Consider the following 288,358-nt stretch of genomic DNA (forward strand, 5'->3'; position numbering starts at 1 on the left):
GTTTGTGGTTCTGTTAAAAACATCAGGACTGACTGACAACATGAATTCAGGACCATCTTTTTCTTCCATCTACAAAATTAGGCTCAATGTGGACTCCTGTATCCCAAAGTCCCTTATCTGAAGCTCTGCAACTCAGTTGGAACTCGAAGTTGCTATGTGTTATAGTGACCTTTATCGCTCAGAACCTTCTGGAAAGAATGGGCTGTTCCATTCTTGATGAAAAAATTCAAGTGCAAAGTTTCTCACAGTCTGATTTTAGAGAACAAGATTTTGCAGCACTGTGTGGTTGATGAATTAATTATTGTTGTAACAATGATTAAGAGACATATATAAGCTCTTGGTGTCATAACAAGAGCACAATAAATGGCAGCTGCTCTTACTAGTGATATTGTAAGCATGCATCTTATTTTATCTGGGTTTCCTGTAAAACTATCTCTTCCCTTCTGCTTCATGGTTTGTGGCTAGTTAAGGAGTGGGGCAGTTTTTGGTTTCAATCTTGGCCCACATTGGATTGGTCACTAAGTAGCATCACAGAAGATACTATTCTGGGACTCCAAGCAAATGTCTCTTTTTTATCAGTGATCATTGCCTAAGAAAGTTTATTTATTTTAATTTTTTTTTTTTTTTTGATACCAGGGATTGAACATATCGGTGCTCAACCACAGAGCTCTTTTTTGAGAAAGGATCTCACTAAGTTGCTGAGGCTGACTTTGAACTTGCGATCCTCCTGTCTTGGCCTCCCAAACTGCTGGGATTACAGGCATGATTTACCTTCCTTATTTAAGAATAGTTTTCTTACTCTTCCACTTCCGGACTTTGTTTTGTTTTCCATATTCAAGCTGCTTGAAGCATCAATAAAGAAGGGAACCTTGTTTTATCAGGAGCCAAACATTCATTTCAAACCCACTGTACTGGATTGGGGCCTTTTATCCAAGTGCCTATTTTGCTTAAGCCTGCCGCAGACAGATACACACCCCGATGCCAAAGGACTGCCCAGGTTCTGTTGGATGTTTTGTTTCTGCCTGTGCAGTGCCCACACCTGTATCATCCACATTCACCCTCTTTCACACCTGAGGAAACAAAGGGGTTATCAGTGTCCTCCTCTAATCTGTCTAGAGAAGACAGGTTCTTTGTTAGACAGGTTCTGCCAGCTCAGGGACCTTCCTTCCCTGACTTTATGACCCAGTTGCTCTTCATGCTTTCAAATGCAATGATACTGGAACTGATAAGATAAACATTTAGTGTGAATGCTTAAGTTGCTTTCATTTTTTCACATGCACCTCACTAGGAAAAAAAAAAAAAAAGAAAAGCAGATAAACAAGAAAAAATTTTTAAAAATTACCATAAGCCCACCCCACTAACATCACTGTTAATGTTTTGGCATCTTTCCAGGTTGTCTTCCTATGCTAATATTCTATCAAAATGAAAATTAGGATCACCCAGCTGGCAGTATTGTACAATCTTTTCACTTACAAAGAATATCCCAAATATGTTTTCCAGCATGACTTATTAAGTGGGCATATTGCATTTATGAATCCAATTTTCAGCATTACTGAAATTCTGGTGGTTTTTTTGTCAGTGATATTTCAACACCAGAAACGAGTGGGCGAATGGTGGGTGGCAGAATGTTTTGAAGAAGGTGACAGCTATGTACCTCCAACTACCACTGAGCTACCTCCCCAGCCCAAGACAAGCTCTTTTTTGAGCCACCATAATCACACATTTCAATTAGCTAGTGGGGAGAATTTTGAATGTTCCTAACACAAAGAAGTGATAAACCTTTGAGCTGATGGATATGCCAATTATCTTGACACGCCATAATGCATTGTATACATGCATTAAAATGTCACACCATTGTCCATAAATATGGACAATTATTATCTGCCAATTAAATCTTTAAAAATTATCGTATTCTTCTTCTCTCTCCCTCTCCCTCTCCTTCTCTTACTCCTCCTCCTCCTCCTCCTTCTTCTTTTCTCTCTCTCTCTCTCTCTCTCTCTTTCTCTCTTTCTCTCTCTCATGCCGAAGATTGAACCCAGGGCCTCTGAGCCACATCCACTGCTCCTTGATTTTATTTATTTATTTATTTTTAATGGTGCATTACACTTATACATAATATTGGGATTCATTCTGCCATGTGCATGTGCATAATTTGATCAATCTTATTTTTCAATACCATCTCTTTCCCTCTCCTTCATTTTCAAACAAAATAACATAAGACACCAGAACAAGTCACAGATACGAGGTGCACAGCAGAATTTCACTGGACACATTTCTCTTGTGTGTTTAACCTGCTGTTCTAATGTCTAAAGCTGCATTTTACCAAGATTGGAATTATGATACATTAACCACAGATACTTTATAAAAAGTCCTTTTTTTTCATAAAACAGGAAGATCTTTTTTTTGTCACTAAATATAACTTCCCCGTTTTAAAAAAGTTATATAAAACTGATAGAATAGTGGTGATGGGCAGCACAGCAATAGTTACTGAAGGTTAATTAAAGTATTCTCTAATTTATTTATACCTCTGAAATTTCCTATCATAATTTTTAAAATAGGATATTTAAAGATATCATCTTTACTGTTCTGAGAGCATACCACAAGGTCACAGAGATTAGAGTTAAATTGCCAGCAGTGATGGTACACACCTGTAATCCCATCCACTGGGGAGGCTGAGAAAGGATTACAGTTTGAGGCCAGCCTCAGCAATTTAGCAAGGCCCTAAGCATCATAACAAGAACCTGTCTAAATTAAAAAATAAAAAGGGCTGGGGATGTGGCTCTGTGTTTAAGCACCCATGGGTTCAATCCCAGTACTAAATAAATAAATAAATAAAATAAGAGTCAATGGAGGCAGTTGCCACCCTGGGGTGGACCAATCCCTGAGGTTTGCACAAGCAGCTTGCACAAATGACCTCAAGACCATTGACTAGACCCACTGAGTTCAGCAGATCATTTGGTCCACAGTTTTCTACACCAATGGGTAGGTCCCAACCCATTGGTGGTCCTTGAGATCAGTTTAGTGGGTCTTGCCTTTATTTTTAATAAAATAGAAGAGAGGAGAGAGGAGAAGTGGAGTGGGAGGGGAAGGGAGGGGAGGCTCAGCCCACTTGGCTATCCTCAGGCTCTTGGCTGCCCAGACTTGTCTGCCCAGAAGGGAGAGGTTCACCTGATCTGTCACTTCCCTCAAGCCTCACCAGTTCCCGGCATATGGGACTCTGAACTCCAAGCTGAATGGAGAAGGGGTTCTCCTTTCATCTCCAGCCCCAGGTGTAACCTGAGATAACTGGTTACCTTGGCTGTGACATCTGGGGGAGGGCCACAGAGAGAAGCCAGGAGGCACCTCCTCCACCACCCACCCCCACCCCAGCACCAACAAAGCCACTCTTGTCCCCCAGAATCCCACATGTGGCCTCAACCCTGCAGTGCTGTTCAGAGAAAAGTCTCTGGTTCACATTTCCAAAAGGGGAGACAAGCTCCTTGATCGTCTCTGGCTTTCTTCATGTAATGTAAGGCATCCACGTTTGAATGAAGGCCAAGGGATCATTCCAATGAATGAATGCAAATCATCTAGCTTAGCCTGCAACGGGGATTCCTGGTTGACAGAGGAAAAGGTCAGGCTGCCCAGCACAGCTGACCACCCGCCAGAGCAGGTGGGTTTTTAACACCATCCTCTACACAACAAAAAATTACCTGCGATAATCATTATGGAAATGAAACAAATAATAAAAATGGTCAGAAAAGAAACATCATGAACTTTTTCTTGCATTGAAATTTGTATCTATAACATAAGCAAAATATTACATTACTGAAAGACATGATGGGTTAAATACTTTTGGGGGGATTGAACTTGGGGATGCTTAACCACACACACAAGTGCACGCACACATACACACACACACACACACAAAAAAAAAAACCCCTCTTTTGTTGTGTGTTTTATTTAGAGACAGGGTCTCATTGACTTGCTTAGGATGTTGCTAAGTTGCTGAGGCTGGCTTTGGACTTCCTCCTGCCTCAGCCTCCCAAGCCCCTGAAATTCCAAATGTGTGCCACTGCACTAGGCTGGGTTAAATACTTTAAATTTCTTCAAAATTTTATAGAAGGGAAGGTATAGACAAAAAAACATTTCCCCCCAAAAAAATACCACCAGGGTCAGGGTGTGATGAGCACACGGAGCAACGGAATTAAAGTGACCCATGTTCTGTGACTTCACCTTTCCCATCCCTGGGCCCTTGTAGCAGATTTGGAAACTCCTTTTAAACATGAATGAATCATTCCAACCCCTATGAACTTGCTCTCGATTTCACCCACATGCAGCTGAGTGTATCTGGGTGTGGTGGGTGGTTAACTTCCTTATCATGAACCACAGCTGTTCACATGTAAGTAATAAAAACAGGTGGATTTAAAACTTACCTGTATTTTATTAAAACTTCACAAGAAACTGCAGCAACGGTTTAGAACTTAGACCACAGAGCTCTTTCAGAGAGGCATACTTGACCAGTCTGAATTGCCAGCACGTCTTAAGGTTATATGGCAGGGTTGAGTCACTATTGTTGAATTCCCTACACACAGTGCACTGTCTTATCACCTGTGGAGACCCCCAAGTCACACTGGGTCCTGTTGGGATCAGCAAGGTTTGGGAGCTCCAAGACTGGTAGCTGCTTTGGCTTCAGCAGCCCTGCCTAGGGCTCTGCCCTGACCAGTCCACCTGCGGTCAGTACCTCCTGCCCAGAACACTGCTGTGGTCCATTTCACCTGGGACCTCACATCCTGTGCTCTGCCAGCCACCTCTCCAGCTTCCTCTTCCATTCCCCACTGCTTTTTCTTCTTACTGTACACTCTGCGGTGGAGAAGCCTGGCCCAGCTCACCACCAGCATGGCCACCTTCCCCCCCTCCCTTCCTGCTCTCTGTTTCTTCCCCTTTCTGCTCAGCTCCATGAGGAATTTTCAAACCACTCTCAGATTCTTTCTTCCTTACATTTGTTTACGAAACCAGAATCATGAATCCTAGTCCACAGGGTTGTTGAGAGGTTTAAAAGGACTACCATGTGTCTGGCACACACTGGGTGCTCAACAAGTAGTTGGTTACCACCCGGAATTGAGTTCTTACTGAATACCAAGCACCTCTCAGCCCTTGATATTCCCCTGCCTACCTTCCTTGAGCCCCCTAATCCCAAGGGTAGATTGGGGTCATTTGGGATGCATGCTTGTCCCAATTTGGAGGGCTTTCTAGGCAACTACGGGGGTAGAGGGGCAGAGAAAGGTTGCCAGGGTAACTTTGGCAGGTGGCCATGGCTCCTTCCCCGGTGGACAGTTGAATCAGCACCAGCATAGAAGAGGAGACCAACAATCAAACAGACAGATCCAAGGCCAATTCTATCATCTAATGGTCAAGGACATCCGTAAATGTTTTTGAACCAATTGCTGATTTTGAGCCAATGCATACTGATTTATTGAGCATCTATCATGTACAAGTCAGATATTTCTGATATTTCCCTACATACATTCTGTCACCTCTTCTCTCATCTATCCGGTGCCCACAGAGCATGATGGGCAGATCCAGACTTTAATGGGTACACTGTGTCTCACACCTGTGCACAGAAAAGGACTCAGGGACCACCTCTGACCTGCAGGGAGGTAAAGATGCCTTTAAAGACCCAGCACATGGCTCAACAGAAGTTGTAGGTCCAAATCTCCTGGAGAATTCCATGCCCTCATCCAACTTGGCTTCTTTCTTTTTTTCTTTTTTCCTTCTTTCTTTCTTTCTTTTTTTTTTTAATTAGTTGTACTTGGACACAATACCCTTATTTTACTTATTTTTATGTGGTGCTGAGGATCAAACCCAGTGCCTCACACATGCTAGGCAAGTGCTCTACCACTAAGCCACAACCCCAGCCCCACCCTTATCCAAATTCTAGCCTTGAACATTTTCAAATACACTGAAGAATCGAAAGAATAGTACAATGAAAACATCTGTGTTCCCTCCACTAACAATTAGTAAAACTTTTTACATTCACTTTATTCAGTGTGTGCTCACGTGTGTGTGTGTGAGAGAGAGAGATACATTCACTTTATTCAGTGTGTGTGCGTGTATGTGTGTGTGTGTGTGTGTGTGTGAGAGAGAGAGAGAGAGAGAGAGAGAGAGAGAGAGAGAGAGAGAGAGTATTTGGCTAAACAATTTAAAAGAAAGATGTATAGTCACACTTAACCCCTAACATTTAGGCCTATATTTCCCAAATATGAAGACAGTCTCCTACATAACTACAGCACGATTACCACATGTAAGAACATCAACAACTATTCCTTAATATCACCTCAGACAGTACTCATATTAAAATTTTCCCAATTGTTGTTAAATTCCCCTGATTGTCCACAAAATGTCTTCTACAAATGTCCCCCTCCCTCACCAGGAACCAATCACGTTTCACACATTACATTTGTTTATGTCTCTGTAAGCTGCTTTCTTCCCTTGAGAAGGAGATCTAAGGGCTTCCAGTCCCCCTCCCCTACACACCTCAAAGTGCCTTCTGTATTTGTTTTGACTGTTGTATATTTCTAAATACTAAACATATTGATATATAAATGAATGCCAAAATCCTTTTCCAAAAGCAAATAAAAAGAGTCTGGGAGTATTCTAAGATTCTATACTATCTCTCCAGGAGTTCTGGTAGTTAAACTAAGTTCTAGTATTAGCCAATAGTGACCCTGGCAAGTCCTTGGTGATGACACTCAGCTAAATACTGGACAGGTGGAGAGACAGAAATAAAGCATTTGCTGTTTCACCACTCGGGATTATCTTTGCAATAGAAGGCAAACCAAAGGATTTGCCCAGATTCACATTCTGTTATGAAATTCTGGTTCTAGTACACAGATTTTTTGGACATGGGCCCCTCATCTTCATCTGTCATTGAATCCCCCACTCCACCCCGTTTTCTTCTCTCTGTGACCCAGAGGTGTGTTTACCACTGAGCTACATCCCCAACTGTAAATTACCAATGCTGACTATGAAATGGCAACCCTCTTGCTTCAGCCTTCCTAGTAGTATCTGGGATCACAGGCCATGTACCCTGTGCCCAACCCTATTGTGTGTGTGTGTGTGTGTGTGTGTGTTTTGTGTGTGTGTGTGTGTGTACGTGTGTTACTGGGATTGAACCCAGGAGTGCTTTACCAACAAGCCTTCCTTTTTATTTTTCATTTTGAAGCAAAATCTCCCTAAGTTGCTGAGGCTGGCTTCAAACTTGAAATCTACCTACTTGCCATCGTCCTACCTCAGCCTCCTGAGTCGCTGGGATTACAGGTCTGAGCCACCACCAGCCGTTCTGGCTATTTCTTAATGGGAATCTTTTCTTGCCCAGGTAGGGTGGGCTGCACTCCAGCTAGTGGGCTCAGTGCGCCACCTGGTGGAATATTAGTGTTATATTCGGTCCTATCTCCTCCATGGGAGGTGGCTGGCATCTGGGGTCCTGAGGTCACAGGTGTAAGAAAGCTCTTCAAAGTTTCTCTTACTTGCTCTTTTACACACACACACACACACACACACACACACACACACACAGAGGATTGAACCCAGGGCCTTGCACACGCTGGGAAAGTGCTCTATCACTGAGCCATATTCTCATCCCTTTTTACTTTATACTTTATTTTGAGGCAGGATCTTGCTAAGTTATCAAGGCTGGCCTCGAACTTGTAATCCTCCTGCCTTAGACTCCCAAGTAGCTGTGATCACAAGCATGAGCTATCACTTCCAGCTCCTCAAATGTTCTGAAACAATTGCTATCCTTCATTGCCAGATCCATTTTCCACATCCAACTACTCCTTTATGAACCTGTACCTATTTCTAAGCTTCTCCAATATTTTTACTCTAATTTGAAAGGGGGCCATGTGCCTGAGCAACACACCACCCAAAGGAAACCAATAAAAATAAAAATGCACCTTTCACAGAGTAAGCTTCCTAGCATGTGATTAGGGCAGGAGAATATCTTGATATAGGGCAGGAAACAACTGATCAAATTTTCAGGGGAAATAGATAAGTCAACAATTGTGCTGAGAAATATAACCACACTCCTCTACTGTCAAGCAGAGACATTAACAGATAAGCTCTATATCCTACAAATCATTTCTGAGAACTAAAAAGAGAAAGCAACCTGTTTTATTTTAGAAAGTTAGTATTACTCTGATAGTGCATGAGGACAAGAAAAGAAAATTATAGTTCATTTTTGCTTATGAACATGAATGCATAAGTAAAATACAGCTGTGTATTTTAGAACATGCATACATGAGTTGTCTTATAGTCAAGCAGGTTTCAGCAAGAATCTAAGAGATGGTTTAATAGCAATAAACTCTATCAATATGCAAAATAACTGATTAAAGAAAAACATGTCATTTTAATTTTATTTATTTATTTTTTGGTACTAGGGATTGAACCTGGGGCATTTTGCAACTGAGCTACATCCCCAGCCCTTTCTATTTTTTGAGACTGGATCTCACTAAGTTGCTTTGGGCCTTGTTAAATTGCTGAGGCTGGCCACAAACTTGTGATCCTTCTGTCTCAGCCTCCTAAGCTGCTGGGATTACAGGTTATGTGCCACCATGCCCAGATAACATGTTGTCTTAATAGATATAGAAAATTCATTGATAAAATTTAAAGCTGATCATAATTCATTACAATTACCAAACTATGTATTAAAATAAACCTTTTTCACTATGTTGATGACCATGGCCAAAGACAGGAGAGCATGGATACAGGCACACAGATGGGGTTCCTAGGTACTTGTTGCTGGGGAGATTGCACACCTCAGTAAGAGGACGCTACAATAGACTGGTCTTAGAAGTAGGACTGGTGTTATGTGTCTGGGGTTCTTATATGGTCTTATCCTGGACTAGTGGTATCAGCAAGTGGGAATAGTTCTATGAGTGGATGCTTTAATGATTGTTTGTCTTTCTACACTATCCAACATTTCTCATAAGTTTATAGGTTTGCTGAGCTGTTCTGCCAGTTTTGACAGAGCCTGGATGGGTCCCCACCGCCTCCCAGCATCTTCAGGCAGCTGGGGCTGGGACCTGGCTCATCTGAATTGGATTTTGCTGAGCAATTGGGCTCGCTTTATTTATTTATTTATAGTGTTGAGGATTGAACCCAGTGCCTCACATGTGCTAGGCAAGTGCCCTGCCACTGAGCTACAGCCCTAGTCCTGGGCTCTACCAAGCACACTAATTTGGTGCACTCATGACCCTGGCAGGGGTTATTGTTTCCTGGTTCATTTTATTGATTTATTTATTTTTAGGTACTGGGTATTTAACTCAGGAGTGCTTAACCACTGAGCCATATCCATAGCCCTTTTTATTTATTTTTTTTAAATTTTGATACGGGGTCTTGCTAAGTTGCTTAAGGCCTCACTAAGTTGTCTAGGCTGGCTTGGAACTTGAGATCCTCCTGCCTCAGCCTCCTGAGTCACTGCGATTGCAAAGTGTGTGCCACCATGCCCAGCTTCCTAGTTTATTTTAAAGGATATTATGGGGGCTGGGGATATGACTCAGTGGTAGAGTGTTTGCCTGGTATGCTTGAGGCCCTGAGTTCAATCTCCAGTACCACACACACACACACACACACACACACACACACACCCCAAAACAAAGGATATTATAAAGGATATAGATGAAGCAATGCATGGGGCAAGACATTTGGGAAGGAGTGCAGAGCTTCCATGCTCTCTCTGGGTGTGCCACTCTCTAGGAATCTCTATGTGTTTAGACATATGAAAGCTCTGGGTATCTAAATAATTTTTACCTAGGAGGTGGGGCCCTGTTCCATAGATCTCAGCCTGTTGCATCATCTCCACCCCTGGTAATTAAGATACTTAGAGCATGCATCAAAACCTCTAGACCCACATGACATCTTAAGCCATGAAAAGGGTCCTGAAGTTCCTCCACCACAGTGCCGTAGGCTCCAGATGCACACTATTTGGTCCTCACTCTTCTTTTCAACCCTACTTTACCTAACTCCCTCGTGTTACCCAACATCACGGACCCTCTCACATTCCTAGGCCTCTGCCGGCACTGTTATCCCTTCCAGGGTCCTCTCCCCCTTGTCCATTCTTTCTGCCTGGAAAATCTCCATTGATTCAAGACCCAGCTCAAATCCCACTTGCTCTGGAAAGCTCTTACCAACTGTTCTGCATGCCTTGCCCTGTGTCATCTTCTCCTCATTCCTGTGGACCTCATTCTTCTCTCCTGCTCTTCCTCCATTCTTTCTTCTTGGGTCAGTGATATTATGAGAGTCTCTGGGGGCCCTTCCAGGCTCTGAAGAGCCAAGAGTAGAAGAGGAAGCCACAGATCAGTGATGATGCTATTGAAGAACCACCTATGTGTACAGAGCAGACCCAGGTGCCCCACCCCCAGCCCAGCCTGGCACTTTGCAGATGCTTAGGGAACATCTGTTGAAACAACTGAATCTGGTGGGTTGAACTGTGTCCCACCAAACACACATTCGAGTACTACCTCATCCCCAGCACCTGTGAAGCTGGCCTTTCTGGAAATAGGGTCTTTGCAGATGTAAACAAGTTGAGAGGAGGTCAGGCTGGATTGGGTGGCTCTAATCAAGTGACCGATGCCCTTAGAGGAAGAAGAAAATTGGGGCTAAGAGACACAGGGAAGAAGTCCATGTGAAGATAAGAGATCTGAGTGGCACAGCTACAAGCCAACCAACTGCAAGGATGGCCAGCAGCGACCTGAAGCTAGGAAGAGGCAAGGAAAAGTTCTCCCTGGAGGCTTCAGAAGCAGCATGGTGCTACGGACATCTTATTTTGGACTTTTTGCTGCCAGAACTGAGAGACAGCAGGTTTCTGTTGCGTTAGACCACTTAGTGGTAATTTGTTACAGAAGTCCTAGAAAACCAATAGAGCCTAAATAGGAGTCTATTTCTCCTAGATCCCTAGATCACATCCCACCACCTGCAAGCCCCAGCTACCCAAAACTCTGAGGCTGGGTCTCAACTTCCCTCCTGCTATCTGATATCCCACCAGACCTAAACCTCCTCTCTGACCAGCAGGGAGCCACCCCCTCTACCGACACTAGATGGCGCCAGAGGGCTGAGCCATGATGGGGCAGCCGGATCCCAATCCAAGTTGAAGATCAGACACCCGACTTCTTTGTCCAGCCAGAGGGAGGAAACCGGGTCCTCGCCGCTCCCCGACCCGGATCCGCCTTTGTAGCCTTAGCTTTTGAGCTGCTGTTCAGGGCGTTTTCCTTTAGGCCCTCTGTTGCAGGACCCTGCTCGCTGCCCAGGCTGCGGAGAAGGAGCAGGCATGGCCGGAAGGCGCTGAGCTCCCAAACCTATGGAGGCTAAAAAGTTTGCCTCGAGGCTTTGGGCTGATTCCAGGCTGGGCTTCCTAGATGGAGGACCATTGCCTCGCAGGAAATGGCAGTGGGGAGGGACAGGGGGAGCATCTACTCCTTTTCCTGTCCTTGGTATTTACCACTCCCAACTTGACAGGTCCCTTTGGATGTGTCATGGTCATCTCCAACTGCTCATGTCCAGGTCTGAACTCTCAATTCCTCCCCTCATCCGTTTCCCCCATCTCCATGTCAGAGAATCCACCCCAGAGCCAGCGAGTTTTTGCATTGAACCCAGGATTCTTTACCACTAAACCACATCCCCAGCCCTTTTTATTTTTTATTTTGAGACAGGATTTCACCAAATTGCTGAGACTGACCTGGAACTTGCAGTCCTTCTGCCTCAATTGCTGGGATTACAGGCACGCGCCATCATGGGGGCTGCAAGTCATTTTTGATATTTTATTTTCTTTCTTTCCCCTACATCCAAGTTCTGGAACCCTACCTCAAAAAATGTCTGGGCTTAGTCCACTTCTGCCCATCTCCCTGCCATCCTTGGGTACAGGCCATTGCCATTGTCACCAGGACAAACCCCTTAGTGCCTCTTCCAAGTGTGGTCTGCAGACTTATGGCACTGGCAGCACCCGGGAGCTTGTTAGAAATGCTGTCTCCACCCCACCCCAGACCTACCAGGTTAGGACCTGCATATTAGGAAATTCCCTGAGTAATTTGTGTGACATGAGTGTCCTCAGGGCGTGGTAACTAAAATTCTCTGCACTTACTCTTGCCTTCCTCCATCCAGGGTCAACATAGTAAAAAGAACCTTTGGAAGACTCGGATGATCTCCCTCCCCTGCAGAGAGTCTTCCATGGCTCCCCATGGCTCTTGGGCGATATCCCACTAGATATTGCCCCACTTAGGGGATATCTCACCAACAGTCTATGGTGCCTCCTACCTCTCCAGCACCAGCTCACTCCACTCTTCTCCTATTGGCTACAAGCCCTTCCTATTTCGGGTGTCTGAGGTCTGTTTCTATATTTGGAACCCTCTCTGCCTAGTTAATACCGATGCATATTTTCCCCCTTTAGGTCATCCAACCAATTCTTTTTTTTTTTTCTTTTTCTTTAGACATGATATAGAATGTATTTTAGCAAATCATCCATACATAGAGTATAACTTATCCTATTTAGGATCCCACTCTTGTAGTTGTACACCATACATGATGCAGAGTTAGTTAATCTGGTCTTATATTCAAATACAAGGCTAGGAAAGTTATGTCCTTTTTTGGGGGGGGGGTGTAGGGGGTACTGGGGATTGTCCTATGCATTTTTAAAAATATTTATTTTTAATTGTAGTTGGACACAACCTTTATTTCACTTATTTATTTATTTTTTTATTTCACTTATTTATTTTTATGTGGTGCTGAGGATCAAATCCAGGGTCTTGCATGTGTGAGGCAAGTGTTCTACCACTGAGCCACAACCCCAGCCCTGTCCTATACATTTTTAAATCCCAACCATCACATCACAAGGACGTTCATCCTGATTGGGCTGACCAGCCCAGTTTCCTTCTGGGGTCCCCCTGCCTGGCAGAGTAAGGCACATAATATAGGTACTTGATACTCATTTGCTAATCACAATTTGATAATTACCAGGTGTCAGAGCAGAACTGTGAGGGCCTAAGCACATGTGTTGTGACTCTTGCCATCTCAGAAATGTAAATACCTCCTAGACCTGGGTCAGACCTGGCAGAGACCTTGTGGGGTGGGATGCTGTGCCTTTAAGATCTGGCTGTGGGGAGAAATGGAGGTAGAAGGGTTTTATGTCTCTGGTTCTACCTTTACAGCTGGGCTGTTCCCTGGTCCTTCAAGTATCCTACATCCTCCTGTGTAAGGTCCACCACTTCTTTTTGTGGGGAGGGCAGGGTAGTGCTACGGGGGATTGAACCCAGGATTCTTTACTACTAAGCTACATCACCAGCCCTTTTTATTTTTATTATTATTTTTTTATTTTGAGACAGGATCTCACTAAATTGCTGAGGCTGGCCTGGAATTTGGTGATCCTCCTGCCTCAGCCTCCCCAGATGCTGGGATTGTGTGCCTGGGCTGTTTATTGATCTTAAAGCACGTGCCTCCAGGGAGCTGTGTCTCCTCCCAGAAGACAGATGACTATCTTGTCACAAGACATCAAATACATTTTCAAAATTCTTTGAGACTGTTTCTTCTGTTTCTAGATAGCCTGTGTTTATAAAACAAATAAAAGCATGCCCAGCAACACGTTCCTTTTCAGTTCCTTTTGTGTAAAAAATGAGAGCATTCTACACACCCTGCTTGGCACCTGATTTTTTTCATACAACAATGTATTTGGCAGATTGGTCCCGAGCTATTTCATTATTTTTTCCCCTGTGTATCCATTTTATGTTTGGATGTATTATATGTATTTTACAAGCCCGTGATGATGATGATTTTGGTTATTTTCAAAGTTTTGCTTCATTAAATAATTGCAGTGAATAATTTATAACATATGAGCAAAGATATCTGTAGGAAAAAGTCTTGCAGGTAGAATGCTAGGATTTGATTATATGTCCCTACAGAATTCTTATGTTGGAATGTAAATCCCAAGGTAATGGTCTTAGAAGGGGGGACCTTTGAGAGGTGATTAGGTCATTAATCCCTCATAAGGGTGATTAGTGCCTTTATAAAAGGTCCCCAGGGAACAAGTTAGGTCCTGTTAGCCCTTGCATCTCTTCTGTCATGTGAGGACACAGTGTTTAACTCTGTTGCAACTTCTACTACATGAGGATGCCACAAGGGAGCAAAGACTAGGACCTCACCAGATACTACTGTGTCAGGGCCTTGATCTTGGATTTCTCAGCTTCCAGACGATAAGAAGTAAATTTCTGTTGTTTATAAATTACTCAGTCTAGCCAGTTGTAGTGGCGCATGCCTGTAATCCCAGCAGTTCAGCAGGCGGAGGCAGGAGGATCTCAAGCTCAAAGCCAGCCTCAGCAACTTAGGGAGCCCCTAAGCGACTTAGTAAGACCCTGTCTCAAAATAAAAAAATAAAAATGGCTGGGGATGTGGCTCAGTGATTAAGTGTCCCTGGGTTCAATCTCCGATACCAAGAGAGAAAAAAACAAAATTACCCAGTCTGAGAGATTGTGTTATAGCATCAGGAAAAAACTAAGAATTTTCAGGTCAAGCGTAAGTCATTATATTTTTTTAATCAAAGTAACTAATTTTATTTAGAAACAATCACAAACTTGCAGGAAGCTTCCTGAACCATTTGAGTGTGTTACCTAATCCCCTCCAAATACTTTCATCTGTGTTTCTGACAAACAAGGACATTATCCTACATCACCACAAAATAGCCTATCAAATCAAAAAGTTAACAGTGATGATTACTACCATCTAATCCTCACAACCAGTTCAAGTTTTGGCCCAATAAGCTCCACCTTTTCTGGCAAAGGATCCAATTCAGAATCATGGTTTCATTTCTCTTTAATTCCTGTCTCTTTAATCTCTTTCCATCTAGAGCAGTTCCTCAGTCTTCCCTTGGTTTTCATGACCTTGACATTTAAAAGATCATCTACTTTGGATTTCTCTATTTTTTCCCCCAAGATTAAATTTAGGAAGAGCATGAAAGAGACACTGGGTTCTCTTAGTGTATCCTATCAAGTGGTAGATGATTTTGATATTTCTTCTTGATTAAAGTGATATCTGCTGGGCTTTTCCAATGTGACGTTTATTAATATGGACGCACGGTCTCCTTTTTTATTCAACAGATTTTACCACTGTTATCATTATTTCGATGATCAACTCCTCTCTTATTTGGCCAGGAGAAGCACCTTGGAGCTGGATTCCTTTGGTACATGTGCTTCATTCTTGAGGCACTTTCTTGCTTCTGATACAAGACCTTCAGGGCTCATAGGGTTTCTGTTTCAGCTCTGGAATTAACCACTTCTCCAAGGTGCTCTGGTTTCTTTCAGTGGAAAATAGTCTTTAACCGCGATGATGTGAATGTTCAGTATACTCACTGCTCTGGCGGGGCATCGCTCCCACCTACACGAAGAGCTGCTAAGGGCATCTGTGTGTGCATGTGCGTGTGTGGGTACACGCCTGCCCACATTACTTCTGTAGCTATTCTATGTCACTTTATGTAATTGAAAACTATCAGTCCATGCCCATACCTCCAACCCCAACCTGGCATCGCAGGGTTCATTATGTTTAGTTTGGATGAGTTTGCCTTGGAGATCTTTCTCCCTTTCTGAATTTGTAACTCTGCCTCTGTCCCCTCATAATGTCTTTAAGAATGAATTGTTCATGAAGAGAAGAAAAGAGCATGACAAGCTACATTGTAATTTGGAGTGAGATTGCCAAATTGCTCTCCACAGAGAATGTTCCAATTTAAACTTCTGCTAGATAATTTTTTCTTTTCTTTTTATTTGATACCAGGGGATTGAACCCAGGGTGCTTAACTCCTGAGCCACTGTTTATATTTTATATTTTATTTAGAGATAGGGACTAGCCAAGTTGCTCAGGGCCTCCCTAAGTTGCTGAGGCTGGATTTGAACTCCTGCTCCTACTGCTTCAACCTCTGGAGCCGCTGAGATTATAGGCATGCACCACCACGCCTAGCCTATTAGTCTCCAAAAGCTTTGAGGACCAATATTGAGTCTTATTGATCACTGTATCCTGAGAACCTAGTATGAGGCTTTGTGTAATGTCAGGTAAATAAATAGTTTGTTGAATGACTCAACAAATGGATGAATGAACAATGAAGCCCAAGTGGGGAATGGCTATCCTACAGAGAGGCTATAGTACCCCAAGTGGTACAAAATCTTTACAGCTCAGCTGCTCAAAAGCTTCAAGAGACAATCCCCTGAAACCAGGCAGCCCCAGGCCAGGTGTGTTTGTGTTAAGCCAAAGACTTTCCTTCATGCACCCTATCTTTTCAGATGTTCAGCCCTAGCCAGTAGCCAGCAGACTTTATCTGCAAACAGGCAGACTTTGCTAGAGCCCGTGCTATTGCTTCTCCAGGTCAACTCCTCCATGGGGCTGTCCACCTTGTCAAACCTTCTGTTAGACCGGCCAAGCTGAGATCCAGACTCATCTGCCACCGCAGGCTTAGAAAGTCAAAGCTGCCCCAACAGGTTGCTCAGGAGGTCTATGTTGTGAAATTTTCTAGGGACACTGGGGTTTCAGGAAATCTGAAATGTCAGGCAGCTGTTCAAGTCTGCAGTGTGTGATGGGATACTCCCTTGTGCCATTATTGTTCCTATGTCACCGGGCAACTTTAGAGGAGGGACCCAGGCCCAGCTCAGGAATGTGTCATGTCTTGCCCCAGGTCCCCAGTCAGGTGAAATTTCCTGTTTGGCAGAGAAAAGCCGAGCAAGTACCCCCAGTTCTAGATCTTGAGGTGAGGTGGGAATACCTGGGAAAACAGATCATCCTCCAGAACAACCCCCACCTTTCGCAGTGAGGCCCTGAGAGCAGATAGGAACTGCCCGTATTTTATGGCTCCCCTGACCTTTCCAGGGCCTCAGAATCCATCTGGCTGCTGAGGCAGAGCTGAGCATTCAGACTGAGATGTTGTACATGAGTTGATTTCCTGGATTTAGGAATCTCTGAGAGGAATTCTTGGACAAGATAATAGGTGGGACAGGGTCAGGTGCTGGAAGATACTTCTAGGGAGCAAGGCTGGCCACAGAAGAGGTGAATTGGTGAGCAATGTGGGTCAAGAGATCAGGGTGGCACACCTGGATTGAAATCCCAGCTCAGTTGATTTTCCACCACATTTCTGGTCTTGAGCCGTTCCTGAACCTGAGTTTTACTTTCTTTACTTGTAAATTAAGGGAAATGGTGGTGGGGGTTTTAACTGGGGATCTTTACCACTGAGCTACATCTCCTCTCTCCTTCTTATTTTTTGAGACAGGGTCTCACTGAGTTGCCCAGGCTAACCTGGGACTCTAATCTTCCTGTGTCACTGAGGTTAAAGGCATGCGCAAGCTGATGTCTGTCTTGCAAGAGTGGCTGAGTTGATTGGCCAAAATCATATCTTTGAGGTACCATACCCAGTCCTGAGACCCTCACAGGTGCTCGGCAAACATCAGGAAAGGGCAGAGAAAGGGAGGTTGTGTGACAGATGCTCTAGGCTGGCTGACACCCCATGCCACTCTTCCCCAGACCATATCTCTATTGAGGTTCAACTGCATTGGCCCCAGTCATCTCTCTTCCTGAAGACAGAGCCTGAGACCCTCTCCATGAAGACTGGGCTTCTTGGCCACATGGGTGGGGTTGAGGGCAGGTTTCTTTCCCTAATTCTGGGTCATTGCTGGGAAGGTAGACCAGCCAGCTCCAGTGTGGGGCCCCCCTGGCACTGCCTCTGGCCAGCAGGAACAGAAAAATCCTCCACTTCCAACAACACAGGGGATAGAGGCTGCTTGTCACCCAGTGTCGTGTCATCGCGCCCCCCCCCCCCTTTTCCCTAATCCAGGCTGCAGATGAGCCTTAGCCTAAGGTCCAGAGATCTGGCCTTGAGGAGAAGAGTCAGAAATTAAAATGAAAGTCGCGTCACAGATCTTAGAGGCTGGAATGCATTCACCCCCTAGGTGGGGACCCTTCCTTCTTGCCTCCTGCTCTGGGTTCCTGTCTGAAGAAACCTGGAAGGGAGAGAAGAGCTCCCTAGGCCAGAGACAGTTTGATTTTCTGCCAAGAGGGCCTTTTGGCACTTGGCCTGAGGAGGTTCATCCTCTGGTGTCCTCCAGCCACTCTGGCATGGTGTCCCCTGGAGCAATGAGCAGTGGCTTCTCAGGTTGCAGCGGGAAGTTGGGTTAGAGATGACCATGGAGTTGCACTCAAAAGCCAAACAGAAGAGTAGCCTTGCTGAAGGTGGTGGGACACATACTGGATTGGGACACGTACTGGACCTGGACAGGGAGCCTAGAATTTCAGCCCAGCTCTGCTGCCGACAGGCAGCGTGGCCTGGGACAGCATGTAGCCATCCACATCAGTATTGAGTGTTTGTAAAACTGGACGTTTTACCAATGACCACTGGGGGCTTGTGATTTCTTTTCTTTCCTGCTTCGAACACTGAAGTGAGACTCATGGAAAGTTTCAGAAGAAGAAAGAGCAATCATTTGAGCCGTTTCAGTACCTCCAGCCTCAGTTGGGTGTTGTGGCTTCAGCCAGTCAGGTGTTCTTGGTTGTTAGACTGTGAGACAGTCATGTTGGCCCCAATTCCCATGGTTTCAGAGCTGTGTGACCTCATGATACAAAGTTTCACTTTAGGATTTCGAGCCTGGTTTCTTCCCTTACAAAGTTAGGGTTAGACAAGGGATGGGGATGTGGATGTGGTAGAGCACCATCTGCTTGGCATGTGCAAGGCTCCGGGTTTGATCCCCAGCACCGTAACAAAAACAAGGTTAGGATTAATTATCCTGCAGCCCAAGAGCCTAGAAGTGTGCCTGGTGCATAGAAATGCTCAGTACAAGCTATGCTGCCAGTTGCCCTTTGGCTTCCCAGATGCATCCCTACCATCCCCCTGAGTTCCTGCGCTCCTCGGCTCCCTTCCCACTGATGGGCCTGTGGTGCCTACCACTGCCGTGGCTTCTCCCAGGCAAGCATAATGCTTCCCTTGACTCAGCCCTGTCTTCTCCCCGAAATCTGTAGGGTTTTTGGAAGCCATTACCACGGTTTATTTCCTCTTTCTTGCTCCAAGATATTTGCCCTTTCCAGAAATGTCATCCAAAGTGCCATGTTTGTGAGCCCAGATCAGATGCCCTCCTGATGGCATGGAAGCTTTTATGGCTTCTGCCCAGATTTTATCTCCCTGTTGTCATCCCCTTCCATCCCAAGCACCCCCACACTACTCACACACTTAAGCTTTGGTGCCTATGTCTCCTCATTGTGTAAATCCAAACCCATCTTGGCTAATTTTCCCAAGAAAAGTTCTCAAGACAGTAACAGATGCTGTCTGGACACCCCAGTCAAAGATGTGCTTGCCCTTAATCAAGCAGGAATAGAACCCCATTGGGAAAACTTGGTTAGTAATAATTCCATCTTAAGTCCTGATTTCTCTTGGCAGCTTGCAGGGTTTTTTTTTTTTTGTTGTTGTTGTTGTTTTTTTAGTTGTTGATGGACCCTTATTTTAGTTATCTTTATATGGTGCTGAGGATTGAACCCAGGGTCCCACACCTGCTAGGCTCCACCACTGAGCTACAACCCTTGCAGGTTTTTTTTTTTTTAATTTTTATTTTTAAACATACAAAGGTACTTAGAATTGAGAGCGGAAATCATTGTGAATCATTGTTTTGACTTTTTGTCATCTCAAATTTGGACTTTTTTTTTTTTTTTTTTTTACAATTTCCAAGATGCCTTTATTGCAAAGATTGAGCAAACATACTTTAAATACTCAGTTTCAGGAATAACAAAAAAAGGAGTGAGTTAAAACAATACCATTCTCTTTAAACTGTTATTTTTAAAATCTCAATTCCAGTATTTCAATGTTGGTGAGCTTGTAGGAAAAGAAACACTCTGACAATGAGAATATAATTCGGAGTAACTGTTAGGGTGGGCAGTTTGTGATATATTAAAGGTCATTAAAATGTATATCTCTGGATCCAGTAGTTTCATTTTCAGGACTGTATCCTAAGGAAAAAATAATTTTTGACAACTTTAAAATCCCAATTACAAATATACATAGTCACTAAAATAATACTGATGGTTGTTTTATGAATACAATAGATTGTAAAGTTTTTTAAAAATCCATAGAAATATTACCGAAGAGTTTTGTTGTTGGTGGTGGTATTGGGGATTGAACCCAGGGGCATTCTATCGTTGAGCCACATCCCCGGCTCTTTTTGTTTTGAGACAGGGTCTCACTAAGTTGCTGAGGCTGGTCTGGAACTTATGATCTTCCTGCCTTGGTCTCCTGAGTCACTGGGATTACAGGTGTGCACCACCTTACCCAGCTAAAGTGATCTTTCACAAGAGGCAAATATATAATACATTACTAGTACCATAGTGGTACTATGAGTGGTTTTAATATTTTTCCTAGATTATCTGAAATGAATATGTGTTACTTTTGTGTATTTATTTTTCGGTTGTCTAAGACCTATGAGACTGTGCTTTTGTTGTGTGGGGTCTCCACTTTTTCAGGTTCTGCAATAGGGCAGGAGATTCCTCTTTTCTCCACCCAAGCTCTTCACACCTGAGTCAACCACTTCAGACAGCCCTTTGCCACCCCTGATCTGCAGGTTTTATTACTTTTGCCCCGCTTTATCTGTCATCAAGAAAAAAGGCCAAGGTCCGTGATTGACTGACCCTGTGTTGACAATCTCTCTTCCCCAGGCTCTCTGTTCCTTTCTGTATGGGGCCAGCATTCCTTATCTGAAGGGACACCTGTCTGTACTTGTTTCCAGGGACAGAGGAGACACATCCATCATGAAGCGTTTTTCCCTTTTAAATTTTTTTCTTGTGGAGGAAGTTTTCTTATCATTTTATACATGTCTTAAAGCCTCCTCCCCAACACCACCATTTTTTAAGAGTTAATTTTCTTGGTGAAAAGTGTGCCATTCCCTGTCCTGAAATTAGCTTTTCCTCTCCCGGAAGCTCACTGGTTGGAGACACTCTGAAAGGCAGAAGGGAGGTGGTAACACCCAGGAGGCCCTTGAGAGAGGCAGGCAGTGCCTGATGAGGGAGGAATGGTAGCCTGGCAGACCTACCTGGGGTTTTCAAGGCTGCAGCTTGAAAAAGCCATTTTGCCTCTCCATTCCTGAGTTTCAGTATATTTGACAAGGGGATACAGGCAATAAAGGCACCTGCCTCTGCAGTCACTGTGTGGCCGTCATGAGCTTACACACACAAAGTGCACAGAGGCTTGCCTGGTAGACAGGAAGTTCTTAAGAAGTATCAGCTATTGTCACCATTATTTTTATTTTTTTATTTTTTGAAAGCAGGAATTGAACCTAGGGGTGCTTAATCAATGAGCTGCATCCCCAGTCCTTTTTTATATTTTATTTAGAGACAGGCTCTCACTAAGTTCCTGAGGCTGGCTTTGAACTTGTGAAGCTCCTGCCTCAGCCTTCAGAGTTGCTGGGATTACAGGTGTGCACCACTGTACCCAGCCAATTGCCATTAATTAAAAAAAATCTGTTTACTTTTTAAGTTTTTTAAAAAAATATTTATTTTTTAGGTGTAGATGGACACAACACAATGCCTTTTTTAATATGGTGCTGAGGATCGAACCCGGGTCCTGCTGGTGCTAGGCAAGCGCTCTACCGCTGAGCCACAATCCCAGCCCCTCTGCCAACAATTTTTTTAAAAATTGTAGATAGACACAATATCTATATTTATTTATTTTTATGTGGTACTGAGGATCAAACCCAGGGCCTTACATGTGCTAGGCAAACGTTCTACCACTGAGCCCCAGCCCCAGCCCCAACACCAACACCATTAGTTTTAAGTTGATGAAGTGCTTAGTGAACAGCAGACCTCTCCTCTCCACTCTCCTCTCAACCACCAGCAGTATTGTTGTGCAGAGTCTAGATGCTGTTTTTCTTTTCTTCCACATCCAGTTTGGTCAACAAATTTGTTGATTCTAGGGGCTGGGGTTGTGGCTCAGTGGTAGAGCGCTCGCCTAGCACATGCAAGGCCCTGAGTTCAATCCTCAGCACCCACATAAAAATAAACAAAATAAAGGTATGAAAAATTGTTGATTCTATCTTTCTTCTTAATAAATATCTCTTTTGACTACCAACTTTTCTCCACGCTTATTCCCCCCAAATCCGTTCTTCACCACCAGAGGAGAGCACTTCCCTCTGGTGAAAAGTGTGCCATTTCCCTGTGCTGAAATTAGTTTTTCATCTCCCTGAAGCTCACTGGTTGGAAGAGACTCTGAAAGGCAAGGCTCCCCAAACTGCAGATCTTGCTAAGCTACTTTGTCACTGAAAACTGCTAAGATGCTGCCTCCTATTGCTCTTAGTGCAAACTCCCTCCCTGCCCAGTTGGTAAGGGTCCTCATCCTAGTCCCTGCCTCCCTCCTCAGCTTGTGTTTGTGTGTGTGTGTGTGTGTGTGTGTGTGTGTGTGAGAGAGAGAGAGAGAGAGAGAGAGAGAGAGAGAGAGAGAGAGAGAGAGAGAGAGAGAATGTGTGTGTACATGTGTAGGCATGGGGGAAGGTACCAGGGATTGAACCCAGGGACACTCCCATTGACCTTCATCCCCAGCCCTTTTTAATTTTTTAAAATTTTGAACCAGGTTCTCACTAAGTTCCCTAGACCGGCAGCAAACTTGTGATCCTCCTGACTCAGCATATTGAGTTGCTGAGATCACAGATATTCACTACTGTGCTCAGTTCCCACAGCCCTTTCTGAGCCACTGTCTCCCCAGCCCTGCAGTGCAGCTACACAGGGATCCTTCTGGTTCCTTGAACAGAATTTGCTGTCTACTCCATTTGCACCTGTGCACAAGTAGTGTCCTGCTGTTTAACCTCACTTACTGGCCCTTTGCATGTCAGCCTAAATGCCATCCCACCCAGAGGAGTTCTCTGGCTGCCCATCACGCCCTGTGCATTCCTGATCACATCACTCACCGTGCTTCTGTGGCAGTCTGCCCTCCCAGCACATCTGGCAGTCCACATAGGCCCAAAACATAATGTCTAGTGTTCTGCTGAATTCCAGCATGAACACAGAAGTTGGCATCCTGAGAGCGCTTGAACAAGGAATGAGGCCATGACGCTGGTGGTGCTGTACACCACTTCCCCATTGCATCCGTCTTGCCAGGTACCCTGCCCCAGAGTCAGTGCTTCAGCCCTTTGTGAGCTCTTACTTATATCTGTTCTTTTCACTCTAGGGTTTCTGCAAAAATCCTCTGGAAGGATCACATCTCCCACAACTGCCTCCATAAGGATTTTTTATTATTATTTAGAAATGCAGTTATATACATAGAACAATTAAAATTAAATTAAACTTTGTACAAATATTAAAATACTATCTTCACACCCACTGCAATGTACAGGATATCAAAAAAATATATATATAAAATAAAATAAAGCAAACCCAAACTGATTGAGTGACATCCTGCACAGAGTCGATTATGCATGTGTTGTTTTAAACCATTACAAGAGTACCATTCTGCAAAGGATCCCAGAGTGGCGCAACAATCTTAAGAAGCCAGGGCAGGTGTGGGCACTGCCATACAACCCACAACCATCTCGCCTCCCTGCTTGGCAATCCAAGTGCTTTGCCCTGCAGCCCCTCTGGCTAACTCTGCTGCTTGGCAGAGGGCTCAACACTGGGGTTTTTGTTCAAAATTCTACTAGGGTTCCAAATGGAAGTTAAAGAGTCACTCTCCAGCAAAGCTGGGCCTGCCACCTTTCCCTCTAGCAAACCAGCTACCATACCACTCAGTCCAAACATCTGTTGAGAAAAACATTCTGCAAGCCCTGCAGGAGGCCTAGCAGGCCCCACAGGCTCACAAGAAGGTCTTAGCCTTGCTGTCCTTGGCATGTGAACCTGGAATTCAGCTGTGAAGCCTATATGTCACTTCCCTTCCAGCCCCTGTTTGCTCTTTGATAAGGGGAGAGAAAAAAAAAATCTAGAAATGTTTGCAGCATACTCCATTCTCTATGAAAGGATATTCCCCAGAAATGGAAGCAACATTGTTATGTAGGAAGCAAGTGGTTTGAGCACTCGGTGGGCATTGGGAGGAAAAGGGCAAGTGCCATCTATCCCCATGCCACCATTCATGAAGCAGGAATCATATACCTTTGTCTTTCTTGCCATCTGGTTTCTCCACAGAACTTTAAAGCTGGGGCTGGGAGGACGAGGGCAAGTTGAATGGGGAAGACAATCTTAGTTTAAGTTCTGTTTGCAAACGGAGTGCTTGTAGATTATACATTGAAATGCGTTATAAAACCAAACTCACAGAGTGGCCAGGACTCGGCCCACTTCACAGTTCACATCCAGTGAAACAGGAACACAGCACACGAAATACAGAAATGGCAAAAGACAGAGCCTACCTGCTAAACTAAGGCATGGAAGGGACGGAAATTTTAAATGATTTTCATCATGTTCTGGCTCTTGAAAGTTGCTAAAATGTGACTGCAAGTCACCAGGATATAAAACCTGCACTGAGTCAGCTCAAGTGTGCAAACAAAACAAAACAAAAATAAGTCCTTTGGTGCTGACCATTTCTCCTGCACAAGTCTGCAGGACTCCTCTAGAGATGAGCTTGGGAAAGCAGGGCTGTGGCTGTTTCTTTCTTCCCATCTGCTCCAGGCTCTCAGCAGCCTCTTTCCTAACAGCCTGCCACGTGACACTGGCCCTGTTTCTAGCCAGGCCCCACCTCAAGGCAGCTGTGGAGTCCCCAATCCCCTTAACAAGGGACAAAGCCCAGAAGCCCCAGGAACAGTAGCACATGGCTGATGGTTAAGATTTGCTTTGGGGGAAAGAGAAATAACTGTAGGAAGAAACTGATCCAGACATCAGCAGCAAGATAGGCTGAGCTGCAATGCCTGCACAAGCCCAGGAGCATCAGGAGAGAGCCTCCTCTGACCTGAGGAGGGGGTGGGCCCACTTGTTCAGGCATCTTACTTTCCTACCAGGCAGACAAGCCTGGGCTTGTGATCCCCAGAGCGGTGTCAAAGCATGGCGAGAGGGAAGGCGGCATTAGGAGAAGGAAGGCTGTTCATTTTACTAAGGGCCACACCAGTCACCTAGGTGGCTGAATAAACCCCAAACAAAAAGTGCAATCTCTCAAGGGGCAAAAACCCAGAGTAACCAGATAGAAAAGGGTAGAATCTTCTATTTAAAAAATATTCTAGAATGGAATCCAGGTTTTGGAAGAGTGGAAAATAAAAGCTAAAGGCTCCACAGTGAGACTTCAGCCCCCTCCTACTCACTTCCCCCTGCTCTGTCCTGGAAGAAGACAAGGACGGCACTGTGGACGCAAGGGAGCCGGGGTCTGTAATGCAGCTGAGGGCCTCAGGACCCCTGGGAAAGGGGGGCATCCCAGCAACTCCTGGGAGGTGTGTCTCATCTCCCTCAGGCTTCAGCCTTCTAGTTCTAGCACCTTCTCCACCTCATTCCCAGCTGACCACACTTGCCTGGACTCTAGGCAGCAGCTGGTGCTCCTGGGTAGGGGACATGTGGGAGTGGTCAGCAGGCACTGCCCTAACCCTGAGAGGAAGGAAGACGAGGGGTGGCAGGAGGCCGGGAGTAACCACGACCAGGGAGTAAAGTGCGTTGTGAAAATGGAGGCAGAGGGGTGGTGGGCTGAGAGGCAGCTGTGCCTCTGTTCAAGGACACCCACACCTGGAGCTAACCCTATTAAGTCAGGTATTGAAAATGCACTGAACCTTTTAATATTTTCACTACCCCGGAGGTCAGGGGAGGAGCAGAGGTACAGCACAGGGTCAGCTTGAAAGTTTCCCAGCCCCAGTGCTTCAGAGGAAAAAAAAAAAAAAAAAAGCAAAAGCAAACATTCCTTAATGCCACATCTATCTTCTGAAGATGGTAGCAACCAGTTGGCGCTCATCCGCCCAGCCTTGTTAGCATTCAATATGGGGGGAAGGGGGACCCTGGAAGCAGTGGCTGGAACACCCCCACCCCCACCACCCCATTTTCAAGGGTCTACACCCAGGCTTCAATCTAAAGGGGCCTTGGGAGCCAAGCAACTGGGCACTTGCTGGCCTACCTTAGCCAGTTAGGCCAGGGGTGCCTCGAACCATTTCTCAGCCCTTCCCTAGGATATAGAGAAGACAAGGTGTGGCTTGTCAGACAGGATTTGTGTAGGGGTGCAGGGAAGGGCAGAAGTAGGAAAAGCAGTGGTGCAGCAGGAACAGGCCACTTCCTGGGCACAGTTACTAAGGCACGTGATCGTGGTGAGGAGGATCCTCAGGATTGGGCTGGAGCTGCCTGCAGCCACCGGGGACTTGGTCTGTGCCTCTTGGCCTCCCCCCCATCACCACAAACTCATAAAGGGGCAACTTGCCCACACTGTCAGTGACCAGATGAGCATTTGATGGCATCTCAGCAACTCTCCTGCCCTAGACATGATGTGCCTCAGGCCCCTGTGGGCATCCAGGAAGCCAGAGCTGCCTGAGATAAAGCCCAGGAGGCAGCATTCAACTTCCCCTTTTCCAGGGAGGCAGAAAAGCGGTGGCCCAAGCAGTTGATCTGGAAGCAGGAAGTGAGAACTTGCATATTAGGAAGAAGATCATTATCAGTTACCTTCCTTCTCTCCCTCAAGATCTTCTGGATGTTTCTGGAAACTCTCAACTTGACAGAGTGATGAGGCTGCACCTGAGCTGGACAACTGGGTGCTGGGACAGATTTGGCATAATTTTCCAAATCCTCCATTTTCAGTCAAGGAAATGTGCCACCAGTGTCAGTTCAAGGCAAGCCCAGGGACCCACACTCCTGCCTTGAGAGCTCACTCTTGGATCTGCTCCTGCAAGGGGCACCAATGCCAGCCCCAGGCCCAGGCCCTGTGTGCAAGGGCAGCAGCCATTAAGGCCTGTAGACAGCAACATGCCTGCATGACAGGAAATTGAAGGGGTGAGGGAAGGCACAAGTAAACACGGTGGCACTCAGGCCCACAAGGACTGTGGGGGCTGCCACCAGAGAGCTGGCTGGAAGGGACCCAAAAGCTTAGGAAAAGGGAGAGTTCGATCCAGCACATTCAAATATGTCCCCGACAGATGGGAAGGCTGAGCTGGGCAAAAAGCCAGCTCCTCCAGCTGTCCAGGCAGATGGCGAGAATCTTCCTTGAGTTTCCAGCGAGGTGGCCTGCAGGCCTTCAGAGACACACAGATACACAGGTGGCAGCTCAGGTGTCCAGGTGGGGTGGCTGGAGAGTACAGGGTGCTCAGACCCAGTGGGAGAGGGAAGAAGGGCAGAGAGGACCCTTGCAGAAAAGGAGAAAGGCTGCTGGCAGCCCTCATGCTTCTTTTAACAGTGGGATATCTGCAGGAAGACAAGGAGGGGAATGACAGTGATTATCCAAGGGGGTTTCTCCACAGCACTCGTGACCCCATCTCCATGCTCCCATATAGCCCCTGGTTTAAAGACATGTCCTACTCAGACACTTCAAGGTAGTCAAAAATCCCCGGCCTCTTTTATAAGCCTTTCTGGCTCATCCCTCCTATTGCCTAATAAACTGAACATTCAGCCTGGTATTCAAATCCCTTCTGGGCCCAACAATTTGAACCTACTCTCTGCCTTTGCTCTGCTGCTCTAGTCATTTCCATTTCTCTCCTAAATCCCCCCTCCACAAAGTTCTGCTTAATTCTCATCTCTTCCTAAAGCCACCTGCCAGCTGTGTGACCTTGGACAGTCACCCCTCTCTGGGTTTTGGTTTTCTCATATTATCAGTGGGAGGCAGTGTCAGGCCAGTACCTGAGGCTCCGGACATCCTCTGACACCATCAGTCCTAGACAGCTCAGGCCTGGCCTAGCCTGCCACAAATTCACTAACCTTCCATGTTGTGTTTACTGATCCCCTCATTTCGATGAGAACCCTAAAATTCCTAGTTCCGTTATTTTCCTAGTACAGGTCCCCACCATATTTTCCAACTGACTAACACTCCATTAACAGAGTGTGTTTTGTATTTCTTTGTGTTGCTTCAGAAATCTCATCCAGTACCAAGAGTAAGATGGGCTCTCAAAAATGCTTCTTCAATACTAAACAAAGAAAGGCTGCAAGGAAGGGCAGAGAGCAGGGCACCTCTTTGGCTCCTTAGAGAGAGTAAGGGATGCAATTTGCTCTTAGACACATCCCCTAAGACATGTGGTTGACTGTCCAGGGAGTCAATGTCCCCCTATCCAAACCTGGGTCAACTATTTGAAGTCCCTTGACCTCTCTCTAGCCAACCAAGAAAAAAGAGCGCAAACTATAGATAGTTGGGAAATTGCAAACATGATATCAAAAACTTTTAACTTTTAGACACTCTCTACCCAGGATACCGAGGAGGTATGAAGTTTCCTCTCAGGCTCTCTGAGGAAGGCTTTATGAGTACAGAGGGTATTGCCATTGAAAGGGAAACTTCTAGGCTTAGTCTGCATCCTGAACTATATTGGATTTCCCTCACAGTTATTTTATAAAGTGAAAGGCTCAAGCCCAAGGTTAAACTCTCTAGACTCCAGCAAATGCAGAAATGTAAAGAGGCAGTAGTTTCACTTCCTGGATGGTTTGCTACAAAGGAGCTAGAGTTACCCGGGAGGCCGCTTGGCATAGTAGTGTTAGAAACACAAGTTCTGGAGCCAGAGCCATCTGGTTTCAAATCCCAACTGTCATTTACCAATGGGCAAGTGACTTACCCTCCTTGTGCCTATTTACCCATCTGTAAACTTGGGATAATAATAAATATTTACTTCTCAGAATCACTGTAGGTTTAACTGAGATAGAACAAGGAAACTAAGGAGCACAGAACCAGGCATACTTTTTTTTTTTTTTTTGGTGGGATTCTTTTGTTTTGTCTTTTCTTTTGCAAGCACTTTGCTGCTAAGCTACATCCCAGCCCAAATATTCAGAATTAAGCTACTGTCTGCACTGGCCAAGTCTCCCTGTCATCCTGACCTCTTGGGCCCTAGGTATTTTCTTTCCTTGCTGAAAATACACCAATGATTAGAGGCCTACAGTCCTTCCTCACTCCTAGCAAGGACTCTAAATAGCTAATAGTTCCCATTTAGCATACACTACCTACCATCTGTGTACTCCTCTGATGTGAGGGATAAAAGGCTTTGTATGTCACTATTCTCGGAATCTGCCGCTTCTTTGTGTGCCAGTCGACTGCTCCCTGAGCCTGCTGCCCAAGAAGAGGTGGTTGCCTGATGCACCATCACAGTCTCTGAGCCCCGGGAGCCCCAGGCTTCACATAGTCCAGACTGGCCTGGGGTCTCATCCTCTCCACCTGCAGAGGAGCAGGCCCCTTGGCCCAGTGGCTGTGGATCCCTCGGCACATTCCTCCCACTAGGCCCAGACCCTTCTGACAGCACAATTTGCACTCGGGGGTCAGCGGGTGGCATGCAATGACCGGAACTGCCGTACACAGCTTCCTCATATGAAGGTAGTGCGACCTGGACTCCATCTACCATAATGGAGACCTGGTCCCCAGATACTCCCTGGTCACGCCTGGATTGAAGGAGAAAAAGAAAGAGAGAGAGAGAGAGAGAGAGAGAGAGAGAGAGAGAATCAGAACAAACACCCAGATAAGTAAATAAATACCACAATACCAACAAAACCCTCAAATTTTGAGCATTTACTATGTACCAGACATAGCATTAGATGCTTTAGACATTTAGCAGGAGTGAGGTGAGGCTCAGTGATAGAGCAGTTGCCTAGCATGTGTGAGACCCTAGGCCCATCTCCACTACTGCCAAAAAAAAAAAAAAAAGAACACTGAAAAAAAATCCACTTTACCACACTGGATCCTCACTTAAGCTCTCAGGTAGTGGTCCACCAAATATGCGGAAGAAGGCTGGGGATGTGGCTTAGTCATAAGCACTTATTCAGTGCGCACAGAGTGCTGAGTTCAACCCCCAGTACTGGGGGAAGGTGGGGTGGCAAGATGAGGCTCAGAAGTTAAGTATCTTGCCCAACAGTCAGAGAGACCTGAGACTTGAATCTAGTTTCACCCACTTTCAGAGATTGTGTTCTTAACCTGTGGGTACACAGGCACCCAGACTTCTGTGCAAAAGCCAAGAGCCTAGAGACCTAGGAATAGAGCCAGCATAGCTAGGGTAAGAAAATAACAGAGTGATGGTGGCACATGTTGTAAAATACTAAAAAACCATTTCCTTGTATACTTTAAAAAGGTATGTTGTATGGGATATAAATTACATCTTCATAAAGCTGTTAGAAAGAGGAATGGGAAGGGGGGAAGGATGGGGTTGGGGGAGAAAGGAGGAGAAAAAGGAAGAGAAGCACTATAGTCTTGAAATGAAAAACCAGCCTGGAAATCAGAAGAACAATCTTCTGACTCAATCACTCCCCACTCCTATTCTTTTTTTTTTTTTTAACTTTACAAACTTCACAAAACTTACCAGCTTGCTCCAAAAAATGCACATCCCTCCCTTGGTGGGAAGAGAGCTCTGCCATACTCTAGACAAGTCATGCCTGCCCCAGCTGCTCCTGTTCTTCACCACCACAATAACCACTATCCTGACTTGCTTGGAAATCATTCCTTTGCTTTCTATTTTAATAGTTTTATTTGTCTAAATATGAACCTTCTATTATGAATCTTTCAGCACTAGTTATGCACATTTTTTGCTCTTATATGAACGGGATTCAGGGTGAATTTATGTGCTAGGTATGTCTCTGATTTCTTTAACTCAATTTATTCAGACACTTTTGTCATACACATACACATACGTTGTTTTGGAACCATCTGAAAGTAAGGCACATTATGTAGCATGTACCTCCTCAGCACCATTTCTCCTATGCAATTGCTGCAACAGCATATGCCAGAAATTTAACATCACTGTAACACTGTAATAAAGATTCCCCAGACTAGCCAAAAATACATCCATTTTAGCTGCAGTCCCTTTTGTTTTCGTTCAGGACCCAATTAAGGATCATGCACTCCATTTAGCAGCCCTGTTCCTTTCATCTCCATTAATTTAGAATAGTCTATTATAGTTTTTCTTTTATGGAATTGATATCTTTTGAAGAATACAGGCCAGCTGTCTTATGGGATGTCCCATAATCTGGATGTGTCTAACCATTTCTTCAAGATTGGATTCAGGCCAGTTTTTGCCAAGTTTTGCCACACAGGTGAGGCTGTCTCCTCAGCTCATCACACTACAATCTGCTGATTGACAAAACTAGTGTTGCTTCACTGTTGTTAGTAGCTCTCAAGTTTCTTACGTGAAATTGCAGATAAAATCCATGCTAATTCAAATGATGCACACCCTTAGGATTGAGAGAAGTGGCATCCTTAACATTACTCAGAGGTTTTGGAAGGAAGAGAAACTTTGATGGCAAGGCGGCATAGAAAGCAGCGTGCATACTAGTGTGTACTTGTCATTTGCTATTCTAAATAAATTTTTGTGGTTTAAAAAGAAATACGTATACAGTAAAAAGTTTAAATGGGGTCCATAATGAAAATCAAATCTCCTTTCTACTCAGGTCAGGAAAAAAAAATGGGTGGTTATTTTAATAAGCTTAGTAGTTAAATATAGAGAAAAGAAAATTCCTTAACCTAAATGAAATGCATGCTAGATCAGTGTGATTTCAAGTGGAAATAGCTGATTCATTTAAGAAAAAGTTCCCTTAAAATCCCCTATTCTATCTGGGTGTGGTGGCACATGCCTGTAATCCAGCAGCTTGGGAGGCTGAGAAAGGAGGATCATGAGTTCAAAGCCAGCCTCAGCAAATCGAGGTGCTAAACAACTCAGTGAGACCCTGTCTCTAAATAAAATACAAAATAGGACTGGGGATGTGGCTCAGTGGTTGAGTGCCCCTGAGTTCAATCCCCAGAACAAAAAACAAACAAACAAAAAAAACAACTTTAAAAAATAACTGCTACTCCTCCCTCCAAAGCAAAATAAAAAGAAGAAAGAAAAATCACACGCAGGACACAGAAACTAAACTTAACCAGATTGTTATTTGCAAGTTCCAAACCTAGAATATTTTATAGACTGTGGTTTAGCTTGGCTCTTCTTGTCAGTGAATATGACAGTGACTGATGCAGTACTGAATGAACATAAAAGATGTATTCAAGAGGCAGTGAGGCACCTACAGGGGGTGACAGCAACCTGGAGAGCTGCGATAGCCCATGGGGGAAAGTCTGCCATCAGGGATACATACATACATCAGGGCCCCACCACTGGCTGCCCCCAACCCCAACCACCTCCCCCATTCAGTCTGGCACGGATTATAGATAACGTACTATACTAGAAAAATGAAAATGATGGAGGCAGACAAGAAACATACTTGCTTGGTCTCTTATATAGTGCAATGCAGTGGTTCTCAAACCACAATAAAACTACTGAGAAGCTTTCTGTACATCAGGGTCCCATGCTAAACCAAATAAATCAGAATGTTTAGCAAGAGAGGTTTAGATACACCCAGGAGTAAAAGCCAAGAGTACAGAAAGAAGTAGCTGGCAAACATGGGTGTGCATCACTATCATCTGGAGGGCTTGGAAACCCCATCCCTGGGCCTTAGCGCCAGAGTGTCTCATTCAGTCAGTCTGGAGTGGGGCCTGGAAATATGCATTCCTAACAACCCTGTGATGATACTTCTGGAACCACACTCTGAGAGCTACTGAGGACAGGGAAACAACATGGCTTTGGAGCAGAACAGATTTAGGACCAACCTCAGCTTTGCTCTCATCTAAAGATATGACCTTGAACGAACGACTCAAATCTCTCTGAGCCTCAGTTTCTTCCCTCAATTGCAATGTTTCTAGAGGATTGAGATAATATATGCAAAGCATCAAGCACAATGCCAGGCAAACCGGGGCCTCCCCATCCATTTTCCTAGGACACACAGACCTGGTAAACCACAGCCTCCCAAGGCCAGTTAAGGCTAGCACCCATAGTGATGCTTGCTACCTGCCCCAAAGCAGCACCAGAGGTGCTGGGCTCACCTGCTGTGATGGAAAGACTTCAGCTTTGGCTGCAGCAGCACAAACAGCACCACGAGGAGGAGAATGAGCGCCACGGAGCTGGCAGTGGAAGCCACTATAGACAGTGTGGGAACCCCAAGTGATGTGTGGGTTTCTTTGTCTATGAAAACAAGCCATTGTCAGAATCATTTTGTAGCCAGACACATAAAACATAAGCCTCAAAGCTGATACAGTCAAATGTCACCTGCAGAAAGCCATACAGAGTCATCCAGTGGCTGCACCTTTTCAAAAGGACAATGTGGATGGCCTATGTATGTATGGTGCTCCTGGAAAGGAAACACTTCCTTCTGTTTCCTGAATAATAAATTTCCCTCACTTCCAGCCTTTTCAATACATCTGATGCTAAGTTCACTTAACCCTGGAGATCTTACTTTTATAAACCACTCTGATCTTGCCTTCAGTAGTAGGATGATGAACACCAACCATTAAAATGGGCATATTATTCCAACTTATTGAGTCACCCATGGTCCCCTCCATGGCAGGGTAATTTAGAAGAACTGTGCTGCAACAAAAGCCTCTACCATGAGGTCCCACAGCTCTGGCTCTAAATATCAGGCTGGTGCCCTCTCTTCTCTGGGTTGTCATGGACCCCATGTGTTCTGGTCTAGAAGCCCGTGTATAAAACACAAAGATGGCCATATGACACACACTTCTCTTCAGGTGGCTGAATTTTCCTGTCATGCAAGAGAGAAGGAGGCAGGAGAAGAGACGGGGCATCCATCTAGCTGGACTATAGCTCCATAACAAAACAGTTCATTTCCATTCAAGGAAAAACGAAAGCCACTGGAGAAGGTGTTAGCGTTGCCCTCACTGTGCTAGCAGAACATGGTCAAAGGTCACCAGCACTTGGCTAGGCAAACAAGAGATCCTAAAAATCAAAGGAGCTTTACATAGCAGGGTAGATGCCTTGGTAAAGATAGGGAGCCCACTGGTGACTCAGTGGAATCTAATGGGACATGCACCAGCAACCTCAATGTTTTCCACAAAGACATGAAATCCCAAAGGAAGGGAAGCTGCAGGGCATCAAGCAGAGCTGTGCTGCAGCACAGCCAAAGGCTCTCTGAAGGCAGAAGGTGCCACTTCCCAGGAGCTGAAAGAAAACAGAGGCCCAGAATACCCCCTTCTCCTCTGCAGACTGACCCTCGTTGAGGTGGCAGCTAATCTCCATGGCCGGCTTCCACTCGCCATTCTTACACGTCAGGTATTTGTAATCACCCTTCAACATGTAGCCTTCTGCACAGAGGTACTCGATGACACTGCCTGCTGTCAAGGGGTCTCTGCAGGGCCGGGGGTGGCATATGTAGCCACCATTCTCTGGCTCCGGGGGCAGGGGACACACTGCAAAGACAGAGAGAGCAGTGAAGCTTTCAGTGGGTGTCTCCACTTGATGACACAGCTCTGAGGGCCTCAACAGGAACCCTGGAATTTAGGTCGCCACCGACAGGGAAGTCTGTCTGTTTGCAACATTTCCCTCTTCCTCCCCACTGTCTTCAGGGAACTGTATCCATAACTCCACAGGAGATACTGCTTTTTTTTTTTTTGATTAGGTATTGAACCCAGATGGTGCTTTACCACTGAGTTACATCCCCAGTCCTCGTAATTCTTTATTTTTTTTAATCATATTTTTTTTTATAAAGAGAGAGGAGAGAGAGAGAGAGAGAGAGAGAGAGAGAGAGAGAGAGAGAGAGAGAGAGAGAGAGAGAATTTTTTTTAATATTTATTTTTTTTAGTTATTGGCGGACGTAACATCTTTGTATATGGTGCTGAGGATCGAACCTGGGCCGCACGCATGCCAGGTGAGCGTGCCACCGCTTGAGCCACATCCTCAGCCCTGTAATTCTTTATTTTGAGACAAGGTCTCAGAAAGTTTCTGTGGCTGACTTCAAACTTACCAGCCTCTTTGGTGGCTGGGATTACAGGTCTGAACCACCTTGTCTGGCTCCAATCCTTTTTATTTTTTGTCTCACTATATTGCCCAGGCTAGTCTCAAAACTGAGGCCCTCCTGCCTCATTTTCCCAAGATGCTGGGATTACAGGCATGTGCCACCACTATCAGTTTGAAACATGGTTCTGACTCAGAGTGAGAGGAGATTCAATACTGTTAGCCCACGGGGGCAACATTAGCCTTGTTTCTGACATCAATGTCAGAAAGAACTTGGAGGAATAAGAAGAATGCTCTGGCTTCTGAGGGAATTTCTAATGAATTTCTTGGGAGGCTTCCCAAACCCTGTGCATCTTCCATGCTCTGGTAGCGCTTGTCTCTATCCCACAGTTATGTCCCATATTTTTCTGTCCACACAACAATCTAGTTTTAAGAGCACCTTCACCTCCTGTCTTATTTGTTCAGCCTCACAACTATAGTAGATATTATTTCTCTGCTTTGAAGATAAGAACAATAAGACCCACAAAAATGAAGTGACTTTTAGCCAAACTCAAGGCAGGGTGAAGGCAGACTTGGGAGCAGAGTCAGGTCCTCTGATTCTGAACCTGAGTTCTTTCCACCAGCAGATCCTACTCTTGACCCAGGAGCAGAGTAGCTTGTAAGGGGTGAATGTGTCAAGGTCACCTCCCTTTCATCCCTTCAAACTTGTCAGTTAAGAAGATGGCAAGTGGAGCCTACCTGTGGTGGTACTCTGGCCTAGATAAGCTGTAGAAATAACTTAAGAGGACCTAGAAGGTCTGAGTAGCCTGCAGGGAGAAGAGGGTGACCTCTCATTCTCCTGAGGACAGACTGCAAAACTGAAGCTCCACACAGTACATTGGACGCTAGGGCCAACAAAATGAGAGGGGCCCAATGAGGACAGTAAGAGATCAATGTTTGGAAGGGTGGGCTGTGGGAAGGCAGGATGGCCAGGCACCCATGAACTTCAATTTTCCAAATATCTTAAAATGCAAGATTGACTGAGCTTCTTCCAAAGGAAATTCAATTTTACTGACCATAACCCACCCCAATCCTGACTATTATAGACATCTATCTGTATGAGAACTGGAATGGTCATTCTCTTTTTTTTACTTCCTCTAACAGGCCCAGAGTGGCTGGGAGTCACATGGCAGTGTCTGACTATCCAAGATAAGGTGCAGGCTTGCTCCCATCCCCAAACTCCTTATAGCCTCTCCCAGCACCACCTTTCTCTAGTCCAGAATGTTATTAGCAGGCTGACTGTCAAATGGGTTGGAGGTAGATTCCAGGTACAAAGAGGTGACAGTTTTCTGCTTCAAGCTACAAATCATTGGTCTGTATTGCTTTTGTTTTTTGGTACTAAGGATTGAACCCAAGGGCGCTTAAACACATCCCCAGCCCTTTTTTATATTTTATTTACAGACAGGGTCTCCCTGGCTTTGAACCTGCAATCTTCCTGCCTCAGCCTCCCAAGCCACTGGACAGGTGTGTGCCACTGCAACTGGCTAAAGCTACATATAATTAAGATGAGGAGCAAAGGCCATTTTCTCTTTTCTTTCATTTACTCATTTTTGGTAGTGCAGGGGAATTGAACGCAGGACCTTGTACATGTTAGGCATACATTCTACTACTAAGTTGTCCACCCAGACCTACTATTTTCAAAAAGCTGTTAACAAACAGAGCTAGCACAGATGCCAAAGGATCCAGAAGTCTGGCAGTTTCTCTGAAATTAAGAGATGAGCCCAAATAAGCTACTCAGCTCCCTTAAAAAACACACCTCTGATCTCCCCATGGTACACCTGGCCCAAAGTCCTGACAGGACAGCCAAGTTGTTCAGAGAGCTAGTAGTCATGAACTGCTTTACGCCTTCACTTTCCCTCTTTTGTTCGGGGCATCAAGGCTGTCACAGACCTCCCAGACTTACTCCCTGGCTCTCCTCAGATTGTGTCTAATTAGCTCATTTCCTGAGAGCAGCAAAGACTCAAAGACAGGGCCAGTATGCTGGGAAAGCAGTTCTCACCGGGAAGGGCTGCAGATTCTAGGGCCGCTTCTGCTCTACTATGTGTTTCTGCCTATAAAACCCACAGAATCTTGAGTAGGACCCTGGAGGTCATCTAGCACTCATTTTAATAAGTGAAAAAAAGTGAGGTCTACAATGAAGCAACTTGCAATTCAATTTAGTTTTAATTCAGCTAATATTTATTGATCATTGTATAGGGATCAGTATGCTGTAGTTCTGAATAAGGATAAAAAGCACTTCTGGCACTAGTAGCCAAATAGGGATATAACAGATATGCACACACATACATTTAAAAAATCATTTTCTTCACGGTTTCTGGGTTTCTCTTTGGTTTAGCGACACTTTCCCTACTCAGAGGATATAAAATATACCCTCCAATGTTTTCTCGTAATGTTTTATAGAGATTGAGTTTTTGTTATTTAAATAATACTTTTACCAAAAACAATTCCTGGGGAAAAACCATACACATATGTTAATATATACTATATTAATATAAAATATTTAATATATCTAAATATATATTTATATATTTCATGGGAAGTATGTATAATATATATGTGTGTGTGTATATACATACATAGTATAAAATTCAAAAGAAAGGCTATATAGCCAAAAGCAAGCCCCTAGTCTGTGCCCTAGCTGTTCAGCTCTTCTCCCTAAAAGTCATCACACCGACTTTACTGCATCTTTCCAAAGATATTCTGCATACAGATTTATTCTGACATAAGTCAAAGAATGTGATTCATGTGCCAGAGAGGAAAAGCTGAGAGCAGGAGAGATTGCATCCCATGTGGGGAAACTCACAGTGGCTCTGGGAGGAAGTGGCACCTCAGACAGGCTTTCATTTCATCATGAAGAGAGGTGGCAGTTTGAAGTGGGAAAATGCGCGTTAAACCCTACATGAGGTGGACCAGAGGCAGCAGAGTCTCCTTACAGTATAGCAACCTTATATACTAAATAAATTCAGTACGCAAACTCTTTTATGTTTATCCATGAAGGTCACACAAAGAAAATATGCATGTCAGGGCCAGTGTCATAAGATGTTTGCTATCCCAGGTTCAAGGAAGAAGAAAAAAATTAGAAGGGTCAGAAATAAACAAGGACAAGGGCATTTTAAGACACCACAAGCACACATGGCTCTTTTGCCCAAAGAGCAGAGCGGGAGAGTCTAGCTGGAGTGGACCCCTTCAGTGATACCTGGAATTAACAGGAAAGGGAACATCAAGGAAGAGCAAAACCCACACAGCAAATAAATCAGTGGCTTCAAGAAGCCACCACTATCCTGGGTCGGAGGCTAACAATCTGTATACTGGGTTCTCTCTGATGCTTGAGTCCACAGAAGGAATTCAAGTTCCTTGACCCCAATAGGACAATAAACTCATCTGATATGGCAATGCCCATAGTTTTTAAAAGAGAGGGAGAAAGCCAGGTATTAGAGAAAAGAAAAGGGAAAAGAAAAACAACAACAAAAACTTCTCCTCCTAGCTTCCTCTTTGCATTTCATTGTTCCCACAGGCACTTGGGCCCCCTGGGTGCACAGGGAGAGGGGAGACAATCCCTCAGGGTGCCTGGCGCACCACAGACATTCAGGGTGAGTCCATCCAGTCAACTGTGAAGATGCAGATGGGAGAGAAGCAAGATAACCTGGCCAGACTTCCACCTTAGAATCACCTCAGCCTAACACCCTTCTCACAGGCCTCATCTGCCCTTCTGTGTTGTGCTTTTGTTGTTTCAGGGCCCCAGTCTTCCAGGAGGAAGAGGCAAAACAAAACAAACTTTTATAACATTCCATAACAAGCACAGTAAAACAAGCTCCAGGAAAGGCCCTGGGGTCAAAGTGTTAAGTTTAACAAAGGAACAAATACTCCGGGTCCCTTCAAAACAAGGTGTGGGGAAGTATGCACTCCCAGAGCCTCTGAAAAATCTGACGTCTAGTGCACTTTCAGAAGACTCAACAAAAGAGGTTTCTGGCTACTAGACATCATCAAGAAAATACTAGAGTCCTAAACAGGAACTGAGGACTTCAGAAAATGTGTTGGGTTAAGTGTTCACTCACAGGTCTGAGATGCTTAGTTTTAGACAAAAGCATGGGTGTATTAGCATTTAGGACACAGGGGAGCACAGAGAAATAGGTGTTTAATGAAGACACTGAAAGAAAGGAGGGCCAAAGAAAAGCTTTCCTAAGAATTCATGGGAGGAGTTCCTTTAAACCCTAACTCCCCAAACTGCAGATTTGTTAATGTCCCTGCTGGGTTTTAAATCCAGCAAACCAGAAAGAGTGGGTCTTGGGCTGGGGCTCAGGGGTAGGGCGCCCGCCGTGCACGTGAGGCCCTGGGTTCAATCCTCAGCACCATATAAAAATAAAGATATTGTGTCCATCTACAACTAAAAAAAAAAGAAAGAAAAGAAAAGAAAGATGGGTCTTCTCCACCCAAACCCTAGGAAGGCTGTACAGGTTAAGTGTGGCAGAACCACATACCCACCAAGATCTAAAGAGGACACACACACACACACACACACACACACCCACACACACTACTGCCAACTCTAAGGTAAATCAATGATTTGACATAAGTGCTTGAGTGTGAGCTTTTCTATTAGCCCAGGGTGTCCTTCCGGGCAGACAATCTTACTATCTGGCAACTGGGAGGGATGACAGCCCAGGGTAAAGAAGACAGACAGACAGGGGCTGGGGATGTGGCTCAAGCGGTAGCGCGCTCGCCTGGCATGCATCTGGCCCAGTTCGATCCTCAGCACCACATACAGACAAAGGTTCGATCCTCAGCACCACATACAGACAAAGATGTTGCGTCCGCCAATAACTAAAAGATAAATATTTAAAATATTTAAATATTTAAAAAAAAAAAAAAAAGAAGACAGACAGGAGCCCAAATTAAGGTGGGTGGGGGAGAAAGGAATGGAGGGAAATCACATCCTACCTAGCACAGCATAGTCCATAGAAATATAACGTGGGTCACAGAGGTTGTTTTAAATTTCCCAGTAGGCATATTAAAAAGGTGAAAGGAAATAAGTAAAATCTATTTTAATAATATATTCTCTTTAAACTAATATAGGGTCATGTTCTGATAAACCCATTGTAAATTGAAAACATCACTCAAAAAAATAAAAAAATAGAACTACCATATGTTCCAGCAATCCCCCAACTATGTCCAAATGAAATTAAACCAGTATGTTGAGGAGACATTTCCACTCCCATGTTTGCTATAGCACTATTTGCAACTGCCAAGAAAAGGAAATAACCCAAGAGTCTATCAGCTAATCAATGAATAAAAAAAATGTGGAACATATATACAACCATAAAAATGATGAAATCCTGTTGTTATCGCTGTTGGCCGGTGACGAGTCCTTGCTTCCCCAATGTTGAAGAATAACACCAAAGAAGCACGCCGAGGCAAGGTCAGAGTAGAAATTTGAAGTTTATTAAAGGACAGCAGAAAAGACTTCTCCCAGAGGAAGAAGGGGACCCAAGAGGTGGAATCGTGGAAGTGCGGTTGTCTCCCCTTTTTATAGTTTTGGTGATGGAATGTAGGTTGGAAGGCCTGAGGGGTGGGACACAGGTGGGCCAAACAAGTAATCTGGGCAGGAAGGACTTCATTATCACTTCTTGGGATGGGCTATCTCCAAATCTGTTGGGGGCTGTTTCCAGGGTTCCATTAACATTTCTTTGGGGTGGACTTTGGCTTAGGGCCTTTCCGGGACTTCATTAACATTCCATGAGTTGTCCCAGAATCATTATCAGCATGGCCTCCATTTTAGATTTCACTGGATATGATACTAGACCCGATTTACTTAACTACACTGACTACCTAATTTTAAATCTGGCTTCACTGTCATTTGGAACAACATGGATGGAACTGGAAGCATTATATTAAATGAAATAAGCCAGGCACAGAAAGAAAAATACCATATGAGTTCACTCATATGTGCAATCTTGAAGAGCTGATCTCATAGAAATTGAAAGCAGGGCAGAACAGTGGCTACCAGGGGCTGGTAAGAGAGGGGGAAAAAAGAGGAAAGGCTGGTTATAGCTAATCCTTCGCAAGCTATCCTTTCATAAAATTACTTGCCCTTCGCCCTCTGCTGTTATTTTAGAGAAGCTTCACTTAAGTGATTAAGATGTTAACTGCTAAATAACCTTTCTTGAGATTTCTATAAAATAGAACATCTGGTGACCTTCATATTACATCAGAATAGTATGTAAGTCCCTCCTTACTCTTTAGTTCTATACATCAGCTAACATAGAGAATGCAAATTGCTGTGAAGTTTACCTTGCAGAAAAGTAACCTTTCCCTAAGGAACTACAGGGACTAGACTAGGCTCAGGAGGTCAAGATCCACTGCAATGTTCACAACAGAGAAAGTGGTAGGGAGATATATGCCTGCCCAGTATGCAGCGTTCATGCTCAGCGGCACCTGAACCTCCTCTTTTCCTCTCTATAATACCCTTTTCATATACCTGAGGTCCCCAAGGTTTTGTTTTTTGCCTGGGGTCTGGGATAAAGGGAGGTGATCGCTTCTCCCCATCTTCTAGGGTGCTAGTCTTTAAATAAACCTGATTTTTCTTCCCACCAACTCTTGTCTGAGTATTAGATTTCCAAAGGTGAGCCAGACCAGGGTCCAGTAATAAATGAGTACTAACTTACAGTCAGATAGTATAAATAAGTTCTGATGTTCTTTCCTTTAAAGGGGTATTTAGGTCCTGGTGCATGCTTGCGTGCGCTTGTGTGCGCTCTCTTTCTGTCTCTCTCTCTCTCTCTTTCCATTCCAACCACCATAAGGTAAACAGCTATGCTCACCACATGCCATGAAGTTCTTGCAAAGGCCCAAAGCAATAGGGCCAAGTGACCATGGACTGAGTGAGACCTCTAAAATCATGGGTCAGAGTAAATCTTCTCCTTTTAAGTTGAATTTCTCAGGTATTTTGTCACAGTGACAGAAAGTTGCCTAATACAGGGCTAGTAATAAGGCCAGTGTAGTGGTCAGCAGAGTTTTAATGAAGGAGTTCCTGGTTGAACTCAGCAAATGGGTCTGGGGATCTGAAAACAGCAGAAAGAATCTAGAACTACACTATGAGGCATAAAATGTGCAGTTAAAAAGCAGTTGTGGAACTATAATGCATCCATAAAAAAGGGGAAGTGGGGGAAGGCAGATATGGAAAGACGACAGTATCTGGCGCTGAGGGCCCCAAGCTTAGGGTTGTTTAGAAAAGCCCTATTTATGTGTTTGCTCTCAGATCCTTTCTTGGTATATTAAGCTCCAATTTCTGTTTCACTCTCAATGGGTTATTAGGAGCAGAGAGCCAGAGAAAAGGCAAGGAGATTACAGAGAACAAAGGCACTCAAATGTGCAATTTATGAGACAAGGAAAATGGTGGTTACTGTAAACAGAATGTACCATCCAGGCCAAGCACTCTTTTCCCTGCATGAAGCAGGCACTTCAGCCTCTCCATTCTACAGCTGAGGACAAGGAGGCTTGGCTGAGTTGAAATGAACATGTAAAAGGTAGTGGTGGATGCAGCAGCCACAATGGCTCTGAGACTGCAATCTTGGCCATGAAGTTAGGCTGGTCCTGCTGAGGAGGGCAGGACACCAGGAAAACCTCCTGGGGTTCTCTGGCTCTCCCTCCACCCCTGCCCCCATGCACTCAGCCTGTGATTTAGCAACAGTTAGCTACTTTGCAAGTGAGCTGAAAGTTACACTTCACTGTGAGCTGCCCTGTTCAAATGGGAGGTGATTCTGCTCCTCCAAGTGGGGTGGGAGTGGGGTGGCATCTCCCAGGCAAGTCAGAATTAGAACATTAAGACAAATACAAAGGGAGAGAAAGAGTGACCATCTGATTTAGTCAAAAGGTTTCTTCTGAGGCCTCCTTTAGAAAGGTCAGTAGTCTCTCCTTATTGACCTGACATGTGCAGCTCCTTAAAGCTTTATAAAAGCCCTGTAAGAAACCTGCTCTTACATTGTTATAAAGATGAGCAAATGAAGTGAGAGAGGTTAAGATACTTGCTCATGGTTACCCAACAAATAAGTGGCACAGAAAGGATTTGAACCTAAGAAGGCTGGCTTCCCACTCCATGGCACTGGGCACATCAGAGGGTCTTGGAATCTGGCTTTTCCTCAAACATCCAAAACCTGCCAAGGGAAGCTTAGCATGGAGATTTCAGGGACAAGGATAATCTGGGTAATGGCTATGGTCACTTGTCTCCTTGGGCTTCAGTCTCAATATATGAAGTCAATGAACCAGACCACATCTGAGGTCTCTTCTGACGTTTGCATTTCCGTCTGAAGTTGTCTGGGTGGCTGGCCTCACCATCTCTCTGAGGCTTATCTGTAAATGCATTGTAGTCATGTGGTTTCAAACTGAGCACAGGGCATGAGGGGCCAGAGACACCTCTCTTCATGCAGAAGTTCTGTCACTGGGGCAGATTCTTGCCAAAGGCTTGCAGTGGGAGCAGGAAAGCAGGCAGGAGTCCAGTTACTTAAAGTCAGGGCTGCTTCTGTCCACAGCTTTCCCAGCCTTCTGCCTTCCTACAGTCCAACAGTTCAAAGTCTAAAACAGGCTGCAGTGAAAAGGAAGTGAGATGACTTCTCATGCCATTTGCAACCTACCCCTTGTATGAGACAAACCTTCATAGCAGTCAGACAGGAAGCTCATTGTCCAGCCAGGATCCCATTTTTCAGAACTTCTCACACACCCCAGGGCAGAGGCAGGAAGTAGGGAAGCATAGCCTATGTATCTCAAAACTTTCTGGGTGTCAATGTTTATAGTAGCACAATTCACAATAGTCAAACTGTGGAACCAACCTAGATGCCCTTCAATAGGTGAATGGATAAAGAAACTGTGATATATATACATAATGGAATATTGCTCAGCAATAAGAGAATAAAATTATAGCATTTGCAGGTAAATGGATGAAGTTAGAAAATATCATACTAAGCGAAGTTAGCCAATCCCCCAAAACCAAAGGCCAAATGTTTTCTCTGATAAGTGGATGCTAATCCATAATGGGGGGACATGGGATGAGTGGAGGAACTTTGGATTGGGCAAGAGGTGGGAGGGGAGGAGAGGGGGCATGGGGATAAGAAAGATGGTGGAATGAGACAGACTTCATTACCCTAGTGCACGAATGGTGTGACCTTACTTTGTGTACAACAAGAGAAGTGAAAAATTGTGCTCCACTAGTGTACAATGAATTGAAGAGTATTCTACTGCCATGTATAACTGATTAGAATGAATGAATAAATAAATAAACAAACAAACTCTAGGAGTATGAAATAAGGCATTACATTAAGACTTTAGAATGTGGGCATTTTCTTATATATTAAAGTAATATATACTGCATTTGAATTCTTTCCCTCTGCTGCTATTAAGCATGCAGGCAGAAAGGATAGTGGGGAACACAGCAAAGAGCACCCACACTATAAATGCCATCTAATAGAAAGCCTTTATGCATCTCTGCATCATTATTTGCCACAAATGCCTAATTTTTCCTAAATGATCTAAATACAGGAAGGTAAGGCATTTAACATCTGGCCACTATGAAATTTGTCGGTTGCCACATGAATTAGATACCACAAACACTACATGTTTGATAGGTTCATTTTTTTCTATATTTGGGAGGCAGCATTCAAGGATGCTCAAGACCTTGGACCCTGGATTCATTTTCTCATCCTTTGAATCTCAGATGCACTCTTTTCTGGCTGTGTAAGTCTAAGGCAATTTAGTGGCTTTATGCCTCAGTTTCTTCATTCACAAAATGGAATTAAAAATCATTGAACTTTGGCAAATAAAATGAGATAATATATGCAAAACAATTAAAGCAGTACCTAGCATATAGTTAGGATTATATTCGTGACTGCAGTTAATATCTTTTCATTGTCTGTTTCAGAAAAAAATGTCATTTTACCAATTTGAAATTAAAAAAAACTACAAAAAATTAAAAATCAGTGGCAGAAATTTAATAAAATAAACAAAAAATGCTGTGTGTGGGGGGACTTTCTGGGTGTGGCATTGGTGCTGGGGTGGAGAACACAGGGAGAAACCGCCAAGGCTTAGGCTATCTAAGTACTTAGCCCTATATCTCCTCTCAGTCCCCACTGTCATTTTCCTAAGAGAGGCCCAACCTAGACCCTGCTCTAAGACATCAGCAACTGACAGGAAGGTCTGGCCCAAAGCCCAACCATCTTATTTTAGGAGTGGGTTCCCTACTCCCTCTACCTCATGGAGGAGGAACCATTTTCTTTATTGCCCCTAACATGGAAACTCTTGTCACCTGGAGAGAGCCACAAAAATCTTTGGTCATTCAGAGAAAAGTGTTTTTCCTCTTGACTCCAATGTTCCAAGTAGTAGATGCTTAATAGGCCACCTGCTCCAGGTTACCTCCCAGAGGCATTGCCAGAGAGGATTAATGAACAGCACAGGGTAGAGCCTTCCAGCATGGCCCAAGTATTGGGGTGCCAGGCTGTGTGCTGCTCTCATGGTTATCCACTGTGCAGTCTCAGGAGGTCTTCTATTCCTCAGTTTCCTCATTTGTATGTAAAACGAGGACACAAAAGGTATCTACCTTGTGAGGTTGCTATGCAAATTAACCATAATTGTACAGGTCAAGTACCTAGAAATGGTCTGTCACACAGTAAGTGTTCAATAAACAGTAGCTTCATTATTCTTCCTCTGTGAAACCCATAACATTTTCATTCCTCTCTATAAACTACCACCATATTAATGTCTCTGCAATTTCTCACGGGTTGCCCTTCTGCCATCTTCCCACTCCCCTACCACCCACCTACCAACCCATCCAAGCTGTATTAGGGGGGCATGACCTTGTTCTGCTCATTTTTGTATCTCCAGTGCTTGGTACAGAATGTGGAAGGTAGTAGATGCTTAATAGAAAAGTGCTGTGACTTGCAAAAATTTGCCTACTTGAAAATTCTGTCTTGTTTTTAACTACAACAGGACACAATAGTTTCTGATTTGAGATGAGTCAATAACAGCCCGTAGCAAAGAGAATCCCTCTCCAGGGTTTTTATCTTGTTTTCTCTAAATTGGTATTTAACCATGAAATTATTCTTCCTGTAGTCAGATGCACAGATGCAAGTCTGCAATTTCAGTCACTTGGGAGGCCGAGGCAGGAGGATCCTAAGGTTGAGACTAGCTTCAGCAACTTAGTGAAATCCTGTCTCAAAATGAAAAATAAAAAGGGTTGGGAATGTAGCTCCGTGGTAAAATGCCCCTGGGTTCAATCCAAGAAAGAAAGAATGAAAGCAAGAAGAAAGCAAGCAGGGAGGGAAGAGGGGAGGGGAAGAAAATACAGTCCCTAACAGGACTGGGTCAGACAGATGAATCTTGGTTGGCCCCAGGAGCCAGCTCTTCAGCCTATCAACCATCCTGTCTTCTCTGAGCCTTACTCTTCAACAGCAATACCCAGATCCATGGGTACTGCTCTCTAGCATGGAGTTAGAAATTAAAAATAATAAAACTACATCATTGTATCATGCCTAGCATGTACAGGTACTGATGAGTTTTTTTGAGAGAGAGAGGAGAGAGAGAGAGAGAGAGAGAAGAGAAGAGAAGAGAAGAGAAGAGAAGGGAAGAGAAGAGAAGAGAAGAGAGGAGAGAGAATTTTTTTAATATTTATTTTTCACTTTTTGGTGGACACAACATCTTTATTTTATGTGGTGCTGAGGATTGAACCCAGCGCCCCGCGCATGCCAGGTGAGCGCGTTACCGCTTGAGCCACATCCCCAGCCCGGTACTGATGAGTTTTTACATTTATTTTCACATAGCAGACTATACTCTTGTCTCTTATTTTTGGAATGGTGTAGGGAAAAGCTTTTGGCAAAACAAAGGAAAAGGACTGTTTCAGAAATAACTGGGTATTTGGAAAGGAAGTAGGCAGAATGCAGAGCAAGATGAGCACTTAGGAAGATCTTTATTTTCTCTCCCCTTACTCAAGCTCATCAGTAAGCAGCCTCTTCCCGTTTCCCTTCTTGGACATACAGTCCAGGCTGCTCTTGGCTGACAAATGGCCTCCATATGGCATGTCACCCTTTCACCTCTCCTTGTTTTTGCAGCTCAGGGACCCCAGGGGAACAGGCTGCCAGCTGTGACTGATTCCCCACTCCCCTTCCACTATCATGATTGGCTAAAAGAAGAGGCAGGCAGGAAGATGCCCTCCTTTATCCTGCTGCTCCAGGTCCAGGCCTGGGACACTCAGTGTTAAAGTCCCAGTATTGTGACCTAAAAAACAGAGTCTACAGCTGTCCCCTACCTCTACCCACCAGGAAGATGGGGTGACCACAGAACTAGGGAGCTAGGCTATTCCATGTGTGTTAACAAATATTATATGCTTCTCTTAAGGGTATAAGAAGGGTGAGGAGAAGGCAGAGGAAGTTCATTTTTTTCTCATCAGAAATGGCTACCTGGTTTCCTCTCCTTCACCCTATCATTTATACCAAGTGCTCGGCTGTGTGCTCGTTCCTTCTGAATGCCCCACCTGAAGGAAGACCCCCAGTCATCTGTTTAGGCACCCACCAACCTCAGAGGGTAACTACAAACTGATGACAATTAACTGAAGGTTTAAAGTTTAAACGAGGATTAGGTTTCTAGGTACAAAGGTCAAAGTTGTGGTTTAATTTCCAATTCTACTATCTAATAGTAATTCTTCATGCCAAGCATACACAGCAGGTCTTTAAGAAGGGAACCTTTAAATTTTCAAATGGGTGGAAGTGAGGAAGAGAATTAATATTTATCATCAGGTACTATACTGACACCTCAAAATCATCACTCATGTTCAGTTCTCCCACACTACAAAGAAAGTGGTATAAGACTCAATTTGTTCAGATGAAAAAACTAAACTAAGGTTCTGAAAACTTTAGTGATGGTCTAACGTTTCATGGCTACTGAGTAACAGAGTCTGGATTTGAATTTGGGCTTACCTTTCTCCCTGCCACAGGGGAGCTCCTTGATTAAAGAAGCTACTAGGGCATTTATCCCAAGACCTGTAAATTACGTGGCAGGGTACACTGACAAAAGCTCCCCCTGTCTGGAGAAGAATATGGACTAAGGAGTTTACCTGTGCACACATGCCTTGGTTCATGTCTAAGTGAACTACATTTTCCCAGAGAAGTGGAGGGAAAAGGCCCATTTCTTTTACTAATCTCTGCTCACTATAAAAAAAAAAAAAAATGGAGATATTTAAAGATCACAGATATCAAGGATACAATTAGAAGACGTGGAATAATTTTCAGCTGAGAACATAATTTTTCTAAGATAAATATGTGAAAAGAACATAAATATGTTCTACTAGGTGACAATACAGAACTGGGATGTGACCTAGAATCAGAGGGTCAGCCATCCAGCCAGACACAGGATCACTGAAACCTCTCTGCCAAAGACCCAAATAAACAGCCCATGCCAGGTATCATCAGTGAGCCAGGCACTGTTTGCTTCACTCAGGTGCTCAAGAGGCCACTGCTACTCAGAGAGACCTGGATAGCTGCAAAGAACGAAACATTAGCTAGTTATGGCTGGATCACAGATCTGCTGGGGCAGTGACCTAAACCCTGCGAAACACCATGTTTTTGAAAAGCACTCACCAGTAGTTGAGGCATAGAGGTCCAACTGGTCTTTTTTGAAGAAAGAGATGAGACTGGGTTTAGGGCAGAGCATGCAATGAGCTTTGTACATTCTATGGGGTGTATGTTGGGCCTGGCCGTACCATAAGACAGAGACAATGACTAAAAGGGATAATAAAAGGTTGTGGGTACTTTGGTGGTTTGGAGATGGTGGTTGAAGCTGCCAGGGCTACAGACCTTGTCTTTTTCACTGGGATTACAAGGTGTGCGCCACTACACCTGGCACTGTTTAATTTCTTGTCCTCCAAAAACTGGATATAACTTTTACCCAGAAGACAGTAAAGCAAATTATACAGAGTCTATCCTTGTGGTGACTTCAGTCACTCTGAGGGTACAGTTAAGGAGCCCCAACCAAGTTACAATGATCTAACTACATAATTACATAACATCTGCTCTGTTAATCTTCTAGATTTCATGTAAGGAGTACATTTATTCATCAATTCTTTTGACAAGATTTTACTAAATACCAAAGCACTGTGGCAGACAATAGAAGGAGGCAGGTGGAATGATGAAAAACGTCCCTGCTTCTATTCTCTAAGAGCCTCCTGTCTAGTAAGTGACCATAACAGGAATCAATATGGGCCACTAGAGTTCTTGAAGAAAGATTAATATAATGGGGAAGAGATCAGAGAAGAGGGAAGATACGGTATCAGAACTCCAACTTAGGGGAAGTAGGACTATAACCATAGGATGAAGGAGTACGGGAAGAACCAACTAGCAAGAGATAAAGGCAAAAAAAAAAAAAAAAAAGCAGAGAAGCAAGAAGAGATGGTTTGTGGTGGGTTTCCAGGGTTAGCAGGAAATAGACGGCGATTTAGAAAATCAAGCTGGTGCCAAGAAAGGCCCTGGGCACAAGGCTAAAGAATGTGAAATCTTGGGTTTCTTCTCCATGTGTTGGGACTTTTAAAAAAAAAATCTTTATTTTACTTATGTGGTGCTGAGGATTGAACACAGGGCCTTGCATGCGCTCTACCACTGAGCCACAATCCCAGCCCCAATGTGTTGGGATTTTTAAGGACCTTTCTGGTCCTAAAATCCAAAGCCATGTTATTCACAATAAAATGAAATTCTGCTCTATAGCACTAATTTACTGAAGAATCCAGCCATAGAAGTCTGCCTGCCTACCTTGGAAACTAGTATTTTTCAATGGAGCCAGATGTGTTGGTGGGGTAGAGTGGGGAAAGGGAAACAAGGAAATCAAGTGAGTCTTCAGTACTGATTCATCTTGCTTCTCACGTTCTACTAGGTGAGTGAAGAAGAAGAAAACAGGAGGAGCTGGTGCAAAGTAAAGGAACACAAAGAGGTTTTGTGATCTTTTCGTTCCCAGGATTCTCTCACATGGCAGCAGATGGTCTATCCCTGGAGAACTGGATCCCAGAAACCAGCTGCTCCAAGGTCCTGGTTCTAACAGCTGGGGTCACAGGTCCTCTATGCACAAGCTGAATGCCAGAAATCAATGGGTTGCATTGTGCCTGCATGCAGAGCTCACATCCAGGCTCATGCTCTATGCCTGCCTGAAACAGAGAACTGGGAAAAATAATACCATACACTTTGAAAGACTACATTTGCAAATTAGTGGAAAGAGTATTATAAAATCCAATCGTTTATAAATTACCTTGACTTTGCTAAGAAAGTACTGAGATGCTAATTATTCTGGGAGATAAAGGAGACGCCCATTAGGAGGAGAACTGGAGACAAGAAGGGCAGGACATAATCAGAGAGAAAGTCACTAACTACCTCTGCAATGCACAGAGGAGTCTGGCTCCAACCAAAAAGCAGGCTAAATGTTTCATGTATTAGAAGAGGGATAAGAATCCATAAAATGACGTGTATGTACACAGAGGAGTATAACTGTATGATTACATAATTAGGCACATTAAAGTATTTATACTGCTGAGACTAAAAGCCCCTACTCAAAGGCATTCCACCAAAGTTGAAAGGGGAAAAAGAAAATAGAAAATAAAGCATCTAATTGCAATCTTCCACAAAGCCAGACATTCCCAGCTGGTGCCACAGCTGAATTCTCTTAATTAACATGTTGTAACAGCAATATGAAAGATTCTGTATGCGTATCAACTCCATGCAGTGGCCAGCCAGGCATGGAAGAGGCCTGCTATAATTACAGATTTTTTTCTTTTCTATTATAACGGTACAGCGGTGTGGGATGTCAGTTTTTCCTAAAATCTGTGTTGTTTAAAGCACATACATAATAATTCTGTGCCCAAAAGTAAGGGACTAAGACTAGAGAATATGAAAAAGTTCATAGTCTTAACAGCTGGTTTACTTTTTGGTGGTGATTTTCTTTTAACTCCCCAAACTTGAGGCTTTACCAGTTAGAGAAGGCTAGCGATGTTTGAGCAGGCCGGCTTTTTATTTCGGGGGTTGGGTATTAGGAATTGAACCCAGGAGCACTTTAACATTGAGCTAGATTGACAGTCCTTTTTATTTTTTATTTTGAGACAGGGTCTCAATTAAGCTACAGAGCTGGCCCTGAACCTCTGATCTTCTTGCCTCAGCCTGGGATTATAGGCATGTGCCCATCTCAGGCCAGCCTTTTAAATAAAGTTCATCTCACAGCTTAAAACCACTTATACATATAAAGGTATCTAGGTGGAATAAAGATAACAGAAGCAATGGAGGGGGACATCAATACATGGAGATCCTAGGTCAACATGTAATGTATTCCAGAGAACAGACTCAGAGTTATGGAATAGCCTTTTGAATTTATAAAGAGGGCTTATTTTTACACACCTTTTAGCCACAACAGAGCATGTTCCAGGAAGACTCTTCACTACTCTGAAAAGATCCCTCAAACAGTAGATTTACACACTATACGAAGCTTGTATACTAAGAAAAAAAACCCAAAACACAAAATGTCTAAAATATCCTGCCCCCCCCCCTCGGTGTGTGTGTGTGTGTGTGTGTGTGTGTTTACTGGGGACTGAAACCAGGGGTATTTTACCACTTAGCCACACCTCCATCCCTTTAAAAATTTTATTTTGAAACAGGGTCTTGCTAAATTGCTGAGGCTGGCCTTGAACTTGTGACCTTCCTACTTCGGCCTCCTAAGTCACTGAGATTATAGGTGTGCGCCACTAGGCCCAGCTTACATCCTGTCACTTAAAACACTGTAATCTAAGCATGTCTGACATTTTTCTTTTTTTAAATATTTATTTTTTAGTTGTAGTTGGACACAATATTCTTTCTTTATTTATCTATCTATCTATTTATTTATTTATTTTTATGTGGTGCTGAGGATCGAACCCAGGGCCTCACCCGTGCTAGGTGGGCGCTCTATGGCTGAGCCACAACCCCAGTCCCTGTCTGACATTTTTCTTTCATTGTGTTTTTCTTCTTCATAGCTGAGTAGGGCTAGTAGCCTGGTCAATGAGTATCCTATACACATCCCCATGCTCGACAAATTCCAAAATCTCTCAATTATGTCATCTTTAGAAGACCTACCCTTCTTATAACTACTATCAGAAATTTCATTTTTCTGTTTCAACTCAGTCTTTCAAAATAAAGGTCCCATGATTCAAGTCCCTGATGTGACACAAATGGAGCAGATAGCATTGCTCAGAGTGTACCACTGGCTGGCTGGCAGCCACACCTCACAACCACTTAAGAGTTTTTTTCCTCAGCTGCCACACAAAAGTCCTAATTCGTTATACAAAGTTGACTGGGTGTCAATTTACAATGCAACACAGTACAGGTTGTTCCTAAGACAAATGTTTAGAAGTAGACTGTTCCATGTTGCCTTAGAACTGCCTCAAGGTTACTAAATTTAGGGTCCTTGGCCCCTCACTTCCCTATACCCAAAGGCCCAGAATCATTTTGGTGACCCTACAGGAAATATATTCTTACAGAGGCACATATGCAAATGAGGAACATGTCCAAGATAAATTATCTGTGGCACTCATACACACACCCATGTTTCACAGAAGCCAGGCCTGTATCCAAAGCCCAGAAGTTTTCAGCACTGCACTGAGAGAAGTCAAGCTAGTTGGCACCTGCATGAGCCTCTTACTCAGGGTGACAGTTCATCCCTATTTCCTTAACCCCTATACCCTGTTGATGGAAATGATCTATCAAACCTGCAATCAGGGCCCTAAAAACTCTTTGCAGATGCCTCCAGCCAGATCATGCAGTGGAATAACATCAGTAGCAGAATAGTTCCTTCCCAACCAGAATCAACTTGGCCTATAGTAAACAGAATCAAGGTGCCTCCCATACTATTCTAGGGCCAATCCATTTGTACTTGCAGTCAATCTCCTGCAAAGCCAAAGGAAGCCATCCACCAAAGGCACGGATGCTACAGAGCAATGGATTCTGAACTCTGGACCAGAGGCTTTCTCCCTCAACACTTCCCAAGAATCTTCAATCTTCCTGGCTCAGAAAGAGAAAACTAAAAAGTTCCACTGGGAATTCTGCACAATGCAGACAAAGCCACTAAAAGTCAAGCATGTTTTAGGGGGACACCCTGTTACTAGGTGGTAACAAATACCTTGGAATGGTCTACCAGCAATCTAAACAGCAACTTTTAAGACAAGGGGAAGAAAGCCCTGGTCTTCATTAAAGTCAGTAATAAGGTGAATGTTAACACTATTCCTTAGCACCTATCTCTTCTACCATGAGAGCCCCAAACTCCTTAGCAAAGAATATAACAGCTAGCAGCAGAGCCCTGGCCTGTTCTGCACGCCAGCCTGGCAACAAGCAGGGCTGATCCCCAAAGAAGAACCACTCACTTCCCAGGGCTACAGGCCACGCATGGGTCTGTGCCAGGCACCTGGGGTGGGTCTGTTCGGAGTGGCAGCCCTGCCCAGGCACAAGAGCCAGAACTGAAATTGTAATTCACTTTCTGTGGGCAGTGCCTTCGGCTGGCATCATTTACTTTCACCACTTCTATGGGAATTAATAGATCTTGGGATAAGAATAATATGTTTATACTTATTTGTTTCCACTGATAAACTCTCTCAATAAAAATTTATTTTCCCAATATCCATTTTTTACCAAGAGCAACTGTGAGATACTCTGTTAAAGGAGGATATTTTTGACTGATTCTCTTTTATTTTACTCACAATGCAAAATTACCCAAATTTCTTATTTAAAATTTCAAGGAGGTACATGGCACAAGGGGAAAGTAATGCCCCTGAACACTGGCAAGGGTTTGAGGAAACAGCATTCTTACTGCTCACTAGATTGGAGGTGACTGATATCACTAGCACGTACATAGGCAGCAATCCCTGGCAAATCTCATTCTACAATGACATAATTACGCTGGACCCCACTGGACACTTCCACTTGGAACCAGACCCGTCACAGCTTTTGTGAGGGTGATGCCCAACAGTTTATCCTACTCAGCCAGCACAACCTCTGGCCTCAGAGGAAGCTAGGTCCCTGTCAGAGAAGTTGACACAGCCACTGTGAGACCATGCTCACCCAAAACAAAAGACAAAAGCAGCAGCCTTCCACAAGGCCACACCTTTCCAGTGCCTAACTATGCCTTCCTTCCAAGTTATGGACAGAGCTGGGGCTCCCTCCTGCTGCCCACCCGGAGGCATATTCCAATTTACCTTCCTAGTCTCAACTTCCCTGAGAATACATCTTCCTCAAGATGCTTTCTTTTCAGAATCTCGTAAAGGCTGTCAGTTTCCTTACTGATCTCAGTGTTTCTGCTGGATATGTCTCTCTGCACTTTGGCTTTTTCCATTTCTTCAACATCCAGTTCCACAAAGCTACCACCACTGGCCTTGGCTCAGTCTTCCAGCTCTTTTCAGCTCTTCTTTTCTTCCTCTCCCTCAATATCCTCCCCTTTTACTTCCACCAAGTCAAATACAACCCAAATACAAGGATGGACACAGTGCCCTCTTTGATAGGAATTTTCTTTCTCGCAGAACTAAAGCAACCTAGTGCAACACTACGCTCACTGTTTCTAAATGTGAGTGAGTCTTACCTCTCCAGAGTGCCACCACAAATTCCTCAAAAAGGCAGAGCACCCACTTTCACCATTCTCGGCACATTTAAGATGCTGGACAAATACCTGATGCAGACTGTATCCAAACGGGCTAAATTTTTCATAACATGGAACATCCAAATGCTTAAAAAGACCTTAGCTCTTGTTTCTCAGGAGTCCTTTCTCCCTGCTCTCCACTCATGATCCAGTTCTGGCAAACTCTGAGACTTCTGCCTACAGAGCCCACATTCCAGCTTGCATCAAAGCACTGAACAAAGGATTTCACAACATCCCACCCCTGCTGCAGGCTCTAGATCTCTTGAAGGACACCCTGTTTAAACAAGAGGTACAGTATATTTTTGGGAAATGATGAAGCAATTTCCCATAAGAGGAAAGAAAAAAATCCCCCAAGTACAAAAAAGTTTTCTTGGAAAACAAACAGAACAGCTTCCCTGCCAGGGTACAGAGAAAGGAATTCCTATGCAGGCCCTTCATCCCTGGCAAAGATTGTTGTGTAGGAACAGGAGAGATGAGGCTGCGGAGGAATGGAGGCGGCTCCATAGGACAGATGTGGAACTCTAGATGCCAGAGTTCCAGCTCCAACAAATGCTGCATTTGATACTGTCCAAGGTGCCCCCGGGAGTTGAGCTCCCTACTTCATTTTTCATGACAGATGTGATCTAAAAAGTTGGGTGCAAATGCAATCATATTTTAGATACACCAGAGCACTTGCTATTTAAAAACAACTGCATAGAGCTGGGGATGCAGCTCAGTGGTAGATTGCTTACTTAGCATGCATGAGGCCCCAGACTCAACCCCTAGCACCACAAAATAAGTAAGTTGATAAATAAATAAATACAATTGTAGTGACTCCATTGGAAAATGGTAAAATCCTTTTGTAATAACCACTCTCATTAAAAAGGGGGGGAGGGGTAATTATATTTCATATATTGGGTTTGATTATAAGGTTTGTTTTCTCACATATATCTTCCCTGCATGCCCTCCCCGCAGGCAAGATACACTGAGGCAGTTTATTAGGATGTTTACATCCACAAAAAAGAAATTCCCCTTTTCTTACAACTACTAAAAGAAATAGGTTGCAAAATGACAGGGGTCAATCCTTTAAATAGAATTTATGGGGAAATAACTTGTACGAGAAGGAGTGGAAATGTACCAGCTTTCTGAGTTTCAGAATAGGAAACAAATGCTAACTAGGGCAGAAGGAGAAAATTCATATCATTCCACTCAAAATGCAAGGCATATCTATTCCTCATATTTCACTTTTAAAACCACTACTAACTGAATATTATAGCAATACTGGCAGTACTCTTCAAGCAGAAAGCAAGAAAAACACCACCCATAAAGGAGATTTTTTTCTCAGGTCCATGTCCACAGAAAGATCTATGTTTCAATAACAGTCAACACAGAATTTAACCCAGCAACACAACATTCATGAAGATTCAGACCACACTTCTTAGGCATATACCCTTCTCCATCAAGACTGTTTGAGCGGACTAAAAGGTGGAGCGCAACAGATCAAATCCTTGCCTTTCCCTGATCACAGTGACATTGAGTGGTAACTTTCCCCTCCTTTCATTGTCTTATTTTCCCCACCTATATTATGGTTACCATTCTTAAGAACTAACAAAAGATGCTCAAAAAAGCTAATTCTTTCTTTGATACGAAGGTTACAGTCTTCCACAAACTCCCCTGAAGGGCCCTCCCCTTCTCTAGCCCACCTTCTTACTGAAGCCACTTAGCCTGTGACCACTCAAACAGGAGCCTTCTTTATCCATTTTCATGTGAATTTCTGCTATAAAGCTCTTTCAAAAAATTTAAGTTAACTGGCCTAATCTGCATGCCTAACAGATTTCCAGGGCTTATAGAGTTCTGCTTTTCTAAGCTGCTAAAGTGGAGACATGAGGCGGGGTGTGGTGACAGGAGAAAAACGAGCACCTTCTAGAGTTCTTTCCCCGAGCAGGATCTTTCTACGGGCAACATTGAAGTCTATGCAACTCATCCACCACTTTTTAAATATGCCAGATGCCTTTTTATTATTTTTCTAAATGAGCAATAAGTGAATTGGTGGTGGGGAAGGGAAAAGACTAGGTGTTTTCCTCAGTCTGTTCAGTGCATTCTCTCCCCACAGGCAAGATGTGCTGGGAGACAATTTATTACCATGTGTATATCAGCTCCTTGACCACTAAAAAAGAAATCCCCTTCTCTTTTAGCCACTAAAGAATTGGGCTGCACATGACAGGGGCCAGTCCTTTAAATAGAATTTATGGGGAAGGAACTTGCGGGAATGGGTAGAGATATGTCAGCTTTCTTCCTCTAACAAAGCTACAAGTGAAACAAAGACAGAAATTAACTCTAAGGCTTCATTTTAATTGGAAAGGCTGAGTCAGTGAAGAGACTAAGGGAATTGTCCTTTCAGAATTCATACTTGTTGAGTTCAGTGGGATCTGAGGGACAAAAAGGAGCTCCCCAGCAGACAACTGAGGAGCAACAATGGAGTTGAAGGGAACAGCATGAGCAAAGCACAGGGGGCACATACCATGGTAGAGGAAGGGAACAATAAGTGCCTGGGTAGAAAATTGAAAGTACGGCTAAGATCATGTTCTACACAGTACAGACCTTACCACAAGTCTCACAGTAAGAACTGAGTATGTTTTCTTTTGTTTGTATCATGACAAGTCTGAGATGTTGAATTGTTCTGGCAGCACCACAGAAGGCAGTTTTGTGGAGAGGGATGGAGAAGATATTGGAGACAGGAAAACCAATGAGAGATGACGAGCTCTTGCATATCAGCAATGTTATTTTTCTTTGGAGGGGGCCATCAATTTATATCTTTGACTGCAATTAACAGTTGATGTCTGCCTGCCCACCCACACACTTGAGCACAGACACCACCAAGAGTAAGAGTACTAATGCCTCTACAGTAACTAGGGTGTGAAGTGGCAACTGGGGTCCTTGGAGAAGGGATTTGATTAAGCAATCCCTGTCGATGGTAGGTTCTAGACCTCTGGACAGCAAGTTGCAAGATCAGTGAACCCAAGGACCAAATTGTGGGTGTACAACATTGATGAGGCAGTAGGTTGTAAGTTCAAAGCCAGCCTCAGCAACTTAGTAAGACCCTGTCTCAAAATAAAAAAATAAAAAAAGGTCTGGGATGTGGTGGTTAAGTGCCCCTGGGTTTAATCCCTGGTACCAAAAAAAAAAAAAGTAGAAGAAGAAGAAGAAAGAAAAGATAAAAACCAGTCTTTATGAATTTGGGATTGAAATGTTTTAAGGGAGACAAAAAAAATATTAATAAAATTAACAATGCAAAACAGCAGTGGTGAAAAACACTTTGTTCTCAGGATTTCTTTTTTTTTAACCTTTACTTATTTTTATGTGGTACTGAGGATTGAATCCAGTGCCTCACACATGTGAGGCGGTAGACACTGAACTACAGCTCCAGCCTTTCAGGGTTCTTTAAACTATTAAAAATTATAAATTCGCAGCACTATGAAAAAATATTTATGTGTATCTTTTTTATAGATGCCAACTGGGCACAGTGACACACCCTAGTAATCCCAATACTCAGAATGCTCAGACAGGAAGATTGCAAGTTCGAGGCCAGTCTGAGCAATTTAGCAAGACTCTGTTGCAACATAAAAAGTGAAAAAGGCTGGGGATGTACCTCAGTGGTAAAGCACCCCTGGATTAAATCCCCAGTACCAAGAAGAAAAAGAAGAAGAAAAATATCCCAGTTGTGGTAGAATGTGCTATAGTCCCAGCTACTTGGGAGATTGAGGCAGGAGAAATGCTTGAGCCAGGACCTCGAAGTCAGCCTATACAATTCAGAGAGACTGTCTCTTTAAATTCATTAACATTAGAGAGATCATGACATCATACAGCCTCTGTAAATTAAACAAAACAAATCATAAAAGAAAAAGTGAAAAAATGGGCAAACAGCATCTTAATGTCAATAAGAAAATTGTTTGAACCCTGTTAATGCCTTGAAAGGATCTTAGGGACCACTGAGAACCACTGTCATGAAAAAAGTTAGTCTACAAATTGGGAAGAGATAACCAATGAAATACAAAATTAAAGTTCCATGGAGATTTCATTTCCTGTCCATCAGACAGGCAAAAATCAATATCTAATAATAGCAGCTGCCAACAAAAAGCATGTGGAGAAATAAGAATTTCTTAAAAAATCAGTCGTAGTGTAAGTTGGTACAACTACTTTGGGGAGCTATTTGGAATAAATGCAAAAAAGTTGAAATTGTGCATTTCCAACAACCCAGCAACTCTGTTGCTAAGGATATATGCCACAGGAGTTCTGTACACATGATTATGACACATATATGGCTGTTCTTTGCAGCATTTCTGGTAACGGTGAAAAACTGGAGTCACCTATATAGCCACCAATGAGAATGATTATATCATAATATATAATTGTAAGTTATAATTTATAACTAGGAACTATAATTAAATATATGTGTGTGTGTGTGTGTGTGTGTGTGTGTGTGCACGCACATACGTTTTTTGGGTTTTTTTGAGGTACCAGGGATTGAACTCAGGAGTGCTTAGACATTGAGCCACATCCCAGCCCTTTCTTATATTTAATTTTGAGACAGGTCTCGCTAATGTTGCTCAGGAAAGTTACTGAGGCTGGCTTTGAACTTGCAATCCTCCTGCCTCAGCCTCCCATGCTACTAGGATTACAGGTATATGCCACCGCACTTAGCTTAAATATAGTTTCAATATTATAATTATATAATAAATAATCAATGGAATGCTGCACTCTTTGTTAAATAAACATTTAACATGGCCAAATCTCAAAAACAATGTTGAGTGAAAAGTATCTATGGAAGGTCATTACATTTTAAAACATGTATATTTTAAGTATGCAAAAATATAGAAACATAATTGCTCAGACACAATTGGAAGGATGCGTATCAACTTAGGATATTGGTTATTTGTGGAGGAAAAGATCTGAAAGAAATATGGCAAAATATTAAATCTGGGTGGCAAATATTCAGGTATGATTATATGTGTCTGTTGACTTTTTTTTTGGGGGGGGGTACCAGGGATTAAACCCAGGGGCACTTAACTACTGAGCTACATTCCCAGCCCTTTTTATATTCTATTTAGAGAGAGGGTCTTGCTGAGTTGCTCAGGGCCTTGCTAAGTTGCTAAGGCTGGCTTTGAACTCGAAATCTTCCTGTCTCAGCATCCCAAGCCACTGGGAGTACAGGTGTGTGCCACTACATCCAGCTTGTCTTTTTTTTTTTTTTTTCTTTGAGACAGGGTCTTGTCTCTTTTGCCGCAGCTAGCCCCAATATTCTAGACTCAAATTATCCTCAGCTTCCCTAGTGCTGAGACTACAGGCATTGCCACTGTGCCAAACTCTAATCTGTATATTTTAAAAATGTTTTTCATAAAAAAAAAAACTGAAATTGAAGTGACATTTAAAGTGATTATTACTTAAAATATGCTACACATTTATGTGTTCTTTTCATCTATGTTATTTTACAATGCCCTCCAAACTAAGGCAAATCGTTTCTTAACAACGTAATTTGTTACACTGGAGTTGTGGCTCAGTGGTAGAGTGCTTGCCTAGCATAGGTGAGGCCCTGGATTTGATCCTCAGCACCACATAAAAATAAATTAATTAATTAAAGATATTATGTCCAACTACAATAAAAAAAAACATATTTGGTAACTTGGTAATCATTTTCTAATCTTGACAACCACCCTAGATCCTACTTGGTCCCAAAATACAGAAAAAAATCCTTAAATTCATCAAGGCTACTAAATGTTATAGATAGACCTGTTTTTACCCACTCACTTGCCCCCTCTCCAAATACACTCATCTGAAAGCTAAGACAACAAACAGTATCTGTGAAAAACACTTTTTTAAACTGCTGGAATAATATAAGTAATTTTGAGCAGGCCACAACTTTTTCCAAAGGCACTCAGCTTCAATGGCTTTACCACCAACCTTCAAGTCAAGTTGGCAGTCAGACTGACCTGGCTTGTCAAGTCAACTTAACATATATCCTTCATTACCCACTCCTGCTTTCCCTCCTTGGTTTCACCATAAACCCAATCAGGACTCAGAAGCAGGATTTCTGTGGTAAACTCGAATCCTAATCCCTAATGCTTCCTGCAACATGAAAGGCACCAGAAAGCCCTTGGATTACAGTGTGTCTCACCATGGACCACCTTCACCATCTGCCACGTAGAACTATGGGAACAGTTGGTTGAACAAACAGTTTCTGCCTTTGAAAGGAACAAATGAAATCTGTACACCTGGTTTCTTCTACTCAGAACTGAGGTGCTAGGAGGCTTTCATAATATTAAAAAACTTTGAAAGAATGCAGATTGCTGGTGTACCCCAGATCTACTGAATGGTTCTTCATGGGCATAAGGTATGAGAATCAGATTTTAAAAGCACAGTAAAGCAAGTGTGGTAGAGCACGCCTGTACAATCCCAGCAATGGGAAGGCTTAGGTAGGAGGATCACAAGTTGGAGGCCAGCCTCAACAACTTAGCAAGGCCCTAAATTAGTGAAACACTGTCTCAAATAAATAAAGGCAAAATGGAGAGGCATCACCCTAAAGAGAATGGTCTTATAAGTGTGATAAAAGAACCAAACCTCAGTACCTTTTCTGTACCCAATTAAATACTAACCAAAATTTTTCTTCCTAGTTCTCCTTTGTTTGTTTTTTTCAGATCAGGCCCAAATTTTAAGTCTCAGCTCTTCTGGAAGACTTCCCTAGATAGAAGTCATTCAGTACCTACCAACTTACAGGGTACTAAAATGTACAGTCTTTGTACCCCCCACTCTTTAGACTGTAAGTCCTTCCTTTTTGGCAAAGGGCCTAGTGCATACATAATGGAGTTCTTAACCCTTAAGTGGCTGAAACAATTCTACAGACAATGGCGTGGGAAGTCAGTGTTAAAAACAAACCAAACCAACTGAACAACATAGTACCAAAAGTATTTGATTTGCAACAGAAGGACCTAGGTTCCTGTTCTAGTTTTGTCAATTGTCAATGTCAATTACATCCTGTCAATTGTCACTGGTTAGCTATCACAACCATTATTACCTGTTATTTCTCTGGCTTCAAGAGATGGTTCATATTATTTATTCCTTTTTAGAGTCAAGAAAGGAAAAAAAAAAACACAAGAAAACAAGAGTTGCAACCATGAACCACAGAAAGACAGCCCAGGGACAACAAGGCCAAGGTCTCTGTGTAGTTACTGTTCTATGGAAGCTCACCTGCTTAGGCCTTTGCATTCCTACCCAGGCCCAGAGGAGGTACTAGGGGCATACTTAGTACCAGAGTACTAAGTATGACAGGGAAACCCTGGATGATCTATAATACTGAGTGAGAAATATAGGGGGTGAAGCTGGCACAATGGCACACATTTGCAATCTCAGCTACTTGGGAGGCTAAGGCAGGAAGATCAAAAGTTCGTGCAATTTAGCAAAACCTTGACTCAAAATAAAAAATAATAAAGGGCTGAGTTTGTAATTCAGTGGTAGAGCAACCCTAGTTTCATCCCTAATACCTCCCTCCCCACCAAAAAAGGGTGATGCAAAGCTTGCACATATACTACACGGGACAAGAAAGAGTTTTCACACCCCTGTCACCACTTCTCAAGCATACCAAGAACCAAGCAATAGCAGGAAGAAGCAAGGCAAGTAAGACTGAGAACCCAGGTGGGCATGAACTTAAGCACAGGAACAGTCTCAGCTACTGGAAATACTGCCGAAGCCAGACATTAAAATCGGCTTCAAACCATTCTGCAGTAAATGAAGCAACAGAGTGTAGTATCCAGCTATCTCAGATTAAAGCACAGTGGTGGGGGAAGTGAGGAACAGTTAGGATTTCAAATTACTGCTAACAGGAGGGTGTTCATGAGGAAGGAAATTAATGGAATCATCAAAAGGCCCATGCTTTTACTTAAAATGAATTAAAACAATCTCAGTTTTTCCCTGTTTCAACAAAGATCTCAAACTAGTCAGTGCTTGAGCTGCCTCAAAGCTGCCCAGGCTGGATCAGAGAGGCTAAGTGACAATTAATGATGACTGGGAGATTTTCCTTTTGCCCCCTCAGACACAGGCAAGAAAGACAAGGCCAGACAATGATTCTGAGGCAGAGCCTGCTAATTCCCTCCAAGCGAGGAGTCCTTTAGCTTGCCAGTACAAACACTGTCAGGTTCCAGCAGGAAATAAACGCAGAAAATGGGATCAAACTTGACTTGCAGAACAGGAAACTCCCAGAACAAAACATTCTGTAACTCACAGCTACCCTGGATGAAGTGGGCAGGAAAGAGGAGGGAAAGAAGACTGAGGGACCCTTCACACCAGTGGCTTACACAGGGGTCTTTGGTTATCACCTTATGCATGCCTCAATCCCTAACACACTCCACACACTTGGCCAGCTCTGCAAGAATGCTGAAAAATTAAGATGAGTACAGAAGAAGGAGAAGCGGGTAAGGATGAACAGGAGGAGGCAGCAGAAAACAACTGGACCAAGTTACAAAGGGAGAAAGTAGTGCAGGAAGAAAAGGAGGTACTTGGATACAAGCCCCTATTCTGTCATGGCATACCAAGAGCCACACTATGCCAGGCAGCAGAGACTGTGAAACAGGTCCTGGGCATCCTGGACAGCCTGTGTAGCCTTGGAGTAGAGTGATGATCATCTTGAGTAAAGGGGCAGGGATGTGACAGAGGCAAGTATTAGGAAAGCAGCACAAGTAGTTTCACATTTGGCAAGCCAGTCTTTAGATAGAATTCTGATTTGGTACTGCTTACCAACAGTTCTCACAGAAAAAATTAAAATTAAAAAATTAGAAGCAAGTCACAGGCAACCTGACCCTGTGAGGGGAAAAACCGTCCTAGTATTACAGAGCCCAGAGGATCATCACTCCTGAGCAAAGTGAGGAACTTACTGGAGGTAGTGCTGGGGCTGATGCCTAGGATCCCATCTCAGGCTCTTGCTGTTCTTCATACCACAGAGACAAAGCTGAGAAAAGGCTCCCTAAAATACAGTCTTTCAGAGCTCACTGCTGCCAAAGAGGTAAGTGGAGGGAGGAAATGCCCAAGGTGACCTAGCTAGCCCAGGAGCTGATCATGTCTGGCTCCTCTCTCTAGGATAGTCTGCAAAGACTAAATCACCCTGAAAAGGTAAGAGACTGATCTTCCAGATTCCTGCTTAATCATTTAGCCTTTTTCCAGTTTTAAAATTAGGTTGGTCCACTTGTAGCTTCCTATTCTGAACCACCTCTCTCTTCACTGAATGTAAGATTCCACCACTCTGTCCCACCTTATCAAAATTTATTCTGAAAAAGGTCAGACAGGTTTGTGTAAATCATGAATTCTGTAAATTGGTGGTTACTAAAGTGTGGTCTCCAGACTGCAACAGCTGTTGCTGCATTTCTATTGACTTCTCTACTGAGTTTTTAGTAGAAGAACACAGTAGAAATGTAAATATTCAAACCTCATTCAGATCTCTAGAATTTTAAGCCTGGGAGCTCGCATAGCTGCCACTGGAGGAAGAAACAGCTTCCTGACTCAGCACATCCTCCGCCTACTTCCAGGCTTCAAGACCTGGTTCAAGAAAGCACTCAAGGTAACAATGGAACTGCTCTTTAAACCTTGACTAGAGGCTAAAAAACATGGGCTTAGGGGAAAGTCCTGAAGACCCCAAAGGACCTCACCCGGTTATGTGAGCAAAACAGGACTCTCCACTAACTCTAGGCTAGTTAGACTAACCTCCAGAAGAATCACAGGTAAGCTGATGGCTTAGGAAGTTTGGCATGAGGTTCCTCTCCCTAAATCCCATCCTGTCAAACTGGGCTATGTACTTGTTCTACAGCAAAATTAGCTTGGACCAGACCCTCAGGGAGGTTACTGCACACATTCCCATGGGATTTCACCATTGAATCTGCTCTGGGTCCCATGACATGTCTAGCTTAACAGAGCAGAGTTAAGAAATATGCCAGGGTCCTATTTGCTCCTCTATTCTTTTTCCCATAATGACTTTTCTTGGCCTTCTGCCTTTCCAGCCCATGGCAGGTCTCATTCCCAATAGGATCTCTGTAGTTTCTCAGAGGAGAATGAACATCAGTCTTCCAGGTGGGTCACTAAAACCCCTGATTATGACACCCTTGTCTGACATGACCAATTATTCATGAAGAAAATTTTCTTTTTATGATCCCTCCCTTTCTCCTCTTGCTTCTTTATTCCCAGAAATAAGGAAATCATCACATTTAGAAATCTAAACTCCAGATATAGAGTTCATATATTTGGGGTGCAAACTCAAGATCTGGGGCTGTGCTGGAAAATTTAGTCTAACCTTGTATACAAAGGGGACAACTGAATGCCAGCATCCCACTCAAGAATGGATGGTGGATTAATCAGTTAATGTTAACTAAGTGCTTTGAGTAACTCAGAAAAGAGATGTTGATATTAAAAAAAATTACAGTAATCCCTTCCATTGGAATATACTTTCACTGATTGTTCAATCAACACTTTTATATATATTGTCTCACTTAATCCCATTATTCACAATCTTTGCCATTCCTGCAAAGCCAAGGCCTGCCATTACTGACAACCAATTCTCTGAATGCCATAAAGTGGTAGTCAAACTGCAAAGCCTCGAAACTGCCTAACAACAAGGTACAGAGAACAAGAGAGCAAAGAATGGATTCCTTTTCTAAAGCCACTCTAAAGAAATCTGAGACCCATCTCTGCTGGAAGTCACAACTGTTCTTTGCACCACCACCCCCAAACACATCAAATCACAGACAGTTCTCACTCCAGTTTCTCTAATCACCCCACCTTCTCCAATTACCCCAGCAGATCCAAGACGATGAACCCTGGAATCTGGCCACACAGCCCCAACACCAGCTGCTCCTCCACTCTTTTCCCTTCCCCAATCAATTAAGAACCTCCCACGCCCTCCAACCTCCCCATGGAATTCCTGACGCCAACTAATACCCACAGGGGACCCTGCAGAGTGGGTCAGGGAAATAAGAAGCCCTTGTCAAACATGTCTCCCACAGATTGGCTGGGCAAAAGATGTGGGCTCTGGCTGCCTGTCCAGCCTCTCCCCTCAAACACACTGGAAGGACCACCTCACCAACTTGTCATTTCCTGTCCTATGGGCAAATAGGAGGCTGACTGCTATTGGCATCCCCATCTTCTCCCACAACTTGTACTTAAAAGTAACATCCTCCCCTAACACCTTTGACTTCCCTGTTTAGATGCATCTAACCCCTTGATTCATTAACTAGTGTTTGTTTTGCTTTCATCTTTTGATCCTTGGATACTCCAGCAGAGCTTGTTCTTCCTCCTCCTCCTCAACTCTGACAATTCAGCTGTGAGGAGGACCTGCCTCCCATCAGCAGAATCCCACCTTTATAGATGCTTCCCCAAACCATGCCTCTGGTGATGTTCAGCCTAAATCCTTGAGTTCCCAGGCTAAGGCTAGACTTCATTTTTCTTTTTTGGAAACACCAGCTTCTGAACACACTCCCCCAAAGCGGAGGAGAACACACATTTATTCACAGAGCAAGGGGAAATCAGTTAGAGGATATAGTATACTAGATTCCCAAAGTTTCAATGGAAGTGTATGGCAAGTTCCAAGGGAAGGAGAGAGGACACTAAACTAACTCTCCTCTCTCTGCTCTAAGCCCCACACAAGAACAGTGATGAGTACTGCAACACTTGACCTTCACCACAACCCTGTGTGGTACATATGTTACCATCCCACTGTTACAGATATGAAGATTGAGGACATATAGTTCGGGGGACTAGCTTAAAATTACACAACACACTCATGGCAGAACTAGGACTCAGACCAGGCCATCTGGCCCAAGAGACTACATTCTTAATCTTCCTGTGCCATCTTGTGGCCCCTGACCACTAACTCCTTCTAACTCCTACTTGCTTTCAAATCTTGGTGTAGACTTCTCTCCTTTGAAAAAGCCTTCCATTATCATCCCAATCTGAGTCAAGAGCCCCTCTTACCTTTATTCCAAAACAGGGAAATGACTTCCCTGACCATAGCAGGTAGCACATGGAACCGCCATAGTTCTAGCAACGGCACAAATTCAGCACTCAGTAGGAGCTCACCAAGCACTTATGCTGCACGATGAGCTCTGCCTTCCTTCCAAAGCAGACAAAACATGGCTCCCGCCTGTCACTGCCTTTCTCTTACAGGCCGATGAAGGTGGGATGTGCGGGCAAATATATGTGATAATTTCTGTCCACAGCCAGTCTAGTACTTTGTCCCCAGAAAGCCCTCCCTGTCATTACATACCTTCTACTGCCCTCTCTACTCACCTTATGTCATCACACACTTGCTGAAAGACTTAATGCTTATTATGAAAACACCAAACCCAATTGTCTCACAGTGACCCTGGCAACTCTGGGTCATTAGAGTTTGCAGTAAGTTTATAAGGTTTGTATTCCATGGTTTGCAGGACAAAGGACTCAGGATTCCCAACGCTGCAATTCCCCAAAGTCTTAGCTAGTTGCCCAATCCCCTCAAATCAAAAAGAGTCAAGATTCTAGGCATTAGAATTCTGCCAGGAAAACCTCTAGGACATCCTCCCAAGAGAAAGGATCAGGACTAGGACCTCCTGTTAATTCCATTCAAAAAAGTACAACAGAAGCCTACTCTCCTTTCTTCAATCCTGTTAACCACAGTGTTAAAGACAGGGGTGAATCTCACAGAGGAGTTGATTCAGAAATAGGATGAAGAATACAGAGAAGTATGAAAGAAAGTGGGAGGAAGTAGGGTTCTAATTATAGGAAGAACATGGTAAGAACAGGCTTGAAGTTGCTAATGTTCAAGGAAAGGGGAATGAGTCCCCTTAGTCTTGACCATTAGGAACAGAGGGAGAGGGTACTGTAGTTACAAAAGCAGTGGGTGAGGAAGTGAAGCCAAACCTATTCCAGCTTCCCCAGCCCCTCTCCAACATGAGGATATGGTCAGAGCCAGCACGGCTTTAACCTATCCTCCACCTGACCTTCACTGCACTGGCAATAAAGGCCTTTCTTCTCTCATCACCAAACAGGGCCCATGCTGGGTCCTAAGATCCTCACCCAGGCTCTGTGATAAAGTTATCACGCTCTGTGCTACATTCTGTCAGCCTGCCTAAGTCCTCTCCTTTTCCCTTAGAAAAGCCCCATCTCCTTCATCCCTGTAGCATGAAGACATTTCATATGCTTCTTAATTCTGAGAAGGCTGGGAACAGGATTTCATCAGGAGCCATAAATCAACAATGAGACACAGGTTGGTCCTGCTTCTCCTCACACAGAGGATGAGACATATTTCTGCATACTCCTTCTATGGTGTAACCCCACCTATGGTACACTTTCCTCAGGACATGCCTGCCTGGTTCACCTGGGATGATTACTGGCCTGGCAGCAAAGGAGCTACTTTGTTTTGGCCTTCAGTGAGCTTATGGGCAAACCTATACAGAACCAAAAGTAAAAAGCAAGAACCAAGAACAAAGACTAAGAGTTGGGTGTAGAGAAGACTTCGAAGCTCAGAGACCAAAAGGATCTCCTGTGGGATGGGGGTGTAATAAAGCAGAGAGCCACACAGCCCACTGCAGTCTCCAGCTAATTTCAAATGCTACATATCAGCACATCTGAACGACTACATATAGATCAACTGGGATTCACCCCTGTCTTTAACACTTTGGTTAACAGGATTGAAGAAAGGAGAGTAGGCTTCTGTTGTACAAGGAGCTTTAGGGGGAATGCACTGGCTCAAGACATTACTGCATCTTTTGCAATTTGGCCTCCAAAGTAGTAAGATCAACTAGGAAGAAGAGAGAACCAAGGCTTTTCTCCTGCTAGCCCACAAATCTCTCTGGGCCTAGTCCCACACTCGGGAAACACAGACAGGCTCTCTCATGCCCACCAGTCCAATCTGCAACAATCTCAATGTTTCTCTTATGCCTCCCACAATTCCAGAGTCAACTAGGCCAAACTGGCAGAACTCAAAGCCAGTAACAATAAACATACAGGTCTGGACCTCTCTGGAGGAGACATGTCCACTGCAGGTGAAGAACTGATATGGCCCTTTGTATTTCATAGACTGTCACTTGTTACTCAGCATAACAAAGACTACAGAAGAATTATTTTCTAATCCTGATTGCACTTAGCTATATCTTCCTGAAAACCAATTTTGCACTCCCAACCCTATGAGAGTTGCAATGACAAAACTATTTTCATGAATTTAAAAAGGAAAAAAAAAATAAAAAGGCCTTTGCAAAGAAGAAATCTTGAAGAGAATCTGTTTATTGTCCCAAATTTTTGAATGCTTAAACAACTGTACTTTCAAAGATTTGGTTACTAGCAAAGCTAACAAGTCAAACAAAAGGAAGATTTCCATTTCTGGAGATACCAATGAATCTAGGTAGAAAAGCGCTCTTAAAATAAGAAATATTACTATAGCTAAGTAGCAAGAGCAACCGGGGAAGCCAAGGGTGCAGTGGCACACACCTGTAACCCCAGCGGCTCAGGAGGCTGAGTCAGGAAGACCGAGTTCAAAGCCAGCACCAGCAATTTAACAAGGCCCTAAGCAACTTAGTGAGATCCTTTCTCTAAATAAAAAAAAAGGGCTGGGATGTGGCTCAGTAGTTAAGTGCACCTGGGTTCAATCCCCAGTACCAAAAAAGGGGTGCAGCCAAATGGAGGCAGCATAAGAGATTTCTTTTTAAATTCCAATGTTGTATTCTACCCAGATGTGTTTTCAAGTCTTTAAAAATGAAATCCTCCAATCACATCACTTTGCTAATGAAATAAATGTCCTTAAAAAAAAACAGGCTCCTGGCATTCTCAAATTTATTATCTAAGGTTTCAAAAAGTGACTCCCACCAGCTCTGTGGTACAAGCCTATAATTTCAGCTACTCAGGAGGCTCAGGCAGGAGGATAGCAAGTTTGAGGTCAGCATGGGCCACCTAGACCCTGTTTCAAAATAATAAAGGACTGCAAGTATAGCTTAGTGGTAGAGCACTTGCCTAGTATGCACAAGGTCCTGAGTTCAATCCCTAGTTCTTCAAAAAAGAAAGAAGATTTCCAAAGTTCCTAACCAACAGCAGCCCTGAAATGCTAAAAAATCTCTCAAAAGAGAATGGCTTACTGTGAGACCACTTAGTGGACATCAAAGCATCAATATCTCAAAGGCACATTACCTACTCTTTTGTACTTGTGGTCATGTGTAGAATGTCTACATGTAGAATTTGAGAATTTAGAAAATCCGGGAAACCACAGAAATACCAATCTAACTCTACTCAGTACTGTACTGAAGACTAAATCAGATAATCCAAGAGATACAGAAGGAACAAGGAGCATCTTCTAATCCTGCATTTGTTTGAATCAATTAACTGTGGCATCATCAAATCAAGAAGTAGAGCATAGTATCATCTGATGCTAGATAGAATCTGATCTTCCAATATGAAATTACTTCTCTGTGCACCAGGCAATGTTCCAAGAATCTTATTTAATCCTAAAAAAAAAAAAACCAAAAAAAAAAACACCTTATCAAGTTGGCACTATTACATTCCCATTTGAAGAAACAGTGTGTGGTCAGGAAAGCTAACCAAATTAACAGAAGTAGCAAGAAATAGAGGCAATACTCAAACCCAGACAGCCTGGCTCTGGAGTCCATGCCATTTTTTTTTTTTTTTTTTTGGTACTAGGGATTGAACCCACGGGCATTCTACCACTGAACTAAATCTCCAGCCCTTTTTATTTTTCATTGTGAGACAGGATCTCGCTAAATTGCTAGGGCCTCCCTAAGTTGCCAAGGCTGATCTCAAATTTGAAATCCTCCTGCCTCAGCCTCCCAAATCATTGGGATTACAGGTATGTGCCAGTATGCACAACTGGAGCCCGTGCCTTTAATCACACTCTGCTGCCTCTTTTAAAAAAAATCAAGGCAGGGAGGTAAAGCATAATAAGAGCTATACTGAGCTACATTTAGTAATCTCAGTGATTCCACAGAAGCTGCAGGTGACATTTGCTTATTTGAAAGTGTATATGAATTGGATCCTATTCTACTAGGCAAGAGATAGCTATGTGAAGAAAAATTCTAGGGACAATCCTTTAAAAAAGTTAAATAATTTCACCCTCATCTTCCAATTAATTTAGATTTCCATATGTTAAACTGGCTTAGGGTAAGGTCAATGAGGTCGACAACCAGAGCACCCCTCATTCACAATGACTCCCCAAAAAGACTGTCTTTCAAAGGTGCCAAAAACATATCTTGGAGAAAAGACATGCTTCTTAACAAACGATGCTGGAAAACTGTATAGCTAGATACAGAAAAATGAAGTTAGAACCTTCTTTCTCTCCCTGCACAAAACTCAAATCAAAATGGATCAAAGACTTAGGAATTAGATCAGAAACTTTATAACTATTAGATAAAACATAGGGTCAACACTCTATCATGTAAGTTCTGGCACTGAACTTAACAAGATCCCCAAGTGCAAGAAATAAAACCATGAATCAATAAGTGGGATGCCATCAAACTTCAGCACAGAAAAGGAAATAAGAACTCAAAAAACTTAGCACACATGTGTGCAAGCACACACACAAAACAATAATAATCCAATCAATAAATGGGAAAGACAACTAAACAAACTTCTCAAAAGAAGGAACACAAATGGCTAACAAATATATGAAAAAATGTTCAACATCTCTAGCAATCAGGGAATGCAGATCAAAACTTAAGCGTTCATCTCACTCCGATAAAAATAGCAGTGACCAAGAATATGTACAGTAATAAATGCTGGCAAGATTGTTGGGAAAAAGGTACATTTGTATATTGTTGGTGGGACTGCAGACTAGTATGACCACTCTGGAAAGCAGTATGAAGATTCCTCAAAAAACTAGGGAACTACTATGTTACCCAGCTATCCCATTCCTTGGTATTTTCCCCAAAGATCTAAAATCAGCATATTACAGCAACACAGCTACATCAATGCTTATAATAGCACAATTCACAATAGCTAAATTATGGAAATCAACCCAGATGCCCATCAATAGATGAATGGAGAAAACTGTGGTATACATATACAATGGATTCCTACTCAGCCATTAAAAAGAATAAAATTATGGCATTTGCTGGTAAATGGATGTAAATAGAGAATGTCACGTTAAATGAAATAAGCCAAACTCAAGAAACTTAAGGATAGAATGTTTTTTTCTCGTAGGCAGAAGGCTAAAGTAAAAAAAGGAAAGGGGGAAACGAATAGAATAATCATCAAATATAAATTAATAGATGAGCAAAAAGAAGTCAAGCAGAGTAGAGAAAGAGGAATGGGGGAGGGGAGGGAGAATGAGAATGAAAATGGGCGAATCGTGAGCTGAAACTGATTTTCATGCATGTATGAGTTTGTTAGGGTGAATCCAATGAAGCTCTAACAAAAAAAAAAAGAAAAAGAAAAAGAAAAGGTTGTCTTTAAATGCTGCTGTCTCTCTGGGCCCCAAAGCTAAACATAAGACTGGCCAAGGTCACTCCTAATCTGGCCACAGTCCTGGCAACCAGCCATACCAGTGCAGGGCCACCTGGAATGGGAGAGCTGTTTAGGCTCACACTTCTGAGTGACACTGCAAAATGGAATCTTCTAGTGGTAAGAGTTAATGCAAAGAGTTAATCTGGAAACCTACCTAGAGTACCAACCCTAATTTTTTATTAGCAGCACCCAGTGAATCTCTTTTGCTGGAAGAGTTAGACAGGTAAGAATAATATCCAAGTTGGCAAGTTAGACTAGGGTAATGAAACACCACTGCTCCAAATTTGTGTTTGATGAGGGGTTTAACCCCAATGAGACCCAAGTAAGTGTGGAGTTTCATAGATTCTGAGGCTCTTTTGTTAGAAAGTTACTGTCAAGGGCAGTACCATGTACTTGTAATGTACTGCAATTAGTCTGCTGAAGGTAACTTCTCAATGTTTTTCATGACACCAGGGTTCAACAAGCCCTATAATGACACATCCAGCCTCCTACCACAATCCCTAAGTCTTTTTATAGTCACAGGTTAATTATCCCATGGAGAGATTATATCACTTTGGTCAGCCGGGTTTGCAGCTGACAGGAAGATGCTCTGCGGATGTTTTGGGAACTACATCCTCATTTAGCAAACACTTTGCTATAGTTCCTATTGTTCCTTTCTAAGAATAGAAGTGCCTTGGCAAACCTTGTGCCCAAAGTGGAACCAAACAACCAAGGGTTATTGTGGATGAGAACAGAAATAACTAGAGAAAGAAACATGGCAACCCAGGGATGACTCCTATATATTTTTTTAACCATGAGGAAAGAATGCAGGCTTTTTGTTGTTGTTTGTTTGTTTTGTTTTTTGATTGTTTGGGGGGTTTTTTGTTTTGTTTTTGGCAGTACTATGGATTGAACCCAGGGGTGCTCTACCACTAAGCCCTTTCTGTTTTTAACTTTGAGACAGGGTTTCACTAAGTTGCTGACAATCTCACTAAATTGTCCAGGCTGGCCTTGACTTATGGATCCTCCTGCCTCAGTTTCCCAAGTAGCTGGAATTATAGACATGAGCTATCACATCCAGCTCAGACAGGGTCTTTTTTCTCTGTCAGAATAATCCTCTGAAGGCTGGGCTGAGCACTTCAATCAGGAAACAGATGCCTGCCATTCGGCACATATAGTATGGTTCCAGCAAAGATAATGAGCAGCAGAGTAAGATACAGGTCATAAACCCCAGCCAGCCCTACCACTTACAATGATACTCCAAGTAAACAATCTAACATCTCTGCCTCAGTTTCTCTTTTGTAAAATGGTCTCATGACCACCTAGCCTATGTGTTCTAAGAGCTTACATCGGGGCAACAGTACAGAACCTAACACCTAAATGATGGCTACACATGTGAGTTTCTCATCTGTCTTGCCCCCACAGTTCAGTGTATATCACCTGACTCCAGGTCCCTTCACAGATGGTGAGGAGAGCCATGATGTTCACCAGTATTTCTCTGCCATGGTAATGCTGAGGGTGAAAACTACATCATTTCCCAAAGAACCTGGTTCTCATGATTTTCCATCTTCAAAGAAAACTAAGTGACTGGCCTTTTCATTTTGTTGTGCAGAAATGAATACTGATGCTGTCCCTTGATATTTAACATGGCCCAATGTGTCATGGCTACATTTTAATGGGGGAGAAAAATCAGAAACAAAGAAAATATTGAGTTTTTTCAGTAAATATGTTTGGGAAAGAGAGAATGCAAAACAAAAACTTTTTATGTGAGTCAGTGGGACTGCTGGATTGAGATCATCAAGCTATGCAAACATGAGCTTTCTGGAAGGCAAAGGGGATTCCTGAAATAATCAACTTTCCTCACTGGTCAAATTTGACACCTGCTTCTAAATTCCTTACCCTCAACCCAAATAGTGACTCTGCATATTCAGTTGTGGGTTGTTTTTTTTTTTTTTTTTTTGTATTGGGGGAGTGAATCCTGGGGTGCTCAACCACTGAGCCACATTCCTAGCCCTTTTCTGTATTTTATTTAGAGACAGGGTCTCACTGAGTTACTAAAGGCCTCACTAAGTTGCTGAGACTGGCTTTGAACTTGCAATCCTCCTGCCTCAGCCTCCTGAGTAATCCTGGGATTACAGGCATATGCCACCACGCCTGGCTCAGTTGTGTTTTTATGACAGGAAAAGATGTCATCTGCATGAAGTCTCCTGCACGATGTGACTCAACAATAGGTCACATACCAACTCTGTTGTTGTTATTTGGGAATTACGTTGCATGTTTTACATGCCAAATGCCCTCCAATCATTTTTATTAGTCTGTGCAACAACATTCTTAAGGATGGATCATTGTTTCTATTTTGTAAGAAGCATGAAAAGGTCAAGTGATTCACCTAAGGTTACAGCAGGTAAAGGAGCTGTGAGACATGGGAGAGGCTGCTACACAGCTAGGATCCTAGTCCCTCCCCAGTCCAAGAAAGGCAAGTTGTGTAGCATGTGCATACATCTATTTTTAATTCTTGTTTCTTCCCACTGCATGGTGTGACTGGATGTGAAAAATAAGATATATTTCCTTTGCCACTAAAAAGGAATCTTCAAGAATTTTCCCCATTTAAAGGAAAGACCAACAGAAAAACTGGACCTCTGGTCAATGCCTCTAACACCTTCTCTGCTACAACTCTCAATCCCAAATTGTAGATAAGACAAAATAGTATGGAAACTGGTCCTGCAATATGAGCTGTTTCTACCCCAGAACTCTCAAAATGCCTCTTAACACATAATTCTTTTCTATTCAACCTGAGATTAATACCATGACTAGAGCATGACTGTGCTATTTATGATCAGAGACTTGTGGGCAAGTTGCCACCCTGAGGAAGTCCATTAACCTATGGTCCTTTGGAATTCTCAAAATGAGCATGGACATGAGCACATTTAGGGTCTACCAAACCTCACTGGGGAAGAAGGCTGTGTATTTTACAAGCACCCCATGTAAAATGTTTCTGGAGTTGTGCACACTAATGCAGCTACTCAGGAGGCTGAGGCAGGAGGATCACAAATTCAAGACCAGCCCAGCCAACTTGGCAAGACCCTGTCTCAAAAATAAAATTGAAAATATAAAAAGGCTAGGGACATAGCTCAGTGGTAGAAAACTACTGGGTTCAATCCCCAGTACTAAGGGGGGAAAAAAATGTTTCCCAGAATGGGCATTCAAGAGTAGCTAAAGGAACAGGTAAGAAACACAGGAAGGGGAAGAAGGGGCATTTCCTGAATGCAACTGCTTTTCCTTGGCTTTCCAGTATCTAAGAGTCTTGCTTTCCTGGCAAACTTGCATGGCATGCTGCTTGTAGCAGACCCAGTCATACAGCTGTGCTCTGAGTTTCAAGCCAAGGGTGGGCACCTCCCTCCCCCAGAAGGCATTCCAGAGAGAGAGGAAAACATTGGCAGCAACTTCAAGCACTAGATCTAACTAATGGTAAAACCTCTCTCCCTACCTATACCTTGCTTTGAGGAGCAGAAAAAACTTGGGGCTTGGGTGTCAGGGTGTGGGGGAGGGTATTCTTTTCAATAGGGAAGGGGTAAGAAAACAACAGAGCTTATTTTCCCATCCTGGTCTGAGCCCACACTACAAACACACATTTTTCCACACTGGAGAATAATAATCCCTTTATCCAGCCAGTCTGGAACCTGATAATTGATTGCAGACCTTGGGTGGAAAGTGGGAAGGTGTGGGTAGATGGAAAATGGGGTGGGAAATGGAATAAGTGAAGCATGGAGCCAATAAAAAGGAGGGTAGGGGTAGGTGGGATGGCTTAATAAAGCTAAAGAAGCTCAAGACTTCTGACATTCTGCCACTAATACTGCTCCCTAACATTCCAGGGCAGTTTTCCCAGAGGAGCTCTGGAAGAGGAGGATTGCAGTAGTGTGCCAGGCACTAAGTCAGGTTCTGTCCTGGCCCTACCGAGAGCTATAAGAATCTAGGCAAGTGCATAACCTCTGAAGAACAACTTGGCCCTGTCAAGTCCTTCCTGCTCTGAAAGTCATTCCATTCACGCACATATCTATTGAGCATCATTTGTTCTGGGATGGTTAGGGATGGGGAGTACCTCTTTTATAAAAAACCAAATATTTTAAAGCCTGAATATTTAACGTTTTGTAGGCCACATGGTCTTTGTCACACCTAGTCTATTTTGCCACTGTAGCACAAAAGCAAACACAGACAATGTATTCATGAATGAGCATTACTATGTTCCAAACTTTATTTACAAACACTAAAATTTGAATTTCATCTAATTTTACATGTCATGAAATACTATTATTCTTATTTTTTCCCACCAGTAAAAGCAGATGGAGGGCAAGCTTTGGCTGTGGTCCATAGTTATTAACTTCTGCTCCAGAGATATAGAAGTGAGCACAAGACACTTTGTGGTTCTATAACTACCATGATTAGAGGATTCCTCTAGCTTTGGAGTAACCCAATAAATGTAGGCCCTGCTTCGTTTTATTACACACTAGTATAGTCTGGTCTTATGTTCCTTTGAAACCGCGATGCCCATACTATGGGGTCCCAACTATCATGGCCCTGGGGGTTGTGCCAGGGTTCCTCATGGATAGAGACTAACGGTTTGGATTTGGTGTCAGAATGGGGTGGAAGGAGAGGAGCAGAAAAGGAAATGTATACATGTGTGGTGTATACATGGGAAAGCTACGATAAAACAATAACAACAAAAATATTTCTTCAAATAATTCAGAAGAAAAAAAATAAGATTTAGATGAGCTTACCCCATTATCTGTTATGTGTTGGGTAAATGAATGACAGAAGTTAATAGAAAGGTAAGAAAAGACAGCAGTACACTACAGGGACTCTATACAACGTGTAACTGCCCTGCCACCCATTCCAGAACCTAATCTCCAAGATCCCTAGTGTTTTCCTGGGGGAAACGCTGAGGAACCAGTCATATAAGTCTTTCTAAGGAAGCCTGTTAGGGGCACCGTTACTACTGAGCTCAGTGATAACACTAGGACTCACAGATACAGAGGCAGGTTCTGGAACAGCCCCCAGAAGCCTTCTGGACACACTGGAAAATGTCCTCTCTAAAAAGGATGCCAAATCTGGAGGACCACACAAAGAGAAGCTAGAAGGGTCTTTTGACCATCCTCAAAGGCAACGAGGACCTTTTAAAAACTCAAAAGAGCTCACTGCTATATTTCTAACCTCTGTTAGTGACTCTCTAGCTCACCATCTTCAAACAGAAAGTCCTTAGAATCACGAACATAGACTGTGGGAGCTAGAAGAGACCTTCACGTAACAGATGGAGAAATTGAGCCATAGAATGGTTAAGTGGCTTGCCCAAGAGTACAATGTTTGCAGTCAGTTACCATGTCCTACTCTGACTAAATCACAATACCTCAACTATGCATTCACTCCAAGAAAAAGGAAAGAAAGACAACAAACCAAAAGAGTGAACCATCACTATGTGCTTATTATGTTATCCTAGCAATCTTTACAACTACACTGTGAAGTAGTAACTATTATTGTCCCATTACAGCTGAGGAAGTTTGAAGCTCACAGCAGCAAAGCAACTTGCTCAGCATCACAGAACAAGCTAGGAATGAGCTCTGAAGATTGGCAGTCTGATATGAAAGCCCCCCTCCTTGCCTGGACATCAGGCCCTGGGTCCTACACCTTATCCTGCCTGATGATAACAACAGCTGGGCAGAGGGGAGGTAATGTTATCACCAGCAGTTTCTCCACACCACCTCCTGCTGCTGGTTCACTAGTCCCCAAGAAGGACTGATTCCTTGCTATACACCATAGCACAAAAGCCCATAACTCCCAAGAAAAGTAAAGAAAAAAAAAAAAGAAAGAAAAAGAAAAGCCCCCTACTCCCTACTCTCTCTGAAACTGCCTGCCAAGAGAGTCACTGTACCCCAGGTTCCATAAGACACAATGGTATGAAGTCTTTTCCCTCCCACACACAGAAGGCAGGTCAGAACTTACCAGAGGCAAGACCGTCTCCAAGCAGGGTGCTAAGGATCACCAGTGGAAGGAACACTCCATGTCCCACGAAGGCCACGGCAAATGCTGAGGTGCTCTTTGGTGCTATCCTGCCATGGCACATCTTTTATCCGTCCAAGTGTTTTTAAAAGAAAAAATTTAAAATTCCAGAAGAATTCTAATGCCAGTCAGGGAGTAAATTCACCTATAGCAAATAAACAAAAAACAAGGACTTGAATATCAAGTGAAAATTTCTGCCATTAAGTTAGAAGCAAGCACATACAAATCACATACAAATAATCACATACAATCTAAAAGAATCCTAACCACTGAATCCCTGCTGCCTGAAGAGAAAAGTATAAAAGAAGCTTTTCCATTCCTGGAAACACTAAGGCCTGTACACTAACTGTTGTCAACGTCCCATTCTGGAGCCAGATTCTTGTGATAGGGCTAGGAGACAGCTCCAGCTCACCTGGACATCCCTCAGACAGAGTGTGGCTTCCAGACTGCCGGGCCCTGCCCCACCACGAGCCTCTGAGACTCCAGCAGAAAGGCAGCTGTTGACACAGAGAGGCTACACCTGTCAGGCTCTGTCTTTGCCACCTGGACTCAGAACAAGTTCAACTAATCAAAAGGGAAAAGAGCAGGGGAGAGAGAGAGCGCACGTGCACATCTTCTTAAAGAGAGAAATATACCGCCTAGAGAAGGAATGCAGCAGTAGTAGCCAAGGCCCCACCTGTCTGCTAACCTGCCAGAGGCTGGAGGAACCCCTGAGAATCTGACTCGACAGCCATGAATCTCAAAAATGGCTAATTAATCAAGACTCACCTAATACACTTATGACCAGAGAGACCACAGTCTGTTGGCTGTCCTTGAAAGTGATAATTAGCCTTGCCACCTACTTTGGTTCAGAGAGACTCCAAAAGAGGAGAAACCAATATCTTTAAAAAATAAAAACAGAGTAAAGACTTTTAATGGTTATTTCCTACATTCCTTCAAGGAAGAAGCTGGGTTGATGATATATTACAATGTGGGCCCACTATATTTTAGTTAACTTATTCAATTTCATTTGCCAGCTCTCATATATTCTAGTTTTAATAGGTACTCCAAATAATAAGATTATAGTTCCTTTTAAAAAAAATCCACACATTTCCTTCTCTAGTAGTAAGGCTGTATGTGCATATAAATAAGGGAGCCTGTCATTCACAGCCCTAATAAAGGACACATCTGAGATGCTATCTGAGCTATGAAGCAGATCTGATCTTAATTCCACACCCAAAGCCTTGACTCAGATCTATGCTCCTTGTAGGGAAGGCAACTATAAACAGTAACATGAATTCTCTCAGTTCAGGGGAGAACAGTTATCAGCATATTCAAAATAAGCATTATTTAGGGATTAAGAACAGAGCTAGCCAGGCATGGTGGCATACACCTGTGAGCTCATTAGTGAGGGAGGCCAAGACAGGAGGTTCATTAGTTTAAATCCAGTCTCAGCAACTTAGTGAGGTCCTAGGCAACTTAGTGAGACCCCGTTTCAAAATAAAATACAAAAAAGGGCTGGGGATGTGACTCAATGGTTAAGTGCCCCTGGGTTCAATCCCTGGTAACAAAACAAAACAAAAACAAAAACAAAAAAAAACCTGAGCTAGCCACTGGTCCTCCTTCCATTCCTGCTGAAAACTTAACCACAACATCTTCATCTCTTGCTTTTACCCAGACTCCAACTTGATAAGCCTTTAAAGTTATAGACAGGTGGTTAGTGAAGTGATCTGTGGTACAGTCTGTGAGTGACTCAAATAGTACACAAAACTATGCATGTGTAAATGCGTGGAATGTGTGTACATTTATGTAGTTTAGAATGGCAGAATCAGAAGGCTTCGATTCAAATCTGTTTCCTCTACTGTGACCTTGTACCCAAGTCACAGAACCTCAGTTATTCTCAGTTTCCATATCTGGGAATGGGGACTGAAATCATACTGAATACATAGGGTTGATGTAAGAATTAGGTTCAAAGTGCTTGGTAAAGTGCCTATCCTGTTCTAAGTCCTCAGTAACCCCTGGCTGCTGTTTTATTACATCACCAACAAGATGGGAGTGGCAAGGAAATTTGAGCTCATCAAGCCCACCTTCTTATTGACAGATGTCCAAACCAAAGTCCAAAGATGTTAAAGATGTGCCTGGGGCTCCAACTGGCTAGTAACAGGTTGGCAATGTGCCCCCACCGTGTTGCCTTTTCAGATGCAGTCACACTAGGTAATCCTATGAGACAGTCATCATCTCCTCAAGATAACAATCTGTGGATCATCAAGAATGCTATCCTTCTATGCCATGTCACGTCACAGCACATATTTAAGGGTTGAGTGGATGAACATGTACAAAGTGGTGGCTGAGTGTTCGGTGCACAAGTACAAGCAATCAGTAAAGACTACTCAGAGGAGGGGATACTGAGTCTACACATGTAGGATGTGTCTAGTAGGAAAAAAAGGAGAAAAGAGGAGGTGGGATCAAAAACAAGTGGATCAGGTGAGCACATGGCTCCAGTGACCTCCAGGTGTGGGTTTCCCCTAAGTGCAAGTTTCAAGGCCACAGACGCTGTGTTTGCGCCACATTTTAAAGTTTCATTTCTATCCGTCATTACAAGTTCCTCCTCCTGTGGCCTTTTCCCCAGTCAACTCTTCTTTCTAGCAACAGCACCAGCCATGGACCCCCTACTCGGATAAGGCCACTCGGAGAACTTCGAAAGGGGGAGCTGCCACCCCCAAGGTTTCAGAGAAAGGTACAAGGGTCACCCTGACAGAGCCCTAGAGTGTCCTCTACTCCCCAGGCCGCGGAGCCCAACGCGGCAAAGAGCAGCTCAGTCCGGGAGTCCAGTGCTTACAGACCAAGAGCACTGCAGGAACGTGCGCCCAGAGCCGGCTCCAAAAAGGCATCTCTGCGTGAAAGGTGCACCACCCCCAGGCTTTAGCAGAGCCAAGCTGAGGAGCTGAGAGGGTTCTGGCTGAGACGCTGGAGACTCCTGCAGCCCAGGGTCCGCCCTCTCCCAGGGCAGGGTCTTGCAGCTAGGGAGGCGCAATCTCCTTCCCCAACAGAGACCCCCCGCCTGAACCCACGGAAGTGTCCTTGTTCCTGCACACGGGTCTGCGCCCCAAGTCTGGGCAGGAGGGAGGAGGTGCTATGCAGCTGGAAGCCCCAGGTTGTGCTGGAGAAGTTGAGGTTCAGGCACAAGGAAATCTCAGCCACGATCATGTCAGAACAAGGTCAGAGGCCACCTACTTCAGAGATTGCAAAAAACTGCGATTCTGAGTTCAAAAGTGTCATCCTGCTGGGGACGGGGAGCTACTACAAGCAGATGAAGATTTCTGTACCTAATGAATTTGATGTCATGTTTAAACTGGAAGTTCCCAGAATTCAGCTAGAAGAATATTGCAACAGTGGTGCTCACTGCTTTGTGAAGTTCAAAAGAAATCCCAAAGGAAATTCTCTGAAGCAGTTTTAGAAGAGGAAATATTATCAGCTTCTAAGATGCTGTCAAAGTTTAGGAAAATCATTAAAGACGAAATTTTTTAAAAAACATTGAAGATATAGATGTCACTGTGGAGAGGAAAAGACAATGGAGCCCTGCTATAACACTTCTTATTAAGAACCTGAAGAAATATCTGTTGATATAATTCTTGCTTTGGAATCAAAAGTAACTGGCCCGCTAGCACCCAAAAAGGTCTGCCCATCAATAACTGGCTTGGAGCAAGAGTTAGGAGCAAATTAAGAGCCATTTTACCTGATACCCACACATATTAAAAAAAAAAGAAAATGGTTTTCAAGAAGAGAAATGGCAGCTATCCTTCTCTCATATTGAAAAGGATATTTTGAAAAACCATGTGCAAACTAAAATATGTTATGAAACTAATTGAATGAAATGTTGCAGGAAAGATTGTTTAAAACTAATGAAATTCCTTTTGGAACAGCTGGAAAAAAAAAAGCCTGAAGACTGAAAAGAACTGGATAAATTCTGTTCTTCTCATGTGAAAACTGCCTTCCTACATGTATATACCCAGAACCCACAGGGCAGTCAGTGGCACCTCAAAGACCTAGTACTCTGCTTTGATAACTGTGTGACATTCTTTTTTGAGTGTCTCAGGACAGAACAACTTGAGCATTATTTTATTCCTGTATTTAATCTATTCTCTCCAAATCATATTGACAAAAGAAGTAAAGAATTTCTGTTAAAGCAAATCAAATATGAAAGAAATAATGAATTTCCAATTTTTAATGAATTTTGAACTATTATTTTAAGAAAAAAATCAAGAATTAAAGTTACTGGAGTAATTAGGGATCATCACAGCAATGATTGATCACAATGAATGTAAATAACTATTCAGTTCTCAGTTTGTCATAACCCTAATTTAAAGGATTACAGATAAAGTGTGAAGGATTGACAATCCTAAAAAAAGAGATTAGATTAAAAAATGGGTAAAGTCTAAAAACTTTACCAAGCCAGGCACTGTGGTTCGTACCTATAATTCCAGTTACTTGGGTGACTGAAGCAGGAGGAGCCCAGGAGTTCAGTGCCAGCCTGGGCAACCTGGGAGATCCTGTCTCAAATTTAAAAAAAAATAATAATAATAAAATTAAATTAAGAAATAAAAACTTTACCAGATTAGAAAGTAGGAAAAGGATAAAATACATATCCTCCACAATTAAATTCATCAAGCACTTATTGAATACCAGTTCTCACCTAGCACAGGTATGTGGAAGGCTGTGAGAGACAATAGTAGAAATGATCACTGCTTCCATAAAAGTGGTAAGCTTAAAAATATATTTGGGGGGGCTGAGACTGTGACTCAGCAGTAATGCACTTGCCTGGCATGTGTGAGCCACTAGGTTTGATTCTCAGCATCTCATATAAATAAATAAAATAAAGGTCTATCAACAACAAAATATTAATATATGTATGTATTTGGGGCAGCGGTGCATACCTATAATCCCAGCAGCTCAGGACCCTGAGGCAGGAGGATTAAGAGTTCAAAGCTAGCCTCAGCAACAGCAAGGCACTAAGCAACTCAGTGAGACCCCGTCTCTGAATAAAATTTTTAAAAGGGCTGGGGATATGGATGTGGTTCAGTGATTAAGTGCCCCTGAGTTCAATCCCGAGTAACAAAAAAAAAAAAGAAAAAGAGTGTGTGTGTGTGTGTGTGTGTGTGTGTGTGTATGATTTTGGGGATGTGGTTCTTACCTAGTATGCAGGAGGCCCTGAGTTCAACCTCTATCACCACACATAAAAACGTGTGTGTGTGTGTGTGTGTGTGTGTGTATACACATACAATATTTGGAAGCAATGACTGGTCCTATATGCTAGGATAAAAAAGAAGGAAATGAAAATATAAGTTTTATATTATCTCTACGTATCTCAGGAAATACATAATCATATAGGAAAATATAGGGTATTTTACTACATGTAGCTAAATATAAAACTTATTTTCTTTTATTTATTTTTATTTTCAGTAATACTTTTCTATTTGGTATCTATATGATACCAAATTCAGAGAAGAGGTGTGAGGAAAAACGTGACTCTCCTCTATATTCAGGCAGCACTCAACCTCGAGGCACTGATGTTCATTAACTTTTTCTGTTGGTGCATTTTGCACATTATCTTGTGGACTGCTTTCCCTTTTTCTCATTGTTTTGTAGTTCTTTATGTGTTTTGGGTACTTATCCTTTGTTGCCTATGTAACATAACTTCTACCATGTGGACTGCCTTCATCTTTTTTCATGTCTTCTAGTAAACAAGGTTTTAAATTAAAAAAAAAAAAAAAAAAAAAAAAGAATACTGTGAGAGCCAACACTCCTGGCAGAAGGCAGGAGCAGGACAGAGCTCAGCTGAAAAGTCTTAAGGCTACCCTCTGCCCCCGCCACCCCAAACACAACCAGATGGTGCTAACAAGGATGATAAGCAGGGAAGTTACAAGATCAAATTCGTTTAAGGTCACTCTGGCAGTGATTTTAGAGAACTGGTGGGGGTGGGGGAAAAAGAGGTTGGTGCCCAAATGATAGTCTTAAATTTCCTATTATCAATGTGGACCTCTTTGGAGGACAACTTAATAACATCTGTCAAAAAAAATGCACACATTCTCTATCAATTCTTCTAGAATCTGTTCTTAGAAATCACATGTGTGCCCAGGCATATGGGGCGGGGGGGGGGGGATGGGTATGACACACAGCTATATTCCTAGCTACTTCAGGAGGCAGAGACAGAAGGATAGTAAGTTTGAAGCTGGCCTGAACAACTTAGAGACCGTGTCTCAAAATAAATAATAAAAACGGGGGGGGGGGGGGGGGGGTGAATGTAGCCCAGTGGTTGAGAGCTTCCTTAGCATGCCTGAGGCCCTGAGTTTTGATCCCTAGCACCACAGAAAATAAAGAGTGGGTATTCATTATCCCTAGAAAAATACTGAGGTTCAAACTTTGTTCAAAAAGAAGGAAGAAACCATTTCACTTCAGTATTCTTTTGGTACATTAGTGACCACATCCTCTAATTTTAAAAAGTTATCACTGAAAACGAAACTTAAGTCTCATTTTCAAAGCTAGCACTCTTTGCAGGAATATAACATCTAAACTTAGAAATGTGCAAAAAGGAGGGCCTAGTGAAGCCAGATTTAAAGTTAGGTAGTCAGCGTAGTTAGGTAGTAGTTAGGTAAATCGGGTCTAATATCGAGTAAGATCTAAAATGGAGGCCATGTTGAGAATGAATTCCAGGAAACGCAGGACAACTCATGGAATGTTAAGGAAGTCCAGGAAAAAGCCCAAGGGCAGAGGCCATCCCGAAGAAGTGTTAATGAACAGCCCCCAGCAAACTTGAAGGTGCTGACTCAGAAGTCCTTCCTGACCAGATTACTTCTTTGGCCCACCTGTGTCCCACCCCTCGGGCCTTCCCACCTACATTCCATCACTGAAAGAAACTATAAAATGGAGAGACAACCGCACTTCCACGGATTCCACCTCTTGGGACCCCTTCTTCCTCCAGAATTCTTTTCTGCTATCCTTTAATAAACTTCTACTTTCCACTCTGACCTTGCCTTGGCGTGCTTCTCTGGTGTTATACTTCAACTTTGGGGAAGCAAGGACTCGTCACCGGTCAAAAGCGGTAACACTAGTGCTGCCACCAGCCAGCTGGCTGGTCTTAAAGGCTCTCTAGCCTTTCAGCCACAGAATTCTCCAAGGCTTCTTCACTTCTCTTTATGTAACCCATGGCTTCCTGGAGCAGCTGGCTTTCCCTTCCAAAACACAGGTGAGGCGGAGACAAGGAAAATCTTGCATTCATCCTTACAGGTTTCTTTCTTGGGAATGAGTGCTGCTGACCCAACAGCAGATGGTAGCAGAAGCTAGCCTTTCCCACTGGTGAACTAGAACAGCAAAACCTGGGTGACTGACTGAGCCCTGCAGTCCACACTGCCCTTGAGCCATGGATATGACCTTTAGGAAGCCACTTATCTCTACCTCTGTTCCCTTATTTGAAAGGGAGGATACTGTTTGTTTTGACTATCTTCCTAGACTCTAGTGAGGCTCAGAAGAGACAAAAGACAGGGCTGAGGATATAGGTCAGCTTGCCTTGCATGCGTAAGGCCCTAGTTCAATCCCCAGGACCAGGAAAAAAAAAAAAAAAAGAAGGGACAAAAGGCAAGGAAATTCTCTGTAAATTAGAAAGACCCAGAGCGTCTATCTATAGTCTTAGCCAGAAGCCAAGAGAGGAGAGGGCTATCTGAGAAATGATGCCAAACATGGCAGGCTTCTGGTGCTAAGGAGAACCTGCAACTCAAGCCCAAAATTCACATGGTTTACTGCTTGCTGTTGTCACAGATGCTTCCAGGTTAACCCAACAACCTAAGATTAAAGGTACCCTAGAGTCACATTCAAAACTGGCCCTTAGGCTTAGGGAGGTGGCAGGAGTATAGTGCCAGCCAAGAAACAACCATGGCACCCTGTTCCCTAAGCAGTCAGGGCCCAGATGTTCTCGGCCCTTGTGCCTGGCTGCCTTGGAGTCTATCCCTGCAGAGAATACCACAGTAGTGCTGGAGGTACAGGTCTTGAAACACTGAGCTCTCCTCTGTGGAGTCAAGTGGAGTCTGATTTAGTCAAGCTTGGCTCCCACATGCTGAGCAGGTAAAGCCAGCCTCAGTTCCCATTTATTTATTTTAGTACTGGGAATTGAACCCAGTGGTGCTTAACCACTGAACCACATCCCCAGTCCTTTCTACTTTTCATTTTGAGACAGGGTCTCACTAAGTTGCGGAGGCTGGCTTTGAACTTGAAATCTTCCTGCCTCCACCTCCTGAGCTGCTGGATTAGAGGCATGTATCTCCACACCAAGCAGATGGCAGCAGAAGCTAGCCTTTCTACATTTAATTATTAGGACAAATCTTCCTAACCCATGGCTCATCTATCCATTAATTGGGAGAGGGAACTAGGAAGACAAAAGCAACTAAAATCCTTTTCATGCCTCAGACTAATCCAGAAACTGGGTGGTGGTAGTCATGGTGAGAGTCTAGAAGAAGAGAGCTTATTCCTTTGATCAATCATCTTTGATGCTACCCATCTTTGATGCTACCCCATGCTACCACGTGATGGGAGAAAACAAAGATCAGTTCATGAAATATGAAAAGTTTAACCAGCTAATTACATCTCTCAGAGTATAAGGACAAGAAGTCCAAAGTTCCCCAGAAGGGAATGACAAGAGAAGTAACTAGCAAGACCAAAGTGTAACCAGGTCCTCCCTTACCCATTTCTTCCCATTAATGTCTTTCTCACTTTCCCTAAAATGATCAGGCTACATGTTTAAAGGGGGAAAAAAAAATCTAAATATCTCTTACCCTCCCCCCACAAAAATTAAAGACCAAAGTTAGGTTTGTAGATGCCTTCTTTTCCTTCCCCTCTGGATCTATGGTTCCTTCCAAACTTGGGGGGGTGGGGCGCTGGGGATTGAACTTAGAGGCCCTCTTCCACTAAGTTACATCTCCAACCTTATTTCTAAGGGTGGCATCAAATTTGTGATCTTCCTGCTTCAGCTTCCCAAGTCACTGAGATTATAGGTGCATGCCACTGCAACCAATTTCCTTCCAATCTTACTATCCTCTATTTCCATTGTGCCATTAACACCTCAGTGTTTAAACAGCCATAAATTCTTCTACTGGAATTTGAGATCCTTTGACAGAACATAACCTTATCTCTTTCCTTTCAATCTCCGGCTTAGTCCCAAAGGCATAAAATTTGTTGAAATTTCACACCCTCCAAATCAAAAAAAAAACTACCCTCAATTACCCTCAGCTTTCCTTGTAAGCCCCCTAAACCACTGTAGGGTGCCAGACACTTTCTGAATTGTTAAGTTTTTTTCCCCAGTGCTGGGGATTGAACCCAGTGCCTCACACACACTAGGAAAACGCTCCACCACTGAGCTACATTCTTGGCTTGATATTCCTTGCATTCTTGTCTTCCCCAGATTCACTCACGGCACCCTCTGGGCATCATCACACTTTCCCTCCACATTATTCCCCAATGTTCAGATGGCAAGAACTCCAGGCAGACCCCCCTACCATGCCCTCCCTAAGTTGACTCTTCCACCAACGCCTCTTTTAGAGCCTAACAACAGGATGACAGCAACAGAGAGCTGTAAGTAGTAGGCAGAACCAGGTCCCAGCCCTACAACTAAGTAGTAGCTTGGCCTCAGGCAAGTCAGCCAGTCTTCTTGGTTCTCAGGGGTGGACCTGGAATGATCCTCAAAGGCCCTTTCCATTCTAAGGAATATGGAATGTCTTCTAGGGAATAGGAGGGGCCCAAAAGTATTTCCTCTAATAAGTCAACAAAAATTCTGACTAGAAGGAAGAAATGTTAAAAATATTCTCATTGTTTGGTATGAGTGTCCCTTTCCCTTTTCATCTTGTAAGACCAATCCCTAGCATCTATCTCTCTCTGCAATGCAGCAAACCCAGGAAGAGTCCACTTTCCCACTTAGAGTTTAATCAATCCATCAGCACATTTGTATGGGCCATCCGTACACAGTGTCCTAAAGTGCTTTCCAAAAATAACAAATGCTAACAAAAAATCCAGCCTACACACACACACACAAGGATCACAGCAGAGCTGTAAGAGCCTAGGGAGAAAGAAAACAAGAGGCAAAAGAAGGACAGAAGAGAGGCCCAATATGAGAAAGGAACAAGGAGAGGAGACTGAGCACTTGTGAGCAGAATTTAACCTGCCATCCATTTCAGACCTGAAAGCAGGAAACCACTTCCGTCGGCCCAACTCCACATGGACTAATAGGCTGACTATCTATATCAAACACTTCATTTTCCATGCCTCTGCTTCCTCATCTGAAAAAAGGAAACAGTTCAACTAAACAGCTCAAGGAGGCTGGGATCATGGAAAGAGTCTGAAAGACCAGTCCAGAATCTCTGGTCTGATGAATACTATTAACTGGGTAGTTTAGGCAAGTTAATTTTAGTTCCCATCTATAAACTGGAAAAATGGTACCCATCTCATTTTGTGAGATGGAAAAGAGACAGATATGAGATGGTGGATGGTGTCTGAAAATATGGGCACTCAAGTAGTTCCAGATTCTTTTCCAACAAATTCCAAAATATTTTTAAAGCTTGTAGCACTATCCCTCTTCCACCAAAAATTAAACACAGTTTGTGACTCTACTACAGTGTCTGAGAGTCATAGGGAATATATCTACACACACAACTTCCTCCCTCATTAAATAAATAGGTGATAATACCCCTATGCTCTGGGTAAATGGAATCTTAAGGGATCTGTAAGTTTTTCCTCCTCCTGCTTTCCTTATGAAAAGAATTCCCTGATCTTTTGTTTTCCAAATAAATGGTCAACCTCCAGTCCATCTCTTCTTGGAAAACCTGTCCCTTTAGCCCATAGCCTAGGAGGCTCTTCTGAACCCATACATCAACACCCAGGCCATGAACAGGACAACCAAGCATACATTCCCTGAAGCCCTCTCAGAGCTATTGAGCTTTTGGTCGCCATACACTCACAGGTAAAAATGCCTGCAGAGACCATCAACTCTGTTTCTCTCCAAGGCCCATGTTCTAGAATGCTCAATAAACACTTGCTGCATGGAGGGAAAAAAGATAAACCCAGAAGACATATCTATATAAAAAACACAAGATGACAAAGCAGCAGCAGATAATAAAACAAGAGGAAAAAGGGTATAAATCCTCAAGTTTCGCTAGGTAGCACAACAGATGCGTGGCACAAGTGACTATAATCAATTTCTAGACCCTAGTGATAGATCTTACGTGTGATCACACCCTACTGCTTGGTTCCCAACAGAGCCAAGATCAACAGGCTCCAGTACTGACTTTGCAAAAAAAGACCATGAAGCTAGCTTGCTCAAATTGACTTCTTAGTGCTCTGTGTTTCCAGTAACTACACTGCAATTCAGCAAATATTTACTGACTGTCTTCTGTGCAAAGTTTGGGTGATCTCAGAGATGAAGTGGAACACAGTTCTTATTCTCAAAGAATTCACAGTGTACTGAAGAGGAATTATATATTTATCTATATAGTACTCAAATTGTTACTAGAGCCCAAAAGAAAGTCTTTTAAAAAGAGAGTGCTATGGGGGGCTGGAGATGTGGCTCAGCCTGGGTTCCATCCTCAGCACCACATACAAACAAAGATGTTTGTATCTGCCGAAAACTAAAAAAAAAAATAAAATAAATATTAAAAAATTCTCTCTCTCTCTTTAAAAAAAAAAAAAGACAGTGCTATGGGAACACAAAGGGGATAGGAACAAAGACTTCAGAGGGCAATAGGGGAGAGAGGAAATGGAAAACTTTTATTTTATTTTATTTTTTTACTGGTTGTTCAAAATATTACAAAGCTCTTGACATATCATATTTCATACATTAGATTCAAGTGGGTTATGAACTCCCATTTTTACCCCAAATACAGATTGCAGAATCACTTGGTTACACATCCACATTTTTACATAATGCCATATTAGTAACTGTTGTATTCTGCTACCTTTCCTATCCTCTACTATCCCCCTTTCCCTCCCCTCCCATCTTCTCTCTCTACCCCATCTACTGTAATTCATTTCTCTCCTTGTTTTTTTTTTCCCATTCCCCTCACAACCTCTTATATGTAATTTTGTATAACTATGAGGGTCTCCTTCCATTTTCATGCAATTTCCCTTTTCTCTCCCTTTCCCTCCCACCTCATGTCTCTGTTTAATGTTAATCTTTTCCTCCTGCTCTTCCTCCCTGCTCTGTTCTTAGTTGCTCTCATTATATCAAAGAAGACATTTGGCATTTGTTTTTTTAGGGATTGGCTAGCTTCACTTAGCATAATCTGCTCTAATGCCATCCAGGAAATGGAAAACTTTTGACTGGACCCTGACCTCAACTCCCGCTTTAGAGTGGGCTATCAGACAGTGTTTTGGATATAGAGAGCTACCTGAAAGATAAAGAAACAGAAAAACAATTCACCAAAAACATGTGGGGTACAGGAACTGATCATTCTGTCTGCCTAGAACCAACCACCTACTGTTGCTGTCTGGTAATTAGAAATGAGAATCTGGGGCTGGGGTTGTAGCTCAGTGGTTGGGCGATTGCCTCGTATGCATGAGGCACTGGGTTTGATCCTCAGCACCACGTTAAAAAATAAATAAATAAAATAAAGATATTGTGTACATCTACGACTAAAAAAAAAAAAAGAAAGAAAGAAGAATCAGTCAGATGTGGTAGTGCATGCCAGTAATCCCAGAGAATTAGGAGGCTGAGGCAGGAGGATCACAAGTTTGAGGCCAGCCTGGGCAATCTAGCAAAACCCTGTCTCAAAATTTAAAAAACGGACTGGGGATATAGCTCAGTGGTTAAGCATCCCTGGGTTCAATCCCTAGTACCAAAATAAAATATAGAAAGGGCTGGGAATGTAGCTCAGTGGTAGAGCATCTCTGGGTTCAATCTCCAATACCACCACCCCGCCTACACACACCCGAAATCAAACAAACAAGACAGAGAAAAGAAAGATCTATCTATATACTTTCACTCAGGGTATATTTAGGAGCTAGATTTGGTGTTCAAAGTACTTATAGTTGTGTAGGAAATACCTCCTCCAGGTCAAAAATAGCAAACCCAAGGGAACTGTCTGCTGCAGTTATGTTTACCTTTTACCATCTTTGTGGATGGCTTTCATAAAGCCACCAAGTGGGATGATATAAACAGGTCTGTGTCACTTCCTGGTTCTCAGGCCTTCTGCTACATTCCCAGTCAGTCTGGGAAGGCTGCCTATTTAAAAATAAACTTTAAAATCTCACCAAAACCCCAACTGTAAACCACCCTTCCCCTCTATTTCATTCAATTTCACTTAAATTAAAAGGAGCAGAGCAAAAAATGAGACAAAATGACCACAGAGAATGAACCCTCAGGTCAAAACAAAAAAAGTTATGTGCCCAACTAAGTTCAAGGACAAGAGACTTGAAACCTACTTGTGTTTTACTTCTAACCAGAAAAACTGACCGTGAGCAGGCAAGATGCTTCATCTCTGCAAAATAGCTACTTGTGCATATGTGTATGTATGTATACATACATATTTTTTTTGGCAGGGGTTACTAGTGATTGAGTCCAGGGCTGCTCTACCACTGAGTCACATCCCCTGCCCTTTTAATTTTTTATTTTGAAACAAGGTCTAAGTTGCTGAGGCTGGCCTCAAACTAGTGATCCTCCTGCCTCAGTCTTCGGAAGTCACCACAACTGGCTACTCCTCCCAAAGTAGTTATCCAACCTTTCTGGATCTTAGCTTTCTTGTTTGTAAAACAGTACCAATAAAACCTATTTCAGGGCTTTTCTAAGTATTTTAAAGGGAAATGTACACAAAACACTTAGCATAATGCCTGGTACACTGTGAGTCATCACAAATGGTAGTTACCATTACAGTCATGACATCCATCATTATTATTGTCATTGTACTGAAAACATAGGGTGAGAGCCAAATGTAATGATACATACCTGTAATTCCAACTACTAAGGGGGCTGAGACAGGAGGATCACAAACTTGAAGCCAGCCTCAGCTATGTGGTAAAAAATAAATAAAAAATTTCAGAAGTATAGCCCAGTGGTACAGTGCCTCTGATTTCAATTCAAATATTCTAAGTAAAAAAAGAACAATAGAGGAAAAAAAGCGGTGAGGGGGGGCCGCTGGGAGCATAGCTCAGTGGTAGAATGCTTACCTAGAGTATGTAAGACCCCCGGGTAACATGTTCGGGCTCAAAAAAGAAAACACAGGTTTGAGACAGATAATCTCTACCTGAAGAGCTCCTCTGGCTCCAAATCCTATGATTCTTGAAGTCGTTTTCTCATCTTTTTTTTTTTTTTTAAAGGGGGCTAGACAAGAAAAGGGAGATAAACTATCGTGACATTTAAACATATATCCTCAGCCTTTATGTTAGAATTATTAGGATAAGATTAGGAAATCTATTAGTAGCTAAAATGGAAAAGACTTGCTGTTTCTTGCATTAAACCCACAGCATATGGCAAGTTCACCCACAATGAACTGTTTGTGCTCCCACAAACACCAAGGACAATAACCCGCACAGCCACCACAATCTGACCTTAGCCACCTCACGTTAAAAGGATTTTCTGAGCAGCTCCTTAGGGCAGCCCTAAAACACAACCCACCCATTTCTAATGACTAATCCTCTACCAACTCTTTTGGTTTAAAAAGAGTCTTCTTGAAGCTGCTGGGTACAGTGGCACACACAGGTAATCCCAGCAGTTTGGGAGGCTGAGGCAGGAGGATTGCAAGTTCAAAGCCAGCCTCAGCAACTTATAAAGGCCCTAAGCAACTTAGCAAGACCCTGTCTCACAACAAAAAATAAAAAGGGCTGAGGATGTGTTCAGTTGTAAAGTACCCTGGGTTTAATCCCCAGTACAAAAAAAAAAAAAAAAAAAAAAATCTTATCCTTAATGTAACTTTGTTTTTTTAAACTTTATTTATTTGTTCTTTCTTTCTTTTGTAGTGCTGGAGATTGAACCCAGAGCCTTGTGCATACAAGGCAAGCACTTTATCTACTGAGCTATCTCCCCAGCCCCTGATCAAATGCCCTTCTCAAAAGTTACAGTATAACCAGGAGCATTCAGTTTTACCAAGGGCAAGGTTCTAAACTGTAATTAAATTCAGGGAAAATAATAAATGTTTTGTTTCATTCATTCAATTTTTCATTAATTTAGTGCCCTTGATGTGCCATGTTATAGAAAATCTCAAAAACTAATAGGATGGGGGTTGGCAGATGGCTCAATGGCAGAGTGCCTGCCTCTAATCAATCACGAGGCCCTGGGTTTGATCACCAGTACCCCCCGCCCCCCAAAAAAGGCCACACACACACACACACACACACACACACAAAAAAAAAAAAAAGAATGGGGTGAATGAAACAATAAAGGATAGTTTTAGTCTATTCTCTATTGACAAACTGAATATCACAAATTGAGTAATTTATAAAGGATAAAGGTTTAAGAGGGGTGTGATAGTGCACACATGTAATCCCAGTAACTTGGAAGGAGGACAGGTAAGTTCAAAGCCAATCTCCATCTATTTAGCAAGACCCTATCTCAAAATTAAATTAATTAATTAATTAATTAAAAGGTCAGGGGATGAAGCAAATCAATGGTAAAGTGCCCCTGGGTTCAATCCCCAGTACAAAGAAAAGAAAGCTCCTGGTTCTAAAGTCTGGGAAGTTCAAGGTCAGGGGGCCACATCTGGTGAGTCCTTGCTGGTGAGGACTCTATATAGTCCCAAGGCAGCCCATTAACACACATCCTAGCTTACTCAGGTCCCTCTTCTTCTTAGAAAACCACCAGTGCAATCACAGGCTCTCATCCTCAATGATTTCATCTAATCCTGATTATCTCCCAAGGTTCCCCTCCAAAGACCATTAACATATGACTCTGAGAATTAAAATTCTAACACATAAATTCTAGGGGACACACTCAAACCACAGCACAGCAGATACTGAAGTTTCTGGTTCAAGTGACTGACTAGATGGTAGAAACTACCACAGAAGAAAAAGAATGCAGGTGGACAAGCAGATGTGGGCAGGGAATATAATGAACTTGGTTCAGATTATTCATGAGCATGCTGAGGTGGAGGTACTTGAAGGATAATCAGTAGAAAGTTCTAGTAGACAAATTAGGAATGAGTATAAAACCCTAAGAGCACTCAGCTTGAGGGACAGCTCAGGTTGAAACCAAATAAAATACTTGAGCTCACACAGAAAAGAGGTGAGAAGAAAAGAATTCTGGGGAGAACAATAATTTGAAAGAGGAATACAGAGGAAGGAAAACCCATGAAAGATACTCCAGAACATACAGAGAAACCAGGAGCTTGTGCATCACAGATGCTAAGGGACGGACAGAGACTCAAAGGAGGATATGGGGATGAGTGGCAAATACAGTATAGGTTCAGTAAGATGAAAACTTTAAAAGGCCTGTTGGATTTGGCCACTAGGAGATCATTGGTGACCCCATCAAGAGCAGTTAGGTTCATTAGAGTGGTGAGGGCAGATCATATTGATTTGAACATGAATTCAAAATGAGAAAGTAGACATAATAAGAACAAAACTGTTCAGGAGGAGGGTTAGAAACAAAGGGAGAAAACATACTGGATAGTTGCTAGAGTGGATTTTAGTCTTACAATTGTGTCTTCTCAGTTAACCTACTGATTTTAGTTAAGGCTTCCTGAACTATCTAGACAGGTCAGAGAAAACCCATAGACTAACATGAACTAAGGTTTTCACACATTCTGGGTAGCAAAAGCTAGTGAGAAGCTAAATGCTTTCTTGGTGCTTATCAGAGAGCTGAATGCTTCCTTGGTGTTCAAAAACAAAACAAAAAAAGGCCTCTCTATCCAACATTGCAAAATCTTCTGCAGGATTCACTAGTGGGATAAAAAAAAGAGTTACTCTAGTGGCAGAGTCAAAGCAGTGACTCTAATGACTACTGACTCCATTAGTGTTTCTCAGATCTTAAGGTTCTCCGTAAATATGGTTCTAGTTTCTGCCATTTCCCTTCTTCCTGCTCAAACGTCATCTGAGTATTTTCTCCTAAGGTTCAAATTAACGAGTCTAGAAGCATGTTCTCCACCTCCCTCTACTGAAGCTTAACAACCCCAATGAGACGTACACTCACCCAAACAAGAATCTTATCTTCTGGCTCCAAATGTTCTCCATCTTGTATGAGTTCCAGTAAGTCTCCCAATTTATAACCAAATCATGATTCTTCCTGTCCTCTTTCTTACAAATTACCCAATCTTGTTATAGAATGTTAAGGGTAAACTGTGAAGCCCAGGCAAAAACCAGAATAAGAATTTGTCAATTATTCCTTCCCTTTGATTAGTCCCATATCCCGACCCCTTCCTGTGTCCTATATAACTCCTAATTGTACAACAAAGTGCCTCTACCAAATCCTACATGTTCTAGTTCTAACTCCAATCATACTTCCAGTTCCCTCCTCAGTTCCTGAGGCCCCAGTTCAGGAACCAAAGAATGGGACTAATTCACATCAAAGGGTATTTCCTTAAATCTTCAGAGATGCCAAAAGTAATCCCCAATATGTCAAAATTCAGGCAGTAGCACCTAAAGAACTTCATAAAGTTCAGGGATTATCCTAAAGATGGTAAGAGGGGTTGTGACAGATGTAGAGCCAATGAGGAAGAAACATCATAAATTCGTGAAAGAATTTTGATATTTCTCTTCAGATAGGGCTTCTGGACTACTTTCTATCAGAGTCTCTTGTATCGGGAACACAGTAAGGCCAGGTAAGTAAGGCCCACCATACAGACATAATGCTCTCTTCTCTGCCCCTCACAGGGCTGTCTGGGCCTGACTCATGGAAAGGCAGTCAGCCAAGCACTTGCTGTTTGCTCATCAATTAGGACCAAAAAAGAGTTCAGTTGGCTCCCCAAGTTTAATGGGACCTCAGTCAGGAAGAAGGCTCCAAGTGTATATATGTCACATGCTTGCCAGGATAACATTTGGAAACACAAGCCCAGTCTCATGCTAAGAAAGTACAGCATCAGAATACAGGTAAAGTAACAGATTATACTACATACAGCAAAATATTGGGCCATGCCATTTTTTTCAGACACAGCAGGTATTCAATGACTGTTGGACAACTTGACATGATCTGAACTTGGGTGAACTCTCAATAAATCTGTCTGAATGAGTCCATGTTTCAACAAATGAACACAAGAAGAAAACAACATTCAAGGTCTGAAGTGAAAGTCTAAGGGACTTCTATCTCCAGTCATGATAAAATAACAGGGACTAAATTTATTTTCCTTTCTTGAACAATAGAAAACCAGGTAAAACATAGGAAATGATGATTTTCAGACATTTGAAAACAGGCAACACAGGGCAGTGAAAAGGGAAAGGTAGTACCCCAGCTAACAACCCCAAGTTCCCATGCTACAGAGGGAAGAGACCTGAAGAGTTCAGTAACCTCAGTGTGTTGAGAATTTGGAGAGGTCAAAGTGGCTAGAATTTGCAGGCACAGTAACTGAGAGGAGGAAGCTACAAAGAGAAAAGCTTCAGAGATTGGCAGAGGGATCCCTTTAAGCGTTTGGCCTACTATTGACCTGGATATGCCCATGAGGAAACTTTTGCAAGGATGAGGAAATAACCACCAAAGGAATTAGGTGCATAATTCCCAGAATTCACTCAGAGAGAGAGATATTTCATGTTGCCACCAGCCAGAGTGGAAAAATCTCCTAAGACAAAGAAAATTGGTTAGAATACTCAAGAAGAGTTTTGGCATAAAAGTGGGACCATTTTATCTCTTGACCAAAGGCTGACCTGAACCAGCCACAACAAAGCATAAAAATAAGTCTTGAAAAAAATATGATTCTAAGTAACTGAACTCCTGAGAACAAAGCTCCAAAGTACATACTTACAGGAAAACAAAAAGTTTTAGCACATAAGCAAGGTAAAACTTACTCTCTATGGATTCCAATTTAAAAAAAAAATTAACAAGCATGTAAAGAAACAAAACATGATCTAAAATTAGGAGGATAATCAAATAATAGGAATAGGCTAAGAAATTATACAGATGATAGAACTAGTAGACAAGGATATTAAAATTTCTATTATAAAATATACTCCACCTGTTCAAGAGAGAAATGGAAGACAAAGAAAATTCAAACTGAACTTCTTCAGAGAAACATACAAATTTATTAAATGAAAAGTATATAGGATCAAGTTGACTGAAAATTAGACAATGCAGAAGAAAAAAAATAGTGAACATGAATATATAGCATTGGAAACTGTCCAAAAAGGTATACATAGAGGAAAAAAGAAAACTGAGAATCAAAAGAAAGAAAGAAAAAAGAATGGCATGAACCTTGGGACAATATCAAGCAACTAATCTGACTGGAGTGGGATGTAAAGGAAAGGTAGCAAGGCTCAGAAATAGTTTTTTTTTTTTTTTTTGAGGGAAAATGGCCAAATATTTTTAAAATTTGATTAAAACTATCAAGCCACAAATCTCTAAGAAGCTCATCAAACCCCAAGAAACACAAAAGACAGACACAAGGCACATCACAATCAAAATGTTGAAACCAGTAATGAACAAAAACCTTTTTTTAAAGTGTGATGGGAGGGCAGAGAGAGACAAGGCACACAGAGGAATGAAGAGCTACAGCAGACTTAAAATCAGAAATCATGCAAGACAAGAGACAATGGAGGCTCCATTCCATCCTTAATGCCTTCTGTGGGCCAAAATATTTTTAAGGAGGCCTAGTGATAACTCAGTGGCTTTAAAATATCTGAAAGTCCTAATTGGTGCAACCAATCTGGAAAGCAGTATGAGGATTCCTTAGAAAACTTAGAATGGAACCACCATTTGACCCAGCTATCCCCCTCCTCAGTCTATACCCAAAGGACTTAAAAACAGCATACTACAGTGACACAACCATATCAATGTTTATAGCAGCACAATGCACAATAGCTAAATTATGGAACCAATCAAGATGCCCTTCAACAGATGAATGGATACACACATACACACATACACACACACACACACACACACACACACAAATATTACTCAGCATCAAAAGAGAATAAAATCATGGCATTTGCAGGTAAATGGATGGAGTTGGAGAATATCATGCTAAGTGAAGTTAGCCAGTCCCAAAAAACCAAAAGCCAAATGTTTTCTCTGATAAGTGGATGCTGATCCATAATAGATGTGAGGGGGAGCATGGGAGGAATGGAGGAACTTTGGATAAGGCAAAGGGGACAGAGGGGAAGGGAGAGGGCATGGGGGTAGGAAAGATGGTGGAATGAGATGGTCATCTTACCCTAGGTACATGTATGAAGACACGAATGGTGTAAGTCTACTTTGTGGACAACCAGAGAAATGAAAAATTGTGCTCCATTTGTGTACTATAAATTGAAATCCATTCTACTGTCATGTATAACAAATTAGAATAAATAAATAAATAAATATACATATATATTTGCAAGTCCAGTATCTGCTGAAGAATAAAAAGGGATAAAAACTTTTTAGGCTCACATAAAAGGAATTTACCTATTTCCTCACAGACCCCACCGTCCTTTGCAGTCTTATGGTGATGAAAAAGAGACATGAAAGGTCCATCAAAATATTTACCTCACCACAGAATAAAGTCAACTTAGAAATAAAAAATAAGAATGAAACTAAGAGTGGTAGCACACACCTATAATTACAGCTACTTAGGAGGCTGAGGCAGGAGGATCCCAAGTTCAAGGCCAGCCTTAGCACACTGTCTCAAAACTAAAATTTTTAAGATGTAGTTCAGTTATAGAGCACTTGTCAGCATATGCAAGGCCCTGGATTCAATGATCAGTATACACACGCGCGCGCGCGTGCACACATACACACATACACACACACACACACACAACTTATAAGGAATGAGGTAGCCTTCCCACATCAGGTATAAGTAGGTCTCCTTCCCTTCAAGTACAGACATTTGTTAGTCAATGTTTCTGGCCTCTACAAGTTCAGACAAAAGCTTTCTGTCAAAATGGAAGAATGCTTCTTGACAGTGACAGACAAGAATAATTCAGATGTGAATGAGAGATATTCAATTCTTAGCTATGTAATCCAGCCCAGGGTTGCAAAATCTCTGCCTCAGTAAATGCCCAAGTTCAGAGTTCAGCTTAGAGCTCTACATCCTAGAGGGGCCATGAAAAGTGGCGATTCATTTTTTTTTTTTAAATGAATTTTGGTATGGATTCTCAACATGGCAGCATATTTTGGTTGTCACAACGTGATGGGGGCTGGGGGTGGTATCTAATGGGTAAGGCCAGGGAGGCTTCTAAACATTCTCCTGCGCACAGGATAGTCCCCCGGTGTCCCCTCCACACACCACCACCACCACAACCACCAAAGAATTACTAGTCCCAACAGGTCATCAGTGTTGCAGCTGAGAACCCTGACCTAAGTGAATAAATACTGAGCTGCAGGATGTTGGAGCTCTATCTTGGTGATGCACAAAGAGTGCAACTCCCTCACACCACTGGAAAGCCTTCTATCCTACTACCAGGTCCACAAGCCAACATTTTGATCCTTCGCCTCAAACTCAAGCTTACAGTCTCTCAGAAAGAGTAGCTTGGGAATGAAGACATCTGGCCCTGTCTGAGACTGTGGACATGTCACATAACTTTTCTGGGACCATTTCCCAAGGACCATTTTCCTCCTAATTGGAGGAGTTAGAAAATGATGTAAGAATATTTCCACCTGTAAAATTCTAAAATTTAACTACTAGAAACGGTCTTATCTACTTATAATGAACCACAGCGATTGGGCCAGGACCCAGTCTTGTGCATTAGCACATCCATCCTCTGAAGGACAGAGATTCTTATATCATGGAAATCAAACTGAATCAAAAGAACTGCAGAGAAGACAGGAACTCCTGTAAGAGGAACCCAGGAAAAGGCTCTGCAGACAATAATCAGCCCAGGCCTTCAGGTTTAAAATATGAAAGTCAGAACTAGTCTCTCCCCTTCATTCCTCATGTCAAGCTCTTTGATCAAGTATTAAGAGGTGGAAGAGTAAGGACAGGGCCTTGCTAGTCACACTGTAGTTCATCAAAGGCAGCATTGGCATCATCACCTGGCAGTTTATTAGAACCCTCAACCTCGCCTTGATTCCAGGTTCACTGAATCAGAATCTGCATTTCAGTAAGATTACCCAGGTGATTCATATACACCTTAAAGTCTGGGAAGCCCTACTTTAGGGTATGCTGACTTTCTAGTTCCTGCTTTGTCACTTTGTTATTTAGTTAAAAAAACATGGCTTCTATTTCTATCTACATTCTCCCCTAATCCTACCTCTCTGAGCAAGCGTGTGTGAGTGCATGCATACACACACACACACACACACACACACACACACACATGATGGGGGGAGGAACCGCAAGCTGCACACTGAGAATCTCCGAACTTTCCCCCTGCATCTTTCCTATATTCGCACAAGGCCAGAGAAGCACAAGCTAAATTACACCTTTTCTAAGTGAGTCAATCAGCCCACCCCTGCCATTCAAAGATTCCCCAGGAGGGACAGAAAACAGGGTGGTGAACCCAAAGGTACCAACTCTGCCAGCAAGAGACTTATCATTTTTATCTGAACAAAGATCAATAGGGGTCCAAAAAGTTTCATATCTATAAAGTTTTTTTCTCCCCCCTGCTGCTGCTGTCTTATTACATAAAGATTCTCGGGGACAAGAGCAAAAGGGCAAAGAACACACTCTGAGCAAAGAAAAACACAGCAAGGGTTCTCCTGGGGTGGGGGGTGGGGGGTGGGCAGCATCTGGAAGAAAACCTAGACTTGGAGGAAGTGAGCATAACAGAGTACTGGAATAGGAGGCAGAACTTAGAGAGAAAGGGGTGGACCCTGCCATGGAGGGGGGCCCTGAAAGAGGTGAGGTTGTAGCATAATCCACACTCCCTCCCCTGCTAAGGTCACTCACCACCAGCAACAGATGGCCCAGCCCCAGGCAGCTGGCTGGGGACAGCAGTCTGCACAAGTCAGCAGGCCCTTCCCCCAGGGCTGAAGACAGAAAGGAGCAGGATAAAGTCAAGGCCCACTGAGTGCCCTGGGGATGGGGGTGGCAACTTCGCCCAGTGCTTTGTCCAGCACAACTTTAAAAACAATGCTCAGCATTATCCAAGGTTCTCCCAAACACTCCCACACAACTCAGAAAGAGAGACTGAGTGGAGTGAGAAAGCTGGGGTTGAGGGAGGATCCAGCAGAGTCCCCACAATGAGAACTGGTATGTGCTGGCCCAGGAGGGGTCTCACATTCACTTAACATTTACTGTGTATATACCACATTGCAGGCACAGTACCAGTTACCAGGGAAACTGGTGACAGCAGACAATCGGCCCTCCGGAAGCTCATGCTAAGGTCAAAATGAGCAAGGAAACAGATGGTAATGTCATCAGAGGAATTCCTGGAGAGGGGGACCTGAGATGCTTGGCTTATGTGACAGAAGAGAATTTCAGCATGTGCCAATCCAAGACACAAACACACTTATTTAAGAAAGCAGATACACATTGAAGGGAGAATATGGGCCATCTCCAGAGGGAAAGACCGCAATCCCTTGGTCTGGGGTATTAATATTTACAGAGGGACAATAACCAGGAGCTGGACTTATACAAATAGAGTTACACAATTTAGTGCCAGTTTATGTGTGCTCTTGGATCATGTTACTTTCTGTGGCAGGAACAGGCAAGAACATCGGTCAAGGCAAGGGCCAAAGACTTTGGTTAAGGCCATAGGCTGGGTTGCTCACTAACTGCTTGTTTTGTATTTTAAAGGTTCCCTGATGTTTCCTGCTTTCCACCAGTTCTGGGTTCTTGTTTTTGAGAGTCAGTATATCTCTATTTTTCCATATCCCCAAATTCTAATCTCAGTTATACTATAAGGAAGTGCTGAGCACCGGGCAATGTGTCAGCACTCACACCAGTAGGGGGGTGCTAAGAGCCATAGCCAAGTAGCATGATGCATGGCATTTTTGGTTGGAAGGTGATGCCAGCAAGCCATTGAGATGATATGATTATGTTAAGATCTGCATTCATATGGATATTAGACTCCTGCTGTCCACCTCAGCCTGCTACGGGACTCCTGGAGAGTTCCCATTGGTAGGGGAAGTGCAGTAGGAGGGAATTCCGGAGGAGGGACTTCCTGTTGCCGGTCAAGGAGAACACGCCTGTGTTGGTTGGCATTTTCCTGGGAGCATGAGGGCATTGGCGGCAGTTTCAAAAATAAAGTTTGTTCCTGCTTGAGTGGCTCGTGATTTTGTGCCCAGCCAGACTGCGGCAGGGGGGCATGCAGCAGTCTAAATTAACTCTGGTTTTAGGAAAGTGTTAGCCAGGTAAAGAAGAGGTAGGTAAAGAAAGGGACTGGAAGTCAGCACAATGGCACATGCCTGTAATCCTAGCAACTCAGGCTGAGGCAGGAAGATTCCACGTTGAAGGCCAGCCTCAGCAACTCAGCAAGGGCCTAAGCATCTTAGCAAGACCCTGTCTCAAATGAAAAAATAAAAAGTCTGGGGATGTAGCTCAGTAGTTAAGTCTGGGGATGAGTTCAATCCCCAGTACAAAAAAAAAAAAAAGGAAGGAAGGAAGGGAGGGAGAGAAAAATGAAGGAATGGATGGAGGGATAGATGGATTGGGAATGGGATGGGGGGCGGGGGGGGGGAGGACATTGCAAGAATAAACAACATATGCCAAAGCTGGGGGGCAAAAAATAAAAATTTAAAAAAAAAAGGAAAATGTTCCAGCCTTGGCTGCCTCTGGTCACCTTCACCAGTAGCAGACACCTGGTTTGCCATGGGATCCTAATCATTTCTGCCTAAAGGAACTGTAAAGTCCAACTTACCCATTTTAAGAAAAGGAAACTGGGCTGGGGATGTGGCTCAAGCAGTACTGTGCTCGCCTGGCATGCGTGCGGCCCTGGTTTGATCCTCAGCACCACATACAAAGATGTTGTGTCCACCCAAAACTAAAAAAATAAATAAATATTTAAAAAAAAAAAGGGCTGGGGATGTGGCTCAAGCAGTAGCGCGCTCACCTGGCATGCGTGCGGCCTGGGTTCCATCCTCAGAACCACATACAAATAAAAAGATGTTGTATCCGCCAAAAACTAATAAATAAATATTAAAAAAAATTCTCTCTCTCTTAAAAAAAAAAAAAAAAAAAAGGAAAGGAAACTGTGCCCTGGAGAGGGATAACATTGCCCCAGGATATAGGGCTTGTGAATGGTTAAATCAGAACCCAGTTCTCCTAACTGTATCTATCTATCTATTTATTTATTTATATTAGTTTATAATAGCTATAATTATAATAAATAATTATATTTATTATAATTATGGCTATCTCCCAAACAGAATCTGACCACTGCCAGAGCCCTCTGGGACACATAGGAGGCACCAGTACTGCTAGGTCTGTTCTGAGCATCCAAGTAATGGTTCCCATCCAGTCCTGTTAGAAGAGAAGGTCAGCAGCACAGGCCTCCAGTAACATCAGTGTGGCAGAAGTGGCTCATGAGAAAATGAGTGGCTACCCAACTCTCTGGAAGGAAGGCAGAAGGCACACACAACAGTACCTGAGGTAGGCTCTGTGTGTGCACATATATACAGTATTAGCAGAAATGGGCCTCCCCTCAGAAATGAGGGATGATTATTCTGAGAGCTGAGGGAAACTATCTGCCAGTACAGAAGAGAAGGCAAGACTGGGGTGTGCCAAACAAGGAAGGCATAATTAAGACTCCCCCACCTTCTTCCCAGGAGCCCACCCCCTCCTCTGGCTGGTCACACTAACTTAATTATGAAAAGCAGTCACTTCAGGGAAGCTGCCAGCCTTCCTCTTGGCCTACTCTTTGGGGTGGGCCAGCAGCCAGGTGTCCAAGCCCCTGGAGCATGAGGACCCAGCTGCCCTATCGTCACCTCAATCCCCACAGCCCTCAGCCTACTGCCATGCTGGAGCAGGCCATGCGCAGCGTGGAAGAGAACACTCATTAGCTTTGGATATAACTGCCTATACGATTTAAATAGAAGATGCAATTATTCAACTGCCAAAGTAGAATTTCTCCTTTGCTCATAAAAATGCAAAGATCCGTGTCAACACCCAGCTAGCTGGTTAAAACTGTACAGAAAGAAGCTAAGGGGTACTAGAGTTAAAACCACTTACAAACCCATTACTGCCTGGTGATCCTCAGCTTCAAGACCTTGAAGCAAGGGTGTGATGAAAACATCTTAGTGCTCAGCAATCTTTGTTGTCTAAAACATCCTCAGATGCTGTCTCTGCACACTCCTGTGCAATCACCAAAGACAGGCCTTTGCTCATGCCTGAGTGCTTGCCTAGCATGCACTATACCCTGGGTGATGGACTCCCAGCACTGAAAAAAGAAAAAAAAAGACATTTTGCAAAGGCTGGTCCTGGCCTTAAGGTCAACATATCAGCCAGTGATATTCAGGGCAAGAAAGTGGCCTCCCAGATGAGTGCAGTGGCACACACCTATAATCCCAGCAGCATGGGAGGCTGAGGCAGGAGGATCAAGAGTTCAAAGCCAGCCTCAGCAAAAGCGAGGTGCTAAGCAACTCAGTGAGACCCTGTCTCTAAATAAAATACAAAATAGGGCTGGGGATGTGGCTCAGTGGTCAAGTGCCCCTGAGTTCAGTCCCTGGCACCAAAAATAAATAAATAAAGTGGCTTACCAAAAGGACCGATTTTCTCAGGGGCTAAAAAGCCATGTTTTGTCTGGTACAACAAAGGTGTACCCTGTGTCCCAAACTCCTTCACATCTTCCAAAAGAAGCAAAAAATCTGGGTGGAGGAGCGAGAGAGCGAGAGAGAGCAAGAGAGAGAGAGAGAGAATGAATATGTGTGTGTATGTGTGTGTGTGTGTGTGTGTGTGTGTATGATGACTTACAACCACACTTCCTCCTCTTCAAAAATCCATTCTGAACTCACCCTCCTGAAAGGCAAATACAGTTCTGATTTTCAGAGAACTTCTTGTTTTCTCTCTCTGCTTTTTAGAACAGATGAATGCTCCCTGGGGAAAAAGCAGCTGTAAACACAGGAGAGGGTGGGAAAAGAAGCCTGCAATGAGTTCCAGAGGAACCATTGTACTATTGTGAAGCCTTTCTCAAAAGAAGCAACACCCTATTCCAAATAGAAAACACACAACTTTATTCAAAGTACTTCTTTAAAGTGCAACACTTGGGCACTCTCCACCCTCAGGGCTGCATTATCTCCTATATGACACTAAGACCCTCACATAAAAAGTGAGCTGGCAAATTTCTTCCTGGGTTCCTTAGAAAGCATTTATTCACAGTTCAAACAATGTACCTGCTACTGAGTGTCTATCATTGCCATCATCATCAAAGGACTGAACTTCATTAAACTGCTACATTCAGATAAGTCTAACTCATTATCTTTTTAGGCAGATTAAGACCACAAAATTTACTAGTTGAGAACAGAATGAGAAGAGTGTATAAACCTGAGACAGGTGGCCCTCTGCACTCATTACTTTCCAAAAACAACAGCAATTTTTAAGAACTCAAGATTCTGGGGACTCCACCGATTTCTTCTATCCCTCCCTCCGTCACAATAGTAATAGGGCTGCTACCTAAAACCCATTTGCCAAAAAAAAAAAAGATCTTAAGATGGATCTTAGAGAAAGTTTGTGAGAAGAAAATTTAATCTGATAGCTGGTTTTATTTTTATACAAGTTAGAATTAAATAGGTTTTGCCTTTGCAACAATACTTGTCATCTAGAATTCCAGTAAATTTAGATGTGCCCACTGGTTTAAACTGATATCAAGGAATTAGGCTGGCTGAAACTGGTCCCAGCCCACAGAGATTACCAACATGTTCCAGTTCTAGGTGGATGTGAGAAATGAAAGGAAGGATGGGGGGAAAGTCAGCATACTTAACTCTGCCCCAAGTCAAAAGTGGAGAGCGCTGCTTTTAATTTCGTGCAAGATTCTATTATTGAAAGAAAAAAATGCAACATAAGCAAAATGACAAAGGTAAAGAAAAATGTTTACATTTGCAGAATATAATTAAATCTCCAAACTTCCCAGAGAAATCAATACAAATGCCAGTAATACAAATAAATCAAATCCTCGGCCCAACAAGTCCACTACCTCCTACCTCTAATTGTCCAATCCCTTCAATTATGAAAGTTTCCCTGTGCCCAGCTTTCACACCACCTTTTGAGGTGATGCATCACACAAAAAAACTGGATCAAATAGAGGATTGATGCCCAACACCATTCCCCAAGAACTCTAGTCAAATTCTAGAACAATCTCAAGGTGGGATGACCTTTTGGGGCACAAGTCTGATCCCACCTACCCTATTTTTTCTCAGGTCTTGGTTCCCAAGGTCCTAAAATAACCAACACACCCAAGTACACATGAATATCTATTTCAGTATTCTATGTAAGTACAACAAATGCTGAATTCTGAGATATGAATAATTAGAAAATAAGGAAAGACAAGCAGCAGCTACTTGTGAGTTCTGGACAAAATAATAAAGAAATAAAGAACAGCAAAACTGATTAAACCAAGATAATGAAAGAGGGTCTTAAAAAAAAAAAAAAAAGGAAGAAAGGGAAATGGGACCTGAAAGCTTTGAAAGCCGAAAAAGAGGGAGAAAATATTAGGAAAGAACATTTCAAGATGGGCACCGCAGTGTACAAGTATAATCCTTAGCAAGAATGAGACAGGAGGATTAAGCATTTGATGCCAGCCTCAGCAACCCAATGAGACCCTGTTTGAAAATAAAAAGGGTCGGGGATATGGCTCACTGGTAAAGCACCCCTGGGTTCAATTCCCAGAAATAAATAAATAAATAAGCAAACAAACAAACAAATGAACATTCTTTCTGGGGCAGAAACATTGAAGTAAGTACACCAGATTGTGGGGTGGTAGGAAAGGGAGAGGTTTGCAGAAAATAAATTCCATTCTAAAATTCTTCAGGGCAAGAAACAATTCTTACTGGTTTTCCCAGTTTCTGCCACCTAGCAGATTCTGGTTATTACACAAAGTTTTTAGTATTCAGTTGACTTTTTAAGGTAAGGCCAGTTTGCACAGCTATGAAAAACAGGCAGAGAAATTGAGCCTTCAGTCAGTAGGTTTCAGGGACCAATAACGTTCATGGGCAGGAAACCTAACCTAATCCAATTCTGCAGTATTTACTAAGGCCCTCAAAGAGGACCTCACCAGGGAAAGGAACAGCAGCGCCATCTCCCACATACTGAGGGCTTTATTGTCTTACCTAGTCCCCCAGAGGTAAACACTAACTGGTAAAAGAGACTAAAGCAATTGGAAGGCCATGTCGGATGGCAAGGTTCAGTCAGGACCAATTAACAGGAACCTGCAGAAGGTAGCAAGGGCTGGTAACAGACTAGACTTGAGGGGCTCAGAAGGAGTGCAAGACCAAGCAGGAAGACTCAGATTTTCATTCCCAGATGGTACCATAAGATTCAGGCAATGCTTTGGCTCACTGACCACCAAATGTTAAGGTCAGTTAGCTCGGTCATTCTGCCTATTTCTGGGAATGACAGAAACACATTCCATCTTTCCCATCTGCCTGTGGTTTTTTAATGCTAGCCGTGATTTCCTGTAATTCCCAGATGTCAGGGGATGAAGGAGGTCGATGGAAAGATAAGGAACGAAGGCATTGACAATTCCTGTCCATCACACTGTTATAAACACATCTCAAGAGTCCTGCACTACCGTTTTACTGGCAGCTCTTACTCTGGGAAGAGGAGAAAAGGGGAAGGAAGCATTACATTTTGAAAACCATGAGGGAAGTGTTCTCTTTACGCAATGAGTTTCTCATCCTAGTCACAGCCTCCCCAGCTGCGTTTAGTGAAGGAGAAGGGAGGAGACTCAGTACCCACTTTGAAAGCCGGAACCAATCCCTACAGAAAAGAGAAGCCCCAGATCCCTTACCCCTTGCTGCCTGGTTGTGTGAAAAATTAGCACAAAATCAGGAGGTCAGTGTCAACATGCACGAGGACAAAACACTTCCAAGTACACAGCATCCCTGCAAACAGGGAGATGGACTTCCATGGGGAAAGAAGAGGACACACGGGGGCATAAATGTTCTAAAGTCCTGGCGAGGGGAGGGGAGGGGAGGGGAGGGGGGATAGTAGAGGGGATAGGAAAGGCAGCAGAATACAAAAGACACTAGTATGGCAATATGTAAATCAATGGATGTGTAACCGATGTGATTCTGCAATCTGTATACGGGGTAAAAATGGGAGTTCATAACCCACTTGAATCCAAGTGTGAAGTATGATATATCAAGAACTATGTAATGTTTTGAACAACCAACAATAAAAATTAAAATAAAATAAAAATCACTCAATACAAAAATAAATAAATAAATAAATAAAGTACCTGGCTCAAATAGCGCTGTGGTGGAAAAAAGCTATAAGCCCTTGGAGGGTCAGCCTGGCTCTTAGTAATGAAGTCCAGAAGCCCAACACCCTGTCAGCCACTTTGCCATCCCTGACCATCCTAGACCAGAGAGAGAAGCAGTGTAAAAGCAGGGTGAACAGGGACCATCTATGAAACAGCTATGATTAACCTGCATTTCCTAATATTTTTCAAGAGAGATTTATTTAAAAAAAAAATCAATTCCCAGAGAAAACAAGTTTAAGATGTGCTTCTTTACAAAAGAAAAGTACAATCTGGCCCTTTCCTAACTATATTATACAGGCATAAGGGGAAATAAATGAAGAACAAAGTGTTGGTTATAAAAACTTGATGGATTCTCTGACATGTTCTAAACAAGTACTTCCTCCCACCTGTGACAGAGTTTGGCAACCCCATAATAGTCATGCTATATTCTTCCACACAGGAACCTCAGAAAATTAAAACTAGGAGGTTTCCTGAGAATATCTGCTATGGCAAGCATTTCTCATGTTAGGCTTCCCTAGGGATAAGGCTAAAATTTCAAACTGAGCAGTCTGACCCCAAAGTATGCAATCTTGGTAGAAGTTCAAATTTATTCTATGTCATATAATGTAATTCATTTTAAATGTTACCATCATTCTGATGTATTGTGAACTAGAAGGCACCGTCACAAAAAAACAAAACAGGAAGTTTTGAAAATTGTTCACACTGACACTTAAAGCTATCCACCCTCCTCCAGATCTACTTCAGAACTCAGGCAGAGGAAATTTTGTTGAACACATGCAGCCTGGGTCCCACCCTCAAGGGGACAGATATTTGAAGGTATAAGATGGGCCAGATGATTCCAAAGCACACTTAGAGAGAAGCTGCTCTAGGGCATTCTAGGAGACTTCTAAGATAGCTCTAAGATTTGGGAATATAGGTCACTACATGATGGGTAACTCCCCTGAACTGCTAACAAGCTGGATAATCACTCTGCAGTCAAAGGTGCTGCATGTTAAAGCCACTGACAGAATGGAGTGAAATGAAAAAGGAATTCAAAGATATTAACCTGAAGAGCTGTCTTTAAAGGCATAAGTCTGAGATTGCTTTTCCCATGATATGCAAATTTGTTTGCTCTCAGTCTTTCACATCTGAAATAACCTAGCTAGAGGCCTCCTCAAAAATATAAGCTTGATTTCTCTGGAAAATAGCTGCTCAAAATGGATACACTGCATATTGATGGTCAAATTCAGATATTCTTTTTATAAAACTTTTATTTTTTAGTGGTAGTTGAACACAATACCTTTATTTTGTGATGCTGAGGATCAAACCTAGCACCTTGCAGCTGCTAGGCAAGAGCTCTCTACTTCGGAGCTACAATCCCAGCTCCAAATTCAGATACTCTTTTTTTTTTTTCTTAAGAGAGTTTTTTTAATATTTATTTTTTAGTTTTCAGCGGACACAACATCTCTATTTTTTTTAATTTTTATGTGGTGCTGAGAATCGAGCCCGCTACCGCTTGAGCCACATCCCCAGCCCCAAATTCAGATATTCTTAAGAAAATTTTCAATAGAAAAGGGCTGAGAGGAGACAATTTTTAATTTTGTTTCTGAAATGTGCTTTTTAAGAGTCTAAACATGAAAGCATGTTGCTGGAGTCTCTGTCCTCATTTGTAAAATGATTAAAGATGGCAGGCACTCCAAGGTAGTGCCGCTCAGCACTTTAGTTAGCATCAGGAAATGTCCGTCCTTCTAAGTAAGCTTACCAATTTTGTCCTTCCTCCTTGACTTAATTTATCTATTTCAATTTTATTACTCTCCAAGAAAGATGGCTCCAAGCTCTGAAACAGTTTCAGTAATTGAATTAAGTTGTGCAGAAATGCTGTCAGTTTACTGGGCACCAGCCTGACCTTCCTCTGCTCCTTTCCAGTTCCTGAGTGTAAGCGGGGGCTGCTGCTTCCCCTCAGGGTGGGCCTACCTCAATTCTTTTGACTTCCACATGGTGATTACAGGGGCTGCAGCATGTGGTCAAGAGTTCAGACGAATTGGCTCTGCTACTTACCAGTCATGCTAGGCAAACTTTTAAAATCCTCTTTTAATTGTCAAATGGGTACAAATAAATGACTTACTTCAAAGCTGCTGTGAAGATTAAATAAACTAATATATGTAAAGCACTAAGAACAGTGCCTGGCCCACAAAAAGCATTCAATACATGTTCATATTTATTATCCACCTACCTTAGATTGAGACTTTTGTATGAATCTGGGGCTCTATATTTTCTAAAGCAGTCTCAGTTTCTTATGACTACATTCAATTCTCAAAATAACCATGTAAATTAGATAAGACTGAAAGTTTATGGACATTTCCCTCTGCAAGGAAAAGGAAGTAGCTGGGCTTTAGAGGCTGATCACACAACAGTCTCCCTCTTTGCTACAGACCTGTCTCGGTCTTCTCTGTATACAACCAACATATACACACCCAGGTACTCCATAATTCCACTGACTGACTGCAGGGTTGGTCAAACTGTAAACAAACCAGAATCATCATTCCTGGGCATTCCTGGCCAACCTGAACAGAGACAAGAGGGCTACTTTTCCCAGGCCTTACTCTAACTCATCCCTGAGAGGAAAGGAAGCAGCCAGAGGTCACTTAGAGAGAAATGTCAGAACTGTCCTGGCATGACCTCTGGGGCAACAGGGAATCAGGATAATTTAACAGGGCATTCCCCAGACCTTCCCATTGGGCCAAATGGGGATCCATAAAGAGGCATTTCAAAAGCAGATAATGCTGCCTTGGTAACTGAAATGGTAGTTGCCTTTCAGCAGAGCACAAACCAATCTATAAATACCAGGGATTAAAAGGTTTCCTGTGGGGGCTCAACTGCCACCTGCCTAAATACAGAATCTATCTAGTCTTGGGCCTCAAGCAAACCCCGGGGTGCCCCTGAGGGAAGAACTGCCACCATCCAATGCTGTACCCCCTCAAAGAGACGCTTCACACCTCACCCTCTCTTTTTCCATTTCGCTTGTTTTTGCTGATCTTTCCTTTCCATACCCTTCAGCAGGACAACTCAATCCCATACACCCCTATACTAGCTCCCCACCCCCTGCACCACCCACCTTTATCCAGGCATTTGTTTTCCTGTCTCCCTCACCACCTTGTCCCCCATATCAAATTTCTAATCTACAAAAACTTTATCTGCCATGAAAGAAACACAAGCTTTGGAATTACTCCAACCTTGTCCATGCTTCAACAAAGTAAATTACAGCCCTTAATATTGCAGAGCCTGGTGTCCTGATCTATCAAAGTAAAGACCACTATCTAGGGAAAGCACCTAGCACAGTGCTTGGCACTCAATACTTCCTACGTTGTCCCACTCCCAGGGGATTTTTCTTCTTCCTTTTCTGGTCTACTCAGATACAGTCACTCTTTCTAGGTATCATACATGCTAAATCCAAAAGTCTTAACCAAATAATGGCCACTTTAGTCACTGTAGCCAGCACCTGGTCCCATCAGCAATCTTCAACTGATACTAAAGAGAAGACTCGACACTTTGTACCTCTCTCCAACAAATTACCCATTTGGAGAGGAAAAAGTAATCAGAAAGGATGGGAAAACAGAGTTAAGAGTTACTACATCTCTGTAAGGTAAGGGCAACCCCTCCACAACATGACCAAAATCCCAAAAGCAAGAGTTCCATAATTCTACATTTACATGTAAAAAATTAAAATTAATTCTTAAAGAACATCTGCCAATTTTACTGGAAATACCATCTGGTTCATTTCTGATAAGACACAGGCACGACTTTACATAGGCTAGGGACTGCCTACAATATAGTTCCCAAAAGGTGACATCCTTAATGACAGCTCTAAGGCAGTGTGCCATGCTTCTCTCCCTGGTGTCCTGAAGCTGCTCCTGCAAACCCATGATTAGCTCTAAAATAAATACAGAACTTGATTCTTTTATAAAATCACTTCTTCCAAAATTTTCAGTCATCACCCTTGAAACCAGAATTAGGTCAAGCAAAACTGTCTTCAAAACCCAGATGAATACTAGGGAAACATGATAAAGGTATTGAGTTGTTTTGTTTTTTTTTTTTGAGAATTTTAATATTTATTTTTTAGTTTTCGGCAGACACAACATCTTTGTATGTGGTGCTGAGGATCGAACCGGGGGCGCACGCATGCCAGGCGAGCGTGCTACCGCTTGAGCCACATCCCCTGCCCACAACTTGTGTTTTTGAGGAGCTTTCACTAGAGGTGGGTGGTTTCTCTCCTGAAGATTTTTATTTTGCAATTAGCTAAGAGAAAGAAGGTCCCTTCCAGGAAGTTTTTAAGATCCAAGCCAACAGAGTGAGAACAGACTCATCTAAAGAGGTACAGTCACCTGGTTAGCACTGCGTATAAAAGGGTGGGTGACTCAAGGGTAGACCCCTATACATTTTAGATCCTGCTGGGAAATAATGAACTATGAACCCAATACCCACAACAAGAAGACAATCCAAAGAAAAATGGACCACAGGGTTGGCTAACCACTGCTATAAGCAAATTTGGCAAAGGGTGTACTTGAAACACAGATGATATTTAAAAAAAAAAAAAGAAAGAAAGAAAGAAATCAAAAGCAAGAATCTATAAAAATTTGCACACTCCTTCATAGAGTTCACAGCACAGACTGGCAAAACTTTTGGCATTATATTGTCTGTATTTTCCCTAACTGGTAAGTATTTCAGGACCCCTGTGAAGGAGGAAGGAAACAAGGCAAATGTGAAAATGCCTCATATGAAAAGAACAGAAAGGGCAAGGGTGAGAAGTGTAGTGTAAAAACCCACAGTGGGAAGCTGGGGCTTAATTGGCTCTGACTCCAGGGCTGTATTTGGGGATGAAAATCTCTTCTCTGGAAACAACACTGGGTAAAAACCACTCAAAGATTTTTCTTCTCCAAATGTGAACATACAGAATTCCACAATGAAGTTCAGAACATATTTTCTACCAAGAATGGCTTTAGCTCCGCCATTCAGTCCTAAATACAGGCAGATGGTCACTGTAGTGGGTCAGCCATTATGGTAGCACCAAAGTGGATGGAGAGGGAGGCCTTCCCCTAGAAAAGCTGTACTTGTCTTCTGCAGGCCTGCCAGGATAAAGGAAGGAAAGAATGCACAGTTTCCTGTGATGTGGATGTCAGGGTGTCCTCCAGCAACAGGGACAGCCTCACAGAGAAGGCCAGAATTGAATGTCCCAAATGTGACAATTCAGAGAACTGAATCACAACAAGAGCTGTGGCAGGGAGTCTGTCACCTACCAACCAGAAGGATGTGGAAGAAAAAGGAGAGGAAACAAGCCCCTCCCTTTAGTCACTCAGGATGTGGTCCATCTGCCCTGGAAAGCAGGGTAAGGATGTGGTCCAAGGCTGGCCTCCACCCCACCAAACTGAGCCTTGTTAACCCCCCTCTGTGCAGATCAGCAGTGCTCTGCTGCATTCCAAGTCTGCAACTCTGGCCAGACTCCTACATGCACACCTTTGGGACTTCTGGGTTTGCCACCCTCCACTCTGACAAAGCAAGCACTGACTGGGTATCAAGCACCACTTCTGCTATAACCCAACATCAGACCTCTAAAGTGTCACCTAATTATGTTATGCCTCACTTTCAGTAACTTTAAAGACTCCCACCACATTTCAAGCATAGTCATGAAGGTAACAACACTAAAATTTACTGAGCACTTACTGTATGCCAAATCCTAGGTAAAAAATTCAAATGATACAAAAAGGAAGTTTAAGCAGTTATAGTTCCCCTTATCTTCACAACAAAGAATTCCCTACCCAGATAATCATTAATATTTTGGTAGCTACCCTTCTAGAAATAGGTAGTGTTAACACCCCATTTCCATTTTACAAATGATAAAACTGAGACTCAAAGAGGTTAAATTTGCTCAAGGTTATATAACTGGTAAGCAGCAGAGATGAGGCTGAAAGCAGGATCACTCTAATTTCAAAGCCCACTACCAGCTACTGACTCCAACTAAGTACCCACTTCTGTCCATTTTCACTAGACATAGGAATGGGTAAACTGCAAGGCCCAGCCAGCCTTATTCCTCCACTCTCCCAACTAAATGGGAAAAACAGACCATCCAAGCACATCCCTGCCCGAGAGCATTAGCACTGCTTTACAGTCCTTCAGCTCTAAGCTGCCAGCGGGTGAGGCAGTCCCTCCATTGCTAACTTCTTCAATGTCTACACAAGCTCTTCTTGGGGATCTGAAAAAAAAGAGCAGTACAATAAAAAAAAGGAACCTGGCCTAGCTCCTATAGGAGCTACTGGGCTCCTGATGCCAAAAGCAAAAGCAAGGAAGTATCTTTGGGAGCCCATAGACTCTGATGCAAAGACAGTTTCCATCTGGAAATAGCATGGAGGCATTTCAAGAGTGGGCCCTAGACCCACCTTGTTGCTTAAGTCAGAACACACCTGCAGAAGAACAATTAGGACAAAGATTCCAACAATACCTGATTCAGAGTAAGCTTCCAAAGCTGCTCAAAATTCCCATGGCACAATCCTTGGGCACCAAGGAACTCAGAATTCCTGCTGTTCTACTTCCATCTGGATCCTCTAATAATCTGTCAGCTACACATGTTTCTGGATAAAAAGGTTTTGTCCCTATGGTCTTTCCCTCCTCCTCCAAAAGAATAAAAATAAAGACCTCTTATGTTGTACAGGAACACATTTCCTCAGTTAGGATAAGAAGACTGCCATTTAAAATTTATACATGTATGCTGGAATGGTAGCTCACACCTGTAATCCCAGAAACTTGTGAGGCTGAGAGAGAAGGATCCCAAGTTTGAGGCTAGCCTCAGCAACTTACCAAGAGCCTGTCTCAAAATAAAAAATAAAAATAAAAGACCTGGGACTACAGCTCAGTGGTAAAGCACTCCTGGGTTCAATGCTCAGTGCCAAAAAAAAAAAAAAAAAAAAAAATTAGTAGACATTCAGTTTTGTCTCATAAGTACACAAAAGCATACTGATTTTTGTTAAGATAGTGGTGGGGGAATAGGAAAGGAACTACTGTTATTATATTGCTGTTTCTCAGCAAGTGAGTTTATCATGTGTGCAATCCCTAGAGGTTCCCCATTTCCCAGTATGAGCTACAAATGTTTGATTTAATGTTTGAGCCCCAGATGACTCAGCATCCCTACTATATAAGTACAGTAGCTGCTAAATACCTACTGTTTGTCAACTTTGGATCTTCTTTTTCCCATTTGAAATATGGGACTAAAATTATCCTCTTATTATCCACAGGGATAACAATATCGCCATGGATAAAAAAAATCTGCAGGTGCTCAAATCCCTTACATAAAAAGGTGTAGTATTTGCACATGATCTACACTTACCCTCCCATATATAGTAAATCATCTTTAGATTACTTATAAGGCCTAATATAATGTAAATTCTATAAAATAGTTTTTACACTAAACTGCTTAGGGAATAATGACCCCCCAAAAAAGTCTGTACACATTGGTTAGTGCAGACACAACCTTTTCCCAAAAAAGTTTTCAATTCAAGGTTGTTTGAATCTGCAGACTCAGAACCCACAGTTGCAGAAGATCACCTGTTATTTGTGAGATGTCTTAAGTGAAAGCATCTTGTAATATGAAGAAATGTTTGCTGATATTAATACAGAAATCCAGCCAGCATATTAAACACAGAAGAAACTTAAATCATCCTCAAGGGGTTTGAAGTTTACAAAGAGAAAAGACTAACCAAAACTTTGGAGAACCAATCAAAAATGTATAATTAAGTATTAAACTGTCTACTGCAAAGAATCACAGTGGGGAGATAACTATATGGTAGAGGTCATTCAATAAATACTGGTTCAATTAACAAATGAGGTTCAAATGCATTGCTGGAAAAATTCTTCACCTTGTCACCTTAACATCACACTACCAATATCTCATCTATTGATGGATGGTGACACTAACACCAAAGGCTCTTCATTCTACTACCGCTCATGTGAATTCTTAGAAATACATATCAGCATTTGTACAGAACAGCTCCTGTTTCAAAGATGTGCTTTTAAAAAAGCATACACAGGCCATCAAAGGGGATGATGACCACACAATTATATTCTATAATTCCATAAATAACAGAAGTGCCACCAAAAGAGTTCAATGCTGAAGAACAAAGAGAGAAAGGAGCCATCCCATATTAATATTCACTGCCTGTAAGTGGATTCATGCTGGACATAAAATATATTTTACTTCTCCAAACTGCAGGGGCAAATGTGTAACTTGGTTTTAGGGAGTGACTGATACCTCCTGAGGCTTTTACAAAAACTAATATATTTTAGAAATAAAGATCTGTACATGAAAATTAGCAGAAATGCCTCTCTGGTGTATTCTCACCATGACACTTGAGAGGCACTGCAGTTTGTCTATGATCTGGTTAAAATATTCTGGATGATTTCTAACATCTCCTCTTTCCTTCACTTCCCAACACCATGGTTCCTAAACAGTCTTCTTTTCCTGCCACCAGAGTGAACTTGGCAAATTCCAACAGCTTTTTACCTCCTTGTTTGTATTTGTTTTTCACTCAAACCAAGTCTCCCTTCAAATATTTTCCTTTTTAAAATTTTATCAACAATACCACTGTTTCATTCTTTGCCATCAAGACTCAGCACCTCAGTGTCAACTTGCCCTCCCAGACTTTACACCTGGTTGATCACTTATTAATCAACCTATTAATTGAAAAGTGGGTTCAAAGAAGTGAACAAGACAGTCACTGACTTTAGGGAACTTCCAATGTCAGCCTGAAACCTGGGCCTACCACAGACATAGCTACCCAGAAAGGTAAAATACAGGGGGACCTATGTCTATTGGGAGCTTAGGCCTTAACTGCCCCCAAGGAGTTATAAAGTCATAGAAATAAAGAAACAGGAAAAGAGATTTCACAAATAAATATTCATATCTAAAACTGAAGGTTGGGGGAGATAACAGTAGGAGAAAGAATTCCCTTAAGAATTCAAGTTATTCAATCTGTCTACTGTCTACTTTCCAATTTTTACTGTTGAGTTCTCATCTGCTTTTTCTCCCTTAATTCAGAAGAAAAAGAAAAAAATATATTCAGGGCCTCCAAACACTCGTGGATTAAAATCTGATTGGTTAAGCAAAGCTGAACAGCAGGAATCCTCAGGACAGACCAAACTCCTAGACTGGCTCACTCCAGAGAATGGAAAGTTGTTTTCTAAGGGGATAGTTCTTCAATCATCCTTGTCCCTTCCAGGGTGACCACAGGCTTAGTGTTCAGAAGTCATGCACAAGCCAGAGCAATCAGGCTACTACACATAGCAGGTGTACACCACCATACCAGCAGAATCCTCCAGCACCATTTCAAATTAGCCCCTGGTATTCCCCAGACCACTAACTCCATACAGGCAAGTACTGTGCCCATTTTGTTCTTTGTCACACCTGTATACCTAGTGCCCAGAACAGGCATTCAATAAAGACATGCCAAACAAATGACTAGATTTACTTCCTTTTGGTTTCTGCAGCAACCATCTACTCACCTCCCACCAGCCCAGCATCAGAGCCCAACCAGATAATCAACTCACAAATTATCATGACTTGAGGGTGCATATAAAGGGAAAAAAAGATGGCCCGATGAACTCTTATGAAACCCACAGCCTGTTTTTCTTGCTGTCATCCTGGGTAACAAGCAAAATCCCCACAGGACTGAAACAAGGAGGGAGATGGCCTTCCCACATCAGAGTTTCTATCTGGAGGCGGGATGGAAAATTAAGGATTGATAAATAAGTGGACCAGCCAACATTCCATTCACTGATTCTCTAGTAAAGTCTCAAGCATGCCAAATGAAACAGCAGCACCCACTGAACACAAAACTGTGCTCACTGGCTTTCCGGGATAAGGAAGGCCAGCATATATGACCTGTTTCCTTCCTAAGTAGTTAGAAACATACAGTTAGAGATGTGCATTCACACTGCATTTGAGTGGCTGATTCCACATAAAATAAGCCTGAGGAAGTAAGAATTGCAACTGAGAGGGTTTTGTTCTATTCAAGGGGTTAGGTGGGGCTGGGTGGGGTGAAGTGGAGGCAAGAGTGGGGGTGGAGGATAGAATCAGCTCTCCCAGATGGCTTCTTGTTGTCTCTCCGACAATCCTCAACAATACTACTATGCCTAGGATGTTCATTTGAACTTGCCTCTGTCCCACCTGGGCCAGAGGGACCCAAAGGGAAAAATGGCAGAGAACATATCTCACTGGCCTGAAGTCAGGTGGTACTTTGAATTGCAAAGAAGCACAGCATAGAGATAAAATAGTTAAAAGGCCCTGCCTAGGTACAACTGCACCCATTTTAAGAATAGTTCTCAGTAATCCACACATGGTGGCACACACCTGTAATCTGAGCAACTCAAGAGACTGAGGCAGAAAGATCCCAAGTCTCAGGCCAGCCTCAGCAACTTAGTTCCAATTAGGTCAAGGGCAAAAGAAGACACACTGTGTCTCAAAATAAAAATTAAAAAAAGACCCAAGCATGGTGGCCTATGCCTATAATCCCAGCAGCTCAGGAGGATAAGCAAGAGGACTGAGAGTTCAAAGACAGCTTCAGCAAGGCCCTGACTCAACAAAAAATAAAAAGGGATGGGGATGTGGCTCAGTGATTAAGAGCCCCTGGATTCAATCCCTGGTTCCAAAAAAAAAGAGAGTTGAGGATGTGGCTCAGTAGTAAAGCACTTGCCTGGCACATTCAAAAGTTTCAAGTACTGAGTTTAATTCCCCAGTACCAAAAAGTACCAACCAAAAAGAGCCAGAATAGTTCTCCCTGAGACAAACTGACCTTAAAGACTCATTCCCTTTGTATCTCAACTATTCAACTCAAAACCACAATCACAGAAAAGACACAAATTTTGTTCAAAACAATATGAACCACAAACTCTGTTAGGTTCACAGTTCTCTTTCATGGGACAGATCCAGAGAAAGAGAAACAAGATGATCACACTAGGGTAGAAAAAGCACTAGGAATGTGGAACCTGGCTTTTCCATTGGTCCTTTCAACACTCAGACAAGTCAGCTTTGAGCATTCATAGCCCATTTTTCTTTCTTTTTTTTTTTTTTTTTTTTTAATGAGAAGGTAGAATAAAACAATCCGCTGAGTCTTATTCTGCCAACTCTTAACATCTCATGGGTCTACAGTGTTTCTTTTTACATAATTGGTTTGTTGTGCAAGAATTTTGGTAGCAACTAGATACCTACAGTCAAGAATTTGAATCTTCAGATAAGAGTGTCACATCACCTCACTTAGCCTTTTGAAACTCCTAGGACTTGGGAACAGAAGTTGTATTAACAGGCATGGTCTGCTCCAAATCCCAAAATTTGGGGCAGTGAATTTGGCAGTAAAGTTATGACTACATTTACACACACTTACACATGCAGGGGGGCTTTCTGGAAGGACTAATACTTGGGCTTGGTAACAGATACAGAAACCCAGAAAAAATAATTCAAGTTCTTTGTTTTTGACTATCTTGTTGGACAAAGGGCATGTGCCCTATTCCAAATGTCTCTCCAGAGTAGAACCATTTTGACTCCCTGATAAAATAATTAGGTGACCTATATGTGTACATTTTCAAGAGCTTTTAGTAGAAATCTTGAGGCAGGGAAAGGAAGACCTGCTTTCGATCATGAACACTAGTTCCAATTAGGACAAGGGCAAAAGAAGACACACTGCTGCATTATTCTAGTTAGATGTTTGGTATGATATAAAATCACTCAGGGGTAGATCCTGTAGAGGAAATGACATACTCAGCAGTACCATCTGCTCCTCTTGGTATCTAGCCTGATCTGTATTTTTTAACCTCAGGTGTAACCAAGGTCCACCTGTGAGAGCCTGTGAAAGCTGTGCTAAAGAGCATTTTCCATCAGCCCTGCATTTTCACTGCAGTTAAGGTCTCTCTCTCCTCCCTTCATTGCTGGTTGGCTTCCCATTCTAGCAGAAGCAGGTGCATAGAACCCTGGCATGAAATTTTTCACAAAGAAAGGAAAAGCTTCTAAGAACTATAAATTCACTTGATAAGAAAGACTCCTATTGGGGATGGTAAAGTTCCCTGTAAAACACAATGACATGATATAGAAGTGAGGCTTAAGAATGAGGATCCTTTTTCTTTTTTTTAAAGCAGTAGTATATGTATACAAAATTTAGGCACTGTTAGATCTGTCAATTCTCACTGATGTGTAAAGTTCTGCATCAAAGATTTGAAAACAATGTCACTGGAGAATTCAATCCCCCTCAATCAGTCTGCTCAGACTACTACAATTTAAAATGCAAAATAAGCAAAACCATCTTGTTCTTTTTCAAACTTCCACCCACTTAATCAACAGAGAACAACCCAAGGAAGGATAAACAGCCCAGCCCCAGAAGCCAGTTTCATTTTTACTGGCCTTGTTAGAAGCTGAATCCTTCTAGCTGGGGGGGGGGGGGGGGGGGGGGGGGGGGAATTAAGCAGCTCCACACTCTGATCTTAAACTTCTACAGGAGAAGACAAGTCACTGCTGGCAACTAAGTTGTATTTGGAAAGATTAGATGGATGTTTCTCCTCCTTAAGAAAGAGTACTTAAGATGAGGCTGGGAAAGAGTCCCTATTCATGTCTCTTCTCTGAGATTTTGTTTCCAATCTTCAATTGCAAGAGAAAAGAATCCTAAATCATTTAATTTTTCACTGTAGAAGATTCTCTTTTGAGTAATAAAGAATTGTCAGTCACCACCTATGCAGTCTGCAAACCTACTGACAATCTACTACTGTCATCAGGAATCCCAGGTTAACTTCCCCAAATCAAGAAATGGGGCTCTTTAAAAAAAAAAAAAAAAATTTAAATGAAATACTGCCATGCATGGGAGCGTACACATTAGGGGACACACTCTCAGGTAATTTTAAGGATCTACTAACAATGGCCACAGTAACAGGGAACTACATCTGTTTCTGCTTGAGAAAATGCTTCAGTAATATCCTGTTTCGGGAGTATTGCATGAATTCTTGGCATGCAGCCTTCAGATATTAAGGGTGGCTGTTTTCCTTTTTTAAGATGTAAGATTCAGGGAGGGAGAATACATCACAAGCAACACCAGACTCTAGTTCTCAGTTCAGATCTCGCTGCAGTTGCACTTCCTGCTTACTATACTCAGTTTCTTCAGAGATACTGCTCACCCCAACCTTGACAGTAGCACAGCTGGCCTTTCACAGATGCAGTGACCTAGCCCAGTGCTGCTGCTGAGGTCTACAGCTCAGAAACTTCCACACCCAAGTGAGAACCAGGATGAGAGCGCTGCTGGTTTCTAGGCCAAAAAAAAAATAAAATGAAAGGGAAAGAAAAAGGGTACCTTACACACAGTCATGAGCACAAGAAGGAAGAATATATAGGGCCTACCAGAACCTCTACCTTCTCACATAAAAGGTTTATACACAATACTCCTGAATTTACAATCATCCAAGGGAACAATGATTACACTGAATTTGAGCCAGGGTTCAGTGAGCAGACCTTGATGCTTGAAGGCAGTCACCCCAAGGCTTGCCGGATGGCTTCCTGGATCTCAGATCCAAAGCTATTAACAGCCTCAAATACCCATCACAAAGTCCCCAACCCCAACCTCAACCTCAAGCTACAGCCTTTGCTCCCATCAACAGAGAAACAGCCCTCCCACATTACAGGCAATATTTCTCACTGCTCTAGTTTCTAAGTATCCCATGATGTGGTAACACAATTTAAGAACATGAATTTTTAAAAGGTTAGTCCACTAAATGAAACTTCACTACAGTGAGGTGTATAAGTGTTCTAGTTTAAATGTGTCTTCTAAAAATTCAAGTGTTGGAATCTTTTTTTTTTTTGAGAGAGAATTTTTAATATTTATTTTTCAATTTTTGGCAGACACAACATCTTTGTTTGTATGTGGTGCTGAGGATTGAAACCGGGCCGCACGCATGCCAGGCGCTTGAGCCACATCCCCAGCCCAAGAGTTGGAATCCTAAATCTCAAATTTATATGTTAATGCTATTTGAAGGTGGGACAGGAAGGTGTAGGTAGCTGAAGGTAATTAGGTGAAGATGAGGTCATGAGGGTGGGGCCTCCATGATGGCATTAGTGGCTTAAGAAAAGGAAGAGACCCAAGCTATCAAGATTGCTCTGTTTCACTATGTAGATAACCTACCATGCTGCAGAATGCCAGCATCAAGCTCTTGAACTTACCAGTCTCCAAAACTGTGAGTCAAATAAACTTGTATTCTTAATAAATTACCTGATTCTCCAGGTATTTTGTTACAGCAACCAACATAAAAGGGACTACAGAATTTGAAGAGAAACTGGGGGGGGGGGGGGGTGTTCTTCTCATCACACATGCATTTATCTAAGTGCTTCCCTTAACCCAAATGTCCTAATCCTCAATACTCATGTCTGCAAGAGAGCAATGTTTGCTTTAACAGTTAAAAAAAAAAAAAAAAAGCCACAGAATTCGTTTCTCTATTTGTTCCTTCTCATCATTCTCCTACTGCTTGAGAGAATGCTCCCCAAACAAGAAATCCCTAGAGTCTAAGCAGACAGAGAAGGGAAAATGAATCCTGTTTGTCAGCTTCAGCCTGGAGATTGCATGTCAGCTCAGGAGTTCAGTAAAATGCTCTATGTATGGCAGTTATGCAACCTGGCCCAGTGGATCTGCAAATGGCCCAGCCACTGTTCTCATGAATTGTCCCTTGGTAAATGGGAAACTAGAAGGGAAAGACAAGAGCCTGTGCTCTCTGGCTTTTCCTCTCTACCAGCAAGTGTTTTATTCTCCCAGTTCCCCTGTTATTCTCCCAGTTCCCCTGTTGCTGCAATGAGGAATATTATGTTCCTCCCTTTTTGTTTGTTTTGTAAAGCTGCTGTATTTCTGAGTCCACAGAGGATACCAGCAGTAACCTGGTTGTCAGGAGAGCTAAGAATATGGATCAAGAACACAAGGAAAGTTCTGAAACAAAAGGCAAGTTTTTATCTGTGGGATGGACAAGCTTGCAGAAGTGAAACAATGCTTAGTAACAATAAACTTGAAAGAAGTCTTACTTTTAGAAGCCAGGTGAATTATTACCTTAGGAGAATAAATGTATGTGTATATGCGGAGGAGGAGGGGAGCAGCAGGAACTGCTGCCCCAGCAACAGCCAAGGAGGAAATCCCCTGCCAGGAGATGCACCATTACATAAGAGCACAAGTTCAATCACAGCACCATGGACACCTGCCAGGAAACCAAGCAAAGTGCTGAGGTCTCCTCACCTGATAGCCTGCATGTAGCACCTTATTCTACCTAACTTCCTCTTCTTTCAGTGGGATAAATTCTGGGTTTTGAGAAGGCTAGCCTCTGCAATTAAGTAAAACTCTGCCATTGGATAGTGGCTTTGTTCTCAGGTTTAAACACTCATCCCCTGGAGACCTGAGACCTTTTAGTAGCAGGTGAGGATATGTTTCATATACCATTTCTATTACAGTATCCAAGAACTCACTCTATAGACCAGAATCCCATCTACATGCTTCATACTGATACTCTTCTATTTAACTTATCGGGCAAAAGTTTCTTAAGCAGCAAAGGGCCATTAAGGAAAGCAAACAACATAAACCAAAATAAGTTGACCTAGTGAGCTCCATGAGGACATGACTGGGTTCTGTCTTATTCACTGCAGTATCCCAACACCTAGTATAGAATGTGTCTGGCAAACATTCTGTATCACATAAATACTTGTGAAAATGAATAAGTGTTGTGCAAATATACCATATGTGTATCTTGGAGTGTTAAGGATATATATAATTTCAGAAACGGGTTGAAGTAATTGTGCAAGAAAGTTCTAGAAAGATTCCAAAATCTCTCAGTGACCTTGGGCAAGTTATTTAACTTGTCTAGCTTTGGTCTCAATCGAAAAAAATGGGGAAACAATAGTCACCTCAAAAATTTGTTATTAAATGAGAATGAAAAGTGAAACTCTCAGCAAAAAACTTGGGACACAGTAAGTCAAAAAATTTTCCACATTATTGCTATTATTGTTGCTTTATTAAAATACTCCTTAACTGAGGGGGAGAAATATCCAACTATAAGAAAAATTCATTTCTTGTTGAATATGAATCTAACAAAAAAATGCAAAGCTCAGAACACTCAGAACTCAGTGCCAAGGGCATGTCTCTACTAGCCTCCACTAGAGGGTGACAATTTGGGTGTGGAATTCCCAAGACAGAAAAAGTTCATACATATTTTTTAACCCAAAGGGATTCAAACAGTAAAGAAGTGCACTAATCACTGAAAAGGATGGAAAGACAAACTCCCCACTCTGTAGATCTAAAAAGGAAGTAAATACCTTCAATGTGGTTAAACTGAACTGGGTAATCTTCCCCACCTCTATAGAGAGCACAAACAACCCCAGTTAGCAAGAGCAACAAAGCCCTGCACACTGCCTGCCATCGAGAAAAAATTCTGTGGCAACAGCAACATTAGGCCTCTTTGCTGAGAGATGAATTTCCCTTGAACCAGCCAGACACTTGACTTTGATGCCTCTTTTCTCCTGAGTCTTACAGTTCCCATTACCATCTGCCCTCCCAATCCCGTTACAGGTAACTTTTTCCACTTTGGCAGCTGCACAGCCACCATCGTGCGGGAGAGTCAGACTCACACTAATATTTGAAGTCTGTAAAAACCAATCTCTAAAAAAGGAAGTCTATATGTATGTCCACAAAAAAAAAAAAAAAAAAAAAACAGACAGGAAGTGGCTTTGATGAGTTTCAGCCCAGATAATAAGAAAAGTTTTTTAGATTAAAGAGCGGATGAGAGGCACAGGGGCTCCACAAGGCTCACGCATACGCACAGGCGACTCCACGATTTCCTCAGGAAATCCACCTCCGCTAAGTCTGCCCTGCCCAGCGCAGGACCTGCAGCTTTACTCGGAGAGAGGGAAAGAGTAACAGTAATAAAAAGAGGGCCTCCGCCTACCCCTCTGTACCGACCCGATAAAGAGCGCTGGCTCTCTTGGCTCTGCCCGGAGTGCGGGCACCAAGTGCCCGACCTCCAGTCAGCCGTCCGGTCCCCTCTCAGCCCGGTACACCTCACACCGCCACCCCGCAGTCCCGCCGGACCCGACCGGGCCGGGCCAAGCCGGCGCGGGGCTACCGCCGGTGCCGCTCACAACCGGGTGACAGCAGGCCGTCGCGGGCAGCAGACGGTCAGGGCTCCCACCAGCGTCCATCCGGGCGGTGCGCGCCCACCCGCGCCTCTGACAGCCGGTCAGGCGCGCCAGCGACACAATGCCGGCCCCGGCCACGGTGACAACTCACCCGGGAGCGGCGCGGAGACCTCCGGGAGGGGGACACTTGCAGCTTCCGCGCCGCGGGATCCACTTCGTCGCTGCGCGAGCCTGCAACCCTTTCGGGTCTCGGCGAGGCCCCGCGTGCCCTTGTCTAGCTAGCGCTGGCCGGCGCTGCGGGAGGAGGAGGCAGGCGAGAGGGAGGGAGGCAACAAGGCGGTCGCCGGCTTCGGAGAATGGAACGCGGCGGCGGCGGCGGCGGCGCCAGCGTCACTGACCCAGCTGTACCGCGCGGGCGGGGGAGGCCCGGCGGAGGAAGGAGGGAAAGGGGCGGGGAAGGGGCGGAGCCAGGCGCGCACGCAACAAGCGCCGGCGTCGCGCCGCCGCGACCGACCCGTGAAGAGGCTTCGCACGCACGCGTCGCCAGCCGGGTCTGACGCCCCATGGGAGGCGAGACAGCTATGGGGGTGCCTTAAAGGGACAGGCCCTCTGAGTGAGCTGGTGTGGTCCAGCTGTAGTAACTATTCGGACTGCACAGAGTTTGCAGTGCGCTCTCTAGTTGTTGTACTGTTATTATTATTTAGGTGTTATTTTAGATTATTGAATTACTATCATTTGCAAAGAAGTGAGCTGCTCTCGGTTTACAAGACTTTTACGCACGTTGCCTTGTTAGCTCGCCTGACCAATCTCTGAAGCAGGTTATTATCCCCCTATTAAATCAGTACTCCTTAAACTCTGGTGAGCAGCCTACTAACCTCAAAATTGCCTCGAGGGGTGGGTGGGTGTGGAAATACAGATGGGGGCCCCACCTCCAGTTATTCTGATTCAATAAATCTGGGGTCAGCCTCATCTTCTCTTTTAATGAGCAAGTGATCTCTCAGGCATATTAAAAGCACAGGATGGATCTCAAGGTTAAGGAAACTGAAATTTAGAGCAAAGACTGGCTAGAACCCCACCACGCTCCTAGCTATTTTTCCCCTCCCGAGCCTTGCCTCCTAGGGCTACTCCAGCAAATCCTATGTGAGCAGTTGGTGCACTGTATGGCTACGTCATGTGGTGGTGACTTCTCACTACAGATGCTTCTTGGGCTTATGTGTTTACAAGGCTCCTGGCACCTTGAGGTCAGGGAGTATGACAAACTTATCTTTTGCCTGAGGCCCTTGAACCTTGCCTCTCAGAGGTGCTCCATAAATGTCGAAATGGAGGCTGGGATTGTGGCTCAGTGGTAGAGCGCTTGCCTTGCATATATGAGGCACTGGGTTGGATCCTCGGCACCACATAAAAATAAGTAAATAAATAAATAAAAAGTATTGTGTCCATCTACAACTAAAAAAAAAAAAATCTTTTTTTAAATGTTGAGGTGGCACTCCACCTTGAAAAGCAGTGGCAGAGGCCGCATTAAACTCCACACACTTATGCCTTTACTGCAGCTTGGATCAAGCAGGCCTATCCTCCCAGATGTGTTTGTTTTTTCCTCTTCCCCTTGTAGTGCTGAGGATGGAAACCAAAGTTTCACGCATGCTCTGAAAGTACTCTACCACTAAGCTACACCCCCAGGCCCGAAATTTTTATTTTTTTCTTTTGCCAGATGCCCTTTGGCGAGAATACAACACCTCAAGGCCTCTGGAGAAAGGCTTTCAGGCTGTGAATCAACAGGGTATATCTTTGAAGAAACTCAAAGCAAGCCCTGTGCCCTCTCCCCAGCACACACACACACATTCCCAAGAGAGCCCTCACCTGGGCCCCACAGCAACCTGAAGCAAGTTGCTACCTTTCTCTTAGGAGGGTACTTGCTCTGCCTTCTTTCTTCCTTGGGCAAGATGAACACCCTCCTTTCCTGCTCATTTCCTCCCTCTAGTGGAGCTACACTGCCCAGACCATCAGGGGGTTGAAAAGCAAATATCAGAATTAAGCTCAGCAAAACCTGTGCCCAGGCTGGAACAGCTCAGGGCTAGGGCCCATGCAAGGTTCAGGAAAGGGATAAGGACAAAGGAAACAAGGGGAAAGGGTGGAAGAATAAGTGAATAAGACAAATGGAGAAGAGAAAAAAAAGGAAAGAGAAAAAAGTAGGCATCAACATGCAGGTCAGATTATCTAGGAAAACAGCTAATTCCCTGGCTCTGCACCACAGTCAGTTTGACCACTAAAAGGTGACCTCATGCAAAACCTGCAAAATGGCTTCTGAGACCCTATTAAGTAGCTGTTAATCACTACTTAAAATCCTCCCCTGAAACCCAGGCCCACAGGATGAAATCAAACTCCCCAGTAGGAGGAAGGAGGATCACAGTTCAAGGCCAGCTTGAGCAACTTAATGAGACCCTGTCTTAGGAAAAAAAAAGAGGGCAGGCAGGGTGTCAGGATGTAGCTCAATGGGAGAGTGCCCCTGGGTTCAATCCCCAGTACCACAAACTCCCCAGCTAGGACAAAGAGACCAGTGCTAACCAAGATCTGGCCCAAATCCTCCCTTCCCTCCACATACCCAGATTCCAGCCTCCCCACACCACTTACTAGTCTCTAACAAGCCACTGTTGTCACATCTCAGAGCCTGTGCCCAGCTGTTCCCTCTTCTTGGAATGCCCTCTCTACTTACCAAAAGGAGTGGTACTTTGGTTGAGCCTCATTTCCTTCTGTTCTCCCTTGTCAGCATCAGGGTGAGTCTCTGCTTCCTCAGTATACACTGGCACACCAGCCTCTTCCCTGCCCTTTGCCCTCTTGCCTGAGGTTCCACTTGCCCCCTTATAAACAGGGCCAAAGTCCCTTCTGCTTATGGGGACTGCTCTTCTCATCTGCAAAATGGGATGGTACTTCCTGAACCAGAATAGATATAATTTTTATCCCATTGAAGAGATATCCCAAGGTGAGTGTTAAGAATAATTTGACTTAGATATTCTGAAGTGAGAGGAAACTGTTGTTTTTCTCTTTTTACAGTGCTAGGGATAGAACCCTGGCCTCACTCATGTTAAGCAAGTGCTCTACCACCTAGCTAAGAAGCACTCCACCATTGAGCTACATTTCCAGCCCTGATTTTTTTTAATTTAAAAAAAAAATGGTCTAAAATCTTTAAAACTATTTTTAAAGCACAACAATTTTACTGAAATATAACTAACATGCCACCAGACTACAGTTTAAATGTACAATTATTCATTTACAGTGTACAATTTGCCAGCACAATTTGGCACACAACTATAATCCCAGCAGTTCAGGAGACTGAGGCATAAAGTTCACAAGTTCGAGGCCAGCCTTGTGAACTTAACAAGACCTATCTCCAAATAAAGATAGAAAGGGCTGGAGATGGAGCTCAGTGATATAAAGCACTTGCCTAGCATGTGTGAGGTCCTGGGTTCAATTACCCTTCCCCAAAGAAAAATGTACAATTCAATGGTTTATAATATATTTCCAGTGTTGTACAACCATTGCAAAAAGAAACTCTAGGAGATTCTTCCTTCTTCTTCTCTACCTTCCACTTCCTACCATTCCAACCAATAATCTACTTTCTATCTCTATAGATTTACCTATTCTGAGCACTTTGTATAAATTGAACTATACAATATGTAGCTACATAATTGATTTTTGGCAGGGGGTACTAGGGATTGAACCCAGTGGGGGTTAAACACCAAGCCACATCCTCCAGCCCTTTTATTTATTTATTTATTTATTTATTTATTTGAAGCAGGGTAATGCCTGATTATTTAGGATCTCAATAAATTGCTGAGGCTGACTTTGAACTTGTGATCCTCCTGCCTCAACCTCCCCATCACTGGGATTCCAGGCATGCACCACCAAACCCTGCTTGATTTTTTGTTTGTTTTGCTTTGTTTTCTGTTACTTATACCTAGTAATGAATTTTAAGACCAGAGCTAATATTTTTAAGAATTTTTTTTTAGTTGTCATTGCACATAATACCTTTATTTTATTTATTTATTTTTAATGTGGTGCTAAGGAACAAACCCAATGCCTCACACATGCTAGGCAATCACTCTACCACTGAGCCACAACCCCAGCCCCAAAACTAATTTTTAATTTTTACTTATTTATTTAGACTTTGCTTTACTATGAAAGGATTTAAGATGCCTGAACTTTGATATAATTTTTTTTTCTTTGACAGTACTGGGGATTACCCTGGGCCTATGAGGAGTGGACAGGAGTGCTAGGTAAGCCCTCTACCACTGAGCTACACCCACAGCCCCCAATACAAATCTGAAGGCTCACAATCTAAACACAGGAGAATACCAGAGGAGTTAGCCTAGCCCTGGCTGGGAGCAAGTAGAGGAACCAACCATCCCAGTTTGACTGGGATGAGAGGGTCCTAGGGATGTGGGACTTCTAGTGGCAAAACTAAAAGAGTCTCAGCAAACTAGGATGAGTTGATCCCTTCTGTAGGAAGTCAGGAGGCAGGGTGTGCTTCTTCATCCCCTGAGAATCTAATAAGGAGCATGCGTGCTTTACCACCTACAAGCAGGACGGAGGAGTTTGATTCCTTGAGAAATGAGGGAGAGAAAAGAATAAATATGTAGTACCTCTGTTGCTATGCTTATTACATATAATCTTTAGAGTACCTACTGTGTGCCAAGTACTTGGTAGGAACTTAATCTCTGTAACCTCTGTTTTGGCAAAAACCCTCCACGTTAAGTATCATCAACACCATTTTTACATGGGAGGCTCAGAGAGATGTTTGTGACTTATCAAAAACCACATAGCAGGTATGTTGCAAAACCAGAATTGATTCTTGTTTGTCTGTACCAAAGGTCACACGTACTCAAATAAACCACAAAGCCCCTCCTATTTCCAACAAAAATCACAAAAATAACCCAAATTTTCCTTATGTTTCTCTTGATCTCCCTGAAAGTGCTTTTTTCGCCTATCTGCTTGTTTTATCCCCCAAATGAGGAGACATTATGACCTCTCAATTTTACCTATAAGGAAGTCAAGGCACTGAGCAGGTAACTGGCTTGTGTGATCTCACCAGGAATTAGCATGAGTTTCTCTTTCAGTTCAAGATTTCTTGGGCAGCCCTCAAAGTAAACTCACTTGACCCCAGGGAGGTAGAAGTATTCAGTCCACCCTTACCGTAGCAAGTCAGAGTCCAACATGGGTGGGCCGGGCAGGGCTTAGTCAGCCTGAGTTCAGGGGCAGCTCCCTCTCCAGAAGAGGAAGATCCTAAGCTCAGGCAGTTACCGGAATCTTGGAGCCAGCATCATCAACAAGGTACCAATCCTTAGAGCTGGTCAAGAACCTGTGAGACCCTGTGATTTGGGAGGCTGAAGCAGGAGGATTGCAAGTTCAAAGTCAGCCTCAGCAACATAGGTAGCAACTTAGGGAGACCCTATCTCCCCACTCCTGCAAAAAAAGTTGGGTGGGTTCACTCCCTAGTTAAAAAAAAAAAAAAAAAAAAAAAAGGAACCTGGGGGCCAGCCAAACGGATTACCTTTGCACAAGGGCTGGGCTCTGGAAAATGTGCACTGGAGGCCACGCAGTCTGCAGGTGTGGGTGAGTGGGTAACCCAGCTCCTCCTGCTCTTCTGAAGCACTCAAACATCTTTGGCAACAGGTTCATCCCACACACAGTCCAGGTAAGCTGGGTAAGCGTGTTGGCCCCATTTTTTATATGAGGAAAAGCCAAGATGGAAAGGGAACAGCCATCTGCTGTGTCCCCAGGTGGTGACCCAATAGGAGAAGAATGCCAGATGCTCTGGCTACACGCACACATGCACACACACCTGGGGGCCAGCCAAACTGATTACCTTTGCACAAGGGCTGGGCAGGGACTCTGGGAGACAGCCTGGGTGAAAGGATGAAGGGGCTATGGGCAGCTAATGACCTGAGACCTTTCTTGACCCAGTCAGAAACCCACCCCACAGCTCCAGAGCATATGACACCGCAGTCCCTTGGTGACTGTCTTCTTCAGAGTTGCCCTGATGGCTCATTTTCCTGTGATTTAATGGTGAGAAGAGGGCCGCCTGATTGGTACTGCTAGCTCTGAGCAGCTGGTGAATGGAGGAGTGGGGTGGCCTCCTCCTTCAGACTATCAGAGGAAACTGGGGCCACCATGCCTCACAAGGGCTCTTGGCTCCAGGACCTGTTGGCTGGCCCAGAAGGGTCAGGTCCCTTTTTGGCTGGTCAGAGTATTTTGAAGGTGTGATGATAAGACCTAAGTGTAGCTTTATTCTCAGCCATGTTAATCAGCACCCCAACAAAGAGATGCCAATATATTAAGTACATGTTGTCTGCCAGGCACTGTGCTAATGACTTTATATACATGATCTCATGTAATTCTTGCAATAATCTATGAAATAGGTCATGCAGGTGCAGTGGTGCATGCTTGTAATCCCAGCAACTCAGAAGGCTGAGGCAGAAAGATCACAAGTTCAAAGGCAGCCTCTGCAACTAACTTAGTGAGACCCTAAGTTGACTCTGAGGTTGACTCCAAATAAAAAATTTTAAAAATGGGCAGAGGGCAGAGGGGCTCAGTGGTAAGTGCTCCTGGGTTCAATCTCTGGTATCAAAAAACAAATAAGGGAACAAAAAAACAAACGATGATTGTTTTTGATGCTATTACCTCCATCTTGCCATCTTGTAGATAGGGAAACTGAGGTACAAAGGTTAAAAATAAGATTGAGGCCACAGTTACTGAGTAGCAGGGCCATTCCTGCCTATGATTTGCACTGCAAAAAAAAAAAAAATGTGATTTTTTTCGTTTTGTTTTGTAGTCTTGGGGATTGAACCTAGGACTTTATGCATGCTGCACAAATGCTCTACTATTGAGTCACACCCCAACCTACAAATGTGATTAAAAAAAAAAAAACAGAAGGTTACCTGGAGTAATATTTTGGAAGCTGCTTCTACCATCTCTCAAGAACCAGTTGTTGGAGCCTAGCACAGTAGTGCAAGTTCAAAGCCAGCCTCAGAAAAAGTGAGGTGCTGGGGATGTAGCTCAGTGCTTGATTGCCCATGAGTTTAATCCCCAGTACACACACACACACACACACACACACACACAAAGAACCAATTGTTGGGCTAGAGTTATATTTCAGGAGCAGGTGCTGGGTTGAATCCCCAACACCACCAAAAATTTTTTAAAAAGAACCAATTGTAAAACTCCCAAGATCTTTGTGAGCTGGTTGTTAAATATAGCCTTCATTAAAAAATTAAATTGTTGTCAGTGTGATGGCTCATCGCTATAATTCCAGCTGTTTGGGAGACTGAGGCAGGAGGATCTCAAGTTTGAGGCCAGCCTCAGCAACTTAGTTAAGACCCTGTCTACAAATTTGAAAATAAAATTATTTTAAAAATTGTATACATATAAAATTAAATAAATTTTAATTTTAAAGTAATAAATACTCAAAATGTATCACTTCCTAATTATTTTACTACATTGTGTGTGTGTATGTGTGTGTGTGTTTTGCTGGGGATAGAACCATGGCCTTGCACATCCCATACAAGTACTCTACCACTGAACCACATCTCCATCCCTTATTTTTTGTTTTGAGACAGGGTCTTATTAAATTACCAAGGCCGGCCTTGAACTCGCCTCAGCCTCCAGAATAGCTGGAATTATAAGTATGCATCACCACCTGGCTCCCCAACCCTTTTTATTTATTTTATTTATTTATTTATTTTTTTGAGACAGGGTCTTACTGAATTGTGTAGACTGACCTTGAATTTGTGGTCCTCCTACTTTATCTTCTCATGTGTCTGGGATTAAAGAGAGCTATGTTGTGCTGTTATATATGTTACATCTATTTTTAAGTTTATTTACATCTATTTTTTGTTTTGTTTTGTACTGGGGATTAAACCCAAGGGTGCTTAACCACTGAGCCAGTCGTTTCTTTCTTTTTTATATTGGGACAATGTCTCACTAAATTGTTTAGAGTCTTGTTGAATTGCTGAGGCTGACCTTGAACTTGGAATCCTCTTGCCTCAGCCTCCCAAGTAGCAAGGATTACAGGCTTATGTGACCACACCCAGCTCTATGTCTATTTTATCTGTATGCTAGGAATACTGTAGATAGTAATATTATGGTACTGAGCATCTCTTCCCAACTCCACATTCAGTAACATCGGGTTGACAGCCTAGAAGTATTTACACCACAGAAACTACCAAATGCTATAAATCAGCCTCCACCCTAGAACAAGTTGTTAAACATTTACAACTGAAATATGAAACATTTACAACTGGAAACTGAAAGCTTCCCAGGGTGCGTCTGCAGAAACCCATGTGCAGGAATAGTAGAAGAGGTGAACCCAGCACCCGTGACCCTGGGCTAGCTGAATTTACCAGCAAGGTCATGATGAGTAACAGTAGGGGGCTGGTGGATTACCTCCCCCCACCCCTGCCAAGGCATCCATACCCCCAGTCTGTCCATGCAACAGGAAAGGTAAGTCCACAGACTCCAGAGGAAATGTCTTGATGTTTTTATATGTGAAAACTAGAGATGAAAAAGGAAAAGAAGGAGGTGGGGAGGGTTCTCATGAAAAGCAAAAGATCAGTAGAATAGAAGAAAGGGACCAGGGGTTGGGAGGAAGAAAGGAATCGAGGAAGTGCTAGGGAGTGATATTGGCCAAATTATATTGATCTGTTGTGTACATGTACTAATATGTAACAACAAATCCCACAATTCTGTACAACTATATTGCACCAATAAGATAAATGTAGAGAGAAAAAATAGCTAAAAGAATAGATTTTGAATTTTCAGCATAAAAAATGTATATGTGAGGTGACATGACAGATTCACTGATTGTCTAACTTAATAATTTTACATTGTAAAAACATATAAAACATAGTATTTTATACCACAAATATATGTAATTTTAATTTTCAATTAAATTAATTATTTATTAATTGCTTTCTATATCTAGTTTATTTATAAAGACTCCAATCAAGGACCATATTGTAAAAAATTAAATTTCTGAAAGGACAGAAATGAGGATTTAGCGATCAATGGGTCGAGTTTCAGTTTGGGAAGATTAAAAGTTTTGGAGGTGAAAGATATTGATAGTTGCATAATAATGTGAAAAACTTAAATCCACTGAACTGTACACTTAAAATGGTTAAAATGTTAAATTTTATATTATACACATTTTACCACAGTAAAGGGAAAACACACACATGCACACACAAATAAAAAAATAAATGTTTGATATTGGTACCATTGAAATGCAGTATAAAGACTTTTTTTTTTTTTTTTTTGGCAGTGCTAGGGATTGAACCCAAAGGCACGAAACCAGTGAGCTACATCCCCAGCCTTTTTTGGTTTTACTTATTTATTTATTCATTCATTCATTCATTTAAAGTTTTGATATAGGGTCTCACTAAATTGCCAAGGTTGGCCTCAAACTTTGGATCCTCCTGCCTCAGCCTCGAGTCTCTGGCCCCGCCAGATTGCAGGCCTGTGCCACCGAGCCCAGCTTTTGTTATATTCTCATTTCCCCCAATAGAATTGTATCCAGATACCAGGGGACATGAAGGTGCACCAGCCCGGAAGGAAGCCTGCCCGGAGGAAGCAGCGGCTAGTCCCGGTGCCTTGTGAATGCCTGACCTCTAGTGGTAAGCTTGAGAATGCAGGCCACTGCCCTCAGGCCCATGGCAAGACTGTCTTCAACCTGTTCCTCCAGAGGACACAGCCACAGTGCGCCCAGTCACGGAGTGTAGGACCACAGGGACAACTCTTGTGGGATAGACAAATGGGCCATGGACAGAAGCACTTCCTTCAAATCATAGGGTCTCAACCATTGCCTCGGAACCTGCTGGGCTCCCTTTGGACAGCAAATATTTGATGACACCCCTCTTACTACCATGAAATGAAGATCATAGATAAAATAAAAACTGCTTACACGATTTTTAGAAATCAACAAATGAATGCATATGCTCACCAAAAGACATGTACAAGAATGGTCATAGCATTGTTATTCATAACAGCTAAAACCTGGAAATACCCCCAACTGTCCACTTATGGTAGAGTGGATAAATAGATTGTGGTATATCCATACAATGAAGTAGTATGCAGCAGGTAAGAATAAATAAACTTCCAATTTGCACGACAATATGAATGAACCTCATAAATAAAATGCTGAAAGAAGCTAGATACACACACAAAAAATGTACTACATGTTTCCATTGTAAGCCAAGAAATATATATGAGGCTAAAGTAAAAGCAGACAGTTTTATTTGGGTGCAGATTAGATTTGCAAATCGGGAACACAGGCAAGTGCGTCACAAAGGATAAATAGGGCTGAGCTTCTGTAACAAATGGGCATTCTTTGGGGGAAGATAAGCAGGACTGAGCTATGTTCAGTTTGGAAACCAGGGTTTAAGTCCTTGAAATGTCCCAGTCAAGAAGCAAACTGGCTAATCTAATACTTAGCAGGTTTTTAAGCATCTGGTTCCAGAAAATTGTTCCCTCTGGGAGATTCAGATTTGACAATAGGTTTATGTGGCAATTTATCCCTATCAGAAAAATCTTTACGGCTTAGAAAAGAATATTTTTCTCTCTCTTTGACCATTCTGCAACCATTTTGATTTTTATGTTGTCATCATTTATCTCAAGGTAAAAGGTAGGCAAAGTTAACGTGTTAGAAGTCAGGACAGTAGCTACCTTCAGAAGGATCTGTGGCTGGGAAATGGACTTCCAGGGATCCTCCTATTTCAGCCTCCTGCATAGCCAAGATTATAGGTGTGTGCCCCCACATCCATGTGTTTTGCTTCTTGATCTGAGTGCTAGTTATGAGGTATGTTTGTTTAGGAAAAAGTTTGTAGAGCTGCACATTCATGATTTGCATACTTTCTAAAAGTATGTAATTATTCAACAAAAAGTTTATACAAAATCAATCAACACAATGCTCTAACTGCATTGGGCAATGTCATTGCAGGTTTGGTAAAATTTTGAAATAGTGAGATCTCTGAAAAGTACTAAAATGTAGCACACTTTCTGCAGTTTACATGTGTTAGATAAAAATTACAGGAAGAGGGGGCTGGGATTGTGGCTCAGAGGTAGAGCGCTCGCCTAGCATGTGTGAGGCACTGGGTTTGATCCTCAACACCACATAAAAGTAAAATAAAGCTATTGTGTCCACCTATAACTAAAAATAAATATTTTTTAAAAAATTACAGAGGGTGGGATCAGGTTCCATGAGGCACACCTCTAATCCCAGTGACTGGGGAGGCTGAGGAGGCTGAGACAGGAGAATTGCAAGTTTGAGGCCAGTCTCAACAACTTCGATCTTGCCTCAAAATTAAAAAATAAAAAATAAAAGGGGCTGGGGATGTAGCTCAGTGGTAAAGTTCCCCTGGGTTCAATCCCTGGTTCCAAAAAAAGAAAAGAAAAGAAAATTACAGGGAGCTACTGTTTTAGACTAAGCTCCTACACTGGGTCCCGATAGACCAGACTAAAAAAATGGAGTCACTCAAGCTAATGCTTTATATCTTTGGGCTTAATCCTCAGCGGGTGGTGGTGGGGGATCAATTGGCATGACAATTAAGTTCCTTCTGCTTTAATCCTCAGACAGACACACACAAAAGTAACCTGATGTTACCCCATCAGTTATTTTTCTCTTCTTCTGTCTCCCTGCCCCTGCCTTACCAGAAAAGCAACTTTGAAATGATGGATTCACTTTTTGTTTTGTTTCTGCTTTCTTTAGCTCTTTCCTTCTCAAAACTCAACTTTCTCTGATCTAAAATAGAACCCTTATTCTATTTGATGAAGGGTTGCCTGTTTCCAGACTTGAAAATAAAGCCAATTAATTTTTACACCGAATAGTTTATGATTTTTTTTTCTTCCTTTGATGTGTGGTAGTTGTATTTTGGATCTTAAGAGGGTTCGGAGGGATGATTCTACATTAACATCCAGTGTGGATAGGCAGAAATCTGAAACGGATGGTTCTTTTCTGGGTAGGGCTCACCTGTCTCCTGCAGGCCTAGTCCTCCTTCCGTTTGTGAAAGGGGGATCGCAGGGGTACCTGCTGGGTAAGGCCGTCATGAAGATTAAATGAGCTCATTCATTTTAAATGCTCAGATCAGTGCCTAGCACACCGTGAACACAAAATAAGTGAGGAATACTCTTTGTATCTCTCTGGACCCCACCCTCTAAATGCCAAGAGTGCCCACATCATCAACAATCAAAAACATTCCCACAGATGTCCAAACAACCTGTAGGGGTGACACTAAGGTCTGTCTGGTCACCCCTGGATGACCAGAGCTGACTGTCAGTAGCAGAACCCTGCAAACCTTCATGCACAAGAACAGCTGAGGATTGCTTTTGTTTCATATCCTGCTCTCAAGTTGCTAAGCAGGGAGACAAAGGCGTCCACAGATTAAAAACAATGCCACAGAAAAGTATTTACACAGCCCAGGGACAGCAGAATAGCTATCTCAGGCCCCAGCCTCCCGCTGAGGGCTTTGATCTGCTTTGTGGCTTGTTGTAATTTTTATTTGTTTGCCAGTCTTTGAAAAATCAGATGATTTTATATAGTAAAACCCAGATTTTCTGCTTCTCTGGAAAAACCCAAAGCTTTGTCAACAGCAGGCCTGAATTTGTATGGTCAGGAGTCCTGCGTTTGCCACAGCCCCTACTTGACCCTAGGCTACTTTTCCTAACAGCTTGGAGCCCTGATATAGGTCTGTCTGCTGATAGCTATGGAATCTGAGAAAACTGGCAGCTTTGGGAGGAACAGATAAGTGGGGCTTAATAAGGTGGGAAAAGGCTGGTGTGTTTAAAGGCCCATACCATTCAAGATGAGGCTTGCCTGAGGACCAGTTCCTCACACAGGCCTGCTGCAGCAGGAGGAGGCCTGGGAAAAGCAGGGAGACAGGCCAGAGCCTGAAAGTTCCCAGCTCTGCCCAGGATGGTGGCATACACATGAAAAACCCAGTGACTCTGGAGGCTGAGGCAGGAGAATCACAAGTTCAAAGCCAGCCTCAGCAATTTAGTGAGGCTCTCAGTAAATTAGAGATACCCTGTCTCAAAAAAAAAAAAAAAAGAAAAAAAAAAGAAAGAAAGAAAAGAAAAAAAAGAAAGAAAGAAAAGGAAAAAAAGGTATAGGGAAATGTAACTCAGTGGTAAAGTGCCCCTGGGTTCAATCTCTAGTACCAAGAAAAAAAAAAAAAAGAAGAAGAAGAAGAAGAAAGAAAGAAAAAAGTTCCCAGCTCTGACACCAGCCTGCTCTGCTCTGCTCTGCATGCTTGCAGAGTTCAACATCTGAGCACCAGGGCTGAGGTGCGGAGGCACACAGTTCACAGGTCCTTATACCCAGGGCCTGCCTATCCCATGCCAGGGAGGGTCTGAGGAGAAGACTAAGAAACATAAGAAAGTAGCAGGAACAACGTGGTCCTCAGGGTTCCTATAGGGCTGGCCTACCATTACCTCCCTGAAAAAGCAGAAGAGGTCTCCCCCAAATGTCTGAAATTTATTATTATTATTATTATTATTATTATTATGTACCAGGGATTGAACCCGGGGCACTTTACCACTAAGCTACATCCCCACCCATTTTTAAAAATACTTTATTTAGAGACAGGGCCTTGGTGAGTTGCTTAGGGCCTCCCTAAGTTGCTGAGGCTGGCTTTGAACTTGCTATCCTCATGCCTCAGCCTCCTGAGTCACTGGGATCACTAGTGTGCACCAGGTGCATGGCCGAAATTTATCATTAGAGATTTGCATTCCCTAGTCTACTGCTTCTCAAAGTTTCTAGTGCTCAGGAATCACTTGGGGGTCTTGTTAAAATGTAGGTTCTGATGGAGTAGGTCTAGGCTGGAGCCTGAAGGTTGTTTCTTAAAAAGTCTACCAGGCATGCCACCATCGGGTGGGGCAGGTGTATAACAAGCCCCTAGAGCAAAGTTTCTCAATTGGGGCCTGCTGACATTTTGGACTGGCTGAGTCCTAGTGGGAGCAATTCTGTGCATGGTAATATATTTAGCTGCATCCTGAGCCTCTATCTGCCAGATGCCCTACTTGTGGGGGAAAAAAAAAAAAAAGCCAGTAGACAGGCAAAATCCGCCATTGAAAGGATTTTAGAGGAACTCTGAAATATAGATGTCTATGAGTTTCCCTGGCACTTTGAGAGACTTCAAGCTACGGGTGGAGGGTTAACCACATAATTTGTAGGGACTGGTACAAAATAAAAATGTGGTGCCCTTGTTCAAAGAGCAGGAAATGGTGCCATTAAGTTAGAATATAAAGAGTTTTTGCCTTTAAAAATATTTTTCCTGGGCTGGGGCTGTAGCTCAGCGTCAGACCGCCTGCCTAGCATGCGTGAGGCACTGGGTTGGATCCTCAGCACCACATAAAAATAAACAAATAAAATAAAGGCATTCTGTCCATCTACAACTACAAAAAAAATTTTTTTTAAATATATTTTTCCTAGCCGGGTACCGTGGCGCATGCCTGTAATCCCACTGACTCAGGAGGTTGAGACAGGAGGATCACAAGTTCAAAGCTAGCCTGAGCAACTTATGAGGCCCTAAGCAACTCAGTGAGACCCTGTCTCAAATTAAAACATAGAAAGGGTTGGGGATGTGGTTTAATGGTTAAGTCCCCCTGGGTTCAATCCCTGGTATCAAAAAAAAAAAAAAAAAAAACCTACTTATAAAATGTGACAGGGATAATAGTTTTACATGAGTAACAATGTAAACTCACAGATTGCATGAAAGTACTTTTGATTTCTTAGGAAAATATTCTTTTCCATTGAATGCATTGACCTTTAAATTTACTTTCCCTTTCTAAATCTACGAATATTTGTTGTAATTTTGCAGCACTTTTCAAAACCAAAGATTCTAAACTCTTTGAAAAGTTTTAATAATGTTCACATATATACTTATTTTGTAATAACTCACTAAAAAACATTTACTGCCTCAGGAACAGCAATTCCTTTCCTGGAACTTAGACCTGAGTTATTTATACAGCCAGGGACAGAGAAGCAGACTTCCTATTGGGGTCCCAGAGCTGCCCCCTGTGTAGCCCCACTCCTGTGGTTGCTGCTGCTGTCTCAGTAGCAGGGCCCAATGTGGGCCCAGCAGTGCTTCAGACTGCGACAGGCACGCCTATGCGTGTGTGCCACCTGGCACTGTGTTCCTGGTGCCTGCCCCATCCTGCATGTATCCCATGTCTTATCTCCGCTGCATTGACCTGTCTCCAAGAAAATGGTTAAGAATTTCAAGATGACAAAAAAAAAAAAAAAAAGAATTTCAAGATGGAGACAGGCAGCCGAGCTGGCAAGGTCCTTCTGAACTCAAGATCTTTTACAACTGCTCAGGTCAGATGCCCAGGAAGCTGGCTCAGTGCTAGGGAATAATAGGCAGCACATGAGATGGGGCCTAGAGCAGATAGCATAAGTATCCCCTGGCCTCTTCGAGGTGACAGGAAGTGGCTGGGTTCAGTGATACATGCCTGTAATTCCAGCTACTCAGGAGGCAAAGGCAGGAGGATCACAAGTTCAAGGCCAGACTCAGCAACTTAGCAAGACACTGTCTCAAATTAAAAATGTTTTAAAAAGAAAAGGACTAGAGACATAGCTTAGGTGTAACAAGTCCTAGGTTAGATCTCAATACCACCAAAATTAAATAAATAAAATAAAAAGGTCAAAGGCATGTAGAAAGGGGGATTAGAGGTCTCTAAAGGCCAAGTGTCACATCGGCAGTATCTCCTGCACAGTTGCACAGGGCTGCTGCTCTGCACCCTACTCTCCATCTGTATTTCTTTTTTTTTTTTTGTACTGGGGATTGAACCCACAGTCCTTTAACCACTGAGCCACATCCCTGGCCCTTTTTAATATTTTATTTAGAGACAGGGTTTTGCTGAATTGCTTAGGACCTCACTAAGTTGCTGAGGCTGGCTTTGAACTTGAGATCCTCCTACCTCAGCCCCCCTGAGGGGGGGTTATAGGTGTGTACCACTGTGTGGAACCTCTGCATCTCTTTGTGACCAAAAGCCTGTCCACAGGGACTGCTGATTCCCACAGTTACTTAGGTAGTGCCAGCTGCAGACCCCTACTGTCACCTGTAGCTCCCTGCACACTCTGTCCTTGATGCTCTCACACTGATGCTTTTCCTGAATTCACTCCAACTTTTTCCTCCTCTGGCTCTCCCAACCATCCCCAGTCGTGCCTGCCACAGCCCTGTGCAGATTGTTTGGGGACAGGCCCAGATCTTCTTTGGTGGTAAGAAATCCTTTCAGAGAAAAATTAATCTCAGGGGAACAGAAAGATGAAAACCCTTCTCCCAAAGGCCAAGAATAAATGGAAAAAACATGGTAAAGGGAAACTGGCTTCCAAAGGCAAAAATACCTTTTGAAGCCTTCAGTGAAATCCAAGCCCCTGGCCTCTCAACAGCTTGCAGGAATGTCTTTGGAGCTTCTGAAGTCACCACCCAAGAACAAGCAGGATCTAGAGCTGAGTTGAACAATGACAGCTGAGAGCATTTGCTCAGCTAATGAAACATCTCAGCCCCAGACATACATTGTCGGTGACGACTGTGGGGCCGTGGCTTCTAATAAATGACATGTGTGTGCAAGATCTTGGTTAAAAGAACATTTTACATTCAGAGCAACCATGGGACACAGGAACTACTAGCTCTACTTTAGCAACAGGACCTGGGTGCTCAGAAAAGTCAAGTAAGTGGGTCAAGATCACTAGCTGGTAAGTGTCAGAGTGAGGATTCAAATCCGTGTCTGCTTAGCTGCCAATCCAAAGCTCTTCTCCACACTGTGGCATAAGGAGTTTTCTTCCGAAAGAGACCTTTAAGCAGGACAGTGAAACCAGCTGTGTCCAACTTGTCCTTTCAAGTCTCCTGGCCTCTCTTTTTTAAAATTTTGTGGTGACGGGGATCCAGCCCAGGGCCTGCTAGGCAAGCACTCTACCCTTGAGCTAGAGTCCAGCCCCGGGCCTTTCATTTTCACTCATTTTTTTCCTTGCCCTGACTCAGTTACCCAGGGCTTGGAATTAGCCACTGTTGATTCCAGGTGTGCCTGTGGAGACAATGTCTTCTGGTTGGCTTACCTCTCTGGTTCCTCCAATCACCTGTCCCAGGATGCAGTAAGAGCAGCTCTGCCTGAACAGTTGGGCTCTCTGTGCATTTCTGGGGCCTCCATTATTGCTGCCATTTCTCAAGTCCTGAAGTCTTTGCAAATTTCAGGCATTCAGTTGTATTTTTCTGAAAACAGGGAGGCCCATGCATAAAGCATTCTATGGGTGAGGCTTCAGGAAGTTGGCTCTGTGTCCTTTCTTCAACGCTTGAAAGGACTCACTGTGATTCCCAGTCCCCTGGGGCACTCAGTGGGATCCCCTGGAAATCCCTGACAGCTCATCCTTCCTTAGCCATCCATCAGTGCAGTGTCTACAGGTCTTTGTTCAGTGATCTTGGAGCCACCCAAATCCCACTCTATGCCTGCTGCTTGCCCTGCTCTCTGAAAGCCTTCGATCCCCAGCAACATCTGCTCCAGAGGCTTAATCCAGCATTTGCAAAATTTCCCTTCCAAAATCTCTGGCCTGGCACCACTCCCAGCCCCAGTGAGCAAAGAGCTGCAGCATTTATGTGGCTTTTCCAGCAATGGCTTTGTATGGTCTGAGGATCAGCTTTGATCTCCATGTTGCTGGGGAGGGCCAAGAATGGAGGAAGGAGGCGTGCAGATGAGAAGAAAGGAAGGCCTGCACATGCTTGCTCCCGCTCCAGACCTTCCACCCAGCACCCGAAGGCTCTGTACAGCCTTGAGGTGATGACAGGCGTGATTTACACATTTAACATTCAACTTTGACACTAACCCTCAGGCAGAAATTGTGGTCAGTTCTAGCAGTATACTGTGGAATTTGGAGTTAAGGAGCGAGTATCTTCAAGTGCACCTTTCTATCTTTTGGAGTTAGGAAGTATTTGTGAATGCACCTTTCCATCTAGCTTATGGGGCATTTAAATATTTCGTGATGGTATTAATAAAGACACTGTTTCCACAGTACAGCAGTCTGAGCTCGTCATGGATTATTTTAAAGTTTTTCTCTATAACGTGCATCAGAAGAGGACAAGGCTTTTGTGACAGTTGATGACATGGATGCTTAAAAAGAAGCAGCAATTTGGCTGGGATGTGGCTCAGTGGGAGAGCGCTTGCAGGGTACGCTGGGGGATAAGGGGACCTGGGTTCCATCCTTAGCACTGCAAAAAAAGAAACTAAACACAGAAAACAAACAAACAAAAACCCCACAAGAAGTAATTTGACAAAGGTCATAGTAATTTTGCAGAGAAAACTACATTATTAATAACGCAATAGCTAAGCACAGAGGCACTGATCTGTAATTCCAGTGACTTGGGAGGCTGAGGGCGGGGAGGATCTTAAGATCAAGGCCAGCCTTGGCAATTTAGTGAAACCCTTTCTCAAAATAAAAAATGAAAAGGGCTGGGGATGTGGCTCAGTGGTGGAGTGCCCCTGAGTTCAGTCCCCAGTACCACAAAAACAAGTAGGCAAGCAGAGAGCACCTGACGAAGTCCCCCAGGCCCCATAGAACAATTTATCAAACTCAAGGACCCAAGTTCCCTCTGGGTTGCTCTGGCCTCAGAACCCAACAGCTGGACCTCCAGACCCTTTCCCCTACTCCCAGCCCTCAAAAGCCTTTATACTTATCTCCCAGTGGGGCCCTGAGGCCTTTCTAGAAACACTGAGTATTCACCTTGTGAAACTAGCCTAGAATCTCTTGGCTCCTGCTCTGTGTGCACCAGAGCATGCTGGCTGCTGACCACATTTCCCCTGAGGATCTTTGTGCAGTGGGGCAGAAAGTAGATGAGAAATCAGGTGTGGAGATCTCAAAGGCTTCCCAGTGTTCTGGTCTACCTCCTCCTGCCCTTCCCCCTTATTCTGTAGGCAAAGAACTCTTGGGTCCACATCTGCTCTTGGAAACAATCTAGGAGGCTCCCAGGCAGATTCAAGGCCTTGCCTATAAAGGTTATGGCCAAAATAACTCGTTACCACTCTCCTGTAAAGTACAGGAACAAGACCTGCTACATAGTTGCAGAGTCCAGTAAAAAAAATAAAACTATGGGGTCTTTGTTAAAAAATTATTAAGAATTTCAAGATGGAGCCAGGCATGGTGATGTACACTTAAAATCCCAGCAACTCAGGAGGCTGAGGCAGGAGGATCACAAGTTTGAGGCCATCCTCAGGACCTTGGCAAGACCCTTAGCAATTTAGCAAGATCTTGTCTCGAAATAAAAAATATACTCTACTCTCATGTATATCTAAAAAGAACAAATAAAAAATAATAATAATGACTGGGATGTAGTTCAGCCGTAGAGCACCCCTGGGTTCAATCCTCAGAACCAAAAAAAAAAAAAAAAAGAAAAGAAAAGTTCAAGATGGAAAACAGAACATTAAATTGAGCTCAAAGGTATATTAAACTCATTGGGGCTCCTGAAGACAACCCCGGCTGGAACAAAAACGATCTCTGTACCTCAGGAAGGCCTTCATAGGTGTCCTGTCCCTCCTACATCACTTGGTGTGGCACTGCTTCCTTTCCATGCCACACCCCATAGGACTTGCAAGAAGCAGCCTTTGGAAGGAATACCAGAGGCCCCAGGGCCCCGGGAGCCAGAGGAGACTGTGTCATCTCCCAGCCAGTCACACGCATGCAGGTTGCTCTTCAGGTGATCTCTATTCTGCCTTGGGCTCTCAGCCTGGTGTTGGCCCAGCACTGAGGTAAGCACTGTCCTTACCTCACTAAGCACTGTCCTTAGGGAGAGCGAGCCCCTCCCTACCCACCAAGGTTCCCTCCGCTCTGCCTGGAAGACTCCTCCCACATTTCCAAACCAGTTTGGAGCATACAATTTATTTTATTTTATTTTATTTTTTTAAAGAGAGAGAGAGGTAGAGAGAGGCAGAGAGAGAGAATTTTTTTTTTTAATATTTATTTTTTAGTTATCGGCGGGCACAACATCTTTGTTTGTACGTGGTGCTGAAGATTGAACCCGGGCCGCACGCATGCCAGGCGAGCGCGCTACCGCTTGAGCCACATCCCCAGCCCCTGGAGCATACAATTTAAAAAGGAGATCCTCACCAGCTGGCCCAGCTCCTTTTCTGTCAGACCTTCTCTGCACGGTCCCCTTCTCTTGCAACTGGTCCCCTCTCCAGGGACAACCACTGTACACCATGGCAGAAATAACATGGTTTTGAGCTGATCTGGATTTTAATTCTGGTTTCACTGATCAGCTGGGTTATAAAAGGGTAGGTGTAAACCAGAGCATGGTTCTGTTAAACAGAATCATTGGTATGTTACATGCATCTTTAAAACAGGAGTTAAATTGTCTTTCCTTAACAAGAAATACTATGCATGAGAATACCATGAAAAAGTTCTTTGCATAATAATAGGAAATGTCTCTAATATTTATTAGCTGAAAAGGAAAAGATGTGTGTTTAAACTATATCAATTTTTGATTTTTAAGAACGGGGTTGTGCCAGGCATGGTGGCCCACGCCTGTAATCCCAGCAGCTTGGGAGGCTGAGACAGGAGGATAGGGAGTTCAAAGCCATCCTCAGCAATGGTAAGGTACAAAGCAACTTAGAGAGACCCTGTCTCTAAATGAAATACAAAATAGGGCTGGGGATGTGGCTCAGTGGTCAATGCCCAGTTTCAGCCCCCCAAAACAGTGGGGGTTATATACACATATATCTGTTGTTTGCATTGATTATCTCTAAAAGCACCATCAAGACAATAATGTTGGGCTGGGTGTGGTGGCACAACCTGTAATCCCAGCAGTTTAGTAACTGAGGCAGGAGGATTATAAATTTAAAGCCAGCCTCAGCAATAGCAAGCCCTAAGCAACTTAGCAAGACTGTGTCTCAAACTAGAAAATAAAAAAGGATGGGATGTGGCTCAGTGGTTAAGTGTCCCTGAGTTCAATCCCTGATATATATATATATATATATATATATATATATATATATATATATATATATATGTATTTATATTTATATTTTGGCACTGGAGATTAAACCGAGGAGTGCTTTACCACTGAGCTATATCCCCAGTCCTTTTTATTCTTTTATTTTGAGACAGAGTCTTGCTAAGTTGCTGAGGCTGGCCTCAAACTTGTGATCCTCCTGCCTCAGCCTTCCTAGTTATTAAGATTACAGGCATATGCCACTGTTCCTGGATAATGTAAAAAGTAAAATAATTTACTTTGAATGTAAAAAGTAAAATAAAAATCCAAAGAGCATGGATTTTTATATCCTTTAAGCCAGTAATTCTATTCTTTTGGCTTTATCTGAATGCAGCCTTTGGAAATATACACCAAATGATTGGCATGGGATGATCACCAGTCATTAATAGTGAACCATTACATATAAGTGATGTCTCATACCAGGGGAACATTTAAATAAACTATGGTAAAACTATATGATGGAATTATGTAATGATATCCTATCAATATCACAATGAAATGCTTATGATATAATATTAGAAGAGAATGGTATTAAACCAGGTTTGGTAGCTCACATCTGTAATCCCAGCAACTCTGAAGGCTGAGGCAGTAGAATTGCAAGTTCAAATCCTTAAAAAGATGATTTCGTGGAAATGTTATAAACAATAAAGTAGGATAATAGAAGAGGGCACTTCACTGAATGACCAGAGAGATGTCTTTTGAGGATTGCTCAGCAACTTAGCAAGACCCTGTCTCAAAATAAAAAATAAGAAGAGAACTGGGAACGTGGCTCAGAGGCTAAGTCCCCCTGAGTTCAATCCCCAATGCCCCATTCAGACCCCCACCCCCCATAAATATATATATATATATATACACACACATATATATAATAGTATTTACTTATTTATCAAACATTACATAACTTAGGTTTGTGCAGGCTTGTTTTAAGTTTACAATTACTATTTGTGCATTTACTTCCAGTAGACACTAACAGTATCCACAAGGGGATAGAGGGATGAGAGACAGGGTCCTTTCTCAGGTCATGCAGGTAACAACAGGTAGAATCAGGACTGAAGCCCAGGTCAGGTGCTCCAGAACCTACTTCTGACCATTCTCTTCCACTGCTTTTATAGATGTGAAAGTATGTGCACACACGTGTGCACGCACGCACACACACACACCAACACAACTATGTAGATGCACAAAACGATTTTGCGACACTTTTTTAAAAACGCTTTTTAAAAAACGCTTTTTAAAAAGCCTAGAGAAAATACTGGAAGAAATTCTGCCAAAGTTGTCAGAGATTATCTCTGGATAATGGAATTAAAAGACATTTCTCTCTCTTATACATTTTTCCTATTTTAGGAATTGTCTGCCCATATTTATCTTATCAAAAGAATAAAAATAAAGAGATATCATCCCCTCTAAGTCCTTCTGGAGGCAGCTGTCATGCTGCCTACCTCTCCGTCTGGAATAAGTGTTTTCTCGGGCCCTTCTGCTCTTCACATGGTGGCAATTCTTTAGGTGTAACTGTATATCTTGTCTGTTGGCAGTGCCCAGATCAAGCACCTTTATCCAGGTGAGGGCTGACTAGCAGGAAGAGCAGAGAGCCATCCCCTTATCCATTACAGATGATTCTTTTTTTTAAAATTTTTATTTTTTTATTTGTTGATAGACCTTTATTTTTATGTGGTGCTGAGAATTGAACCCAGTGCCTCACGCGCGCTAGGCAGGCGCGCTACCATTTGAACCACATCCCCAGCCCCTACAGATGCTTCTTTGTCAGAGCGAGTTAAAGTCATGGTGCGTTGGCTTGATGAGCTTTAGTCTCTCGTGCATTCCCAGTTTAGGCAAATCCATAGAGTCCCTTGCTAAGTCCATTGTGGCTCTGAGTCTAAGCATGACTTAATATTGATCTCTTAGGACTCCGTGTAGAGGCCCAGGTCACTCAGAACCCCTTAAACTTTAAACCCCTTAGTCCTTTGTCTCTCAAAGATGCCAATGCTGATCTTGTCTAAGGGCCTTCCCCAGATCTGCCCCAACAAGGCTCCTTGAGGCCACAGGATCAATTCCTGAGAGACACTTCCCTGGCCATTTAGTGAAGTGCCTTCCTGTATTATCCCACTTCATTCTTTATAACATTTCCACAAAATCATCTTTTTAATTTTTTTACTTCATTCTTCTCATTTTCCTCACTTGGATGTAAGTCCCATGAGAGCAGGACCTTGTCTATTCTGCCTCAGAGACTTCTAGCCCTTGGAAGGAGCTCAGTAAATGTTGGATGGATAGGTGGGTAGATGAGTGGATGGATGGGTGGGTAGGGGATGGACAGTTAGATTGGTGGATGATTGATTGATGGATTGATGGATGTATAGATGGATGGATGGATGGATGGATGGAGGGTGAGTAGATAAGGCAATGAGTGGGTGAATGAGTAGATGGGTGGATGCATGGAGTTTGTCAGTGCAAGTGAACAGCTATAGGTGGTTTTCCAAGCCCTTCTCACTACTTACTAGCTATGTGACATTGGGCATGTTGCTTAACTTCTCTGTTTCCTCTTCTGTTAATCAGAGACTATAATCTTTCCTACTTCTTAGGGTGATACCATAAGAATTAAACTTTAAAAAAGCATATGGCAAAGTGAAGAGTGCCTGACATATGGATGTTAGGTAAAATTATTTTTATTTCTCTGCCCAGACTAGTGTCATCTCTGATCACCTTATCTTTAACCAAGTTGTGATAAAAACTCCTAAACAGCATAGCATTTGGGACAGCTCTGTCACTAGATGCAACACCATATGGCGACAGTCTGGGCACATGCTCTCCCATACCATCCATAAAGGGGATCGGGGCTCTTGCCTGTGATTGCTCCGATCTGCCAGACGAGCAAAGAGGACAAAATAAAAGCAGTCTGGCTCTGTTCTTGGTGGTCCCTTCTTTTCCTTTTGAGAACCACAGACCATCTGCTGGCTGACCACACCCAGGGCTGACATCAGGTTCATCCTTTGCCCTTGACTGGGCTGGGTCCTATTGCCCAGCAATAGAATACCTCCCTGATCGGGGCCCTGACCTCTGGCCATGCCAAAGCAGGAAGAGCAGGCTCAGACTGTGGCCTGATATCTCTGGTGGGGAGAGGCTAAGGAGTGCCGTGATATGGGAAGAGAAGAAAAATCACAGCACAGGGCAGAAGGTTGTGCTGAGAAGATTGCTGAGCCCGCAAAACATTAGCCAGAAAGCACCCGAGATTCTCAGTGTCTAGAATCTGTTCTTTGGAGATAGTTTGTCTCCACACACCTTGAGTAGAAGGCAAGTGTTTTAGTCAGCTGTTTCACTAAAAGACCTGACCAGAACAACTGTAGAGGAGGAAAAGTTTATTTGGGGACTCAGAGTTTCAGAGGTCTCAATCCACAGACAGCAGGCCCCATTCCCTCAGGGCTTGAGGTGAGGCTGAATGTCATGGTGGAATAGTGTGGCGAGGGAGGCCGCTCACATGATGATCAGTAAGCAGAAAGAGAGAGAGAGAGAGAGAGAGAGAGAGAGAGATCTTCACATGCCAAATACAAATGTATACCCCAAAGCCAGGCCCCCAATGCCCACCTCCTCCAATCACACCCCACCCATCTTCAATTAATCCCATCAGGAGAGTAATTCATTCATTGGGTTAAGGCTCTCACAACCCAATCATTTCTCCTCTAAACCTTCTTGAATTGTCTCAATTGAGTTCTTGAGGGACACCTCACATCCAAACCATAACAGCAAGTGTTCCTTGAAGGAACCGCTTTTCTCCACTGTCATTTTGGCAACTTTCTTGGGTGAGAAGATTCATTCCTGCATCCATTTGAGAAGGAATGGTTCGTCCCCAGAGGGGCTGGGCCAGAAGGTTTGGGAGATGAGGCCCCGTAGAACTCCGTGGCAGGGAGCTCTGGGTCTGGCACCCACATGAGCACCCTACAAGTTGATGGGCAAAGAGGGAAAGCAAGGAGTGGGAGGATAATGCCAGGGTTTTGTTCTTCCTTCACACTTGCCTGGCTAACTCTCATCTGCCCTTATGTCTCAGATTCAATGTCAATTCCTCAGGAAGCCCTCCAGTCTCTCTGTCATGGCCCACACTTTTATTCATAGCTCTTCCTGAAATTACAGTTAGGGCTGTTACAACATACATCTGTCTCTCCCTCCATCCCCATCCACAAACAACACTGCACGCTCTGTAAGGGCAGTGGCCCAGCCTGTCTGTTCACCACGGAGTCCCAGCACCTGACCCCATGCCTGCACACAGTGGGCATCTGAGTATATACAGGGTGGCACCAATGGACAAATGAATGAAAGAAGGATAAACAGACTGGGAGGGCCAGGGCAGGGGCACGGCAGTTCCTTCTCACTTTGCCCTGATGATCTATCCTCTCTTGTTGCATACAGAGGGCTTGGACATGGAAAAAACTGACATTCCATTTCCTCTGCCTGGGCAGGGAAAGCTCATGTTTTCCAAAGATCCATGTTGGCACTGTTCCAGCTGCATACTGAATAATAGCCTTTCTTCCACAGAGATGAAGTCATTTGCCTAAAATCAATATAAAACTCCAGGAAAGGAAAACACCCTCTATTGCACACCATCTATGTACCAAACATCAGGTGTTTGCACAACCAATCTGCAAATATAATTTCTATTTTTACAAATAATGTAAATCAGAGATGTTAAGTAGCTTGCCAAATTCATAGAAAAGGGAAAAAAGGAAGAAAGGAAGGAAGGAAGGAAGGAAGGAAGCCAGGTAGGCAGGCAGGTAGGAAGTCAAAATCGGACTGCGTGCGTGTGTGTGTGTGTGTGTGTGTGTGTGTATGTGTGTGTAGTCCTACACTGTTTCTAACATTCCAAGGTTTGGTGGGGGTGGGGTGGGGGGTCATGGCAAGCTACCCTTTGTCCTCAGTGCTTCTGGGAGTGTCCATAGCTGTGTCCCTGCTTGTCTCTCAAAGACTGAGGCATAGGCGGAGAGAACCTCCCAAAAAGGAAGACAGAAGAAGAGTAGGAATAGAGAAATGGGATCAAGTATACTTCCACTTGTTCCTCAAACCTTTAATGAGTATCCATGTCAGGCCCAGGGGCTGGAAAGGAAATGTCATAAGATTCAGGTCCTCTTCTCATGGAGGCCACTCTCTAATGAGTGAACCAGGAAAGAAAACAAAACAAAACAAAAAATTAAGTTTTTGGCAAGGCTGGCATGGTGAATGAGTATTAGATCTGTTGAGGGGTAGCTGGGGATTGAACCCAGGGGTGTTTACCACTGAGCTATATCCCCAGTCCTTTTTTTTTTTTTTTCTTTTTTCTTTTTGAGACGGTCTCACTAAGTTGCTGAGACTTGTCTTGAACTTGCAATCCTTCTGCCTCAGTCTCCCAAGTTGCTGGTACCACCATGACCACCATGTCTGGCTTATTCCATTTCTAAAAATGTTTTTTTTTTTTTTTAAGAGAGAGAGAGAGAGAGAGAGAGAGAGAGAGAGAGAGAGAATTTTTTAATATTTTATTTTTTAGTTATCGGCGGACACAACATCTTCGTTTGCATGTGGTGCTGAGGATCGAACCCGGGCAAGCATGCCAGGCGAGCGCGCTACCGCTGAGCCACATCCCCAGCCCCTCTAAAAATGTTTTAAGTTATCTATAATAAAATATTAAAATCTATGTTTTGTACCTCCACCCAAGTGCTATGCACTGGACGTGGTAGAAGCACAGGAGAGATTTCCAGCCTAGACTGAAAAGCCAATCTCGAAAGGTTTCACTGAGGAGGCGACATCTGAGCTGAATTTGACAGGACAGTTAGGTAAGTGGCCTGGGACAGAAGTGCCTGCAAATGGCGCCTAGGGACACCGACGCAGGAGGCAACATGGTCTCCTTAGAGAATCCTAAGTTCAAGTCAATTCCTGTGTCTAGAAGGAGGAAGCCAGTCCTTTTCCGAGACGGCCCCCGCGGGTGCATTCCGCGCTCCTCCTTCCAGGAGGAGATTTGGATTAGGTGTTTGAGATCGTCCTTCGCCGCGGAGGACGGACTCCAGAACTACCAGCAGATGCGCGGAGGGGGCGCCACCTGCCGGCGAGGGTGTAGAATGAGAACTGAGTTCCCTTTTCAAATTTGTCTTCAGGAAATCCTGCCTCTTAACTGAGTTTTATCCAAGAACTGAGCGTCAGGTAAACCCTGCGATTCCGCAGGACGAAAGGAAAAACAAAAGGAAGTTTTTGCAAATGGAGCCGTGCAACTGAAACCGCAGTTTAGAGACATGATCTATAAGCGTAAAGGAAGCCAACCTAAAGAAAGCTTGGATTTGCTCACCATTTCACCCATATTTAGTAGCAATATTAATAACCTTCCATTGTTGTGCCAGATCCATGGGTCCACAGTGTTATGTGCTGAACATGTTTAATATCATTTAATGCTCAGCAATAACCTTGTAAGGGAGATGGACCCTGCCCAGTTATACTGGACAAATGGCAGTTCAGAGAAATTAAGGAACTCTCTCTGAATCACACAACCAGGAAATGGACAAGCTGGGGCTTGAACTCTGGTTTATAGACTCTAAAACTCGTGCTCTTTTTTTTTTTTTTTTTTTTTTTTTTAAAGAGAGAGGGAGAGAGGGAGATAGAGAGAAAACTTTAATATTTATTTTTTAGTATTTGGCGGACACAACATCTTTGTTTTGTATGTGGTGCTGAGGATCGAACCCGGCCGCACGCATGCCAGGCGAGCGCGCTACATCCCCCAGCCCTAAAACTCGTGCTCTTAAGCATTAGGTTAGACACCTGGTGGATATGGCCATTCAGCAGGTTGCAAGTGAAGCTGATCATCTTTGCCCCCTTCCTCCTCCATTTGCCATCTCAACATGTGATGCTACCTGCCCTGGTACCCCCATTCAGTTGCCCAAGCCAGAAACCTAAGATTTTGATACCATGCTCACTCACTCATCGATTGTGTTGACTCTCTCTCTCTCATAAATATCTTTACTTTTTCCTATGTTCTCTTTCCTCACTGTCACAGCCTAAGTTAAGACCATGCCCTACTCGTACCTGGTTAGATTTCAGCAGTCCCCGTGCTTCCCAGAATTTGTGGGAATGATTTATAATTGACTCTCCCCACCCATTACAAACTCCATGATGATAGATAGGGCTCCACCACTGTAAGCCCAGGGATTGGCATACAGCAGGCACTGAAATAAATTTGAATGACTGAATAGGCAGGAATCATTATTTCCATCTTACCGATGTTCTGACTGAGTTGTGTCTCCTCAAAATTCATGGGTTGAAGCCTTAATGCTCAGAACCTCAGAATGTGACTGAAGACAGGGCATTTAAAGGAAGGAGTCATTAAGGTAAACTGGGGTCATTAGGGTGGGCTCTACTCCAACAGGACTGGTGTCCTGATAGGAAGAGATTAGTATACAAAAATAGAGGATTGGGCTCAGTAGTGCCCTGTTACTCCAGTGACTCAAGAGGCTGAGGTAGTAGGATTGAAAGTTAGAGGCCATCCTGGACAAATTAACAAGGACTTGTCTCAAAATAAAAAAAAAATAAAAAGGGCTGGGGATGTAGGTCAGTGGTGGAGTGCCCTGGGTTGAATCCTCAGTACTGCAAAAACAAACGAACAGAAAACCATAGAGGGACGACCTTGTAAGGTGACAGTGGCCACCTGAAAGCCAAGGAGAAAGAAACCAAACATGCTGACATATCATCTTGGACCTCCAGCTTCCAGAACATGAGAAAATACATTTTGTTGTTAACTCACTCAGTCTGTGGCATTTTGTAATAGCAGCTCTAGAAAATGAATACAATCAAGAAAGGAAATCAGGGCTGGGCACAGTGGCACATGCCTGTAAACCTAGCAGCTCAGGAGCCTGAAGCAGGAGGATCATGAGTTCAAAGCCAGCCTCAGCAACAGCAAGGCGCTAAGCAACTCAGTGAGACCTTGTCTCTAAAAAAATGGCTCTGGGGTTGTGGCTCAGTGGTCAAGTGCCCCTGAGTTCTATCCCTAGTACCAAAAAAAAAAAAAAAAAAAAAAGGAAATCAGACTCAGAGAGGTTGAGGGACTTACCCTGTAAAGCTAATTAATGTTTTAATCTTTTATGCTGCTTACCAATTCTTGTAACTGATTTAACTCTTATTATCTAGCTTCTTGATGTTTAGGGCTTGTTACTCCATGGGCATGCAGGTTAAGGGGTGGGCTTCCTATATTTCCAGACCTCCTTGCCAAGCTTAGTACTTCCTCAGTCCCACTGGACTGGGGATTGAGCCCAGGCTTGCTTTACCACAGAGCTACATCCCTAGTCCTTTTTAAGTTTTATTTTGACACAGGGCTTCACTAAGTTGTCCACACTGGCCTTAAATTTGTAATCCTCCTTCTGCCTCAGCCTCCCAAGTCACTGGGATTACAGTGATGTGGGAATTCTCTTAATAGTACTCAGTGGCGTGGTACGTTTTTTGGTACCAGGGATTGAATCCAGGGGCACTTAACCACTGAGCCACATCTCCAGCTCTTTTTTATATTTTTAAGATAAGCAAAACGCTAAGTCCTTAGGGCCTCGCTAATTTGCTCAGGCTGGTCTTGAACTTGCAATTCTCCTGCCTCAGCCTCCTAAGTCACTGGGATTACAGGCACGCTCCACCAAGGAAAGGCTAGTATGTGGTACTTTTAAAAAAAAATTATTCTTTTTAGATAAGATGCACATGACAGTAGAGTGTATTTTGACATATTATACATACACGGAGCAGGTATTCATAGTGAACATAGGAAAGTTATGTCCAGTTCATTCTACTGACTTTCCTATTCCTACCGCTCCCTTCCCTTCATTCCCTTTGTCTAATTCAATGAACTTCTATTCCCCTGCCCCCCGCCCCACATAGTGTTTTAGCATCCTCATATGAGAGAGAACATTAGGCTTTTGGTTTTTTGGGATTGGCGCATTTCACTTAGCATGATAGTCTCCAGTTCCATCCATTTACCAGCACATAATTTCATTCTTCTTTACAGCTAATATTCCATTGTGTATATATGCCACATTTTTTGAAGGGCACCTAGGTTGGTTCCATTGCTGAGTTATTATGAACTGAGCTGCTATAAATGTTGATGTGGCTGTGTCACTATAGTATGCAGATTTGGAGTCCTTTAGGTATAAACAGAAGAGTGGGATAACTGGGTCAAATGGTGGTTCCATTCCACGTTTTCTAAAGAATCTCTACTGCTTTACAAAATGGTTGCACGAATTAGCAGTCCCACCAGCAATGTATGAGTGTACCTTTTCTCCCACATCCTTGCCAACATTTATTGTTACTTGTATTCTTGACAATTGCCATTCTGACTGGAGTGAGATGGAATCTCACTAATTGCTAGAGATGTTGAACTTTTTGTCATATATTTGTTGACCAGTTGTATTTCATTCTCTGTGAAGTGCCTGTTCAGTTCCTTTGCCCAATTATTGATTGGGTTATTTAGTTTTTAGTTTTTTGAGTTCTTTATATATCCTGGAGATTAATACTCTATCTGAGGTGCAGTTGGCAAAGATTTTCTCCCATTCTGTAGGCTCTCTCTTCATATTCTTGATTGTTTTCTTTGCCATGAGGAAGCTTTTTATTTTGTTTATTTATTTTAAGGAAGCTTTTAAATCATTCTATTTATTGATTCTTTTTTTTTTTTTTCCTTTTGAACCAGGGATTGAATTTAGAGGCACTTAATCACTGAGCACACCCCCAGCCCTATTTTGTATTTTATTTTGAGACAGGGTCTCACTGAGTTGCTTAGGGCCTTGCTAAGTTGCTAAGGCTGGTTTTGAACTTGCAATCCCCCTATCTCAGCCTCCCAGGCCGTTACTTACAGGCATGTGCCACCATGCCTGGGCCATTTATTGATCTTTGATTTTACTTCTTGTGCTTTAGGAGTCTTGTTGAAGAAGTCAGTTCCTAAGCCAACATGATGGAGAGTTGGGTCTACATTTTCTTCTTGCAGGGACAGGGTCTCTGGTCTAATGCCTAAATCCTTGATCCACTTTGAGTTTTGTGCATGGTGAGAGATAGGTGTTTCATTTCATTTTATTACATATGGATTTCCCAGCACTATTTGTTGAAGAGGCTATTTTTTTCTCCAATGTATGTTTGTGGTGCCTTTGTCTACTATGACTACTATTTATGTGGGTTTGTCATTGTGTCTTCTACTCTGTATCATTGGTCTTCGTGTTTGTTTTGGTGCCAATACCATGCTCTACTGCTGAGCTATATCTTCAGCCCCCCCTTTTTTTAAGTTGTAGATGGACACAACACCTTATTTATTTATTTTTATGTGGTGCTGAGGATCAAACCCAGTGCCTCACACGTACTAGGCAAGTGTTCCACCATTAAGCTACAACCACAGCCCCAGGCCCTTTTATTTTTTTGAGACAGGGTCTCACTAAATTGCTGAGTCTGGCCTGGAACTTGTGATCCTTCTGCCTCAGTCTCTGGAATTGCTGGGATCACAGACCTCTGCTTGCTCTTGTGAGGCATTCAGCAGGAGGGCTACTATATATCAAGCACTAATGGATCATGAGCAGACACAGACAGGACCTGTCCTCCTGCAGTTTACAAGTTCCTGCCAAAAGCAGATTAAGATCTAACAGTGGGGGCCTTATGGTGATGTAATTTCCACCCCCCCCAATTTCCCTTCATTTTCTACTTTAATGAATGTGTATTACTTAATTAAAGTATGAGAAAAACACTTCATTTTTAACAAATATTACCCTTTACCTACTAACTTGTATCCTAGATTTTGTCTTAAAAGCTTTAGTCCCAAGAATCGGAAATGGCAACACTTTAAGTTGTATATTGGTCTGGATCCAATGGGGAGACAGAAACCACACAGTAATTTAAACAGAGGAAGATTATTTAAAGAGGTATTTAGCTATGAAAGGAGAGTAATATAAAGGCATCAAGAGAATTCTTAAACCTCCCTAAGCCTGAGGCAGAGTGTTCAAGGGAGGAACTTGGAAGGGGAGATTCCTTCTCAAGATCAGGGTTCAGACCCCCTTGGGGAAAATGAGGTTGCAGTCTACTGGGTAGCAGAGAAGTCTGCTCGGGGCAGAGCTCCACAGGTGTTGGGGAAGCAGAAAACCATGTTCAAAGCTGCAGGTGACTCTAGTGTGTGGGAGTCAGAACATCACTACAGACACAATGCCGGTACACAGGGTCAACCTCAGGACAGAGCAGGAAGGTGGTCAACAGATGAGGTCACCAAAGGACTACTCTGGGCATGCAACTTCAGCAGAGTACCATGGAATATCCCCACACACCTGCAGCACTAAACATATAGAAGGAGCAAGAAAAGGCCTATCGCACGGTGCCGGGAACCGAAGCCCCTTTCTTCCTGCAGCCTCCTCGCAGTGCCCTCTACTGGCAAGCCTTCACATAGGCTCACTGGCCCCCAGAAAATACTTAAAAGTACATTTCCCAGAGCAGGAAACTACAAGCTGAATTTGGAGCTGGAAAGCAATAAATGATTGCTGACACAAGCTATTATTGTTCTTAAGAACAGGGGTTTGTAAACCTTTTCTATAAAAAACCCAAAAGTAAGTAGTTTAAGCTTTGTGAGTCAAGGTCTCTGTCAAAACTATTCAAATTGGCCTTTGTGCAAAAGCAGTAACAGACAATGTATAAACCAATACCCATGGCTGCGTTGCAATAAAACTTGATTTATATAAATAGGCAGTGGAATTGCCCCCACACCATACTTTTCCAACTCCTGGCATAGATTTTAAAATATTTTTTAAGACAGGGTCTCACTATGTTGCCCAGGTTGGCCCCAAACTCTTGGACTCAAGTGATCCTCCAACCTCAGCCTCCCAAGTAGCTGGAACTTACAGACATGCACAACCATGATCAGCTGTGATGTAGAATTTTATAGTTAAAAAACAAACCTGGGCTGGGGCTATAGCTCAGTGGTAGAGCGCCCACCTCGCATTTGTGAGGCACTGGGTTCGATCCTCAGCACCACATAAAAATAAATAAATAAATGAAAATAAAGAAAGATATTGTATGTATTAAAAAAATAAATAAAAATAAAAAACCTCCATTCAGCCAGGTTCAGTGGCACGGGTCTGTTATCCCAGTGATTCGGGAGGTTGAGGCAGGAGGATCACATTTTCCAGGCCAGCTTCAGTAATTTAGTGAGATTCTGTCTCAAAATAAAGAAAAAGGTCTTGGGATGTAGGTCAATGGTAAAGTGCATCTGGCTTCAGGCCCTAGTACTAAAAAAATAAAAATCCTCTCTTCTGACAATAGCATTATATTGGTAGAGAATGAGTACAGAACTGAGGCAGGTGGTGGGGCTGAGCAAAAGGAATTTAAATAGAAGTGATAACATCTACACTGAATGCTTTTTTGTCTAAATTAATGAGCTACTTGTTAAAGGGACTAAGAACATAACTGGTAAATTATTATTATAAGGATCTATGCAAGTCAAAACAATAGTCCATATTATGCCTTCCTTGCTTAAAGTCTAAAAGATGAGACTTAGAGATGTTAAGAAAATTCCTGGAATCACACAGCCTGGTGAAGCCATAAATGACTCTGAAACCCACATTTCTACAAGGCAGGTATTATTGTCCACCACTATACTTATAAGGAGCAGGTGGGTATTCCCAAACTGGGATGCTTTCTTTACTGGGTGTCATAATGAAATTGGATATAACACAACACCCTTGCTCTTTGACAAGCTAGGACTTCCAACTTGTAGGAAGTCAGAACTTCACTCATGTGAAATCCATCCTCTGAAATGCCCATAGGACGCAGGGATGAGAGGCATGGGGTATCCAACCATTCAGTGGCACCCCATGATTGTCAAGCGAGCTCTGCTGAAGTGGCCTGCTAGGGCTGTGTCCTGTTTCAAGGCTTCCTTCTCATGCCCTCTTCTATGACCTTCCCAGACAAAGAATCATGCCATAATTAAGAGTAGAACATTTCAGGGGCTTCCCCTGAGAACTTGGCAAACATTATAGATGTTTCCAAATTGGTTCTAACCAAGCCTGGAAGATAAGGTATCTAAATGGTAAGTATTTTATCACCGCTTAGTGTGTTGGTTTAGGTACTTTGTATAGTCTTTCTAGTTCTGACAACAATCCTACAAAGCAGATGTAATTGTCCCTATTTAACAAATGTGAAAACTGAGGAGAAAGATAACATTTTTATAGCTCTTTTATAGATTCAATTAATCTTTTTGTTGTTGTTGTTGTTTCAGGGGTTGAACCTAGGGGCACTTTACCACTGGCTACATCCCTGACCCTTTTTATATTTTATTTAGACACAGGATCTTGCTGAGTTGCTTAGGGCCTCATTAAGTTCCTGAAACTGGCTTTGAACTTACAATCCTCCTGCCTCAGCCTCCTGAGATCCTGGGATTACAGGCATGTGCACTGCTCCTGGTGATTTGATTAATCTTTGAGGGAGGCAACTTAATAGGATTCCATGTAAAGAGGGGGAAATGCAGGCTTGGAGAGGTTGACTTGACCACCCCATTCATCTCCACCTGAATCCACACCTCTCCAGATGCTCAGCTTTGTGAGGAAATGAAATCTATGGGTTCAATTCAGGATCAGACAAAGCCAGGTCCAAATCCCAGCCCCACCTCTTACCAGCCATGTGAGCAATTGCTCCTTTTCTCCACGGAGAGCAATCCTTGGAGTCATTCTACATGTCTTATAAGGCTTCTGTTCTCGGTAATTTTGTAAGGACATGTACAAATTGGGTTCACCTCTCCACAAGCCCTGTGGGACCTGTGAAGCAAAACCATGAACTTCATGTTGCCTACTGTGCCATGAGTAACAAGGTCCGTTGTTTCTGACCCAGGAATCTCGTGTCTTTTGCCAACATCTGTGACATAGACTGTGGCAGGCTCACTTTTTAGCATATAAGTGGGATATATAAACCCTTCACAGTTCCTAACACTATCACCCAATGTCAAAAGGACCTGTAACTCTCTCTTTGTCATCCCCCATGCACCTCAACTTCCTGCTCTGTGGTATCTGGTTTGGGTACTATACTAAGCTACTTTTGCCAGTTTCACCAAAGACTGACAGTTTCCATAGGTATTTGACTCTAGTAGGAATCCTTCTGGACCTCTGAGGACTGAGCACAAGGGCACATTCTCCTGAAGTGCTCTGCTGGTAGTTTACACTAGACCACTGTCCTGCCTCTGCTTTTTGGCCTCCTTCATGGACTATTTTTCCCAGAACAGCACCATTGCCTGCCAGCTTCTCTTCTGCCCTCCCTGGCAAATCTCAGACTGTTGGTTTAGGATCTTGCATATGGTGATGATACTCTAAATTCTAGCTCCTGTCTAGACCTTTTGACACGACCTCTCCAGCCACCTGTTGAGCAGCTCTGCCCCACAATCAAGTGGTAGAAAAAGAAACCTGTCCTTCCTTGGCCCCCACACCAATGAAAACCTCCCTGTTGGATCCACTCTCTGGGGCATATGTAGCCACCTTTTTGTTCCAGGCAGTCGGCCTTGACCCTTTACTGTCTTTTTTTTTTTTTTTTTTAAAGAGAGAGAGAGAGGTAGAGAGAGGCAGAGAGAGAGAATTTTAATATTTATTTTTTAGTTATCGGCGGGCACAACATCTTCGTTTGTATGTGGTGCTGAGGATCGAACCCGGGCCGCACGCATGCCAGGCGAGCGCGCTACCGCTTGAGCCACATCCCCAGCCCCCTTTACTGTCTTAACACCCCAGATCCATGTGGTCCTTGAGTGCTGATTCTTTGACTCTGCTTCCAGAATCCATAGGCTTCCCCATAGGGCCCATTCCTCCACCATTGCTCTCTCTTTCTGGTCCCAATCCTCCCTGCCTTGGGTAAATGCAGTGTCTAGATAACTGGGCTTCCCTATTGTTGCTAGAGTCATGTTCTTCAAATATTACCCAAATCATGTTATTTCCTTGCTTAAAATTCTTCATTTTCTCCTTACAGCCTACTTTACTATGTCAAAGTTCTTTAACAACATAGTTCACCTGGTCTCTGATGCTCTGTCCCCTCATATTCCCTTGACTCCCCTCCCTCAAGGATTTCTTCCATCCCTCTCTTCTGGTCAGTGCCACTCAAAATGGAAAAGAGGTGGGGAGAAGGTATTTCAACATAACACTCATGAAATGATTCTAACTGCTTTTAATTTTATATCTGGAACTAGTAAGTCATAAAATGTTGCATTAACTAGACACATATGTTCTTCCTGCCTCAGATCCATATGAGTATGCTTAGTCTTTCTTTAAAAATAAAATTACAGTTTGGATCAGGTGCCACATGTCCACCCAATTATTCCTATCAAGTTTCTTTGCTCCTCAGGATCCCCTTGAAAAATAAGCTGAGTGATTCCCTCACTCTACTCAGCCTAGTTTTCTTGGTGATATATCCATATAGATGTCTATTTAGTATTCATGTATACATAAATATTATATATACATATTGTATATAGATGCTGCATTTTTTAATTTCTTCATCCTCTAAGCAAATAAACTATCCCTTATTTGTCCACCAGGAGGCGCCGGGGGGCAGCGAAAAACCTGCGGTACCTTCACGGTTGTAGAGGTGGAGATGGATGCAGCAGCGATGGAACCCGGCTTCCTTTTTTAAGAATCAGTGAGAGCAAAGGGAACAGAGCTGCTTTATTTTAGGGAGAGTTTGTCGCACTCCCCCTCCTGCGTGTAGGTAGTGTCTGGGGTGTTTGCACCCTGCTTGCGGACCCCATGGAGAGGCGCAGGCGGCGGCAGCTGGGGCTCCTTTCGTGGCTGCAGCCCGCAGTAACCCGACCCCGCCAGTGCAGAGACTGAAGAGGCTCGAGCGAGAGCGGAGCTTCGAACAAAAGCCCTCAGCGCGGGGCCGGAGCCCGGGACGTGGGGTGAGTGAACCGATCTGGGAACCCAAAGCGGCAGGCACTGGCGCGGCTGGGCTCGCTGCGCTCAAGGAGCCCAACCCGCGGAGATGCGGTGGGAGAACTGGTGGGCATCAAGGGGCGGGTGTTCTAGCCCAGATGAGTGGAAGATACCTTTAGCACATTAGACTTGGAGGAGATTGGGTGCATGTGGGAGGCTGCAGGCGCGTTCGGCATCTCCTGTAAACACCCGTGGGGACTGGGGGTGGAGGGGGCGGGCAGAGTTCCTAGCAAGCCCTGCCCAAAAGACACGAGCAAGAAACCATCACCCTCCTGCAAGGGTCTTTGGGGATTTCTTTCAATCCTTCCATCACCCCTGGGCCCCGTGCACGGATCTCCTTTGGCAGTGGAAATCAAATGTAAACTTCTTCCCGAGGCAAATGGGGTCCTTGCAGCAAAGCACTTTGGGATGAACAGGCCTCTTCCTTTTTTGTTCCTGCAAAGCTGCATCCCCGCAGCCCGCCTAAGCTACAAACAAATACACTAATCCGCCCGGGAATCCTCTAGCGCCTCCCCGGATGGCTGCTGCCCGCACTAGTATCTTTTCATTTTAACTTGCAGTAGAATGGGGATGCATCTAGAGGGCTAGATGCTCAGGGGGGCTAACCACAGGACTCGCATTCCGGGGCCGAGGGAGATTGAGGTGCTCTGAGGACCAGTTCTCTCCCCCCGCCCCCCAGCCTGGATTTTCAGGGCATCGGTTTTACGATTTACGTTCCACCAGGCCTCTGAGCCTAATCTGAAAGCGGATTAATTTAGGAGGGGTGATTATGGATGAGGAGGGGAAAACAGTTCTCAGCTGTATTCCTCCATGTCCCTCCTTGTCATTCGCAGAGACTCCAACAAAGGACGAGGCTCAGCCATGGTGGACCCGGTGCCTGAAGAGGAGAAGGAGGGAGCCGAGCCCGGAGGCTCGGAAGGGGACGGGGCCACCGCGTCTGTGCCCCCTGACGCCCAGGGCGCCCAGCAGCCCGCAGCCTCCTCTGCCTCGGCCTCCGCGGCGGTGCCGCACAAGGCAGAAGTCCCTGGGTCAGCAGAAGGAGGACGACGGGAGCAGTCCCCGATGCTGCACCTCGACCTCTTCAACTTCGACTGTCCCGAGGCTGAGGGCAGCCGCTACGTGCTGACCAGCCCCCGCTCGCTAGAGGCCTGCGCCCGCTGTGCTGTCAAGCCCGTGGAGCTACTGCCACGGGCCTTGGCTGACCTAGTGCGCGAGGCCCCTGGCCGCTCCATGCGGGTGGCCACTGGCCTGTACGAGGCGTACGAGGCGGAGCGGCGCTCCAAATTACAGCAGTGCCGGGCCGAGCGGGAGCGAATCGTACGCGAAGAGAAGCGGCGCCTCTTCACGCCGTTGGGCCCCGCGGCTGCAGCCGCCGCCGCGGCCTCAGCATCAGCCCCAGCTCAGAGCGCGGGTAGCAGCAGCAGTTGCAGCAGCACCAGCCTCCCCGCGTCACCCGCACCGCGTGCCGCCCGCAAGGCCTCTCCCAGTCCTTCCTCTGCTCGGACCCAACCTCCTCCCGCAGGTTCTCGGACAGGAAGAAAGAGCCACTCGCTGGACTCGCTGTCCCGCCGGCGTGACGGTGCTCTCAGCTCCGAGTCCGGTGCATCGTCTTCCTCCTACAGCGGGGAGAGCCTTCGAGAACTTCGCTGGCCGCCCCGGGCCTCAGCCAGGAACAGCTGCCCGGCAGGGTCAGCGTCCTCTGTCTCCAACCCTTTGGGCCGTCCTTCGGCGCTTACCCTGGTTCCACTTACAGGCCGAAGCTTCAGCCTTGGCGACCTGAGCCACTCTCCGCAGACTGCTCAGCACGTGGAGCGCATCGTACGCCAAGTGCGCGCCGAGCGAGGCCTGCGCGGGGTGCCAGAACGGGACCGGAAGATCGCTGCGCTCATGCTGGCGCGGCACCAAGAGGAGCGCCTGTTGCTGGAGCAGCGCGCCGCAGCCCACGGCCAGTGGGAGCAGCAGCGCGTGCGTGCGGAGCAGCGGCGGGAGCGGGAGGAGCGCGAGAAGCAGCGCGCCCTAGAGCAAGGCCGCCGGGCCTGGGCTGCGCAGGTGGAGGAGCGACGCGGCCGCCGGGGCCGCGAGGAGCGTGAAGCAGCTCGACGGCGACAGCAGCAGTGCGAACGCAGCGAGGAACGACGGCGGGAGCTGGCTGAGCGCCAGGGCCTACTGCGGCGGGAGCGGGTGGAGCGCTCCGCTCGGGAGGACCGGCTGCGTAAGCTGCAGCAGGAACAGAACCTGAAGCAGCGGGAAGAGGGCCTGCAGGAAGGGCGCGAGCGGGCTGAACAGGTCCGCAGGGAGCGCGCCCAGCGAGCAGCCCGCGCCAAGCAGCGGCAGGAGGGCCAGCTGCAGCGCGAGAAGCGGGAGTTGAGTCGTGCAGAGCGAGCGCGACACGAGGCGTTGTTGCGGGGTCGAGCCCGGCAGCAGCATGAAGAGCGAGAGGGCCTGCGGAGCTCCCTGGAGGCCAGCTTGGGCCGCGCGCAGGAAAACTATGAGCAATTAGTGGAACAGCGCACCCGGGAGCTGAGGGAGAGGGCCCGGAAGGAGGAATTGCAAAGCCGGCGAGCCAAGGAGGCCGCGGAACGCAAAGAGCGGGAACATCAGGCTCACCTGGAGGCCCTGGCTCGGGCCGGGGAACGACGGCTGCAGCACGCCGCGCAGGTGGCCGAAGAGGCAGTGCAGCAAAAGGCCCGGCGCGTAGGCCAGACCCGGTTGGAGAAAGAGCGGGCCCAGCGCGCTAACAAGGAGAAGGTAGAGAGAGACGAAGACTGCCGCCGGAGGGAACTGCTCCAAGCAATCGGGCGGAAGCTGGAGCGCAGCGAGCAGCTGACGCGGGAACGACGCAGTGCGCTGGAAAGTGCTCGCTCCACAGCCCGCGCCTCCTTCCACGTGCGTGAGAAGGTGCGAGAGGAAACCAACACACGCTCCTTCGACCGAATGGTGCGGGAGGCCCAACTACACGCCAGCCTCGACCGCAAATGATTGCTGCGCTGCGCTGGCCAGACTGGCACAGAGTCCCAGGGCGGAACTCCAGGGCCAGCACCATGAACTCCCCAGGCTTCTGGTCAACGAAGCAATGAAAGGACAGACATGGAACTTTTCATTCTGCACTGTTTTTTTAAAAAATTACTTCGTTTAGAGATGCCGTGGCACAGTCTTTGCCTACATCCACCCTTGCCAAACCTCCCTATGTCTTTTGGGTTGGAATAGAGTGTAGCTGCGTAGGAAGCTCTTCACCCCTCAAGAGCATGGAGGGGGACACCCCTTCAATCGCAGTTGCCCAAGACATCTGTCTAATACTGGTGTCTGAGAAGGCTTTCAGTTGCACCAGCTGAGGGGCATCAGGATTACCTCCATCTTTCAAAATATGGCACATTGCACAAAGCTTGGAGGCCTGCCAGAAAAGCACAGCACTTCCAAAGTGTCAGGCCATGCACAAAGTGAACCAGAAAATCATTGGTGTTTTGTATGCTTGACTATCAATCCATCCGTCACCAGAGCAAATTGTATTATTAGCTCCGATACTTTTTCAATTGAGTCCCTTAGGTTTTCCAGTTAGACAATCATCCGCAGATAATGATCAGTTTGTCTCTTTCTCTCTCATTCTCCCAAGTGGCACAGGAAATGGATTGGTTTGGTGATGCTGTTAAGCTTTAATGGAAATCCTGGGCCCAGGAGGTGGTGGTTTCCTCAGGCAGCACTGTCTACCCATGAAGCTCCTTGCAGGATGACTTGGGGTGGGCAGTGGTGTCTGATGCTCACCTCCCAGTGTGAAGCCCATGCCTGGCAGACAGCAGCCATGCCTTAAGCAGAGCTACCTTATGTGCCTGCCCAGGCCGTTCTTGCCTAAATCTTCAGCCCTGGATGCAGTCTCAAGGGTGGGCCCCAGAGTTTGCAGTTAGGGATTCCCTCTGTGAAGGAATCAGCTCCACCACTCTGAAGACAATTATGGTATCCTTGGCTGCTGTCCTGTGGTGGCTGAAGAGCTAGACTTGTCTCTGTGTTGAAAGTTGTGCTCACTATTGTCAGTAGAGTCTCACCCCCTCCCTTCCCAGGAAAAAGAGAGTCTCTCCCTTAAATTTCTGGTAGCTTCTCAAGTATGACTGAAAGTATTTAATTTATCTCTTGGTGCCTCACCTTTCCTAACTGCCAGATGAGGCCGTCAGAACTCCTCTTCTGGTACCTCATGGTCTCCTGGATCCAAAGCGCGGCTTCAGTATTATTTGTTGGAATCTTTGTGCCTTTCTTGACCTGGAGTTGGGAGGCAGGAGGACTGCTGTGAGCCTAGTTTGTTTCTGGGAATATGGATTCCTGGCATTGGAAGGGGCAGTACATCATGGACAGAGGGTCTTTTAGCCTCTGGCAGGAAGTACTTGCAATACCAGGCCACACCCTGGTCCAAAAGGCTCAGTTATCACCAGGCAATTTTAACCCTCAGAGCGCTTTCCTTCCATGAAGCTGAAATTGCCCCTGCTATATCCATCCATTGACTCTGCCTTCATCAGGGAAGGTGGGAAGTAAACTACTTTTTACATTAACTCAAAGTCAGGAAATAAAGAAATTACCAAAAAAGAAGAAGGAATCAGGGTAGAGAACTATTACATTAGACATTTTCACGCATATTCTGCTGGGCAGAACTGACCCTAAAATGGCTGATTACATATGCACTCACTCACATGTACTTTGCCAACCCACCACCCCACCCCATTACTTGCTAACAAATACAAAAGTATCGTATTATGTGGAAGGAAACAGTGGTTAGGTGTTTCAATTGAGACGGTGATGCCAGGAAAGGAGCTGTGTGCTGAGGTTTAGTTTTTGAATGGATGAATTTTTCCCTTCAAATTTCTCCTTGTTGGTAACCAGGTTGTCAGTGAATTGTAATCATTGGTATTGTCTGTGAGTCAGAGCATTTAACTAAAAAGTTAATGTGATTCTGGTTCTTACCTTGTGGTTCTTGAGTTGCTAAAGGTTTTCTGAAACCTTCATAGAAAGTGTGGAACTTTGAAGTGGCCTCAAAACCACTTACTTTAGTGTATGTGCTTTCATATAAGGGGATAATCTGGTTTTGTTTTGTTTTGTTGACAAGTTACTAATGTACATGGGTGATCCTACCTGGTTCTGAGCCCAGTTTGTTTTCTGACTTACTGAGTGACTTCAGGTAGATCACCTTTCTTTCTATGCCTTGGTTCCCTCATCTGCAAAAGGGGGATCATGATTCCTTCCCTCCCTTTCACACAAGCACTGTGAGGATGAATCAGAATCCACATGACCTTCACAGTTTTATCACTCTAGAACTGCAGGCACAATTGCTATAAACAGTAAGGGTCATGTGACCATAATATAATTAGAGTATAATGTGCAACTGTGACCTATTACAGAAGGAATGGCCTTGGAAGGCACATTGCAGATGATAGTGTCACATGTGGTGTGAAGGCTCAGGCCCAAATGTCACCATGAGAGATTTGTGCCCAACACGGTGGTGCACACCTGTAATCTCAGTGATTCAGAGGCTGAGGCAGGAGGATCGAAAGTTTGAGACCAGCCTCAGCAACTTAGGCCCTAAGAAACTTAGTGAGACCCTGTCTCAAAATAAAAAGGGCTGGGGATGTGGCTCAGTGGTTAAGCACCCCTGGGTTCAATTATCAGTATTAAAATGAGAGGGGGGGCGTGGAGATTTGCACTAAGAATCACCGTTAAAGACAAAAATCCCCTTTGAATTCTTAAAAAAAAAAATCCATATAGCTAAATACAATTCAAGCAAAATTAGAAGCCAAACCTAGTGGCAATATGGAACGGTCTCTCCAAATTCCAGACCATTCACTAAAATATAGACCCACCTCTGTTTTCTAGGGAAATGTTCATGGTACTTTCTAAAGAGGAACAGTTTTTATAATCTGTTGGGCCTTTAATTTATATTCTTTTCTTTGAAATGATGCCAGAGAGGAAAGATTGTTTTGTATTCTAAAATATGGCAAGAGAACATTGGAGGGGGCATGGATGGTGGGTAGGAAACAATCCCCTGATGTATATTCTACTGGGCAGTACAGGATTCTAACAAGTGTCCAGAACTGGGCAGAAAGTGCCATGCTGGAAGTTTTCTTAGTATCCAAGGGATTGTAGCCTTGAAGTGGCCACAGACCTTCACATTTACCTTGTTCAAAAAAGAGAGAATGTGAAGGAGTTGGGGGGTGGGAGGAGGAATGGAAAGGGTTGGAAGAAGCTTTAGTTTGGTTGGTTACCAGCGAAACAGGACAAAACCATTTAAGATGAAATCATTGGTGAAATTAGTCCAATGTCCTGCTCATGCAGTGACCAATGCCCATATCACAACTGGACAGGAAAATGGAAAATTCCTTGTAAGCACAGAGATCCTGGGCTTTCAACAGGGCAGTAAGGAGGATTTGCCAACAGCGAAGAGTCTGTAGGGTGGTGAAGATAGGTGAATTTCTTAGTCCATTTTGTGTTGCTAAAACAAGATACCCGGGGCTGGGTAATTTGTAAATAAAGGGTTTATTTAGCTCACGGATGTGGAGGTACCAGCATCTGGCTTCTGGTGAGGACTTGGTGGATAATGACATTCCATGGTAGAGGCTCATGAGAGAGGTCACATGGCAAGACAAGAAGCAGGAAACTGGGGAGGAGCCAGATGTGGTATTTTGGAAAGGTACATGAATGGTTCTACCTGACCCTCCCTTAACCCAGTTTGTTTTCTGACGTATTATGCAACTTTGGATAAATCACTTTCTATGCCTTGGTTTTCCCTACCTACAGAATGGGGATCATGATTCCTCCCCTCCCAGTCCATTCCTACAAGACCCAATGCATTCTGCAAGACCAGCACTAGTTCACTCATGAGGGCAGAGACCTGATGACTGATTACTTTCCTTTAGGCCCCACCTCTTAAGGGCTCCTTCACCTCAGCATCATCACACTGGGGACCAAGGTTCCAACACACAAACTTTTGGGGGCAAACCTTACTCAAGCTGAAGCAATGAGGATTCAGTTTGGCTGGGTGCAGTGGCGCACACCTGTAATCCCAGTGGCTCAGGAGGCTGAGGCAGGAGAATGGCGAGTTCAAAGCCAGCCTCAGCAAAAACCAGGCACTAAGCAACTCAGTGAGAACCTGTCTCTCAATAAAATACAAAATAGGGCTGGGGATGTGGCTCAGTGGTCGAGTGACCCCGAGTTCAATCCTTGGTACAAAAAAAAGAAGAAGAATACAGTTAGTGTCAGGTCATTCTGTAAAGTCTGCCTCTTAACTCCTCTCCTTTAAACACTGCCAGGCAAGTGTTCTACATCTCCATCTCCTTTCTTTCCTTTTTTTTTTTTTTTTCCCTGTAGTGCTGGAGATTGAACCTATCACACATGCTAGGAAGATGCTCTACCATTGAGCTATACCCCATCCCTTTTTATTTTTTGGTACTGAGGTTTGAACTCAGGGGTGCTTAACCACTTAGCAACACTCCCAGCACCCCCCCTTTTAAACATTTATTTTTTAGATGTAGATGGACACAACACAATGCCTTTATTTTTATGTGGTGCTGAGGATACACCCGGGTCCCGCCGGTGCTAGGGGAGCGCTCTACTGCTGAGCCACAAGCCCAGCCCCTCCAAGCCCTTTTTAAAAATTTTTATTTTGACAGGGTCTTCCTAAGATGCTTAGGGCCTAAATTGTTGAGATTGGTCTTGGACTTTCGATCCTCCTGCCTTAGCTTCCTGAGTGTCTGGGATTACAGGCATGCACCACTACACCAAACTTTGTTTATTTTTTTTAAATTTATTTTGGTACTGGTACCCGGGCACTGAGCCACATCCCCAGCTCTATTTTGTATCTTATTGAGAGACAGGGTCTCACTGAGTTGCTTAGTGCCTTGCTTTCACTGAGGCTGGCTTTGAACTTGTGATCCTCCTGCCTCAGCCTCCCAAGCCACTGGGATTACAGGTGTGTGCCACGGTGCCCAGCTTTATTTATTTATTTATTTTTTATTTTGAGACAGGATCTCATTTAGCTGCCAACCTGGGCTTCAAACTTGCCATCCTCCTACCTAAGCCTCCAGAGTAGGTAGGATTACAGGTGTGCGCCACTGCACCTGGCCAAGGCACTGCTCTTGATGCTGGTGAATAGAAACTTTCTGATCATTGACCCTGGGGATCATTTGTGCTGCAATGCCATAGCAGATGTCTGTTTCCCCATTGGGTTTACCACCTTCCCACCTGGTGTCCTTCCCACCTGGTGGCTATCAGGCAGACCTGTTGGTCCCTGGAGGCACTCACTTCAAGCTCTTTCAGTCTCCTGGGGACAAGCCATCTGCCAATCAACCATGTCTAATCACTGTTGCTCTCTTTTCCTTCAGAGGAGCCTTGGTTAATCAGGTCAAATTTGTAATGTCATGTACTTAAACAGCTTTGAATTACAGTGGGGGGGGCAGGGAAAGTAAGTATTATCTATCATGCCTTTTAGAGACAAGCACAAATAATGATCCTGGACCTAGAAAACAGCCTCAGGCCAGGCAGAGTCCCAGTTCACCAAACAGGGTATTGCCCAATCAGTCAACAGCTGCTCTTACCAAGAGAAAAAAGTCAACATTTCAGAAGCATTTCCCATTGAAATGTCCCAACAAATTAGAACATCCCACTTCTTAAGGCTTCTAAGTCATTGACGCTACACAGAGGTTGCTGTGTAGACCTACTTCCGCGGCCTGCCGTGTGACTCCACCTCCACCCTGCCTGTCCTAGAGGAGCACAGGGAAACTTGGTATTTCTTGGCACAGCCTGGAAAGGAGCTTTCAGGGACCCAGCAGCAGACAACTCTTGATTCTAGAAATGTTGTTTCATCTTTTAATGTGGCACATTTGAATGTGAGTGTCTCCTGTGGCCTGAGTGTGACACTTAGTCACATTTTGGTTCAGTGTGTCTTTATAGGAGAGCACCTCATTGACTCAGTCTGTGCTGTTTCATGGAGTTCTCTGGTGTCCTCTCTACATGTACCCCCTCTCTGCCCAACATCTCCCCAGCAAGCCCCCCACCCTTCACTTCTATTCCTGATGCTGCTTTGGTTTCCAATAGGAAACCCAAATGGGGATGGGACAGAAGCTAGAATTAGTAGCAGGTATTAGGATATGGGATGGGGATGGTTTCCTTCTGAGGAACACAGAAAACATCCTTGGCAGGGTTAGTAGTTCTCCACATATGACACACAGTCATGTCCTTCATGAGCACCAAAACCTAGTCCCATTTAAATTAGTTGTCATTTTGAAGTGCTTATGTCTTACTTCCTCTCCACTGACACGGTATCAATAACACGTTTTTGCCTCAGATACTTGCACAGTTCACAGGACTATCAGAAAGATGATTTACATCTTCCATGTCTAAGCATGTATGCGCATGCCCACGCTCCTACCGACCCCAGCATCATCATTTCATAGTCATCTCAGTCTTCCAGGGAAGGGTAAGCTCTAGAAAAACTGAGCTGCTCTTTGGTGGGGGTCCATTGATTCCATGTACCTCCAGCAGGCTGAAGGCTTCCACTGGAAGGCTGTATTAGGCCCAAACCTAATAAACATGGTGTCTGCATGTCCCAAATCCATCACTGAGCCTCACAAGTGATAAAGGATTTTCACGTTGCCACTACACTTGACTTTCCCAGCATGTTCTCTCACTTAGTGTGAGAGATTGGCTGGGAAATGGGATTTAGGTACCCAAATGTTGACAATCGAGAACAGTAATTGTCAGTGTGAAAACAGTAATTTTCGGTGTCACAGAATGACTGGCATTCATAAAGATCTGAAGATCCAGCTTATGTGATCTCCACACCAAGGCAAGGAGATTGCCAAGGGAACTAGTGTCTTCATTTATTCTAGCAATTCTGTACTCTTGTACATGTCCCCTTGTCATCTATAAAATTAAGACATCTATAAAATTAAGGGAGTTGTTAAATCAGTGAATGGTTAGAAAACAGTGGCACAGTCCTTGGCAACTAGCACTCAATTCATGGATACCATTATCTGACTAGGAAAGGTGGTAAAGAAAGGAATGGGTTAGTACTGGTGGACACCAGGCTTAGATGATAGCCCTTCTGGGGTTGTGGGTATCCTTCCCTGTGTGGCAACATTCCAAGGAAGGTGCTTTGGAATAATGGTTCCCCTGGGAGTTGTCTGGGATGGTAAGGGTGGGAAAAAGATTACCTTGTTTACCAAATTACCTTGTTTGGCAATAAAGTTGACGCCTGATAATAATTTTGGACATTTTGTTTTGACTTCTTAAATGATGACGAAGGTAGCTTTCTGATATAATGTTGTTGTTTTTTTTAAATAATTTCCATATCTCTGTGAGGTAAAAGAGGGTGTGCTTCTGTCCTGGTGATACTCAGATCCTGTGAGAGCACCCTTAGCAGTATCAAGTAGGAGAGAATCTGGGAGAACCACTGTTCTAAGGGGCTCTGGGGCTGCAGGATGTGGTGGCACCTAGCAGGAATTCTGGGATACACAGCCATCTCTGATATGGCCACATGGAATTAGAAAGTAGATCTGGGCCAGACCCAACCAGGGAGAGTGATAATACACATCCCTGGTTGGGTTTGGCCCAGATCTCCTTCTCAATGCACAGTGGGCCCACTGTAGGAGTAGATATTGGAGCAGAAAGAGAGAGGTGGATCCTGAGCAAATATCCCATCTCTTTTCCTGGCCCCTGGCCCTGCAGACACCTGCCTGGAGGTTAGTTTCAGGGCTGGGTTTGCAGAAGTCTCCTCATCCTGGATGTACATGGACACAGAGGTGCTCAACAGTAGGCTGCTTGGCAGCGGGGAGTGAGGACGAAGAATGTGGGAAGTTGCTGAGTATATTCCTACCTTGTCCCTTTCTTCTGCCCTTGGATACTCTGGAGGGAAACCCCAGCAGAACTCAGAGGCCTCCTGAGCCCTTAGAAAAATACTAGAGTAGGTAGAACGTGCCTACTAGGAGCATCTGTTTGTTCAAAAAGAACTTGCAGGGAGAACAAAATATACAGCAGAAGGGATCAATTTGCTAAGCCTGGGATTGAAGGGATGACAAGAGCTAATGTATACTGGGCCCTTGCACTGTTCAATAACTGTTTTAAGTCCTTAATTCTTATAAGGTCTCTATGAGGTAGGTACCATTATTCCCATTTGACAGATGATAAAATTGAGGCCCTGAGTTGAAAGCAATTGCCCAAGGTCACATAGCAGGTGCTGGGAAGAGCTTGCTTGGATCCAGTTAGTCTGACTAAATAGTACATGATTTTAACCAGTATGTTTTGTTGCTTCTTGGGAATCAATGGGAAATGGGATTTTTTAAAAGGGCCCTCCTGGAGTGTCCCACCACCAGCCTTTTGAATCACTACCCATCATGCCCATAAGGCCTATAGGGAGAGAACTCACCTCATTTGGATCTGGTGGGTCCTGCTGGCACTGAGGGTAGATGGAAGTTTGTTCAGAGACAACAGACCTTGTGCTCATTCTAAAGCTTAGCGCATCTTTGGATTGTGCTTGTTCTACAGCAGAGGTGCTCAAAGTATGGTACCTGGGCCAACAAGACTAGTATTGGATTTTCTGAGGGTGGGATCCTCAATCTTGGTTTTATCCAATTTTTTCAGCTGATTCTGATTTCATTTAAGTTTGAAAACCACTGTTGTAGAACTGTGCTTTCTAATTCAGTAGTCATGAGCCACATGTGCCTAAATTTCATTAAATCTAAATAAAACTAAATATTCAATGACACATGGTGTTTAGGAGTCACATGTGGGCTGGAGCCCACCATATTGGACAGCAAAAATCTAGAACATTCCCATCATCACAGAAAGTTCTATTAGGTAGCACTGCTCTAGAATTTTCCACTTCAGAGTATGGGCCACAGACCAACAGCATTGGCATCACCTGGGAAGAATGGGGAAGCGGGCAGGGAGAATAGAACAGTAGACTGGACAAAGGGGAATGAAGGAAGGGAGCAGAGATAGGATTAGGAAAGATGGTGGAATGAATCTGACATATTTTCCTAGGTACATATATGAACATACCACAATGAATCTCACCATCTTGTACATCCACAAGAATGGGTCCTATTAGAATAAAATATATTTCATTCTTGTATAACTTATCAAAATAGATTCTATATCATGTATAACTAAAAAAGAAGCAATAATAGGAAAAAAGAGACTGAAGAACTGGGGCTCCACCCCAGACCTTCTCAATCAGAGTGCTTTTTTGTAAGGCCACAGGTGTTTTGAATTGCATATTCAAATTTGAGAAGCACTGCTGCAGAAGCAAGCCTGGTTCAGTTTGCCTACATGAGGTCCTCCTGCCTCACTCACCAGGGTCTCTGGGATTAGAGGCATGCACCACCATGCCTGGCTCCTTCCTAGAAAATTTGTGTCATCTGGGGCTAGCCTTCAATTTTCTTTTCTTTTCTTTTCTTTTTTTTTTAAGAGAGAGTGAGAGAGGAGAGAGAGAGAGATAGAATTTTTTTAATATTTATTTTTTAGTTATCGGTGGACACATCATCTTTGTTTGTATGTGGTGCTGAGAATCGAACCCGGGCCGCACGCATGCCAGGCGAGCGTGCTACCACTTGAGCCACATCCCCAGCCCTAGCCTTCAATTTTCTAAGCCACCATATCATGATACTTTTTAGCTCAAAGAGAAGCTAGACATCATCCATCCACCTATCCATTTCAATGATATGAATAAGTCTCTTCCTGGCCATTGTGCTGGAAATTTCTATTCTAGACACCCAGGCATTCTGATCTTATTGGGTTGTTGCAAGTGGCCAGAACTTAGCTTCCAACTGTCCCTAATTATGTGATTTTCTGGAAGATTTCATCTTACTGACTAATAATACTGGGGTTGTGGCTCAGTGGTAGAGTGCTTGCCTAGCATGTGTGAGGTACCGGGTTTGATCCTCAGCACCACATAAAAAATAAAATAGAGTTATTGTGTCCATATACAACTAAAAATAGTAGTAGTGATAGTAGTAGTAGTAGTAATGATGATAGTAATAATAACAACCCATTAGAGCAGTTTAATAAATGTCTTTCTTTGGCTTGGGCTGCCAGAAACCAGTTTTATTTTCAGGGCTTTGCCTGTACTCAAGTGTTCCCTCTTATAATTGGCTACTCCTTCTTCATACAGAGGTAGAGTCTTATGCTCATTATCCTGTGAAGCCAGGGGTTTGGGTGAGAGTGTCTCACCATTCACCTGCTTCCTTCCTGTGACGGGAAACCCACTGGGCTGGACTTCATTTTACCTGTTACCTACGTGGCATTAACCGGGAAAGCCCTTTCTGCTTCTTGCTTGAAATTCACAACCAAAACAGATCAGGAGTGAAGTAGTTGAACTGTCTGATCTGGATCCAGGCAGAAGCTCTGGCCCAGGATACCTAAGTCTGCCTCTGTTGCCGTAGGTGGGCCAAGAGTTCTGCCTGGGCTTCCACTTCCTGTAGTCACTAAAAAAAAAAAAAAAAAAAAAAAAAAAAAAAGGTAGAAATAGAAGAAAGGGGAGGGAGGGGAGGAAGTGAGCAAAACTTCTCCAGGAAGACAAAGGGCTGATTTATGAAAGGTTTATTAGAATTGGCAAAGTCATCTTTAGGTTCAATAAAGGGGAAGATGTAATGAGATTATAGAAATAAAGGAAATTAAACGGGAGAAGGGCTGGGGGAGACGTGGCAGACAGAGAAATTCAGACCAGCATGCATCTTATTAGTCTGAAGATGGCCAAATAAGTCAAAGCCCTGACTGAAAAATAAAAGGACATAACGCCAACTTAAGGGACCTGACACAAGGTCCAGGGAAGAGAAAGAGCGGGCAGGTGCCTTTCCTATTTGGGCAGTTGGTACGTAGGTCCTGACTCAAGATGTAGCCCTAGTTCCTACTTATCAGATCTACATAGATAAGGGCAGGCAAAGGCTTTCAGAAGTTGCCAAAATGGGTGGGATATGGCCTAGCAGGCGTGAGGCCCTGGGTTTGGTCCCTAGCACCACAAAAGGAGGAGGAAAAATGTTGTCAAAACTTTTAGTAAAGAAAAAAAAAAAGTACGAGAAATAAAAAATTCATAGTTTTTTTGTGTTTATGTTCAAACTAGTTACAAACTTTGAAATCTGTTATAAGGCACTCTTTTTCTTTTTTTCTTTCTTTTGGTACTGGGGATTGAACCAAGGGGCACTCAACTACTGAGACACATCCCCAGCCCTTTTTAAAAATATTTTATTTAGAGACAGGGTCTCGCTAAGTTGCTTAGACGCTCGTTAAATTGCTCAGGCTGGCTTTGAACTCCCCATCCCCCTATCTCAGCCTCCCGAGCTGCTGGGATTACAAAAATGAGCCAACATGCCCCGCTAGAAGGCACTTTTGAGATGCCGTTTCTCTATGTGTGTGTTAGAATAGATCTCATCTCTACCTCAAGTAGCAGAAAGAGTATATAACCCTTCTCAAGGGAAAGACAATGTGCTCTGTAACTTTGAGGGCAAAATTGGTAGCCTGGGCATCATTTGGAAAGTGGCAACTTGCCATTAGACAGAATACCAGAATTTAGAATCATTTAGAAAGCCATAGATTATATTTATGAGACAAGAGAAAATCTATGCCTTATTTTCTTTAATGTTCTTTTTTTTTTAAGAGAGAGAGAGAGAGAGAGAGAGAGAGAGAGAGAGAGAGAGATTTTTTTTTTAATATTTATTCTCTAGTTCTCGGCAGACACAACATCTTTGTTTGTATGTGGTGCTGAGGATCGAACCCGGGCCGCACGCATGCCAGGTGAGCGCGCTACCGCTTGAGCCACATCCCCAGTCCCTTCTTTAATGTTCTTATCATCCAATCCTGATGAAAGATGTCAAGTCACCTTGCAGCTTACAAAGAGGTTAATATTGTCAATATTCAACTGTTTTGACCTATAAAACCAGTCAGTGGAGTGGGAGGTGCCCTAAATGGGATGTCTGAAGCTCTTGCAAGAACTGAGGGTGGGAGAGCGGAGGGGGCCCCCAGATGGCTGGGACATCCAGGTCCCATGAGAAGCTGGCACAGACAGGTCAAGGGCAGCCTGCCTGCTGGCCTGCATGGGCAAGCACAGCTTTTCTGCCTGCGTGAAGCATAAATTTACATCAGTGCGTCTCGATGGCAGGGAGCCCACTTGATCTTCCACAGACTGGGCTGCACAGCAGTTCATTACTCTATAATCTGCAAACTTTTTGCAGAGGCTAAGCCTGCTGTCTGACACAAGCTCTTGGGAGTCCAGCAGGAATCAAAGCCATCGGCACTCAGCTGCCTGCCCAGAATACCAAATAGCAGCCAGGCAGGCTCCCCATCCCTGCACGGCGGCTGGCTTTCCTGGCAGCAGCTCTGCCCTCCAAGAACCCATTCTTTCCCTCCACTGTGGCTTTTCAACAAACCCACTTGTTTCCAGGTGGCAGAAATACGCCTGCAATCCAACAATATGTTTCTAAAAACCTTCTCCATGACAACGCTGAGCGGTGAGCTGCCTGCCAGCTCTTAGCCAGCCAGAGAGAGGCCCTGGGGGCAGACAGGATGGAGAGGCTCAGGACAGCTGGGACACCAAATTCGGCCTTAGTAGTCAGGCAGTTTGGGAGACAACACATCCCAAATCCAGGGGAGTGGTTTGGAGACTGAGCAGACCAGGGAAGCTGTGGGCTCACATCTGTAGATACCCCAAAGTGATCCTTTATAGACCTTTATTTTAGCACAGAAGCCAAATAGAGCAGGGAAGCTGGGACTTCCTTTCATCTTGAAAAATCTTTTGCAGTTAAAAAGAGGAGAGACATGATGGGAAACCATCAAAGAAGGGCAATGTTTAAATGGATGCCTTTAAGGGGAACAAAATTGACCAAATTATATTGTTTTATTGTGTGCATGTGTGAAAATGTAACAACAAATCCCACTATTACATATTATATTGCACCAATAATTAAAAAAAAAAAACAGAGCAAGTGCCTTGCAATTGGACAAATTCTTTATAAATTGAAAGTGCTGTCCAGATGGTATCTCAGATGTCACCTCCTCCCAATACACATCACCCCAGCCCCAGCTGACCTCACGGTGGCCAGATCCCTATTAAGAACTAGAATCCCTATTCTCTCTCCCTCTCTGATACTTAATGACAACATTAATCCTTAGGGCAGAATGTCGGGTGCAGCAGAGGTGGCTGTTTGAGACCCAGCATCTACAGAGGCGTGTCTTGGAGACAGCTTGTTGTTGGGGTGGCGAGTCCTCCAGAAAAATCATAAGCAGGTGATCAGCCTGAAGGAGCAAGATAGGGAAAAATTTGCAAGTTGGAGAAACAGGTGAAGACAGGAGTCAAATTAGGTGGCTCTGAGTCTCCTTCTCAACTCCACCCTACAATCTAGCTTCTTCATGGATCCCTTGAGTGGGGAGCCAGGGGCTCTTTCTGGCTATTTCTCCTGCCTCATTCACACTGTACCCCCTCCTTGGCCTTCAACCTTCAACCCACTTATTTAAACAGAGCCATCTTCAATAGTTTGGTGATTCAGTGATTTGGTTTCAAAACAGGGAGTACTGAAGGCTGAGCTCTGAATGTGTCCTAACTCCTCTGAGAGGTCAGGGGACCTACAAGAGGTGATTAATGCCTTGCTCTCAGGAATGAGTTCCCATTCTCAGGACTGGATCTGTTACCTCAAGAGCAGCTGGATATAGAGGAAGTTTTTTTTTTTTTTTTTTGTTTTTGTTTTTGCATGTGCCTACTACTCACCCTTCTGCTTTTCACCACAAATTGAAGCATTGTGGAGCCCTCACCAGTACATGCCCTTGGTTTCCCCAGCTTCCAAAAGTGTGAACTAAGTAAAATTTTTCCTTCATAAACTACTCAGTGTCAGGTATTCTATTAAAGCAACAGAAAACAGACTAAGACAGTCTACCTGTGATCTCAACTCATTGTGCTCAACTAGAGTGGAGGGGCTGGGTATATAGCTCAGTTGATAGAGTGCTTGCCTTGCATGCAGGCCCTGGGTTTGATCCAGCACCAAAAAAAAAAAAAAAAAAAATCAACTAGAGAGGAAATTTGAGACAACCCACTAAGGATAGGACAGGTCAATATAAAATGTGGTTGGTGTGTCCACAAATGTGTGAGGTACTGGCTTTAATACCCAACACAGGTAAATGATCATAACCATCTGATTACAGCAGAGGACGTACCTGAGACAAATGTGGGGTCTGAACCTCCTCCCCCTGAAATGGCCGTTCTCTTCTTCTCATATGCACCTGTCCCAATCTTCTTGGGTAAAAGGACTTAGAGCTCCTGAGCAGGGGGTTAAAGACCTGCCTCCCTCCCCAGCTGAGAGTGACCACATCCACATCCTCAGGAGAGTTGCCATGGTTTCCAGCATTCCCAGGTAGCGAGAGGATAGCCGTGTGTGTCTGGAGGTCAGTTCAGGAGCGGGGACGCTGCTGGGCACTGTTCCCCAGGCAGAAGCTGCTGGATGGCAAGACAGGCAGATGCTCTTCTCACTCTTCAGGATGAATGAGCACTGCTGTGTGCAGAAAGAACCTCAAAGAAAGGTCTGGCGAAAGAAAAGGATGCACTAATGAAAAGCAGTGGAATCTAACTGCTGCCAAGGCCAATGCTCTTGGGTAATGTCTTCAAGGAAAAGCTGGCTGGGGACCAGAGCTCAGGATTTCAGATTCGGCTGCCAAGGCCTTGGTCCTTGGAGGGCACACAGCTCCCTCCACACAGTGACCAGAGAAATCCACCAGGTCCACTCTACCCCGCATTTGTAAATAGACTTCTGCAGCTGGATACAAATTGGAAGCAAGTTACAAAAGAGTTTGCCAGATGTGTTCATGGTGGCACACACCTGTAATACCCATCAGTTGAGAGGCTGAGACAGGAGGATCAAAAGTTCAAAGCCAGCCTGGGCTACTTAGTGAGACCCTGTCTAAAAGTTAAAAAAGGGTTGGGGGTGTAACTCAGGGGTAGAGTGCCACTGAGCTCAATCCCTACTACTGAGTGAAAAAGGGTTTATACACCTTTTCCATTTGGGGGGGGGGGGCAGTGTGGTACTGAGGATGGAGTCCAGGGCCTCATGCATGAAAGGCAAGTGCTTTTTACCTCTGAGCCATATCCCCAGCCCATCCAGTTAAATCTGATGTATGCATCATCTCCTCTTATTCCCAACTTTTATCAAAAGTCTCTGCTTTGCCTAGGTTTTCAAGGTGACATTGAGTAAGGGAAACTCCTGCAACATTTCACAGACCAAGTCAAACACTACCAAGTCTGCCATTGGGGTGGAACTCTCCCTCTTGGGGGTCTGCCCTGACTGCACATGGCAGAGAGAGCCCCAGGTGTGTTGGGAGGAAGGAAGAGTGGGAATTGGTCTTTTGTTTGTTGCTTGATATTATTAGCATATGGAAGTGCTGAAAATCCTTGTAGGCAAGATCTAAGACAGTGTGTAAGTGCGCGGCACTACCCCTGATCTATTCAACATTTGCGATACTTCTCCTTTATTCTAGATCCTGAGATAGGAAGGGCAGATGAGGTTGTGGTCCCTGCCTTCTGGTGCTCCTGTCCTCAAGAGGATTGCAGACAAGCAAAAAGTTTGAATTGGACACTGTGATGGGTTCTCCAATGTGAACACTCACAGGAAATGATAGTCAAGGGAGGGCCATAGTTTCCCAAGGGAGGTGACATCTGAACCAAGGACCGAGAAGCAAGCAGAAGGCTATGAGGAGGCTTGCTTCTCTTGCATAACAGTCCAGGTGGGCAGGTGGTCCAGGTAGGTAGGTAGTCCCGTGGTTGTCCAGGACCAGGTTTTCCTTTACCTTACTGTGCCATCTTCTAGGTGTTCTCCTCATTTGCACGATCAAGGCTCACTCTCTGGCACTACTCCCACCTTCCAGGAAAAACAGATGTGCGAGGCCAACAATTTCTTCTTCAGAGGTGGCACGTGTCTCTGTGGCTCACAATCCACTGGCCAGAACCTAGTCCTATGGCAACTCCTGGCTGCAAGGGAGGCTGGACAATAGAGTGTGTAGCTAAGTAGTTATGCTTCAAGCTAAAACTAAGGGAAGAAGGAGAGACAGACATTGTGGACAACTCGAAGTCTCTGTCATGGGAGGGTAAGAATGATCTACGAAAGGGCTTGGTCAAGGGCAAAAAGAGACAACAAGACAACGATCTTGGGGAGGGATGTGCCACACACTGCCAAGTACCTTACTGGCATCATTTCATTAAAGTCTCAAAATTCTACAAATAAAGTAAGTTACCATTCTCATTTTACAAGAGGAGAGCGAAGGTCACAAAGGTTAGTTGATTAAAGCTCACGCAGCTGTGATGATGCAGCCAAGATATGAAACCAAGTTCACCTGGTTACACAAGGCCTCACTGGACAGCTACCTAGAAGGCAGGAGAGGCTGTGCAACAGTGGGGCACTCCAGGGAGTGGATGAAGACTAGGATGCAGGGAGGGGATTGGCAAAAACTGGCAGGCGAATCCGAGAAGCAACATCTGATAAAGTCCACCATTTTTTGGCGGGGGAGGCGGGTACTGGGGATTGAACTCAGGGGCACTCATCCATTGAGCCACATCCCCAGCCCTATTTTATATTTTATTTAGAGACAGGTCTCACTAAGTTGTTTAGTGCCTTGCTTTTGCTGAGAATGGCTTTGAACTAACGATCCTCCTGCCTCAGTCTCCAGAGAGGCTGCGCCCTGCGCCAGGCTAAAGTCCACCATTTTTGAGGCTAAGAGGATCAAAGTTAAGATTCTGCATTGGGACCAAATCATTCTCAGTAACTGAATCCTAGAATGGTGAGGAATCTTTCAAGACATTCAGATGTAAAGAGGATCTAAACCCTTGGTTCTCATCAACAGGATGGTTTTCTTTTGTTTGTTTTGGCTTTGCTTTTGCTGCGCTGGGGATGGAACCCAGGGCCTCATGCATGCCAGGCATGTGTTCTACCACTGAGGTACACCCCCAGCCCAACAGGATGGCTTTGAACAACCATCCACAGACATCTGGTCCACCCCCCACCCAGAGCAGGAGCCCTCCCACAGCATCCCTGGAGGTTGCTAGTCACTGCCAACTCTAACACTTTCAGTGCTGGGGCCTCATCACCTTTACAACCAGTGTCTGCGTCAAACTGACAGAACCCTTCTGAATGGTCCAGCATAGGGGGAGATGGATTCCACACAGGTGCAGAGGTTGGATGAGGCCCAGCCATCTGCTCATGTGTTGAATCCATCAATCCACAGACTAAAGAGTTCAGGGGGCCAGGGTTCCATCCACCCAAGGCCAAGTTGGTATGAATCACTGTGCAGAGCATTTCTCTTTGCTGTGCTTGTCCCAGGGCCATGTGAGACCAAGACCCTGGACTGTCTAATTTCTAACAGCATTTCTCCCCTCTGTGAGAGCTGGGCATGTTCATTACTCCTTGCACTCAGCCTCACAGCACAACCTTGAGGGAAAATCACTCTGAAATTTGCAATAGATTTGGCTTATGCATAATTCAGCATGGCTCCTGACTCAGGGGAAGTATTTGGTTTCTGATGCTTCTTAACCTAGAGAAAGTGGATTGCATGCTGTGGCAGGGTTGCATCTGCTTAGATGGGATGAAGGAAGGAGGGAGGGAGAGAGATGGAAGGAAATAGAGAATAAATTCCTCCTTAGTCCATCTCAGAAGCTCCCAAGGACTTTTAGCTCACCTGCATAACAGGCTCTGGGGAAAGACCTGTGGTCAGTCTGTGGGAACTGCTTTGAGTGACAGGCCACTCCATCTCCCAGGGAAGCTGTGTGTGTGTGTGTGTGTGTGTGTGTGTGTGAGAGAGAGAGAGAGAGAGAGAGAGAGACATAGCTTGTCCACCAAGGAACTATGAACTATGAAATAACCACCCAGAACCAACACAAAAAGCTCCTTTGAGAATGCCAAGGCCACAGGACCATCTTCCCAATAGTTGTTTGCACCCCCACCCCTCGCTTTTTTGTTGTTCTTCATGAACCATTCCCCCCAAGATAACGAACAGCAGGTGAGATGGAGGTTTACCTACTGCTGTTCATTTCTGATGCTGCCTCCTTCCTTCCCCTCCCAGCCCACCCAGCCTCCAGCCCCAGGGGCTGCAGGCTCTGGGATTGACTCAGCTGTGGCCACTTCCCACAGTGGGCAAGTGCTCTACCTCTGAGCTACACCCCAGCTCACATCCCACCCACAAAGATCTCTCAGCTTTACCTCCTATGGTTTCAATGTCAAAACACTAATAATTTAAATAACCACAATTCTAATGGTTATTATTTTAAATTATATTAGGCCATTGGAGGTAGTTTAGTTCTGCAGTAGGGGGTCCACATGCTAACAATCCGCTACCCTGCCGCCACCCCCAGATTGTTCCCTTTCCCTCCCACCCCATCATCAATCGCTGCTTTGGAGTGACCTCTTCGGATGGTGCTTCTCGCTGGTGCCATAGTGACGCAGTTCCACAAGCATTAGGAGTGCAAGGCTCTCCGCGAATGTAGCTAATTTAAAAAGACGATTTGAAGCGAATGGTGGCACCCCGCTGAACGTGGCTCTATCTAGTCAGCCTCAGGAAGAAATGCAATCTCCCTGGGCCACAGCTGGACCTGCAGGGAGGCCCGGGATACTGGGGAAGCGTGCCTACCGCCCCCTGGCGGGAACTAAGCGGTGCAGCAGGGGAGCGGCAAGGGGAGCCCAGTGTCCTCAGGACTCGCCTGTGCGATCTGAACAAAGACCGCCTTCTCCCCAAGCAGGCTCCTTTGGAAGACCGCCACCGCGTTCCGCCTCCCCAGCTAGACGGTAGAGAGCGTGCAATCTAGGAACTAATAGTGTCCGTTTCCGGAGAGTCCTTGGAGCTTTCTCCCCATTAATTCTGCTGTAAGCCCCCAAGGCTTTTTCTGGCTGAAAGTGAGAAAATGAGCGCTGATCAGTCACCAGCGCCGGGTGGGAAAGAGCGAGGCCCTTTCCCACTTAGCATGGCCAGGCCACCTTCACGGGGTAGCCTGGACTGGAGGAGCCAGGAGCCGGCCAGCCAGGAGACAACCTCAGCGCAGGCGCAGCTGTCTAGTTTCAACAGTCCCTGGCCTCATGAAAACAGGAGGCCGATCATGTCATCATCCTCTGCTCAACCCCTTGCGATGGCCCCCATTTCTCTCAGAGGACACATCAGAGGCCTTTCTTGGTCCACAAGGCCATGCAAGATCTGATCTCTCCTATCACTGTCCCCCTGGTCCAGCCTGCTCAAGCAGGCAGCCACCCATTAGCCAAGAGCAGGGGCCTCAGAGTGAGACCTACCTTGCCACACCTTGATCTTGGACTCCAACCTCCAGAACTGTGGGAGCTGAGTTTCTGTTGTTCACGCCACCCAGTATCTTATGGCAGCTCTAGCTGACTAAGGCAAAGTGGTTTCTGCTGGTTCATAAACTATTCTCACCTGCCTCCTTCTGTCCTGTCCTTGGACTCCCAAACTCCTGTACTTATTCTATAATAAGTGTCTCCCCTACCCACCCAGTACTGGGGGTTGAACCAAGGGAGGTCTATCACTGAGCTGCATCCCCAGTCCTTTTTACTTTGTTTTACTTTATTTTGAGACAGGGTCTCACCAAGTTTCTGAGGTTGGCCTTGAACCTGTAATCCTCCTACCTCAGCCTCCCAAGTTTCTGGGATTACAAGGGTACACCCCAACACTCTGCACTCAGTGCTTTTGAATATATTACATAATTACTTTAGGTTTACTGCTTATTGTTTCTTGCCCCTGCTAGAACAGTCAGAGGGCAGGTGTTTTGTCTGTTTTGTGTACTAATAAATCTAAGCTCCTAGAACAGTGCCTGGTAGGTATGTAAAGGGCGTTCATGCTGGGGGTGTAGCTCAGGGATAGAGAGCTCACCTAGCACAGTGGACATTCGTTCAGCTTCTGTCTGATGAAGGAATGAATCATCATTCTCACAGGTGCAAAGGGAACCAAAGAGAGGGTTTTGTAGATTTGGAGCTGCTGGCCTCTAAAGGAGAAGCAGCCCAACTAGGCAGGGAGTGGACAGAGGGCTGAGTAGGTTTGGCTGAGGCCACAGGCAACTGTAGAGGGAAGGGTGACTCAGGAGGCTTGGACAAGGCTTTGAGGTTGGTACTGTCCTCATCTGAGAGTCACTCTGACTAAAGGAATCACATGTTGTGCTTACAGGAGGAGCTCAGCTGCTCCAGTGGAGGCAGGAAGACATTCTAGGCACAGAGCACATGCAAATGTCCAGAGGCAGAGCCATCCGGGAACACAGACTTGAGTGGAAGAGAGTGGCACATAGCAAAGCAGAGGGTCCAAAGACAGCAAACTTGAGGCTAAAACTCGAACTTTTTTTCTGTGGGGAATTTGGAGCCCTCAAATAATTTAAGCAGGGAAGCAAGTTGATGGAGTTTACTTGCTGGAAAGATTGCTTGGGCAGCTGCTAGAGGAGGCAGGGAGACCACCAGTCCCGTACCTCCTTGCAGTACACCCTGGGAGAAACCTTAAGTACAGGGACACACGCAGTGTTGTTAAACCTAAAAGTCACCCACAGGTCTTCCCTTGCAACCTCAGGGAAGAGAGCCCAAATCCAAAGCCACAATGTACATCTGACAACCCCTCTACTCAGGCGGAGGCGGCCCTAAAGAGCTGGGCTTTGTCTTTGTCTCTTAGCAAGACAGGCAGATATTCTTCAAAACACTCCAGTCTCAGTCTTTTCCTTGAGACCTTCCCATCAGGCTGTTGCCATGACAACCATTGCTGACCCAGCCTTCTGGAAGCAGCAGCTGGAGCCCAGAAAGGCTGTGGTCCTTCCCGCTGCGGCTGACATTACTTGTGATGCAACCGTCCGTCCTGGTAGGCTGCAGATCTTATATACACGCACGCGCGCGCGCACACATACACACACACACACACACACCACTCCTCATTTATCCTTTGCACATATTTTCCCCACCCCCGCCATTCCCCCACTATTGGTGGATTGCCTGGGCAATTATAGAAGCCCATTCTCTCCACCCACAGCATGATGTAACCAAGTAGTCAGCATGTGACCTGAGCCCCGGTGCCAGTTCAGCTCCTGGATACCAGGGACCCCAATGAAAAAAAAAAAATCTCTCTCTTCACTCTGTGGCGGCCACATGGGGCTGCCCATGGCCATGTCTTCACCCAGATGTTTGTGATGGGAGAAAGCAAGGTCATCACATGAAGAAGCAAAGACAAGCAGATAAAGCCGGCATTGCAGGTCCTGAGCTTCTGGTTTCTGTGGCCAATACTTGTATGGTGGGTCCTTCCCAGCTTTGGAAGCCCCTGGGCTTTGTTATCACAGCCCAAAGTGTCCTCTTCTCAAGTGGCTTCTTCTCAGTTAATCCACATCCTCTTGTTTGGCCGCACTCGAAGAAATCAGTCTCCTCTCCAAGCCTTAATTTTCTAACCTGCATCTTGGTTCCAGCCCTTCACTCCAGAAACTGTTAGGTGAGCGAGAGGAGAGCTGAAGGCTGAGGTCAGGACTGGGTCACAGGACCCGAGAATGATGGAAATGTCCATGTTGAGGAGAAGTGGGGAGAGAGAGGAGCCTACCCACAGAGCTAACCTGAGCACCAGGGGACAAAGCTTTGCCACTTTGGCTTAAGGCCTATGGTACCCCCAGCCACTGCCAATGAAAAATGCACTCAGCTGCCACACAGGGGACAGGGCAGCCCGGGTCGCCAGCCTTCCCCACTTCCCTGGGGAGTTTTTGCTAATCTTAGGCCTCAGTTCCTCATCCCTGCCTCAGGCTTTACCTTGAAGTCCAAAAGGATCAAGCTCCTTTGCGGATGTGTGTGTGTGTGTGTGTGTGTGTGTGTGTGTGTGTGTGTGTGTTGTGCGCATGCGCACACTTGCATAGGACCACCCCTCAGGGTCTCGGGAGAGCGGGAAAGACCTTGGCTTAAACACATCAAGTCAGGTGCAGTGGTGCAGAGCCAGGGCCCTTCCAGTCATTCAAGGAATGTTCCTAGTGCTCACATCCTCTGCCCAAGGGTCGGGATCCTCTTAGCAACTTGTGAGGCAGTAAGGGCAGGTGTTGCAGCCTTCTTTACCTGTGCTCAATGTACATTTACAAAGGGGGACTCCAGTGCTCAGAAATGTCAAGTAATTTGCCCTAGTCACACAGCTTGTAATTGGTGAACCCCAACTCATGCAATGCTCCTGGTTGTCTCTGCAGCATTGTTCTGTTCTGCAACCTGGGGGTGGGAGCCCAGCACTCAGAGGTACCAGTACACACTGTACTGAGCATGCTGCCCAGGCCCCTCAGCCCCTCTGAGCCAGTAGAGTGGGAGGAATCAGCTGCGCTAAGTGAGGGGGCTTTCTGGGCACTCCTGAAAAAGCTCTTCTACCCAAAATATCCCAAGGAGAGGTTCATGGTTCAGGATAAGCACCACAGGCTCCATTAGCCACATAGGGTTAATGTTCTGAGTCATGAGCATCTTCCTATTCAACGGTGTGTCTGATATTCAGAACCACATCCCCCGCAAAAAAAGACTGTGGCAGGACAGACAGTTTCTTTTGTTTGGAGAGGTTCTGGGGTATTGGACTCTCCTCCATCCGTAGTGTTGCAGAGTGGGTACTACAGACCACATCTGTATTCATCAGCATCCCTCTTCCCACCCCTGGATGCTAGGTCAGACTACATTCCCACTCCCATGAAAGCAGAGGGAGCCAAGCCTGGCAAATTGAATGAAAACAAGGAGCTCTGGGCTGCTTTTAGGCATAAGGAAAAGGGGAAATCCAGTAGGCACGGTGGCGCATGCAGGTAATACCAACTTTTGCTTGGAAGGCTGAGACAGGAGGATCATGAGCTCAAAGCCAGCCTCAGCAAGGGTGTTGTGCTGAGCAACTCAGCCAGACCCTGTCTCCAAAAAAAAAAAAAAAATACAAAAATAGGGCTGGGGATATGGCTCAGTGGTTGAGTGCCCCTGAGTTCAATCCTTGGTACAAAAAAAAAAAAAAAAAAAAAAAAGAAAAGAAAGAAAGAAAGAAAAGGGGAAATCCTATGGGTGACTGGAGATTGGTGACCCCAGGGCAACCGTCAGGTTGATGATGGGAAAGTGGCGGTTCCATGGATCCCTGGAGGACTTGTCAAGGACTCTGGAGAGTCAACCTGCACAGACAACCAGAGAGTGGTCCCACTTGTTCATTGCTGTAACCTCAGCAACGGTGCGTGGCACAGAGTATATGTCATCCAACTTAAGCATACAGCATATTGTTATTTTATGTACCACTAAGAAATAAAAATGCTCCCAATTAAGCTATGACACAACTTTCACTTAGAATTTTCATTTCATACTCACTGAAAAAGAGCTTTTGTAGATTTGGTTAGTCATTGATTTTGATCAGAAATCACTCTTGTGCATAATAAAACAGGAAGTAGAAGTGAAATAAGTTGGCTAAAGTAATTCTAAAATTTGAAATTTGAAATATGAATCATCTTTTTTTTTCTTAGTACCTGAGATTAACCACTGAGCTACTACATTCCTACCCCTTTCTATTTTTTCTTTTGAGGCAGGTCTTATTAAGTTGCTGAGGCTGGCTTTAAACTTGCAGCCTCCTGAGCCACTAGGATTACAGGTGTGCACCATCAATCCCAGCCTGGCACCTCTGTGACTCAGAGTTGACAATGACCATCTTTTTTCACACACAGTCATCCTCTGTGGCATGAAAAGTGTTGGTGATGAGGCATTTTTCAAAAGAATCTATAATAAAATTCATATGTGCTGGGCTCTTAGGCAAGCTTATCAGTTTTGTGGATTTAGCTTCCTTTGGACTTCTATATCATGCACGATGCCAAAACTGATTCACCAACTCCTCCACAACCATGTGATCCTTTTGGGTTAAGAGCATGTTCCACGATTGTTTTAGATCCACCCCAACCCCCCACTAAGCTATTGACACACATTCTGCAAGTTTTTTATTTTGTTTGTCCCCTCTCTTTTTTGGGAGGTGGGATATACCAGGGATTAAACTCAGCGGCACTCAACCACTGAGCCTCATCCCCAGCCCTATTTTTTATTTTATTTAGAGACAGGCTCTCACTGAGACCTAAGCACCTCGCTTTTGCTGAGACTGGCTCTGAACTTGCGATCTTCCTGCCTCAGCCTCCCACACTGCAGGGATTACAGGCTTGTGCTACCAAGTCCGGCTCATGGCTCTCCAGTCCTTTTTATTTTTTATTTTGAAACAGAGTCTAAATTGCTCAGGGCCTCACTAAGTTGCTTAGGCTGGTTTTGAACTCATTGTCCTCCTGCCTCAGTCTCCCAAATCATTGGGATTGCAGGCATGTGTCACCACACCCAGCACATTCTACAAAGTTTTGGTGTTGGAACTTCTGGTGTTTGAGCCGGCAGTGATAACCTCAAGATAGACATGTAGCCAAAATCAGCTACAAGGTGTCATTAATTTACAATATAACCCATTTCGACAGTTTGAGTTGCAAGGGGAACATTTGTCAGATTTTTTTTTTTTTTTTTTTAGTTGTAGGTGAACACAATAGCTTTATTTTATTTGTTTTTATTTTTATATGGTGCCAGGGATCAAACCCAGTGCCTTATGCATACTAAGCAAGTACTCTACCACTGAGCCACAACCCCAGCCCTGTCAGAATTTTTTAAAAATATGATTGTAGGTTTTCAATCAACATTCATAGAATGAATGAGTAGATAAATTCCAGTTCCTGGGCTATGATTGAAAAATGCTTTGTCTTCCTTAGGGAAAGGTCTTCAGATCATGCAACTCGATAAAGCTAAGGTGACTGTATTAATTAGGCTCTTCTTGTTTGCAATCAACAGAAAACCCAGTCAAAAGCTCTTAATAAGCTGGGTAAGGTGGCACATGCCTGTAACCCCAGTGATTTGGGAGGCTAAGGCAGGAGTTCTGCAAGTTCAATGTCAACCTCTGCCACCTAGCAAGACCCTGTCCCCAAATAAGCAAATAAGTAATTGAGGATATGACTCAGTAGTAAAGTGCCCTTGGATTCAATCTCTAGTACCAGGGAATTTAAAAAAAATCTCAATAATAAGGAAAGGCAGATTAGCTCATATAATAAGAAGTCCTGAAATAGGTCCATCCAGTGCTGGTTAATTCATGACTCAATAACCCAGTGAGGACCAAGGCTGCCTGCCATCACCTGTTTGGCCATCTTAGAAGTCTGGTCTGGTCCTCAAGCCAGCTGCCCTCATGGTGCCAAGTGGACTACCTTCGTTCTAATGTTATATCCAGATGTGGAAAAGGCAGTGGCGATGAAAGGATTGTACCTCCCTGTGACTCTTTATAAAGTGAGAAAAACCTGACCCAGAAGGCCTCCAGCAGGTTTCTCACCTCATTGGCCAGCCTGGGTCACATGCCTGCCTCCAAAGCAGTCTCTGGCAGAGCAGTCTCATTGCCTGGATTGGATTGGGTCTGTCAGGATTCACTCTTGAGCTTGGAATGGAGTTCACCTTCGCTTTAGGGGTGGGTGCCTAGAAGTAAACCCAGATGCTATTCCTGAGGAAGATGTGAAGGAATCCTATCATCGTAGCATCAGAGAAAATATCTCAAGGCTCAACATTTACATTCTATGAGGCAAGCACACTGATAGTCATTGAGTGAAATCCATACTTAAACCATTTTGTGGCATGGACTGATTGGCTAATTTAGCACATTTTCCCAATTCCCTTCTCTCTTGCTGCCAGGACCACAAAGACTAGAAAGCCCAGTAGTCACTTTCTTAGTCTTCTGTGCAACCGAAGGTGGCCATGTGACTCAACTCTGGTCAACAAAATGTAAGCAAAGGCTTAGGGGAAGATTTTTCCAGAAAAAAAAAAAAAAATCTCAGAGGTACTAACATTGCCTTTTATCTCCTTCCTACCTTCAGCGCAGATGTGATGGATGAACAGCTTTCAATACTGAGAGAAAGGCCACGAGAATGGCAGAGAAGTGGCCCTAACTTCAAGGATTGACCAATAGCACCAGCTGCCTGCCTCTAGACCTCTAGTCAGATGAGAAGAATAAGACTGTTTGAATGAGCTGCCAAATTGGGCTTTTTGTGACTTGCTTCTGAGAGCTATTTCAAGTGTTCTTTTTTTAAAAAAAACTTTTATTTGCATTTATTTTATGCTAAATTTATTCCTGTGCCATAAGTTTTGTTTCTTCAGTTTATTCTGGGATATCTTTTTCTATCGTACAATCACCTCATCTGGTTTAGGAAGAAATTTTTCCTTTCCAATAAAATCATCTCAGTGTGGCAGGGGAGGGAGCTCAGGTATGGATTGATCCAACCGTGGGTTCTGTAAGTGTGACAGTGCATCTCGGGTGCTTTGTTCACCTGGATGTGTTCAGTGACCAGAGGTCTGCATCTAAACCCCAAAGTTAAACATTATTTTGCATTTTTAAGTATATGCAGCAAAAATTTAGCACTCTTTTTGGGCCATTGATCTTCACCCAGGCCCACTGTTTGGCCTGGGCACATCTGTCAGCTCTACCATTATAAACATGGACTGGCACATGTTGCTTCTGTAAAGTGACATCTTTTGGAAGATTGGTGGCTTTTTGAATATGCATATACTTGATGGCCTGGGCAGCTTCATGGGTGTTTTTAAACTGAATAAAAATATTTGATTCTCTTTTTTTAAAATTTTTTAATATTTATTTTTTAGTTTTCGGCGGACACAACATCTTTGTTTGTATGTGGTGCTGAGGGTTGAACCCAGGCCGCACGCATGGCAGGTGAGCACGCTACCACTTGAGCCACATCCCCAGCCCTATTTTAATCTCTTGATGTGCATGATTTTGTGGGGCTTTCTGGATCAAGAGAGTAGTAAACCATTTTTATAGGTCAACTGAGGCCCCTTACAGGGTGAGGAAGACTACTGCAGGTGTTCTTGATCATTTCAAGGATAGGGGACCAACGTCTTTTCCTATCTGATGAGAACATCTTGGTTCTACCTAGTGTAAGACGGCTATCATACCGTGGTTCATAATACAAGTGGAAGAAATGTCAGAAATCTTTGTTAATGTGCTTGCATTAACAGTATGATTTTTATTCTTTTTTTTTTCTCTTGGGATTGAACTCAGGGGCACTCAACACTGAACCACATACCCAGCCCTATTTTGTATTTTATTTAGAGGCAGGGTCTCACTGAGTTGCTTAGCACCTCACCATTGCTGAGGCTGGCTTTGAACTTGCGATCCTCCTGTCTCAGACTCCTGAACCACTCACTGGGACTACAGGCATGCACCACCACACCTGGCAACAGTATGATTTTTAATCTGCACCTTCTCTGTGGGAAAAGTTTAGAGCCATGTATACATGCTTTGAGAATTAATTTGGCTAAAACTAGGTAGCATAATCCCTGTGCCCATTTCACAAGATGCAAACTATAGTACATCACAATACCTGAATGTAACATATTTCCTATACTTTTGACCAGAATTGGAGGAGAGGTTTGAAAGCCTCCACACTGTGTGCTGTGGGATGATTTTTCAGTCAGCAACAAACCACATCTATGGTAGAGGTCCAGTGAGATTATATTGCCCAGGGATGTCATAGCCATCTTAATTTGTGTAAGGACATTCATTGCACAATGACACAATCACCTCACGACAGAATGTACCCCCATCACTAAGTGGCACATGACTAGTTTTACATCTGTGTTTTGCAGAGGAGAGGTTGGATATCTTGGATTAATGATGGGTTCTTTGTACCATCCAGGCCTCCAGATTCTCAGCTCAGGATCCTCTTGTTGCCTTCCCCCTCCCTGAGAGGTTACTTCTCGTTCATGGGGCTATTGGACATGGGGATGTGAGAAAAGGGCAAAGGAGGGAGGTCAAGAGCGTGCCCACCTGGAAGTGGCTGGGGACAGCAAGAAAAGGTCTGGTTCTTTTGCAAAGTCCTTAGGGTGCGACCCACTGGCCCTGAGAACCTGCTGCATTGGACTAGTCAGACTTGCAGAAAAGCATTCTCAGCAGACTGTCACTGTGAAGCAGCTGAGTCACTGCCATAAGAACCCATGATAGAAAAGACCCCAGTGGAGATTCCTGGGCTCTGACATATAGGAGAGAACAGTATAATTGTTGAATGAAGGAGTCAATGGAGGAAACTCACTTGAAATTGGGAGATAGAAAGACACTGGCTTTGAGTTCAAATACCTGAACTCCCATTTCTAAGCTGTGTGACTTTGGGTAAATCCTTTAATCTCTGCAGATTCCACTTTTTTCTATTAATCAAGGAAAGGTGCCCTGTAAGAACAAAACAGAGAAATCAAAGTGAAAGTGCACGGTGTCTAGAATGGATTCATTGTTGGAGCAGTCTTTTGTTTCGTGTCTTAAAGGAGGGAACAACTGGGTGATTCAAGACCAATCAGGCAGAACCTCTGCAGTGTCACAAAGCCCTCCCCATTCTCCAGGGACCTCCTCTCACTCTCCCTCTGGAATTTGCGGGCTGGGCTCAGGGCATGCTGCCATCTGCTGGGAAGAAGGAGGAAGTGAACACCAAAGTATCCCTTACACACAGGCCAGGGGGGTAGAGGAAGAAAGGTGGAGACCCGCCTTCCTCTCAGCAGTGATTCTTTTGTCCTCTAAGACTATCAAGGCCCTCCTCATTGGCCAACAATTTCTTGTAAGAATAAGATTTCAATCAGGTTTTCTTTTCTTTTTTTAAATATATTTTTAAGATTATTGATGGACCTTTATTTTATTCATTTATTCACAGGCAGTGCCAAGAATCGAACCCAGTGCCTCACACATGCTAGGCATGCACTCTGCCCCTAGGCCACAACCCCAGCCCAAACAGGTTTTTTTTCTTTTTTGGTACCAGGGATTGAACTCAGGGGCACTTGACCACCGCCGAACCAAACCACATCCCCAGCCCTATTTTGTATTTTATTTAGAGACAAGATATCTCACTGAGTTGCTTAGCATCCCACTTTTGCTGAGGCTGGCTTTTGCTGAGGGGGCAGGCAACAGGAGGACCTGGGCTAGGAATCTGGAGGCCTGGATGGTACAACCAATGATTAATCCAAGATATCCAACCTCTCCTCTGCAAAATCCTCCTGCCTCAGCCTCCCAAGTCACTGAGATTTCAGGTATGGTGAACAAGTTCTTTTTACCAGGAAAATTTTCCAAGTGACCACAATGAGTCCCAATGACCTTTTCCTTGGTGTGATGGATCAGTTATCTTTCCCGTTCTCATTTCAAAGCCAAAATTTTCTGTCTTCATAGAGGACAGTATGTTGCTGAGTTCAGCTGAGCCAGAGTGTCTGAGACCTGTCTGTCCTTGGTCTGTTGATTTCAGGGCTACAAGAACTCAAGAACTACAAGGGTCCAAGCAGCTTCATGAGACTGAAAAGATGTCTCTCCTACATAATAAAACTATAGAAACAAGGAAAACATTTCACATAGTAACTTTTCAAAAGCCACAGAGCCAGCAAGTGGTAAAGCAGAGGCCTGACCTTGCCCACGGCCACCCTCCACAGCAGCAGGCAGAGAGTGGCAACTTCCTGCCATCTGCTGAACTTTACCTGAGGGCCTCAGGGCAGCTGCTTTGTTGAGGCCCAGCTGCCTTCTGGTTAGATCACACCTGCCAATGGAGGCCCTGCTCTACAAGAGTAAAGGTTCTCCTGGGGGACGTCCCAAGGCCCACTAGCCATAGGTTAATAGGAGCAGATTAAGTTTGCTCCCAGCAGGACCCAGGTGTCAGGTCCTCCAGGACATGAGCCTCCACATGCACCTGGCTTTGCCACTACCTGGATGTCCGCTGGAGCCCCTGGTGTCCAGTCTTCTGCCTTTGAGTAGCCCTGGATCACCCTAACTTTCCTGCCTGGTCTCCAAGTTTTGCCCAGAGTCAAAACCAGAGAGACACAGAAGGACAGACCATTTAGACATTTGGTGACAGGGGCAGATAGAATTCACCAGAAAGGGATTTTATTAAGATCCCTGAGCCCCAGAATTCTTGAGCTTGGCATGTTCCCTAAACTTCTGCTGAAGACTTTCAAGCCAGCAGAACAGAATGGTGAAGCTTTTTCTGGTTCAGAAGAGTTGTTAACATAAGCAGAAGCCCAGTTCCAAGGAAGGGAAGGGGAAGGGGGATATACAGGGTCAGGATAATGGAACCTGGGGTTGTTGGCATAGCACTCAGCTGCACCCACCTGCTAGTTTGAACAGCCTTTTTCTCCCAGTTGCTCTGGGTTTCTGGGAGTGACTCTCCCTTTCTAAGAGGCAAAAACAACCACTGTATCCTCTCCCAAAGACTTTCAGCTGGGTACAGTGCCCAACACCTGTAATACCAGCTACTCTGGAGGCTGAGGAAGGAGGATTGAAAGTTCTAGGCTAATCAGAGCAATATTTAGCAAGACTGTCTCCAAATAAAAAATAAAAAGGGCTGAGGATGTAATTCAGTGTAGAGCACCCTGATGCTGGGGAAAACAAACAAACAAACAATGATTGGTGGGGGGGCCTTGCAAAGGATCCCTTCACCATGGTTCATAGGAATGGGATAAGAAGAAAAGTCAGTAGCTTCCCCCCACACACATCAAAGCCACAGGGTTCCTGACTTTGGGGAGAACTTACAGTTTCCTGGGGTGTCTGAGCAGCTCCATCCCAACTGGTTATGGAAGCACAGGGTTTCCATCGGGGCTGCTGAACTTCACCTGAGGGCCTCAGGGCGGCTGCTTTGTTGAGGCCCAGCTGCCTTCTGGTTAGATCCCACCTGACAAGCTGTGGGCTGCCTCCCTCAGCCTGTTTCTGCCCCGTGATCAACATTCACTGTGGGCTCCATACACAAGTAGCTTGGATCATGCTAGCTGGGTGGGATGGAGGGATTGGGGGAAAATGAAATCCCTCCAAAGATGGGTAGAGGAGTGGTTCCTTCCTGGGGGCTGAGAGCTGGGAGCAGGTCAGAACCCAAGTGCTTCCTAGATCTCTTGCCTCATGCCTTAACATGTCATTGGGGGAAAAGTGTCAGGATCAGGGTGACCACTGGATGAAAATCTCCATTAAGACACTTACTATTAAGGGAGAGCTGTTAATTATACTGGGAAACACACATACACAGGACACTTAAAGGACCATCCTGGGCATGGTGCTAGATCATCCATTGTAAAGGTTAATTTGAATTGTCAACCCGATTGGATTTAGAGATGCAGATGAGTAAGAGTCTTCTGGGTACATCAATGAGGGTATGCCTGGGAATGATTGGCATGTGGGATTGTGAACTGGAGACCTCCCTGAGCATGGGCAGCACCACCCAATGGTGGTGCTTGGATGGAATAGAAGTTGGGAGAACAAAAAAGCAGCTGCAGATGCAAGCTGGAGTCTTCTTGAAGGGTTCTTGATTGCTGCTGTGATTGCCTGAGGATATCAGACTTCTTCACTCTTCCAAAGTGGACTCTGCCAGGGAGTTTCTAGAAGCCTTTGGTCTCAGACTAAGGTGGTGCCATTGATCCCTCTTGTTCTGAGGCTTCAGCCTCCTGGACTGTGGAGCTACTGGTTCCTCCAGCTCTCCAGCCTGCAAACAGCCATTGTGGACTCTCCAGCTTCTGGTCTTGTAAGCCAATCTAATAAATCCCCTTTTTATAATCATACTTCTTATTGATTCTGTTCCTCTAAAGAACCATAATATATCCATCCTCAGTGAGAAAACAAACCAAATAGCAAGAGAACACAGCCATCACCATTACTCACTAATTTCCCACTCCCCCTCATATGATTACTGAACAAAAGCATAAACTTCACATCAGAACAGGTTAAACTGTCCATTTCTGGTGGGGATGCTGAACCGGCAGGCTATAAAACTAGGAATCCTTTGTCTCTCTCAGGCTGTTCGCCCTGGTACAGTAAGCTCTGTCCCTTTGGTCTGTGCTCAAATCAAAAGAAAATCCTGCTGATTGTCTTTGTTACATGGGAACAGCCAGGACCTCAGGGTAGGAACACAGATTTTTCAATTAATTATTAAAAAGCTGCTCACAGGAGGTAAGGAAGTGGAGAGTTCCTCCTATGTAGAAAAGTTACAGGAGCATGCACAAAGGACCAGGTAGGTGGGCAAGGTGGGGCGTGCCTGTAATCCCAGCCGCTCCAGAGGCTGAGACAAGAGGATTGCAAGTTCAAAGCCAGTCTCAGCAACTTAGAGAGGCCCTAAACAACTCAGTGAGACCTTGTCTCTAAATAAAATATGAAAAGGACTGGGTATGTGACTCAGTAGTTAGGCACCCTTGGGTTCCATCCCAGGTACCAAAAAGGAAAGGCTGGTGGGAGGATCAGGTACAAGCAGGTGATTCTGCAATTCTACATTTGACCTGCAGGGGGCAGCACCTCTCTAGCAATGACCACAGCTGTACTTAAGAGACACTGCAGGAAATATTTAATTGGCCAAGGAATGAGTTTTGTTTTTGTTTTTGTTTTTTTAAGTATATATATATATATATTTCCAGTAAGCAATTTCCACCCCTACATTTTTTCATATAGAGATGCTCTTCCTTTTTTCTTTGTATGGCGTCAGGTATATAGTAAACTTTAAACAAGTAAACATTTATGGATTGATCAGTTGGCTAAAGATAACCCAGATCTGCCTGAGGCATGAAAAGTTCAGGGTGAGAGTAGGAGGAAATGAACTAGGGATTGGTGAATGTTCATGGAAAATCACTGGTGTGGTTTGAATGCTGGTCCCCTCCCAAATTCACGTTAAAATTTAATGGCCATTTTAACAGTACTAAGAGGTGGGACCTTTGAGAGGTGATTAAGGCTTGAGGACTCTGTCCTCTTGAATAGATTAATGTCATCATTTCAGGAGCCAGTTATCATGGGAGTGTAACCTGCTTATAAAGTGATGAGTTGGGCCCCCACTTGCTCTTCCCTCCTGCCCTTCTGCCAGAGGATGACACCATGAGAAGGCCTTGGTGACATGCCAGCATCTGGATATGGGACTTCCCAGTCTCTAAAACAGTGAGTTAATTTCTGCTGTTTATAAATTATTGAGTGTCAGGTATTGCTATAAAATGGACTAAGACAAGCACTTTCCTTTCTGGTTAATAGTATGCCCAGGAAAAACAAACACATTTGAAAATTTCCAAAAGGTCTCTCTCCAAGAGCAAGCCATTATTAATTAAATTCTTTAAAAAACAAACAAAAAGTCAGGGATGGTGGCACATGCCTGCCATCCCAGTGACTCAGGAGGCTGAGACAGGAGAAGCACAAGTTCAAGGCCAGCTTCAGCAACTTAAAGAGACTTTGTCTCAAAATAAAATAAAAAAAAAAATACAAAGGCCTGGGGATGTGGCTCAGGGGTAGAGCGTCCTGGGTTCATTCCCTAGTATTGCAGAAATAAAAAATAAAATAAAAACAAAAGCAGCAATCTTGGTTTTATAAATCTTCCTCCTCATTTCAAGTTCATTCTACATACATATTAGATAGTCAAGTTCCAGGTTTATGCAGGTTTATACATATTTAAAGCTTTTACATTTACACTCAGGTGCATTAATTCCAAAATGCCCAGAGACCACCTAGATTATATAGAGTAGCTGAAGTCATCAAAGTCCACCCCCCACTGAGACAGGACCCAGGTTTCTCCAGGAAGCCCTGATCGCAGAGCTGGGCAGCCCAGCTGGCCTGGCCAGCCTAGTGGCAGACATGCATATATTCTCAGAAGGAGCACCACTTCTCTTCCCACAGAGCAGGCTGTGTGTTCCCAGGGCCTGTACCTTCTGCTGGGACTTGCCCTGCAACCATCTTTCCAACCACAGAATATCTTGGTTTTCTGAACAGCAGAAAATTGGCATCTTTAATATTACCAGTGTCCTAGAGCACACTGATCCCAGGCAGAGCCTTTTCTAGAGAGACCCACAGACTCTGGAAGCTTGGGCGGGGTGGGCCCAGAAGACTGTCACAAGTAAGAGACATATTCCAGGGCCCTCGACCTCCTGAAGGATGGGGGTCTTCCACAAAAGCTGCAGATTGGTATTACAGCTTCACTCTTAATAATGTCAAGCCAACCATAGCTACCGGATAGTCACAGGCCCAGGTTCTCCGTGTGCTGGGGTCATGGCTGCATTGCTTTACTGGCTGTCGCCTCTGCAGAGAGAGGAGGCAGAAAGGCAACCAAGCTGGCAGGGAGACATCTGTGATCTAGTGACCAGCACTATGGCCAGGGACAGACGCCTCTCTGCAGACCAGTAGATATTGCAGGTGCCTGGGTCACCTTCCACTCCTGAGCTTCCTGTGTGCCATCTGGGAGAGCCTCCAGAGTCACTGCTGGCCCCAGCTCCCAGCCAGGGTCCAGAGGACATGGTAGGATCACACCCCTCCCACAGGGTGCTGAGGCTGCATGAGATGACCTTACCTGAGGAGGGAAACCCATAGGTCCCAGAGCTGTGGCCAACCCCAGGAAAAGGGGGTATGGTGACGAGTATGTGGGGTACTATGAGTTCAGAATAGGTGAGGGGCCTTGGCTGGGGGTGTGTTCGAATGCCTGAAGCAGACAGGGTTGGGAAAACCTGGGGAAAGGGAGTGTCAGGTGGGGAGGGGGTTTCCCCTCGGGGAGGAGAGGCTGTTTGTAACCCAGGAGGACCAGGGACAAGGCCACAGTCACAAAGGAGTATGGTGAGCACACAGGGTAGACAGGTAGACCACCCCATACCCTGTACAACAAAGGGATGGTGGCCCCTTCCTCACCTCGCTGTGTCAACGGGGCAGCACCCAGCGTGGGCCCACCCAGACCTGGTGTACACCCAAGGAAAGGGTGTGGGGCGTGGCTAAGGGAGGTCGCATCCCTGTCCTTTGAGGAGAGGCTGGGGCCCAGGTGGCATTCTGGTAGGGAGGAGCCTGGTGGAGTCAGTTCTCCCTCTGCCGCCCCACCCAGGAATGACTTGGGGGTGGGAGGAGCGCCTTCACTTTGCACCCCGGGGGAGCGCAGAGGAAGCTCCAGGCTGGGTGGCCATGATGTGATAGATGGATTCCCGGAAGCGCTGGTCTCGGCTGAGTCGCTTGGCCACCTCCTTGAGCTCCTCGATGTTGTTGGCTTCCAGCTGGGAGGTCATGAAGGACTGGGAGGGCTTCACTGGGGAGACAGGGCCCGAGAGCCCCCGTGAACAGCCCTCTCACCCCAAGGCTGGCCCTCACCCTGCCCTCACCCTGCCCCACCCTGCCTCCCTCACTCCCAGCCCTACAAGAGGCTGACTTTCTCCTGGCCCCTTCCTGCCCAGGGGCTTCCCAGGAGCGGCAAGAAAACCAAGGCCTGAGAATTCACCGTAGCTGGTAGAGCCAGGTCCAGGGACGCACTGTGCAGCCCCTGTGTGGGCCAGTCCCGCTCACTCCCCACCCTGCCCTCCTCCTGCCTCATCCCCCGACAGCCTGTGCCCATCCCACCCCACCAGAGCACACAGACGGCCACACTCACTGTCGTTCCAAGAGGTGCTGGACCGACGCCTATGGAAGCGGCAGCTCTTGATGCGACGCGTGGCGGCCTTGTGGATGTAGACGGAGTTCTTCATGATGACGGGCATCTTGGCCTCCAGCTCTGCGTTCCGGATGCACTCCTCAAAGAACCCTGTGGGCAGGGCCTGTTTGACTGCGGCCTTCCTTCTGGCCCTGGCCCTCCCTGCGAGACCCTCCCAAGGATCCTAATAGGGCTGAGTACAAAATATGTTCATTTCACCCCTAAGAGATATTCCAGTCAACAACCAAGGGACATCCATTGTCCCTCAAACCACAACCTGCTGCCACCTCAGGGCCAGGTCTACTGAGAACACAGCTGGGCTTTTGCAAAGGGGAAGAAACCTCAGGATCCCCCGACACCCTCACTCAGCATCAAGGGGCCCCGGCAGGCAGGTGTGTGGAGAAGTGTCCCTAACAACCCCGGCCTTGAGCACAGTAGCTCCACGGGACCTGGATTCAGGCTGGGCCGAGTCCCCAGAGAGAAGCTTACTTTTCAGATGGCTCACGTCTGCCCGCATCCTCTCCTCCTTCTCCTTATTCCGCACCTTGGAGTTGAGCCCTTGTTCCAGGCTCCTCAAGGCCCCTTCTGCCTCCCGCAGACGCCTCTCCAGGTCCATGCGGACCTTCACCTCGGCCTGAGGTGGGAAAGCAAGCCAGAGGGAAGTTGGGTCTGGAGTAGCAATTGCCATGTTCCCAGAAGCCTTCCCATGTCACCCCTGGATCGATGAGTTTGGATGGAACTTTCCATGTGCTGCCTGGGTATCTCACCCCAGACCCAGAGGGCCTGGGTTTGGTCTCGGCACCCAGTAGGCATTTATCAGAGATGAAGCAGACTGTCTCCCCTCAGGGTGGCTTCAGCCCTGTACCTGGCCAGCTATTCAGATTGGCAGAGTTGATTTGGGCAGCTATTCAGTGAGGTACAGGGCAGGCGGGAGTCTCCAGGTACAGAGAAGCCCCCCACCCACCCCCACCCCAGCACATTCAGCTCCCAGAGGCCTGAGGTCCACGCACCTTGAGTTCCCGCTCGGCCTGCTGCTTCTCAGCCGTCAGCTCCTGCAGCGAGTTCTGCAGTGCCTGGGACTGGCTTGAGTAGAACTCCCGCTCCTCCTCCAGGGCCCGGGAGCGCTCCTCATTCTCCTTCATCCTGAGGGCAGAAGACGAACTTCCTTGATGCTTGCCCATCAAAGGGGGGTCGCCCCTCCTAGAGACCTGGCTGAAGAAGCCCTGAGCTGCTAGAACTTTCTGGGTCCAGAAGTCCAGGTGATGACAGGGTTTGTATGTCAGTGAGGAAGCTTGGAGGCAGAGCACTGGAGTCCTGGGTCTAGGGCTTGCCACTTCTGTGAACTCAGAGAAGTCCTACCCCCCACTCTGAGGCTGAGTGTCCTCACAGTGAAAGGGGCTAAAGGGATCTGCTCAGCCAGCCTCAATGCCCCGTTCTGAGGATCCAATGATGGAATAAGGTTCTACATTGTGAGACACAACAGTCGAGTCAGATTTGAGGAGTGAAGTTTCCTCCTAGGCAAAAGGAAGTGAGTGACCCATCTGGCCGGTGCCAGTTAGAATGCAACTCCAGGTGTCCAACTGGAGGAAGTCACCAGCCCCCAAGCTTCTTGTTGACTCAGGGGTCTTGAGCCCCTTACCGCTTCTCCGCTAGGAGTTTCTCTGCCAACAGCTGCTGTATCCGCTCTTCAATCTGCCTTAGGTTGCTCTTGAGACCCCCACTGGCAGGTGGCTGCTCACTCTGATTGGTCAGTGACTGTGGCTGGTTCTTATCCTCCTCCAGCATTTCTAGAGTCTTCTTCTTCTCTATGGATAGTTCCTGGTACGGAGAAGGAAGAGAAAGCCCAGTGTTGGTTTTCCAAACATGGCTGTTCTCACTCCCCTCTCCAATCTAGGGAGTAATCCCTTCCTCTCTCATTCCTTTCTGAAGCACACCTGAATTGTCTCCTTCTCCTGAGGTAAAAGGTCAAGATCTCCTTTCTCACAAGGCAAGATTGCTCCTCAATCAGGAGGGTCAGGAGCAACTCAGTGTGGCTTCCAGTACAGATGGCACCTACTAGAACCTGATCTCAAGGCTCAAGGGCACCATGACTTTCTGGGGGGGGGGGTCCTCTAGCATGTAAGGAGGAAATGTATTGGGTTCATGTGAAAAATATCTAATAGGACAAGCCCAAGAGCAGATTTAGGTGGTCTCTGCATTCATCAGCTGGGATTTTACACTGCCCAGAATTTCTGAAGTTGATTATCCATGGGAACCACCTGCCATAACGTGAAGCAGGGAAAGAAAAATAAACACCACACACAAAGCTCCAGTCAGTCAAGAGGGTCTACAATCCTTGCAGCCTTCAAGGTAATTCATGGATTCAGTAAACACATACGGGTCACACACCATATGCCAGCTTTGCTCCAGATGCTCATCCTGGGGAGGCCATTCAGACAAGGTCTAATGGAGTCCGCTGTTTGGAATACATGGCCCAGAGGGTTCATTCCCTAACAGACGTGCAAAATGCTGTGGGAACCCACAGGTCAGAAGGAGAATCAGGGAAAGCTGATGAAGAAGATACTTGAACTGAATCTTAGCGAAGAGGTGGGAAAGATCTTCTGTGTAGAAGGAACAGTAGGGCCAAGGTATGAAGGATGAAAGAGCTTATCTTTCTGTGGCACATGAGCTCAGGGGTTGGAGCAGAGGTTGGGGTATCTCTGGGGTAGGGAGGGGTAGCAGAGAGCGAGGGTGGGGCAGTGGAGGAGGAGAGGCTGGAACAATTGCACACCAGGCTAAGGACTTTGCACTTTGTCCTTGACACATGCCACTTCCCCCTCCCCTCACAGCTTCTTGTGGTATCAGATGAAGGTGACCTGCCAGCCAATTTCCTTTCATGCTCAATTTCACTCAGGAGCAGCTAAGTGAGTGAGCCACAACAAGGATGTGGTGGGTGACTCCACTGCCCTAATTGATCCTCCAGCAGTGGAGAAAGTGGATTTCTTGAGATCATGGTCATTGCAAGGTCAAGTTGGAATTTGCCCTCTGGGTCTGGGGGAAAAAAACAGTTCCTGCTTTGGGCCTCCTATACTAGCTGGAGACCCTTTAGATCAGTGCCCCTCCCTGCCCATTCCCCTGGCGGGTATACCCCACGCACACACACACACAAACACTGTTGGAAAAATCAGCATCACATAGCTTAAACAACCAACTCACCTCCAGAAACCACCAACAGTGGCCCCTTACCTCCAGTGTCTGCTGTAAGGACTCCGTGAGGTGCCTCAGTTCCTTTTTCTCTTGTTCCACACCCTTGAGGCATCTTGCAGTCAGTTCTAGCTCCCTGTGGGGATAGAGGGCTGGATAAGGCAGTGCCCACCTCTCCCAACCTCTGCATACAGAATCGCTTCTGCTGCACCCCCCAGATATGGCTCAGAAGAGTCCTTGGATGGACAGTCCCTCTGCAATCCTGGGCCCCAAAAGCAGCTACACAGCCTGGGGCTGAGAGGAGATCTCAGCCAGGGAGGCTTGGAGTCACTTGATCCGGGTGCATGGGCATCAGTCAGGTGGGATAAACCTAGGGCTATCCCTAGGGCAGAGAGAAGCACTGGAGAAACCAAAGGGCTCAGCCACCCACCCCCAGCTTCCCTGGACAGTTCCTGCTAGAATCCACACTGTGACATGGGACATGGCTAAGGCCCCTCTCTGGGGTGACGATCTGTGAACAAGCCTTGGCCAGCACAGACTTTTACACCAGTTTCCCCTCCTCCTGCTCGGAGTATCCTTCACTTCTCCTGCTCAGTTTTCCAAATCCTTTCAAGGCCCAGAACCATCTAACCTCCAACAAGCTCACAGGTACTTTAGTTCCCATGACACAGGAAATCCGCCTTATGCTTTCTGGCACCTTACTGTGTTGTTGTTCCCAGCTTCAGTCTGGCTTTTCCAACCATCAGATCATAAGATTTCCAAGGAAGGAACTTATTTTCTATTCCAATGTCTAGTAAAATTCTAGAAGCTGAGGAAGTGCTTGGCTTTTTATTTGATAAGATTCTCTGAGTTTCTCCCTCCCCAAAATATGTCTCACTGATTTCCATTTATTTATTTATTTATTTTTTTGTGGTACTAGAGATCAAAACCAGGGACACTCTACCACTGAGCTACATTCCCAGCCCTTTTTATTTTTTGTTCTGAGACAAGGTCTTGCTAAGTTGCTGAGGCTGGGCTTGTGATCCTCCTGAGTAGCTGGGATTACAGGCATGTGCCACTGATTCTGGCTTTGATTTCCTTTTACAAAGATGTTGCAAGAAAAATTTTTCTGGGCTGATGATCAACAGTGAAGATGACAATGATGACCACTACTATCAATACTACGCAGAGCAGGAGTCTCCAAATTTCTGGTTGGGCTACATCTTAAAGGAGTGCTTTTTGAAAAATATAGATTTGGGGGCCCAACCTTCATGAGATCACAATGTGAAACTATATTTGTAAATGTTATATGAGACTAAAGATCCCAAATGATATCATTAGCCAAAGTGTAAGAGCCCTGGGGGTCTTGGCTAGTAGCACCCAGAGGCTCGGCCAGCTTGTCCCTGACAGCTGGAGTAGGGGCACTTGTGGGGGCTAGAGGAAAGCCTCTCTGCTCTCACCCATGCCTCCTGCTCCAGTTCACAGCATTGCAAAAGGTCATTATCAATAGGCAAAAGCATCTATAGCATCCTCTGGACATACCCAAGTCCTGGAGCATTGGGAAGAGAAACCCAAACCAAGTCAGCACAAGTGTCTGTCTCCTGGGTGGAGGCCTCTCTAGGCTGGGCCGAACATGGCTCTGCCTGCCCTAAGCCAGGGCTACCCATTCCCAGCCCCTCCTGGGCACCACCACCACCTCTTGATCTGCTCCTGCTCCACTCTCAGCTCCTGTACCACCTCCTCAAACTGCTGCTTCTCGGCTTCCAGCACCTGGTTCAGACGCTCAAGCTCCTGAAGAGAACCAGAGAGGAAGAAAAGAGTCACAGCGGGCAAGGGACCTCTGAGGTTGGAAGGCCCCACCCTAACCCAGGGGACCTTCTGGAATTTAACTAAGTCTGGGACCTAGGCTACACCAGGCTTGTATTTAGCTCTGAGGAGCCCTGTCCCCACCCAATGATACACAGTTTCAACCACCCCAAAATCTTTGGTGAATTTGGCCTATGAAGAGTTAGCAAGCTGAAGGTGGGGTTTGGAAATGAGCCGAGAGTGTGTCCTCTCCATACAGATATGATTATAATTTTGGATGTCTGCTCTGTGGGAGTTCCAGTCATGAATACCCTAAGATGAGGTTGGCTGTCCCTTGAGACTGGAGGGAAAAGTGGGGAGTATGCATTTCCATTTCTATGCAGATGTGAGTTAGAAGTGACATAGAAAAGCCATTCCCAAGCTCCAAAGTCAGAGAATAATGACTCTTTTTTTCTTGAGGCATCTGAGCCAGGTGCCTATAGCTTTCCTCTATTTAGTGCCAAGGGCTGGGGAGCCAGACAACCCAGGACAGGTCCCAGGGGACCAGATAAGTTCCTTCAAGAAAGTCTGCAAGCCCGAGTGTTTACCCATCAAGTATGAGTTCCCCACGGATGTTTTTCTGGGGTCCCATGGCAGGTGATAAATTGTGGGGTACACTGTATGTGAAGTTCGGCTTGAAGGACTTTTGTGACAATTGCTTTGTTCCTCCATGTTTTGTAACCTGGGAGGATATTATTTCTACATCCAATTTCTCACCTTCCAGCTCCAATTTACAAACTCATTTTCACCTGGGGGTTTTATTCTCAAGTATAAGGGAAACTCTCCGGGGTGGGGCTGCCTAGAGGGAGAAGTGGCCTTTGGCTTTGAGAACATGTAGAGAAGGAAAGAGTCTGATTCCAGACCACTTGACCTCAATTCCTAAATATCTTACAGATAGTTGTTATTCCTTTCCCACAGAACCATTAACAGCACTTCCAGTGTGGAGCACAGGTTTCCAACTGACCTCAGTTTGCCAAATCCCACCATCACCTGGGCTACTTACTGGGATTCTGATGCTCCTCCTGGGCACATGCATGGCTGCAGCGTACCTGCTACAGTCAGGCGGGTCCACAGGGCTGGCTAAGGCCAACAGACTGTGAGCAGAAATGTGTCATGTTCAGGCAGATGCCTTTAAGGTACAGTGCATGACATGCTGTTTCCTTCCCCCTGACACCTGGTGTCAATGCAAATGGTGGGGGCTCCCTTAACCTGGGTCCTTAGGAGTGAGGGCCCATGGACCAGAGCCTCCAGCTGACCCACATAGCTGAGTGAGAATTACAGATGTGCTGTTAAAGGCTGCTGATGTTTTGGGGTTGTGTTTTGGGGCAGTAGCCATAGCCTCGCCTGGGTATATATATATACAACATGCTGTATACAGACACATGTAAATACATTAAACATTTATTCATGTAGACCCTCCCTTTTTAATAAAAGTAAAATTCAGTGCTTCAAAGAAGTTTGATGCCCCTCCCCCTTATTTTAATAAACCCTCAGTAGTGACACAATATGACTCATGATGAAAAACCTCTCTGGCCTTAGATGTGACGAACCTGAATGATTCCCTCTGATGGCCTCTGCCTGCTATGGAAGAGACCTAGGAGATTTCAAGCTGCAAACATCACTGGGGGCGGGGGGGACCCACAAGGGCACCTGGCTCTTATAGGTTCCAAAACTTCTGCTACTTCAAAAATGATCACCTGGTCTGCAGGCTGAGGCAGGAGGATCGTAAGTTCAAAGCCAGCCTCAGCAAAAGTGAGGAGCTAAGCAACTCAGTGAGACCCTGTCTCTAAATTAGATACAAAATAGGGCTGGGGATGTGGCTCAGTAGTCCCTGAGTTCAATCCCTGGTACCCGCCCCCCACCAAAAAATCCCACCCAGGATCCAGCTGGAGGACCCCACCTCACAACCTCAGCTTGTCCTTCCCTGGAAAGCCCCTTTCTTTAAAACTCAACTTGCAAATATTTCCCCTTACTTAATATTATGCTAGGATATCTTCCTGTAGTTGAAAATGGGGAGGGTAAATGATTAAAGCCCCATTCTTCCCTCCCTAGCACTCAAGTGCCTCATGATGCCAGCAGGCCCCAGCTATGCCCTCCAACAACCAGAAAGTGAAATCAATTCACCAAGAAACAATAAGGCAAAAGGATCCTTTGGCTTTTCTTCTCCCTTCCTTCCCTCTGTAGCCCCAGGCATATGCAATGTGATGCCTTTTCTACCTGAGTAGTAACTACTTGGGCTCAGGCAGTGTTCATTGCTGTATAAAAGAGCCAGAGGAAGGGTGCCTATGAATCAGAGCCCTCAGGGTCAAAGCAACTTTAAAGGAATTTCAGTCTTCATCAGATGGTTAAATCGCCTCCACTTGAGTGACAGGAAATCACTCATGATAAGAAATTTGCTCCTTTTTTAGACAGCCTCCTATTTTTTTTTTGTACCAAGGATTGAACTCAGGGACACTTAACCACTGAGCCACATCCCCAGCCTTTCTTGTTTGTATCTTATTTAGAGACAGGATCCCACTGAGTTGCTTAGAGCCTTGCCAAGTTGCTGAGGTTGGCTTTGAACTCATGATACTCCTGCCTCAGCCTCTGGAGTTGCTGGGATTATAGGCCATTTCACCTTTGAACAGATTGATAAAAAGATCTTCCTTACAAACTCTACCCCCTGGCAGGCTCAGGGCTGTCATTCTCTGAAAGCCACAAATATAAGTGCATTAATAAATGATAGATTTTGTTGAAATCTTGGTGGGACTGCAGTGATAATGCAGCAAAATGTCCTCTCCAAAGCCCCTTAAGCCATCTCTGTCCTTTGCCCCAAACTTTCCCTCCCTTCAGCAGCTACTGGACCCCTGACCTTTCTCCGTCTCAGTCACATCTTCCTCCTCACAGCCTCTCTCCTCAGCTATGAAGCTGTGGATCCCAGACCAGAAGGTAAGAGCTAGCTGACAACCTCTTGCCAAACAGAATAAGAGCTAGTGGACAGTCCCTTGCCAAGGTCAAGGGCAGCAGCTTACACCTGGCCATTTCATGTTGCTCCAGCAAACCTAGAGAAGGGGAAAGGCCATTTCACTTACCAGTTTCATTTGAGCAAAGATTTGTCTGCCTCCCAAATTCTTCAATGTGTCTGACTTCTCACCCCATTGGGACCATAGAACAAGACTAATTTCTTTTCCCTTCAAGTATTTAAAAGAGCTGTTATGTTCCCGAGTCTCCTCTCCTCAAGCCAAACAATTCCTCTTTGCTGTGCTTCACAGGACATGATTTCTAGTCCTCCATAGAACTAATTATACTCTTGGAAAGAACGCTGTGACATAGGCTCCTAATTAGGAAGAATTAATACAGTAAAGATGCTTTGCAAATAATTTACAGGCTCAAAGGGATTCCAGCAAAAATCCCGGTGAAAATTTAACCTTCTATTTCTATTTATCGATGCTATACATATATATTGAGTGCTTCATATGTGTCAAATACCTGCCAGGCTGAGCACTGAGGATAAGGAGATGCTCACATGGAGTTTATCATCTTGTACAGCTATTAATAGAATTAGAGCAAGATTTTAGATAAGATGCAAAAATCAAATATTACTAAAAGAATCAGACACATTAGAGTCTGACCAAAAGACATGGTATGCAGGATCAGGACCCAGTTCTATGGAAAGCTGTCCAAAGTGGGAGTAGGTCAGGGGAGAGGACGATCAGGTGATTCTTAAACTGACTGACCAAGGTGAATAAATAGGAGAGAGAGAGAAGAGCATTCCAGGAAGAAGGAACAGTATATGCAAACCCTGTGAGAAAAAAATGAAGGGAGGCCCATAAGGCTGGGCCCAGAGTGAAAGTAAACACAGTGGAAAGTGGCTGGAGGGGCTGACAGAATCTAGACCATGCATGACCTTGGACTATACTGAGAATTTTGGCCTTTTCTCTTAAGGAAGATGAAGCAATGAATGGGCTGGGGTTGTGGCTCAGTGGTAGAATGCTTGCCCAGCATATGTGAGGCACTGGGTTCGATTCTTAGAACTGCATATAAATATATAAGATAAAGGTCCATCAACAACTAAAATACATATCTAAAAAAAGACAGGAAAGTCTTTAAAGAAGAAGAAGCAATGAAGGTTTTGAGCAGGAAGCAGGAGAAGATGGTAGGTAACGTGACCTAATTTCCATTTAAACAGTGATTTGGGCTTCAACATGGAGGAAAGAGTCTAAGGAACCCAGTGCATTAGTCCAAGCAATGGTACCTAGTGGGTACCAGAGCTCAGCAGTGAGATGAAAGTGGCCTGGTGAGTGAATTCCAGTCCTGGGGGGAGGACTACTTTAGCAGAATTAGGGAGTGAGGTGGAGAAGGGAGGAGGGAGGGAGGACAGGGTGCAGCATGACACCGAGTGTCTGACCTGCACAATCTGTTAATTGTTGTGCATTCCCTGAGACAGGAAGTACCAGAAGCCAGCCAGCTCTGCTGGGGAAGATCATGAATTTGGTCTTAGACACTTGTGTTTGTGGTATCTTTGGACATATTTCTGGAAATGTAAAATTAATGGCTGGATAGAAAGGAATGGAACTCAATAGAGAGAAGGGGCTGGAGGGATCAACTTCGGGCACAAAATAGTTAGGGAGTGTGGCCTGAACTGCCTTATGATCTGGTGCAGAGAGAGGGAAGAACAGGCAGCATCCTCTGAAATGAGGCCTCTTAGGTCAATGCGAGGATTGCATAAATTCATCCATGCAAGTTGCTTGCACCATAGTACGTGTTTAATAAATATTCATTAGTATTATACATTCAAACTGTGGAGTATCTTTTCAAGAGTAGACAGCAATTTCCAGGCACTGTTGTGCATACCTATGAGCCCAGCTCCTTGGGAGGCTGAGGCAGAAGGATTGCAAGTTTGAGACCAACCTAGGCAATTTAGAGAGCCTCTGACTCAAAAATAAAAAGGGGCTGGGCTAGGGATGTAGCTCCATGGTAAAATCTTCCTGGGTTCAATCCTCAACACTGAAAAGAGAAAAAGAATGAACATCTACTCAAAAGAACAGAAAAGGGACTTCAAACATAGATGTTGATACATGATAACAATGCCTAGAGGCCTGGGGTTGTGGTAGAACGCTTGTTTAGCATGTGTGAGTCCCTGGGTTTGATCCTAGGCACCACATAAAAATAAATAAACAAAATAAAGGTATTGTGTCCAACTACCACTAAAAAAAAAAAAATAAAAAACAATGCCTAGAATTTACTGTGAACTTACTGCTCTAAGCACATTACGTGCATTAAGTTATTTAATACTCAAAATAATTATGAGTATTACTATTGTCAATTTACAGATAGGAAAAACACAGGAACAAGCTGTTACCTAACTTGTTCAAAGTCATACAGCTAGTAAAAAATGAAGGAGGGACTCAAAATGGAAATAGCCATACACTGCTGATGGGAATATAAATTGGTACATATTTTTTGGAAAGCATTTGGCAATGTGCACCAAGAGCCATTAAAGTTCTTGTCCTTTTACTTAGTAATTTTACTTAATTGTAATCTATCCTAAGGAAATAATTAAAAAAGTAAAACAAGATCTATGTACAAGGATTCATTGTGGCATGATTTATAATTGTGTAAATGGCCTAAAATGTTAAAAAATAGGAGCTATGAAGTGTCACATAGGATGAATCAGTACCGAGCCATTAAAATCAATATTTTCAAGGAATATTAAATGGCATGGCAAAGGTATAATATTAATGAAGTTATGATAACAGGCATAATGAAAAAGTAGGCCATAAACTGAATATCTGACATTCTCCTCATTATGTTTAAAATATAAAAATAACACATACAGCAGGAAGAGTAGCTCAGTGGTAGAGTGCGAGTTTAGCATGCATGAGACCCTTGGTTCAATCCTCTGCACCACAAAAAGAAAAGAAGAATAAGGAAGAAGAAGGTAGAAGGGAGGAAGAGGAGAGGAATGAGAAGAAAAAGACAACATAGTAGAAAATAGACAAATGCAAAACACTAAAAGCTGACAATAATTATCCATCAATTGTGGGACTAAGGATAAATTCATGTTTTCCAAGTTTTCTACAAGAGCATGATTTCCATTACTAGGAAAGAAGCTGTATGTACTGTTAAAGAGGAAAAGGAAAGAGAACTGGGCAATTCTAGTTTCCAGTCCAGAATGTAAGGAACTTAGAAGTTGCTACTCCATCTAATACATAAAAAGATAAACTGAAAAATCAGCAACTGTTCTTAGATCTTTCAGAGGAATGATGTCACAGAGTGAACTACTAAACCCGAAATTGGAGAAAACCACAGGAATAGAGCAGAAACACATCAACAAAAAACTCACTGGGAACCAATTCAGAGGTAGGAAAACCTGAACTGTAGCTGATGAATTGCTGAAGGCTTCATATGGACAAGTTTTAGTGTTAAAAACCCCACCAGGCTCCAGACTTAGGGCTCCCTGCACACTTTTGTGAGTTTTATCTCCAAGAACTCTATCAGATTTTACAGGGAATATTAGAGATAAATACCATGACTTTTACAGCAAGAGAAATGTTAAAATACAACAAAGCATTCTATTTTATTTTTTAAGAGGTGAAATTAATTTTAATAATATATCAGATTAAAAAATTATTCTATTCCTTTTAACAAGTCCTGTGCTCAAGGAGAAATGATTTTACTAGAGTCTGACCTGCTGGAATTGCATCAGAGCCTCACCTATCTGAAGGAAGAAAATTCCCAACTCCAGCTCACTGTAGTCATCCTGTCCCATCTAAGAGGCTGGAGGTGCAGGGTAGACACTGAGAAGCACTTGTGACATCCACAATACAGGGGACCAGCCTCATTAAAGGAATGAAATCTAATCACAGGACTACAGACTGCTCCCACACACACACCTGACCACTGCACCACAAAAGCCTATTTACCACAGTTCCTTTTCCTTAGCACACTATGTCTGGGATTCAAAAAACAATTGCAAGGCATACTAAAAGGCAAAACACAGTTGCAAAAAACTGAATAAGAATCAGAATCAGAGCTGGATATAGTAGAAATGTGGAATTATCAGACCCCTAATTAAAAACAAAAACATCGGGCTGGGGCTGGGACTCAGTGGTAGATCGCGCGCCTCTCACGTGTGAGACCCTGGGTTCGATCTTCAGCACCACATAAAAATAAATAAATGAAATAAAGACATTGTGTCCATGTATAACTAAAATCTTTTTTAAAAAAATCCAAGATTAATATGCTAAGGGCTTTAATGGGAAAAACAGACATGGAAAAATGGATGGATAAAGTAAGTAGAAATTGGAAATTCTAAGAAAGATTTTTTCTTAAATGCAAGAGATCAAAAACACTATGACAGAATGATGAATACGTTGATGAAATTATTAGTAAACTGGACAAAGCTGAGGAAAGAACTTTTGTGCTTGAGAGTAGAAACTTCCCAAACTCAAAAGAAAAGGAAAAAAAAAGAGAAAAAAAAGAACAGAACATCTAAAAATTGTGGGATATCTGCAAAAAGTGTAATATATGTGTAATGGGAATACCAGAAGGAGGAAAAAAACCAGAAGGAACAGAAGCAAGGATTGAAGCAATAAATACTGAGAATTTCCCCAAATTATTATCAGAAACCAAACCACTGTTCCAAGAAGCTCAGAGAACAAAAGTGGATAAATGTAAGACCAAAAAAGAAAAACCTCACTACATCTAGCCATGTTGTGTTCAAACTTCACAAAATCAAAGACAAAGAAAAAATCTTCAAAGAAGCCAGAAAACACTCACACACTCTCACACACACACACACCTTACCTACAGAAGAGTAAAGATGAATAAATATAAGAATGACTTTGAACTTCTCAGAAACCATACAAGCAAGAAGAGTGTGGAATGAAATGTTTAAAGAATTGAGAGAAAAAAAAAAAAAAAAAGGCCAACCTAGAATTCTGTCTCCTGAAAAATGATCCTTTAAAAGTGAAGGAAAGGGGTTGGGATTTTAGCTCAGTGGTAGAGTGCTTGTCTCACATGTGTGAGGCACTGGGTTTGATCCCCAACACCACATAAAACTAAATAAATAAATAAATAAAAGATAGTGTGTTCATCTACAGCTAAGAAAGGAAAAAATAAAGATCATCTTAGACAAATGAAAATAGAATTTTTTTGCCAGTAGATCTGCTTTGCAAGAAATGTTTAAAAAGTTCTTCAGAGAAAAGGAAAATGATACTGGTCAGAAACTCAGATCTATATTAATAAAGAGCATCAGAGACTGAATAGATGATGCTTATATGCACTTACATATAAGTGAAATGAATGACAAAAATGTTATAAAGGATGGGAGGGAGGAGTTAGGAAGAGTGCTGTTTGAAAATGGTCTTGGGTTAGTTGTAAGTGTGTATTGCAAACTTTAGGGTAACCACTAATTTTTAAAAAGTAAAATTGGTGTGTTAAGAAAGTAGAAAATATGGAATCATGGACTTGGGCTGTTGCTCAATGGTAGAGTGCTTGCCTAGCATATATGAGGCACTGGGTTTGAGTCTCAGTATCATGTAAAAATAAATAGATAAAATAAAGGTCCATTGACAATGAAAAATTTTTTTTAAAAAACTGAATCATATAAAATGCACAATTAAGCTGGTCATGATGTTGCATGCCCATAATCCCAGTGACTGCAGAAGCTGAGGCAGGAGGATCACAGTTTGGGGCAACAGTGATTAATAAAAAATAACAAAGACTGGGGATGTAGCTTAATGGTAAAAGTACCTCTGGATCAATCCCCCATACTAGAAAAAGAAAACACAAAATCACAGAAGTAAGAAAATGTGTGGAAGACAAAATAGATACAAATAGGGCTGAGGATGTAGCTCAGTGGTAGAGCACTTGCCCAGCATGAGTGAGGCCCCGGATTTGAGCCCCAGTACTAGGGAAAGAAAAAAGGAACAAATAAGAAGTGTAATAAACAGAAAACAGGAACAAATATGGTAGATATCAATTCAACTATATTGAATGTTGCTTTATATGTCAAAGACCAAAACACAGCAACTAAAAGGCAAAGATTTTCAGTGTGGAATAAAAAAATACTCAACTATCTATTGTCCGCAAGAATCCATTTTAATCTTTTCTTTTCTTTTGGTGGTGGAACTGGGGATTGAACCCAGGGCCTCACATATGCTAACCAAGCATTCTATGAGTGAGCTATATCCCCGGCCCAAGAAACTCACTTTAGATTAAAAAAAAAAAAAAACACATATAGATTACAAGCAAAAGATGGAGAAAAATATACCCATACTTATGGTAATCAATAATTTCAGATAAATCAGACTTCTGAAAAAGAAGCTGGAAAAGTCATCAAGAATAAAAAGAGGTATTACATGGGCTGGGGTGTAGCTAAGTGGTAAAGTGCTTGTCTATCATGCACAAGGTCCTGGATTTAATCCCCAGAACTGCAGGAGTAGGGGTAAGAGGCAAGAGGCAATATGTAATGATAAAGGGGTCAATACTCCTGAAGATATAGTAATATTTAATATATACGCTCCCACGAACAGAGCATCAAATATAATACATGAGAAAAAGACTGATAAAATTGAAAGTGGAAATAAATGGATCCACCAATATAATTAGAGACTTTGACACCATCGATCATAAATTGACAGAGGAAGTAGGTAAAAAATTTGTACAGACATAGTTCAAGTCAACAACTGGATATAATTGGCATCTGTTATGCACTGAATGTTGGAGTTCTTTAAAGTTTTATTTGTTGAATTTTGTAGCACTAATTTCCACTGTGTAAATATAAGATCTTTTGGAAGTAAGTAGGATTAGATGAAGTTATGTGGGACTCTCCTGATGGCACAAGAGACACTACAGAGCTAGCTTTTTGTTTCTCGTTGTGTCTGTAACAAGAAGCACACAGTGAGATGGCAGCTGCCTACACACCAATAGAAGAGGGCTCAGAATAAAACCTGTGTTGTGGGCATCTAGAACTATGAGAAATAGGCCATAAGATAGCCCTTAACAAATTTAAAAGAATAGAAAATCATCCAATGTCTGCTATTAAGCCACAATGGAATTGCACTAGACATAAATTACAGAAGGATAATGAAAAACTGGGCAAGGTGATGCACACCTGTAATCCCAGCAGAAGCTATGATAGGAGAATCACAAGTTTAAGGCCAGCCTGGGCAACAAGGTGAGATCCTGTCTCAAAAAATAAAAATAAATGGGAATGTAGCTAGCTCAATAGTAGGATAATTGCTTAGCATGTGTAAGACCCTGGGTTCAATCCCCCTTACTAAAAAACAAATTTAAAAACCAGTGAAATTGGAAATAGGGAATAAATAAAGGAAATCAAAAAAACCAAAATCTGGGTTTTTGAAAAGATCAATAAACTCCATAAGCTGGGCTAATTAAGGCAAAGACACAAATTACTAATATCAGAAGTGGAATTGGGGAAAAGGAGATATCACTACAGACATGATAGACATTAAAAGGATAATAAAAGGGGCTGGGGCTGGGCACAGTAGCCCATGCCTATAATCCCAGTGACACGGGAGGCTGAGACAGGAGAATCGCAAGTTCAAAGCCAGCCTCAGCAACAGCAAGGCGCTAAGCAACCTAGTGAGACCCTGTCTCTAAATAAAACACACAATAGGGCTGGGGATGTGGCTCAGTGGTCAAATGCCCCTGAGTTCAATCCCTAGTACCCCAAAATAAATAAATAAATAAATAAGGGGCTGGGGTTGTAGCTCAATGATAAGAGTACTTGCCTAGCATGTGAGGCACTGGGTTTAATCCTTTTAGCACTGCATAAAAATAAATAAATAAAATAAAGGTATTGTGTCCATGTATAACTAAATTTTTAAAATGATAATAATAGAATATATGAGCAACTCTATGCCCACAAATTTGATAACCTAAATGAATGGACCACTTCCTTAAAGGGAATCTGTCAAAATTCACACCAGAAGAAACAGACAATCTGAATAGACCTATGTCTGTTGAGGAAATTGAATCAATAATTAATAATCTTCCAAAACAGAAAACACCAGACCCAGATGAGTCCCCTAGTGAATCTCACCAAACATTTAAGAGAGAAATTATGCCAGTTTTCTACAATCTCTTCCAGAAGATAGAAGCAGGATAAATACTTTCTAACTTATTTTATGAAGCTAGCATAACCCTAGTACCAAAACTCAACAAAGACATGACAGGAAAACCAGGTATACAAAGTTAGTTCAATGTTTGAAAATAAATTGATGTAATCCATCACATCAACAGGCTCAAGAAGAAAGACCACACGATCATATTAACATTTGCAGAAAAATCATTTGACAAAGTCCAGTGCTTGCTGACAATAAAATCTCTCAGCAAACTAGGAATAGAAGGGAATTTTCTCAACTTGATTAAGAATATCTACAAAAAAAAACATATAGCTGACACCATATTTAATGGTGATAAACTAGAAGCATTTCCTCTAAGATCAGTAATAAAGCAAAGATGTTCCTTCTCATTGCTGCTTTACAACAAAGTTCCAAAAGGCCTAGATAATTGGTAAGACAAGAAAAAGAAATAAATAGCATGCAGATTGGAGAGAGAGAATAACTCCATCTTTTTTTCACAGATGACATGATTATTTCTGTAGGAAATCCAGGAAAATTGACACTCACACAAATTCCTGGAACTCATAAGCAATTGAAGCATTGTTACAAGGTTAATGTGTACAAGTCAATTGCTGTCAGTTATGGTGGCACACACCTTTAATCCAGCTACTTGGGAAGCTGAGGCAGGAGAATCACAAGTTCGAGGTCAGCCTGCACAATATAGTGAGCCCTGTCTCAAAATAAAATAAAAAATTCTAGGGATGTAATGCAGTGGCAGAGTATTTGCCTAGCGTGTATGAAGCCTAGGATTCAATTCCCTGTACCAAACAAATGAAAACAGTCGATTGCTTTCCAATACCAATAATGAATAAGTGGAATTTAAAATTAAAAAATACATACCCACTTATATTAGAATCCCCTAAAAATAAAATACTTAAATCTAAATTTTAAAAATATGCGAGATTTATATCGAAAACTACAAAACTCTAATGAAAAATATGGAAAAAGAATGAAGAGATATTCCATGTTCATGGATAGGAACACTCTATATTGTCATGTGTCATTTCTTCCCTACTTGATCTATAGATTCAGCACAATCCCATCAAAATACCAGTATATTATTTTGTGGATATTGGCAAACTGATACTAAATATTATATGAATAGGTATGCGACTCAGAATACCCAACTCAATATTGAAGAAGAATAAAGTAGAGAAGAACTGGAAGACCTATGACACCTAAAACCATGTGTTATTGGGACAAAAAACAGGCAAATCAATAGATCAGAATAAAGAGACTAGAAATAGGCCCATATAAATACTGTCAACTTATCTATGACAAAAGAGCAAAAGTGATATAATGGAGCAAAGACAGTCTTTCCAATAAATGTCCCCACAACAACTGGACATCCACATGCAAAAAAAAAAAAAAAAAAAGGAAAGAAACAAGAAATTTAAAAAAAGAAAATAATCTAGACATAACCTTTAAACCTTTTACAAAAAAACTCCTAAAGGACAGCATAGGTGAAAATCTGGATGACCTTGGGTATAGCAATGAGTTTTTAGATACAACATCAAAGGCATGACTCATGAAATAAATAGTGAGCTGGATTTCATTAAAATTACAAATTCTTGCTCTGTAAAAGACAATGTCAAAAAATGTGATTGCTGGATGATAAGGAAAAAGGATATCAGTTTTGTAAGAATCTGCCAAACCATCTTCCGAAGTGGCTGTACGATTTTCAGAAGACAAGTCACAGAGTGGGAGAAAATATTTGCAAACACATCTGATAATTGACTGTTACTCAAAATACATAAAGAACTCTTAAAACTCAATATGAAGGTCTGGGGTTGTGGCTCAGTGGTAGAATGCTTGCCTTGCATGTGTGAGGCACTGGGTTCTATCCTCAGCATTGCATAAAAATAAATAAATACAATAAAGGTATTGTGTTCATCTACAATTTAAAATACTTTTTTTAAAAACCTTAATATGAAAATGAATACCCCATTTTTTTTAAAATGAGCAAAAGACCTTAACTGACACCAAAGAAGATCTACAGGTGGCAAATCAGCATATGCAAAGATGTTCAACATTATTATGTCATTAAGTAAATGCAAACTCAAACAACAATGAGATAACACAACACATCTATGAGAATGACCACAATCCAAAACACTGGCAACACCGAACACTAGCCAAAGTGTGGAGCAATAGGAACTCTCATTCACTTCTGACGGAAATGCCAAGTGGCACAGCCACTTTGGAAGACAGTTTAGCTTCTTCTTACAAAACTTACATACTCTTTCCATATGATCCAGCAATCACACGCCTTGTTACTCATTCAAATGAGCTGAAAATGTATGTCCACAAGAAAACCTATGCATGGATGTTTATAGCAGCTTTATTCATAATTGCCAAAACTTGGAAGCAACTGAGATGTCCTTTAGATAATATTATTCAGCACTAAAAAGAAATGAGCTATCAAACCATAAAAAGACATGAAGGAAACTTAAATGCATATTACTAAATGAAAGAAGCCAATCTGAAAAAACAACATAGAATATAATTCCAAGTGTATGACATTCTGGAGAAGGCAAAACTATGGAGACAGTAAAAAGGTGAGTGATTGCCAGGGCTTATTGGGGAGGGAGAGATGAATATCTGGAGCATGGAGGATGTTTGGGGCATCAAAACTATTCTATATGATATTACAATGGTGGATACATGGCATTACATATTTGTCAAAATCCACAGAATGTACAACACCAAAAGTGAACCCTAGGGCTGGGGCTGTAACTCAGTGGTAGAACACTTGCCTGGCATGTGTGAGGCACTGGGTTTGATCCTCAGCACTTCATATAAATAAGTAAAATAAAGGTCCATTGACAAGCTGGGCATGGTGGTGCACGCCTGTAATCAACAGCTCAGGAGGCTGAGACAGGAGCATCGTGAGTTCAAAGCCAGCCTCAGCAAAGATGAGCTGATAAGTAACTCAGTGAGACCCTGTCTCTAAATAAAATACAAAATAGGGCTGGGGATGTGGTACAGTGGTTGAATGCCCCTGAGTTCAATCCCCAGTACCCACCCCCCAAAAAAAGTGTGAACCCTAATGTAAAACTATGAATTTTGGGTGATAATGTCGTGTCAGTGTAGGACCCTCAATCATAACATGAGTGTCACCGTGGTGTAGGACATGGAGAGAGGGGGAGGTGGGGGCAGCAGGACTCCATACTGTCTATCCAATTTTGCTGTGAACCCCAAGCTGCCTGCTTGCTCTGTTCTTTTACACTTTAATTTCACCTATGACTTTTTTTTTTTTTTAGTACCAGGGATTGAACCCAGGGGCGCTTAACCACTGAGCCACATCCCCAGCCCTATTTTGTATTTTATTTGGAGACAGGGTCTCACTTAGTTGCTTAATGCCTCCCTTTGCCGAGGCTGGCTTTGAACTCGCGGTCCTCCCGCCTTTCTGCCACATGGAGGGTGCCAGACTCCGCCATCATACACTGGTTTACATACATCATTCCACAAAGCACCCTACATTCTGTTCCCTTGAGCCTCACTGCAACCCGGAGGAAGGTAGGAGCTAGCATTTCTTTTATCAGACATCACAGATGGATAATCTGAAGATCAGAGGCTTCGACTGTCATTCCCAAGTTCACACTGTCAGTCATAAAACTGAGACTCTCATCCAGGTCTCTTGAATCCAGTCCCTGAGACTTCCTTTTGGGCAGGCTGTCCCCTGAGACGTCACAAATCAGAAGAACCTTCATCTTATCACTGGTCCATTGTACCAAAGGCCTTTCTATGTGGCCCAAAGCACACCCCAATCTCTGACCTGCCATGAAATGGGGAAGGAAGAGGGGACAGGCAGACTCATCCCATAGATGAGAAAGTAAAAGAGAGAAACTTGGACAGAATGACTCAGTGGTGAAGCCAGGAATAGAATCCGAATCCTATTCCTCTCTAGACATGCTGTGGACAAGGAATCCAGCTCTCCTAGTTCTTTCTCCCCTGCCCGCCTGAGCAGCCTCCCCTGTGGGCACCAGCGGGTTTGGGCTTACACCCATTGTGTGCCAAAAAGAGAGTTCACTGCTGATATCCTCCTTCCTCCAAAGTGCTGGGCGCCCAGTGAGGCCTGTGTGCAGTGGGTCCCCGCTGTCCTAATTTCCTGGCTAAAGACCTAGATAGAGTGTCTAAATTTTCCTCCGGCCGACTGCTGCCCCAGATTTAGCCTCTCTGATGGATAAGTCTCTTCTCCCTGCCGGAGGCCGTGCCTGTCACCCCACCCCACCCCACCCCAGGCTTCCTAAATCACATTTTATTGTGTTTTGTTTTTTGAGACAGAACCTTCAACAGGCAACCCTCCTGCCTCAGCTCCCGAGTACCTAGGATTACAGGTAACCACACCCAGCTCACCTGTCTTCAAGGTGCTGATATACAACACACCAAATTCCCACTTAAAAGGTGTGGGACTGAATGGAGAAAATACCAACATTCTAATGAAATCTAGATAAAAGCCTGGGATACAGAGGCCCCCACCCTTGGGGGGTGGAAGAGACATTGTAGTCAACACGACAGTCCTCAAATTCGTACCTCTAAGTACAAATCCTCTGTGGATTTTTCTGTTTGTTTTGTAACCAACAAAATGGCTCTTAAGGGCTGGGGATGTGGCTCAAGTGGTAGCGCCCTGGCCTGGCATGCGTGCAGCCCGGGTTCAATCCTTAGCACCACATACAAACAAAGATGTTGTGTCCACCGAAAACTAAATATTAAAAATAAATGGCTCTTAAGTCCAGTTGGAAGAATAAATGGGCACGAAGAACTGACAAATTTTTGGAAGAAGAAAAATGAAGGTGGACTTTCGTACTGGATTAAAATCAAGATGTAAAGTCGGGAGAACAAAGTTATTCACCCATTGATTCATCCCACAGTGCCAAGCTCCACAGCTGGCCTGGGAGCGAGGAAAAGTGATAAGGCAAAGAGAAGTAGAATCAATGGTGCCTCTCTCTGTGGGCTCCTCTGCACAAGCCACTCTGTAGCTTCTGCCTCAGGCAGTTCACATGTGGGGTGGGCCTGTACTTAATAACAACATGAGCATATCAACAAACATTCAATAAACATGTCTTACATGCCAATCACGTTATAGGTAATACCTTTAATCTTTACAGCATCCTTAATAAGATGGGTTCTATTATCATTGTCATTTTTCAGATGAGAATATTGATGTACAGAGAGGTTAAATAATTTGTCTGAGGTCACACAGCCACAAGTGTGATGGGCAGATACAAACACAGATAGCCTGGCTCTGGATTCCGTACTGCCAACTAGTACTCATCCCTCGCCTTTCGGGTGTCAGAAAGACTCCTCAGAATAGACGAGGCTCAGAGCTGCCTAGAGGTTTCAAATGAAGCGAACTTCAGTGCCTCCCATGAGGCCAAGAGTCTCCTGACCACAGTCAGCTTCAAGTCGGCAATGAGCCTGCTCAGGACTGTATTGTTGGCAGAGAATGAAGGAACCTCTGAGATCCTCAAACCCAATCACTCCTACAGTGCCAGAAGCCCCTAATAGATAATTCAGGCCATTACAGCCTCCTGGGAATCTCTGTGACAAGCCGCTTATAAAATTTTTGGAGAACTTCTTCCCTAGAAGATGGTCACCTCCCCTTTTTACTTTCCTTTGGAGGGTTGGCAAGGAGAAATGCACTTCCTGCCAAGAATCTATAGCAGTTGCGAGCACTGTCATTGCACTGGGCTCCTGGCCCCGCCCCGTCTGATGTTCCAGCCAGTTGCTGGGTGCCCAGCCCCCACGTCTCTCCCTAATGCTGGAAGCTCGTGTTGGGAGACAGCAAGCGAGGCTATTAAGGGGAGGCAGTGACAGAGTGACAGTGGCCTCCCTGTGCACCTACCTCTCTCTGCTCCCGCTGAAGGCAGAGTTCTTCTGTCTCTTCCATCAGTTTGTCTGTCAAGGCAAGCACAACCTCACAGACGGCTCTCTCACAGTGGAAGTCCTGAGGCAGGTGCCCAGGGTGGTCCCCATCATCCCCAGCATCTCCCCAGGAAGAGGTCAGTACCCCTGCTAGCCAGGGACTGGTCCCGCTCCCCTCCTTTCTGGGTATCGTTCCTGCTTCATGCATTCACAGGGCCATGACAGGGCCTTGTCCTTGGGAGCTCAGGTGAGTCCCATGCATCCCCCAGGGCTGCTGTGGCTGGGCTGATCCTCAGCTCCACCCCCCCACCCCCCCCCCGCCACTGCCTGCACTGGTGTCCAGCTAGTGGGGAGGGCAGAGTCTTAGTGGGAAGGGGAACCATGCTGGGGCCCAAGTGCCTAAGCGGGCAGAAGGGGAGGGGTCCCAGGCAAAGCATCGAGCCCCCTCTCGGCATAGAGGCCTGGAGCCCTGTGGCCACGTTCAAGGTGGTCTTGGTGTGAGGAAGGTTTGGGGTCAAGTGCGGGACTCAGGCGCCCAGGGTAGGATAACTGCATCTTCATTTAAGGAGCCCTCACTGCAAGCCCTACATGAGCACCTGCAGCATTTTCTCATGGGACCAATGAACCCGATCTCCATACCACCTCTGAAAGCTGGGGACTATCCTTATCTCCATCTTAAGGAGAGGAAACTGAGGTTTAGAGAGACAAGTCACCTAAAACACAGAGAGCTGGTAGGGAAATGATAAGGCCAGGTGCAGACCCCTGACTCCTGGCCACCAGGCTCTCCTGCCTCCAGCCATGCTGGCCAGAAGGACATTTGTCTCTCCATAAAGACCTCCAGGTGTGGAGCTGGTCTCTGGTTCCTCATGGCCTGCTGAGTCCCACCTGGACACCCACTGGGGTCCTCCACCAAGCCCCTGGCTATAGCCTAGGCCCCCAAGTGCTCCCACTAGGGAACTTTAGGTTCCAGTCCACCCCTCCAGCCAACCTAAATACTCTTGCTTTTCCTTAGCCAACTGCAGCCCCTGGGCCTCCAGGCTTTTGATCATGGCTTCTCCCAGCTGGGCATTCTTCCAGGTCCTGGGAGTGAGGGCAGATGGCACAGAGGAGAGAAGAGGAAGAAATAAGATCGTTAGACCACGAGGATCTAGGAAAAAGAGCAAGTGCGTGTTTTGTACTTGCCTATCCAGAAACTCAGCTGACTGTCACTCTGGCACCCAGGGCTCTGGGCACGCCACCAGCATGGATCACTTACAGTAACTGGAGACTGGCCCAGGCTGCAAAGTGGGCCACCAGGGACCAAGAGCACTTTCAGAGCAGGGAAGAGATTTCTTCCCAGGCAGCTTCCTATCCCCCGAGTACCCGTCACCAAGCACGAGGCCACATGCAGGGTGGGACTCAAGTACTGTTTATTGGATCAACAGTGTGATCCAGCTCACATAGGCAGGTGCCAGGAGAGGGATTTATGTGCAATTGGACATTGTTGTGCACTCACTCTAGTCCTTGATAGGAGGAAGTGAGATAGACGTGAGCAAGTACCAAACACAATAAGTGATTGATGCTGGATTCACTTTCAAGAGCTGGAGACACACAGTGTTCAAGTCTGCTACCTGTGACCGTAAATACTTTCCAAGCTCACTTGGGGGACCCTCAGAGATGCTCCAAGAGCTGGCCTGCCTCCTCTCACCCATCCTAGCCAACTCCTGCAGCCCTCTCAGTGTCCACGAGGATCCCAGCAGAGAGGCAGGGAATACACGGTGGGCCCAGCCTGTCCCCCACACCCCCCAGTCTGGAGCCCCAGATGCCCTTCTGGCTGCGAGCACTTACACCTTCCCAGACTCCTGGAGCATCTCCAGCCACTGCGTCTGTTCAAACTCGGACTCGGCAGCCAGCAAGACATTCCCCTGCCAGGAAGAGGAGCCATGGGTGTGCTGAGAGGTGGCCCCTTGGAGGGTCACAGAGGCCCACTCTGCTCCCCTGCCACACAGTCCTGGGCACGGACACCTTCCTGGGCCAGGCTGATTTTCCCAGGCCGAGGGGAGAGCTTCACTTACATGGAAGTCCTGATGGGAGATCTTCATGACATAGGGCATGCTGGGCTCTTCCTTGGCCTCCACCAGGCAGCCCCCAAGGGGTATGACACCCTGTGGAAGAACCAGAACAGGCAGCCCCACCCACCCAGCTCAGGTCACTTGGGGCCTCTGGGGATAAAGCCAGGTTCTGCCAAGACCTCCAGGGTGGACCTGACCTTGGGGCTACTGAACCTGACCTTGTGGCTGCTGGACAGAGGCCAGAACTGACTCTCAGAGGGAAGAAGAAGGGCTGGGGCAGGCTCCAGGGTATAGGAAAGTTGGGGTCGAGCCTGGGGGGCAGGGCCCTGAGAGAGAATTTGCTTTCCAGACTCCCTGCTAGACCAAGGACAGCCCTCCAACATCCCCTGACATCTCCTTGGGACCCTCCCCCACTGTGGCCCGCCATCTCACCTTAGGATGTATATTGAAGTATTTGTTGGTTTCAAAGCTCTTTTTTTCACTCTCAGAGTAGTAAAGCAGAAAGCTCTCTTTGATAATGAAAAACCTACAGCGGTGAGGGGGAAGGAAGGGGAGAAAGAGTTAGGTCCTGGGAGACAACAGGAGTGCCTTTGTAGCCCTGGACTCACAGAGGAGCCCATGGGGCCACCAGCTTATGCTCCTTGCATGACCCTAAAAATGGAGGTCACGCTGCTCCACCCAAATTGCCCTCCCTCTGCTCCTCAGGGCTGGCTGCCTCTATCCCCCAGACCCACCATCCTAGGTACAGCAGGACACCTGAAGTCCTTCCCCCTCAGGTTCCTGCACCCCTTGAACTATCATCTCCAGTTACTTAGAGTCTCCTCCAGGAAGGATAGGAGGAGGGTAAAAAGACACATGACTCCAAGGTGAGTCTTCTGGTGTAATCTTGAGAGCGTGCAACCAAAGGGAGTGGGTACGGGTTGTCGGGGCCACATCTGCAGCGCCTGACACCCTCGTGGGACACCTGCATTCCCTTTTGTCTCAAACTGCTCCACAGCCCACTTCTGGGACTTAGGATCCCTGGACCTTGAGGCTTTCTGAATTTTGAGGAGGTGCATCCTCAATGCCAACCCCCAGGGCAGGGCCCTGGGGACTCTTATAAAACTAATGATTGAAACTAACTTTGATAAGACACCAAATGCCCCACAGGGGAAGATCCAGTTTGGCCTCAAAGCTCCTGAGGCTCAGAGACACCCCAAGTGCTGGCTCCTTCCTCCAGGGCCACTGTTCTAGCGATACGATATGAGCAGAAAGTAGGCAAGATTCTGAGTTGTTGAGGGTGTGGGTGTGTGCATGAAGGAGAGTTCAAAGCAGGGGTATGTTGGACTGCTAAGATGGACTCCCAGTAGCCAACAGTATGACTCTCAGCTGCTGTGCATTCAGAGACACAGCATCAATGGCATGACATTGGCCAGGGAAAATACAATGAAAATCAAAATCAGAACCTCCCTGCCCTCTTTACCAAGAGCCACTGCAGAACTTCAGTGACCTTCTGGGCCTCCCACAGCTGACTCTGCCTGTGCTCAGCTCTCCCACCACTTCTACCCTTCAGTGTCTCTGTGCTCCAGGGGAGTGTGGAGCCCGCTACCTCCCCGCTCCTTGCATGACCCTGCAATGGAGGTCATGTTGCTCTACCCAAAATGCCCTCTGTCCGCTCCTCATCTGGCTGCATGCTCCTCACCCAATGCTGACGTCTGGGCCCCTCCTGCACTTGCGGGGTACTTGGCACTCGGCACCCACTGCCACAGCCTACATGCTCTGCTTGTCCAGAGAGGGCCGCTAGTTTCCTGGAGGGTGGGGCCACACTACTTCTGTCCCATGGACTGAAGTGGGTGTGCCCTGCTTTTTCCAAGGGACCTCACAGAGTAGGTGAGAACATGGGCTTCAGCATCCAACAGACCTGCCCTTTTCCAGGTGGGTTGGGAGACCCTTGGGGAGGGAGCGCAGCTCTGAGTCTTAGTTTCTTTGTCTATAGAGCTGGGGCGAGAACACTGACCTTATGTGATTATTGGGAAACCAAATGAGCCTGTGCTCATCACTCTGCCAGTTGGCGAGGACCCAGGACACCTGGCATGAATATGTACCTCCCCATATAAGGTGAGACAAGCAGCACAAGCTGCCTCTACCCCTCTCAACAGCTTCTGAAATATTGCTGTGTGCTGCCTGACCCCCCAATTCACCCTGAAGCCCTAACCCCAAATGTGACTGTATCTGAGGTGGGAAGGTAATTAAGGTTAAATGTGCTAAGAGGGAGGGGCCCTGTTCCTATAGGCCTGAGCCTTGACAAAAAGAGGAAGGTTCTCTCCCTCCTTTTTCTCTGGCCCTCTCCCTCTCCCTCTCCCTTTCTCCCTCCCTCTCTGTCTCGGGCTCTCTTGCTCCCTCTTTTTCAATTTCCCCTCCCCACTGCCCTGTGCAGAGAGTTGGCCCTCTGGGAAACAGGAAGAGGTCCTCCCAGAACCCGACTCTGCTGGGTAATGGGGTGGGGCAGGGGTTATACTAAGCAGGTAGGCAGAAGAAGCTTAATGAAGAAGGTGAGGGAAGAGGGGAGGTGCTCCAGGCAGAAGACCTGCAGATGCAAGGTCCTGAGGCAGGAGCATGCCTGGCTCTGGCAGGAACTGCAACGCTGAAGCAGAGGGAGCAAGACCAAAAAATGGCTGGGCCAGGTCTTGTAAGGCCCTGAGGCTCTGGTACTGAGACTAAGGAGTGAGCCTACATTTCTTTAGCTCTTACCACAAATCATGCTTTCCTGTGAGCAGTTACCTCTGTTAACTCCTTGAACACTCACAATCACCCTAGGAAACAAGTGCTCCCTGCATTTTAAACAGAGAGGTGACATGACTTGCTGAAGGTCACAGGGCTACTTGGTAGAGGCTGTGTTTTTCTCTGAGTCATGGAGGGCTTTGAGCAGAAATGACGTGGCCTGATATACAAAAGGCTTGCCTGGCTTCCGGTGTCAAGGACAGATTTGGGGGAGGGGGCAAAGAAAAGGGGACGTGGTAAGAGTTGCCGCCACGCATGATTAGAAGGCAATAAAAGATGGAGAGGATGGGGGTGTGCAGCTATCCTAAACTCAGGCCTCGGTTCCCTTGAGTGCAACTTGAGGGTAAGTAAAGTCACACAAAGGCTTAGAAGACCATGGAAAGATTCAGGACGTGTTTACTTTTCTTATGACTATTAGTGTTTATTTTCTGAGGTTCCTGCTGGGGTCCCCCTCTGACCTCCTCTCCCATTTGTGCTCACACAGCCCCTGCTGGAGGGAGGCTTGTCTGCCCGCCCTAGTCCTTAGGACCTCCCTACCTGCCCCTTTGGGTTGTGGGGAGCCCAGTGAGTGTGGATAAGGGTGTGTCAGCATGGCTGCCTCCTCTCTCCAGTCTTAAAGAACAGAATTTTCACCTATAGATTAAGGAACATTTAGAAGGCAGCAAGATGCTCACTTTGCCAGTTGTTTTATTGATGTTCCTTTTTTTGGTACCAAGAATTGAACGCAGGGGAATTTAACCCCTGAGCCACATCTCCAGCCCTTTTTTATAGTTTATTTTGAGACTGAGTCTCACTGAGTTGCTTTGGGCCTCGCTAAGTTGCTGAGGCTGGCTTCAAACTCTGGATCCTCCTGCCTCAGCCGCCCAAACCGCCCAAGCCGCTGGGATTACAGGTGTGCACCACCATGCCCAGCATTGATGTTCTCTTATTTAGATTTCTCACCAAAATTCTAAGAGATGGAGGTTTGTTGTTTCTATTTCACTGAGGCACAGAGAGATTGAGCCACTGGTAAGTGGCAAACTTAGAACCCAGTTAGTTGTCTCTGCTGACCAAGCCCAAGCACTCAACTGCCTGTGCCCTAGGCTTCCTCATCACTTATGACCTGGAATTGTTCACATGTATCCCTAGAGCTGATCTTGGCAAAGGAACAGCAAACTCCTGCTCAGCTCAGCTCACAGAGCATTAAGGAATCACCTCGATGGGCAGATGCTATGCTATACCCTGTGGCAAATGAGTCCCTGCCCTCAAGGAGCTAAGAGATGAATGAGGAGAGAGAACATAGAAATCAATAATCTAAAAAATAACGAATGCCTATCAAGCTCCTTATGGGTGTTAATTCACTCACTCCTTACAAGAGGTAGGTGAGGAATCTAGAGCGCAGAGAAATTAAGTAATATGCCCCAGATCACACAGCTGGTAAACGCTGGGATACTTGTAAAGGATGTAGGGCAACATTGTAAAACAGCAGGGTACACTGCGGTAATTCAGAGCACCGGGAGGATCACTGTGACATTGTCAAGCACCAAAATATGTGGCATCAGAGTCTGTTTGTATCAGGGTACAGGAGGAGTGCCCAGCAGGGGGACCGAATGGTTCAGGGGCCCAGCCAGGGGAGTCCTCTGAGAGGCTTTCATAGCTGAGCAGGGTTCTGATGAGTAAATATAAATATCTTAGGAATTTGGGAGGAAGTAGAGTGGGGAGAGAGAGTCCAGACAGAAAGAAGGGAATAAGCAGAAACTAGTGTGATCCAGGTCATCAAAACATGTCTGGTATTATAGGCAGATAAGTCCAAAAGGGGTAGCCAGAGTGCAGGGGTGGGGTCACTAAGGAGGGAGTTAAGGTCAGAGACTCAGAGCAGAGTGGGACTTCTTGCCCTCAGGGAAGTGACTGTGAGGTTAAATTGTTAGACATGGGGTGGGGTGGGGTGGGGTGGGGTCTTGAGGAGACCATGGCCAGGTAAAGGGACAACTTAGAGTTAACAGGAGATAAAAACTAGCAGGGCTTGTTGAACAATTAGACCAGGGCAGGTGATGTGAGTCTGGGGAGACACCGGAGGATTCTAGTTTGGCTGACAGGATGAACATAGGAGCCATCTAGCATGAATTGGGGAACCAGGAGGGGTTTTATTTATTTATTTATTTTTGAATTCTTTTGTAGTTGTAAATGGACATAATGCCTTTATCTTATTTATTTATTTTCATGTGGTGCTGAGGATGGAACCCAGTCCCTCACATATGCTAGGCAAGCACTCTGCCACTGAGCTACAGCCCCAGCCCCCGGAAGGGGTTTTCTTAAGTTCGGTCCTCCTTTCTCCCACCCTTGTGTTCTGAGTTCAATAAGGTCTCAACCAGAGCTTTATGGTTAACATTGGGTTCCTGAGAGATCCACCTGGAGCCGAGGAACACACAGACACCTTCCCAGTTGGGAGGGTCCTGTTAGAAAGGTCAGTCCACTGGATGAGCTCCTAATGGTTTCGAGATGCAAATGCCCAATTTGGGAGTAGGATCTGGGAGGGACTTTGTATAACAAGAGTGAGAAAAATTTGATGTTGGGGCAAAAGTTGAAGGGCAATGGGGTAGAGGAATAATGGGGGGAGGTGCAGAGGAGGATCCCAAGAAGATGCAAGAGTCCTACAGGGTCAAGAGAGGGTGGTGGACACAGTGGGCTTGAGAAACAAGGCAGCTAAGACTCAGCATGAGGGTGTTTACACCTCTATAACATAAGTGTTCCTCCTCCTCCTTGGTACCACACCTGCCCTTCAGCTCAGCCTGCTAGAACCATGACCACCTGGTACAAGAGGCTGGGGTTCATGTATGGCAGTGGGAAAGGGTAGAGGAGACCGAGGAATGAACTGAGTACCCCCTCTGCTAGTGCAACAGAGACACCTACACCAGCCAGCTAGCAATTTACATTCAGGGAGTCTGGGTTTAGAGCCTCCAGGTGGGAGCAGGAACATGGGTACAGGGTGTAGACTCCCTGTGGCATTTGATCTTGGGGCCAAGGTTACCTCACTTTCAGGAGGGCAAGAGCCTGTGGAGTTAGGTGTGGGTTACATTTCCCAGGAAGGCAGAACATCCAGTCTGGCTGCACAAACTTCCAGAAATATGCCCAGCCCTTACTCCCCTCAATCTGAGTTCCTCAGACCCTAAGAGTGGGTGTGAGGGTTGAAGCTGGGAAAGGACAGCTTATCAAGTGTCCTTACAGAAGTGGCAGAAGGGAGATGGAAGTGGCAGAGCCCCCAGTGTTTGTCCCTTCTTGTCCAAAGGCCTGTATGCTCATGGGATGCTCATCCTGACCTATGCTGCTTGGCTAGCATTGCATCTGAGACAGCAGGTTGGTTGGCAGGGGGGGCAGGAGGGCGTGTTGGCTCCTGGAGAGATCAAATTCAAAGAGGTTCAAACAATTTTCTATCAGAACTCTTCAAACAATATAGCAAAGGCATGTTTGATGCACTAAACACACACTACTGTGGAGACGCTGATAGTGCCCTACCACCTGGTTTCCACTCCCTGGGGTAGACTCAAAGCACCTCTAGAATAATCTGTGGAACACAGTTTAAGAAAACACAATTTGAGCTGGGTGTGGTGGTGCACGCCTGTGATCCTAGCAGCTCTGCAAGCTGAGGCAGGAGGATTACGAGTTCAAAGTCAGCCTCAGCAACTTAGTGAGGACCTAAGCAACTCAGTGAGACCCTGTCTCTAAATAAAGTATTTAAAAGGGCTGGGGATGTGGCTCAGTGTTAAGCACCCCTGGGTTCAATATCCAGTACCAAAATAAAACAAAACAAACAAACAAAAAACCTCACCTCACCCTCACTTTGTAGATGAGACATGGGCAGCCAGTTAGGAGATGTACCACAGCCTGGGACACACAGCTAGTCAGTGGCAGAGCAGGGACTGGAACTCAGAGCTCCAGCCTTTCAGCCTAGCTTCCAGTTCCACCATACCCACAGCTGCTCTTAGAAAAACTACTTTCTATGTTCAAGTCCCAGATGTAGGAAGCTGAAGTGCCTTCAAGCTTGGGGTCTGCCCCACCCGCTACCTGCCCTGCCCCCCGAGCTGAGACTCATTTTCAAACAGGACATCAACAGCCACTAAGGGAAGGAGTGGGAAAGAAGTGAGGTTTGTTTGAACAATTAACTCACTTGACTCCAGTAGACCTGTCTGTCTGGGCAAATCTGACCCCATTGAAGCCTGAATTAACGGGTGTGTCATTTCATTTTATGGCTGTGTGGTCCAGAGACTTTGCCCATCTCCTTGATGATGGGTAGAAGGATCTGGAGAGACTTGACAAGGCACATTCCTCCTGCCTCTGTGCCCCAATTTTCCTTCCTATCAGTGGATATGGGGAATAGTAATCCTAGGATAAGGAGAAGGTATGTTTTCCCAGAGAGTGAAAAACACTATGAAATCTTTAGAATAAAGTAAGTCGCTTACTACTTATTTTCTTGGGGAAGACACTGTCCTCCAAATCCCTCTTCTTCACCAATGCTGAAAGAGATTCCCTGCTCTGTCACCTCCCCCCTATCCTTCCCAACCAAACATATTTGCAGGAATCCCGACCTTCCAGCTGCCTCCTGGCCAAGCCTCTGCCCCCTCATGCTGCCACTCTGAAGTTTGGAGAATACAGGTTGATTATTAAGAGGGAGTGGGTGTGGCAGATTCTTGAGCCATGTCTGCAGATTGCAGATCTGCAACACGTAGGTGCTGTTTCCATGGAACTCTGGGTACCTGATGGGCACCATGAATCTTAGCTCCCTGGGGCAGAGATCTACCATTCTGCCCAGTAGGGAATTGCTACTGGGCTGGTTCCCAAAGGCCACCTTGCAGCAGGGTGGAAGAGGGCACTGTCACAGGAAAAAATTGGCTGGGCCCTCTTCATCAGGGGCTCTGGTCTTAGGAGGCATTCCTTTGGGAGAGGGGCTAGAGTGTTGGATGAAGTATTGAATCTGAGAAGCCTCTGGCTATTTGAGCTGACCCTGGCTGAGGCTGGGACTCCCTAATCTGTTCCCCTTGTCTCAGAGCTTCCCAGATCTGGGCACCTGCATCACCACTGATCACAGCTTAAGGTGAGGACAGAGTTATTGAATCACCCTCTAAATACCTCCCCAGATTCCCTTCCCTCTGCTAACTAATGCTTTTGATTCCCTTCCCCTTCTGTTGCCTATGGGAGAACAGAATGTGGATTGGACTGAGCTCAGGGTGTCCTCCCACCTCAGGAAGGAAGGGCTGCTTGGGTAGTGGGGGCTGGAGGCATGCTTCCTAAGGCAGGCCCCAGGGGAAGAGGGTTTATAGAACCCAGCCAGCCCCAGGCAGTTCTATCCTGCCCACTCATTATTTATGCAGTACTGACAGAGCCTTTCCAAGCCCTCTCTCCTTAGCTGCCCCGCCAGGGCATCGACCGCTCTGCAGTGGCAAGCCAGAGCTGCCTTGTTCCCAAGCTTCCCCTGGCTGCTAATTAGCTGAGGTCCAGAGACTCCACCTCACAAATGGCAAAATGGGGCGCAGGGGGCCCTGCTGGGAAGCAAGAGGGGGTTAAATGGATCATCAGCCTCCCCCACTCCCAGACCCACCCAGGCTAGCTGTTGTGACTCAAGGCTAAATCTGTGGTATGTGTGTGTGTGTGTGTGTGTGTGTGTGTGTGTGTGTAGAGAGAGAGAGAGAGAGAGAGAGAGAGAGAGAGAGAGATAGTTCCAGAGCATGAAACAGAGGTCATGGACAGAGGCCTAGTGTGGGCAGGTTTCCTGAGCCCCAAGGAGTGAGAGTCTTTTCCCAGTGGCAGCTCCAGAGGAAGGAAGTGAAAATCTTCTCTAAGGGGGTTAGAGGGCTAGACTTGGAGCTGTATTTGTGGGTCACACGCATTGTTCTGATTTAGACTGGATGTTTTTTAGGGTGGCTGTGGGGTTCACTGATGAGATTCTCTGGGTACCCCAAACATATCACTGTGGTTAAATTGGGAGTCTACCCTGCATGCTTCTCAGCCCCGAAATCAACTGTGGGTCCAGGTCCCTACTGAAACTATAGTGGTAAGGAGGCCCAGGGGACATGAGCTGGGGGTCCCAGACACCTAGCATTTACTGGATGCAATCAGGTGAAAATGCCTGGCAAGAAAAGTCTTGGCTGACAAGACTCAGAGGCAATACCTGGGACAACAGCCAGACCCAGTGGAGAGGAGTGTCTGCTGCCTGGAGCAGCTGAGGCAGAAGAGGGGAGGGGACATTCTGCTAATGGCACTTGCATCTCAAGAAGACTTCCCACCCCCACTCAAGAGCCCAGGCAGAGACAGGCTGCTCCCCACCCTCAGCGGCTACAGCTCAAGCAGTTCAACCCTGGAAGCCCCTCATAAAATCTTCGTGCTGCTGCAAACCTCCATTAAGAGCACCAGAGGTAAGAATTTTGGAGGAACTCAAGGAGTGTGTATTACATTAAATCTCAGAAATTTGTCAAAAGTAATAAAAATACATAAAACCGGGTATGGAAAATATGAAATGCTGTCCACAGCTTCATTTGTTCTGCAGTTTTATAGGAATATTAAATTATTCATCAGAATTGAACATCAGAATATGATCTGTGATCCTAAGAACATTTGAGGCCCCTCTGCTCGGGATAGACTCTTGGTATAGGATGGGGAAAGGGTATGTAGATGCACCCCTAGTTTCCTGGAAGGGTCACAACCTCCAGGGAGGGGCTGTGACAGGGTCTAAAGTTCTCTAGGCCATACAAGTAGCAAATCTCAGAACCAAAGTTGGCTTGAGGATAAAACTGCAGAAGATGGCCCATGACACCTGAGGCCAGTTTTGGGAGCTTCCTGCAAGCCCAGAGCTATAAGATTCCCATTGTCCCAATACCAAAACCTCCCAGGCCATTTGTTAATGGAAAGTGGCTATTGACTTCTGGGGAGTCCTCTCCGGGGGAGGATGAGAAAGCTGGTGCTGAAGGATGGGGCTGGGGCTGCTGTGGATTTCTCCATCCACCACCACTTCCAAAGGATCAGTCCTTTGAGCCGAACCAATGTATTCCCCCCTCCCCTATCCAGGTGGGGAAGGCACAGACTCTTCCAGGCCCTGCTCTCTCTCTCCTGGCCTAAGTCAGAAGCTGGCTCAATAGTGTTCCACCTCTAGCCAGCTCCTCTAGACCTGGGTGTGGAAAAGGAGTTGCCAGTAAAGGTCTGGAAAGGTGTCTTGTGGCTGAAGATGGGGCTTCTCCTTTGGAGGCAGAGTCTGGCCCAACTTGACCTGCTACAGCCCTGATCTCAGCCCACACTCAGGCTCCCCACTCGGGACTCAGTTTATTCCACAGAGAATCCACGACCTCCCCCAGGCGGTTGGTGTCACTCCAGCTCTAGCGGCTAAGATCCACATCTTTCATGGGGAGCCAGTGCAGAGTGAAGCGGAGCGAGATCAAGGTCACAGAGGAAGGGAGAGGCGGGACAGTGACTGGAAGTGATGGGAGGTGTCCTGAGACCGGGAGCTCCCTTCCCCGGTGGTCCTGGCGGCGGCGGGGGGGGGGGGGGTCTCTGGGGACGCACTCACCTCCGGGACCACTTGGCTGACGGCCTCCCGAAGGGCCGCTTCCACAGCACCCCGTAGAGCTGCACTTTGGTACTGATGTCCAGCGCGTCGGAGTCTGCCTGCTCTAGGGACGGCGAGGGCGACACGGAGTTGGACTTGGACGTGAACATCCTGCCTCAGCCGGGCTGACCCCGGCCGGGCCCACGCTCTCCCCGGGGGCCGACAGGGACCGGGTGGACGGTGGGAGGCAATGGGGGTGGCGCCCGCAGACGACTCGGGGCACCGTCGGGGCGCGTCCCACCGAGCGGAGATGCCGAGCAGGCCCGGGCTGGAACTGCTGCATTAAAGCGCGCGGGGCACCGAGCTCGGTGATGAGGGCCGCGGGGCTGGCAGCCGGCGGCTGGGACTAGGCTCGGGATTGCCGCGGGCCTGGCGGGAACTCCGCGGGGAGGGCAGCTCAGACGCGCGTCCGCAGCATCTCCCCCCTCCCTCGGTGACAGCCCTAATTCTGGTGTCCTCGATTGGCTGAGAGTGGCAGGTGAGCCAGCTGGAGGCCGACCCCGAGCGCCAATCAGGGCGGGCGCCGGCTGGAGGGCCCTGCTCCCGGCGTCCGGAAGGTCCCGGCGGGTGGTGCGGCCGAGGATTTGGCTCCAGAACCTCCCCACCCCCACCCCGGGCGCCCAGCATTCCTCCGGTTCCCTCTGGCGTGCAGCACCTGCATCGAATCACCGGCGAGTCGCTTTGGGATGGGCGGGAGTCACTCTCAGAGACCTACTCCCCAGTGGGCGGAGGAGAGGAAGGATCTCGGGCGTGGAGTCAAAGAACTGGGTTTGAGATTACAACTCAGACTTTGGATAGTACTGTAAACTGCAGGAGCCTTGATTTTTTTCACCTGTATAGCGGTACCTTTGGGGGCAGACCGGTGACCAGGTAAGACGTCGATAAGTGCCTAGGTGCTCGCCCCAAGAGGAGGCTCCATCAAGATTTGGTCTCTGCCCGACCTCTCTTGTGGATTTCCCTTCGCACCGCCGCGGTCGCCTCTCCCAGAATCGGATTTCTTTTCCCGGAATTTGGTTGCCGTGTCGGCATTTGGCACTCAATGCTGATCTCAAACTGTCAGTGCAGTTTGTGCTTTATCTGCGCGCCTGGCCAATACTCCCTAGGGATGCGTGTTCCATTCATTTCGGCTTTCCTTGGGGTAGGTATTTAGTGACTGTCTCACTTTCTGGCCTGGCAGACAACTGCCCAGTCCCTGGGGGACGCCTTCCTCCCAGCGGGTGGAAAGGCTAGGTTAGCACTGCGACTGACTCTTCAAAAGCACGGAGTTTGCGCAGTAAGACGCAGCTCCCAGACCGCACAGTCTACCTTCCCCAGGCTGAGGAGCTGGCCACAAGTCACCATTCACTTGTGCCCTTGGAGAATCACTTTCCCTACTCAGGGTCTCTGATTCCTCATATGTGAGATAAAGATTGTAACAGAAACTTGGAAATGGGTAGCCTGAAGGCCAAATTAATTTACAGATAGACATATTAACTTGCCCCAAGTTAAAAAAAAATGAGGTATACTTAATATATTGTAAAATGAACAGATCTTAACTACTCATTTGGTGAATGTATATACAAAATAATGTATACACTACATACATCATGTAACCACCAACCAAAGCAAGACACAGAACATTTCCCTCATGCTAGAAAGTTCCCTCTTGCCCCTTTCTAGTCAATTCCTCAGCACCATCACTACAATCACTTACCACTCTTATCATCATTTTCATATCATCTTAACATTTTTGACCTGAATGCCTAAAGGGGTACTCTCCAGAGACCCTGTAATCCCCTATTGTCTTACCTGCCTGGCTCCTCCCTGTATTTGAGTTTGTGACCCATTTAATACCTGGAAATGTTCCCACATTAGGAGTCTTACTTTTCTAAGATGGCTACTAAAGGCTTTGCCTTAGGCCTGGTGCAGTGGCGCATGCCTGTAATCCCAGCAACTAGGGAGGCTGAGGCAAGAGGATCACAAGTCTGTGGCCAGCCTCAGCATCTTAGTGAGGCCCTAAGGAATTTAGCAAGAACCTATCTCCAAATAGAAAATAAAAGAATGTAACTCAGTGGTAAATTGTCCCTGGGTTCAAGTCCCAATATCAACAAACAATCAAAACTTGCCTGTGTGTGCAGTTCACTGGTCAGGGCAGAGACAGGACTTTGAATTATAGATAATACATGCAAGGAAGAAGCATGCAGAGACTTGTGACTTGTTTTGGGTGTCCACTGTGGCTGTAGTGGCGGTCATGGGGAGGTGAGTTCCTGGTAGCACACAACAGTTGCATGAGAGTTCTGTGGCATTAAGCTTCCTTCTCACACACTGTACAGCAGGGTTTTGAGTATTGTTTTGGAAGCTTTGCCTGTCTCTTTGGCCCTCCTCATATTCTTTTAGTAAATTCATCCCTTCTCAAGTTTTGATCACTTGTGGTAAGTTTGTGAGCCATCACTAGGAGATAAAGTCAGGATACCAGGAGTCATTTTGAGACATCCTTCAAGGAGATGAGTTGTGTGAGCCCAGATGGTCCTAGGAAGGGCTTAGTCTCTTCAATGGAAGAAATGGACCCCAGGTTTTTTCAATAGCGGAGAGAAATATATCTTTGCCCATTCCTTTGCAAATCAGACATCTGGACATGATGTAACTAACAGTGGCAAAGACTGTGTGGAAATACCACTGGAAGACAAACAACATGAGTTTGATCAATCACTAGATACTTGAGTGACTTCTGTTCCCCTCAACTAACAGCCCAAGTGATGCCAGGTCAGCTATGGAAGAAGCTGTTTCTGCTTTTGCTGTGTCCTCTGCCCAGAAGTGCCGAATGCTTGGCCAAGAATTCTGGGGAGAACAAAACAAGTCAGAGGCAACTTCAGGGCCCCAGGTCAAGTGGGTCAGGGATGCCCAATCTTACCAGTGAGACCAGTCCAGAAATGCAGGTTCCCTTAAAGTGCTCCCCTCCTCTGCTGAGGTGCAGAGTTGATATTCTCTGTGGGTTGTTTATGATTTACCTATTTCATCTAATTTTGACAATAGGGCAGGAGGTACACATTATTTTTAATTTCCCAGATGAGAATCAAGTTTTTAAAAGTTGTCTACTTGAGGTCACACAGCTGATCATTTCCTAGAATGTGATAGGCTCACAAATCCATGTGGAATGAGGAAAACTGGCAGAATCAAACACCTTGATTTGATTTGAATCCCAAGCCCAGACCCTTCCCGCAGCAGTATAGGGTCATGTGAATTAAAGTTTGGACTGGAAAAATTCTAGATCCCTTTCAGTCTTTTTTTTCTTTTCCAGTACTTTTTCAATTGTCAACTCACCTAAGAATCAATGTTCCTATAGAGCCAAAAAGACAATTCTTCTTGCACTATAAAATTCTAGCCCTGAAGCTAAGGGACTCCCGACAGTGAATGTACACTTGCATAATGTGACTACTGGTCTGGGGTTCAGCTCTCTGATCTTATACTTTATTTATTTAAAAAAAATTTGTAGTTGTAGATGGCAAAATGCCTTTATTTTATTTGAATATGGTGCTAAGGATCGAACCCAGTGCCTCACACATGCTAGGCAAGCACTCTGCCACTGAGCTACAGCCTCAGCCCTGATCTTATACTTTAGCTACAGTGAGCCAGATACAGGCTCACTCAAGCCAGGAATGGGCAGCAGAACATTCCCCGACAGGAATGTTGATAGGGTCTTCCTGGAATCACATCCTGACCGGGTTACCAAAGTTCCCAGAACCCTGGACGAACAAAAATGTCTCTTCCATAGCACCACTTCCACTGCTCCCCGCCCTTCGGTCCTTGACCCCACTCTCAGGTATGCAGGCTATGGTTTTTCTACTTGTTTCCAAGCTGGTGCCAAGTGAAGGACCCAGGAATGCTGCTACTCTGGCTTCTCTAAGGTGTCCCAACACCAGTGTCAATTTGATGACTGAGCTGCACCCAAACTTTCCTATTGGACCAAGTAGCAGAAGTGGGAGATCTGGGCACCAGGCTGGGCCCTGGAGCAGCATCAGGTGTCCTTTACGGAACCTTTTTCTTCCTTCTGAGGTAGGTGGGCTCTTAGGGAGAGAGGAAAAGAGACCTTTAGTAGATGGCAACAAGATGACCAGTCATGCTTGTCCTTCTAGTTAGGTGAACATAGCATATGTTTGGAATGGATCAACTAGAATAAAAACATAATTAATTTAAGTGTCACCAGATTTGAAGACTTACACAGTGTGCCCACAACTGATATATGACTAGACAGCTTAACCTAAGAGGAACATTCTGAACCTCAATTATCAAATCAATGTCATATCACTTGATTTTCAGAGAAGCTTGCTGAGAACCTGCACATTTCTTCCCAGAAAAATCACATATGTAGTCAATTGAGGGCACCTCACTCATCTCTCTGAGAGGACATGTGCTTATTGGGTACATACACCTTTGCTGTTCTTAAATAAATCTTCGCTTGTGCCTTACTTCTGATGCATCCTAGAACTTTGAATGGCAAAAATCCAGAATGAACCGGGGCCAGGATGAAGTCCCATTCTTTTCTTTGGAGGGAACTCCCTGGACCCCTGTCTGGTGACATTAGGACCCCAATTTCCTCACTCGGACTCCCGTGTGAGTCCATGATAAAGTCATGGTACTGATTTCAGCTGTAACTACACCCTTCTCTTGGTTCTGCGGATCTTTGCTGATTCTTCTGGTCTAGCCCATGTCTGTCCTCCTGGTTTGGAGTTTTTCTGTGTGTTTGCTTCTCTTCATAGTCAAGGAGACTGTGAACTCCTTGAGGATGCGGGGGTGGTGGAACATGTAGTACCTCACTGAACTGATTCTTTTTGCTTGGTCTCTGGCCAGGGGTTGCAGTTTCCTGTTCTACTTTGCTTTACCAAATGAATTCTGACCTCTCAGACTCTGACTTCCCTATAGAATAGAACCTATGGGGTGCCTGAGAAAGGATGTGAAAGCAATCTTCTGTGTGTTGCTGGGGATCAAACCCATGACCTCATGCGTGGCAGGCAAGTGCTCTACCAAAGGAACATCCCAGCCTCTGAAAGCAATTTTTTGATGGCAGACTCTACTTTTGGCATTAAGTCACCAGGCTGTAACAATAAGGATAATCACTGTAGCTCTCTGGCCTGTTTCTCTCACCCTACGTCTTCCTCAGCTCCCAACTTCATGCTCAGCTTTCACCTGGACTCTGCAGCAGCCTTTCCAAATGACTGTCCCTACCCTCAAAGAATCCAGGCTTACGTGTCTCTCATAGGATCTTTTCCATGCTCAAAGTGGCCATGTGTCTGTTTCGAGCTCTCTGCTGGAGCTCCCTTGCCACGACTGCAGTTCCTGACTCCCTTTGGCTGGAAGTCCCTTCCTGGTCAGCTCCCCCTTCTCATCTGTTCTCAACACTCCCACAGCCACACTGCTTCTGACATTCTGAGAGGCTGGCAAGCTCTTTTGTATCCTTTTCACTTGCCCTTTCCTTGGTCTTGAGTGCTTTTCTTCTTCCCCAAATTCTACTTCAAGACTCAGATTAAATGATCGTTTGTGATTCCTTTTCTGATCACTCCCTCCTCTCCTGGCAAGGATTAAAACACCTTTTTGTTGAATCTTATTCCTACTTTGATTGGACTTTGTAAGATCAGGATTGGTCTTAGGCTCCTTTGCCTGTGCAAGTCCTGGCTGCTCCCAGGAGAACCTGAGAGGGAGGTGAGGGACAGGGAGCCACACACGGGCACAGCCAATAGGCCAAAGTGCGAAGGAAGTTGGGTTGGGGAGGGGCTTGGATGGGCATTTGAGGACCAGCAGCACTGTCTCTGGGTGAGCAGGACCAAGCAGGCCCCCACAGGAAGTCTCACCTCCTCATGGGGAAGCATACTTGAAGCCACACTGGCAGTCCCTCTTCAAGATTTCTCTGACTCCTTTGCACTAGAATGCAGATTCTGTTCTCACCAGCAGGGGTCATGTCTCACTAGGCCTCTGCCCTCTCACTGCCCAGTAATTGCTCACACCCAAGGTTGCCAATGCAGACTGTTTCTGGGGGTGGCCCGAATGTCTTGCTGCCTTGCCACCCACTTACAGCACTAGCATGGGCTCTTGGCACCCAAGGGCATCGCCAGGGGCAACACACTGCTCAGAAACAATAGAAGTGCTCCCTCTCAAGGATGATGTGTGGATTAAAATGTACACATTAATTTGGATTCTATGAGCAAGTATAATATTTTATTTGGACTAAGGGGTGGATATGTTGAGTCTGGCCAATAAACCCATAAGCTATTTATTGTTACAATCTCACACTCTCTCCCAGACTAGCTGAGGGAAAGCCAGAGTGTTGGTCTTTCATCTAAAACTGGAACACTAGCAACTCAGGGAACCAAATGCCAGAAGCTGGGCCCCAGTGTTGGCTCCATCTATACTGAATGTAAAGACCACAGGCACGTTACTTTGAAACCCCCTTTGGGCTTCGTGTATCAAAAAGGAAGCCTTTGAACTCTCAGCATATTAATTTGGAATTTTTTACCCAGGGGCCAACAGCAAGTTCTTTTTTGGGTTTTCAAAGTTCTGAGCAAAGGCAAAGGCAGAGACAGAGATGAGAATAAGATGGGTTCTCCTCTAGCTTCTGTCCTCTGCACCTAGCCCAGGGGAAGACCTGAAATCAGGAAGTCAGGGGCTACAGAGAGAGAAGGAAGCACCAGGTGTGGGAGGGAGGCCTTGGTGAGACAGTAGTAGAAGCCTGTGCATGCAGAAGGTGGTGGGCAGGAACACTTCTGTTCCAGGTCATGATCCCTTAAGTAAACCAGGGAGCAGAGGCAAAGGAGTGTTGGAGGGGGAGAAGAAACAGACCAAAGGCAGAGCAGATGGCCTGCCAGGAGGAGTAGGTCCTCTACACAGAACTGTGACATAGGTACCCAGCAGTGGAGAGGAATCTTTGGGCCCCGGCCAGTAAGTAGGAGAGATAAGCAGGGATAAGGAGAGGAAAAGTTATAGTCACTGAAGTGCAAGGACCTGGAAACTACTGACTGCCACATTCACAAGTCACCTGCATGGTGACAGGAACTCAGGCCAACCAGAGAAGGGACACCAGTTGGAGTGAAAGCATGAAGTATAAAGACCCTAGCTAGGCCCATATATCTGTAGTTTTTAAAATTAGGTCTTCTAAGGGACTACCGCTTCTCCATACCTGCCTCACACCTCCCCTTTCAGCCAGAATGACTTCTACACAGAGCTCATGCTCTTGTGTTGCCAGCAGGCCTCTGCCCAGAACATTCTCCTGCCCAGGGGATCTTCCCCAACTCCCCCCTAGCTCCTCTGCTCTGCCTCCAGATTCATCAGCTCAGGTACCACTTTTTGGAGGCCTCCCAGAGCCCCATGCTGGCTTTATGTGTCCTCCTAGCCCCTGTGATCTTGCTTTCTTGTGCCAACCTCACTACTGGTAATTGTGTTTTCCTGTTTGAAACCCTTGATGAAACACAAACTATTCAAGGGTATGAACTGACTCTTGCTCCCTCGAAGTGTCATAGGATGCTGCTGCTGAATAACGTGGTAAGTAAAGGAACAGTCAACCTGCTTCTGGTCCTGCCCTCTGTGGGACACAGAATCACTGCGTCCCTTGAAGAATCTGGTTATTGAGCTGGGCCCCCAAGAGCATCCCAGGTACAGGCCAACAATCCAGTTTGTCTTCCTCAAATGGTCTCTCATCCCCCTTTTCCCTGGGCTCCCTCATCTGACAGCTCCTGAATTTGTCAGGACCCTTCCATAAGCATGGCAAACAGAGTGAGGCACACACTTTGACTCTCATTGCAAGGCCCAGATCATAAAACTGGGCAATGACTAGCACTGCAATGGGGATCAGTAGCCAAGCTGGGAACGGGACCTACATTTCCCCATCCCCGAGTCAATCATACAGCACCTTCCTAAGGTTGGTACTGGATTAGTAACGTGAACCCTGGTAATATCCTTCTGATTCCCTTTTTCATTGCTAACTCCCCAAGTGTGAGGCAAAACTAGAACAACACGTAAGGTCACAGCTGGTTCTCCCAGGGATCACGCCTCCAGTTCCTGATGATGGTGGGGTGTTGTAAATGACAAGAAAAGCACCCCCCTATCCAGCAAGACCAATTCATTGAACAAGTACATTAGAATCTACCTGCCTGGACCTTGATTTCTAGTAGGCAAAAGGGACAAAGACATGTATCATAAAGCACATTAGAATAAGATTGATTTGCCAGGCATTGTGGTGCATATCTGTAATCCCAGCAACTCAGGAGGCTGAGGAGGGAGGACCACAAGTTCAAAGTCAGCCTCAGCAACTTTGCAAGGCTCTAAGCAACTTAGTAAGACCCTGTCTCAAAATAAAAAAAGGCTGGGGGGGGGGGCGTGTGTGTGTGGCTCAGTGGTTAAGCACCCCTGGGTTCAATCCCTGGTACTAGGAACCAAAAAAAAAAAAAAAAAGGTGAGGAACATAGGATGGTGTAGGTTACAGTATTTACTAAGAGGTCACAGTAGGCTAAGAGAAGGGGCACTGCATCAAGAAGGTGAGGAGGCTGGGGAAAAGCATTCCAGACACAGGGACAACATAGACAAAAGCTGCTTATTTCTAATTTATTACTATAAAAACTACACCATAGGATGCAGTTCTAGCTTTTAGGATTAAAAACAACACAAACCTAAGGATGGCTGGCTATTTTGGTTATGTAAACCCTTCCTTGCCACCGCCCCTCCCCCCTAACACACTTTCATCTCAGGATAGCAGTGTGAAAGGGGCATAATGCTGACTTCCTAAGAATTTCAAACTCCACTGCTCAAGGCAGAGGAGGAACAGAGCACTTCACCTGGTGACTCCTGTAGAGATGACAGGAATTGTAAACAGCATGTCTTCTTTGTTGGTTTTCCTCATGAGGAGAGGTTTTTGAGAAACATGGAACACTCTGGGCACAATCTCTGTAACTAGCACAGCACACACATTTTGAGATGTGTATATATATTATATATACACACACATATATACCAGCACAAAATGCACCAGTAATAACTAATGAAATCTAATGACACACAAATAATTTCAATGATACACTTCATGTGTTCTTGCTTCTCTTTTCTCGGAGTAGAGAGCTATCTTCATAAATCACATTAGCTAACAATGGCAGAAGGCAAAACACTGCATCAGTGAAGCTGTGCCTTTTGGAGCAGGTGGTATACTGCGTCTCTACCCACCTCCCACCTTGCCTAGAGGATGTGCATACAATAGATAGATCTTTCCACTGTCCTTCATAGCTTTTCATTACTTTTTTGATGTTCAAACAAACCTGGCTGTCAAACAGAAACGCTGTTGTCAGGTAAGTAATGAGCCACTCACATAAGGTATGCACTAATAAAAATTTAATATCATAAACAAACCAGAAAACAGCATTTTTTTAAAAACCATTCACAATTAAAATGGAAAGAGACAAAATTATAAGGCAGCCATCCATGGAATGATTTCATGTGTACAAAGGATCCAGAAAAAGGGATATTTAAAATCTCTGTTTAGGCCACCAAACCAGGGGAACTGCAGTGTTATCCCATGAGACTTCCAGCTTGCAGAAGATACCACCAGACAAAAATCAAAGCCAATCTCCCTGTGTTACGCAACTGTGTTAGGCTAAGCATATCTAGAGAATTCCTAAGTGGTTGGCTAGTCTTTTCCCACAAGTCACAAGTCTTCTTCAGAGCTCCTGAGGTGATTCTGAGATATCTCAGGTACAAAGAGGTTACATCATTGGTTTCAATTTCATAGCATCTCCAAGAGCACTCTTAGGGAGATGTGGACCATTCTGTACTGAACAAATTTTCTGATGCAAGGAAGGGTCCCTTGCAGAACAACTACCAAGGGCTCTTATCTTAATTTGCAGCAGTTTGAGATGGATGTGATTATTATTCTCAGTCTCCCAAAGGGCTCAGGGACCAAGAGGCAGGAGCATTCTGCCACAGTGGGGGCTTGTGCTATTAACATACAGTTCCCATGTTCAGTACCTGGCTACCAAGTGTCAGGGGCTTAATAAACAATGCTGGTGTGTCCTCCTAGTTCTATTGAAAAAGAGGAAAACCAGGCAGTGACACTTAGAAATAGGCTGGTTAAAAAAAAACAAAACACAATTACACTTTCTCCTTTCTACAAGAAATGACACCTCAAAACAGCCATTCCCTTTCTTTTCTCTAATGATTCAAAATTCTAGAACAGGCTAACTTGGCTGTTTTGAATTGGGGGGAAAAAAAAAGTGAAGGGTGAGGAGAGAACACACAGCCTCTGTAGGTAGTACTGCTTCCAACTTCCTATGTTCCAGTGCAGAACCTCTGCCTTTAAAAAAAAAATAATAATAATAATCTGACAACAGAATTCACAGGAAAACTCATTCAAACCTGGCACATCACTGCTTTGTGATATTGGAATTGAGCAAGTAACTGGAGGCCAAGTGAGGGGGATTAGTGTTTTTCAACCTAATTTGCCACTTAAGAGAGCACTTGGAATCTGAAGAAAGTCTATCCCTACTAAGGAAAGGGACTCAAATTGCATTAAGATTGACTTTGGTTACAAGGAAGGATGGACTATGCTTTTCATCATCAATTGCATCTCTTTGGTTGCCAATAATTCCATTTGTAATCATGGCAGCAGCTTAAGTATCGCCAATGTTTTCAAATGTGTTAAAGCATTAAGGCATCCACATCTAAGGAGGCAGTTTTAAACAGGAGGAAAAGGGGACTGAAATGTGGTGAAAAGTGAGCACTGAGATGGCCTCTCCTGGGACTCTGCCTACCACAGGAGCAAGCTCTTCCTCCAGTGAAGGAAGCCTCTGCGATGCTTCTTGGTTCTCTGCTGCCTGAAGATGCATTTGAGCCCTATAAATTCATATGGCTATTTTTGCCTGCTGCCCAGGAGAGAAATGAGTAGTTCCTGAGGCAGCAGCTTTAGGATCTGGGAAAGCTCATGGCTTCTGAGAGCTTGTTAATGTGGAGATCCAGAGGGGAAGGCAAATCTGGAAGTTCAATGGTTCAACCCTTGCCATAGTTCAAGGCCCTATCGAGCAAGATAGTCTATCCAAACTTTTAAGCATGATGGCAAGGCACTGCGAAAGGCTTTGGCCAGCAGAACAAATTTCGGACCATTGCACACAATATGATAGGAATCATTTCCATCCAAATCAGACACAGGAATCTACTATTTATTTGATCTCTAATTTTCTAGAGAAAATCACAGCAGCCATACTTTGGAAGGACCAGATGAGACCCTGGGCCTCTCCAAAGCCAGCTGCTATCATATCTCATTGGGAAAGTCCCCCAGCCCTTCCCTACTCTACCCGCTCCCAGATTTAACACAGTATGCAATGGCTGCCAGCCACTACACAAAACCCTATCCTACATAGGCTATTTTCTTCACTGAAGCCAGCAGAGGGCTCACAAGTTTAATTCCATGGCTGCTGACTCAGTGACAAATCTAGGAAAAAAAAAAAAAAAAAGAAAGAAAGAAAAAGAAAAAAGATCACAGGCATGCTGGCTTATGTGTCATATAAAACATTTTTACAAAATGATTAAATCCCCTGCCCTGAAGAAACTAGTCTTGGTTCCGTCTTAATGTAATATTTTGAAATGGTACAGAAAATCAAAATAAATTAATAATACAGTATTATACACTCATTTGACAAAACGGTTTATGCAGATTTTGGCAAATATGGAAAATAACCTTAGTTTGTTAAACACTTTCGTCATTTCAGTTGTTTAAATTATCAGAATATTAGTGATTGTGTCAATTCACATGAGGAAGTGCTATTTTGAGGTTTAACAAAGCTGCATTTGACACAAAGGTAAAATCTTTGAAGGGAATTAAAAATAGAGACAATATTATCTTCATCATCACAGTTCAAGAAGTGGTTGTCCTGATGAGAACTCATTTCACACAAGTATTAACATCGCCACCAGCAGTAAGCAGCAAACTGTGGGGAGGAGGGTCTGGAGGAAAAATTTAGGAGAAAAGCACTGGAAAGATGAAGACACAAGAGACATGATTTCAATAAGCTTTAAACCAACAGGCAGACACTTCCCACTCATGAGTCAGCTAGACTTTCTTCACGCTACAGGTGCTTATGTGAGCAGACAAACCGCTCTCCACGCTGGACAAAGGCTTAGCCAGAGGGAATGCTGACCTGCTAAAAGAAATACTTAAAGAAAGAAAGAAAGGACAACACAGATTTTGGTAGTCTTACTTTTCAAAAGTTCACTACAAAGATGTCAACAATTATTCAAATTCACTTATGTAGCATCTCTTAATTTCCAAAGATCCTTTGTGATCAGACTGTTCTTGAAGGACAGGCTATGCCTGAACTTACTAGAACTTCACCTCTCTATAGGAATGTGCTGGAGACAGGTATTCTGCAAAAGAAACTTCAAAATGCTACAAAATACCAGTCACCCTTAAAAAGCTAGTCTCACCTCTGCAGCTCCACTGGATGGAATGGCAGGCTGTGTTTAGAGGCATGTGCAAAGGAGGTGTTTAAGTCTCTCTAGAAGTACCCTCTCAAAGGATATTTCTTTCTAGGATAAGGTCAGCTTTCAATGTGTTTTGCCCTTACCTTCCTTACTCTAATCTCAAATTAACTACAATCACCTTTAGCATCTAAGACAGTGGGTGCTATGAGCTCCTATCAAGGCATGTGGCATAGATGCTAAAGCACCATTCGTACACGGTGAAAACCATGTGAAAAATCAAGGGGTAAAGTGGCAGAGCCTCTAACTAAGAGATTAAGCTTAATTACAGAACACTGTGTTCTCATAATTACTATTTCATTATGAGTATGAAGTTCTCCACTTTTCCTTAAAACTAAATTTCATCTTCCCTGAGAGTAGGGTTAAGAGAAACATCAAAACTCAATATGCCAAGGGCCCTTTAAAACACAGCACAAGCCTATTACCTAGCCACAATGTGTTGTTCCTACTTTAAAAGCTTTTCCATTACCCCAGGATGGAATCTCACCTCCCTCCGGACTCTAGGAACACAGGTGGAGATGGGCAAGGCGAGACAAGAGACTGAGGAAGTGAGTAGCTGTCATGTTCCCGCTGATCTCACTGGATGGCAAATGGCCGCTGACTGAAGCTGGAACCTGAACATTTAATGCTGGTGTCCTACTGATAGGATGAGTGGGATGATGCAACCCAGAACCAAGGCTGCCACCTCCAGGCAGCTGAGGCCTCTCCCTCCAGTGGCATCAGGTTTGTGGCTATGCCCCATTCCGCCCACCTCAGGGAGGACGTGTACTGTGGCAACATAAAGAAATGTCCCAGCAGAGAAAAGCATGGCCACTCCGGTGGCATTGACCTCTGAAAGGGCTTCTTTACTGCTCTGTGAATTAAAACAGAGAGGCAAAATTAAGTAAAATTCAGAGTCAGGAAAACGTCCCAATTAAAAACATTCAAAATTCATGTCTGGTGCTCCTAGGACACTGGGGACATCTTGAGAGCAAAGTAACTCTATCTCATTTATAAGGAGCTTCCAAATAAGGGTTTAGTAATAGTAAGATCAATGGTGTAAATAATAATAATAATAATATTTTTTTAGAGAGAGAGAGAATTTTTTAATATTTATTTTTTAGTTTTCGGTGGACACAACATCTTTATTTTATTTTTATGTGGTGCTGAGGATCGAACCCAGCGCTCTGCACATGCAGGCGAGCACGCTACTGCTTGAGCCACATCCCCAGCCCAGTAAATAATTATTTTAAAAAATTTATTATAAATTCACATTTTTTTAAATATTTGTTTTTTTAGTTCTAGATGGACACAATATCTTTATTTTATATTTATGTGGTGCTGAGGATCAAACCCAGTGCCTCATGCATGCAAGGCAAGTGTTCTACCACTGAGCCACAACCTCAGCCCGACAATTTATAATTATAAATATTTACAAGATACAAAGTAATGTTAGGATTTATGAGTACAATGTGGAAAACTTAAATCAAGCTGATTATCATATCCACTACCTCAAATACTTTAAAAATTTTTTTTAATATTTTTTTTTTAGTTGTAGACGGACACAATGCCTGTATTTTATTTATTTATTTTTATGTGGTGCTGAGACTTGAAGCCAGTGCCTCACATATGCTAGGCAAGCGCTCTACCACTGAGCCATACAAACTCAGCCCTCAAAAATACTTTTTTTGTAGTGAGAATACTTGAAATTTACTAGTGATTATGGAAGTATACTATTATTAGCTAAATTCACTATGATTGCTTTTCAAAACATACATCAAGTGTTGATTACCAGGTTTTGTCTGCATTATTCTTGAGACAGAACCAACAAGAAGTTAATGTAGATACTAAGTTTCAGACATTTGTTCATTTTATTATTATTATTATTATTATTATTATTATTATTATTTGTTCATTCTACTAATATTTAACAAGTATTCTCTGTGTGTCAGGCTCTGGGCCAGATGCTTGAGATAAAGTGGCCATTAAGATGCAGGAGACACCTTCACCCAGCTTAGAATGGTCTCATTTACCTAACTTCATATAACTGATTTCAACCTTTCCTATGAAAAAGGACCTATAGGTTAAAAATGATTAATTAAAACTGTAAGAAAAGAACCTGCCACAGATTCAGCATTTAACTCCATCCCTTCAGAATTATCAGTACCTTCTTATAAAAAGTTCAGAGCTTATATTGATCGATGAAGTGATAGTCATATTTTAGAAGGAACCATGTAGCCAGACACATCACATGCCTATAATCCCATCAGTTCAGAAGGCTGAGGCATGAATATCACAAGTTCAAGGCCAGTTTGGGCACTTAGTTAGACCTTCCCTCAAAATAAAAAAGAAAAAGAACTGGGGATGTAGCTTAATAGTAGAGTGTCCCTGGTCCAATTCCCAGTACCAACCAATAATAATAACAATAATAATTATAACAAATAAAATATAATTAAAGGAACTATGTATTATTCATTGGCTAAAAAAATAAGGTTCTTCAGGTGAATGGAAAGAAGTTTAATAATGACTCATTTGTTAGCAACTGAGATCAACAAACCCTTAATGAATAGAAATTTAACCATTTTTTAACCATCTCATTTTTCATGTTCCTTTTAATACAGGTTTTAATATATTCAATACAGAATCAATAACCTTCAGAGACGACATGGAGAAAAGCAGTTTCCCTCAACAAGTCCTGGCCCAGTTTAGTTCTGAGACTTTCACCTGTAGCCTGCCAGTTGACATTTGGGTGAAGCAGGGAGGGTTGTTGCTAAGAACTATAGCCCAACTAGAAAGAATTATGAGGCACAGAAAGGTGCAGCTTGGAAATGGAAGGGTGTCCAGACTCTGAACTGACAAATGACATAGGTCACTACAGGTCTGAATGAGAAAGGACTAGCTATTTACTACTGAGTGATCTGAGAGTGGGAGTAGAAGAATCTGAGTGTTTGCTGACTATAGCCATCTTGCTCACCCTCTGCTCTTTTAAGGGCTGCCACATGGCTTGTCACACAATGATATGACAGAAATTATTTCCATCCAAACCAGACACAGCAATCTACTATTTGTTTGATCTCTGATTTTCAAAGAGAATCACAGCAGCCATACTTTGGAAGTACCAGATGAGACCCTGGGCCTCTCCAAAGCCAGCTTCTATCATATCTCATTGGGAGAGTCCCCCAGCCCTTCCCTACTCTACCCGCTCCCAGATTTTAACAACTGTATGCAATGGCTGCCAGCCACTATACAAAACCCTATCCTACTTAGGCTACTTTCTTCACTGAAGCCAGCAGAGGACTCACAAGTTTAATTCCATGGCTGCTGACCCAGTGACAAATCTAGGAAAGAAGTAAAAAAGAAATTAAAAAAAAAAAAAAGAAAGAAAGAAAAAGAAAAAGAGATCATAGGCATGCTGGCTATGTGTCATATAAAACATTTTTACAAAATGATTAAATGCCCTGCCCTGAAGAAACTAGTCTTAGTTCCATCTTAATGTATGTGCCAACCTCAACATTCATTGAGGTACTTCAACATTCATTGTGGATGGTTGTGACTTACTGTACATCTAAAAATAAAATAGGTATGGCTGGTTAAGTTATATTATTTATTTTTTTACTTTTATTTTTATTTGTTTTTATTTTTATGTGGTGCTGAGGATCGAACCCAGTGTCTCGCACATGCCCGGCGAGCACCCTATCGCTGAGCCACAACCTCAGCCCCAAGTTATATTATTTTTATTACATTATTTAGGTGAAGCAGGGAGGGTTGTTTCTAAGAACTGTAGCCCAAGTAGACAGAATTATGAGGCACAGAAAGGTATAGCTTGGAAATGGATGTGTAGACTCTGAGCTGACAAATGACCCGACTAGATATTTACTATTGAGTGATCTGAGAGCAGAAGAATCTGAGTGTTTGCTGACTATAGCCATCTTGCTATGGCCATAGTCTTGAAGTTCTTTCATATATCTGTACAAATGTTCTTAGAACTTACAAAAGAAGTCTTCAAAGTGAACCAATAAGGAAATGTTAAACTTAAAAAGAGGACTGACTTGGAATTAAGACACTTTACCTTATATAGGTTTTTATTCCTAATTTTTATCTTTAGTTGGAGAAGGTAATTATTTGAAAATTTTGACATAAGAGACCATAAGTTTCTAGTAGATCATAAGGGAACCAGACACTTGTCTAGAAAAATCTAGGAATGGTCAAACTTACCTTGCTTAGGCCTAAGTATGTCACCATGGACATAACTGGTGCTGCCAGTGCAAAGACCAGCAAGTGCTTTCTGATTCGATTCCGTTCCAGACCAGCATGCATTAAGAAGGAAACCAGTCCAAAAGCTGCTGGTGCCTAGAAATGAAAAATTATCCCTTATCATCATTCTGGAAATGTGGATTGCTTCTCCATCAAAAAGTACATGCCAGCTGGGCACAGTGGCATATGCCTATAACCCCCTCTACTCAGGAGGCTGAGGCAGGAGGATTGCAAGTTCAAGACCAACTTTAGCAATTTAGTGAGGCTCTAAGCAATTTAGTGATATTCTGTTTCAACATAAAAAATAAAAAAGCTGTGAAACACACACACACACACACACACACACAAAAAAAAAAAAAAAAAAAAAAGCACAGAGGAGTGAGGTGGTGGATTAAGCCTGTAATCCCAGTTTCTCAGGACTCTGAGGCAGGAGGATTGCAATTTCAAGACCAGTCTTAGCAACTAATCAAACCCTTAGCAGTTTAGAGACGATCCCTGTCTCAAAAAATAAAAAGGGCTGGGGATGCAGCTCAGGGATAAAGCTCAGTATATAAGGTTCAATCCTTGGTATATTAAAAAAAAAAAAAAAGTACATTGCCATCATCTAGGAAGTCTCTTACCAAAGCCTGGGTAGAGTACCTGAGCTCTGCCTTTTAGGAATTAACATTCTAAGCTAAGAAAAGATCCTACCAAACCCCCCCTCCCCCCCCAAAAAAAAACAAAAAAGAAAAAACAAAACAAAACAAAACAAAAAAACCAAACAAAATTCTATGAAATATGGGCTGGGGTTGTGGTTCAGTGGTAGAGTGCTTGACTAGCATATGTGAGGCACTGGGTTCAATTCTCAGCACCACATATAAACAAATGAATAAAAATAAAGGTCTGGGGCTGGGCCTGTGGCTCAGTGGTAGCACACTTGCCTGTCATGTGTGAGGCACTGGGTTTGATTATCAGCACTGCATATAAATAAATAAAATAAAGGTTTATCAGCAACTAAAAAAAAATTAAAGGTCCATCAACTAGAAATACATATTAAAAATTTTTAAAAATTCTATGAAATATAGAGAGCTATAGAGAATTTAATAGTTTGTGTATATGGTCACAAAAACATAAAACCCTATAAGTAAGACTTTTTAAAAAATGGTAGCCTAAAAAATAGGTTTAAATAGGTTTAAATTCAATTCTCCAAAATGAAACTCGCTCAAAAAATATTTAGTTAGGAAACTAAAAAAGAATTTTGAAGTTAGGAAACTAACTAAAAAACATTTCCCCACTTCAACAAAACATTAAAGACCAAGAGAAATTTTAACTATGCATATATTCAAAATTAAATCTTGGCTTACCTTATGTAGCATTATTGCCACAAACACAATTAACTGGACACTAGTCTGTGAAGTAGAAGCTGCTGCTCCCAAAGCAACACCATCAGCTAAATTTGGAAACAATGAAACATAAAATGCTATAAAAAACATCAATAACAGCTAGAGGCTGAGTGTGTGGGCTTTATTCATAAAGCTGGATTTGACTCTAGGAAGATTACTTAACCTAACCTTTCTTTAACTTTCTCATCTTTAAAAATGGGTTCAATAAAGCATGTATTTCTCGGGATTTTCACAAAATTAAATGAGTGAATATATGTACAAAGCTTAACTTTGGGTCCAGAGTATTCAAATATCTGTTAACTGCAATAACAAAAATGCAAGAAGAATTTCAAAGGATGCATCTCTTCATCTTATAGATAAAGACCTTCAAACTTGACCTAGATGATTTAAACATGGGTATATTGGCTAGTGGATGAATTTTGTTAGAAAAGTATGTCATACCAGAAATGCCTAGATATTTTCACATTCCTGTATTTGTTGTTGACAGAATCCTACCACTAGGGCTAGGTTTGGGTTATGGTTCTGAAGTGTGCCCAGTAGCAATGCTGTGACTTCTGCATGCCACCTACCACCTCTGCCTACACTGGCACTTTGGATATACACTAGGCAGCAGGGTTACTCAGTACAATAGTGTTAGAAAAGATCCTAAGGCAGAGGTCAGCAAACTTCATAAAGGGCCAGAGAATAAATGTCTTAGGCTTTGCCAGTCATTTGGTTTCTTGTAACTACTCAACCCTGTTAGCGCTGTGCAAAAATTGCCACAGAAAATACATAAACATGAAGGCATGGCTGTGTTCTAATACAACTTTATTAATTTGAATTATATAATTTTCATATGCCATGAAATACTTTTTCCTTTTTAACTATTAAAAAAACATTTGAGAAATCATTCTTAGCTTGCAAAACCAACACAGGATAGACCAGGGCTCATACTTGTGCTGGAGGACTTCATTAAGCAACCCCATCCCTGAAGGCCAGTCCAAGAGCACTGAGTACAGATGGGCCCAGTAAACACTAACGCTTCCCCTGAAACAGGAAGGAGAGAGGTCCCGCTGCAGTCCAACCCTACCTGCAGCATGGACGACCAGACCAAGTGTGGTGGTGATTTTGGAACTGCTAGGCCTTCCTGTTTCTGGATCTGTAGTGAAAATGAGAAGGACAACATTAAATAATGAGAGACAGAAACTACCCATACACTAGTCTGGGGGTGGATGAATTTTTTTGAAAGCTTTTGAAGTCATAAGTTATAGTCCTTACAACTGTCTTCTTTCTTCCTGCTTCAAACACCTGGAGGTTCCCCCCAACTGCCCAAACTTCTTCACACTCCTTTAAATCTCCACCACTCCATGGAAAGCGCTCTGTGACCTCTGATGGCTTCTTTCCACAACCATCTAACTGTCATTGTTTACCACTTCATCTTCCTGGCCTTCTACAACTTTATCTTCACTATTACATCGTCACATTTGCTCTATTTTATCACCACTACCCTAACCTAAATTTTCATCAACCCAAACCTACATATGCAATAGGCTCCCACTGGTTTTCCCTTCCTTTCATTTTCCCCTTATCAAATTTTTCTCAAACATTTATTTCAGAATCATCTTTTGAAAAATATTATGTTGTGTCCATTAATTATTTAAGAACATGCTGGGTTTTAACTTTTGTAGCAAAGGTGAAATTGTTTATTTTTTATAGTGTTTTATTTATTGAAATTGTTTTATAGAGAGCTTTTTAAAATAAATATAGGGGCCAGGGGTAGAGCCTAGTGGTAGAACAGATGCCTGAGTTTGGTCTGCAGCACCACAGAACTAGAATGTCTCTCCTCCACTTCTTCACTTCATAGGTTTCTAGTCCTTTTAGGCTTTTCTCAGTCACTCTCTCCTCAGCCAAAACTCTAAACTCCTGCTGAACAGTTTCCACCCATGTCTCTGCCACATCCCACATGTCAACAGTTGGGTAAAAATTGAAAAAAAAAATCTTATACCACCCATATTTCCCATGGGCTTCAGTAGGGGTTTCTGTTGTTATTTCTGAAGTATTGGGAATTGAAAGCAGAGCCTCCCACATGCTAGGTATTCTCACTTAAAAAAAAAAAAAAATTGAGGCAGGATCCCACCAAGTTGCTAAGGCTGTCCTTGATTTTGTGATTCTCTTACCCTAGGCCTTCTGAGTCATTGGGATAACAGGCATGCACCACCTCACCTGGCAAAACTTATCTTGACTTTTAGAACCAACTTTGTTATTTCCCCAACTTGTTCTTTGGATCATGAATTCATATACAAAGTATCAGAAAGAACAAAAAAAAATTGTGAAGAAAACAAGAATATTTCCCTTCGGAAAGACCAGCTAAATGTGAAAATATTAAACTGTTCCCTACCTATCCTTAGGTTGGGTGACTTCACTGCAGTGGCTCAGGAAGGGTCAGACTCCCTCATTCCAAATCAACCCCATCACAGAACACCTGTTGCCAAGTAGCAAGCCAGAGGTTTGGAATGGATGCCCCATAAAAGACGACTCTGAAAGCATTCCAACCTCTGAACTCTGTGAAAGAAAATATTATTTTTGCTATGCTGGGGGCTGGAATCAGGGCCTTTCACGTGTTAGTGAGTACTCTACCACTGAGCTACATCCCTAGTCCCCCAATTTCTCTTGAGACAAGGTCTTACTATATTGCCTAGGCTGGTCTCAAACTCCTGCACTCAAGTGGTCCTCCTGCCTCTGCCTCCCAAGTGGCTGGAACTACAGGTGTGTGTCACCATGTCCAGCTTAAAACAGCTCAAGGACAAAAAAGGCAAATTACTGACATCTCCATGGTAAAGGGTGCACTGCACAGCACAGTCATACCCAGGTGTAACTGCTTCCCGTGGGATGCTTCCTCCCTGTCTCCTGGGTTAAGCACAAGGATGCCAAGGCTCTCTCACAGTTATTAGCACTCTCACCCTTTCTTTAATAATTTAAAACAAAGACACTGATCTGGCTTAATTCTTCCTTTTGCATCTAGGTAAGACTATTCTTTCACTATTCAAATTTTCTTTGTTCTACTTTGGTTTCAAAAACTACAAACACATTGAAATTAAAATATGAAATGTTATTAATAAAAAATAATGTGGGGTCCAAAAACCACAGTATAAGATAGTCAACAGAGTGGCTTATATAACATCCCACCTCATCCTTCCCAGCAGCATGCTTAGGGAGTCACTGCAAGGCTGCTCCAGATTTACATGGTCATTATGGTCTAACAGTCACATGTGAAAAAGCCACCTAAACCCACACCAAGATGGGCTGTCAACTCCAAGGAAGCCCAGATGTCTTTTGCAATCGAGTTTCTGTGCAAGGCAGACTCAGCCCCTGGGAGGATGGTGTGCTGGGGAAATGATTCCCCTGAGAAGCTAGGTGAAGTTAGGAGACTAATATTGAAAACTGTGCTGGATATCTTCAAGAATCTGCTCCAGTTCCTCATCTTCAAATTGCCCCTCCAGGCTTGGGATAAGAGCCTTGGACTCCTCAGCAGTCTCTGGACAAAAGTTGGCCAAACAAACCAACTCACATTTATACAGCTTTTTCTGGAACAGCAAGCTACAGACACTGGCATTGGTCTTTCTGTTTTTGAAATTATTGAGACAAGAAGTGTAATTTAAAGTTTTCATGAAGACTCCTCAGAGTACCTACTCACCCTCTGCACTCTCGTTCTTTTTAAAATTTATTTGTAGTTGTAGATGGACAGAATGCCTTTATTTTATTTGTTTATTTTTATGTGGTGCTGAGGATCGAATCCAGTGCCTCAAGCATGCTTAGGCAAGCGCTCTGTCATTGAGCTACAGCCCCAGCCTTCATTCTGTTGCTTTTGATGCTCCAGAAGCAAATGAATTTAGACGAGTCTTGGCTGTTCTGAACTCTTTGGGACAGATCAGCTCTGAGGTGTCTTCTATGTGGCCCGCCCAAGGATCACTGCAACTATCACCATCACTGCGCCACATACTCTAAGAATCTACTGTTTTTCAAAAGCTGTCTGAAGTGCTCTATTAGGTAGGCTCTTAAGCCATTTACCAACCAATGCCACCATATTTCTCACTCCAGACCAGTTAAACCAATGCCTTTAACACCCTCTAACAAAACATTCTCACTCATTCTCCTTCCCCAAATCTCCTCACCCCCCCCTTTTTGGCACAAGGGATTGAACTCAGGGGTGCTTCATCACTGAACTACATCCCCGGCTCTTTTTTATATTTTATTTAGATACAGGGCCTCACTGGATTGATGAGGCCCTTGCTAAGTTGCTGAGGCTGGCTTTGAACTTGTGATCCTCCTCCTGCCTCAGTCTCCTGAGCTGCTGGGATTACAGGCATGTGCCACCGCACCCAGCCTCACCCTTAATTCTGGACATGTACTCTTGTCAACCCAAAACATAGACACATTAAGACCACCTCCTTCAAGAAAGGACAAAAGATTAGTTACAACTCAAAGCAACTTCCTCTGGCTCCAACCTAAGGTTCTACGCAGCCCGGATCCACATGTGACTTCAGAGGTTTTTCTGTATCCCCACTCAGACACCCAAGACCACTTTCACTTAAATATGTCTGTACATCCCCAGATTGACTGTAACTAATAAAGAACATATTTTCTACTTCTTTCTCTTTTTAACATATCTCACAGAATGTGGCACAGCACTGGGTACACAAAAGTTGCAAGTATTTATCTGTATCACAGAGGCCACATTTGCCTTACACTCCTAGGCTTATAAATTTTAAATTGAAACTGTCAAGAAATATAAGAAAAACACCACAGTAGCCATTGTGGGCAAATATGTAATGTAGTCAGAGTCGGACATCATCCAACAGTGGGTACTTTTCATTTGCTATTTGAAATAAAGCACATGAATAAAACCATTTTAAACTAAATCAACTTTTTAAGACAATATTTTATTTTTAATTTATTATTATTATCTTTATTTTGGGGATTGAATCCAATAGTGCCTTACCACTGAGCCATGTCTCTTCTCTAGCCTTTTTTTTTTTTTTGAGACAGGGTCCCACTAAGTTGCCAAGGTTGGCCTCAAACTTGCAATCCTCCTGCCTTAGCCATCTAAGTCACTGGGATTATAGGCATGAGCCACTGCACCCAGCTAATATTTTATTTTTAAATATGTCTATGGCAAAAACAGGAATAGTGAGAACAAAAAGATTGAAAACTTTTTTAGACCAAAGGTGCTTTTTGTTTTATGTTGCTTAATATTGGGGATTGAAGTCAGGACCTCTTGCATGCTAATAAGCATGTACTCACTCTACCACTAAGCTACATTCCCAGCTCCACCTTGACTTTTAAAAATCTTTATTTGAAAATTAACTTTAAACTTCTAGAAAAGTTGTGAGAGTAATTTAATATATATCCATAGAACCCTTTCTCAGCTTGACCACTTGCTTTATTACTTTTGTGTTTGCTCATATACACAAATCTTTTCTGTACCATTTAAGAGAAAGTTGCATATACCATAACCCTCTATCCCCAGATACTTCAATGTGTATTTTGAGAGAGGAAGGATATTATCTTATACAACCTTAGCAAGTTTAACATTGATACTTTTTAGAAAGTCTCTTGCATATTCTAATTTTGTCAGTTGCCCAATAATGTCCTTCAGGACATTCTTCCTTTCCAGGAAGGATCCTGTCTAGAATTACATATTGCATTTATGTGATACTGACATTTCTGGAACATACGTTTCAAGAAAGTACATTACTCTTCTTGTACTTTTTTAAAAAAAATTTTTTAGGTGTTGAAGAACCTCTATTTTATTCATTTATTTATATGTGGTGCTGACAATTAACCCAGGGCCTCACACATGCTAGGCAAGCACTCTACCACTGAGCCACAACCCCAGCCCTAGTACCTTTCTTGTATGTAACAGAATAACCCTTCTTTCAGATTTGTCTGATGTGTTCTTTTTTTAAAAAAATATTTTAATTTGTAGATGGACACAATATCTTTATTTTTATGTGGTGCTGAGATTGAACCCAGTGCCTCACACCGGCAAAGCAAGGTGCTCTACCATTGAGCCATAACCCCAGCCCCCTGATGTGTTCTTTGAATCTCTATTCTTAGATAGAATACTACATAGGTGAGGCTTCTCAGGGTATTAGTCTAAAGCAGGATGTACACCTGCTGTGCACTTGAAGTGTTAATTTTGGATTGTAGATCAGACACTGTTAGTATTATCTCATGTACACTCTGGATTTTGTTATATTCCTCTAAAGAATTTTTGTTTCATTTTAAGTAACCTGATTTGGCTCAAACTGCAAATATTGTCTTTTGAGCAGCTGTTCAAATAACAGTTTAGTTCTTTGATCTTTAGCTCAGCTGCTGGGAGTCTGCCCATGTAAGAATGGTTCAGTGGTCAGCCAGAAACTTGAATAGTTTATATATACAGAATTTGAGGATGAGTTTCTTTGGTTCTCACCTTTCTAGTATTCTCTCTCTTTTTTTCCAGTGCTTGTGGTTGTCTTGAATTCTGTCCTCTAGTTCTGTAGGCCAGAATGACTGAGTTTTCTATTAGAATTTTAGCTGCCTCACAGGATGTTCACTGTTAAAAGTAGTAAAAATAGTAAACTTATTCTAAGTGTTGACTCTACTTTCCTCCAAAATGTACCTGCTTTAGGATATTCACTAATGTTTTGTTTTATTATTTATTTTTTGGTACTGGGGATTGAATCCAGGGATACTTTACCACTGAGCTATAACCTAGTCTTTTTTATTTTAAATTTTAAGACAGGGTCTTGCTAAATTGCTGATATTGTCCTTGAACTTATGATCTTCCTGCCTCAGTCTCCACGCCTGGCTCCAAAGTGTTTAAGGCTGTGATTTTATGAATTTCGTCTAGAGTTTATAGTTATTTATAAGGAAGCAGGTTTGATAGCTTACTCAGCTACACCAAAAAGGAGAATGCTGGTGATACTATTTTGATTATCTGGTTAAAGTATTGTTTGATTTCTTCACTTAGTGACTACTTTCCCCTAATAAGCAAATCAAAATTCACCTCCTAGATTTAACATTCATTGATGATTCTTACTTGAGTCAACTTTTACAATGAAGGTTACAAAAATGATAGTTTTTCCAATTCCAGCACCTTTTCCAAATTTACCAATTGGCATTCAGCAATCTACTGCAAGCTAGTACACTCTCTTCTCCTTTGATCTATTATGTGGATGGGGCTCACAGATTCCTATTTTTTTTTTTTTGATGGCTTATATTTCATTGTTGTTCTTTATTTTAGTGGTCAAATTATTATGCATCAGAATCCCCCCCCACCCTTTTTTGTGGTGCTAAGGATTGAACCCAGGGCCTTGTGCATGTAAGGCAGGCACTCTACCAACTGAGCTATATCCCCAGCCCTCTCTTTTTATTTAATATAAACCATATCAAAGATGCTGATTTAGTCAAAGATGAATTCATTGATCTTAACAAAAAAAGTTACTATGGGTGGAATTAAATTTACAAAGTTTTTGCAAATTCTAGCTGTCCTTAAGAGAAGTTTATCTTTCCTTGTAAAGAATGTATTTAAGTACATTTGTAAGAAAGTACTTTGTAAACCAGGATTTTCCATATTAGCAACCACTAAAATGAAAACACAAAATCAACTGGATATTCAACTTGACAAACACACTGCCTTGATAACGATCACCTCACCATTTAATGTTCTTAATCCAACTATTGCTTATTATAGCTATTAGCTATCATACTAATGTCCAAAAAAAAAACCCAAATTAAACTGATGGACATGGTGACACACAATTGTAAATTCAGCTACTCAGGAGGCCGAGGCAGGAGGATTGAAAATTTGAGGGCAGCCTGGGCAACTTAAGTGAGACCCTATTTCAAAATAAAATAGAAAAAGGGATGGGATGGCTCAGTGGCAGAACACCTGGGTTCAATCCTCAGTACCACAAAAAATAAAAAAATTTTTAAAAATTAAACTTGCTTAGTCAGGATTTCAATGTATAATCTCATTATTTAGTGCACTGAGAAAGAAGACACACAACTCTATATTATGAATTTGTTCCAAAGGTTTAGTAACTATTTTCCAACATAATTGATTTTCTCTCTAGTCTTGAGTACTACGCTTTTTGCATTTAAAAACAACATTACAGACCTGGGGATGTGGCTCAGTGGTAAAGCGCTTGCCTAGCACATGCGAGGCCCTGGGTTCAAGCCTCAACACCACATAAAAATAAATAAAATAAAGGTATTGTGTCCGACTACAACTAAAAAATACATATTTTTTAAAAACCCAATATTCCAATAAAAGGTCCATCGGCTTTAAACTGTTTAAGGGGTCACAGCATAAAATAGGTTAAGAACCTCTGTCCTAGACTCTCAACCGAAAGCCATACTACAACTCACTAGCTCCCCCAACTGAACGCGGATTGAATATTCGATTGTTAGTAAGCTTTCAAACTGCAAATTTATCATACTGTCCAGGAAGCCCAGGAGCCACTCACCTTCACTAGCATGAACATGGGAGTTGCCAATCTGGTCCACCAGCAGCATAAAAACGAAGCCCAGTACAAGGGACACACCGATGTAGGCGTGCAGCTGCGTGTGGTTGTGGCTGTGCTCATGTTCATGCACAGCTGACATTTCGGCTTTGTCTGATGCAATCACATTCTGTGTTTCACTGGCTTGGTGGTGTTTTCCTAGAGCAAAATAAACCATGATAAGGATATGTTTTTCCCTTAAAAACATTTTCATGTAGAAGCTTCCTTCTTTGGTATTTCTGTCACAGGAGTAGGGAGCTTAAGCTCCATTCCTTGATTCTTGTGTTCCAATGAAAGAAACTTGAAAGTCAGACATGAAAAGCCAAGCAACAAAACTTTATTGTACGTGAAAGTAAAGTAAGGCTTAAGCAAAAAGCACTCTGAAGAGGGACAGTGGGTAGTCTCTGAGAGGATAATGACAAAGAGTGCTCTTTTCAAATTTATTGCTGTTCAAAGTTTGCCTAGAGAACTGGGGTCCAACTGCTGCCCTCTTCACCAATCAGATGTTTAATTTCTCCTTCATGTTGAGCAGTAGTTTTTGACCCTAGTTGGTTCTTTCTGGAACAGTCATGGTGGTCATCCTATTCAGGGGGGCTTCATCTACAAGTTAAACCTAATGTTAATGTGGGTATTGGACTCAGTGGCCAGACAGAACTTACCTTAGTGCACCTGCACTACCAAAAAAAATTCTGAAATTGAGAAACCTCTGGCCATAAATCCTGACTTTATGATGACCTCTGAGATTCTATCAAGAGTTAATCCAATTAATTGATCTTGCTTTCCTGATATATTTCTTAATTGACTCCCTTTGTCTCTACCTATTTAGAGAGTTGGTATACCTGCTGTTGCTCTAGAAGTTACTTAACTATTCATTAAAGCCAATTTCAAAGAAACCCTGTGACCCTGCTATGTTACTGGTTTACATTTCACTGCTCATTGCCAACTACTACCTAATGTTCCCCCCCTCAAGAAGTGGACATCCTAAATAATTTCAAACTCTACATACTTCACTGTAAAGCTATTCACTTTCTACATTGTAATCCAGCCAATCATAAACTCCCTCAACTTAAGTTAATGATGAAAACATTCCGCTTTTGACATGCAGACCTTCTGACTGCCTATCATGCTCAAAACCTGGGAAGTGGAAGCAAATCACCATGCAAGAAAGCAGTCGTATTCCCAAAGGGACATCATATGCAAATCTTTCTTTTTGTCTCTGATATTCATGTCAATCTCCTTAGGAACTACATGAAGTTTTATTCTGATTAATCTAGGCAAATGAAGAGCAGGAACAATGAAAGTAGCTACAGATTCATCTAGTTTTACACCTAGGGTAATATAAAAATTATAAACAAAGAATTAAATATAAAATTTTTAGCTGTAAAAAATATCAGTGGACAATCATTAACAATCATTAACCGAAAGGATAGAGCAGTTGAAGAAGCATATCCTTCAGTCTACATTCAATTCTAGAAATATCAAGGTTATTGGGACACTGAATTATAGTAAATGACACTGGCCACTCCTAATTTATATCCACATATTTGATACTATGTGATGATACATTTTGATATTTACATTGACATATTGCTACTCCTAATTTATAGTCACATATTTGACACTATTAAAACATACATTTTGGGCTGGGATTGTAGCTCAGTGGTTGAGCGCTTGCCTTGCATGCGTTAAGCATTGGGTTCGATCCTCAGTACCACATTAAAAAAATAAATAAAAGATACTGTGTCCATCTACAACTAAAAAAATGTAAAAAAAAATATATCTTCATTATATTTCATGAATAGAGGCTCTACTATAAGTAGACATTACTTATAATTAAGCAGTTTAATGACCTTTTTTGATCAAAGAAACTACACATTAGTAAACTACTAATGTAAATTACTAATGTGTAGTCTTTTAATAGTACATTAGATCCCATCTTATTTTTATTTATTTATTTTTATACCTTTATTTATTTTTATGTGTTGCTAAGAATCGAACCAGGTGCCTCACACATACCAGAAGAGTGTGCTACCATTAAGCCACAAACCCAGCGCCCCCATCTTATTTTTGAAAGTCATTTTTGAGCAGTACAAAGCAAATACCATCTGAAGATAATAAAACTCTAATTTTCTACTTCCTGATTTTTTTGTTTTCATGGCTCTTTATTATTTTTACCATTCTTATTGTGATTAATATATAATAAAATTTATCATTTTAACCATTCAAGTATTCGGCTTAGTATCATTAAGTTCATTCACACTGTTCTATAACTTTCACCACTATCCATCTCTAGATCTTTTTCACCTTTCCTAAGAAATTTTTTTTTAATTAGAGAAGGTTTTTTTCCCCAACAATGATTTAACTTACTTGGTTTTTAATTAAGTGTCTAAATCTTTCTTTAAAAAAGAAAACTCTACTGAGGTGTAATTTACATACAATAAAAATGATAAATTTCCCCAAATGTAAAAATCCCCAAGAATTACCACTAAAGTGAAGATAGGGAACATTTAAATTATTCTAAAAAAGTCCTGTTGTATCCTTCTAAAGTCATTGTGACTCCCAGCCCCAGGCAAGCACCAATCTGTTTTTTGTACCCAGAAAGTTTTCCCTATTCTAGGATTTCCCATCAGTGGAATCCTGCAACACACATACACTCTTTTGCGTAAGACCTTTTTTGCTCAGCATAAAGTTTTCAGGATCATGTGTGCTTTGTGTATAACAGTAGCTAATTTATCTGTTTCTGCTAAGTAGCCTACTGCGTGCATCACTTGTCTATCCACTCACCTGTTAATAAGGTTAGTGTCATATCTAATTTTAACCTATTACAAATAAAGTTTCTATGAACATTCAAATACAAGCCTTCCTGCAGAAACATTTTCTTTTCCCTTGGGTGACACCTTGGAGAATTGATGGGTTGTATGTATATTTAACTTGACTTTAAAAAACAGTGTGCCTGTGTGTGCCTGTAATCCCAGTGGCTTGGGAGGCTGCAGCAGGAGGATCAAGAGCTCAAAGCCAGCCTCAGCAAAAGCAAGGATTTAAGCAACTCAGTGAGACCCTATCTGTAAATAAAATACAAAATAGGGCTGGGAATATGACTCAGTGGTTGAGTGCCCCTAGAATTCAATCCCCAGTACCAAAACAAACAAAAAACCCCAACAGGGCTGGGGATATAGCTAGGTTGGTAGAGTGCTTGCCTAGCATTCACAAGACCCTGGGTTCAATCCCCAGCACCACAAAAAACAAAACAACACAAAAAACTGTCAATTTGTTTTCCAAAGTGATTGTACTATTTAACCTACCCAACAGCAATTCATGAAGGTTCTACTTGCTCCATATCATGACAATAGTTGCTAATGTCAGGCTTTAAAATTTTAGACATGTCCCTAGGGCTGTGATTGTGGCTCAGTGGTAGAGCGCTTGCCTAGCATGTGTGAGACACTAGGTTCAATCCTTGGCACCACATAAAGTGAATAAATAAAATAAAGGGATAAAAAAATGTTGTATCTGTTTGAAAAAAAAATTTAAACATGTTTATATACACGATCATGTCATTTGCAAACAGCTTTACTCTTTTCAATCTTTATGCCTATAAAAAGGCCTTATTGAATGCTAGAATCTTCGGGATCCTGAGATAATTCAATAGAAGTGGTTGAGAAGAGACAACCCTACTTTGTTCCTAATGTTATTTGAACATATTTTTTTTTTCAGCTGTAGAAATTTTTTCTTCTTCCCTAGTTTGCTGAAAAGTTTTTTCACCATAGAGATTTAATTTTGCTAAATGCTTTTCACAACTGTTAAGGATAATCAAATGGTTTTTCTATTGTACTTGATTTAATAAATTGAATTGGCTTTTGTATACTAATCCAACCCTTGCTTTACCTTCTTGGAATAAACACTATCAGGTCCAAATGTATATCCCTTCATATACTGCTGAACTCCACTTATTAATATTTGGAAAAGGAGGGCTGTTGTATGTAATATCTTTGAGTTATACTGGCACCTTAAAATGACATGGATTGTACTTCCCAAGAGACAGAAAAGCTCCTCTAGACAATAAGTTTCCATTTCATTGATTCATAATATTAGCTAATAAAGTCTTAAAACTATTAGGTTGGGGCTGGGGATGTGGCTCAAGTGGTAGCGCGCTCACCTGGCATGTGTGTGGCCCGGGTTCGATCCTTAGCACCACACACAAAGATGTTGTGTCCGCCGAAAACTAAAAAAATAAATATTAAAAAAATTCTCTCTCTCTAAAAAAAAACTATTAGGTGGTATTTGAAATTGCTGAAATAAGATTTATGACAATCTTTTTTAAACTTTTTTTGGGGGGTACTTGGGATTGAAAGCTGGGGCACTTAACCACTGAACTACATACCCAGACCTTTTTATTTTAAGACAGGATCTCACTAAGTTGTTTAGGGCTTTGCTAAGTTACTGAGGCTGACCTTGAACTTGTGATCCTCCTGCTTCAATCTCCTGAGTTGCTGGGGTTATAGAAGTGTGCCACCATGCCCAACTTTTTTTTTTTTAACTTTTAAGACTCAATATAAAAATAAAATTTATATCATAATCTAGTGAACATATAAGTACATAAAAAACCAAGTCAAAAGTTTCACAAAATACTCAACTTACAATACACCATAATATTTTCTTTCTTTCTCTTTTTGTACTCAGGTTTGAATCCCAGTGGTACTTAGTACTGAGTTACATCCCTATCTCTTTATTTATTTTTTTAAAATTTGAGACGGAGTCTCACTAAACTGCTGAGCCTGGCCTGAATTTGTGATCTTCCTATCTCAGCCTCCCTCGTCAGTGAAATTACAAGCTTGCACCACAGTGCCCAGCTCCTTGGTCTCTTTTTCAATGCTAGTCATAAGTTCAACTCACTAAATTGATGTCAAGATCACCAAATTGCTACCTTCAGTGTGAAAGCACTATTGTAGGTAAAGAGAGAATGTCAGAATGAAACACTGAAATTAAGGGTCCCTTTGAAATTAAAATTAAAAACTATTTTTCTGAATCCTATACTACTGCCCACTGAGGAAGGAAACCAAGAAAATTAAGATGGACATATTCTCTGGCTAGATATGTATATCACCCGGCCTTTGCTTCTATCAATTGTAACCACTTTTTTAAAAATATTTATTTTTTAGTTATAGATGAACATAATATCCTTATTTTATTTTTATGTGGTGCTGAGGATCGAACCCAGTGCCTCCCGCATGGTAGGCAAGTGCTCTACCTCTGAGCCACAACCCCAGACCTTCAACTGTAACCACTTCTATGGGACTGGGTGATAAACAATCTAGCTGCTTCTCCCCAGTTTGATCAAAATATTTAAAATTCTTCTTTCCTTTTCTACTGTTTGCCTATTTCTTATGCAAGCAGGTGGCTGAATCCTGCCAGTCAGAATCCTTGGCTAGGCTGCCAATAACAAGAGGAAGAAATGGATGATTTTGGATTAAGAAAATAGAAGCCTACACTGCAGCAGCCACCAAAGCTAGCTGAATGTGAGAAGGTCCTTAAAGAAAAAGGTGAACAGGTAGTCTGTGCCCACCTTGTCTTTCACCCAAGCAAATTATTATCAAAATAGGATTTTAAGTCAAACAACTGACTGGAAGCTGAGAGATGAAAAATGACTAAGAAAGAATAACAATCTAAGAGTCTTGAATCAGTGATGGTGAACAATTAAAATGTAGCTTCATGGTAATATAAGTATGTTTGTGAAAAATCATTCAGTTATATATTGTCAATAAATATACTCTCCTATGTGTATGGTATATACTTTTCTTGGTTGTTTTTGTTTTGTTTTGTTGGGGGGGTTGTTTTTCTGAGATGGGAAGTTGTTCTCAAACTCCTAGGTTCATGTAATCCCCTTGCTTCAGCCTCCCTCCCTAGTGGCTGGGACTACAGATGTCACCACCATGCCTAGGGATATATACTTTTTTTTTTTTTTTTTTTTTTTAAGGTGGTACTGGGGATTGAACCCAGGGCCTTATGCGTGTGAGACAAGCACTCTACCAACTGAGCTATATCCCCAGCCCATGAATCTATACTTTTTTTGGTATATGGTATTTCAATAAAAGGTTTATAAACTCAAAAGCAGTATTTTGATACCTAATACTGAGATGATAGACTCCATTTTTCAAGTAGGAGCTTTTTTATAGGCAGGGAAAATAGTTCAGCAGAGTTTCACGTTCCAGGATGTGAAATGATTCAAGTGAAACATGAGATTTTCTCTAGGGACAAGACAGTTTAGAGTATGCTTCCATTTTAATATGAAATACCATGACTTATCTTCTTATGTATGGATATTAAGAAGCTACCTTTAGCTGGGCATGGCTTATGCCTGTTTTCCCATCTATTCAGGAGACTGAGGCAGGAGGATCATAAGTTCAAGCCAAACCTAGTGAGATCCTATCTCAAGAAATAAAAAGGGCTAGGGGTATAGCTCAGTTGTAGACAGCCCTTGGGTTCAATCTAACAAAACAAACAGAATTTTAGTAGCTACAATTTCAATATTTAGAAAGATGCTGTTGGAGAGGATCTGAATGACATTTTTTCATAAGACAACCACTTTTTCAACAAACTAGACTCCCATCACAGCCTCTGCCTACTCGGAATAAATGGACCCAAAGGTTTTCCATGCCTCTTCTCCTGGACCACCCATTTTTCAATGCTCAACTCACAAGTCCCCTCATCCTTGAGATTTTCTCTGTGTCCTCCTCTCCTCATGTGCACACAGCATACTAGGTATGTTTCTTTCATAAGCCTTACCTCATTGTACCAGAAGTCAGAGATCAATAAGCAGTGGTACAAGGGCTGGTGCAATCTTTACAAATAAAAGTTTTAATAGAGCCACAACCATGCTCATTTGTTCATGAACCATCTATGGCTGCTTTCATGCTACAATGGCAGAGTTGAGTAGAAACTACATATCTGACAAAGCCCAAGATATTTATTATCTGGTCTTTTACAGAAAAAGCTTGCCTGACCCTTCTTAGATTTCTGAACTTCTAACTACTTAAGGCCAAAATCTAGTAGATACTCAACAAATGGGTGCTGAAGGCAAAAACTAGCTTTCACCTCTATAAATTTTAATGTGATATTTTATAAGTTGTGGCATTTAATTATTTCCTAGCCAAAAAGATATTTCAAAATGGAATAAAATATAATTTTTAGTCTGTGCTTCAGGAAAATTATGCATATGCCTCTTTATAAATAAAATCTGTCTTTACTAAGTAACACAGGTATGTGCTAACTTGGGTGAGAGGTTAGGCTAAGAGTTTAGGTAAGAGTATGGGTTAGTGCTTGTTAAAGGCTATTGGTCATGCTATTATTTGTGAACAGCTGCACAGTAATTTTTAAAGACAATTATTTCTGGGGTGCCTATAGCTTTGAAACTAAATGTCAAGCCTAATTACAATAACTTCCAGAAGGCAGTTAACAGAGACAACTGTATCAGAGTTTAGAAATATAAGATCCTTACAATCCTTTCTTGAATAAGATGTAGCTAAATAACCCTAGAATTCCATTTTTGGCATTGCCTTCAGAATCAAGTTACGAATCTTAAGTATACCAGCTTTATATCTAAAATGGTATTGAATGAACTGATTATCTCACTTATTAAAGAATTTAATTTAATTAAAAATTTACTGAGTAAACTTTTTATTTCTTCAAACTGAAACTACTTTCAGGAAGGCTTCTATCAAAACTGACAATTTCATTAAGTATGCTGCACACGCTGCAGATAAAGAAAAAGTCCCAACATTTTTAAAGCAATCACTCGGATAAGTATATAATTTCTTAAGTTATAATTGAGAAGGGGTTATTGCTTTATCTTGAAGAAAAATTTTGGCAAGAAAAACAGCAACATATACAAATTTCTTGAAAGAAGTAGACTACAGGTTGAGACTTTTGTAAAAAGATCTGAGTGCTTAGCATTAAGTGGCATTTAACTTTATATAAGCATATGAAATACTTATTGGCAATATAAAATGGTAGATATTATTATGGCTTTGTTAGAATTCACACACACACACACACACACCCAAAACCAATCCTTCCAATTAAAAAATTTATAATATTTATAATCACATGACAACTAGCAAAGTACATAAACAGATTAGTTAATGAATCCAAATATTCAATATTAATCTAACCATCCTTCCCTCTACTCTAGGACATGGAACTCAACCTAGCAAAAATTTACTTAAAATACTATCTTAAGTAAATATAGCTATTTACTTAAAATACATTAGGTTGTGAATATATGTTAACTCATTCATGCAAGAACTTCTAGGTTATCATTTCTGTTTCACAGGAAGTACTGGCTGATAATTCATTAGACAATTTATGTTCAACGTCACACTCCCTAATGCAAAGTACATTAAAAAATGGTGTTATCAGCAGATACTGCACATCAGCCATATACTTCTCATTCCACTAATTGAGAGTGTTCAGCAAATCATTATGGTTTCAATTCTTTCCCTAAATATTCATACAGGATTTGTTCCTGTAAATTCTATCAGTATAGGATGTAACCTTCCCATGTGATAAATATGCTAAATTCAATGTAATAGAATTAATTTACTCTTTGAAAAGATTCCACAGAGCTTTTCCTTCAGACTAATAGGTACAGTACAAAGTATTCCCCAAATCAAACATTCAGGTAATCTGGCTTCTTTTTAAGTGATTCCAGTTTTAATTTTTATATTGTTGGCCTTTGTTGACTGTTTTATATTTCTTAAATTCTATTCATAGCTTCTAACTGATTTTTGTATGTGAATTTTGAATTATTTTATTAGTTTTTTGGTGAAGTCTTTAGGGTTTTCCACATATTAGATCACTTCATCTGCAAACAGAGACCATTTTACTTCTTCCTTCTTAGATGCTTTTATCTCTTTTTCTTGCCTAATTGCTCTGGCCGGAGACTCCCTTATATTTTTGTTTATTTTATTTAATTGTAGAGCAAAATGACAGAGAAAGACACAGAAAATCATACCTTGCTAAAGAAAATGATATATGGCATTCTTAGAAGAAGGTAAAAATTACTGGGATCATCTTTGTTGAATCATTCCTGACAATAGCAGTTTTGATAATTAACCAGAGAGCTATGAATACAACACATTATTTAGGTCTTTCACCTGAAAGCTTGTCTTCGAACACAGATTTAAAAATCCAAAGAATTATAAAGGTTTCAAATTTTAGCTCCACAGTAAACAAGCCATGCAATTTTCAAGTTCTTAAAACCTATTTGTATAGAAAGTTTTCTGACACGAAAACTAAAGCTAATAATCATCTAATTCCAGTGATTTTAAAGCTATTATTATAGGAAAGTACTTGAGAGGTTCCTTTTTATATTAAGCAGCATTAAATAATGCTTAAAAAGGTGTCAGAGTGCTTAGTTAACTCGGGATACAGAGCTCTGAAAAAAATATCTGTTAATTATCATAATTATAAGGTCTATAGAAGAACAAAACCAAAGGTTGCAATATCATGCAAACAAAGTCCATTAAAGTATGGAGAAAAGTTGGCTTGATCTAAATAAAGGAATATTAATATTTTACTTTTTAAAGGGAGATATCTGGTGCTGGCCAAGAAGAAATGAACCCAATTTAACTTCATTCACCCACTGATTACTACAAGAATTCTGGACAAAACACACAGAAATAAATACTTCAAGAAAAATTCTGTTCTACTTGAACAGAGGGCCAGGAAAATGGGCTGCTAAGAGGTAGAGGGAAGCTCCTCTAATTTTTCAGTGACACTGAAGAGATGGAACTCAGGGCCTTGCATATGCTAGGCAGGTGATCTGCCACAGAGCTATATCCCTGGACCTTCTTTATCTTTTCTTTCCTTTTTTCTTTTTCTCATCCTGCCTTGAAGGCAGGCCCAGTTGTAGAACTTCATGGCAGCAACATGAGCAGTTAACCACCCCTCATTTTTTTCTGCCCAGATAAAGAAACTCAACCTAACAACCAGTGGTCTGAAGAGTATAGAGTGGGGTGAGACCTGGTTATCCTGTTGTATCAGCAGCTGTGTCAGTACAGAAAGCTAAAACTCAGAGAAAACTCCTTCTGGCCAAAGGACCAGGAAAAAGAGTCCTCAGGAGCCAGAGTATGAAAGAAGTACGGTGAAGAGCAAAGAGCTGAGAAGGGGTTCCCTAATCCTGTGTATAAGCTCACAAGTCCCAGGCTCATACCTGTATTCTGCATGGATAGTACACACTCAAAATTGCATTGCAAAATATTTAAAATGGAATAAAATTGGAATCATCAGCCAAAAAAGGCAAGAAAGAACTTGCAATTTGAATCCAAACAGGTTAACTGCCTGCTAAAATAAAATAAATAAACATTCCCTGGAGGATTTTGAAAGAACCCAGAGTTTCAAACTATAATATTCAAAATGTGTGGGATACAAATCAAAAAGAAAGAAACAGGAAAATCTGGTCAATTAATAAAGGAAGAAAACAATCAACTCAACCTTACAGCGACAAACATTGGAATAAGCAAAGACTTAAAAGCAGCTACTGTTAACTAGGCTCTCTGAGGTAAAGGTAAAGACATTTCATATGAATAGAAGTCCTCAGCAGAGAAACAGAAACTATAAAAAGGAACCAAGTGGAAATTTTAGAACTGAAAAATATCTAAAAGAGTAAAGATCCTGGATAGGATCAATAGCAGAACAAAGATGACCGAGGAAAGAAGAGTTAAGTAGTACCAATGAGATCCTATGGCTCCCAATGCCTAAAATATTTACTATCTGATGTTTTACAGAAAAAGTTTGTTGACCCCTGGTTTAAACACATCAATCGGAAAACTGAAATCGTCAAACTGGATTTTAAAAAATTATCAAACTATATGCTATTCATAAAAAAAATCCACTTTAAATATAATTAATGATATAGGCTAAAAGTAAAAGGATGGGAAAAGATATACTATGAAATATGCTGGTACAAAATGTAAAGAAACCTGAGTGGCTACATTAAAAATATTACTGGGAATAAAGGGGGATATTACATATGATTAAAAAGGCCAATTCGCCAAGGCATAGCAATCTTAAATGTGTAGGCACCTGACCAAAGAGTTTCATTATACATAAAGTAAAAACTGATAGACATGAAAGATCAAATAGACAAATCTATGATCATACTTGAATACTTTAATATTCTACCTCAATTTGAGATGGAATAAGCAGAAAATCAGCAAGTATATAGAAGATCAACATCATCAAGGAACTTGACTTTTTCTCTCTCTTTTTTTTTTTCAATATTGGGGATCAACCTAATTGACATTTATACATTACTCAACCAAGTAATAACAGAACGCATTTTTTTCAAGTGAACCTTGAGCATTTAACAAGATAAACCATATTCTAGACTATTTAAAATATCCACAAATTTATAAGTATTCAAATCATACTAAATTTGTCCTCTAACCAAAATGAAATTAAACTAGAAATCAGAAATAAAAAGAATGCCATGGAGAGAGTGTGAGATGGGGAGCAGGACATTGCCCAAATATAATGACACAACACTTCTACATAGCATATAGGTAAAAGATGAAGTTGCAAAGAACATTAGAAAATGAATGAAGATTTAAAACATAGCACATTAAAATTAAGGCAGTGCTTAGAGGGAAAATTATAGCATTAAATTCTTTTTTAAAAAAATATTTTTATTTTTTAGTTGTACTTGGACACAATATCTTTATTTTATTTATTTATTTTTATGTGGTGCTGAGGATCGAACCCAGGGTCTTGCATGTGCTAGATAAGTGCTTTACTGCTGAGCCATAACCCAGCCCTTAAATTCTTAATTAGGGCTGGAATTGTAGCTCAGTAGCACAGTGCTTGAGAGGCACTGGATTCAATCCTCAGCACCACATGAAAATAAATAAATAAAATAAAGGTATTGTGTCCATCTACAATTAAAAAAATATTACATTAGAAAGATCTCAAATCAATAACCTTCTAACCTAAAGAAATTTGAAAAAAGACAATCAAGAAAAGCCCAAGGCAAGCAAAAGGAAGATAAAAGGCACAGAAATCAATGAAGCAGAAAGCAGAAAAATCAATAGGAAAAAAATCAATGAAATCAAACAACTTTTTGGAAAAAAAATTAAAACAGATAAGCCTCTAGTTACAATAACAAAGTAAAAAAGAGAGAAGACAAATTATCAATGTCAGGAATGAAAGAGAAGACCTCATTACAATTAAGGAATTACTACCAACAACTTTATGCTCTTAAATTCTTCAATCTGGAAAAAAAAAAATCAATTCTTTGAAAGGCACAAACTTCCAAAGCATACTCAAGAAGAAACAAGAAACTGGAACAGTCTTATATCTACCAAGGAAACTGAATTTATAGTTATATACCTCCCAATACAGAAAGCTTACCCAATACTTAATTGAGAAACTATTATCAATTCTGTAAGCATCTTCCAGAATATAAGTGAGAACACTTCCCAATCCTGATAGTGAAAATGTACAATGACATTAGCAAATAAAACCACAGACCAATATTCTTCATGAATGGAGATAAAAATCTCCTTAACAATCAACCAGCAAAGTTGGTCCAGCAATATATAAAAAGATACTCTATAACCACCAAGGGGAGGGGGCATATGTAAATGGAGTTCAATATATGAAAATCAATCTCTGTAAATCACATTAACAGACTGAAACAATCATCAGATGCAATTTAATATCCATTCAAGATAAACACTAAACAAACAAGGAATAGAAAGGAACTTCCTTAACCTGAAAAATGGAATCTGCTCAAGGTACATAAAGAACTCAAAAAGCTAAACACACACACACACACACACACACACACACACACACACACAGCCCAATCAATAAAAAGACCAAGGAACTGAACAGAAACCTCTCATAAGATGATATACAATCAATCAATCAACAAATATATGAAAAAATGTTCAATATCTCTAGCAATTAGAGAAATGCAAACCAAAACTACTCTAACATTTCATCTCATTCCAGTCTGAATGGCAGCTATTAAGAATAAAACAACAGTGAGTGTTGGCAAGGATGTGGGGAAAAAGACACACTCATACATTGCTGGAGGGACTGCAAATTGGTGCAGTCAATATGGAAAGCAGTATGGAGATTCCTTGGAAAGCTGGGAATGGAACCTCCATTTGACCCAGCTATCCCTCTTCTTGGTGGTCTATACCCAAAGGATTTAAACATAGCATAGCATACTACAGAGACACAGCCACATCAATGTTTATAGCAGCACAATTCACAATAGCTAAACTGTGGAAGCAAACTTAGACATCCTTCAGTAGATGAATGGATAAAGAAAATGTGATATATATACACAATGGAATATTACTCCGCAATAAAAGAGAATAAACTCATGACATTTGCAGGTAAATGGATGGAGTTAGAGAAGATAATGCTAAGTGAAGTTAGCCAATCCCCCAAAACCAAATGCTGAATGTATTCTCTGATATAAGGAGGGCTGATTCATAGTGAGGTTGGGAGGGGGAGCATGGAAGGATTAGACAAACTCTAGATAGCAGAAGGGTAGGGAGGGGAAGGGAGGTAAAAAGGGGTAAAAAAAGATGATGGAATGAAATGGATATCATTATCCTAAGCACATGTAAGAAGACACAAATGGGTGAATATACTTTGTATACAACCAGAGATATGAAAAATTGTGCTCTATATGTGTAATATAAATTGTAATGCATTCTGTTGTCATATACAGCAAAGTAGAATAAAAAATAAATTTTTAAAAAAGTGGAGGATTAAAAAAAAGAGTAAAAAACAAAAATCTGACCCACAGCTAATGTAAGATTATCATGCTTAATGGTGAAAGACTGAATGAGAACAAGGAATGCCAGCTTTCATTCCTACTCAGTCTCTTGCTGGATGGTCTACTCAATGTGATAAGAAAAGAAAAATAAGGTGGATAGGAAAGGAAAACATTGAGCCACCTCAATTCACAGATTATGTGATTTTTTATGCAGCAAATCCCAAGGAATCAACAAAAAGCATCTCTAATAAGTGAATTTAGCAAATTTCTACATAGCAGAATATTAGAAATTAAAAAAATTAAAAGTGTCATTTATAATTTCAATACAGGCACTATTTAATATAAATCTAATAAAATATGTACATATCTATATGCTAAAAATAATACTGATGAAAGAAATCACAGAAGACCTAAATAAATGGAAAGAAGACACAGTATTTTAAAATATTGATTTTCCCTCAAATTAATAGATTCAACTCAATCTCTACCAGAATCACAGTGTGGTTTTTTTTTTGGACACTGACAAGCTGAATCTGAAATTTTTATGGAAAAGCAAAAGGATACATGGAAGGCCAAAACAAATTTGAAAAATAAGAATAAAGTCAGAAGAACTCATCACTTGACTTTAAGATCTGCTATAATGCTACATTCATCAAGACAATATAGTATTGACAAAGGATAGACATACAGATCAAAGAAAAACAGAATAGCGAATCCAGAAATAGATCAACACAAATCTGGTCAATGATTATTGACAATGTTGCAGACAAATGATGGTGGAACTATTGAACATCCATCGATATGCCAAAATATAAACCTTCATACTACATGCAAAATTATATCAAAATGGATCATAGGATATATCTCAAACCCTTATTAAGGTATAGGCATTCTCCCTCTCATACACATACACACATACAACACTAAATTACCTGAAGAACTTAATTTCTCCAGTGTTTCCCAAACTTGTCTAATAAGAACCAAAGATAAAATTTTTTGAAAATAAATATTCCCAGGCCCTTTCCCTGGAGATTTTAATTCAATGGTCTAGGCTGGGAGGGAGAAAGTTGCTTGTAAAATGGACCTCTTCCTCAAGGAACTTTATTATCAGACAAGTTTAGACAAGTTTTCAACCACCATTCATAATTCTTTCTTAGATTCAACATCAAGCAAAAACATTTTTAATGGTCTATTTAGTTATGTTCTGAATGTTCTCTAGTATACTAGGATGGTCATTTCTATAGTGAAGTAATCATATTCCAGAAAAATTCAAGATGATTCACTGGAATACGACAAAAAAATACTGATTTTCTATAATATTTACTTTAAATCTCAAAAGTTTTTCCTTTTTTAAAAAAAATTGTTTTAGTTGTCAATGGACCTTTATTTTATTTATTTATATGTGGTGCTGAGAATCGAACCGAGTGCCTCACACATGCTAGGCAAACGGTCTTATCACTGAGCCACAACCCTAGTCCCTCCTTATTTTAAAAAAATTTTTTGTATATATATGTGTGTGTGTGTGTGTGTGTGTGTGTATACATATTTAGTTGTTGATGGACCTTTATTTTATTCATTTATTTATACATGGTGCTGAGAATAGAACCCAGTACCTCACACATCCTAGGCAAGTGCTCTACCACTGAGGTATAACCCTAGCCCACTTCAAAAGTTTTCTATTTTAGGAATATGTTTTATAATGTACACAGTAAATCGGTGCAATAGGGCATGTAAATAATTTTTCCCTCATGGTAGGATGTATAACAAAAAAAAGTAGAAACCAGTGCTCTAGGGCTCCTGATTTACGATAGTTTCCCCTAAAGCTGACCAATCCTCAGCCTCTGTCCTATTTCACAACAAGACCCCCACAATCTTCATATATAATCTCTCTACCACTCTGGCTACCAAACACCATGATGCCCACATTCACGTCCCAGGCATAAAAGCACCATCATTCTAGAGAAAGGACACAGGGACATAGTTCTTTTCCTCTACCAAGAGGCAAAAAAGTATGTGTTATATTATCTTTAGAAAGAAACCTGGAAGGTGCTTACCTCTTTATATTATTATTGTTATTATTATTAGTGGTGGTGGTATTGAACCCAGAGCCTTGTGCATACTAGGCAACTAGGCAAGCACTCTGTATCACTGGGCCACATCCCCAGCCCTTTTTATTTTTTATTTTGAGATAGGGTCTTGCTAAGCAGCTGAGGCTGGCCTTGAATTTTTGATCCTACTGCCTCAGCCTGCACAGCTGGGATTACAGGTGTGCACCACCATGCCCATTTCTTTACACTATTCCTAATGTTGAGTAGATATCTAACTGGCATTTGAGGACTCAGTTCTCTTACTTAGTTGTAATCAATCCTTCAGAGGTAACTATAAAGTTTCATGAGTATGACAATCTGATTTTACTGAGTCACAAATGTGAATCAAAGAGATTTTTGAGCTGGTATGAAGGACCAAATCACTTAGATGATGAGTACACCAAGCTAACCAAACTATACTGTTCTTTATGCTCATTACTATGAAAGTCAGGAAAGGCCTCTTTTAATTTTTTAGTTATCCCCCTCAATTTGGTCTTCCCCAATTACAGACAAAGATTAATGTAAATACAAATATGTATTTTTGAATTAAAGATCACTAAAATCATAACCACTACCATATGGGATTTGGGGAGTTTTTGAATGGCACTGAAAATAACTATCAGGGGTTAGGGTTGTAGCTCAGTAGTAGAGCACCTGTCAAGCACATGTGAGGAAGTGGGTTTGATCCTCAGCACCACATGACCATAAGTAAATGAAATAAAGATATTAAAAAAAGAAAAAGAACTATCATAAAGGACTGGATGTTACTGATTATTGTAAAGTGGGTATTCATGAACCAGAGTACTCAATTCACAAACTGCTAAGGATGTGTTCAATGTCAAAAGTGTTAAACCATAGCTATTAAGAACTCTTCTTAGGGTTGAATTCTAGGGTAAACCTGAACTGAGTTAGAAAAAATACCATTAAGCTTCCTTTTTTTCCTGCCAATCTCCCAAATCAATAACATATCTCAAATAAGGGCCTTCTCTTTTCTCACCCTCCAGAATATCTTCATAAAGTGCATGTACTCCTTCAGGCACAATGACAGCCAGTGCAGTTCCACAGAGAAGGCCAGCACCCAAAACAGTCACCAGTTTCAGTCGCTCCTAGAAAGAAAACAAGAGAAACCACATAAGAGACTGATTAATGAATGGGGAACAGTCTGTGAAGTATCTATCATCAAGACTATAAACTGGAAAAACTGACTTCAGGGGGGGAAGATGGCCGCGAATAGAGGGCATCACACCCCGTGTACGGCGCCACTGCGCAGGTAAATAACGAGTTAGAACGACAAAAATCTATCTTGTTAGGAACTTACAGCAAAATGGGGGTGCACCAAAACCTAGAGGAAGGATTTCCAGCACCGAGGTCCGATAATTGAGTCTCAAACACGAGCCAACTATGCAACCGGAGATCCGGGCTGACTGATCCGCGAGGCCCGCCCTGCGGCTACAGACGGCGGGGCGCCGCAGAGAAGCAACCAGCAAGCAGGGAGAAACATTGCTGCGGATTCTGTGGAATCCTGCGGCTGAGCCCTCACTGAGCCCTGGGCTGAGTTCGGGATTTCAGACGGGAAGGAAGCGGTACAGTTCTATCCCCCACAACGGAAACTCCACCAAGGAAACCAGCGGCCACCATCTTGGAGAGCTGAAGTAACCACCGCCACCCTCGGACAGATTACAACAATAAACCAGGTGTGTGTTACTCAGCTCATCTCCCATACAGCGGGGAATTCGCATAAAATCTCTCCTAGGCTTTCCGGGGGAGGGATTATAAAAGTGAGCCTGCACAAAGACGCAGGGAAAACTAGAGACACCTGACCTTCAACTCCCCCTCAGCAGTGAAAACGAAACCTGTCTTGCCAGCACTGGGAGAGGGGCAAGCGGAAAAAATCAAAACAATAGAGTGCCGGGGTTCCCAATAAGCCACCCTCCACACCCAATAAATGGCAGGCCCAGTTTGAACTGCCGAGAGGCATCACTCAGGGGAAATCTGATCTAGCAGGAGAAACCGGGACTAGCAGGAGAAACCAGGGGACTAGAGGCCAGGCCCTCGCGACTGGGCGGCTGGAGACCGCCCGCCTGCCCGCCGGCGACCAACCGCGCGACTGGGCGGCTAGAGATCACCCGCCCACCAGCGACAGCCGGCCCGTTGCCCCTGCGACTGGGCGGCTGGAGACCACAGGTCCGCTGGCGACCGACCACGCGACTGGGCGGCTTGACAGCCCACCCACTGCCCTCGTGACTGGGCGGCTGGAGACTGCCCGCCCGCCGGCGACCGGGAGCTGAAACCAACCAGAGACAGTCCAGTCCCACCCCCCCATTTGGACACCCCGGCAAGGAGCCTGGGGCCCGCCATAGCAGAGAGGTGACATCACTGGAGCTCGACCGTCGGAATTCCTTCCCATCAGAATCCACTTTAGCAGGCATAGTCTACCAACACAAAGGAGAGACAACAGAGATATGCAAAACCAAAACAAATCTATAGAAGAGAGCAGAAACAAATAGAGCTGGAAAGTAACGTGAACATCATGAAAAAACAAGGGAAAAATGGAGTACAAACAATGCAGGACAACTTAAATCTACAGGAGGACCTAGAAGCATCAGAAACATGGATAGGGAAAGAACTCAAGGCATACCTAACTCAGATGGAAAGGAATATTAGAGAAGACATGAGACAACAAGTGCAAGCAATAAAAGTATATTTTGAAAATGAATTAAACAAACAAATTCAAATGGCAAAGAACGAGCTTTACCAGGAGATAGAGATCTTTAAAAAAATCAAACAGTAATCCTAGAAATGCAAGAAACTATAAACCAAATTAAAAACTCAAACGAGAATATTACAAATAGACTAGATCAAGTAGAAGTCAGAACATCAGATAATGAAGACAAAGTTTATCAACTTGAAAAGAATATAGTCAACACAGAAAAGATGCTTAAATCCCACGAGCAATCTATTCAAGAGATATGGGATGTCATAAAAAAACCAAATTTGAGAGTCATCGGGATAGAAGAAGGCATAGAGATTCAAACCAAAGGAATGGACAACATATTAAAGGTAATAATTCTAGAAAACTTCCCAGAGATGAAAGATGGAATGGATTGCCAAATCCTGGAAGCCTACAGGACCCCAAACATTCAAAACCATAATAGACCAACTCCAAGACATATAATTATGAAGATAGCCAACATACAGAACAAGGAGAGAATATTAAAAGCTACGAGAGAAAGGAGGCAGATTACATTCAGGGGTAAACCAATTAGGTTAACGACTGATTTTTCATCACAGACTTTGAAAGCGAGAAGATCCTGGAACAATGTATTTCAAACGCTGAAAAATAATGGATTTCAACCAAGAATACTGTATCCAGCAAAATTAAGCTTCAGATTTGACAATGAAATTAAAATCTTTCATGATAAACAAAAGCTAAAAGAATTTGCAGCCAGAAAACCAGCACTGCAAAGCATTTTGAGCAAAATACTACAAGAAGAGGAATTGAAAAATAGTGCCCAAAACTAACAGCGGGAGGTATCTCACTAAAGGGGGAGGAAAATAACCCCAAAGTAAAAGCTAGCCAAACTAAAATAAATAAATAAATAAACATGACTGGAAGTACAAATCATATTTCAACTGTAACCTTAAATGTTAATGGCCTAAACTCACCAATCAAGAGACACAGGCTAGTAATCTGGATCAAAAAAACAAATCCAACAATATGCTGCCTTCAGGAGACTCATATGATAGGAAAAGACACACACAGGCTGAAGGTAAAGGGTTGGGAAAAATCATACCACTCACATGGCCCTCGGAAGCAAGCAGGAGTGGCCATACTCATATCGAATAAAATCAACTTCAAACTTAAGTTAATCAAAAGGGATAAAGAAGGACACTATATACTGTTAAAAGGAACCATCCACCAACAAGACATAACAATTATCAATTTGTATGCACCAAACAATGGTGCTGCAATGTTCATAAAACAAACTCTCCTCAAGTTCAAGAGTCAAATAGACTACAACACAATAATTATGGGTGACTTCAACACACCGCTCTCGCCATTAGACAGATCCTCTAGACAAAAACTGAATAAAGAAACTATAGAACTCAACAGCACAGTCAATAACCTAGACTTAACCGACATATATAGAATATATCAACCATCATCAGTGGATACACGTTCTTCTCAGCAGCACATGGATCCTACTCAAAGATAGACCATATATTATGCCATAGGGCGACTCTCAGTAAATATAAAGGTGTGGAGATAATACCATGCACCATATCTGATCATAATGGAATGAAACTGGAAATCAATGATAAAAGAAGAAAGGAAAAATCCTACATCACATGGAAAATGAACAATATGCTACTGAATGATCAATGGGTTACAGAAGACATAAAGGAGGAGATAAAAAAATTCTTAGAGACAAATGACAATACAGACACAACATACCGGAATCTATGGGACACAATGAAAGCAGTTTTAAGAGGGAAATTCATTTCTTGGAGTTCTTTCCTCAAAAAAAGAAAAAAAAAAAAAAACAACAAATAAATGAACTCACACTACACCTCAAAAACCTAGAAAAGGAAGGGCAAAACAACAGCAAATGTAGTAGAAGACAAGAAATAATTAAAATTAGAGCAGAAATCAACGAAACTGAAACAAAAAAAACCATTGAAAAAATTAATAAAACTAAAAGTTGGTTCTTTGAAAAAATAAATAAGATCGACAGGCCCTTAGCCATGCTAACGAAGAGAAGAAGAGAGAGAACTCAAATTACTAACATACGGGATGAAAAAGGCAATATCACAACAGACACTACAGAAATACAGAAGATAATTAGAAAGTATTATGAAACCCTATATTCCAATAAAATAGAAGATAGTGAAGATATCGATAAATTTCTTAAGTCATACGATCTGCCCAGATTGAGTCAGGAAGACACACACAATTTAAACAGACCAATAAAAAAAGAAGAAATAGAAGAAGCCATCAAAAGACTACCATACCAAATATCTCTAATGAACTTGGATGCAAAAATTTTCAATAAAATCCTGGTGAATCGAATACAAAAGCATATCAAAAAAATTGTGCACCATGATCAAGTAGGATTCATCCCTGGGATGCAAGGCTGGTTCAATATACGGAAATCAATAAATGCTATTCACCACATCAACAGACTTAAAGACAAGAACCATATGATCATCTCGATAGATGCAGAAAAAGCATTCGACAAAGTACAGCATCGCTTTATGTTCAAAACACTAGAAAAACTAGGGATAACAGAAACTTACCTCAACATTGTAAAAGCTATATATGCTAAACCTCAGGCTAGCATCATCCTAAATGGAGAAAAACTGAAGGCATTCCCTCTAAAATCTGGAACAAGACAGGGATGCCCTCTATCACCACTTCTATTTAATTTAGTTCTTGAAGTACTAGCAAGAGCAATTAGACAGACAAAAGAAATTGAAGGCATAAAGATAGGAAAAGAAGAACTTAAGTTATCACTATTTGCGGATGACATGATAATATATCTAACAGACCCAAAAGGGTCTACAAAGAAACTGCTAGAGTTAATAAATGAATTCAGCAAAGTGGAAGGATATAAAATCAACACGCATAAATCAAAGGCATTCCTGTATATCAGCAACAAAACTTCTGAAATGGAAATGAGGAAAACCACTCCATTCACAATATCCTCAAAGAAAATAAGAAAATCAACCTAACAAAAGACGTGAAAGATTTATATAATGAAAACTACAGAACCCTAAAGAGAGAGATAGAAGAAGATCTTAGAAGATGGAAAAATGTACCCTGTTCATGGATAGGCAGAACTAACATCATCAAAATGGCGATATTTCCCAAAGTTCTCTACAGGTTTAATGCGATGCCAATCAAAATCCCAATGGCATTTCTTGTAGAAATAGATAAAGCAATCATGAAATTCATATGGAAAAACAAAAGACCCAGAATAGCAAAAGCAATTCTAAGCAGGAAGTGTGAATCTGGAGGTACAGCGATACCAGAGTTCAAACTGTACTACAAAGCAATAGTAACAAAAACAGCGTGGTACTGGTACCAAAACAGGCAGGTGGACCAATGGTACAGAATAGAGGACACAGAAACCAATCCACAAAATTACAACTTTCTTATATTTGATAAAGGGGCTAAAAACATGCAATGGAGGAAAGATAGCATCCTCAACAAATGGTGCTGGGAAAATTGGAAATCCATATGCAACAAAATGAAACTGAATCCCTTTCTCTCGCCATGCACAAAAGTTACCTCAAAATGGATCAAGGAGCTAGATATCAAATCAGAGACACTGCGTCTGATAGAAGAAAAAGTTGGCTACGATCTACATACTGTGGGGTCGGGCTCCAAATTCCTTAATAGGATGCCCATAGCCCAAGAGTTAATAACAAGAATAAACAAATGGGACATACTTAAACTAAAAAGTTTTTTCTCAGCAAGAGAAACAATAAGAGAGGTAAATAGAGAGCCTATATCCTGGGAACAAATTTTTACCCCTCACACTTCAGATAGAGCCCTAATATCCAGAATATACAAAGAACTAAAAAAAATTAAACAATAAGATAACAAATAACCCAATCAACAAATGGGCCAAGGACCTGAACAGACACTTCACAGAGGACATACAATCAATCAACAAGTACATGAAAAAATGCTCACCATCTCTAGCAGTCAGAGAAATGCAAATCAAAACCACCCTAAGGTACCATCTCACTCCAGTAAGATTGGCAGCCATTATGAAGTCAAACAACAATAAGTGTTGGTGAGGATGTAGGGAAAAGGGTACACTTGTACACTGCTGGTGGGACTGCAAATTGGTGAGGCCAATTTGGAAAGCAGTATGGAGATTCCTGGGAAAGCTGGGAATGGATCCACCATTTGACCCAGCTATCGCCCTTCTCAGACTATTCCCTGAGGATCTTAAAAGAGCGTACTATAGGGATACTGCCACATCAATGATCATAGCGGCACAATTCACAATAGCTAGACTGTGGAACCAACCTAGATGCCCTTCAATAGATGAATGGATAAAAAAAATGTGGCATCTATACACAATGGAGTATTACGCAGCACTGAAAAATGACAAAATCATAGAATTTGCAGGGAAATGGATGGCATTAGAGCAGATTATGCTAAGCAAAGCTAACCAATCCCTAAAAAACAAATGCCAAATGTCTTCTTTGATATAAAGAGAGCAACTAAGAACAGAACAGGGAGGAAGAGCATGAGGAAAAGATTCACATTAAACAAAGACGAGTGGGGGGAGAGAAAGGGAGAGAGAAGGGAAAGCATATGGAAATGGTAGGAGACTCTCAATGTTACACAAAATTACATGTAAAAGGTTAGGAGGGGAAAGCGGGGCGGAAACAAGGGAGAGGATTGAACAACAGCAGATGAGGTAGAGAGGGAAGATGGGAGGGGAGGGGAGGGGGGATAGTAGGGGATAGGAAATGTAGTATATGTATTATACTATATATACTATTATATATAGTATATATAATAATATGCCATTATGTAAAAATGTGAGTGTGTAACCAGTGTGATTCTGCAATTTATAGTGGGGGTAAAAATGGGAGTTCATAACCCAATTGAGTCAAATGTATAAAAGATGATATATCATGAGTTTTGTAATGTTTTGAACAACCAATAAAAAAAAAAGACTATAAACTGTGTATTTGTGAGACTCATACCTACAATGGCCAGTAAACATGAAAAACGGTCAGCTTAATGAATAATTAATGCCAATTAAAGCACTGAGGAGCTGGACACATTGGTGCACACCTGCAGTCCCAGCTATTCAGGAGGTTGAGACAGGAGGATCCCACATGGTACAGTGGGCAAGTTTGCATAGCATGGGTGAGATGCTGGGTTCAATCCCCAGTACTCCAAAAGAAAAGAAAATGTTTAAAGCCACAAAAAATGTGAATTCTTGTTGGTGCTCTCTCCCCTTCTCCTTCCTATGCCTCATCCTTCCCCAAAGTTTAAGGTAAATGTGAATTTTTTTGATTCAGAAATTTCACTTCTTGAAATTGATCATGAGGAAGAACTAATCAAAGATGACCACCACACTTATTAAGAGTGCAAACCTAAGAGAACTTAAATATCCAAGAAAGGAGATTAGCTAACTAAAGTGTAGCACTTCATCACAGTACCACAGTACTCATCCAGAAAAATTATAATATATCTCAATGTCTATTCATCGATATACAAAGTCATGATGTGCTGCTTTGTGGAAAAAGCTGATGGTAAACAATATGTATTGATAATTTCATATTTATTTTAAAAATACATAAAAGTTGAACAAGCACACATTCAACATAACAAATTTTTACTTTATAAGCATATGATACGTAACATAATATATAATTTATAAGCAATTGTGATTTATCTACAATGAACATGTATTATTCATATGATTAAAAAATGCATTTAGATGTCAATATTAAAATTGTTCTATTGTTTTAATCCAACTTAATTCCAATTATTTTCTTTTTACCCTGGCTTGTCTGAGACACCGTTTCCTGTCAAACAAAATAAAAAATTCAGGTTTCAAAGTATGTTGAAGCAGCAGTGTATCCTAATACAGCTTCCATGTATCTTAGAAGTATAAAAAATGATCCTATAAACTGCAGTCGGGGGATGAGGCGCATTAATAGAGCACGTTCAGTGTGCACAAGGCCTTAGGTTTCATCCCCAGTACCCAAAACAAAAGTACAAGGGGTGTTTATATATGTGCTTATAAAGAAGTTTCAGTAATTTAATGGTACATTATATATTTAATCTTTCCATTTTAGTTTCCTTGAGGAGATTAGCAAAAGTAACAGTAGCTACATTACCTCTGATAGTCTACTGAATTGTGAGGCTAGGGGTCTTACTAGCTTTTTCATATTCTTTTTGCAATACCGAGGATTGAACCTGGGGGTACTGTACTACTACTCTACCCCTCCAGATGGATCTGTCTCTCTATCCATTCATCCATTCATCCATCCATCCATCCATCCAAGCACAAGTTGTCCAGGTTGGTCTCAAACTTGTGATCCCTTCTATCTCAGCCTCACAAATCGCTGGGACTATACCTGGCTCCTAACTTTTATAAATACTATTTATACAGGAAAATAGGTTCCAATAGTTGAAAGACTGAAATGTTGCTGACTCCTTGTTTAGGCAGGGGGGTCTATGTCTCATTGCATCTATGGAAAAAAGGGGAAATACTGCTGCAATGTCAACACCAACTTCTACTTGCCTTGTGGCAAGAGGTCCCCCATTCCCAGTACACAAGCGAGGCTAGCTCTTCATACATTCAACTTGGCCATTAGCTGAAAGGAGCAGTCTGAATGTATCCAGGGGCTGGGGCACTGGTTGAGGAGCCTGCACTGAATCCTTGACCTAATCCATTAACAATTCAGTATCTCAATTTTTCTTCTGTGAAATAAGAATATTTCTACTTATTTTGTTTTGTGGTACCGGGGACTCTACCACTGAATGAATTCCCCAGGCCTTTATTTTGAGACAAGTCCTCACAAAACTGCTGAGGATGGCTTCAAATTTGCAATCCTCTTGCTCCAGCTTCTGGAGTAACTGGGATTACAAGCATGTGCCACCACACCCAGTTAGAGTATTTCTTTTTTTCTTTTTCTTTTTTTTTTTTGTACCAGGGATTGGACCCAGAAGCACTTAACCATCGAGTCATATCCCCAGCCCTTTTCTATATTTTATTTAAAAACTGGGTCTTGCTGTGTTGCTTTTGGCCTTGCTAACTTGCTGAGGCTGGCTTTAAACTTATGATCCTCTTGCCTCAGCCTCCTGAGCTGCTGGGATTACAGGTGTTACACACCCAGCTTAGAGCATGTCCACTATTTTGTGAAGATATAGGAGGCAACAGAAAAAAGTGATTGAAGCATTCTGGGAACCGAACAAATGGTATCTATCACTCTTTTACTATTTAAAATTGAGTTATTCTAAGATTCTTTTCCATGTTATTAAACTCCTCAAAACACTCCTAATCACAGTATTCAATGAGACAAACTGTGAGAATGGGAACACAAGAGGAAAAAACAGGTCTGTGCTACGTAAAATGCGACATGATAATTGGTCTTTTCAATTAGCAATAATCGCGCCTCGGATAAACCTCATTGGCTACGATACTGCCACTGCGCAAAGCTAATTGGTCTTTTCAGTATTCTAACCAATGTATAAATGTCATCTTAATTTAAAAGTATTATTCTTAAAGAAGAACAAAACTCAGGGGGCTGGGGTTGTGGCTTAGTGGTAGAGTGCTTGCCTGGCATGTTTGAGGCACTGGGTTTAATTTTCAGCACCATATAAAAATAAACAAATAAAATAAAGGTATGTGTCCATCTACAACCAAAATAAAAAATTTAAAAAAAAATCAGGGTAAAATTGAACTGGACCCATTATGTTAATTCCTTTTAGGGACTTAGTTTTGTAACTCCATAATTCAAAT

At 43.5% G+C, this 288,358-nt stretch overlaps 4 protein-coding genes, 1 non-coding gene and 3 pseudogenes across 10 annotated transcripts in view; 2 read left to right on the forward strand and 6 right to left on the reverse strand.

Moving 5' to 3' along the window:
- Positions 1–10,234: 10,234 nt before the first annotated feature.
- Susd6 (sushi domain containing 6) lies at positions 10,235–126,054 on the reverse strand. Of its 3 annotated transcripts, none has more exons than XR_013090751.2 (7): positions 125,792–126,054; positions 78,006–78,207; positions 34,103–34,300; positions 32,924–33,062; positions 29,036–29,463; positions 26,563–27,297; positions 10,235–10,301 (listed from the first exon to the last, which is right to left on the reverse strand). XR_013090751.2 is itself a non-coding variant. In XM_076850314.2 (7 exons), exons 3-7 carry the CDS (start codon positions 78,124–78,126, stop codon positions 27,272–27,274), a joined length of 912 nt encoding a protein of 303 aa, XP_076706429.2. In that variant the 5' UTR covers positions 78,127–78,207; positions 92,017–92,078; positions 125,792–126,054; the 3' UTR covers positions 22,038–27,271. The 3 variants fall into 3 exon arrangements, 2 of the variants coding, with proteins under 2 accessions (XP_076706429.2, XP_076706428.2); XM_076850314.2 differs by lacking the exon at positions 10,235–10,301 and adding an exon at positions 92,017–92,078 and having other exon boundaries at positions 22,038–27,297; XM_076850313.2 differs by lacking the exon at positions 10,235–10,301 and having other exon boundaries at positions 22,038–27,297.
- LOC143394644 (cyclic GMP-AMP synthase-like) lies at positions 81,247–82,279 on the forward strand (annotated as a pseudogene).
- Positions 126,055–163,420: 37,366 nt separating the features above from the next.
- On the forward strand, positions 163,421–165,538 carry Ccdc177 (coiled-coil domain containing 177). The gene has a single exon (XM_076848304.2). It carries the CDS (start codon positions 163,421–163,423, stop codon positions 165,536–165,538), a length of 2,118 nt encoding a protein of 705 aa, XP_076704419.2.
- Positions 165,539–200,418: 34,880 nt separating this feature from the next.
- On the reverse strand, positions 200,419–235,464 carry Plekhd1 (pleckstrin homology and coiled-coil domain containing D1). Its single transcript, XM_076848305.2, has 13 exons — positions 235,316–235,464; positions 225,457–225,550; positions 225,028–225,117; positions 224,801–224,877; positions 223,962–224,053; positions 222,954–223,006; positions 205,825–205,919; positions 204,192–204,285; positions 202,606–202,784; positions 201,977–202,109; positions 201,456–201,600; positions 200,928–201,077; positions 200,419–200,588 (listed from the first exon to the last, which is right to left on the reverse strand). The coding sequence occupies exons 1-13, from the start codon at positions 235,462–235,464 to the stop codon at positions 200,419–200,421; spliced, it is 1,521 nt and encodes a 506-aa protein (XP_076704420.2).
- Positions 235,465–244,684: 9,220 nt separating this feature from the next.
- The window catches only part of Slc39a9 (solute carrier family 39 member 9), a 62,535-nt gene continuing 18,861 nt past the window's right edge, over positions 244,685–288,358 (reverse strand). The window contains exons 2-7 of one of the 4 annotated variants that reach the window (XM_076850319.2): positions 278,851–278,959; positions 261,942–262,136; positions 254,522–254,590; positions 253,414–253,499; positions 252,037–252,166; positions 244,685–248,685 (exon numbers count right to left, since the gene is read on the reverse strand). In XM_076850319.2, the coding sequence (XP_076706434.1) occupies positions 248,474–248,685; positions 252,037–252,166; positions 253,414–253,499; positions 254,522–254,590; positions 261,942–262,136; positions 278,851–278,959 (801 nt within the window). In that variant the 3' untranslated portion in view covers positions 244,685–248,473. Of the gene's footprint in view, positions 248,691–252,031; positions 252,167–253,413; positions 253,500–254,521; positions 254,591–261,941; positions 262,137–266,130; positions 266,192–278,850; positions 278,960–288,358 lie in introns of those variants that run through there. The other 3 variants (XM_076850315.2, XM_076850318.2, XM_076850317.2) reach the window with 3 other exon arrangements.
- On the reverse strand, positions 256,860–257,429 carry LOC143393466 (DNA-directed RNA polymerase II subunit RPB4 pseudogene; annotated as a pseudogene).
- On the reverse strand, positions 267,947–268,019 carry Trnav-cac (transfer RNA valine (anticodon CAC)). Its single transcript has one exon. It is a non-coding gene; the product is annotated as a tRNA-Val (tRNA).
- LOC143396231 (U4 spliceosomal RNA) lies at positions 287,949–288,056 on the reverse strand (annotated as a pseudogene).

Source organism: Callospermophilus lateralis, chromosome 3 (assembly GCF_048772815.1).
Source record: "Callospermophilus lateralis isolate mCalLat2 chromosome 3, mCalLat2.hap1, whole genome shotgun sequence".
Classification (NCBI taxonomy): Eukaryota; Metazoa; Chordata; class Mammalia; order Rodentia; family Sciuridae; genus Callospermophilus; species Callospermophilus lateralis.

What these genes read in the sequence shown, in the direction of transcription:
- Susd6 (XM_076850313.2), bottom strand. Translation starts at nt 78,126, where the DNA reads ATGTGCCATGGCAGGATAGCACCAAAGAGCACCTCAGCATTTGCCGTG. An exon ending in TAGCTGCCACCTCAACGAGG is followed by an intron (nt 33,063 to 34,102) that starts GTCAGTCTGCAG and finishes TTGTTTTCATAG; the next exon opens with ACAAAGAAACCCACACATCA. An exon ending in ATCAGAGGAGTACACAGATG is followed by an intron (nt 27,298 to 29,035) that starts GTAGGTAGTGTA and finishes GTCTTCCTGCAG; the next exon opens with ATATCCCACTGTTAAAAGAA.
- Ccdc177 (XM_076848304.2), top strand. Translation starts at nt 163,421, where the DNA reads ATGGTGGACCCGGTGCCTGAAGAGGAGAAGGAGGGAGCCGAGCCCGGA.
- Plekhd1 (XM_076848305.2), bottom strand. Translation starts at nt 235,464, where the DNA reads ATGTTCACGTCCAAGTCCAACTCCGTGTCGCCCTCGCCGTCCCTAGAG. An exon ending in ACTTCAATATACATCCTAAG is followed by an intron (nt 225,118 to 225,456) that starts GTGAGATGGCGG and finishes GTTCTTCCACAG; the next exon opens with GGTGTCATACCCCTTGGGGG. An exon ending in TCTCCCATCAGGACTTCCAT is followed by an intron (nt 224,878 to 225,027) that starts GTAAGTGAAGCT and finishes TCTTCCTGGCAG; the next exon opens with GGGAATGTCTTGCTGGCTGC.